We start from the raw sequence: 288,358 nt of genomic DNA, 5'->3' as shown, positions 1-288,358 counted from the left end.
TTTTTTTATAAAATTAAACAAATGAAAAGAAAGAAAACGCGTGTAATATTATTTAAATATTACATATAGAAATACACATTTAGAAGTGTATGAATTCTTTAAATCATTTTATATTCGATAGTCAAAATGTTTGTCATCCGTTTTTGGTATTTTTTTTTATTTAAAGCAGTAAGGACAGTGAAAATTAAATTTGATTTTTAAATTTGCTAAGTGGGAACTTACACAACCTTAAATAATTTCTGAGACCACAGTGGCTAATCATGATAAAACAAAAATTCGCGAAGAAAGGAAGAAAACGAGGACAATTAACAGCCAGTGAAAAAATTGAAAAATTATGCAAATATTTCGGTCAAGACCTCCGCTTGACCGTCCTCAGTGCAGAATAAAACTGATAAAAATACAAAAATCAAACCCTAAATTAAAATACCAAACTAAAATTGGACGACCCTTTCCTAGTAACGGTGAAAGGGTAACCCTTTCACCGTTACTAGGAAAGGGTCGTCTAATTTTAGTTTGGTGTTTTTATTTTAAGGTTTGGTTTTCATATATTTTTATCAGTTTTATTCTGCACTGAGGACGGTCAAGCGGAGGTCTTGACCGAAATATTTGCATAATTTTTCAATTTTTTCAAGGCTGTTAATTGTCCTCGTTTTCTTCCTTTCTTCGCGATTTTTTGTTTTATACACAACCTTATATATCCTAAAAAATGGGAATTCAATTTTTATATTCAGAAAGATCTCTATATAGTTGTACAGTTCTTGGTAGTAGTATAAAAAAAGAAACATGGGTGAAATGTCAGCAAATCCCATCTAAAAACGAGACCAAACCGCTCAAGTAGGTTTAGCTTTCCATTGAAGGTGTAGTTTTCTTTGTAAATCAACAGATTTTAATTTTTGAATTTTTGTGGACGAAAGTGTTGTCAAAATTAACTGATTGGTTTTGCTTATTCATTTTCACGGTTCAAAGTTGCAACACTGACGAAAATGTGGTGCTGACCTAAAAACTTCTTAATTTATAATCAACCCCAAAAAATTCTTACAAAATTGCGGTTACATCACATAAGGCAGGTCCACGGGGGGGGGGCGAATTTTTATTTTGAAGTCCTAGGTACTTTTTGGAACCTACAAATCCTAACAGGCTCATTTCTCCTGATATGTGGCAACATAATTTGCAGCTAAATGCAATGAAACTTTCAAGCATATGAATTAGATTAAACTGTGAATTCAAATGAGATATAATAAGAACATTTATCCTTGCCAAAGAGTAACACTGACAAATGTCTGCAGATTGTCGTCCAATAATAATAGATTGCCCAAAAGAATGGAAAAGACAGCTTAAAATGTCACCAAAAGCCTTGCTGTTTAACTGCTTTTTTCAAGGACTTAGATAAGAATCAGTTGTCCAGGCGGGTCATCACAATAGCTGCCAGGTAAGATATATTTGGGTATCTATTTTTGCCATGAGCCAAATGTATTGACGAAGTTCTCAAAAATGGACCTTCTGACATTCCCACTAATTGAGCCAAAGATAATTAACAATTTTAAGCTATTTTTCTCATTAAAAAAGGACTTCCTCAGGCTTTGAGTAAAAATCAGTTACCAAATTTATGCATAAGTTTTCTTCAAATTATCCGGTCAGACAAATAATAAGACACGAAACTTGACCAAGCTCTATCCCAACAATGGCAATTGCCATCTGGTGTATCATAGGCAGCACGCTAGCGCTGCCTAAGTAAAGAACGATGTGGCCACAATGTGTGTTTTTTTTTGTTTTTGTTTTTTCTCCATACCCGGGCACTTCGTATCGAAGGAGTCTTATAAACTTCAAAAAGGGCTCATTCGATTAGAAATTGGAGTGGCTAGTGCCCTTTTTAATAGTTGAAAGTAATTGGAGGGCAACTAGCCCCCCCCCCAAACCCCCATCATTCCCCCAAACATATCCAATCAAAATTTTGAGATAGCCATTTTGTTCTATGAACAAAATTTGCACTCTACTGAAAAAATACAAACGAATGTGCATTGTCAGTTTAATATACATATAGCCTACTGATATTTAGTAATCAAAATGTTTATATTATTAGATTTATTAAAGTTATAAAAGTAAAAACATTTATATTTTTTCAGTAAATTGCAAATTTTGTTCTGGCCTTGGGAAGGCATAGAGGTTTTGCGCCCTACTTATGTTAATTTCTGCTCGTTTTGAGTTTGACTCGGTTGATTATTGTAATTTCTGTTCGTTTTGGGTTTCATTTATTTATCGATGCTGATTTGTGGTAGTTTCACGTTTGGTAGATTATTTCATTTTATTTTTGCTAATTTGTTGTTTAATGGAGTTCTTTACTTTTCTTTGAAAAAATTATTTTGTGGAAAACGTTTTTTAAATTAATCGTAAAATAATCAAAGTGGTAATGCTAGTCTGTAGCCTGACGCCCAAGCGAAACTACAGCCACACTTTCGGATAAAAAATCGTGTACGATCACAGTTCCAGCAATGTATTATGGGTGTAACTTGGAGAATTGAGCTATGTTCAACTTTCAAGCGTAACTTTCATGATTGACAAATGGAAGTCGAGATTTAAATCATAATTTTAATTTGGAAAAGTTTGATATCTAATTTGTAAATCTATCCTTAAGATGAATCTCGAAAACGCACAAAAAAATAGTGTCAATACACAATACTTGGGAAAAAATTACTTGCCATTTTCGTTGACCTCCTCTGCAGTACAAGGGGTGTTGAAATCAAGGAAAAATAAATTTCGTTATAAATCTTGTCTTTTGTTTTTCAGAAATTGTGACTTAAGTATAGCCAGAGCAAAAGCTGGTACAGAGAGAGATTATAATATGAGATTATAATGTTACGTTGGTACAGTGTAACAGCTGTTCTTAGCACTTATAATATTCAGAATATAGCTGATGGCTTTTTTTTGTATACATTTATACTAACCTCACTAGTGCCAAGAAACGCTTAGGTACCTATTTTCATTTAGTATTGTGACAGAGGCAGTGCTATATTTACGACGATGCCATTATGTCAGGATGCCAAAATTTAGGGCACTATATGAACGATTTGTTTCGGTATTTGCTTTTTTAGTAACCGTTCATAATTACAATTCAGAATGATATGCACTTTCCAGGTTTGAAGTTTTTTTTTTTTTTTTTTTGCGTCTATTCAAGCATATTTAATGCCATGTTAGGTTGATTAACGCGAGGAAATTTTTTCTGAATCGCTTCGAAATATTTTCAAATGTAATAAGATTACTGACACCCCAGCATTAAGAATGGCAATAACGATAATTTAAAATTTACGTGGATCTGCAATGTTAATTACCTTGTGGTAATTAACACAAAAGCAATCAATCGACTTTTCAAACATTGGGATATTTCGACTAAGCTTTAGATATTTAATTATTGCCCAAAGAAATTATTAAATAGTTAAAATAATGGAGCTCCTGGTAATAGGATTTCCATCCTCCCCCCAACTCTGAATGTGCCCAGCAAGCAGGTAGAATTCTAGCATAGATTGAACTCCCTACAGAGCAGTTGCGGTTCTGGCCTGTCTTGCGCCCTATTGGCAAAATCTTGATTAGCGCCTTCAGCCCCTTTCTTCCTCAAAATTTCCAGACCAAATTTTAATAAAATTTTTATAATAATAGTGGATTGATGCTCTGCTTGACAATACGGGACCCGGGATTTGAATTCAGTAGGCGCAAGGTTGGGTGACAGACTTGCTACTTGTCCCTGTAAAAAACGCCCAGCAGTTGGATAAACGAGCGCCGAAAACGTTTAGATATCCCGGATTATTATTAAAAATGAGTTGAGAACTAATTAGTTTTTATAATATTGTAGTCATAATTTCTATTCAAACAAACAACTTTCACTAATTTTAACAGAGTTCGTGCTTTCCACTAAATTCACTTATCTGATTCTTTTAATAATATTACTAGTTTTTTTTTTCTTTCCGATATTTTAATGCTTTCCACATCTGCTTCTTCTTATAACATTACTAGTTTCTTTTCTCTCCAAAAGTTTAATGCGAACGAAATCAGAGGGGAAAATTATATTTGTAAATCCAATCTACTGTAAGTCTGCATTAAACTAACTAAAATATTTTTTGGCCTGTTTGAAAGCCTAGATTTCTTTGGTATTTGATACTCTATCAATGCAATGAATAACACTTTTTTAAGGACAGCTCGAAATAAATTTACCAAACTGCACTTCAAACTCATTTAAAAACTTCCTTTAAGCGAAAATTTTGACAAGTATATGCATAAAAATTTGAGTATCAGATACATTTTTTGAATCAGTTTGATGTCAACTATGGTTTAAATTATTCATCAACATTAAGGGGGAAAAATAGAAAGTAGGGGGTGCCAAAAAAGTATTGGCTAAAAGTCTAGACAAAGAGCATTTGAAGTGTATCTAGTTTAGCGCCATCTATTATTTAATTATTCAGATGGCAATTATTCCCTCTGCAAATATTCACTAACACTTGTGCGATCGAAAATCCCTTATCCGCTATGCTCTAAATTCCCCGCATGTAACCTATAAAAGCCACTGCCACCAATTCCGGGAAATTCTGGGGAGGGGGGGGGGGATGGTCAAAATATATTTATCAAAATCTAGGGAGGGTGGTAGTAATTTTTTTTTTCGGTTTGTTCAATGAAAATACAATATAAGGACATTTTTCACTGAGAATACCAAAAAAGATGTTTTATGAAAAATTGGGGGGGGGGGTAATGCCTCTCCTGCTCCTTCCCTTAATTGGCACAACTGGCAAAAAATAAGAACATATACTTGTCCGGCAGCTTATTAACTGAAAGGCTATGGAATGGACAGCTAAGTGAATAGCAAAATTAATCACGTGTGCTCGACTGTACACATAGTTTGTTTAAAATCCAGGATGTGTGCCACATCTCACAATTATTTTCTCTTTTGTTCTCTGCAAATGGTTTCATGTTCTCCAAAATGAAGTCACTTACCCTCGTTTTTCCTGCATTTTCCGGATAAGTCGGATAAGTAACCTTGATATGCTCAAATACACTTTTGGGTTATATCCTATTTGTTTTTTTTTTCCTTAAATCGCACTTGCAAGGGAATAAATCTTCATGGTTAAAGCTTTCTTTTTTGCTAAGATCTGTTTTGGTCGAATACTGAGTCTTAAATTAAAGTTATATCATGACAATTATAGAAATAATTATAATTTTTAGAGTGTTTTTTCCCCCTTGTTCCAATACTAAAACATACAATCTTTTGTCAAACTTATATGATTGCTCAAAATGATAAGAAAAATGGGGAAAAATAGGCTGGTTATTTTGACTCCCAATAAGGTTAATTTTCGGCTATTGAAATACGAAAGCCGTCATGTGACATATCAGTCAAATATAGGTTATAGGTTATATTCTACTAAAATCAGGCACGGTCGATCGATTGGTTTAATTAGAAGACACTTATGCCCTTTCCTTCTTGAAACATTCTCAATTTTATGATCCACACAAAACACGTTATAACCAAATTTCGACCAGTTTTGGAGAACGAGAAGTGTTAAATGCGCGACTCTTCCACAGCCACGGAGATTGTCACATAATGTCCGCCATGAGATGGCTTGAAAGGAACAATTAGAGATATATGGGCCTCTATAGAGAGATATGGAGGCATATTTTCCAAAACAGTTATTATTACTTCTCCTGAACATTTTACAAAATGTCACTTGACATCTTTCGTGTTTCCATAGGTGTTTTATAAGTTTTCAGGAATGTTAAGGCGATTTGATAACTTAAAATAATTGTGTAATTTTCAGCATCAATTGACCGTCTCAAAGACAAAGGGCCCATTAACGTATTTCCCAGCACTATGGGTAACTCCCAAGGTAACTTTGGGAAAAACAGATATGTAACATCTTACAAATTGTTGAGCAAAGTGCAGTCTATTCAATGTACATACATAATAAATAATATGTATCCTGGGTCGGCGAGGTTTTCAATCAAGGCGGATAGCACAACAAAGAACCCTTAAAGCTGAGCTTATTTGAGCTTATTTTTAATGGTTTCCAAGCAGATATTTAAGAATATTTTTAGGGACTGTCCTTTCCTGAACTTTCAAAAGGAAAATTTCGCTACGTTCAACCGAAAAAGACAATTAATATTTTCTAATGATGTAACTGTCATTAAAATTCAATATCTCTATCTCCCGCACAAAGCAGGATAAATTAGTTGGTTTTCCCAAGATTTCTGGAAAAGTTCCTGTTGGATTTTAGCTTTCTGCTCTGGATCTCTTATCTAAGCTCTAGAAGTTATGGCAAGATCGACCAGTAAATTCTAAATAATTTGGCCTCACAAACTAAAAAAGATGATAATGAACGATATGGGACGATCCTTTAAGGTATCAAATCCCCTTAAAGAGACAAAAGAAGTAAATAGATGTATGATCGTTTCATGCCATCCCGTAATAAATACTGGGGGGGGGGGGGCGGACGTATCGCAGTGTTTCTGACTATTGCCAGAGTTTCTTGCAAGCTGGTGTCCACATCTGAAAATGACAGCTTGGTGTTGGTAATGTGGTGAATTTGAACGAATTTTTGATTTTAGAGGAATGTTTTTATTTTGTATCTCAAGCATAATTTGAAACGAACCAGCAGCCTAAAAATTATGTTTTTTTCTGTTTTTGCAGTGAATTTTTGGGATGTATTCAAAGTGTTTGAATAATGCTACAACTATATGTATGTTATAGACCAGTTGAGTAGCCTGTTTGTGAATAATAATAGCATCTACTACTGTTACAAACAACTCCCTGCAGCACCAACCTGGGTACGCTTCACCTCCATTCCAGTTAATTCAAAGCTTCACTCTCTATACCCTCTTGGGAGCGGCCTGTTTTTCGTCTGGTACTAGATGGATGGCCAGAAAGCACGATCTTTGCAATCAAAGACTACCTGATCATTAATAAGTGAGACAGGGGCGGATTCAGGACCTTTTTTAGGGGAAGGGGGGCGCAAAAGAGGTTGATCCGATAAACTTGCGTTAGAAGCAAGTTTAATTACCACAAACTTGCGTTCATTAAGTAAATTACACTTCCTTAGACTACGTTAGGGTGTGTGCGAGCCCCCCTCGCTCCCCTTGATCCGCCACTGAAGTGAGAATGTTCAATTCTTAATATTCTTATTAAGTTCAGGTCGATTTGGTCATGGTTAAACGCCCAATTGACTAAGAAGATTTTGCGTACTTGTCATGTATAACAATGTTGGTTATCTTGTGAAAAAAGTTGATGACTTTTCAGAAATAATAGCAAATTTGAACTCATGGAAGGGATTATCAGTTTTAAAAAGTAAAAAATAACAAATATTACCGGAAGACCAATAGATAAAGGACCAAAAGTTGTCAATTACAATTGCGGATCGTCTTAATCTGTTCAATTTTACAATGCAATAAAAAAAAAATATGCATTTACAATTTGATACTCACATAGGGATAAAGGGCCTTTTGAATCTTGCCCATAATTGTTAACCCACATAATCATTATGGGGATTATTATGTTGCAGTATATTATCCTTTTGGACAAAGAAAATAGAAGTGTTAGGGCTGCGTTGGATGTTTCTGAGCCAAGTCCGACTTGCATATTGGTAATATTTATTGTACGTGACGCTTCGCTTTTGGCTTGGTTTTTGGTTAATAATGAGCTGTTTCGTCAGTAGAAGAGGCATATCAAAATATTGTTTATCGAGTATTTTCATTGAAAAATGCCTTTTTTGGTATCTTTATTTAATAAATAGAAAAAAACGACAAATTTGCCCCTGTCCTTGGATCCCCCAGATTAAAAAAAAATGTATAATTTATAATAGACCTAGCTATTATCATACTATGTACAGTAGTAAAGAATTTTATTGCGTTGCAGCTGGATTTCTATTAATCTGGACCGTCCATCTTGGCTTGGTTCCCAATTTAAAAATAAGGATTTGCTTTTGCTGACTGAATGATTCTCAATTCCTAAGTAGGCGGCTACACATGGAAATTTGAAAAAAATTATAACTTTTGTGATGTCACCATCAAAATAAAACCTTATTTGTTTTTATTTGCTCTGTTGTGGGCTTCAGAATATAACATTTTTCTAATTTATATAATTGAAACATTTTCAACGCTAACTATTCACTATGTAGGTAAGATCGTTTTGACAATCTAGTAATTTGGTTTTTCTTCAATAACGACTTACTCTCCAAAATATTCAGTAAAGGAAGCAAAGTCGATAACAAAATTATTTATTGAGTTTTCTCTTTTTTATAATCCTTTCTTTGTGTATATTTTTTGGAATTTGTTTGAAAAAAAAAATTAATTATTTCAATTAATAAACACTTTCTTTTTTATTTCCTTGCATTATGCTCATTCATTGTGCACTTTCATGAAGTTCTTTCATTGTGCTTCCAATATATCGATCCTTTTCGTTTCAAATTCTGCAAATATTACAATTACAATTTTCTATTAATTATGCTGCTGTTACAATTTATTGTGCTTGGAGAAAAATAGTAGCCAAAATTCAATTTTATTCCACAAATATTTATTTCAGCCGTCGCTCTTTTTTGCAAAGAAGGTGAAGATAGAACGGAAAATTAAGCATGCCAGTGGAAACTTAGCAACACCAGGTGGGACCCTTTCTCCATTGATAATTCTCGTTGTTGTAATTTTGTAAAACATAAATTTTTTCCTTAGTAAAACTTTCCATCTTTTTAAATTGAATCTTGTATGAATTCCAAAATAGTCTACTTGTGAAAATCACAGTCAATCATAATCGAACCATGGTTGCCACTCAGATGCAATCTAGTAAAGAACGAATTCTAGTTTGCAATAACCGAATATGTAAAAACCCATCTTGAAAAAAAAAACATTCAAGTGAAGAAAAGAACCGTAATTTTTAGTTGATTCAAGAATGGTAACTACTATTTCAATTAATCTTAATGGTAAAAGTTCATTACTAAATAAATTATGGGAATTTCGATAAATAGCCTGAAACCTGGGGGTAAATGGTGCTTGATGGAAATTGATTTTTGACTGTTCTCTATAATGATGTATATTCGCTTGCACGGGCCATATATACTAGGAGGGGTTGGGCTCCGAAATTCTAAATTTTCTCGAGTTGACTCAACAAGCTGACTGTTCGAAAAGTCCCTAGAGAAACCGATATCCGTTATATAGTGTGTCATGTGATTGTTATAAGATTAGGGGTCGGTTGGGTGTTGCCAGCTATATAAAGTATAATATATTAACCAGTTTCCTTCTTTCAGGGTGAATTTGCTGAATACCATCGAGTCTCAAAGCATTCCGAATCAAAGCATTGCGAGGAAGAATCGTATCTACCGACAAATCGTTCAAGTGTGATGCAACACGTGTGAATGTTTAATGCACAGATCGTATATATATCCAATATTTTTACTAACGTCATTTGTTTTTTTAGTTTTTGAACTAAGTTTATTAAAAGTTTTATTGAGTTTAAAAATACTATTTAATTAAGAATATTCTAACATCGTCTAATGTTGTTTCTTGAAATGCAAATAATCATTCTGTCCGAAGTTTGAGAAGGATCAAATTGCTTTTGCAAGGCGTTTGGTGTGACGAATTATCCTAACACTTCAGACGAAGAAAAGTACAAATAATGTTTATATAAGATAAAAGTTTTAATGGGAGAGTCTTTGCATCATTTTTCCAAGAATGTTAACTATGGTCCCTAGAATGTGTGCTAGAATTTAGGTCACACAAAAAAGAAGGGAAAAAATAAAATAAAAATTTCTAAGAAGTGTCCAAGATCTCAAGAATTTTGCTCCTTTTACCGATTTCGTATAATGAGTGCGTGCTAAGACATAAATATTCAAGTTAACCAAAAATTGTTTGTGACGAAATTGACCAATATACAAATCCCAGATTGACTAGCAAGCGGAGACAACCAAGGGTTTTCGTTTCATGTCTAAATTTATGTTTGATGACGGATACAGTATTGCTTTCTAAACACTATTACTAACAACTTACTGCAACACCAAGCCACCTGAGGCCAACACAGCTACGCATGCTTCTCCTCCCTCCCAATAATTTCAAAGCCTCCCTTTTTACACCCTCCGAGGAAGTACCCATTTCCCTTAAACATTTCCTTACAATATCCCCATTCAGGGACGACCTATGTTTCATTTGACCTAGACGGTTGGCCGACAAGGACAATCTTTGACAACCTGTCATCCTTCATCCGCAGAGCGTGTCCTAGCCATTTCAATCCTTCTCTCATTATAGGCCTAGAAAGTGGGATTGAGCCACACTTTTTTTTACAGCTTACTATTTGAGATACGGTCAGTCAGTCGGATACCCAAAACAATCCATAGGCAGTTTCTTTGGAAAACATCTAGCAAATCCTCCTCCGTAAGGGAATTATCTTCTAAGATAATTTTGTTTTCATTGTTTGTCCAATAATTTCAGATTGGTTGCCTAACAATATCAGTATATCTGACAAGTGTAAAATATGTCAATATATACGTATAATGACAATATATGTATAATTGACAAGTGTAAATGACGTAAAAAAAGTGGAAAACAGCACAAGTCCGCTTTAATCGTTTGTTTCAAAATTAAAATTGAAAAAAGTCATACCATAGCATACGCTAAGCCATCCTCTATATTTTCAAGGGACTATATTCCTAGAAATACAATTAAAGGTGCGGTCATCAAGATCTCCCGTATTTGAAGATATGCTGGGAGAGCCTTAGAAAAGAAAATTTTCCAGAAAAGGCTAGTACTTTCACTCCAAAGACCGCGCCTTGGCTCTTCAGGTATTTCCTTAAAGTCCAATGCGCGTAGAGGTCAATGTCTAGGTGTCATGATTATCTACCAATCGTAATTTTCTTTCTCTTTTACAAGCAGCCTAAACTGGTCTGAATCCAAACTTGCTGGAAAATCATATCTAGCTAAGCACATGTGTCAAGGCAAACACAGGCACGCACGCTTCTCCTTTATTCCAATCTACTCAAAGGCTAAGTCTTATTGCCTTCCCGAAAGTTCCAATTATCATTCAATCCTTCCTTGTGACCTTCTCCAATTACATTCGGAGACGACCTGCTTTCGATGGCCATTGATGGTTGGCTTAAAAGGACGATCTTTGGCAATCTTTCTCTCATTATAGCTCTAGGAAGCGGGGTATAGCTTTTGTTTGTAGAAGCTTGCAACCTCTACATTAGGGTTCTCTGATATGCTGAATCTGATGGTGTTTTTTTTTATTAGGATCACTTGGTGTTTTGCTGTGTTTCCTCCCTTTTAGGCTTGTAACTTCTGATGGGTAACATTAAACTTTATGAATTTTATACATTTTGAATAAGTATCAAAATTCGGTTCTTTTGATGCATCTATTGTTATCAAGACTCCGTTTCTTATAGTTTCAGTTACTACTGAACCGCATCGCTCTTTACTTACAGTTCGTTACCACGAACTTTTTTTGTGGAAACATATTTCTGGGAATTTTAAAAAGGATCTGGAGTCTCCCTTTTTCTGTTTCATTTATCCGGTACTAATAGGGCACTTGAATATCCAGCTAATATAGTATTAGTAGCTAGTTTGTTTAAGGTCAGTTGAAAGCTAACATTCATATTTACGCGTTTTTTCATAATTTTATCATGACAACACTATCATAAAATGCCTTATGGCACCAAAATCCAATCTTAGTGTCATTACTGGAGTGTAAAGGCTTGAAATCATAAAAGGTCCACCACTGAAATCTCGATTATCAAAATCTCTTAAGCTCGTGTTTAAAATCTCTCTCTTGAATACTCCTTTTCCTAGACACCTGAACAAGCGAAAAAAAAAGTTTTGAGAAAACTACCGAGTAAAAAAAGATAATTTAAATGCAAGGCTAATTCGTCAATGATAGAGGCTTTTTATTTCAACTTTGACACTACAAAAATCATTGCTTCGCAATGTTGCAACTAGTTTCACAAAACCAGCTAAAATAAGCTCATTCATGACATTTCCCTATATTGGTGAATTCTAGGTAATTTCAAAGACCACACAGCCTTTCCATGACGATAAACAAAAATTCGAATATATATAAATCCTTTTATTAGACAGTGATAATAACATTCCCAAAATATCCTGGATATTTCGATCATATGTAGGCCTACACTGATGATGGTCACTGCTGTTAACGGTCACTGTACATGCGATTGATATATCCAGTATATTTTGGATAAGTCTTTTAATTAAGTTTAAAATACTGACGATGGTCACTGCTGATGGCGGTCACTGTACGTATGATTGATATGTGATCCTGTATAATTTGTGAACGTTATTATCACTGTCTAATAAAAGGATTTATCCCTATTAGAAATTTTATTTATCATTTGTGAATTCTGAAAAAATAGCTCTTTATATGAAGAATGGCCTAGCTTGAGTTTTTTTTAGAGAATGTAAATTGTATGGTAAAAGTTAAAAGCCTTATAGCTGGGGAAAGACTATAAATCAACTTGTAAATTAATGTTTTATTTTGTGGAGGCTAGTTAAAGACTTTCTTGCTTCCGAGAGCAACATCCTGTTTCTTTAGTTACGCTTTGTTTTTTCAATAAAGCGCTAGTTTTTCAGTATTCTACAAATATGAGGGAACATCATGGGTTAAAACACAAGCTACAATCTTCTATTATACGATCTTCTTTTATATGTTCTATCTTATTGTGATTGTTGGTTTGTTAAAGTCGAAGCTCTGTTTCGTTCTCACAAAAAAAGAAAATCGGACCTCACAAACCATTAAAGCCAGATTTATTTGTTGAACGAAGGTTCAGTTAAATAGAGTTTAGTTGCACATGGCCCAAGTTGCATGGGTACCCATTTACACGGGGTATCAGTTGCGCGAGGGTTCAGTCAAATGGGGATGAGTCGCACGTGGGTTGAGGTCCGTGTAGGTTCAGTTAAACGGGGGTTCAGTTGGACAAGGGTTAGATGTACGAGGGTCTAGTTGCAATGGAACCGAGATGAAGGTAAATCCTACACAGAAATTTAACCCAGGGAAGGATTGGGAGAGTAAGCTTGTCAAAACCTCCTAATAACTGGTGGGTTATGCAAAAACAGTAAGAAAATATTATGAACATTGTAATAATTGGTTTTTTTTAAAGACGGGCCCAAATGTCCCCTCCCTTTTCAAACATGTCTGGCTGTAGGATTCATGCTGGATTTGTTATTCGTACCACAGTTAAGCTTAGAGTAAAAACATAACAGCAATTTGATTCACCAACTTTTATTTAAATTAAACAATCATTAAATATAAAGAACACATGTAGGTATCTCTCGACTTTATTAAACTCTAATAATTTTTTATTTTCAACAAAATGTCACTATTGCATTCCCTCATCAAAATACATGAAATGCTTTACACAACTGCCGTGTTTCAAAATATAGCATGATTTGTTAAAAATGATGCAACTAAAGATTAAGAGAATTTGATACCTTAAACATCCGTTTTGGAACCTCACCATCGGCTGACTGTCTCAAAGGCAAAGGGTCCAAAAGTGAATCCTCCCAGGGGTCTACTTATCATTGAATCCTATTGAAAATTTGTGATTTGATTATCAAATTTGATTGAAAAGACAATTGAATTCTGTCGGCAAAGTTTTCAATCAAAGCGGGTTGTACCACAGAAAATTCGAAGAGCTGTCAAATTGATCAAATGACATTTCTTTTGAGGTGATTTTTGGCATTTTCCTAGCAGGTATACTAGAACCGTTTTAGGGACAACCATTACCTGAATCTAAAAAAGAAAATTCTGCTGTGTTTGATTGAAAAACAAAACTTACCCTTCCTAATAATATAGGTTTCTCTAAAACTAAATATATCTATCTCTGACACAAAACAAGAGAAGTTTCAAGGTTTTTCTAAGATTTCAGGGAAAGTAGATGTCGGCTTTTAGTTTTCTGCCTTTTCTTTCGGATCGCTTATCTTAGTTCTACAAAATTATGGCAAGATTGCCCAATCAACTGTATAAAGTTTGGCCACACAAACTAAAAAAGCTTATAATGGACGAGATAGGTTAGTGCTTTATGGTACCGAATCCCCTTAAGCTGTTTTACCTTCGTATGATGCTATGAAAAGCTTTCGCCATGACATCATTTCCGTAAGATACTACAAAAATCAATATTTTGTACTGTAAGGAGCGACTCGGCTCAATAAAAACGGAACATTATATCAATAGATTTACCAAAATAACTGGCTTATTATGCTCATTCCAAATATATAAGATTCACTAGGTTTAGATTCACTAGATTCACTAGAATTTTTTCAACCGGTTATTTTTTTCGTTAGTTTCTTTCACCTTATCAAACAGTTCTTGGTAACGAACTGTAAGTTAGGAGCGACCCGGCTCAAGAGTAACCCAACTCTAAAAAGCGGAATTTTGATACCAGTAGATACATCAAAAGAATAAGATTTTCATGCTGATTTCAAATATTTAAGTTACCCATCTTACCCATCCAAACCTACGAGCTTGAAAAAATTCGCCTGATTTTTGAAAAAGGTGGGAACACCCTGCAAAAGTTAAGGAATCTAAATAGAAATCAAGCCATCAGATTCAGCATATCTGAGAATCGTATTGTAGAAGTTTCAAGCTCCCATATACAAAAATGTGGAATTTTGTATTTTTTTCCAGAAGAAAGTTCATGGATACGTATTTATTTCATTTTATCCAGGGTAAGAGCATTGAACCAAATGCCCTAAAATATTGAAAAAGGGCTCATTCGAACGAAAATTAAAAGCTCTAGTGCCCTTTTTAATCAACCAAAAATATTCGAGGGCAACTAGCTCTCTCCCATCCTCCTTTCCCTCTAAGTCGTCCGATCAAAATTTTGATATATTAAATTTGCATAGTCATTTTGTTCAGCATAGTTGAAAAGTCCAATAACTATTACTTTGGAGATAGTGTGCCCCCCCCCCCACAGACCTGGGGAAACGCCTGTAAGTTATTAAATTTTCCCATTGTCTACGTACAGTATACGTATATTGTTTTTCTTCTTGGGTGGGGGGGGGGGGGGGGTTAATTTTCTAATGGGTGATTTTCTACAGGGATAATTTTCCATGGGGGGGGGGGTCTGAGGGGTGATCTTTCAAGGGGAAATTTTACAATGGGGGAATTTGCCAGAATTTCTATACAACGTTCTTTTTACTTGTCTTACTTTCTCTTTACCGACTCAATTTTACATGTGAAAATGTTAAGGAGAATTGTCCAGAGGGGGGCATTTTAACCTGGTTGGAATTGCCTAGAGTATCTTTGCAAAGGGGGGATTTTCCACGGGAGAAATTCTCCATTGGGGAGTTTTCCTCATGATAAATTCCCCAGAGGGAATTTTCTACGCGAGCAACTTTCTACTAAGGGGTGGGGGGGGGCTTCCAGGAAAAAAATCAATGGAGGAGGGGATTTCCTGCAATATTTAAAAAACAAATTGAAATTAAAGTCTTTTTCAAATGAAAATGCGCTAAGAAAAATTTTTTCCCCAAAAATTTTCCTCGGTGAATTTTCAACAACAATGGAATTGCCTAGAGGGAATTTTCCTGCCCGAGGGGGGTATTTTACGTGGGAATACCTCTCTAGGAGGTGATTTTCCGTGGAGGGAAGAAATTTTCCATGGAAGGGGAGCCAAATTTCTAAAAAAGATATTTAAAACGATTAGAAATTTAATGAAAAAACAAGTTTTTTCAACTGAAAGTAAGGAGCAATATCAAAAATGAAAACTAACAGAAATTATTACGTATATGAGGGGGGTTGCCCTCTTCTCATTACCTCGCTCTTTACTCTAAAGTTGGACTTTTTGACCCATTTCTTTAAGAACGACTCCTGAAACACAGGGACCGTTTAATTAGAATAATATGCCTTTTTAAAAGTACAAAGAAACTTTAGTGTAGAGAGCGAGGTATTGAGGAGGCGACAACCTCTTATGTACGTAATAATTTCTGTTCATTTTTAAGTTTTATGTTTTTTTACGTTTAAGTTTTTATGCTGCTCCTTACTTTCAGTTGAAAAACTTGTTTTTTTTATTTGATCTTCCGTTAAAAACTTCGAAAAGATCTCAAAGAGTAAGGCTTAATCTGTATATTTCCAACTGTGAATTGACTTATACAATTAATAAACGAGTACAATAAAAAGGTCTGATATTACTTCACAGTAATTGATAGTACTTGCCCATTGAGCATACTCTGTTATTACATGTGATCTCAGAGTGCTAAACGAACTTCATTCACCCAGGGGCGTCACACATGGACGGATGATGCACCACCCTCCCCCTCCCCCTATTTTTCAGCCAGTCGGTGTAAACATCCCCCCCAGTTTAATGAAATTTCACCAAGGGTTAATAGATTAGCAGAGGTAGATTCAGGGGGGGGGGGATGGACAGATCTTCCCTAACCCAAAGATTTTTCTGGCGTCCTCATTCTTTTTTATGTTTTTAACTCCTTTTTTAAACAAACTTTTCAATTTGGTTAGTCATTCGCGGCTTTGTCACATCTTGGAATTTATTTTGAATTTACAAAACATGGACACTCAAACCAAAATTTATTAGACCAAGCTGAATCATTAAAATTGTGGCGTGAAACACCGCTATTTTACTTGCTCATTTTTTCATTTAAATGATAGGTGTGTGATTTTCTATGGGGTAGTATCGGCAACTGTCCCCTCCACATCTTAGTTTTATCCTCTCCCCTGGTTTAATATTTGCCCCTCCCCCCGCTGAAATTTAGCATCTTCGAAACTCTCATCAAAACTAAGATAGGCCAACATTATTCAAGCATCCGCAGAAACAGATCCGTTTCTTCAGTATATCTTTGTCTTTATAATACGATTGGAACAGGGAAACCTCGAAACTTTGATAGCGATATTCGTGCGCTTTGCAAATTTGAATACGTTTACACATTCGTTTTAGTCTGCATCGACGAGACGCAAAAATGTCGGGGACATCGATTTTCTGAGCCAGAACGAAAGCAAGGAGTAGCTAGGGTGTGAAAAGCGCTTATACGATATACTTATACGTTAAAATAATGGAGACTACCTCTTGGTGTTGCATCAATTCAAAGGAAGACCAGCAAAAAAATATTGCATTTTTTAAGTGGAGTAACAAACTAGCAAAAGGTTAACGAGCGAGGAAGACGGTGCTTGTTCAGAGATGAATAAATACAAATGTTCTGATTGATAAACCCTTGTTTTGACTACTGTAAAACGGCACCTTCTGTACCGATTAAGTAAAAGAAAAACTAAGTTTTTCCGTGGGAAGTAAAGAGCGAAGTTGAAGCTTAAAAGGAACAAAAATTAGTACTTCACAGCCTATCTAACACATGTCAATAAAACTAGTGCAAATAAATCAATTGGTGATATTTCCCTATGTTTTAAGATTACAAAAAACTAGCACTTTACTGAAAAGACAAAAGCCAAGTATAAAAAACAAGAAAAACAAGTCAAAAGTAAATACGTAGCCTCACAACAACAAAATAATCTATAAAGCTTTTCATAGTCCTACAGGAGCTGTGATATCAGTAACTTTCAGTATGCAATTAAAATTATCTTAAAAACTTAGGCACAAAAATAATAAACAGTCATTAAACAGCATAGAAATAATGGACTGATTTATCGGATAACATCTTGGACTCACCTAGTATTACTCGAAATGATATCAACCATAATATGGACTCTGGAGATCCAGTTATTTCTCTCTATAAAACGGAGAATTTCAAATTATTATACAAATTTTAAAGCGAATCTATAGTCTTAATACTAACAAGATTCCTTTACTTCGAACTTGTCGACAAAATAATCATGAAATGTCTTTTCAGGTCGAAAATGGCAGTCAATCATTGAACTGAGCTCATTGTGCAGAAGTGATGCCAAATTAAACGAAAAAATAAATAAATAAAATAACAATCTAAAAATGCTTTACATTTATATTGTTAAAAGTGCCCTTAAATGTTTGTTTTTACCGTACCAAAACTCTTATCTTGTTTTGTGTTTTCAGTAAAGCGCTAGTTTTCTGTAATCCCACAAATATAAGGAAATATCACCAGTGGATATATTTGCACTAGTTTTATTGATATATGTTAAATAGGCTGTGAAGTTGTATTTTTGTTAGTTTTAAGTTTCAACTTCGCTCTTTACTTCCCTCGGAAAAACTTTGTTTTTTGAAATTAATCTCTGCTCGTTTTTGATTAGAATTTTGTTTAGAAACAACACTGCCATGATCTTTTCTGTTGTACGGAATAACTTCTGTTCGTTTTAGGTTTTAATGTTGCTCCTTAGTTTCAGTTCAAAACCTTTTTTTTTTTTTTTTTTTTTTATAGTTTCTAATCAAGTCGAATTTTGTGAAAAATAGTATCGTTTCTTTTTGTTTTTTTTAAAGAATAAATAGACCTTTAGTTCTTTGTTTAAAAAATTAGATTTAGTAGCACTTAAGAAAGTATCTCCAAGTGAGTAGCTTTGGAACAAAAGTTTAACTAAGCGGACATGTTAACATATCGGCATGCTCGTGGTAAATTTTGCTAGCTCTGCAGAAATGTGACTTTATGCCTAGGGACTTATTTGACCAGCCCTAAATAGAAAAGCCACTCATTACTTACAAATGAATCAAAATTTAAAAAAAGATCATTTCTTGTGTAGGTACGATAAATGGTAGTTTAAACTAAGTTTGTTTTCATTTCAAAAATTTTGGGACGAATTACCTGAATTTTCCTATAGAACTGTTTTCATTTCTTTTTCTTCCTCTTTGGATTCAGAATCTGGGCAACTGCCTCTTCTAAACTACAGTTTTCCCCCCAGACCCCAGTATTCCCCCCAGGAGAAATTTAATTTCTCCAAAAATGTTGTCAAAACTAAGATAAGCCTGCATAATTCAAGTATCCGCTGAAACAGGTTAGCTTTCTTTAGTACATCTTTACCTTTTTTATTGCTATATGGCCCGTTTTTAAGTTTTCTCTGTCATTTTCACTTGATTTGGGAAAAGTGGCTCCAGGTTCCCCCTCCCCACACAGGATTTTGACAAAATTACGCCATATGTTGGGGTATGGATCTAGTGATCTACTAAGAATGTCGTTGCAAACCATAGACTAGGTGATCTCTATTCCCTTCTGAATCAAAATGCTTGACAAAATACCTTTACGGGACATGCTTTAAAAAATGAGTGCATCACATTTATAAGAACAGTAAAATTATCTGAGAATGATCTTATAGAATTGGGAAAAACCTTGATTGAAAAAAAACAATATGAATCGAACCCAAAAAACTTTAATTTGAAGTCCACCGCTGTACTAACAGAACTACGCCTCTAATAATCTGATTTGATATATTGGTTTTTGTACCTTAATTGCGTACCTTATTAAGGGGGCTTGGAGGATGAACATACGGGAGGGGTTCTTGCAAACCTCAAGTTAAGGGTTTTGGACCATAATTATTACAATGATGATGTCGTTTTATACTTCCAAGCTTTTCAAACACTTCGTGGTAACGAACTGTAAGTACGAGGCGACTTGGCTCTAACCGAAACTCTAAGAAATGGAATCTTGATATCAATAGATGCACCAAAAGAATCGGATTTTTATGCTGATTTTACATATAGAAGTTTCATCAAGTTTAGTCTTACCATCAAAAGTTACGAGCCTTAGAAAATTTGCCTTATTTTCGAAAAAAGGGCAAAACACTCCCTAAAAGTCATAGAATCTTAATAGTCACACCATTGGATTCAGTGTATCAACGAACCTTACTGTAGAGGTTTCAAGCTCCTATCTGCAAAAATGTGGTATTTTGTAAGAAGAAAGAAAGAAAGAAGAAAGATCACAAATGCGTGTTTATTTGTTTTTTTTTCTTTTTCCCAGGGGTGATCATATCGACCCAGTGGTCCTAGAATGTCACGAGAGGGCTCATTCGAACGAAAATTTAAAGTTTGAGTGCCCTTTTTAAGTGAACAAAAAAATTGGAGGGACACTAGTATCACTTTTTACAAAACAACTGCGTTTTAATATACAATCTATGCTCACCATTCTACCATCAGAGACTCTTGACCATTCCACAGTAGCCACAGTAAAAAGCTCAACTTCCTTTTTTGAGGGTGTACCGAATAATGAACAAGTACCACTTCATTATTATATTTTGGTTTTCCTTTTTCCGCAGCTATTTTAAGTAAAGAACGAATAGTAAAGCTTATAATAACTGAATATTACTAGGAGACTAAAAGAGTGTAATAAAACCTTACTTTCCTAGAAACCAGCATCATTTATTTATAAAAAAGTGGCTCTACTGACTGAGCCATCATCGCTTGTATATTATGAAAGAATATACAGTTTGAGACAACATAGAAAACAAGCTGCATCGAGGACTAACACAGCTCATTATAAGTTGTGCCTATGCTGTTTTCATTGGATACAACTGAACACTGAGTAAAGAGCGAAACACGGCACATTGTAACCGAAATTTAAGATAATTACACAAAAGACCGATGTAAAATCATTTTACTGAATTCGTTTGTAGATTTTATTTATATGTTTGCAATATTTGCATTATCTACTTAAGAAGTAACACCAAAAGTGTTGTATTTTGTCAGGGCGTAATTTGTTTGCCCTCTTCTGAACCCCAGTTTGCCCCCCCCCCTCCCCAGCTGAAATTTAGTTTCTTCAAAAATCTTGTCAAAACTAAGCCTGCATAATTCAGAGAAACGGGCCGGTTTTTTTTAGTAATTCTTTGCATTTATGGTGCTATAAGGCTTATTTTTTATTTCTCACTGACATTTTCACTTGGTCTGGGAAAGTTTGGTCCACCTTTGCCCCCTCCCAGGGTTTTGACGAAATTACGCCCCTGTTTTTAGTGCTATATCACACTTACGGATGGAGAATTGATGAAAATCACGTAGATATGAGCAATAGATTTCAAATAAGCCATTAAAGGTCACTCTAAAACGTTTTTTAGTGTCATTTAAAACTTGCTGATGGTGGAATTTATAGGAAGGAATGCCGTATATATGAGCAATATCTTTTATATGAGCTACTGAAAATTTTTCTAAGATACAGGCGATACCAAAACGCCCAATAACAATACACCCATATCGATAAGCGTGATATCGATACACCAGATACCAATATAGCGTACAGCCCTTTCCCCAGTGACTATGGAGGGTCATATCGTCACTAAAATCATAGATATTGGACCTTTGAACTACGTATGATGAACAAAATGGCTATCTCAAAATTTTGATTCGATGACTTTGGGGGAGGGGGCCTGTAGGGAGGGGCGGGGGGGGGGCTAGTTGCCCTCCAATCTTTTTGGTCACTTATAAAGGGCACTTAAAATTTAATTTCCTTTCGAATGAGCTATTACACATCTCTCTATGATGCTCTGGCCACCCCCTAGCCCTGCTAGAAAAAAAAGAAAAAAAAACGGGAGACAGATCAGTGCTACCGATGCAAAAAAGTGATTTTCATTGTTGTTCAAATAGGGGGACTGTAATTTCTCTGTGTAAGGTTTTCGCCCATGCTGATTCAAATTATGTACTTTTCCTTTTGATCTGACGGAATTTTTGAGGGGTTTCAGGCTTTTTTTCGAAATCAATATAAATTTCTTTTCGCAATAAACTTTTACTTTTAAGACGAACTGAAACAATTGTCGCCATTCCTGGATCAGTGTCAGATGTCAATTTTTTTCAACAAGGAGCTTTTTTCTAAACGCGGTTATTAACTTTGGTTGCTATGGGCTGTTGTTCGCTCTTTACTATGTTGCAGCTACCGCTGCAACCATAAATTTATTGTTTCTTTATGGACTACATTTAAACGAACGATTCTTTTCGTGTATGAAGCGTGTAAAAACGTATCTTTGCACATCTATGTCAGACAACCTCCTAACTAGCCTATTGGTATCCAGCCCGAAAAAAATAAAAATCTTGATGCCAATCATCCAATGGACGTTATTATGAATTCGAAGAAGCATCGTTTCGCTGTGGTCGATTAGTACGAAATCTCTTTTTTTTCTTTGTTTTTGTTACGTTTTCTTCTTGACATAAAACTACTCAATTTCAATTGACTGGGAAAATCGGTTCTAGCTTCCCCTCCCTTTACCCATGGACTTTGAAAAAACAGTGTGCAGTCCCGATATTTAAATAGCATACCTCCTCTACTATAAATTGCTATTCCATATTACTTATTATCCACTAAACTATCCCGTAACTATCCTTTGTGTTTAAAATTGTGGTTTGTATTAAAAATTATAGGTGGTCTTAGCTATTTCTAGCAGGGGAGGGGGGAGGGGTTGCATCGCTGAAAATTCTTCTGAAAGAGGTAGAGGAGTCCCTTTCCCCTAACAGACATGCATGTAACATTTTACGCAACTATAGACCCTACAAATTTACAGAACAAATTAGAGAATTTAAAATATACGCACTTAGTTAGCGTGTATTCTGGAAATTCTACAATTTTCCAGCGGGATTTTCCATAGAAACAAAACACTGTTATAGCTTAAAAAAAACGAGTCTTGGTTACGACTGAAAGCGCATATATAGCTCCTGTATCTGCTCAGTGGGAAGGAAGTTTAATTTGAGTTTTGTAAAAGGAAAGATATGAAGCTTAAACTTTTAACAGTGTTGCTGTTGTTAAATTTACAAACTGTGCTTTCAGATATAGGTGAGATTTTTTTAAATAGCCAGGAATATAAATAAAACTATAGGAGGTTGTGGAAATAAAACAACTCGTGGGATATAGACGTGGACGTGAATGTTTATGGAACCAATCCACAATGTATATATATATATATATATATATATATATATATATATATATATATATATATATATATATATATATATATATATATATATATATATATATATATATATATATATGTATTGGGTTTTTTGGTTTTGTATCTATCTATATTGGGGTTTTCGATTGTTAGTTATGAAATTGTTTGCACAAGGTTTTATTAGCTAGTTCAAGATAAAACAAACAAAATGATGTTTAACTTGAAAAAAACAAGTATTGGTTAAGATCAAATACCCATATATAGCTTATGGGTCCGCTCAATACAAAGGAAGTACAATTTGAGTTTTACGAAAGTGAAGATATGAAGCAAAAATTTTTTGTGGTTTTTCTGTTTTTATATTCACAAACTGTAAATTCAGATTCAGGTAGGATTATTGAAATTCAGGGAGAGCTATGTAAAACGATAGGATACTTTGAAAAAAAAAACTCATTATAAGACTTTTTATTTAAGATTAAACATTTTATTTTAAGATTAATTACTAGGTATCTAGTATTTTATGCCTAAAAATAAAAATAAAATTAAAAAAGGCTTATAGAACTAACATTGAAAATGTGGTGAGGTGTATTTATTGGTATTTCGGTGGTGTAGTCGTAGATGCCGTCATTCTCCCTTTATAGGGGAGATAAACTCTGTCCCTAAGGTAATTAAAATTTGGTAGCGTGCCTTAGGCTATGATCGGACTAATGAGGCGTACCGACTGGGTATGTTCGAGGGGCTAAAGGTATATCGTAGAGAGATTGGCTATAATGCAATACTTTTATCCAATTAACATATAAAAATACTAGATAAATATTTTCATTGAGCCAGACTATCCCAAGCAGACTACAAGTCTCAGAAAGCTATATTAGTATACAATAGGATTCTTTGGGACCTATAGCAATCCGACGAGATTTCAACATATTTCTATAAGCAATGGACAAGAAGTCAGTCCGGCATAAAGTTAGTATCAGTCTAAATCTGCCCCTTCCCATAAAATGTATCTTTTATACATTATTATCAACCACACCTTACTTTAACCCACCGGCGCAATACCTAAGAAATGGCATATTTCTCCATTTCCCGTTAAGCAGAAACTTGGCAGGATATATTCCTTATCTTAATAAAAAGTGGTATTTCTAAACTTTGTATTTGCGTCTTAATATATTTTTACTAAATTCATAATTAACTAAATTAGAAGCTTTACCACAAAAATAAACAGAGTCTATTCATTTTGAGACTCAAATGAGAAATAGCGTATTAACGCACAGAGTAGACCTATCGACCAATCGTATTTTGGTATTGGGGTGTGTTAGAATCTTGACGAAATTTTTTTTTGTCAAAAAATACCATATTATAGTTTTGACTAAAAACCAACTATTTATTGACTTACTTTTGTTATACTGGATAAAAATAAATTCCGACGTCAGTATTTGAAATCCTTTACTTTAGTTCTTAGATAACACAAGAAGGCTCATTAAAGTTGCACAAAACGCCAAAATTATTCCTAAAATATAACCAGATATAGGCCTATAGCAAAATAATACCAGTAATAATAAAAAAATAAAAAAATATTCATTTAGAAATAATTTTTGAGTAGCCTACCAAGGACAGTGAAAGTGTAATCCGGCCGTTTGAATTGTTAAATGAACTTACACAGCTACATATATTTTAAAAATTAAGGAAGATAAGGGGGTTTTGTTTCAATGAGGAGGACCTCGATATGCAGTTAGGCAATTTGCGGTAGTATGCAGGCGAAATATTAAAAAAAAACAGCAAACAACAAGCTAAAAGTATACGAAACCAAACAGCCTAAAAAGGTGAGTAGAGAGGCCTTATTGACTCCGGTACGAACACCAAATATGGGCATAGAATACGGTACGAACACCAAATATGGGCATGGAGTCATTAGGGAGAACACGTGGTTAATGGGATCAATGACCTCTTTTTCCAAGGTCGATTTATTTGATGTTTCTATGTGTAATAACTCCGGAACGAAGGTTGCATATGCGCATTGAATTCTAACAGGAACAATATTATTGATCTAGGACTCGAAGGGGAAGTGAATTTCCGAGAACTTGATTGCGTAATCGAAGAGGAAATGGATTTCCGAGAACTTGATTGCGTAATCGATCGCGAATGTCATGGTGTCCAGAAATAGTATTTGTTGTTATTGTAAGTGCATGCTCGAGGCGAATGTCATGGTGTCCAGAAATAGTATTTGTTGTTGTTTTGGTCATGTACATGCTCGAGGCGAATGTCATCGAAGGGGAAGTGAATTTCCGAGAACTTGATTGCGTAATCAAAGTGTGTCAACAACAACAACAACGACCTTGACATTCGCTGAGAGCGTGCACTTACAACAACAGAAACCCGGAATTTGGAACACCTGTACTGTCGACCTCAATTCACCTATCGTGAATCAATAATTCCCCTTAGAAACAACAAATTAATTTCCCTTTCTTGACAGATCAATCAATCAATGACATCATCTGTCAGACTTTAAAAATTTTCGCCTAGAAACATTTCTCCAGGAATAGATCCAAGTCATTAATGTCTTCGCCTCGGGAACAGTTCTACTGGTCGAACTCCAAAGGATATTAATAACCAAAGGCCACGGAAACAATTAGGCAAGAAACATCTTAGCGATGAATTGTTTTAGCGCGCGAGAAGGTTTCCTATTAATTTGAAATGCGTTAGCACAGAGATGCCAATAACAAAGGAACACGCTGAATTTACGTTTAGTGATTATTTGGGCGAAACCGTTTTAGACAGGCTATGGAACTATTTCGGCGAAACAGATAGAGACATTTTAAAAGAAGATTTTTGAAGAGATTTTAGAAGAGAATTTGAGTGTGGTCGTTATAATACACAAGCTTCATTTGAACAGTGTTGTGAGGTCCTCTAACCCAACCCCAAAGGGTTCCGATCCTCCTACCCCAACCCCGAAGGAAGCCCCCGGTCCTCCAAGCCCCCCCAAGCTCCCAAAGGGCCACCGGTGCCCCCAAAGGCCCACCCAGACTCCCAAAGGCCATCCCCAGGCCCCAAATGCCCCCCAGACCCCCAACTGTCCCCCCGGACCCCCAAAGGCCCTCCCTGTGCCCCAAAGGTCCTCCTCCAGTCCCCAAAGGCCCATCGAGCTCCCAAAGGACCAACGGGGTCCCAAATGCCCTCCACCGGTCCCCAAATGTCCCCCCGGCATCCAAAGGCCCTCCCTGTGCCCCAAGGGCCCTCCCTGTGCCCCAAAGGCCCTCCACTGGTCCTCAAAGCCCCCCAAGCTCCCCAAAGGGCCACCGGCGCCCCCAAAGGCCCACCCAGACCCCCAAAGGCCATCCCCAGGCCCAAAATGTCCCCCAGGCCCCCAACTGTCCCCCCGGCCCCCAAAAGGCCCTCCCTGTGCCCCAAAGGCCTTCCCCCGGCCCCCAAAGGTCCCCCGGGCTCCCAAAGGACCAACGGGGTCCCAAAGGCCCTCCACCGGTCCCCAAATGTCCCCAGGCACCCAAAGGCCCTCCATGTGCCCCAAAGGCCCTCCCTGTGCCCCAAAGGTCCTCCACCGGTCCCCAAATGTCCCCCAGGCACCCAAAGGCCCTCCCTGTGCCCCAAAGGTCCTCCTCCGATCCCCAAAGGCCCATCGAGCTCCCAAAGGACCAACGGGGTCCCAAAGGCCCTCCTCCGGTCCCCAAAGAACCATCGAGCTCCCAAAGGACCAACGGGGTCCCAACGTCCCTCCACCGGTCCCCAAATGTCCCCCAGGCACCCAAAGGCCCTACACCGGCCCCCAACTGCCCCCCAAGCTCCCAAAGGATCACCGGCACCCCTAAAGGCCCACCCAGACCCCCAAAGGCCATCCCCGGGCCCCACAAAGGAATTATTTACTGACCTTCAGTTTTTATGATTTTAAAAGTTCTGCTTTTGTTTTCTAAAATCATCGGCTAAAATTCCTCAAACTGTTTCACCCAAAGAGACACATACACAGAGACACACACACAGAGACACAAACAGAGACAAACACACAGAGACACACACACAGAGACACACACACAGAGACACACGCACAGAGACACACACACAGAGACACACGCACAGAGACACACACACAGAGACACACGCACAGAGACACACACAGGTTGTGGTTTACCTTGTCACAGTTACATTTTCATGATTTTTTCAATGTTCATTTTGAATTTCTTTCATTGAAATGCAAGAGTTGGAATATTTCACAAGTGTTTGGTTGTGGTTTACCTTGTCACAGTTACATTTTCTTGATTTTTCAAAGTTCATTTTGAATTTCTTTCGTTGAAATGCAAGAGTTGAACTATTTCAGTAGTGTTTGGTTGTGGTTTACCTTGTCACAGTTACATTTTCTTGATTTTTCAAAGTTCATTTTGAATTTCTTTTGTTGAAATGCAAGAGTTGGAATATTTCAGTAGAGTTCGGTTGTGGTTTAAATTGTCACAGTTACATTTTCTTGATTTTTCAAAGTTCATTTTGAATTTCTTTTGTTGAAATGTAAGAGTTGGAATATTTCAGTTGTGTTTGGTTGTGGTTTACCTTGTCAAAGTTACATTTTCTTGATTTTTCAAAGTTCATTTTGAATTTCTTTCGTTGAAAAGCAAGAGTTGGACTATTTCAGTAGTGTTTGGCTATGGTTTAGCTTGTCACAGTTACATTTTCTTGATTTTTCAAAGTTCATTTGAATTTCTTTCATTGAAATGCAAGAGTTGGAATATTTCAGAAGTGTTTGGTTGTGGTTTACCTTGTCACAGTTAAATTTTCTTGATTTTTCAAAGTTCATTTTAATTTCTTTAGTTTAAATTCAATAGTTGGAATATTTCAGTAGTGTTTGGTGGTGGTTTACCTTGTCACAGTTACATTTTCTTGATTTTTCAAAGTCCATTTTGAATTTCTTTCGTTGAAATGCAAGAGTTGGACTATTTCAGTGGTGTTTGTTTATGGTTTACCTTGTCACAGTTACATTTTCTTGATTTTTCAAAGTTCATTTTGAATTTCTTTAGTTGAAGTGCAAGAGTTGGAATATTTCAGTAGTGTATGGTTATGGTTTACCATGTCACAGTTACTTTTTCTTGATTTTTCAAAGTTCATTTTGAATTTCTTTCGTTGAAATGCAAGAGTTGGAATATTTCAGTAGTGTTCGGTTGTGGTTTACCTTGTCACAGTTACATTTTCTTGATTTTTCAAAGTTCATTTCGAATTTCTTTCTTTGAAATGAAAGAGTTGGAATATTTAATTTGTGTTTGGTTATGGTTTAACTTGTCACAGTTACATTTTCATTATTTTTCAAAGTTCATTTTGAATTTCATTCGTTGAAGTGCAAGAGTTGGAATATTTCAGTAGTGTTTGGTTGTGGTTTACCTTGCCACAGTTACATTTTCTTGATTTTTCAAAGTTCATTTTGAATTGCTTTCGTTGAAATTCAAGATTTGGAATATTTCAGTAGTGTTTGCTTGTGGTTTACCTTGTCACAGTTACATTTTATTGATTTTTCAAAGTTCATTTTGAATTTCTTTGATTGAAATGCAAGAGTTGGAATATTTCAGTAGTGTTTGGTTGTGGATTACCTTGTCACAGTTACATTTTCTTGATTATTCAAAGTTCATTTTTAATTTCATTCTTTGAAATGCAAGAGTTGGAATATTTCAGTAGTGTTCGGTTGTGGTTTAACTTGTCAGTGTTACATTTTCTTGATTTTTCAAAGTTCATTTTGAATTTCTACCGTTGAAATGCAAGAGTTGGAATATTTCAGTAGTGTTTGGTTGTGGTTTACCTTGTCACAGTTACATTTTCTTGATTTTTCAAAGTTCATTTTGAATTTCTTTCGTTGAAATGCAAGAGATGGAATATTTCAGTAGTGTTTGGTCGTGGTTTACCTTGTCACAGTTACATTTTCTTGATTTTTCAAAGTTCATTTTGAATTTGTTTGGTTGAAATGCATGAGTTGGAATATTTCAGTAGCGTTGGGTTGTGGTTTAACTTGTCACAGTTACATTTTCATGATTTTTCAAAGCTCATTTTGAATTTCTTTCGTTGAAAAGCAAGAGTTGGACTATTTCAGTAGTGTTTGGTAGTGGTTTACCTTGTCACAGTTACATTTTCTTGATTATTCAAAGTTCAATTTGAATTTCTTTCTTTGAAAAGCAAGAGTTGGAATATTTCAGTAGTGTTTGGATGTGGATTACCTTGTCACAGTTACATTTTCTTGATTTTTCAAAGTTCATTTGAATTTCTTTCATTGAAATGCAAGAGTTGGAATATTTCAGTAGTGTTTGGTTGTGGTTTACCTTGTCACAGTTACATTTTCTTGATTTTTCAAAGTTCATTTTGAATTTCTTTCTTTGAAATGCAATAGTTGGAATATTTCAGTAGTGTTTGGTTATGGTTTAACTTGTTACAGTTACATTTTCTTGATTTTTCAAAGTTCATTTTGAATTTCTCTCGTTGAAATGCAAGAGATGGACTATTTCGGTAGTGTTTGGTTGTGGTTTACCTTGTCACAGTTACATTGTCATGATTTTTCAAAGCTCAGTTTGAATGTCTTTCGTTGAAAAGCAAGAGTTGGAATATTTCAGTAGTGTTTGCTTATGGTTTACCTTGTCACAGTTACATTTTCATGATTTTTCAAAGCTCATTTTGAATTTATTTCGTTGAAAAGCAAGAGTTGGAATATTTCAGTAGTGTATGGTTTTGGTTTACCTTGTCAGAGTTACATTCTCTTGATTTTTCAAAGTTCATTTTGAATTTCTTTCGTTGAAATGCAAGAGTTGGAATATTTCAGTTGCGTTTGGTTATCGTTTACCTTGTCACAGTTACATTTTCCTGATTTTTCAAAGTTCATTTTGAATTTCTTTCGTTGAAGTGCAAGAGTTGGACTATTTCAGTAGTGTATGGTTGTGGTTTACCTTGTCACAGTTACATTTTCTTGATTTTTCAAAGTCAATTTGGAATTTCTTTCATTGAAATGCAAGAGTTGGAATATTTAAGTAGTGTTTGGTTGTGGTTTACAATGACACAGTTACATTTTCTTGATTTTTCAAAGTTCATTTTGAATTTCTTTCTTTGAAATGCAAGAGTTGGAATTTTTAAGTAGTGTTTTGTTATGGTTTACCTTGTCACAGTTACATTTTCTTGATTTTTCAAAGTTAATTTCGAATTTCTTTCGTTGAAATGCAAGAGATGGAATATTTCAGTAGTGTATGGTCGTGGTTTACCTTGTCATAGTTACATTTTCTTTATCTTTCAATGTTCATTTTGAATTTCTTTAATTGAAATGCAAGAGTTGGAATATTTAAGTAGTGTTTGGTTTTGGTTTAACTTGTCAAAGTTACATTTTATTTATTTTTCAAAGTTCATTTTTAATTTATTTCGTTGAAATGCAAGAGTTGGAATATTTCAGTAGTGTTTGGTTGTGGTTTACCTTGTCAAAGTTACATTTTCTTGATTTTTCAAAGTTCATTTTGAATTTCTTTCGTTGAAATGCAAGAGTTGGAATATTTCACTATTGTTTGGTTGTGGTTTACCTTGTAACAATTACATTTTCTTGATTTTTCAATGTTAATTTTTGAATTTATTTCGTTGAAAAGCAAGAGTTGGAATATTTCAGTAGTGTTTGCTTGTGGTTTACCTTGTCACAGTTACATTTATTGATTTTTAAAAGTTAATTTGAATTTCTGTAGTTGAAATGAAAGAGTTGGAATATTTCAGAAGTGTTTGGTTGTTGTTTAACTTGTAACAGTTACATTTTCTTGATTTTTAAAAGTTCATTTTGAATTTCTTTCGTTGAAATGCAAGAGTTGGAATATTTCAGTAGTGTTTGGTTGTGGTTTACCTTGTCACAGTTACATTTTCTTGATTTTTCAAAGTTCATTTTGAATTTCTTTAGTAGAAATTCAAGAGTTGGAATATTTCAGTAGCGTTCGGTTGTGGTTTAACTTGTCACAGTTACATTTTCTTGATTTTTCAAATTTCATTTTGAATTTCTTTCGTTGAAATGCAAGAGTTGGAATATTTCAGTAGTGTTTGGTTGTGGTTTACCTTGTCAAAGTTACATTTTCTTGATTTTTCAAAGTTCATTTTTGAATTTCTTTAGTTGAAAAGCAAGAGTTGGAATATTTCAGTATTGTTTGCTTTTGGTTTACCTTGTCACAGTTACATTTTCTTGATTTTTCAAATTTAATTTGAATTTCTTTCATATTAAATGCAAGAGTTGTAATATTTCAGAAGTGTTTGGCTGTTGTTTACCATGTCACAGCTAAATTTTCTTGAGTTTTCAAAGTTTATTTTGAATTTCTTTCGTTGAAATGTACTAGTTGTACTATTTCAATAGTGTTTGATCGTGGTTTACATTGTCAAATTTACATGTTCTTGTTTTTTAAAATTTCATTTTGAATTACTTTAATTTAAATGATAGTGTTTGACTCTTTCAGAAGTGTTTTCGTGTGGTTTAACTTGTCACAGTTACATTTTCATGATTATTCAAAGTTCATTTTGAATTTCTTTCGTTGAAATGCAAGAGTTGGAATATTTCAGTAGTGTTTGCTTATGGTTTACCTTGTCATAATTACATTTTCTTGATTTTTCAAAGTTAATTTTGAATTGATTTAGTTTAAATTCAAGAGTTGGAATATTTAAGTAGTGTTTGCTTATGGTTTACATTGTCACAGTTACATTTTCTTGATTTTTCAAATTTAATTTCGAATTTCTTTCGTTGAAATGCAAGAGTTTGACTATTTCAGTGGTGTGTGGTTATGGTTTACCTCATCAAAGTTACATTTTCTTGATTTTCCAAAGCTCATTTTTAATTTCATTCGTTGAAAATCACGAGTTGCAATATTTCAGTAGTGTTTGCTTATGGTTTAAATTCTCACGGTTGCATTTTCTTGATTTTTCAAAGTTCATTTGAATTTCTTTAGTTGTAATGCAAGAGTTGGAATATTTCAGTAGTGTTTGGTTATGGTTTACCTTGTCACAGTTACATTTTCTTGATTTTTCAAATTTCATTTAGAATTTCTTTCGTTGAAATGCAAGAGTTGGAATATTTCAGTGGTGTTTGGTTATGTTTTACATTATCACAGTTACATTTTCTTTATTTTCAAATTCATTTTGAATTTATTTCGTTGAAATGCAAGAGTTGGAATATTTCACTAGTGTTTGGTTATGGTTTAGCTTGCCACATTTACACACATGTATACACATGTGTACACACACACACACACATACCCGCAAACACATACAAACACCCACATACACACACACACACACACACATATACACACATACATACACACACACATACACACACACACACACATACACATACATAAACACACCTATACACACACACACACATACACACACACACGTTAGGCTAAGTTAGGTTAGGTTAGCCACTGTACGCTTCACTTAGGTTAGCTTAGGTTAGGTGAGAGACAGGCAAAAAGTTAGGCGTTTGATTAGGTTAGGTTAGGTTAGATTAAGTTAGGTTAGGTTAAGTTAGGTTAGGCTAGGTTAGCCTACGTACGCGCGAAGATAGGTTAGGTTAGGTTGGATTAAGTTAGGTTAGGTTAAGTTAGGTTAGGTTAGATTAAGTTAGGTTAGGTTAAGTTAGGATAGGTTAGATTAAGTTAGGTTAGGCTAAGTTATGTTAGGCTAGGGTAGCCTACGTACCCGCGCGTCCGTAGGCTAACATAGCCTAACCTAACTTAGCCTAACCTAACTTAATCTAACCTATCCTAACTTAAACTAACCTAACTTAATATAACCTAACTTAACCTAACCTAACTTAATCCAACCTAACCTAACCTATATGAGCGCGTACGTAGGCTAACCTAGCCTAACCTAACTAACCTAACCTAACTTAATCTAACCTAACCTAACCTAATCATACACCTAACTTTTTGCCTGTCTCTCACCTAACATAAGCTAACCTAAGTGAAGCGTACATGGGCTAACCTAACCTAACTTAACCTAACGTGTGTGTGTGTATGTGTGTGTATGTGTGTGTGTATGTGTGTGTGTATGTGTGTGTGTGTGTGTTTGTGTGTGTGTATGTATGTGTGTATTTGTGCGTGTGTGTGTGTGTGTGTGTGTATGTGGGTGTTTGTATGTGTATGCGGGTATGTGTGTGTGTGTGTACATATGTTTATACATGTGTGTAAATGTGGCAAGGTAAACCAGAACCAAACACTAGTGAAATATTACAACTCTTGCATTTCAACAAAAGAAATTCAAAATTAATTTGAAAATCAAGAAAATGTCACTGTGATAAGGTAAAACATAACCAAACACCACTGAAATATTCCAACTCTAGCATTTCAACGAAAGAAATTGGAACTGACCTTTGAAAAATCAAGAAAATGTAACTGTGACAAGGTAAACCATAACCAAACACTCCTGAAATATTCCAACTATTGCATTTCAACGAAAGAAATTCAAATGAACTTTGAAAAATCAAGAAAATGCAACTGTGACAAGGTAAACCATAAGCAAACACTACTCAAATATTTCAACTCTTGCTTTTCAACGAAAGAAATTCAAAATGAGCATTGAAAAATCAAGAAAATGTAACTGTGATAAGGTAAACCATAACCAAACACAACTGAAATAGTCCAACTCTTGCATTTCAACGAAAGAAATTCTAAATTAACTTTGGAAAATCAAGAAAATGTAACTGTTACAATGTAAACCAAAACCAAACACTACTGAAATATTCCAACTCTTGCATTTCAACGAAAGCAATTCAAAATTAACTTTGAAAAATCAAGAAAATTTAATTTTGACAAGGTAAACCAAAAGCAAACACTACTGAAATATTCCAACTCTTGCATTTCAAAGAAATAAATTCAAAATGTGCTTTGAAAAATCAAGAAAATGTAACTGTGACAAGGTAAACCACAACCAAACACTACTTAAAGAGTCCAACACGATAATTTCAAATAAAGAACTTCCAAATGATCATTGAAAAATAAAGAAAATGTAACTGTGACAAGTTAAACCACCACCAAACACTACTGAAATATTCCAACTCTTGCATTTCAACGAAAGAAATTCAAAATGAACTTTGAAAAATCAAGAAAATTTAACTGTGACAAGGTAAACCACAACCAAACACTACTGAAATATTCAAACTCTTGCATTTCAAATAAAATAAATTCAAATGAACTTTGAAAAATCAAGAAAATTTAACTGTGACAAGGTAAACCACAAGCAAACACTACTGAAATATTCCAACTCTTGCTTTTCAACGAAAGAAATTCAAAAGGAACTTTGAAAAATCAAGAAAATGTAACTTTGACAAGGTAAACCACGACCAAACACTACTGAAATATTCCAACTCTTGCATTTCAACAAAAGAAATTCAAAATGAACTTTGAAAAATCAAGAAAATGTAACTGTGACAAGGTAAACCACAACCAAACACTGCTGAAATATTCCAACTCTTGCATTTCAACGAAATAAATTCAAAATGAACTTTGAAAAATCAATAAAATGTAACTGTGACAAGGTAAACCACAACCAAACACTTCTGAAATATTCCAACTATTTAATTTCAAATAAAGAAATTCAAATTAAAATTTAAAAAACAATAAATGTAACTGTGACAAGGTAAACCACAAGCAAACACTATTGAAATATTCCAACTCTCGCTTTTAAACGACAGAGATTCAAAACTGAACTTTGAAAAATCAAGAGAATGTAATTGTGACAAGGTAAACCACAACCAAACACTAGTGAAATATTCCAACTCTTGCATTTCAACGAAAGAAATTCAAAATGAAGATTGAAAAATCTAGAAAATGTAACTTTGACAAGGTAAACCACGACCATACACTACTGAAATATTCCAGCTCTTGCATTTCAACGAAAGAAACTCAAATTGAACATTTAAAAATCATTAAAATTTAAATTTTAAATTTGAATAAAAGTCAGTTCACTAATTAAATAGTAAAGCACTTTAATGACATATAAAAAAATTCAAAAGGAGCATTTAAAAATCATTAAAATGTAACTGTGACGATCTAAACCACGACCAAACACTACTGAAATACTCAAGCTCATGTATTTCAATGAAAGAAATACAAAATGAACATTGAAAAATCAAGAAAATGTAACTGTGACAATTTAAAAAATAACAAAACAAAACTGAAATATTACAACTCTTGCATTTCATAGAAAGAAATCCAAAATGAACTTTGAAAAATCAAGAAAATGTAATTGTGTCATGGTAAACCACAACCAAACACTACTGAAATATTCCAACTCTTGAATTTCAATGAAAGAAATTCAAAATGAACTTTGAAAAATCAATAAAATGTAACTTTGACAAGGTAAACCATAAGCAAACACTACTGAAATAGTCCAACTCTTGCACTTAAACGAAAGAAATTCAAAATGAACTTTGAAAAATCAGGAAAATGTAACTGTGACAATCTAAACCACAACCAAACGCTTCTGAAATATTCCAACTCTTGCATTTCAATGATAGAAATTCAAAATTAACTTTTAAAAATCATTAAAATTTAACTCTGTCAAGGTATACCACGACCTAACACTACTGAAATATTCCAACTCTTTCTTTTCAACGTAATAAATTCAAAATGAGCTTTGAAAAATCATGAAAATGTAACTGTGACAAGGTAAACCATAACCGAACGCTACTGAAATATTCCAACTCTTGCTTTTCAATGAAATAAATTCAAAATGATCTTTGAAAAATCATGAAAATGTAACTGTGACAAGGTAAACCACAACCAAACACTACCGAAATATTCCAACTCTTTCATTTCAACGAAAGAAATTAAAAATGAACTTTGAAAAATCAAGAATGTAACTGTGACAAGGTAAACCATAACCAAACACTACTGAAATATTCCAACTATTGCATTTCAAAGAAAGAAATTCAAATGATCTTTTGAAAATCAAGAAAATGTAACTGTGACAAGGTAAACCACAACCAAACACTACTGAAATATTCCAACTCTTGCATTTCAATGAAAGAAATTCAAATTAACTTTGAAAAATAAAGACAATGTAATTGTGACAATGTAATCCACATCCAAACACTACTGAAATATTCCAACTCTTGCTTTTCTACGAAAGAAATTCAAATTGAACTTTGAAAAATCAAGAAAATGTAACTGTGACAAGGTAAACCACAACCAAACACTTCTGAAATAGTCCAACTCTTGCTTTTCAACGAAAGAAATTCAAAATGAGCTTTGAAAAATCATGAAAATGTAACTGTGACAAGGTAAACCACAACCGAACGCTACTGAAATATTCCAACTCATGCATTTCAACAAAGGTAATTCAAAATGAAATTTGAAAAATCAATAAAATGTATCTTTTACAATTTAAAACACTTCAAAACTATACTGAAATATTCCATCTCTTGCATTTCAACTAAATAAATTCAAAATGAACTTTGAAAAATTTATAAAATGGAACTGTGACAAGGTAAACCACAACAAAACACTACTGAAATATTCCAACTCTTGCATTTCAACTGTAGAAATTCAAAATGAACTTTTAAAAATCAAGAAAATTTAACTCTGACAAGTTAAACCACAACCGAGCACTACTGAAATATTCCAACTCATGCATTTCAACGAATGAAATTCAAAATGAACTTTGAATAATCAAGAAAATGTAACTGTGACAAGGTAATCCAAAACCAAACACTACTGAAATATTCCAACTCTTGCAATTCAACCAAAGAAATTCAAAATGAACTTTGAAAAATCAAGAAAATGTAACTGTGACAAGGTAAACCACAACCAAACACTACTGAAATATTCCAACTCTTGCATTTCAACGAAAGAAATTCAAAATGAACTTTGAAAAATCAAGAAAATGTAACTGTGACAAGGTAAACCACAACCAAACACTACTGAAATATTCCAACTCTTGCACCTCAACGAATGAAATTCAAAATGAACTTTGAAAAATCAGGAAAATGTAACTGTGACAAGGTAAACCATAACCAAACACCAATGAAATATTCCAACTCTTGCATTTCAACGAAAGAAATTCTAAATGAACTTTGAAAAATAAAGAAAATGTAACTGTGACAAGTTAAACCACAACCAAACACCACTGAAATAGTCAAACTATTGTATTTCAACGAAAGAAATTCAAAATGAACTTTGAAAAATAAAGAAATAGTAACTGTGACATTGTAAACCACAACCAAACACTAATAAAATATTCCAACTCTTGCAATTCAACGAAATAAATTCAAAATGAACTTTGACAAATCATAAAAATGAAACTGTGACAATGTAAACCATAACCAAACACCAATGAAATATTCCAACTATTGCATTTCAACTAAAGAAATTCAAATTGAAATTTGAAAAATCAAGAAAATGTAACTGTGACAAGGTAAACCACTACCAAACACTACTGAAATATTCCAACTATTGCATTACAACGTAAGAAATTCAAATGAACTTTGAAAAATCAAGAAAATTTAACTGTGACAAGGTAAACCACAACCAAACACTTCTGAAATATTCCAACTCTTGCATTTCAATTAAAGAAATTAAAATGAACTTTGAAAAATCAATAAAATGTAACTGTGACAAGGTAAACCATAGCCAAACACTACTGAAATAGTCCAACTCTTGCTTTTCAACGAAAGAAATTCAAAATGAACTTTGAAAAATCAAGAAAATGTAACTTTGACAAGGTAAACCACAACCAAACACTACTGAAATATTCCAACTCTTACATTTCGACGAAAGAAATTCAAAATGAACTTTGAAAAATCAAGAAAATTTAACTGTGACATGGTAAACCACACCCAAACCCTACTGAAATATTCCAACTCTTGCTTTTCAACGAAAGAAATTCAAAATGAACTTTGAAAAATCAAGAAAATGTAACTGTGACAAGGTAAACCACAACCAAACACTACTGAAATATTCCAACTCTTTCATTTCAACGAAAGAAATTCAAAATGAACTTTGAAAAATCAAGAAAATGTAACTGTGACAAGGTAAACCACAACCAAACACTGCTGAAATATTCCAACTCTTGCATTTCAATGAAAGAAATTCAAAATGAACATTGAAAAAATCATGAAAATGTAACTTTGACAAGGTAAACCACAACCTGTGTGTGTCTCTGTGCGTGTGTCTATGTGTGTGTATCTCTGTGCGTGTGTCTCTGTGTGTGTGTCACTGTGCGTGTGTCTCTGTGTGTGTGTCTCTGTGTGTGTGTCTCTGTGTGTGTGTCTATGTTTGTGTCTCTGTGTGTGTGTCTCTGTGTATGTGTCTCTTTGGTTGAAACAGTTTGAGGAATTTTAGGCGATTATTTTAGAAAACAAAAGCAGAACTTTTAAAATCACAACAACTGAAGGTCAGTAAATAATTCCTTTGTGGGGCCCGGGGAGGGCCTTTGGGAGTCTGGGTGGGCCGTTGGGGGCGCCGGTGATCCTTTGGGAGCTTGGGGGGCCGTTGGGGGCCGGTGGAGGGCCGTTGGGTGCCGGGGGGACAGTTGGGGCCCGGGGGAGGGCCTAGGTGACACCGTAGGTCATTTGGGAGCTCCCTGGTCCTTTGGGGACCGGAGGAGGACCTTTGGGACCCCGTTGGTCCTTTGGGAGCTCGCTGGGCCTTTGGGGTTCGGTGGAGGACCTTTGGGGCACAGGGAGGGCCTTTGGGTGCCTGGGGGACATTTGGGGACCGGTGGAGGACCTTTGGGGCACAGGGAGGGCCTTTGGGGCACATGGAGGGCCTTTGGGTGCCTGGGGACATTTGGGGACCGGTGGAGGGTCTTTGGGACCCCGTTGGTCCTTTGGGAGCCCGGGGGACCTTTGGGGGCCGGGGGAAGGCCTTTGGGGCACAGGGAGGGTCTTTGGGGGTCCGGGGGGACAGTTGGGGGCCTGGGGGACATTTTGGGCCGTGGGATGGCATTTGGGGGTCTGGGTGGGCCTTTGGGGGCGCCGTTGGCCCTTTGGGGAGCTTGGGGGGCTTTGAGGACCAGTGGAGGGCCTTTGAGGCACAGGAAGGGCCTTTGGGGCACAGGGAGGGCCTTTGGATGCCTGGGGGACATTTGGGGACCGGTGGAGGGCCTTTGGGACCCCATTGGTCCTTTGGGAGCTCGATGGGCCTTTGGGGACCGGAGGAGGACCTTTGGGGCACAGGGAGGGCCTTTGGGGGTCCGGGGGACAGTTGGGGGTCTGGGGGGCATTTGGGGCCTGGGGATGGCCTTTGGGGGTCTGGGTGGGCTTTGGGGGGCGCGGGGGGCCCGGGGGGCGCTTGGGGGGGCTTTGAGGACCGGGGGCTTCCTTCGGGGTTGGGGTAGGAGGATCGGAACCCTTTGGGGTTGGGGTAGAGGACCTCACAACACTGTTCAAATGAAGCTTGTGTATTATAACGACCACACTCAAATTCTCTTCTAAAATCTCTTCAAAAATCTTCTTTTAAAATGTCTCTATCTGTTTCGCCGAAATAGTTCCATAACCTGTCTAAAACGGTTTCGCCCAAATAATCCCTAAACGTAAATTCAGCGTGTTCCTTTGTTATTGGCATCTCTGTGCTAACGCATTTCAAATTAATAGGAAACCTTCTCGCGCGCTAAAACAATTCATCGCTAAAATCTTTCTTGCCTAATTGTTTCCGCGGCCTTTGGTTATTAATATCCTTTGGAGTTCGACCAGTAGAACTGTTCCCAAGGCGAAGACATTAATGACTCGGATCTATTCCTGGAGAAATGTTTCTAGGCGAAAATTTTTAAAGTCTGACAGATGATGTCATTGATTGATTGATCTGTCAAGAAAGGGAAATTAATTTGTTGTTTCTAAGGGGAATTATTGATTCACGATAGGTGAATTGAGGTCGACAGTACAGGTGTTCCAAATTCCGGGTTTCTGTTGTTGTAAGTGCACGCTCACAGCGAATGTCAAGGTCGTTGTTGTTGTTGTTGACACACTTTGATTACGCAATCAAGTTCTCGGAAATTCACTTCCCCTTCGATGACATTCGCCTCGAGCATGTACATGACCAAAACAACAACAAATACTATTTCTGGACACCATGACATTCGCCTCGAGCATGCACTTACAACAACAACAAATACTATTTCTGGACACCATGACATTCACGATCGATTACGCAATCAAGTTCTCGGAAATTCACTTCCCCTTCGATTACGCAATCAAGTTCTCGGAAATTCACTTCCCCCTCGAGTCCTAGATCAATAACATTGTTCCCGTTAGAATTCAATGCGCATTTGCAACCTTCGTCCCGGAGTTATTACACATAGAAACATCAAATAAATCGACCTTGGAAAAAGAGGTCATTGACCCCATTAACCACGTGTTCTCCCTAATGACTCCATGCCCATATTTGGTGTTCGTACCGTATTCTATGCCCATATTTGGTGTTCGTACTGGAGTCAATAAGGCCTCTCTACTAAGGTGTACCTTTCCTTTGAAGGTTTTGATGTCTTGGGAATCAACAGAGTCTTAACGGTTGAATTTTATGCACAAAAAGCGTTGTTAAATTTGAAAAAATTAATCTTGCTTATTTGTTTTCATAGTTCAATATGACAACACAGACGAAACTGTGGTACTGCCCTGAAAACTTCATAATTTGCAAAAACAAAAACCAAAATCTTAGACAATCGTTGTTTTCAGGTGTGTGCAGACCTAATATGGATCAAGGAGGAGAGGGGGGGGGGGTAAATTTTCTCTATTTTGATGTCGGTATTTAAAAATAATGCGTTCATTTTTTATTTTTTATTTATTCATTAAAATTTCAATTAATAAAATTAAAAATATAAGTTTTTTTCTGGCTCATACAATTATCAAAATTCATTCAGGCAGAATGAGCCCAACCCTGGTTGTTTCCGACGAAATTATAGTCGATGCATTAGGCTTTTCCGTTACGCCTATCTGATCAAGGAAGTAGCAAACGTTTACCTCATTTTAAACGATCCACATTCCTTTTTTTTGTAAATTACAAAATATACCTGAGTTGTTAAACTGTATTTCAATAAAAAAGGGTTAACCTGAGAAGAATAGGTTGACAACCTTCTAAATTTGATTATATCAGACATGCTAACGAAATATCAGTTATATATATATATATATATATATATATATATATATATATATATATATATATATATATATATATATTACCATCTCTAGTAGATTAAAGACATATTTGATTTTGGAAATCATGCATGAAGATTCCTACCGTGGAAAAAATATTATAACAACATAACACCAGTTTTTTTCGAAATTCAGGTAAGATATGGCCTAAAATATGGCCATATCTGGCCATAACGCCAGATATGGCCTAATAATATAATTATCCGCTACTTTTCATTGCTGATACAAATACCGCGTCTCTGGACATTTTTTCATTACCCCCTTTATACCATCACGGCATTGCGAAAAATAAATAATTTTTGGATAAATATACTATTTAAAGGCAATAGAAGAACGTGGATTAAAGTTGAAGAAATCTTAAATTTGATTAATAAAAATTTTCCGCGTATAATAAAGTATAATGTTAATGTTAACATGCTTTTTTAGAAGTTTTGTAGAAAGCCCAGGACTAGATCTAGCCCCATTAGGAAGGAGGGGGGAGGGGTCAGATGATACTATGCTTTTGATAAAATGGTGAGTCTTTTTTTAAGGAAATCTTCATGCATGATTACCTTCAATCTATTCCTGTCATGGTTACAACAGTAGTTGTGATCAAGTGAAAATCTATATTGTATAGTTTTTAAAACTAGCGCTTTGCTGAAAACTGCGGTTTCTTGAGTATTTTAGAGAATGATAATTAAACACTAAAAGATATCGATATTATGGCCTGCGGAAGACTATTGAGAGCCTCATAAATTATCTTTCCTTTTTTGCAGGTGTCTTATGGAATTTTCTTCTCCTAAGAAAACCTCCTGTTTTTTTTTTGGGGGGGGAGGGGGGTCAGTTTAGTGTTTTCATTATGAAGCTAGTTTTTAGAATTCTACAAATATTGGTAATATAACAAGAGGTATATTTGAGCCAATTGTATGGATATATATTGCGTATTCTGCAAAGCAATAATTTTTGTTCGTTTTAAGTTTCCATTTCACTGTTTAATTTTATAAGGAAAAATATTTTTCTCATATGAATCAAAATCTTATTACAAATCAGTTGTACAGGTTACATATTTATTAATTATTTTGTATATAAGAATAAAGATGTATATGGTTTCTTCTTTAAATAAAATACAACAGAAACCAAGGACATTGCAATTTTTATCAAAGGGTGTGTTGGGACAAGCCTGCCTTTTCTTCTGAGGGAGCGGAAAAGATTTTAAGAAAACAATTATTTGCCAGAAACTGTTGGCTTTTTCGAAAATATTAGGAGATTTTGTAATTGTCCTTAATTGTTGGTCTTTAATGGGGGGGGGGGGGCAAATGTTGAATCTGACCTCATCTGATAGTCAATGTAAATATAGCCTACATTAAGATTAGTAAAGCTTAAACTATTTCCATTATGTTTTATGTCTCTATACATTTCATCCACAATTTTTCTACTTTTATCCGTTTTTAGTGTATTTGTAATATCCGTTTATAATAGATAAATTGTAGGTAGCGCAATGGTGAGTTTAGGAAGAAAATGTAACACCTCGCGTCAAGGTGTCCTTGGAAACTGGGGTTTGTTCTTAAGGCTTCGTGATGCTTTCAATTTCAACAGATAAAAAAAAAAAAAAAAAAAAAAAAAAAAAAAATTAGCATGCTGACTAAAGGTCTGCGTTGCACAGGTACCGATCTCCTGATTCAATGCCTTCGGCCGGGAGCATTTGCTCCCGGGGATGATTTGCTCCCCGGCAATGTGCGGTTGGGAGTAAATCATCCGACGCTTCCCGTGTTTCAAGAAACGATTTTTCAAGAAACGATGGGAATTATTATAAGAAGCTGTTTGATTTTTCCTGTAAAATAATTAGTATCTTGATATTTTTGTTTTACAAAAAAATGACTTCCTCGAAAGGGACTATACCCTCAAACCTTCTAAACACTAGAGTGTAATATGCATTTTATTGAAATTTCAGGACATTGCTCCAAAAATACCATTTCATGCTTGAATTTTTATTTAAGTATTAATTTTCTATACTTTTGAGTGACCTTAAATCAAAAGGAAAACTACTAAAAAAAACTATTCTTTTGAAATAGCAAAACTAAATTAGAGGTTACTAATGTATTTATTTTAAGAAATTACTTATTTTTTCCTTAAGAGCTTATAGTTTTTTGATCTGCTTTGTAAAAAAAGGAAAATTTTCCCTTTTAACGAACTTCATTACATTCAAACCTTCTAAAGGCTAGAGTTTGCTGAAACTTCAGGATATTAGTCCAAAAATACCATTTTATGTTTAAACTTTCGTTTAAACCAGAATTTTCAATACTTTTCAATGAGGTGGAACTAAAAGAAAAAAAAAACTACAAAAATATCCTTTTAAAATAGTGATACTAAATAAGGAGTTAAAAATGTATGTATATTAAGAAATTGCTCGTTTTTTCCTCAAAACTTGGTAGTTTTGATCTTATCTTTGGCTTTCTGAGGTAAAAACAAACTGCTCTGCTCAAAGCCTCTCGTTTTCAGTGATGACACTCGAGCCAAAAGTGACGCTTTACGGGTCATTACCACACTTATTTGTGTGAATTTCTACTCGTTTTTGGTTTCATCTATTCGGTCAAAGTAATTTCTGTTTGTTTGAAGTTTGACTTGGTTATTTATTTTGTATTCTGTTGTGTTAAGGTGGCATTTATCTGTCTATTTCATAGCAACTCCTACCTATTTAAATTTTAACTTCTCATATGACTTGGCTTTTGCGTTTTGGTGTTGCTCTTTACCTTTGTTTAATTTCTTGGAAACCTTCGGATGTACGAACTTCTGTTTTTTTTTGGCACTCTCATTTTGTATTAATTACCGGAAGACTATGTTTTGGTAATTACTTTTTACTAGAGAGCCAAAATATAGGTTTACATTTTAAAATTTTGACAAACTCAGCCATAATTTTTTCCAATGTTTTTTAATAGTCTTTATACTAAGAAATCGGGAATTGGAACTTCAATCTTACGGGTGGAAAGCCTTTGCCTACACTATTTCTGTATTTTGAATAGGAAAAATGGGGGGGGGGGGTGGAGCCAAGGTCTCATTTTACCCCTCCAAAAATACAGATTAAAAATATTTATTCGATTCTGGTTTAAACCAGATGTAACTCTCCAACAGTGGAACAATGGAAAGGGAGAGGAAAGGGAGGTGTCAAGGGCCTAGTTTCTCCCCTTCAATCAAATAGATTTAAAATATTTGCATGCCTTCAATTAAGACATAACGTACAATAATTACTTATAGACTCAATCTTAATTATTATCAAACAGTTCATGGTGACGAACCGTAAGTAAGGAGCAATACGGCTCAATAGTAACCGAAATTCTAAGAAACAGAGTCTTGAGGACAATAGATGCATCAAAAGAATCAAATTTTAATGCTCATTCAAAATATACAAAATATGTCAAGTTTAATGCTAACCATCAAAAGTTACGAGCCTGAGAAAATTTGACAAATTTTCCAAAAAGGGGGAAAACACCCCTAAAATATCAAGTGATTTTAATGAGAATCAGATTTAGCATTTCATAGAACCTTACTGTACAGGTTTCACGCTCCTATATAAAAAAAAGTTAAATTTTGCTTTTTTTACCAAAAGAATGATCACGGATGCGAATTTGTTTGTTTTTCCCAGGAGTGATCGCATCCAACCAATGACCCTAGAGGGTTGGGAAAGGGCTCACTTGATCGGAAATAAAAAGTTCCGCTGCCCTTTTTAAGTAAACAGATATATTGGATGGCACCTAGCCCCCTCCCATGCCCCTTTGTTCCCCAAAGTCACCTGGCAAAACAAACAAACTTAGAAACAATAGGGAAAATTTTTCTCAAGACAGTGGAATTCAATTCAGTGGATATTTCCACCCTATGTCCAAGGGCCGTCTTCAGCACGACACCAACAAATATATATATATATATATATATATATATATATATATATATATATATATATATATATATATATATATATATATATATATATATATATATATATATATATATATATATATATATATATGTATATATATATATGTATATATAGTATATAGTATATATATATATATATATATATATATATATATATATATATATATATATATATATATATATATATATATATATATATATATATATATATATATATATATATATATATATATATATATATATATATATATATATATATATATATATATATGTATATATATATATGTATATATATATATATATATATATATATATATATATATGTGTATGTATATATATATATATATATATATATATATATATATATATATATATATATATATATGTATATAACTTGCATTAAAATGCGAACTTTAAAACTGAAAATATTTTTAAAAACCTTTTACAACAGCCCTAGCATCATTACTTCAATGAAGTTCAACCAGGACTGATAAATAAAGTGATGTGAGACAATAGAATTCTTCCAAACGAAATAAAATAATTAAATACAAGTTTTCAAAGCTAATCTTGTTTTTTTTTGGCAGCAAGCTGTAAAGGTCTTTTTGTAACAGGTTCAGTGCTATTATCTATTGGCTTAGTAAAATATTTAGCTAGATTATTTTTAATTAAATTTTTGTATAAAGAATTTAATGAATATTCTCCTAAGTTCCTATTTAAAGAAATACTATGGTTTAATTTGAGTCTAATTTCGATTTACACCTGAGCTACATGTTTGATGCCCAAATCTTTACTAATGAGAGAAGATTTTTCAAAAAGTATTGTGTGGTTATCAAAGCTATGGCTACCTAAAGCAGAATCAAAAGAATTATTAGAACTATTAGAAATTAATGCTTTGTCTATGTCTCCTTTATGCTGGTGTATGCGTTTTTTTAGATTTTGATTAGTTCTCCCAACATAGTAATTGTCACAGACACATGGTATTTGATAAACCCCTCTATGGAGAGTAACAGCGGATTGTTTTTTACCAGAGTTTATTAAATTTGTGAAGGAAAAACGCATACACCAGCAGAGAAAAGACATAGACAAAGCATTAATTTCTAATAGTTCTAATAATTCTTTTGATTCTGCCTTAGGTAGCCAATATCTTTGATAACCCCAGCCACACAATAGTTTTTGAAAAATCTTTTCTCATTAGTAATGATTTGGGCATCAAACAGGTAGTTCGGGTATCAATTGAAATTAGACTCAAAATAAATAATAATTTGTCGCTATTTAAAGTGGTCCTTGTCGCTATCTAGAGTCACCTGATTAGATTTTTAAGATAGATATTTTGTTCAGCATAGTTGACAGATCTTGCAACTATGTCTTTGAGGATGACTTGACTCCCCTCAGTCCCCGAGGAAGGGCTGCAAGCTATAAACTTTGCCCATTATTTACATGTGGTAATGGTTACTTAGAAGTATACAGATATTTTATTTGAGGGGGGATTTTCCTAGTGGGGGGGGGAATTACGTGGGAAAATCCTTTCATTGAGAAATTTTCTTGGGGAAGGGAGTTTTCCATCGAGGGAGAGCAGGATTTCCCGGCATTATTTAAAAAAAGATCAGAAATTAAACAAAAAACAAGTGCTTTCTACTAAACGTACGGACCAACATTAAAGATTAAAACGAACAGAAATTATTACGGGTTTGAGGCGGCTGCCCGCTCCTCAACGCCTCGCTCTTTACGCAAAAGCTATTTTAGAACTTTTAAAAAAGCTTATATTTTTAATAGTTAATCTTAAATAATTGGATCAACAAGTCAAACTTTAGCGTAAAGAGCGAGGTATTGAGGAGGGAAACCCCCTCATATACGCAGCAATTTCTGTTCGATTTAAGTTTAATTTTGCTCCTCACTTTCAGTTAAAAAACTTGTTTTTTTAGTTAATCGATTATAGAGCCACATATTTACTAGAAAATCCTAAACTGCAAAATATGCATTGCAAAATAATATTTTATGTAGAAAAAAGCGAAAATATATGCCAATCTATGCCTTAGAAGATCATGTTTCGTAGTTTTAAGTCTTCTGCTACCAACAACTAGTCACAGCTCAAAGATGCCTATGTTCAGCGCAACTACACATTCCCCCCCCCAAATTTCCTTCAGTTCCTTGCGGTTTTTTCCTTAGCATAGAGTTCTCACTTCTTTTTAATCGTTTCTTATATAATCTTCCCACCCTAATTCGAGACGTCCTTCTTTTTCGATTCGCCTTAGATAGATTACTAAACAGTATAGTTATTGTAGCTCATTATTTCACCCAGAAAACACGTTCCAATAATTTAATCTTTCTTAATACCTAGAATGTTCGATTAAACCTCATCTTTCAAAAAGCTTCTTGTGCGATCTACTTACTTACTTACTTGTACTTGCAGCAGAAACAGGCGTTCTTCTGCCTCACCTGGCATATGCAATTCAGATGTTTCGTGGGAATTCGTTTTACCTTAAGCTCCCCTGACTCACGTGATCTACGTGTGACCGTCATGATCTTCGTCACCCCGGGATTATGTGGCCTTAATTTGTCATCTACAATCTTTTTAACGAGTAACTATGACTATAGGCAACTAAGACTAACCTTTAACAATTCCTCTTGAAATGCCCATGTATTCTCAATCATTTGGAGGCGTCCTCTCCCTTTTGGAAAACCCCGTCACTTGCCCCCTCCCAAGTTCTAATAAAAATTTATTTTAGTCTCTTTTACACAATAATTACTAAGCTTAACTAGACTTTTCATTTTTAGAAAAAAATACGGAACGCTCAAATGAAGAAGCTAGAGAAACTACAGAGCATTCAAACGAAGAAGTTGCCATCAAAGAAGAAGAAGAAATCTGTTTTCTGCCTAAAGACATTGGACCATGCCGAATGCACGACAAGAGATTCTATTTTAATTCAAGAACCAAAACCTGCACGCAATTTGGGTATGGTGGCTGTTGGGGAAACAGAAATAACTTTGAAAATTTAGAAAGTTGCGTTCACGGATGCAGAAAATTCATGAACGAAGCACCAAAAGAACGTCAACTACCGGAAATCTGTAAACAAATTCCAGAATTAGGGAGTAGGAGGTGCAAGGCATCCTTTGCTCGCTGGACTTACGACCCAGAAAATGAGAAATGTAAGCCTTACATATATGGAGGTTGCGGGGGGACAGAAAACCTTTTTAAATCAAAGAAGCAATGCATGAAAACGTGCGGTTTGTATAGCAAGCTTCGGGGCGCTCAATCAGGGTCAAATTTCTGTGATGACCCTATTGTAGAGGGTCCCTGCTTTGGAACTTATACTAGGTATGGATTTAATAAAACGACAAATGCTTGTCAAGAATTTACTTACGGCGGTTGTGAAGGAAATGAAAATAATTTTCCGGACATACATGAATGTGAAAGAACGTGCAAAATTAAAGTAAATACTCGACGTATGCAATCCACAGAGGTGGATATGTGTGATTCTGTGAAATGCAATTGGAGACTTTACCAGCATTATGCACAAAAAGGATGTCAACCAGTGTACTTGAAGAAAGAATGCTGTCCCAGTTATTACAAATGTCCAGATTCATCGGTCTTTCAGAACAAATGCTACTATAATGGGAATTTATACGAAATAGGAGAACAAATTCCAGAAAAATCAGAAGATTATCCTTGTCAGCAAGGATGTTTCTGCCAGGATGATTCTCAGTCACCAAATAATGCAACAATTATATGCGCAAGCGTTGAATGCCCAGAGCAATTAGGGTGGCTTGAGCCAGGAAAAGAATCTTGCAAGAGAATTTATAAGCCGAATGACTGTTGCGCCACAGATTTTGTCAGCTGCAAAAACGAAGAAGCTGATGATGAAACAAATGAAAGCACAGATAACACTGTTGGAGCACCAATTTGTAATTACAATAACAAGTCATATATTGAAGGTGAAAGGTTTTACCCGAGAGAGCCTGATGCGCCATGTCAAATGTGCACATGTACACCAGAATTTAAGGGGATTTTCGGAGCCGGTTGTCGCACCATTTTGTGCAACATAAAACTACCAAGCCCAGGATGCGTTCCTATTTATGATGAAAAAGTGTGCTGCCCTTATAAGTACAAATGTCCTTCAGAATATGCTTTAGATGGTATTAAAAAGCTAGAAGGATTTACTGAAACTGAGCCAGCTGAAGATACTAAAGAAAACCCCAGTGACACTGCCAATGCACTTTCTGGGGAAGAAGGCAAACAGATTCCAAATGAAAGCGAAACGGGCAGTCAAGCAACGTACAAAAGAAATGGACCATTTATACAGGTTGGGGTGCCAGGAAAAATGCCTGTAATGACTCTTCCTTTAGCTATCGACAAGAACTTAGAGAGTAAGACAGACTATTCAGCAACTTATAATCGCACTGGACCTTTTATAGAAATTGGAGTCCCAGGAAAAATGCCTGTGAGGACTCTTCCTATAGCTATTGACAAAGTCTTTGAAAGTAGAGCAAACTATTCAGCAACTTACAATCGTAGCGGTCCTTTTATACAGGTTGCAATTCCAGGAAAGATTCCAGTAACAACTTTGCCTATAGCTGTATCACCTTTCTGCATGTTTGGCGATGTTAAGTTTGAGTTAGGGGAACAACTTTTAACCAATGAGGAGTGTCTTAAATGCACTTGTGCTACACCACCTGAGTTGACCTGTGTGAATATGAGGTATAACTGTCCACCACCTCCTGAACAATCGGTGGAAAATTGATTTTGTTTTATATCAGCTTTGTGTCTTAAATTTAAGCTTTCAATATCTTAATACGATTAAATTTGATTGAGGTGAATAATCATTTTCAAAGTAAACCAAACGCTTTATCTTAAATCGTATTAACTAAAAGAAAAAAATAGCTTAAAAAGTGATTATAGAAGTACAGATATGAGGGAATCAGCATTAGAATGGTTCTCTTCCTTCTTTACATTTTCAATCTTCCAACATGGACTAAACTCAACATTTTTCAGTGTGCGAAATAACCCGACATTGCTATATTTAATATTATATTAATCGTTATATTAAATTCATTATATAAGATACACCGTTATAATGTTGATCAACTAAGTTCTAACTCATGAGCTGGCCAATCCACTTTCAGATAAAGATTGGGTTAAATCTTCCCTGTTCATTTAAAATCCTATCCGCAAGATAGGGTTCCGTATATTCGTTTTGTTCTCAGCTGTCACCATAAAGCATTGTATATAAATTATAGATAATAATATATAAATATATAAATTATATTATCTATGCACAGTGCTGTAAAGCTATCATACTTATAATTGCACAATGACGCAGGGCTGATCCAGGTTTTCGGAGAAAGGGGAATAGGACTAAAACTGTTATGATCTTTTTTTGGTTGAGCCATTCGTAGCCAGGGATATAATCTATAATTATAATTTTGCTACTTTAAAATGTGTAATTTTTGTGGCTTTCATGCCTTATTTTTTCCGCAGGAAGTGACCCCCTTCAACCAAAAAATACTTATCTTGTTTCAGTAATTTCACTGAATTTTACTTTCACTGGATATTATATAAATTTTGCTAAAGACCAAAACAGTTAGAGATTTTTCACCACCCATCTTGAAAAACATTTCCAGAAAGAAAAAGCTGAATAGAAGTATAATTTTGTTTTGCATCTATCGTTGCCAAAAAAATGTCTTCTGTTGAAGGGGATTGGAGCTGATTATGTAAAATCTAACCCCATTCTATGATAGGGGTGCTAAACAATTTTTTTTACGGATCTTGTAGAGCCTTTTTATGTGGGGGATCAACTTTTTAATACTCTTTGCAGGGAGGTTCTCTATTCCCCAAGATCCCTCGAGGATTACACCTGTTATTGAGATATACTCCTGAGAAATCAAAACAAACGAAATTGTCCAAGACAATACCATATTCATATTTCTTTTAACGACCTTACCTTAAATGCATAATTTAAGATAAATGAAGTTGAAGACACGAACTTCATAACACAGCTTCAGACTTTGATCCCGATAAAAAAAGAAGAAGAGGAACAAACAAAAATATCAAGATTAAATTAGTTGGCGTTAAAAACATGAAACATCTGTCTCCTGTGTTTTGTCTCTCAAAAAGGCTCGCTAGAGGGGGCGCCCCCTTGCCCCCCTCTGGATTTGCCACTGCCTCCCCCTACCAAAAAGCAGTTTCGTAATCTCAGTAAAATCCTTGGGGGGGGGGCAATTTTTTCAATTCAAGTGAAAATGACAGTGAAAAATGAGCCATATGGGACCATAAAGGCAGAGACATACTAAAGAAAACTGATCTGTTTCTATGGATACTTGAATTATGTAGGCTTAGCTTCTATAATATTTTTGAAGACAATAAATTTCAGCTTGGAGGGGGTAAATATGGGGTCGGCGAAGGTGATTACTCCTCTGCTCTGTAGCAAATTACGTCCCGGGCAAAAAGTAAAGTTGGTAACACTATTAAAAATATTTGTATTTACTAGCACTGCTACTCTGATCCCGACACAGCATTAAAGGATCTGAACTTGAACTTCTGGTGAACTCTCTTATCCAGACTACCCCCCTTTCTTTCTCTGAAGTAACAGCAAAATCTTATTTAAGCTGGTAAACACGCAGTAGCCGACCAAAGACCTTTCAATCAAACATTTAGTGGTAATAAACTGTAAGTAAGGAGCGACTCGGCTCAATAGTAACCAAAACTCTAAAAAAAAGAATTTAAAATCAATTGATGCATCAAAAAAATAAATTTATTATGCTGATTCCAAATATTTAAGATTCTTCAAGTTTAGTTTTAACCATTAAATCTACAAGCCTGAGAAAATTTGCCCGATTCTCGAAAAAGGGGGGAAACACCCTCAAAATGTCAAGGAATCTTAAAAGAAAGATCACGGATGCGTGTTTATTTGTTTTTTTTTTGTTAGTTCGTTTTTTTTTCTCTCAGGGATGATTGTATCAAAATAATAGTCCTAGAAGAACGAGAGAGGGTGCATTCGAACGGAAATTAAAAGTTCTAGTGCCTTTTTAAAGTGACCAAAACTAGCCACCCTCCTACCCACTGTTTTCCCCAAATTTGTCTGATCAGAATTTTGATATATTCATTTTGTTCAGAATATTTGAAAAATCCAATAAATGTGTCTTTAGGGGTAACATGAACCCCCACAGTCCGTGAGGAGAGGCCTGCAAGTTATGAAATTTGCCCATTGTTTCCGTATAGTATTTTTTATTGGGAAGTATACAGATATATATTTTTTTTGGGGGGGGGGGATTTGTGCTTGTGGTGGGTTTATATAGGGAGAATTTTCCGTGGGGAGTTAAAAACTGGGAGGTGAACTTTCCGGGGTAAATTTTACACTAGAGGTATTTAATAGGATTTTTATACGAAATTCTCTTTATTTGTCTTACTTTCTCTTTGCCAACTCAATTTTGCATGTGGAGATGTTCTAGGGGAATTTTCCGGGAGCCTTTTTTCAGTGGTTGGATTTCCAGGAAAAAAATTCCACGGAAGGGGGGATTTCCAGAGTAATCATGAAAACGATTAGAAATGAAAGTCTTTTTCAAATGAAAGCATGCGGAGGAAAATTTTTCTGATTGAATCGTCCGCAAGATATTTACGGGGGGGGGGGGGGTGTATCTTAAGTGGGAGGAAATTTTCACAGACGAGTTTCCCATGATTAGGGGGAATTTTTCACGGAAGGTGAGCCAGATTTACCGGCATTATTTGAAAAACGATCAGAAATTCTTTAACTGAAAGTAAGGAGCAACATTGAAACTCAAAACGAAGAAAAACTATTCCGTATATGAAGGGGTTTTCCCCCCTCGATACCTTACTGATCTTTTCGTCTGGTGGAGAAGGGGTGGGATTCCAAAAGGCCCTTGTAGATGTGTAATGAGCAATTTAATTGTATGCCTTATCTTCCCTTCATCTGGAATGGACTGGAAGTTTAATTTTGCCAGGAATTGGCACAGGAAACGAGCTGGACACAGCGCAATTCTGCGCTAGAATCCACTTCAGCTCAGTTTTCTTTTGATGAAAAGTGGTATTGTGCCTTTAATTGTGGGATAATCATTATTGAAAACTATCGAACATACTAATCAATTAATTTGGGCTTAATTGGTTCGTAAACTTACCATATTTGCTTTGTTGATTTTTTACTTGGGTGGTGATACAAACAACCAAATTCATTCGTGAGTTGAGATAATCAAACTTGAGGTAATTGCACTAATTGGTGTTATATTAAGGAATGTATGCTCACGCCATGACTTTACTTCACGGTAAGTTTTTACCGAGTAATCAGATATACTGTGGCTCCCTTCGCTTCCTGTCCGAAGCACATCTAGTCACCTCTGCATAAAATATTTAATTAAACCTATAGAATTTATCAAATATCCAAAAATAGACGGGGATGATTATTTGACAGCAGCAATTATTTTTATATTAGACATCCGCTCAATAAATGAATTGTTTTCTTGTCATCAGTATTGCTGAATATTTGGGACAACCACCAGCAACCAAGATTGGTAAATACAGATATCACACTTCAGTATATACTAAAAACTCACCTAAAACTCCTTTCCGACATCTAAAAGTGGTTAAGGGATAACCAATGGAGCAGGATAAGAAAAACAACTCAGTTCTATCTACCAGATTGTCACAAAGACTGCAACTTAAAATTTCATTAGAAGCGTTTATGAAGTCGTTATTAATGTCGTTAACTCGTTATTAACATTATGAACTCGTTATTCTCAGAGAAACGCAGTCACTCTGGAAGACAGCATAAATAACGACCAGTAAAGAAAACTGTTATCTTCTCCATTAAGGATTTTGGGACACATCAACCTCACATATTGTTATATAATATTGCGCGCTGAGATCCAAAGGACCCCAACTGCCATAACCCTAAAGAGATAACCCTTTGCGCGCTGTGAGGTGTCCCATTTCTGGAACAATTTTTCCTTACTGTATGATATTTATGGTGTGCTCTAAAAAAGCTTTCATGACTAACCTTTATTTTTCTCAATATGTTTTAGTATGCTAACTTAAGACAACATGGTTGCTACGGACCCCATGTTTCAGCCCATTCGGTGCTATAATTATGAAAACACTGCAGGGTTCTTTAACGCCGATCAATTGCCAGTCATTTAATGATTCAGAATACTGAGGGGTCTTTGAAAATGCCCTGTTAATTGTCCTTGGTTCTCAGCCAATCGACTTATCGTCTTATTCTAGTGACATACGTTAAGTTAACTCACGCGTCTTTGGCTAGTACGTGTTGTGTTCATATTAGTTATAAAAGGTAAGAACAGATACGGTCAAAAAACAAAGGCAATTTATTAACAACTATCAGCATACATTGCTGATGTTTTTAAAACTACATGATAGTTTTAAAATATTAAGCTGGTGGTTTTAAAATACTGTTGACACCAAATAACGCTATTCTAAGCATTGTTAGGACATCTTCCTTCAATTATATTATGAAAGGAGACAGCAATAATTCTTGTCATTTACTTCTTTTCCCTGAATCTTACAATTCAAACGACTCCATGTCAATAATACTGCTGAACATAAAATTGTGTGAAAAGACTCGATATCCACGTTTTATACACAAGATACATTATAATCCCCTCGATACTCTAACGTTATCTTACTAGCATTATGGAGTCAGTATCATTGACTCCATGTCAATAATTCTGTTGAGCATAAAATTGTGTGAAAAGGCTCGATATCTACGTTTTATACACAAGATACATTATAATCCTCTCGATACTCTAACGTTATCTTACTAGCATTATGGAGTCAGTATTATTGACTCCATGTCAATAATTCTGTTGAGCATAAAATTGTGCGAACAGACTCGATATCTACGTTTTATACACAAGATACATTATCTTACTAGCATTATGGAGTCAGCATTATTGACTCCATGTCAATAATACTGCTGAACATAAAATAATAGGCAGCGCAATAGCGCTGCCTAAGTGAAGAGTGATGTTGGCACAATGTATTATTTATTTTTTCATTTTTTTTTTCATACCCGTGCACTTCGTATCGAAGGAGTTGCCTTACAAACTTCGAAAAGGGATCATTCGATTGGAAATTGGTATGGCTAGAGCCCTTTTTAATAGTGGAAAGTGATTGGAGGGCAACTAGCCCCTCCCCTCACGCCCATCATTCCCCCAAAAACATCCAATAAAATTTTTGAGATAACCATTGTGTTCAGCGTAGTTGATTTCCAGATAGAAAAAAATATTTTTTAGGAGGACACTCCCCACAACCCTCAGGGCAAGGGTTTTAAGTTGTACCCTGGGGGTATATAAGAACGATGTTGGCACAATGTATTATTTTTTTTCCTTTAGAGCAGGGCACTTCTTATACAAGAAGTAGTGGTAGAAACTTCGAGAAGGGCCCATTAAACTGCAATTTGGAATGGCTTTTGCCCTTTTTAATAGCCAAAAATTATTAAAAGGCGACTAAAAACCCTTGCACGCCCACCATTTCCCGAAACACATCCAATCAAAATTTTTAGATAGCCATTTTGTTCAGCGTGGTTGATTTCCAGATAGAAATTATGTTTTTGAGGAGGACACTCCCCAACAGCCTTCAGGGCAAGGGTTGTGAGTTATGCACTGGGGGCATATAAGGTTTTTTTTTATAGAAGGTGTTGTCGTAGAAACCTCAAAAAAGGCTCATTCGAGTGGAAATTCAAAAGGGCAAGTGCCCTTTTTTATAGTCGAAAGTGATTGGAGGGCAACTAACACCCCTCTCACGTCCACCTTTTCCCCAAACACATTCAATAAAAATTTTTAGATAGCCATTTTATTCAAAGTTCTGGAAATTAGGTCTTTGAGGTTGACAACCCCCCCCCACAGCCCTTATGGTAAGGGCTGTAAGTTGTGCCCAGGGGGGAAGGTTTAACCCCAATTCTATAAGGTTTTTATAGAACGTGTTGTCGTAGAAACTTCAAATAGGGCTCATTCGATTGGAACTTGAAATGGCTAGTGCCCTTTTTGATTGTCGAAAGTGATTGGAAGGCAACTAACACCCCTTCCACGCCCACCATTTCCCCAAACACACAGACATAGCCATTTTGTTCCAAGCAGTTTAAAGTTAAGGATATTATACCTTTGAGCAGGACTCTCCCCCACGGTCTTCAGGGCAAGGGTTATAAGTTATGCCCTGGGGGCATATAAGTCTTTATTGAAATCTTTGTCGTAGAAACTTGAAAAAGGGCTCATTCGATTGGAAATTCAAAGGTCTAGAGCAGTTTTCAATAGTCGAAAGTGATTTGAGGGTAACTAACCCCTCTCTCACGCCCACCTTTTCCCCAAACACATACAATCAAAATTTTGAGATAGCCATTTTGTTCAGCGTAGTTTATTTCCAGATAGAAATTATGTTTTTGAGGAGGACACTCCCCCACAGCCATCAGGGCAAGGGTTGTAAGTTATTCTCGGGGGGCGTATAAGATTTTTATCGAACGCGTTATCGTAAAAAATTCAAATATGGCTCATTTCCTTGGAAATTGAGATGCCTAGTGTACTTTTTAATAGTCAACAGTAATTGGAAGACAGTTAATATCGTTGCCAAGCCAAACATTTCCTCAAAAACATCCAATAGAAAATTTTAGATAGCCATTTTGTTCCACGAAGTTTAAAGTTCAGGAAAATAGGTCTTTGAGGATGACAACCCCCCCCGCCCTCAGGGCAAGGGTTGTAAGTTATGGCCCTGGGGGCATATAAGTATTTATTAAAAGCGTTGTCGTAGAAACTTCAAAAGGGCTCATTTGATTGGAAATTGAAAGGGATAGTGCCTTTTTAATAGTTGAAAGTGATGGGAGAGTGACTAACGCCCCTCTCACGACCTCCATTTTCCCAAACACATCCGATCAAAATTTTGAGATAGCCATTTTGTTTAATGTAGTTGAAAGTTCTGAAAATGATGTCTTAGAGGATGAAAACCACCTTCACAGCCCTTAGGGTAAGGGTTTTAATTTATACCCGTGGGGCATATAAGGTGTTTATAGAAAGCGTTGTCGTAGAAACTCAAAAAGGGCCCATTCGATTAGAAATTGAAAGGGCTAGTGCCCTTTTTAATAATCGAAAGGGAATGGAAGGCTTGAAATTTTTATAGTAAAGATCGATGTGGGTATAATGCATGATTTTTTGTTGTTGTTTAGACGAGGGCACCTCGTATCTAAAGAGTTGTCGTAGGAACTTCGAAAAGGAACCCTTTTTAAAAGTCGAAAGTGATTGGAGCGCAACTAGTCCCCCTCCCACACCCACCCTTCCATTTGCCTTTATGTTTAAAAACTAAATGTTGCCTTAAGATTAAATCAAAATGTACTGTGTTAAAGCTAATTCCCAATAAGGCATCTCAACAGTATCCCAAGAACGACTGAGGGTATTATGTTCAAACTTTCGGGGCTCTTTCTGCTCTTGAAATTTAACCAAATCAAAATAGCGTAAGCGTATCCAAGCTATCAAAGAAAGTAAGCAGATTTTTTGACGAATGGTATCAAGTTTTCCATTTCAGGTCAACTAGAGGAGGTATGAAACTAAATTATACACCACTATTTGCATCCAGATTTTTAAAAGGGTGTATGTTGTTAAAAATTGCTGAAAAGTTTTCTCCTTCACACAAATAGCAGGCCAAACTATAAATTCTTAGAAAAAGAAAAGATTTAAAGTATTATTTTCTTTTTCCCTGAAAAGACTATGTCAATATAAAACTAACACAAATTAATTAAAAAAACCTTTTCCACAAAATAAGTTTTTCAAAGAAAAGTAAAGAACTCCATTAAACAAAAAATGAGCAAAAATAAAACCAAAACGAACAGAAATTACAATAAAATAACCGACTCAAGCTCAAAACGAGCAGAAATTAACATAAGTTGGGCTTAAAACCCCTATGCCTTCCCAAGGCCAGAAGATAACTTGCCCTTCACTGAAAAAAATACAAATGAATGTGCATTTTCATTTTAATATACATATACTGATATTTAGTAATCAAAATGCTAATACTATTTGATTTATTAAAGTTATAAAAGTAAGAACATTTATATTTTTTTCAGTAAAGTGCAAATTATGTTCTGGCCTTGGGAAGGCATAGGGGTTTTGAGCCCAACTTATGTTAAATTCTGCCCGTTTTGAGTTTGAGTCGGTTATTTATTGTAATTTCTGTTCATTTTGGGTTTCATTTATTTATCGATGCTGATTTGCGGTAGTTTTACGCTTGGGAGATTATTTGATTTTATTTTTGCTCATTTCTTGTTTAATGGAGTTCTTTACTTTTCTTTGAAAAACTTATTTTGTGGAAAAAGTTTTTTAGTAAATTGTGTGAAAAGACTCGATATTCTAACGTAATCTTACTAGCATTATGGAGTCAGTATTATTGATTCCATGTCAATAATACTGCTGAACATTAAATTGTGTGAAAAGACTCGATATCCACGTTTTATACACAAGATACAATATAATCCTCGCGATACTCTAACGCTGTTTTACTAGCATTTAGGGTCTATTAACATAAGGTATTTGGTTAACACCAAATTTGGTGTTAACCAAAAACCTTGAAAATTTCTTCTCCTGGATGATAATCTCAGGCAATTAAATTGTGTTTTAATTGTCTATATTATAAATATCAAATTCATCGTCCTCAAATTTCTTTTTCCTCAAAAACGGCTTAGTAACTTTTACGAAAATTGGAAAAAAACAACAAAACAATCTAGATAAGTCACGATTTTGAGATTATTCATTTTAAAGCCTAAATTTTGGAAAGAAAAATTTTTCTTTAAAGTATTTTGTATTAGAGAGGAATTTAAAGTAATTTTGTATTTAAAGAGGAATACATCATTTCTCAGACTATACCGATTTTTTTGGCATCTACGACATCGTGCAAATTTTTAAAAAGACGACGAATAAAACAGAACAGCTAAAGCAACAGACATAGATAGCGCTTGAGGTGATGATGAACACAAATGGAGCACAACGAAATCTGCGGCTAGAAGATATGCAAAAATGAGCATCACAACAAACCACAAATAAAATCGTAGCTGAAAAAGAAACAAAACGAAATCTACGGTCAGAAGACGAGCAACAGCGAGAATTACAACGAATTGATGGCGAAAATGATGCATGAGAACTGCATTTAGAAGGCATGCGACAATGAGAATCTTCAATTGATCAAAAAGCATTCGCAAAGCAATCAAAATTACAATGGGTTCAAGGAATGCCTTATTTTAGCGCTCCTCTGAAAGGAAGTACGTCAAATTAATTCGACGACTGTCGATCCACACCCACAAAATTCTATTACTGAATATTAATAATACTTATCATTATATATATATGACTCCAAACTCTGTAAAGAGTGTGACTCCAAAACTCTGTAAAGAATGAACCACTAAACCTCTATTTTTAATTGGAATTTAGGAAATTTTGCGACCGTTACTACTTGCAACTATGACTACTTGCGACAGCAACTACTTAAGACTGCGACTTCTTGAAACTTCGACAGCGTATAACTGCAACCGCAACTACTTGCAACTGCAGATATGAATGCAACTTAATTGCTACTGCGGCTACTTGCGAATGGGACTACTTGGAACAGTGAATGCGACTCATTGTGACCACGAGTGCGAAAACTTTCGACTGCAACAGCAACTGCTCGCGACAGCAACTGCTACTACTTACGACTGTGACTACTACTATTAGCACCGCTGCTACTTCAGTGCTTCTACTATTATAACTAGAATTATTAACTTAGATGTATCAGCGACCGCAGTCAAAGCCAAAAGACTTTAATTTTCTGTCAAGTATGTCTGATAAGCTTGATCTCTGTCCTTTTCAAGGATTGATAACGCTAGAGCAAAACTAGGATGACAATTTGCGCATTCTTCTAGCCCTTGCCACCCCCTCCTCACACTAAAGGATTGTCCCGGTGTTGCTTACGATGCCTCCTCCACTTCTCCACCTTTGTGCCGATAGGAACCTAAAAGTAGGTTTTCATCTTCCAATGTAATCCCCCTCCCCAAATCTACTACAGAATAGAAGTACACTCCCTCGCCAACACAAAAATTGAACGACCCTCCTCCATAATGGTTAATGCAACATTATGCACCATTGTGTTAAATTTTATCAAGCCTCCAATGAAGAAACCTGGTTAAATGAAGCGTATAATAAATATTTATTTTAACCGTTTATTTTGCATGGACTACGTGCATCTTTAGGATCGAGCGCTCCACCGCAACTGTGACTCTCTCTCAAGCTGCAAAGTTCAACGGATAATTTTTTTTATAATTTTAGGTCAACTACTTATCTCAGAATTTTCCCTCGGCGGCTTTATAGCACCCTTTGGGCCAAAATTGGCGTATTACACCATAAAATGCCACTCAACTATGGCACAATCTTTTGTAGTTACATAAATAGGTGAGTTTAAATTTACTTTCTAACGAACATCCGAATTTATCCGGGAGGGATTTTCTCCAAGGGGAAATTTTTGACGTGGAGGATTCCCTCCATTGAAAGCCCGAACAACTATGCGTCTAGGGGTGACATGATCTCCCACAGCTACCGGGGAAAGGGCTGTAAGTTATAAAATTTTGCCATTATTTACATATAGTATTTGTTATGGGAGAATCTCCAGCAGAGAAAGCTTTCCATTACACAGGACCATAAACTATTTTCCAAGGAGGGGGGTTTCCGGCATGATTTAAAAATTGATAAGAAATTAAAAAAAAAAATCTTTTTTAACATGAAAGTTTAAAATGAAAAGGCAAACCAATTCATTTGGAAATTGTGGAGGCGGTAATGCAATTCAACCATCTCTATTGCAGCAATCTTTAAATGAATCACCTTTGTTCGCTGATCTTTCCTCGGGAAAATGGAGGGCTTCACAGTGAATACAAACAACATTGAAGGGCCCCAATGAGTTGTATTTAACACTTGCGTAATTTAAGGCATCTTTGTAGGTTTGTACTAGCTTTTGTGCCACAGATTGTTGGCGTCGAAGATTACAACAGCCTTGTTCTTCTAACCTAATATTTCCTTGTTCTTCACTTTCATTTTTTGACTTGTTCTGATTCTTGCTGTCTGATTCTAAAAAAGGTGATTTATCTGGAGATTACTGATTGCATGGCCGAACTGCATTGCCATCTCCACGATTTATAATGAGTTGGTTTGCCTTTTTTAGGACGACACTTGCTCTCTAAAGAGTTCCACAAACGAATCCGAGATCTAAACTCACGTTTTTTTTTAGCTTCATTCAGCGTAAGCAACGATGGAAGCGTCAATAGCCGTAATATTTTTAGCTTCAAAGTAGCTGGACATATTATCAAACAATCAATTTAGCGGCACATCTGTCATTAACCAATGAAGGTGATTTTGAACCACCTTCGTATGGCCAAATATGCTTTTTAGACCCCAATGAGCTGTTAAAGAATGCTCTGCATATTCTTCAAATTATGGGATCTCTTGTAACCTAATGGGCATATAAATAATGCAAGAAGTTATATAAATATGCAAGAATTGGAGGATGATGTAAATAATGAATTCCTTTAATTGAATTTTGATTGGAATTTATATAAAAAAAAGGATCATCGTTGTTGTTCTTCACCTTTCTGCTTACGTAAATAATCGATGAAATAGAATTGCTGTCCACTTTGGCTTTTTGTAAAGACCTTCCCTTCATCTTCCTGAAAATAATAAAATAATTCACTTAAATGTAAGGTCTTTGACCAAACAGTCGTCCACTTCCAAAGAAAGATACCTCTGTAAAGTACAAACATGTTTTTCATTTATTCAAAATAAAAACGATCCGGAAAATAGGACATTCTGATAATTTCTGAATGATCACCTAAGACTGTTCTCTGATAGCTTACATAAAAATAAAAAAATTTAAGCACAGATCTGACAACAGTTCTCTCATCGAGAGAAAATAGATTAATTTCACAGAGAAAATTCAAATTTATAGGGAATGTAATAAATATCACAAATTTAATCGAGGGAGGAGGGTGTAAGGACCCAAAGCCTCCTCCCAATGTTCGGGTATAAATTTTAATATTTACTGTTAAAGCCGTTGTTATCCAATAATATTTGAGACCATTCTGCCTTTTGATGTAAAAACGGACAAAAGTGACAAAACCGCTAAATAACTTTCGCAAGACCTATTTCTGTCTTTTTATATTTGTTTTTATTATTCATTTATTTGGTAAATCAACTGTAAACGATACCAAATGAAATAGAAGCTGAAAAAATCATAATATTTGATACTTTGGTATGGATTTTCTAAAGTTTTCATCGGAACATGTTTTGGTGTTTATTTACTTGGGTCGTTCTTTAAAGCTAGTGTAGTTGCAGCAAAGAGCAGCTAGTACTAGAACTAACAGTAAAAGCTCATTATAACTGCTAGTAGCAGAGACAGCAGAGCCTTAATCTGTTAAACTAAAAAGCAGGGCAATATAATTTTGCCCCTCCTCCCCCATTGTCATGAATTGACGCCACTTTAAAATTTTTTCCTTTTACTTTTGAATTTTAAAAAACACAATTTTCACAATTTAAAATTACACGTTATGGTGACTTTCTGAAGACTTTGCTGAAGAGCCCTGTACTGTCAGCATGATTAGTAACTTTTAATTTCAATTATCGAGGAAACCACACCTTCTTTCCTTTCCAGTAAATACAAAAACAAGAAGTTTAGTGGAATGACAACTTTTTGCAAATGCAGCGACTAATAAAAAACCTTGAGTCTTAGCCTGAACGTTCAAGAAGGGATGAAACTAAGGCCCTTTTAATTTTGCTTTTTTTCTTGGTCTTTGATTTTGCAAGGAAAAATATGACAATAGCCTAGAATTTGGGCTACTGAGAAGGAAACATGCTAAGACAATAATTCTTTCTTCATAATATGTAGTAAAATAGTAGTTATCAAATTTTTAATACGGTTCAACTATACCTTACCCCCAACCCTTCCCAATGTGAAAATTTAGCCCAAACTGTATACTTCCATGTGTTTTCCGTTTCTTGATTTCGTCAGTGTTTATTCAGTTTACGGGTACACGGGTTTAAACAATAGCATGGCAAATGAATTAAAATCAAGTATTTTGCAGGCATCAAGACATGGCTAATTGTAGAAAAAGCCAAGACAGATAGTCCGAGTGATTGAGAGGCAAATCTGGGATAAGTCATTTTTAGGATTGTGCACATGAAATATATAATTTGGGCTATATGTTTGCACAATAGAGGAAGGGGGGAGGAGGGCATAATAAGAATTGTTTTCTTAACATGTTCCCATCTCAATAGCTCCAAATCTAGGCTTATACGAAGAATATTGTTAACCATCAGTTAGATTTTTTTTCGTTCTTTTTTTTCATATTTTCTTATACTTCTTGTAAATTAAGTTAAGAGCTTTTACATTTTGAACACTATGTATTTTGTAGGTTTGTTTTCTTAATTAGTTCCTATAAGCATTGTCTTTTTAGTCTTCTGGGAACAACGTTGGCGCGTCAACAGGGTCGCCAATTTACAAAAATTAAGGGTGCAGGGATTTTCTCGACATTTTTTATTTTATGAAAATATAGAAAGACAGTTTTGAAAATATAAGGTGGACATCTTTGTCTTTTTAATGAAAATACCAAAAAAGGTACTCTTAGAAATTTATGAGGGGCCCGTACAAGAAGTGTATGGGTGATAGGTCATGTGAAAAAAAGAGGGATGTAAAAAAAGTGGCAAAAGACCGCCAAAAAAGAATTCTTAGCCAAAAACAGTTATTGGTCACGTTGTAAATCTCCTGGTGCCGCTGGTTATTTTGGTTTGGAACAGGAGTAAATGGTGTGACTCTGTAAACTCAGCCAGGGTTGACATAACTCTAAATGAGTACCTGGAGAAATTTGAGGGAAAACACGGGAAGTTTTAGATGATTTGCCCCTAACCAAGCATCACACTCCCGGCCGAAAGGATTGAATTAGGAGATTGGTATCTGCGCATCGCAGATCTTTGAGAATTTTTATTTATTTGTTTAATTTTTGATCGTTTTTCAAATAAAATCCACCCTCTATGTAAAATCCCCCCACGAAATATTCCTCCTATGTGAAATTTGTCCGCCTTGGATATACCCCCGGACAATTCCATCCTCACTGCAAATTCCCCCAGAAAATGTTTTGCTTACAATTCCGCCTAAACAAAAATACTCCTTTCAGTTGAAGAAAGACTTGTTTTTATTAATTTTTGACCCTTTTTAAGGTGATAGGGGAATCTCATTGTGTTGAAAATGTTTCCCGGAAATCCCTACCCCCAATAGAAAGTTCTTCCCGCAGAAAATTTTTCCATAAAGATTTTCTTCTGGTTTTAATTCCCGCCTGGAGATTTTCTCTTATGGAAAATACCCCCCCCCCCCCGCTTCGTAAAAATCCCAGAGAGAATTCCAACTCTGCCAGAAGTTTACCCTTGACAACTCCCCCAAAGCATCTTCACATGTAAAACGGGGTAGCCAACGAAAAGATGAGACAAATAAAACAGATTTCGTACACGGTTTCTGGCAAATTATCTCCATGTAAAATTTCTCCTGGAAAGTTCACCCCCGGAAACGCCCATCTCTTTCTACTCTTATTAATTTCTGTAAAGGGGGCAAAAAGAATGATATTTTATCAAGGTCGTAAAAAACTACGGACAATTCAAACATAGATTGAACACGTTACGAAAACATTAACGTTGCAAAAAATTTTAAAGTTGAATTAAAAAACCAGAAAAAATGAAACTCCCACCGAAAGAATGAGATACTTGTATCAACAAATTCATCAGTTTTCAGGTCTATCGGTTTCAGATCTTTTCACTGAGCCAAAATTATTACTTTGAATTTTTTTTTCTTTGAGAATGATCTAAAATTGCTGAAAAATTGTCCTTCTCTCGGCGATTTCAATCAATTTCCAATCAACATCGATGCATCAAGCCAGTATTGATGTTTCTTACCAAAATTAGTAGCAGATTATGCAACTTTGGTAATCAAAACCTGGCGCTGCAATTTTTGGTATATTGATACCCTGGCAGTTTTAATACAGTACCAATTTTTGTTTTAACTTGGATATTTACAGGGATACGGGACTGGAGCAAAACAGAAATCATGCTATTTCCCAACCACTAATTCAAAGTCGAACTGTAGATGGTTTTCTGTACCTTATTGAAAGAGAAAGAAGTGGAGATCAAGTGGATATGTCACTACTTAAGTCCCTCTTACGAATCCTTGTAAACCTTAAGATCTACTCAACTGTGCTTGAACCCAAGCAGGCTATCGTTTATGCATTTTCTGCATTTTATTTGTCTAAGGATTCAATTTTGATGGTTGAACCTTAGTCTGAGCTATCAAATGATAGCAAAATCTGACGTTGAAAAAAAACATTGAAAAACGTTTAAGTTAAAAAATTTTCGCTTTCAATGAAAATCTTTCTGTGCCTTGAAACGCAAATAATAAGCAGTGACAAAAAGTTATCCTCCGCTTATAACAAAAACGTCTGCGCTGCCTTTCCATTATACAAACAATAAAAATTATAATTCAATGAGGTATTTTAAAGACAGTGAAATGTTGAAAACTTAATCGAATATTTCGGCTTTATATCTAGAATCTGTCTTCTGTAACATAAATGAGTAAAATAAATGAAAAAGTTAAATAAATGTAAAAACGTAATAGTTAGGATAAAACTCCCAACCACTAGTGCTAAAAACAACTCATTGCAGCCCCAATCTGCCAGATGCTAACATAGCTATGCACGCTTCTCTTCCATCCCAATTATTTCAAAGCCTCCCTCTTTACAACCTCCCAGGAAATTCCAATTCTCCTTAAATTTTTCCTTAGGACATCCTCCAAACCCATTTGGGGACGACTTGCTTTTCGTTTGGCCCTAGATGATTGTCTGACAAGAGAAATTTTTGACGATCTGCCATCCTTCATCCGCAGAGCATGTCTGAGCCATCTCAGCCTTTCTCTCACTATATCCCTAGAAAGAGGGATAGAACCAAGTTTTTCAAACAGCTTACTTTTTGAACTACGGTCAGTCAGACGGATACCCAAAACAATCTGCAGATAATTCCTCTGGAAAACATCTAATAAATCCTCCTCCGTCTTTCAGAGTGTTTACGCTCCAGAACCATACCTGAGCACTACCATAACTATAACAACGGTCAAACACCATGACTTAAACAAAAAGACCTACCATGACTTAAACATCATGACTTAAACAAAACGACTTACCATGACTTAAACACCATGGCTTAAACAAAACGACTTACCATGACTCAAACACCATGACTTAAACAAACATGACTTACCAACACAAAACGGTCAAACACCATGACTTAAAAAAAACGACTTACCATGACTTAAACACCATGACGTAAACATCATGACTTAAACAAACATGACTACATTTTCTACATTTCACCGTCTAAAATTGATCAAATAATTAGACTCTTTATTCTTTTTCCTATCGTCAGCCTACAGCCTAAAAATCCAATCTAGGATTACTCACAAAGTATGCTTCTTCATGTTCAACTTCATCAACAACTCTACAGGATTCTTCAATCATCTGCAAGGTGTCTTTTCTTCCTTCTGCCTTTAGAAATTGAACAACAGCCTCAATGCACCAATGAGGATTGATCGTTGTAACGCTATCAGCACAGATACGCAGACAATCTCCTCTTCTGTCATTTTTGAGGGTAAGAGAACCCATGTTTTTCAAAAAAGGTGTTACTAATCGGGCCGCAGTCAAAGCGATAACTTCTTCATCATCTTCGAGGCCGTGCATTAATATAAGCCAAAGCCTTTTATATATATCTAAAATAAAAAGAGTTCATGCATGGAACAAATAAAGTTGGAAGATATAAAATAATAGCGGTCAATTTAAAACAAGTTTTAGTTTCTTTAAAATAATGATAGCCTACCTCATCATCAAAATTCGAAATAGGGTAGTAAGATGTTTTTATAAGGTGGTGAGGATTTTTAGTGGTTAGTAGGATGTTTTTAGAGGGTACTAGGATGTTTTTAGATGGTAGTAAAACATCCTACTAGCCTTTAAAATCATCCAACTACCCTCCAAAACATCCTAATACCCTCAAAGAATAGGACAGTAAGATTCTTTTAGAGTGTATTACGATGTTTCCATAGGAAAGTAGGATGTCTTTGGAGGATAGTGGGATGTTTTAAGAGGGCAGTACGGTGTTTTTACAGGGTAGTAAAACACTTTACTATCCTCTAAAAGAGGTTAATGGGATATTTTTATGGGAGAGAAGGACGTCTTTAGTGGGGTGTAGGATATTTTTAGGGGAGAGAAGGACGTCTTTAGTGGGGCGAAGGATATTTTTAGGGGAGAGAAGGACGTCTTTAGTGGGGTGTAGGACATTTTTAGGGGAGAGAAGGACGTCTTTAGTGGGGTGTAGGATATTTTTAGGGGAGAGAAGAACGTCTTTAATGGGGTGTAGGATATGTTTAGGGGAGAAAAGGATGTCTTTAGTGGGATGTAGGATATTTTTAGAGGACTGTAAGATGTTTTTAGCGGTAGTAGGATGTCTTTAGAGTGAAGTAGGATGTTTTTAAGGGTAGTATGATGTTTTTAGATGTAGTAGGTGTTTTTAAAGCATCTTACTACCTTTGTTTGACAAAAACCGAAAAATAAAAAAAAATAAATGAAAAAAATTAAGAAAATGAGGGCGATTTTCCGCCAGTTGGAAAAAGAAACGAAAAGACAAAAAGGGACATTGTGGCCCAGACTTCTGCCGAGTCGTCCGTAGTGCTCAAAATTGAAGAAAAAGAGAAAAAACACAAAAAACTGAACTTTTGAAGTAAAAATTAACAAAGCAGAAGAAAAGCCCTTTCTTCTATGTCCATAAACTACATCTTACAACGTATTTTCCGGCTCCACTCTAAAAATATTATACTACCCCGTAAAAACAGGTTAGTTGGATGCATCCAGAGGAGAGAAGGATGTCCATAGGGGGTAGAAGGGTGTTTTTAGTGAGTATTAATACAAACTCAAAGCTAATTAGGTGGCACAATTGGAGAGTACAAAACAAATAGTGAAGTACAATGAAACATAATGTGTTTTAATCCGTAAAATTAATTAGCTAGCTTCAGCCTAAAAATTAATAGGAATGGATGATACAGAATTTCCTTTAATGGTTTAGTATTCGTTTAGCACATCAAAACATGTTCTTACTTCATATTCTTTTTTTCCATATTCCATCTGCTAATTTAATGATTGAACTAATTTTTCTATTTAATAATGATACTATTTAACCGTAATTCGACAATAAGCAAAAACATAAATTCTACAAACGAGGGGTTGAAGGGTATGGAACCATTCAGCTAAAAAAGCGAGATTTTTGTACTGGATGAGCTCCAAAATTGGATAAATTATACTGATAAAATAAATCGACTAATCAAAGTATTTGCCCTTTTTTCAACTACAAGCGAAGTATGACGTTATACAAGTCTCATTCAAAAGCAGCTACTAAAACTGTTAGTCAGTCCCTAAAAATCCGTTTATTTACTCCTCACCATACGCCAAAACTACGAGCAGCTTGGGAACCAGAGCCACCCCCAAAGAACTTAAAAAGAGGACCCCCTCCCCGTTAACACACAGAAAAAGCTCAAAATAGTACAAGAATAACAAGATAGGGTAAATATACTCCAGAAACATTAATGGTGCATAGGGCATCGAATCGATGTTTCAGGTTCTTTTTCTTTATTTAAAAGAAAAAGAAGGAAACCTACCACCCAGCTGGGATTAACCCCGGGTAGCGTTTTGTCATGCAAAGCATAAATCAACTGGGCTGAAACCGAGTTAAATATAGTACAAAGGATAACAAATATTCCTTATGCGCAGCATCTTTCCTGGCTTGGTTTCCGTTGGTTTTGAATGGTGGGCGACATCTTTTCGTTTGAGTGTTTTAATTAATTTTTTTATGTGTTGATTTAGTTGTGCTGTTGTTCACACTTCGTGTACAGGCCATACAGCCTTTTGTTGGGCCAGAAGTATGAACTGTTTTTTTGTTTTATTTTGATAATAGTTTGATTGATTGATTGAAAAAAAGATAGATTCATTTTTAAATATGCTAATTGATTAAAACCGATATGAGCCCCAGAACGCTTCGAAGAAACGAAAACTTTGAACCCATGCTCTTTACATGTCTTTCTTTAAAGTATCGGCTAGTATACCTCTGAATATAAAGTCTCTCTTTTCTTTTTATTAGTTATATTCTATCTTTGGCACCAAATTGAAATTATAAAAGCCAAAATAAACAATTCCCCGAATGCATTTATGACAAAATGATGTTACAGATTCTTTTTTTTTACTCATTGTGATTTTAGAAGAGTAATTCCTACCGTAAGGCACTAGCAGCAGTCAGCGGTTTTCGATCATTCACCTTATAGAGTAGTTTGTATTCGCTTGTATGTTTACCCACACTCGACTATCACGACTGTAAATAATATCGACTGTAAATACGACTGTAAATAATAATGCAATACTATTAATAATTACACTTAGATTAATTATTAAGAAGTATCTGAATTTTCATATCCCTTTCACTTTCAGTCTTACAAATTTTGCACCGGTGTTTGATAAAGCTAATTGAAAAGTTGAAGTGTCTGTGCTCAATCGGATCTCTGTGAAGGAATCTAGGAGGGAAGACAAAGAAAAATCTAGGGCTTTATGAAACTAGCTTTTTCGTTGAGCTAGCAGAAGGGGCGTAGCTCCAGCATTTTATTGGGGAGCAAAGGGGGTCCATATCCGAATATACAAGAGACATGGGCTATATCACAATAAACAATGCTAGCAGAAGAAATTAATGAGCTGGAAAGTTTCCGTTCCCAGAAATTTACTACTTCAACTAACAACTCCCTGCAGCATCAAACCGCCTGAGACCAATATAGTAGCGCACCCTCATTTTCCATCTCAATCTATTGAAAGCCTTCCTCTTTACACTCTCTCAGGAATTACCCATTTCTTTAATATTTTGATCGCCCCATTCGGGGGCGACCTGCTTTTCTTTTGGTCCTAGACGGTTGGGTCCAATAAAATTTGCACACAGAAAAATCGATATGAATGGAAAATATAAATAGATAATATAATAATATAAATATATATAAACATATTGAAAATATAAAATGATAGGTACTTGTCAATTAGCTGGAACCCACGCAAGAAGTCAAGTTTGGTTGATGCCAAAGAAATAAAACAAAATTTGATGAAAATATAATAGCTTAGAAATAAATTTGGGCTATATAATTGCACATTAGCGGGGTGGGGGTTAAAACATAGCATATATCAAATACGGTAACCTAGATAAGAAAAAGGTAGCCTAGGTACCTTCCCCCCTAAAACCACAAAACTTTTTAAATAAAAGTTTAAATATTGTAAACGCAATGACAAACCACGCTTTGCAATCCTATTCGCTTTTGAAAAAACCCGTTTGACTAGTTTCTCAAGCATCTTCCGTATACATTATATCGCGTGGGTGCCAGCTAATTTACAAGTACCAAATTATATTTTTATAAAATATAAAAATATAAATATATAATATAAATAGAAAATTTGATAACTCTATCCCTAGTCCAATGTTGAAAGATTTTAAAAAGCCAACTAAGATGTAGAAAAAATATAGCCAAGTGAAGTTTCTGTAGTGTTACCAGGGGGTCACTAATATACACAATGGCTCCGAACACTCGGCCCTATGTGCAACTGCACTGACACTATTGTAGTGAATTATTGGGGAGTAAAAGCGTTCAAAAATTTAAAATAATAATTTAAGCCCCTGTATAATTTATATCTGTATGATATTCTATCCCCTGAAACTTTTTTTTAGTTTGGAATCGTGTGTATTTTGCTTCATGATATTACCATATTGCATAGGTGAATGAGGTCACTTTTAAATTAACTCTACCCATGGAGAGAATGTTTTCGGCTGAAAGCTGAATAGCTTAGTTATTTTAAAGAGGTCAAAAGTCTAAGAGATTTGTACATAGATGCAGCATCAAGTTATATCTTACTGTAACAGCACCCTAAATGCCTTTACCACGCCTTCAAGAAAGAAACAGATAGGTATTCCCTTTAAGAGCATAGGATTACGGTAGGAACTTATTTTGCATTAACTTTCTGACCTAGAAACATTATTTTCCTTACCTAGAAATAGGCTCGAAGGCCTCCACCTTGCATTTCTGCCTGGATTCCCTGTTAATTTTTTTTTATAATTTTGAATTCAAAGGTAAATGATTAACTTGTTAATTTGGTAGACAATTTAGAAATTTTCCATGTAATTTATTATGTTTCCTATTTAATTCGAAAAACATTCTTTTTTTTCTCAAGTTTGATTGAGGTTAACATTTTTTTTTTCAAGTACTGCCAAACATCAACTTTTTATTTTCAGTCCATGGATATCGCCAAATTATGAATTTTTTTTACAACTTTCCCTTTAATATCTTATTTTTCTGTATAATTCCAATATATTTTTTCAATCTTGATTGACAGGCTTATAGGTTACCATAAAATGATAAAATTTTTTTAGAGCTTACTGATAAATTTTCGACAACCCTCTTTAGAACAGTATCCATCCACATTTTTTCCATTTGTTGGATCTTCATGCCAAGGATTTTCTTCTACATGCATTTAAAATTTTTATCTGCTAATAATTTTGTGATAGGTCGCAAATATAAACTTTAGATTTTGTTTTCTGTCATTTCAAATTCATTTTTCCGACCGGCAGTATTCTGCTTCGAATAAATAAAAGATGCCTCCTTATCCATCGATAGGCAGAAAGGCATTCAATGCAGTCATTTTTCAAAAAAAAAATAAAAAAGTTATAGAATACCCGAAAGTTTCACTTTCAATCAGAAATACCAACCCAACACTTGGTCACAACGTCAGTTGGTCATGTTCCAAAAAAGGTTTATCGTATTCCGTCAAAATTAGTGTAAAGACACGAAGGAAGATATTTGGTGTAGGTTTAAGTTGCGCAAAATTGGTAGCAATTAAGTTTAAATTTAATAAACATATTTTGGCTTGCTTATTCTCAGCTGTTGCACTCCCGAGTATCTACTGCAATTCCCCAGTATGGCATTGGCTTACAAATCCAGATAAAATCCGTATTCGTCCATACCTGTGTAAATACCTGTAGTTTGTTTTGGGTAAAACCAGGGTTGCCAGACCTAGTGATGTTTTATATTGCCTAAACAAAAAAATCACTAATCAGCACATAAATCACTAGATTATTCAAGAAAATCACTAAATCATCCAAAAAATCACTAAAATCTAGGATTTTTTTCTACCTGGGTGGCAACCCTGGATAAAACCATGCCGATGAACCTGTTTTTATCTCTGAATTAGAAAAACAATCGATAGAAAAGCAGCGTAAAGTGTCCTTGCTGTTGACATTCCTCCTTGGGGTTGGAATTATATTAACGGTGTCTCTGTGTAATATATCTCAGTGTAATTTTGTGTTAATTTTTTTTTCAGTGCTCCAGTTTTATTTTCGTGTTGTTGAAAGCGGGTTCGTAATAAATCATTATTATTTCTAATAATGATAGAGACAAGGAAGCTTTGGACACTCTATCTCAAATAAGTGAATTGGGATGTTGAATGCTATTGTTATTTCTTAAAACTACCTTTTTTTAGAGATTATATTAAAGTTTTAGAGAGATCATTCGAATGAAATTATTTATATGAGAATAAATATAAATAGAGATGAAGAAGAATTCAAATAAAGTCCTATTTACAGTAGTGTAGTTTAAAAATAAGCCTCATATATATTTCAGGTTATTTTGTATTTAATTTTTCTTTCTGTGCTCCGGTTTTCTTTTTCGTGTTGTTGTAAGCGAGTTTCTAATAAATTAATATTATTATTATATTACTTAAGCGCGATAAAAATAATTCATTCCCGGTGGAATTAAAAGAAACCCGAATCAAAAAATTTAACAGGGATATTAGTGTTACTTTTTATTACCAAGAAAAGTTTGCCAGATATTTTCGGCAAACTTTTCCAAATATTTGGAGACATCTACCTATCGTTTTTTTTTAAATAAAATCAGAGAGGGGAAAGGATCTTTTTGTTTTGGTAAAGACACAGTCTTAATAAATTTTGGCTTTCGAATTTTTTAAAAGCGCCTAAGAAATAAAGTATCTGTCAACATCTTCGGGTAGATCAAACCACAAATATTCTACCAGCTGACATCTCTGATACAACTCATGTTCCATAATTATATAAAACAGTAACTTTCAAACTGATGTGTTTATTTTTTACATCTGAATATGATCAGATATCTATTTTTCGGCAATACACCTTACCAGAACCATTTCTAGTCTATTCAATTTGTAGGCTATTATTTATTAAGTCATATTACTGTAAGCATAGATTTTCTTTATAAAGGTAAACTCCGCAATGACTTGTTCTTTTGCTACACTTTAATCATTATATATATATATATATATATATATATATATATATATATATATATATATATATATATATATATATATATATATATATATATATATATATATATATATATATATATATATATATATATATATATATATATATATATATATATATATATATATATAAACTTTAAGTTATACATTTTCCATTTCACCATTAAATATTACTGAAACAAAAATCTCTATTTTCTCTCTTGAAAAATTAATCTTAATATCCATTTGAATTCTAATATGGGTTAAATTCTGATCGAAATTAACTCAGAAATAGCTAATTTTGCATTAGTTAATTATGTCTAAAACTTTCATCACAAAATATTACAAAAGGTAAAAATGAAAAACGGTCTTTCACTTACCTTTAGCAAAAAATACCAATGAAAATCCCTATTTTTCCTCCTCAAAAATCCCTTCTAACACACATGATAATTTTGGTTAGTTTGAATTCTTATGGGTTAATTTCCACTCAATATTAATTCAAAATTAGCTGCTTTAATATAAGTTCTAACCTTTCACCAAAATGTTACAAATATAAAAAGGAAAAAAAAAACAACAAAAAACACTGACCGTTAGTAAATAACTCTTCTAGGATTGTTTTGTGACTTCCCAATTTTTTCATTGCAGCTTTCTTCAGAAGCAGCGAATTTCCAAATTTTATTCCTTCAAATACAAGGTCAATATTTGCGCAGAACAGTTCTAACGTTACTCCAAAAATATTGATAATACACGCTTTCAGTTCTTCATTGATACTGCAACTATAAATCCGTCGCAAATTTTCGAATTCTTTGTCTTCGGGTATATACCCACTAAGAGACAAAGCCTCAATCCCTTTAGCAAGCACTATTTCATCATCTTCCATAAGCAGTTTTGAAGATAAACGCCTGATAAGCTCAAGACCACTAGATGGGATTAGCTCCTTTTTAAGGTGACATACTAAATTATCAAGAAATGATCTACGGACTTCATATGTACTGTCAAAATGAATTCTAAAAAGGGCTTCCAAGTCAAAAATTGCCGCCATTTTTTCTAAGATGACAGTCTGTTGAAGAACAATTTGAAAGAAGAGGCAAATGCATTGTGACTGCAAGACTTGTAAAGAAGGACGACTGTTTTTATCTTGTACCAAAGCGAGTGTTCTTGAAAGTATAATATTTCTATAATTAGGAAGAAGATGGGTATGTTCTTTAAGGATTTTCAATGCTATTAAAGACACATCTGCTGGTACTTCTGGATTCAAAAGGCACAGGCACTTGGAAAGCCAGTGGCTGAAAAATTGATATTTCTCGACAACTTCATCCTCACTAAGAGAAACCAAACTGAGAACGGAGTGAATCTAAAAAAAGGAAACACAATTTCAAGAACGTGTTTTGACAAAATACTTTCAATATTTAAATGAAAATCAACTGCTACTATTATACTACTAAAAGCTGGAGCACCAGGCCGCTTCCGGTCAACATTGCTGTGCGCGCTCCTCTTTCATCCCAATCTAATCAAAGCTTCACTCTTTACCCCTCCCATAACGTTTAAATTTTCTTTAAGTCTTTTCTTATGATCTCTTCTACTAAATTCAAGGATGACTCGCCTTAAATTTTACCCCAGCTGGATGACCAAAACGCACGTTATTTGGAAATCCGTCATCTTTCATCCGTAAAACATCGCCTAGCCATCTTAACCTTTCTTTTGTTATAGCCCTAAGCTGGATGACCAGCATGCACGTTCTTTGACAGTCCGTCATCCTTCATCCGTAAAACATTGCCTAGCCCTCTTAACCTTTCTGTCGTTATAGCCCTAAGCTGGATGACCAACACACACGTTCTTTGACAATCCGTCATCCTTCGTCCGTAAAACATCGCCTGGCCATCTTAACCTTTCATTCGTTATAGCCCTAAGCTGGATGACCAACCCGCACGTTCTTTGACAGTCCGTCATCCTTCATCCGTAAAACATTGCCTAGCCCGCTTAACCTTTCTGTCTTTATAGCCCTAACCTGCATGACCAACACGCACGTTCCTTGACAATCCGTCATCCTTCGTCCGTAAAACATCGCCTACCCATCTTAGCCTTTCTTTTGTTATAGCCCTAAGCTGGATGACCAACACGCAAGTTCTTTGACAGTCCGTCATCCTTCATCCTTAAAACATTGCCTAGCCCTCTTAACCTTTCTGTCGTTATAGCCCTAAGCTGGATGACCAACACGCACGTTCTTTGACAGTCCGTCATCCTTCGTCCGTAAGACATCGCCTAGCCATCTTAACCTTTCTTTCGTTATAGCCCTAAGCTGGATGACCAACATGCACGTTTTTTGACAGTCCGCCATCAAAATCGTCATCGACACCCGTCAAAATCGGGTGAAAGGAGAAACTTGGAAAAGGAGTGCCTGATCCCTGATCCACGCGTAATTTTTAAGAAGTAAATCTACTCTTTGTTATCTTTGAATGGCCATTCCCTGCTAGCGCGTTCCGCGTACATCCCTGTGGCGTGTAGCCGTGTGTATATGGCTATTATTACACTGCTGTCATAGAAAGAAAGGAGTTTCGCAGAAAAGCTGTGTTTCGGCTCCAAGAAATGGTCCGCCATCCTTCATCCGTAAAACATTGCCTAGCCCTCTTAACCTTTCTTTCGTCATAGCCCCGAAAGGGATAAGATCTTAAAAACAAATCAGACCTGAATCTAAATCTAGAGAATCAGACCTGAATCTAAATCTAGCGATTAAATCATATGTTTTCTCACAATTTAAAAAAAAATCTTAATAAAATAGTCCGACAAGGTGCTAAGGTATTCGCCAAATGTTAAATGTCAGTTCCTTTCTTATGACCTCTTCCCACCATACTCAGGGACGTCCCAAATTTCGTTCTGCTCCAAACTGCTAAAACGTACTATTTTGTTTGCACTGTAAACAGCCGAAGCAATAGCTTATATACAGGTCAACAATTAACTTTACGGAAATCTGGACTTTTAGTTTTTTAGTTTCATAGAATACATATCTTATGTGATAAGAAAAAAACAGATATGAAAAATACGAAGAGGCAAAGTCATACCCAGGATTTTTTTCGGAGGGGGTTTTACTCAAAAAAAATTTCGGGGGGGGGGCATTTACACAAAAAAAACTAAAAAAACACATACAGTATTTCTTTATGTGCATTTTGGTTACGTTTTCACGAATCAGACAAAAATTTTGGGGAGGGGGGATTCAACCCCCCCCCCCCTAACCCCCCCTCTGGGTACAGCCTTGCGAGGAGGTACTATTATCGTTCAGCTATATAGCGAAGCGAAGTACACAACTTAAGCATAATGCTCTCTGCGAAATAAAGTATTTTGCGACAAGCCTACAGATGTAACTTGCAACGAAAGGACAAGATACATATATAAATGGATTTATTGGTTTCAAATCTATACATTCATCAATCCAGAATTATGATACAACTTAGACTGTTCCTTAGATAACAATCTAAAGTCGTGTAAAAATTAAGCAAATTTCCTATTTTGACCTCTCTGAAAAAGCTTTTCAACGTATTTTCAAATCTAAAAAATACGAAGCAATTTCCAAAAATATTATTCGATGGATGGTAAATCTGAATCCCAGCTATCAAATGGTAGTAAAATTGACGTTTTACGTCGGAACATTAAAACCGTGGATCCGTAGAAAAACAACATACGAAAGCAATGTACAGGAAAAATAAATCTTTATTATTATTTTTTTTTTATTGTTTTTCAATTATCTATATGACTATGAGTGGACTGAACAAACTGAGTTGAGTCTCAAGCCACAAATCCCATTGCCCCAAAAAGTGATTTTTAATTATAAAAATTAATTAATCTAGAAAAATAAAATACCAAAACATTGTAGCCTTCAAGGAGCATAAACCTTTATTTTTTTCTATATTTATTTTTTTATATTTTTATTACTATTTGTTTTTTTTTTTATTATTCTTTTAGTTATCCATATCACTATGAGCAGACTCAACAAACTGAGTTAAGGTTCAAGCCACAAAGGCCCTTTACCTAAAAAATTAATTATCAACATTATTTAATTATTATTATTATTAATACTTATTTTTTTAACTCTTCATAAAAAATAATCATACTTTCAACGCCCTCTTCTAGAATTTATTAGTCTAATTAACAATTAGTGCCCAAGTCGATGAGGTTTATTTTAATGTTAAAAAAGGAAGTTTCCAATCTTCTTTATCTTTTTAACTTTATCTACCCTAACTTATTACTTGCCAATTATTTATTTTTATTAAAACAAATTAGGGCTAAAAGTGGATACCTGTAGAAGAATTCCATGAAGTCGATTCATTCCTTTATGTTCTAAAGACCTAATACAAAGTGTTTTCAGAGTTTCATCCAGGTTTCGTATGTCCACAATACCCGGCAGAACCCTAGCAGCTAGACTTCGAACTTTCATGACTGGAGATGAGGCACAATCCATGACATAAGGAACAAAAGCAGACTCCTAAAAAAAGAAAATACATTAATGCTATACAAGAGCACATCCAGGTTTTTTCGAGGGAGGGGGGGGGGGTACAATTTTTTTTAAGAACGGATCAAAATTTGTTTTACACATTTAAGTTTTTAACTAGTCAGGCGAAAATGTCGGGGAAGGGAGGGGGATTCAAACTCTGTATCCTCCCCCTCCCCTGAGGATACGTCCTTGATGCCATAACATGTTTTCTAAATAATGATGATTATGAAATCATATATTCTAAAAAAATTTGATCTGTAAATCCGATTTAATTAAACTGTTATCTGTGGCTCGACGCAGCAGCGTTCGGTAAATTTCTGTGGCACAATCTCTTTTGTTACTTAAAAATAGCACTAGAACTTTTAACTTACGTTGGATTGAGCCTTCTAACGATATCCTACTACCGCTACTGCAATATAATCATCCCTGAGAAAAAAGGAACAAGCAAATAAACATTTATTATATAACTAAATATAGGGAGACGCCTAGGTTTACTTCGAAGATTTCACAATTTGTTCCGGGTGTCTGTATTAAGAATATTTACAGTATGATTATTCAACCTTACATTGAAACGGATGCGCCTTTTGACCAAGTAGCTGTTATTCTAATTACAAAAGAATTCAGATAATTCAGAATAAAGCGATTCATATCTTACGGTAACGCACTAATTTTTGTGATTTACTTACTTCTTATAGCTATTTCGGCGTTCAAAATGTGTGTCACTAACATGATCACCAGTTGGTAACGCTGGTGTAACAATATTTGAATAATTTTGCACCATTTTGTTTCGGTGATATATCTTTTTACTAATTCTAATTATCATCCGTATTACACTAGGAATGCATATAAGCTTTAGTGTGAAAAAAGGAATAAAATTAGGTATGGCCATAGTTCTCGCCATGTGTGTGTAACCCTCTTGAATAGCCTTCCAGATAACAGTGGGGTTCTGGGATGCATTCCTCATTTAAATCAGATATAAAATTACTTCTTAGTCGTGACGCAGGATGAGAGCAGATGGCTGGTGAAAATTACAATCCGATTTTTCTTTCTTTTTTTTCTGGTTCGAACAAATAAAGGTTCAAATGGGGATAAGTCCATTAATTAGACAGTGAAAACACTGTCTCACTGAGTAATAAATAGACTTATCCCCATTTGAACGTTTATTTGTTCGTCATAGAAAGGCAGTGTGGTCTTGGAAAAAAAAATACATAAGTTAAAGTATTACGTCGAAAATACTTTTTCTGGTTCATCTGACTTTGCCCTTTCTTCTGTTTCTAATTTTAAGTTCATATTACTAATTTAACTAGTTGAGCCACTGCACACAATTCAGTTGATTTTTTAGTAATGAGGTTTCTTCAAGATATTTGTTTTTTGAACTGAATGAAAATAAATAACGTGTCAATTGATGAAAACAAAGGCGCTATATCGTGGCTGCAACGGTAGCTGCAACCTAGTAAGAAACGAACACGTCCCATAGCAACAAAAAAAGCCCAAAACTCCAAAAAATGGTATCAGATCAAATTACAAAGTATACCATTAGAAAGGCCTTGTCTGAAAACCCTATAGAGGAAGAAACTTGCAGTCCCTTGACTTGAACAACAAGGAAAATCCATCAGCTTGAAAAACAAGGAAAGTGGCAGAAAGCACAATATTCTGAATCGAAAGCATCTTTTTGATTTTTCTTTCCATTTTTCTCCAGTGTTTGTGGGGTACAGGAGCATCATAGAGAGATGTTTAATGGATCATTTTAAAATAATTTGCTAGATCAAAGTATTTTTTTAATTAAAAAAATATTATAAGAGACGATATAAATATTATTAGGGAGTTGTTGATGCGAGAAACAGTTGCATATGAAATTGAAACGCTTAGAATTTGAAAATGTAGAAAGTGGATGCAAGAATTTTAGAAAAATAACTGAGGAAGCATCAGAAGATGTCTTAGGGAAGAAAGTTGAAAAAGCAACTATAGTAAAGAAATTATCGGAAAGTAAAAAAAAAATTATTTTTAGTTGCCTAATATCGGAAAGCACTCCTCGAAATTTAATTTGCTGAATATTCCCCAACCCTCTGTATCCCCAAAATTTTCGTCTGATTCGTAAAAAAGCAACAAAAATGTATATATATACACATTTGTCATCATTTTGAAGTTATTTACCCCCCCCCCCCCACGCAAGAAAATACGCCCTCTCCCCATTTCGAGCAAAAACCCTGGATAAAACTGTGTTCAAAGCGATTCAGCATTTATGATTTTCAAAAATTAGAAAAAAGACCATTTTTCTAAATTGATTCTCTAACTTTACTCTACATTTTTTTTCCAAGTCAATTACCATTGAAACATGTTATCAAGACAACACCATCCCTATTTTCATTTGTATTGGACGGTAGAAGTTGTTGTTCATATTTGAAGGTAGATCCTTTCTTTAAGTCTTTAAAATCTATACATTAATAACAATAAGTTAAAGAAAAGTCTAACAAGGCAGCTATTTTTTTCTAATTTGGAAAAATACCAACAAATCACATAAAAATAATAATAATAAAAAATGTTAAAACGTACTTTGAGCACAGAACTTTCAAAAATTGCTACTGAAGGTTGAAATCGACTCAGCAGAAGAAGGATTGGGAACAAGCTCGGATGCAAGTTCTGGTTCACGTCCTTCACTATGGTCTGAAAGACATGAATTACATTGAATATCAATAGGATAATGTACCTTTTATTGACCAGCTTTACGGAGCGTAATTTGCTATGGAGCAGGGGGTAACTGCCCCTTCCAGACCTTAGTTTGCCCCCCCCCCGATCCTAGTCCCCCCAGCTGAAATTTAGTTTCTTCCAGAATCTTGTCAAAGCTAAGATAAACCTGCATAATTCAAGCATCAACAGAAACAGATCAGTATTTTTTAGTACATATTTACCTTCATAATACTTTTATAGTACTAAAAAGTACCTTTATGGTACCAAATGACTTATTTTTAAGTTTTTACTGTTATTTTCACTTGATTTGGAAAAATTGTCTCCACCTTTGCCCCCCTCCAGGATTTTGACGAAATTGCGCCACTGCCAGCTTTGACAATGGATGAATATAATTTCTTTAGATGGCAAAGGCATCTGTGTCTACTATTCGCACCCCCCTTAAATATATCTTTACCAAAAAGACAGTTTTTTAATTCTTTCTGCACAAAGAATGGTTAGGGAGCTACTTAAATACGTTTTGAGGGAGTAGAGACACTGAATATTTTATACAGCAACGAAGCGCTTAGTTCAGTGACAAATCTTTGATTTTGGGATTAAACAGGAGGGGGAGGGCTTTGTTGCTCGACAGGTTGGTAAGCTACATTATAACTTTGGTTACATTATAACATTATAACCTCGAAAGGGGCTACATTATAACTTTGACTACCATTTTGTTTTCCGGTTTTTGCCTAAATATCCGTAAAAATGCAAGAAAAACCTAAAAAAAAAACCTACACACAAGTAACTTGGAGGGGAGGGGGGTGTACACCGTTGGATGTCAACAGAATAATATAAATACAAAATAAAACTATACAAAATTAAACTACACCCATGCCCAGGAGAGTCAGACTCCTTCCCGTTTTTCGTCTACCATATCTACCGTAGCTACCAAAGCTGGTTTAACAGGATAGCTGAAAGATACAAGCACCAACAGTAGATACTTTTTACAAACACTTTTTACATTGAGAGAAATACATAGTGAAAAAAGGAACCAAAAATTACTAGTTCAAAAAGCCATATTACACCATTATTTTCCTATTTTTAAATAATTCATATAATAATAATATAAGAAAAAACTAGTAGAACTTGGGGTATAGCTTAAATTTAGCGGATTATTATTGCACGAATTAGACAAACACACGCCATAGGAGTAGTCTTAGACCAGTGCGATGGGGGATTCATTCGTTCCTTCTTTTTTACTAGTGTGATAAATCCAATATCATAATTTAAGATAACACCAAAACTACAGTAAAGATCAGAAAATACAACTAAGATAATCCCGTCAAATACAGAACGCACATAAAATAAAATTCAATTTCCCAAACAAGTGTATTTTTATCTCAAATTATGAATGGTAATTTGGTTTTAAAAATACCTTACAAATACAGTGATTTTCCTTTTTTTTTCATTCATTTGTTCCTTCTTTTTTACTAGTGTGATAAATCCAATATTACAAATTTAAAATAACACGAAAACTAAAGTAAAGATCAGAAAATACAACTGAGTTAATCCCGTCAAATCCAGAACGCACATAAAATAAAATTCAATTTCCCAAAGAAGCGTGTTTTATCTCAAATTATGAATGGTAATTTAGTTTTAAAAATACCCTCCAAATATAGACAGAAAAAGTTTAAAAGAAAGTCACCTTAGCAACTTTCAAGATCAATTTTTCTGGAGTGATCTAAATACCCTCTAAATTTATGGTAATGGTAATTTAATGTAATTATAATGGTAGTTTAATTTAAAAAATACTCTCCAAATATTAAAAAAAAAGAAAATTACCGACAATTCCGAAAGTAGAAACGAGTAAAGGGCAGGATATTTTTGAAAAAATATTTTCCATGTAATTCCTGCACTACGATTCGCTGGATCTGCAGGGCGATTCACTCCAAACACCCTTGTCATAAGAGCACTGAACATGAGCGTACTTGCATTCCTTTCCTACAAAAACAAGCATATATAAAATCAAAGAAACGCTAAATTTGGTAAAATAGTAGTTAATGGTTCAGAACAGTTCAGGAGCCAAATTTATTTAATAAACAAAAGAAACAGCCAAGAAGATTCAAATAGAAGAAACAATGCTGATTTTCATATTAAAGTGCCAATCATCTGGTAAAAAAAAATTCCAGTATTTTTGTGCCTTCTTATGACTGAAGAAGTAGTAGTCTTCTCATGACTTATGTCTTATAACTTAGTCTTATGACTGATGAACTGTAAGCTCAGCCAGAGTCGACCCAGCTTTAAATGGGTACCTGGAGAAATCTGGGGAAGGTAAACAGGAAGGGTGTGCGAAAGCACAGGATGGTTGGCCCCTAACACCCCAGTGCACTTCCTGGCTGAAGGGCCAAGAAACGGAGATCAGCACCGCCGGTAGGGACTGTAATGCTCAATGCCATATTCTTTACCTTTCTTTACCTTATGACTGAATATGAAGGGAGCGCTTAAGCACACTCTAATATGACCTTAGTCGAACTGTGAGCTGAGAGCTGCAGCTGAGAGTCGCCGTGAAATATTGTTTGAAAGGCTATATCAGCCTCGTATATTTTCCAGGCAATGATTATTAGTTTATCTTTTATTTGTTTTCTTGTACGAATGTTTTATTTTCTATTAACTCCATTATAACACATTCATGTGTTTTTATGGGCAATAAGACTTTCCATTCATTCAGATGTCTAGACCCAACTTTGATGTCCTGAAAAGTCTTAACCATACTCAAATAATGTAAGCTCAGGACGGCACGAAGCAAAACCGAGAAGGTCATATTTTGTCCTGGGTTGAACATCAAGACGAGAAAGAAGCATTCATTGGTTATAAGAGCATTCACATAAGAGCATTCACATAAGAGCATTCATTCATTTTTTATATCAATCCATACTTCCTAAGAACATTTTACGAGCGTAAAAAGCGTAAAGTTGATCAAATGCATTAATGCTGAAATAAGGTACAAATATATTAAAAAGTGAATTTTATGGGTTTCACATCTGATCAACTCAGTTACTTGCATTCAATTAATTTATATTTATTTACTATTATGTTTATTACATTAATTTATTTTTTATCAAACTTATAAAATTCATTTTGTTTAATTTGATTAAAGTCATTAAAACTGATTTAAAATAATTATGATTCTACAATACAAAATAAAATAAAAAAATTACAAAATCATATTATTTCAATCAAATCATATTATTAATTGATGAAATGTACTCAGTTGATAAGCTTGCTTCGAGAAATGTTTTTATGCTTAGAGACTTTAACTGCAATTTATTGAAAATTGGGTGTGACAATGAGTCTGACCGTTTTTTTGAATCTACTTCTTCCTCTGGCCTTGTTCCTTGCATTTTCTTTCCTACTCGTGTTGATCCAGTCAGATCTTCTGCAACTACGATTGAAAACTTTTTTCTGTCTTCTAAAAATGATACTAAATTTTCCTCTGGTATTAATTTTTCTGATTTCTTTGGCCATTTTTTAACTTCCTTTGCTGTTCTCAGAATTAATATTTTGAGCCAAAAGGATACCAGAGGTGAGTCTTATTCAAGAATTTATAGTCAGAGCAATGTTCATAACCTTATGTCTGATCTTAGTGCTAGTGATTGGTGTTCAGTAATGAATTCTGAAGATGTTAATAGGGCTTCAGCCTCATTAATGAGTCGGCTACAAACACTAATTGAAAAAAATTTTCCACTAGTGAAGTCTTCTAGTAAATATAAACCCAAAATGCCTTGGATGTCTCCTAGTCTTGTGAGATCAACAATGCAGAAGTCAGAACTTTTTAAACTGGCTTGAAAAAGCCTTGATCCTGATGATTTATCAAAGCATAAACATTATAAGAATGTATTAACATCAACAATTAGACTAGCTAAGAAGAATTATTTTTTTTTGAAAATTCAGGAATGCAAAGGTAATTTACAGAAAGTTTGGAGTGTAGTTAATGAAGCTTTATCTCGTAGGAAACAATCAAAGAAACAACATACTGCCTTCAAGAATGCAGATAGTTCAACTATTGAAAAAGCAGCTGTACCTAGTGCCTTCAACTCTTACTTTACCACCCTACCAACTGTTAAGACCCCCTCCTTTCCTAAACTAGGTAAACCTTCACCAGCTGAGAGAAGTATTTTTCTAACTCATTGTTCAAGCATAGAGATCTGTGATTTCATTTCCTCTTTAAGTAGCAGTAATACAGCTGATGCGCTTGGACTAACAAACCATGTGCTCAAGTCTGTTTCTTCTTTTGTTGTTGAACATCTTACCCATATTTTTAATCTATCTATTTCAAAAGGTGTATACCCTGATTCGTTTAAAATTGTAAAAGTACTCCCTCTTTTTGAGAAGGGTAACCCCAGCTTAGTGTCAAATTATAGACCTATATCACTTCTCCCAATTTTATCTAAATTGCTTCAAAAGGTTTTGCATAAGAGGTTTTTTTCGTTCCTGTCTACTGGTGCTTGAACTGGAAGTGGTTCTATTCTGCCTGATCACCAGTATGGCTTCTGGCCTAAACTCTCTATTGCATGTGCTCTAGTTGACGCTACAGAATTCGTGTGTGTTAACATAGACAAGGGTCGCTGTGTTCTAAGACTGTTTCTTGATTTTTATAAAGATTTCGACATGGTAGATCATTTTGTCTTACTGGAAAACTGTCTCTACTTGGAGTTCGGGGAATTGCCTTTGAATGGTTTAAATCTTACCTGTCTAATAGATCTCAGTTTGTGTGTTACGATGGGAAATATTCTGATCTAGCTTCGGTTTCCAAAGGGGTACCTCAAGGCTCAGTTTTGGGACCACTCCTCTTTCTTACTTATATTAATGACCTTCCTCCATTTCCCAACCTTGATACCCACACTGTTTTGTTTGCAGACGATAGTAATTTTTTCGTGGTTTCTAATGATCTGCCCTCTGCTGTTGCTAAGGCTCAGTTCCTGCTCAACCATGTGCGTGATTGGTGTGAGCAGAACGGGATGCTGTTGAATACCTCTAAGAGTAGAACTATTTATCTTTAAATCCCCTAACATATATTTGAACACTCCCAAGAAACCTTTGCTTTCTTATGGTACTGATATAATTCTCTAATGCTCTTGTGTTAGACATGCTGGTGTGCACATTGATTTTTTTCTGTCTGTCAAAACTCATATTTGTTACACACATTCTATAATTTCTCGTCAAGTGTCTATGCTTCATCGTGCCCATCAAACTCTTCCTCCCAATGTAATACTTTCTCTTTACTATGCATTTGTCCTTCCTTATCTTTCTTATTGCTGCACTGTATGGGGCAATACTAACTATCCTTCCCTTCGGGAACTCCGAACAGCACAGAATAGAGCGGTGAAGGCAACTTTTCGCCTTCCCCGACTCTATCCTACAGCTGATCTTTACAGTGATACAGGTCTAGATGCCTTAGATATGGTTATCAAGAAGCAGAACCTAAAACTAGCTCATCGAGCCTTCAATTTCTCGCTTCCTCCAAACATCTTATCCTACTTTGATCTAGCATCAACACGTAAGTGCCAGACTTTGCTTCGTAGCTCTGTTCACCAATTTCGGCTGCCTAAAAGGGTATCCTCAGCAGCTCAGAGGTCACCAATTTATAGAGCAATTGCTCTTTGGAACTCTATTCCCAGTGAACTTTCTCTTATCAAAAACTCCTCTTCTCTTTGCAGAAAAATATTCTCCAAGGCTTGATGTAATTTCATTTTTTTTCTTTATTTGTTTATTCATTTTGCTTTATCTATTTTTTCCGATTTACTTTATACAGTTTTTTTTTATTTTCTCTTCTCTTATTATGTTGAATCAGATTCGAACCCCGTTGTTTAATATTATTATTAATAGTTTGGACTTTTAATAAATTACAGGACATTTCCAGTTTGGATAAAATTAAGTCAAAGGTTATTGTGTAGCAGTTTTTTTATTTTTGGGGGGGGGGGTTGATTTTTTTCGCATTGTGTTTATATTTTTTAGATATTGTTGTATTTTTTCCTTCCCTGATTTGTTTTGTGTGGATTTTGTGATTGATACGAGGTCCTCTACAAGCTATGCTTCTTGGGACCTCTAGCGCTTAAGTGTATTTATGTATTTATAGTAGTAATTACTAAATTGAAATAAATTGAAAATTGAATTGCCGTAGGGACAGACTTACAAACTCCTTCATGTCCTATGCTTTTAGAGGATTTAATAGGCTACCTTTTTTCATTTTCTTTGTGATTGTAAAATTAGCATAACAAAGCATTCCTTTTTACTGTCGCGATAGCTAATTAAGTAAACGAATACGAAAAAAAACAACAAAAAACAAATGTACCGCCATATTCTTCATCAATACATATAGATGTCATGCTGATATGCAGGTATATACTAATAAGTATACAGATATATAGCATATAGTCTATACAGTATATAAAGTAGTAAGTTAAAGATCTCATACCTTCCTTCTTCATAATTTGGCCTGTTTCAAAATTAATTCTTGGTTCCCCATTGCGGAATGTAAGAAATTAAATCCTCCCATTTTAATGTAAAAAAAGTTTTTATATATTGTTTGCACTTACGAGGCTTTTGTAGACCTGACAAGCTGACTCACTCCAGAATTTTGTTGTTCAATGCTACATATATAAGTTTCAAGACATTCATGCGAAACCTGCAACTACAGAATTTGAGGAGAAAATGCATTTTTTTTTTTTTTTTTTTTTTTTTTACTATTATTATTGGTGTAAGCTGACACTGCAATTTACAGTGTTAACATAGAGATTGGACAATAGAAGCTTTCCAACATGTGCTTTAATTCCGAATTTCTAAATTTTTGCTTGTTTGTATGAACAGCAATAATAAATATTTAGCGACACAACTCACCACTCGAAAACACTAGCATTCAATTTTATTCGCTAATGCTGTGGATAATTCTTATCAGCTACATAAGGTTAGGTATCCTGACTTCTGAGCTTGAGCACGATATACGACCAAAAGAATTAGCCTTGCACTGTTTTGAGGGTAACCAACACCTTTGCTTAGAGCAAGTGCAAGGTAATTCGTTATTCCCCATCTTATCAAGCAATAATATCCAAGAAAAATTTTGTTCCGCTCTACTGCCTATATACAGAAATGTGTAATTAGCAATTGTGGGCAGCCACCAAACTTACTTAAAGTATTTATTTTCTTCCTTTATTTTCAATAGAGGGAAATCAACTCAGGAGGATCAAAATATTCTATTGAATTTCCTAGCAAAGATAACTTTAGGTTAGCTAAACTAAACCATAGCAAAGAAAAACTATCAAAAGCAAGAGGGATTGAAGGTTCCCTGCCCTTGGTGCTACTCAAGATAAGAACCTAGTAGTTCTTACAGTTATATTAAGGCTTTTAGTCTGGGGCTAGTTATCCGGGGCTTTCGTACACCCTTCCTGTTCACCATCGCCATATTTTTCAGAGGTACAATTTAGAGCTGGGTCGACTTACAGAGCTTACAGATTAACGCCACTGACAACCGTCCCAAACCAAATAACCAGCTACCTAGATTTCTCCACGTAAACATTGAGAGCTGGGTCGACTCTGTCTGAGCTTAGAGATTCATGCCACAGGCCCCCATCCCAAACGACATAACCAGCGACCTAGATTTCTCCACGTAAACATTGAGAGCTGGGTCGACTCTCTCTGAGCTTAAAGATTCATGCCACAGGCCCCCATCCCAAACCACATAACCAGCGACCTAGATTTCTCCACGTAAACATTGAGAGCTGGGTCGACTCTATCTGAGCTTAGAGATTCATGCCACAGGCCCCCATCCCAAACGACATAACCAGCGACCCAGATTTCTCCACGTAAACATTGAGAGCTGGGTCGACTCTCTCTGAGCTTAGAGATTCATGCCACAGGCCCCCATCCCAAACCACATAACCAACGACCCAGATTTCTCCACGTAAACATTGAGAGCTGGGTCGACTCTGGCTGAGCTTAGAGATTCATGCCACAGGCCACCATCCTAAACCACATAACTAGCGACACCAGGGCTTGAACCCCTGCCCTAACGGGTATAGGATTTCAAGTCTAGCGTGCTAACCAGTCGGCTGGGGCGACTCAAGTTTTATATAAGAGCCTGATATCTTTAAAAAGTATGTGAATCATAACTTACAATCCATAGAGGACTCCTCGTGCCAATAATTGCCAATCTTAGGCCATCAGCAATAAACGGGTGAACAACCTCTGCCAATTTTGTATCTCGATACAATGCTCGCAAGATGTTGTAGGCGTGAATTTTTGAGTTTAAGCTCGTCTTGCTTTCAATTACATGAAGAAGTTTAGTCATTGCATGTGTGAACAAAATTGATGACGAAACACTAAGCTCACCATGTAATATTCCCTGAAACAAAAATTAATATAATTACAATGAAAAATAAATTCAAACTAATTCGACCAAACGATGACTTCAACAATAAGGGTTCGATTACAAGCCACGGAAAATTAGTTTTCTGGAACAGCTTATGAAATGGAAGAATGGAATAATTTATTATTGCAGGAGACCAAGTACTAATAACTAGGAAGATTCACTTATATAAGGAATTTTAAATTTATTACTAGATTAAATAATTCTTTATGTTTTTCCTACTTGATCACTCTCTATACTTTATTCTTCTCATCAACTTGCCTCTCTCTCTCTCTACCAGGGTCTTCAAAGATTTTCGTAAAGCATTTATTTGCTACGACAACGTTCTCCACGGGTGCGCACAACAAATTCCAAGGGGAAGAGGAACTTATTTTTCCAGCGTCTCTTGAAGCACCACAAATGTTGTTATAGAAGTATTTTTCGAAAGTTAGCTCCTTTAAATAATATTAGGCAAATATTTCTATAGTTACGCTGTATTTCCACCATTTAAACTAGCTTTTTTTTACTAGTACTCACCAGGACCATGTATGGTAAGCCAGCACTCCTTCTTGTAGCACAATATTGTGAAACATCAGTGCCACTTTGTAACTCATGTAGCATATTTTCTAGCCAAAAACTTGGTCTTTCGCACAATTTGGGTTGATTTGACCTAAAAGGGAGCACAAATACAAAAATTAGAATAGCAAACATAACAAGGAAAAGTTAGCACAACTTATAAATTGAAAACTAACAGTAAGATACCACTAATTTGCGAAAGGAAATTGTTAGGGCCGATTTGGAAAACCCGTAGAAACAGAGGGCAGACTCGTAGAACCCGTGGCACCACCACGGCCGCGATACAATACCCTAGTACCATCAGTAGTGGCACTGGTGGCGCTGTGGCACGTACACTTGAGGCACTAGGAAACCAAATAGAAATCCTTCTAAAAGTATAACTGGGAATTAAAAATCCAATGAGATTGGAAAAATGCCAAATTTTACTTATTGTGAAAAATGCATGCATCATTGACTCATATAGAAGAAGAAATACAAACCGAAAGAGAAAATTCAAAAGCTGCAGTCCTTGTATTTTTCTTAGTCTTTCCATGAAAAGTAAAAGGCGGTGTTTAGGTTAGCTATCACATCAAACATTTTGTGAGGAAGCAAGGAAAAAATTTGTGTAAGGAAGGAAGGAAAATACGCAGGAAAAAACGTTTAAACTATGAAGGACATCAAAATGAAAAACATTTTTTGGCTCCATCTCCATCTTTTGTCTATTCAAACCTGAAAACCGGGATTTCGTCGATTTTTCTTTTAGTTGCTGTACACCTATATTTTTTTAAGTGGGTAAATTCTCTCCATTACTGCTAAAAATGGATCGCGAAAAAGGAACGCGGAAACTTTTCCTGTTTAAAAACAAGTTCAACAAACGTTTGTAAAACCTAATTTATCTGCAGCTGAGCGTCGAGTAAACAATAATCAACAGGATGACATGCTTATTATGTTTTCGGGCTATTGAACATATATAGACTAGTGGGAATATGTAAAAATTAAGAAATAAAAGGGACATTTTTAAAAAAGGAGAAAAAATCAAGTGGTATTATAACAGGAAAAAAGGAACGCGGAAACTTTTCCTGTTTAAAAACAAGTTCAACAAACGTTTGTAAAACCTAATTTATCTGCAGCTGAGCGTCGAGTAAACAATAATCAACAGGATGACATGCTTATTATGTTTTCGGGCTATTGAACATATATAGACTAGTGGGAATATGTAAAAATTTAGCAATAAAAGGGACATTTTTAAAAAAGGAGAAAAAATCAAGTGGGATTAGAACAGGAAAAAAGGAACGCGGAAACTTTTCCTGTTTAAAAACAAGTTCAACAAACGTTTGTAAAACCTAATTTATCTGCAGCTGAGCGTCGAGTAAACAATAATCAACAGGATGACATGCTTATTATGTTTTCTGGCTATTGAACATATATAGACTAGTGGGAATATGTAAAAATTAAGCAATAAAAGGGACATTTTTAAAAAAGGAGAAAAAATCAAGTGGGATTAGAACAGGAAAAAAGGAACGCGGAAACTTTTCCTGTTTAAAAACAAGTTCAACAAACGTTTGTAAAACCTAATTTATCTGCAGCTGAGCGTCGAGTAAACAATAATCAACAGGATGGCATGCTTATTATGTTTTCGGGCTATTGAACATATATAGACTAGTGGGAATATGTAAAAATTTAGCAATAAAAGGGACATTTTTAAAAAAGGAGAAAAATCAAGTGGGATTAGAACAGGAAAAAAGGAACGCGGAAACTTTTCCTGTTTAAAAACAAGTTCAACAAACGTTTGTAAAACCTAATTTATCTGCAGCTGAGCGTCGAGTAAACAATAATCAACAGGATGCCATGCTTATTATGTTTTCGGGCTATTGAACATATATAGACTAGTGGGAATATGTAAAAATTTAGCAATAAAAGGGACATTTTTAAAAAAGGAGAAAAAATCAAGTGGGATTAGAACAGGAAAAAAGGAACGCGGAAACTTTTCCTGTTAAAAAACAAGTTCAACAAACGTTTGTAAAACCTAATTTATCTGCAGCTGAGCGTCGAGTAAACAATAATCAACAGGATGACATGCTTATTATGTTTTCGGGCTATTGAACATATATAGACTAGTGGGAATATGTAAAAATTTAGCAATAAAAGGGACATTTTTAAAAAAGGAGAAAAAATCAAGTGGGATTAGAACAGGAAAAATCCAAATCCGACGTCTTAGTAGACGTGGTAGTACAGTTGTTTGATATAAATCAAAGAAAAAAACTCATCAGCAGCACACCAAAAGCTAAAACTACAAACTTGTGCTGCTGAACAATGACTACCAAAAGTAGAATAAAAATAAATAGAAATGAAATGAATAAAACGTGTGCTATAAATAGAAATGAAATGAATAAAGCGTGTGCTATAAATAGAAATAAGATGAATAAAAAGTGTGCTGCTGAACAATGACTACCACAAATAGAATGAAAATAAATAGAAGTGAAATGAATAAAACGTGTGCTGTTGAACAATGACTACCAAAAATAGAATAATATAAATAGAAATGAAATGAATAAAACGTGTGCGGCTGAGCAATGACTACCAAAAATAGAATAATAACAAATAGAAATGAAATGAGTAAAACGTGTGCTATAAATAGAAATGAAATGAATAAAACTTGTGCTGCTGAACAATGATTACCACAAATAGAATGAAAATAAATAGAAATGAAATGAATAAAACGTGTGCTGTTGAACAATGACTACCAAAAATAGAATAATAATAAACAGAAATGAAATGAATACAACGTGTACTATAAATAGAAATGAAATGAATAAAACGTGTGCTGCTGAACAATGACTACCAAAAATAGAATAATAATAAATAGATGAGATGAAATGAAAACGTACCGAAGACGTAAAAAAAAACATTTTTTTTGCCCCTGACTCAATATTCGGTCTATTCATATTCGAAACCCGGGATTTTCAACGATTTTTCTTTTGCTTGTTATACAACTATTCAGAGCTTTTTGTAGCGTAAATGCTCCCCTCTGTTGCCAAACTGAATCGCGAAAAGGAACAAACTTTTCTTGTTTACAAACAAACCCAACCAAACAATGTAATACCCAATTTATCAATATCGGATCGTCGACCTTTACAACAATAAAAAAAAGGTGGTAAAACTGTTATGTAAAGCAGGCTAGTGGGAATGTGTAAAAATTAAGTAGCAAAAGTTACATTTTTGAACACAGAAGAAAATCATGATTTTATTTATATGTCAATAGTCAACCAAAGGGATAAATATAATAGAATAGCCTAAGTAGCCTTGCTAAAAAGATGTTTGTCTGGGTAAGTCAATGTACTAATAACATTTGTAAGTTTTTAATCCTAATTAACGTTATTAATATCTGTATTACTGCATAGCTTTGATTTATGGCAGTGTTTGTATTTTACTAAAGCCATCAGTAAAGTTAAACATTTAGAGCTCCATGATAATATATTCTTTTCGCTCATTTTTAGCTGATTTTTCACACACGTTCATTATTTTCAAACTTGGCGCACGCAAAGCCTAAAACTACCTAATTGCATGGGAAGGTCTTTTGCATTAAAAACTGAATTCCCAGGTTCTTCTTATTTTTTTGAAGGTCTTTTGCATTAAAAATTTAATTCCCGGGTTCTCCTAATTTTTTTTTAACAACGTATATGGTTATGTAAGTTTCAACTTAACCAGCTTAAAAAATCAGATTTCATTTTTAGTGGCCCTGATACTTTAAGAGAACGACTTTAGCCGTTCTGTGTATACCGACAGACATCGACCGATTTATGAACTTTATAAAGGATAATCATAAATTTTTCGAAATTCCCCCCGACGACCCAACAAGCAGAAGAGTTGCAGTGTTTTGCAATATTCGACCTAAAGAGACACTTTCCAGACGATTGAATTTCCCCCCCCCCCCCCTGAATTTAAGAAGTCGAGGAGCTAAGAAAACCCGTCAGTACTATAATTCTATAAAATAGAAATAGGGCCATTGAAGATCGTATAGTACAGTCAATATTTATACACTAAATGAAAATCCGAGCCTTTGTCAAATATTTAATCTGTAATATATGATATTGAGTAGCGCGTCATCAAAATATTATATCATTGTGGAATAAAAAAAAAACAAATATTTTAGAATATTTCCGGAAATGGGTCATAAGTCGGAGACATTTCCTAAGCGGATCTTCAGCCGCATTCGCAGACGGACATTTACTTCACATGAGGTAGGCGAGCCATCACTCACTCAAATAGTGCCAAACACAATTTTATGTCGGGCATAATGGATGTCCTGTAATGGGTACCAGGGTAAAAACTACGAAATACTGCACATGTCAAGAAACTGTTAATACTCAGATGACTACAAATACAAGCATAGTTTTAAACACTTTAGCAAGTTTATATGTCCGATAAAAAAAAAACTTAAACTGCCTTTGATGTGGAGATTTTAACTTATTAAAAGCTACCTATTTGAACTCATCCTATAAAGCAGATTTTTTCAAGACGCTCTACTATCAAAATTCTTTTTTTAGAGCTTCAGTTATTATTAGCATTGGTAGCTCTTTACTTATTAAAAGTTACCTATTTGAACTGAACCCGAAAAGCAGATTTTTTCAAGACGCTCTGTTATCAAATTCCTTTTTTTTTAGAACTTCAGTTATTTTTAGCGTGGGTCACTCTTTACTTAATTGTACCGGACGCAACTGTACTTGGCCCAACAATTGTCATCATACGCAACTAAGACTTCTTTTGGCCTATTTCAAGCACCGTATTTAGACGTTTTACGCAAATGGCGCATTACCAAAGATTTTTGACCCCATCACCTCCGCAAATATTTCAGTACGTCTAGCTAAAAGACAGCCTCACAAAATTTTGCACTATATATAAAAATGAATCCACAATATTCGGTTAAACGATCTAATTATAACGGTGTTTTCTTATATAAATTCCTGACCAGAAACTGTTGCCCTGAAAAATTCACTTTCGTTCTATCTCAAAATTTTGCTTCTTTAAAATCGTTCCTCACTGTCGTGACTCCATGGGAAAGCATTTTCTAGTCCCCCCCTCGTACTCGGGTAAAATATATTCAGTTCAGCAAAAAATCATCTTCTTTTGTAAGATAAAAATAATAATAAAAGCAGATGGCGACAATTGCTAAAGAATTAAGATAAAGGAACGACTGCAAGTAAGTAATACCTTCACGTGAAGGCAACGTTTTAGGCACGTTGCACGTTGCACGTAGCATGAAGAGCCTAAAAGTTATCAAATATATAACTCTAAAAACCTTTGCCATGTAGTTCCCATTAAAAATTGTAGAATAAAATATTACCTTTTGGTATTATAAAACCTGATTTTAACTTTCCAGACTAATTTTACCACAGAATGGTATTCTGTCGTGTAAATTTCTTTCACTGGTGTTGCTATTGAACATAGGTTTTAACTGCTATCTATTGCTGGTAAAAACGCAAAACATTATACAATTATATCGAATTCTATTACAACATATGGTAAAACTTACAAACAATATATGAAAAACAGAGGAAATCTTCTAAAAAATATTTTTTTACCACCTAGTAAGACCTTTTTAAAATTCTTTTTCTTGATTGCAACAGCTACCACTACCATCCTATGAATGCTAAGCCATTTGAAGCAGACATGTGAGTGATGAATACTCCAGCCCCATCCCACACTTTTCAAAGCTTCTGCTCTAACCCGAACCCTCTTGACGTGTTTTGATAACTTTGCCCCGGTCTAAAACCAGGGCTTTTTTTGTGCTATTTTCTCAGCCCAAACATTCCTTTTTGGCAATAACAGTAATTTTTTAGAACTTGTACTAAATTTTGACGTTCGAAGATAAAGAAAAAAAAATACCAATAGAAATCTAAGGACACAATATAATTCTTTTTCCGTCAACCTATCTCATCATAAAATCAGTTTGAAGTTTTGACGTAAACACCAACACAGAAATTGACTTGTAAGTGCAAAACACACAAACACACACAAAAAAGGTTTTTAGGAGATTTCTAAAAACACAAACACACTAAGGAAGAATTTTTTGTACGGCTTGCACAGTGATATTTATCTTTTGATCAGTGATAACCCTGATATCAAACAGTTCATGGTAACGGACTATAAGTAAAGAGTGACTTGGCCCAATAGTAACCAAAACTCCAAAACAGAATTTTGATAACGGTAGATACATTAAAAGAATTGGCCTTTTAAGCTGATTCCAAATATATAAGATTCATTAAGTTTCATGTTACCCATCAGAAGCTAAGAGCCTGAGAAAATTCCCTTGATTTTCGAAAAAGAGAGGAAACATCCCCCAAAAGCCAAGGAGTTCTATTGAAAATTGCACCATAAAATTCAGCGTACCAGATAACACTAATGCAGAGTTTTCGAGCTCCCATTTAAAAAAAAAAAATGGAATTTCTCGTTTTTTGCCCGGAAAAAGATCACTGATGTGTGTTTATTCCATCTTTTTTGTTCTTCCCAGAGTGACCACATCGAACCAATTGTCCTACAATATTGAGAGAGGACTCGTTTGAATGGAAATTAGAAGTCCGAGTCCCCTTTTTGAGTGACCCAAAAAATCGAGGGCAGCTAGCCCCCCTCCCGTGCCCTTTTTTCCCAAAAACCGTCCGATCAAAATCTTGAGATACCCATTTTGTTCAGTATACTTGAAATGTCCAATTACTATGTCTTTGGGTATGATGACATGAACCCCCACAGCCCCCAGAGGAAGAGCCAAAAGTTATAAAATTGGCCATTGTTTACATATAGCATTTGTTATTGGAAAGTATACAGACGTTTTTCTGGAGGGGGATTTTCTGGGGGGTTTTTTTCTAGCGGTGGATTTTCTAGGGGTAAATTTCTAGGGGGAGAGTTTCTGAGGTGAACCTTCTGGGGAAATCTCCAAATGGGGGAATTTGCCACAATTTATATACGAAATTCGTCTTATATGTCTTACTTTCTAGTTGGCGACCCCATTTTATATGTGGAAACGCTCTGGGATATTGTCCGGGGGAAATTTTCAGCAGTTTTGGAATTCTATAGGGGATTGTTACGTGGGGGGATTTCCCACTGGAGAATTTCCCCATGGAGAAATTATCACCAGGAGAATTTCTATGTGGGGATATTTTTCGCAGGAAAAAAATCATTTGGGGGTATTTCCGAGAAAAATTTTCCTCGTGTGGGGAATTTGGCCATGAGATGAAAAACTGTCAGAAGTTGAATAAAAAAAAAGTCTTTTTTTTTTAGAAAAATTATGCTAAGGGATATTTTTCAGGCGAAATCGTCCGCAAGAAATTTGTTAGTTGGAATTCGCAGCGAGGATGGAATTATCATGTGGTAATTTCCCGGGGGGGGGGGAGGATTTTGCGCGGGAGGAAAGTTCTATGGAGGAATTTTTTGCGGAGGGGGAGGTGGATTGCCTGGGATTATTTGGGAAACGATCAGAAATTAAATAAAAAAGCAAGTTTTTTCTACTGAAAGTAAGGAGCAACATTAAAATTTGAAACTAACAAAAACTATCCGTATATGAGGGGGCTGCCCCCTCCTCTATACCCCACAATTTACGCTAAAGTTCGATCTTTTTTCCCGATTCCTGAAACACAAGGGCCGTTGAATTAGAATCAGAACCTTTTTTTAAAGCACTAAAAACGTTAGCGTGAAGAGAGGGGAATAGAGGAGGGGGCAGCCCCCCCTCATATACGGAGTAATTTTTGTTTGTTTTAAGTTTTAATGTTGCTCCTTACATTCAGTAGAAAAAACTTGTTTTTTATTTTGTCGTGTAAGAATCAAACAGCCTGTTTTTAACAGTTGACAAATTGTTTTTGCACAGTTTTGATTTAAGATTAGCCGGTTAATCTTACTTGAAGAAAGCAGCGCAGACCATTGTAAACCCCACACCAGCTTGTTCAAATGCACCACGATGTTTTGAATCTAACAGAGTGTCCAAAAGAAGTTGACCATAGTGTAAACACATATCATCCGACAGCAGATCTGTTCCAGCATTCCCAAGCGGTAGATTGGATGTGAGATGACCGATAAGCAAACTCACCTAAAAACACCGTTGGTTTCATTAATAATTAGGTGGAAAGAATGTGATTGATTTCTGGGCTTACTTACGCACTCAGGGTTTATGAAAACTGTGCGGGAACATTCTTTTCTTTTGATTATATTCTTAAATAATAATTATACCTAAGACTTTTGATTTTCAGAATTTCGGACCTATAAGAATTCCCCTTTTTTCGTCTGACACTATTCCAAAAAAAAGTATAATAAAATTTACCAGAATATTAAGTTTTAGGCATGTTATTTTTCTGTAGCCCTACGATCTCACTATTTCTATTTAATCGATAATTTTGCCATCATTCGATAGCAGGAATTAGGTCTAATCCATCTACCGAATTCAATTTTTAAATTTTCTTTGTAGTTATCTTCAAATTGAAAATAGATTGACAATTGTTGAAGGAAGGAATTTTTTTTTCTTTTTTAGTTAGTTCAGTTCATCTCTCAAGTAAAAGTTTAAATGTTTCACAATTCTGGCCTGAGAATGATATAAGCCTGAGAATGATATAAGCATCTAGTCCTTTCTGCATATGCCACAGCTGTAGGCTTGTCTCAGAATCAAATGTTTCAGCGAAGAAATAAACTTTAAGTACTGACAATCTTTTTTGCCTTTAGAATGGACTTAGTCAAACTAGCGTCTAAAAGAATTATTGATGTTTATCGGGAAAAAGATATGAGTCAAATTTGCTGTCACTCCTTATTTTTGAAGAACATTTTTACAAATGTACAAAGCAAAACCCAAAGTGCTTGAAAATTGTTAAAGACATTTTTCTCTTTTTAAACACGTTTAGATCATCCTTTAAGAAAAAGTTTACTTATTTCATAATTCTAGCTCCTTTAATTGATAGATATGTGAATAACGAATCCAACGATATAAATATATCAGAGCCGTCCTATCCAAGAGGTTAGCGGTACAGACCTGAAATCTTGAGGTAAGGGGTCCGAGTCCCAGTGTCGCTGGCTGCTTGGTTTGGATTGGAGGTCAATGGCGTGACTCTGTAAGCTCAGCCAGAGTCGATCCAGCTTTAAATAGGTACCTGGAGACATCTGGGGGGAAAACACGAGAGGCGTCGGATGATGTGCCCCCAACCCCGCATTACACTCCCGGCCGAAGGCATTGAATCAGGATATCGGTATCTGCGCAACGTAGACCATGGTCAGCATGTGAAAATAGAAGAAGAAGAAGAAAAGCCAATTATATGTTTTGATACTGATTGAATCAGGATATCGGTATCAACGTAGACCATGGTCAGCATGTGAAAATAGAAGAAGAAAAAAAGCCAATTATATGTTTTGATACTGATTGAATCAGGATATCGGTATCAACGTAGACCATGGTCAGCATGTGAAAATAGAAGAAGAAGAAAAGCCAATTATATGTTTTGATACTAGAAACCTCATTCAGGAAACTAATCGTTCATTAGTTATCCCATTACTTGATCTTGAGTCACTGTACATTCTTTCATGTGCATGTTTTACTTTTTCTTAGCTTTGTGGTGTCCTCCCCCGACCCCTAAGTGTTCCGCTATCTTTAACCTCTGATCAAAATAATTATAATCTTCGCAATAAGAAAAATCATGTTCAAGTTCCATTTACTCCTTTTATAAGGTCAGATTTTAATCCTCTAATGCCGAGTCATATTGTTTTGAATACGTTGCCTGAATCAGCTCAAGGGTGCCACTCATTCGGTTTGTTTAAAAGAAAATGTAAAAAATTCTTTGGCTTCTTAGAAGTTATTTTTACCTATGTATTTATTTTTTATTTTTTTTATTGTTTTTTTTGGAGTCTATTTAATCTACTTAATTAATTTAGTCTATTTATTCTATTTAGTTTTGTTTTCTATAGTTTTATTATATTTATATTTTCTTTTCTTCTCCTTTTTGCTGTTCTCTCTGTGAGTAAGTGATCATTTTAAATTTCGTTTTGTTTTTCTTCTCTGAGTAAGTAAATCATTTGTCTTCTCCCTTCTATACAGGCCAATAATCCTTTGGGGGAATAGTAACACGTCATATGTGTATTTAATGTATGTGTATTTAATGAAGAATAAATCTTATCTTATCTATCTTATCTTGACACTAAACATAAACAAAAATAAAAAGTTGAAATTTCATATTTAAAGTAAGCAAATTAGCGAAGGAAGTGTTCCCTTTGCTGTCTTTTCCAAGCCACCACAATAAGTATAAAAGACATATTGTGAAACTAATTCTTGTCAATAAGCATTTTATTAAAATCATTCACCAAACAGATTAAGGATATGTCCAATATTTTTTTTGTGGCCATTTTTCCCCGGTTTAAAGATATACTACTACTACTGATACTACTGACAACTCACTGCAGCATCAAGTTGCCTATGACCAATACAGCTGCACAGGTACCTCTACCGACCTAACCCATTCAAAGCTTCACTCTTTATCCCCTCCCATACAGTCCCAAATTTCTATCATCTCCTCCCATACCATTCAGAGACGACCAGTTTTTTATTTGGCTCAAGATGAGTGGCCAGAAAGCACAATCTTGGACAATCTGTCATACTCCATCCGTAAGCCATGGCCTAGGAATCTTAATCTTTCCTTAGTTATAGCCCTAAGAAGTAGGATCGAACCACTTTATTCGTAGAGCTTACTATTTGATATACTACAAGTCAAAAGAGTACCAAAAACTATCCTTAGACAAATTTTTTGGAAATAATTTAGCAAATCTTCCCTAGGCTTCCAAAGCGTCAACGTTTCATAGCCATACTTGACAGCTATCATGACCGTCGCTTCCAATATTCTAATCTTGGTTTGTAGACTTACGTTCCCAATCGTATGTAATTTTTTTCACTGCGATTAATCACCCTTCATCTTGGCTATTCTACCTTTCATCTTCTCTGCACCTACCGTCTTTACTATTGCTGCTACTTAGGTAAATGAAGCTATAAATAAAACGACATGAAATATTGAGAAACGTGTACAATATTTTGAATAAAACAGTAGACGATAACAAAAAAAAACTTCTTTTTTTTACTATTAATAAAAGCCGAAGTATTTCGGCTTCCCGTCCGGAAGCTTTCATCAACGGGGAAAAAAGTGACAAAAAAGAAAACAACGAAACTAAACAAAAATATAAAGAAAAGGAAAAAATTAAACAAAACAAAAAAGATAAAAAATCACATCGCAATAATGTTTTTTATCATTTGTCATTTTGTTATTTCCTTTTCTTTATATATTTTGTTTAATTTAGTTTAGCTTTTTCCCCGTTGATAAGGACTTCCGGACGTGAAGCCGAATCATCCAGATTCAGGCTTTTGTTATTATTAATAAAAAGTGACATTTTCTTTTGTTTACTGCCTTATTTTAAATATCATACGCAGTTTTCTATATTCTCATTTTGTATTATTTGTAAATGGAAAGGCAGAGTGGTGTAAGAAATCATTTAAGTGAAGCTATCCACTTGCCACTTCCCAACTCTCTGCCTGGAGCAGTCACTTCTCAACGCTTCTGAATGCCGAGGCAGTTGCTCATCCCGACCCTGATCTGATTCAAGCAGCCATGACCACATCCGAGGCAACTTCCGACCTCGTATCGCAACCGTTTACCACCTCTGAGATCCAAAATGCTGTAAAACAGTTAAATGATAATCGAGCCCCCGGCGCCTGTGGTATTTCTGCAGAACTCCTCAAGTGCGGGGGTGCAGCGATGATTCTGTGGCTCCAGCTAATCTTCTCAGCTTTATGGACGACGGAAAGCATACCGAATGACTGGCGTGCTGGCATCACATTGTCGCTCTGGAAACGTAAGGGCAGCCGTCAAATCTGCTCCAACTATCGTGGGATCACGCTTCTCTCCGTTCCTGGTAAACTCTTCGCCATGTCACTCCTGGACAGGTGTTCCACCTTTTTGCGTAGAAAGAGAAGAGTCCAGCAAGCCGGATTCCTGCCCGGCAGGTCGACGACGGAGCAAATGTTTACTATGCGCTTCAGTGCGGAGACCAGTTACTCTCTGATGCTGACTTCGCTGACGACATAGCGCTAGTTGCGAGCACCGTCGAAAAGGTCACCTAAGCTCTCCAGGTGCTCTCAGAAGAAGCCTTGGAAGTTAGACTGAAGATAAACTGGCAGAAAACCAAAGTTATGCTCCTTGAGCCTCCCACGTCCCGTTCTACTGTAAAGGAAGTCAACATCGGGAACAACCGAGTAGATGTGGTTGAAGACTTCACTTACCTGGGATCTATTCTGTCGAAGGATGGCTTGATCACAAAAGAGCTTACATCTCGAATTACCAAAGCTTCAGCACTTGTTGGGAGGCTTAGCAGCATCTGGCGAAAGCCAAACATAAGCCGCTTTACCAAAATGCGCATTTACAATGCGTCAGTCAGCACCGTCCTGCTGTATGGAGCGGAGACGTGGCCAGCTGCAAAATCTATCCTCAGCGCCGTCGATGTCACACAGATGAAATATCTCCGAAGAATCGAAAGACTTCAATGGACTGACTTCGTTAGCAACCAGACTCTCCTGTCACGTACCGCTCAAACTCATTGCTCGACGCAGCTCGCCCAGCGCACTGTTCGGTGGTACGGCCACCTCCTTCGCATGCCACGCAACGCCCAAGCACGGGTCGCATTCGACTTCGACCCCAACCTACACGGATGGAAGCGACCTAGAGGAAGCCCACCCACTAGGGGGAAACACAAAGCCGATGAATTCCTCACCCAAGCCCACATCCCGGTGGAAGACGCTGCGAGCCTGGCAAGTGATAGGTCAACCTGGAGGCACCTAGTCTCATCGTTCTCTACGCCGAACCATCGGCAGGAGTCTTAGTCTTAAGTCAAGTAAGTAAGTCAAGTATCCACTTGACCGATATTCTCGTTACCTAATATCACCCTCCATCCTTATTTATTCCTAGTTTATGCAATTTAGTCTTCTTAACATCAAAAAGAAATTATTTCATGTTTACTGCAAACAAAGATTCCAGTCGTTATTGTTGTTATTCGTTATTTTTAGGATATATTTTTGTGAATGTACGAAGCACGCGCGAAGAGCAAGGTATTGAGGTGAGGGACACTTCTTCATATACTGAATGATTTCTGTTGATTTTGAGTTTTAATGCTGCTCCTTACTTTCAGTTAAAAGAAACTTGTTTTTTCTCTCTTATAAAGGTTAGCCCAAATAAGCCTGAAGGGTTAAGATACCAGTATCGTTTTTACTTTTACTATTATTATTTTAATATTTAATTCATGTAAATATTACTACTAAGCATAAAAGATGAAATCTTAAGACACCAGGGGACCGAGGAAGAGAAAGACAGCGTCTTTTCAATCTCTTTCGCAAAACAACTTTGACTCCATTTCATTCTCTGTAGAATGTAAAAACGTCAATGCAGTGCAGCAGCTTCGCCAAGAGGGAGAGCTTTCCATGGTGCCTCATTTGTAACCAGTCAAAAGAGTATATATATCTATGGAGGCTTAGCTGGATCGGATTATTTAGGTGACTTTTGGAGGTTTGAAGTAATGTCAAGGAAGTGGATTAATATAACAGTACGTATTGATTCTGCTTATTACTTATATACTGTGGTGCTCAAGTTGATATTGTATTTCCTTTTCTGAAATTCAGTTATTGTGTTCCTTTGTCTTTGGATGCGCACTTCATAAAACGGCTATGCAAAAATGACAAAGCTAAGGGATCTTCATTACAGAAAGATAAATATCCAAACCATATCAGCCGAATGAAAAGTTTACGATTAAATTATATGTTAATTTATCCATAGTCTCTCAATCAGTATGGCTCCCTAAAAACAATGTGATTGACCTTGACAACTGCAAGTTGGCTCGCCTTTTTTTCTGTTTCTAAAAGACTCATTAAAAACATTCAGCAACCGTGAAAAAGTCAATCAAGCTTTTTGATACAAAATCCTAAGCAAAAATAAAAAGTGAACACTTTATATTTTAGGTAAATAAGTAAGCAAAGAAAGCGCTCGGATCTGCTTTCTCTGATATACTACCGCACTAATCATAAAACACATACCGCGTTTTTTTTTTTTATAATAATAAGGGGGTTTTATTTACATTAAACAAATGAATACATCAACTGCCAGAAGCAAACTTTTTTAGGCTATACACCCTTCAAAAAAACCCTGATAAAATAATTGTATACCATTAATCGTATTTTCATTACAACATTAACAACGTTTCAACGTTTTCATTACAACATTACAATCGTATACCATTAAAATGTTAATCGACGTTAATTGTATACCACCGCACTATTCAAAGATGCACTAGTCACCGCACTAAAGACACACCGTAAAACTAATTTTTGGCAATGAGCATTTTACTCAAAGCAAAGATCAAGAATGTATCCTCAAATATTTTCTTTGTGTCAGCTTTTTTCTAATTTAAATTGTATGGCTAACAATAAAACGCATTAAAATGAACAATACGAGATAGAAATAATATACCTATTACCGCAAATAACGACTTATGACCGTGATTAAATACATATTTTGGGGTTGATAATACAATTTTAGTTTATAATTACACCCAAAAAAAAAAAAAAAAAAAAAAAAAGGCCAGAAGCCCTCGAATAATAATGCTTACAAATCAATGGGCTAAATCGTTCCAGCTCAAATAAGGTTCGATAATATAATGTTAAAGGAAGCACTCTCGCCCGAGGCATGACTGGTACGTTTTGGGTTCATATATTTTCAAAGGCGTTTTTTTGTTAGCAATTCTTGATCTTAAGTGATATTTTGCTTTTCTAATTTGGACCTAAGTTCGACTTGTTCCGCAATATAACCTATGTAAGAAAAAAAAATAAAGCTTGCATGTTTAGAAGGGAAATTATATTTTCCAGTTATTTTATGAAACATGGTAGCACCTAACATGATGAGGGATAGACCAAAAGTTTGCCCCCCCCTCTTTTCCTTGGAAAAATAAAATGTAAAAGAAACTGTACTATTTCGCGATATTAAAAAAATATATATAACATTTTTTTCTACCAAACCCTTTCCATCAAGGTCCCTCCCCCCCCCCCGCTCGTGTAAATTCAGGTAACCTTGATAAAAGTAGAAGCTATACCAAGCAACTTTAAGTTTAGAACACCTGTGAATTTTCTTCAGCTAGTCTGCATATTCGATGCCAGAGCCAACAAGCTAAAATTTTTACAAGTTGCCAACTTAGCAATTTAGAATAAAGCCAGTGTTGAAGGATTAATTTTATTTTGAAAATAAAACATTTTAAAAAATAAGAATACAAAAATACAAAACAAAAATTTCAGATACAAATACGTGTACTAACGTTAAAATGAGATCCAAAATTGAAGAAAATTAGAAGTTTTCTTTTTTATTGCTTGTTGCTTTGAACCTTAACATTTTTTGCGTGAAAACTGTAATTCCAGAAAAATAAACCCAGGCCACAGACCACCTCTGAATGTTCTTGATCCGTTTGCGGTCTACGAACCGTATCTTTAACTTCTTTGACTTATAATATTCGCCCGGCGTACCCAAGCCACTTGTTTGACTGAGCACCATATTGTTACGAAAAAGTTTATTCAATAAAGGACAGATACTCAATTCTTAGACAAGTAAAAATATTTCCGAAACGTGCGTGAGAACTTGTATACACAACAGGGTTTCAGGATCTCATGTAAAAAAAAAACACATACACGTATCTTGACAGTAGCAGTTTTATACCTCATAATCTGGGGGGGGGGGGTAAGGTATACAACAGGGGCGTAAAAACATAAAATAAGTAGAATTTAATATCAGATGTAAAAAAAAAACTGGAGGACAGCTGCCCCCCCCCCTACTGAAGCCTAGAACCGCGACTGCATCTTAACGTTTAATCTTTATTAACGATTAACGTCACATAAAATCTTAATTGACGTCTTTTAATCACTGTCTAATCTCATTAGCAACGTTCGCAAAAAAAGAAAATACGTATTACCTCCTCTAAAAGTTCATCTATTTTAAAGTATTAATTCTATACAAATTATTTTCTTTCCACAATATTACAACTGAGTGATTTATCTCGATTTATAAGAACTTCATTAAAATTTTCTTTTGGATGGTGATGGGGGGAGGGGACAAGACATAAGCCCCGGAAAAAAGTTGTTTGACCAGCACCCCTTTTCACTAGAATTTTCTCTTTATGCGCATGTTTTATGAATGTTGGACCTTAGCAATAATCTTGTTACCCTTTCTAAAATGACAACCCTGCTCATTTTGGAAGGTTTCTACGGGGGCGACTGTGGAAAAAATCTTTAAATAGCCATCTTCTGCTCAAAATGTGCATATTTTAAATAGCTTCCCGGCAGGGACGTACGCCGGGGGGGCCTCCGGTTCCGCCCCCCCCCCCGAAATCTCCCGATTTTTTTCATTTTCCCATAATTTTCTGATTTTTCTCACAGAATAATGGGTTTGAAGGATTTGACCCCCCCCCCCGAAACAAATTGGCCCCCCCGAAACAAATTCCTGCGTACGTGCCTGCTTCCCGGGTTTTGGAGTACACTTGGAACCTCAGACTTTTCTTCTCGTTTTTTCGGTCAGCAAAGCTTTACTCTATCAACAAGTTTTTTTTAGCTTAGTAATTCTTTTCAGTGCTCTCCATTTGCAATGACAAGTACAAAAATATTTTAACTTTATTTCACAGGCAGTTTTAGAGCAGGGACAGAGGGGGCACTTGCCCTGCGCGCAGAAATTTTAGGGGCGCAAAATTTCAAATCACTAATCTAACGGTTATAATCATTTTTTAATTTTTTTATTCTAATTTTTATTAAAATACAGCATTGGGCGGCGTTAATAATTAAAAATAGTTGTTATATCATTAATTAATTGATAAAATAAAAATTAAATAAAAATAGTTAAATAGTAATAAATAAAACACTTAAATCCAAACAACTAAAAATAAACAACAACTAAATTAAACAATAATTAAAAATAAATTATTAATTAATTAATAAATTGAAATGATTTTTGCTAACAAATGGAAATTTTGTTAGAATTCGGCCTGAAAATTTTGTGTGAGACAGGGGGGGGGGGCGCTAATCAATATTTTGCCCCAGGCACAAGAGAGGCCACAACTGCCGTTACTTTATGTCCCAGTTCGTACATCCTTTGATGTTTTTTGCCGTGAATGACCAAGGAAAGTCAGGATAAACACCTATCAACATTCTAGAACTACGAAAATGCCTTAAAATAAAATATGTGCTTTGATGTGCAAGAATTGTGCTAGTTTCATTACCATGCTCTAAACAGTGGCCTTAGTTGGGTTTTTTTTCCTCGAGATTCTTCTGCCATCCTCCCTTCCCTGGATTTTGAAAAATACATTACTTTTGCTATTTTTAAAAACGACATTTTTTTTGGATTTTCAAGAAGAATTTAAAAAACTACAAAATTATCCACTTTCTAAATTTTTAAAATAAATTTTTGCCCGCCCCTTGTATTTCCGTGAATTGACGCCACTGGCTCTAAGTAGTAATTTCAACTGAAAACTGAAGTTTCCAACTATCAAAAGGGACAAATATTCTACTTGGCGTTCGAGAGGTAAGCACCCAAGTCTCCACCTACCTCAAACGTTGATTGGTAGTTATTTTTATACCATTTTACTCTCCTTTAAGTCACCTCAAGGGTCATTATTAGACTAAGTTTAGCAACAGGAAACAAAATTCTTTCTAGGCGATAAGAAGGTTAAATTTAGAACACTAACCATTAAAAAAGCGCGACAGATTAAAAAACAGTCGCACTCACTTCGGGTTCATATCTGTTATTTTACGGAAGTAGATATATGCTGTCCATACACCATGTCTGTCGACAAACAAACCAGTCTTTTAAATTATGCGCAAAAGAAAAGAAACTTAAGTCACATATTAAAAAAATTGGTTAAGAGACTTTCAGAAAAAGATCACACATTTAAAGGCAAATTTCACTTTAGAAAAATATTTGGGGAGTGTATTTACGGCAGGGAGCTAATAAGACTTAAGTTATTTCCCCCCGGAAGACTCAATCACTAAATGGAATGAAACATTAGAAATGGGTAAAACTTCCCTTACGATAATGTCGTAAATGTTAAAAGAAATAATAATACACATGTCTTTATACAAGTAGTAATAGAAACCCAAATATTTAGACTTCACGCCTGAAAGCCTTTTCTGACGAGGGAGGGGGGGGGACCAATATGAGAAAAAAATAAGTAGCTTAATCAGGATTACATCCATAAAAGGATGAGAAAGAAACAAAAGGCTAAACCAAAGAATGAAAGTGAAAGAAACGAAACTGATAAACCAAAGGCGTCAATTCATAAAATGTAGGGTGCAGGGAGCTATGTAGGGATTATTTCCATTTTTAGTTTCGTTGTTTTTTGAATTTTCTTCATTGAAAATACAAAAAAGTTAAATTTTCAAGACCTATTGGGGGCCTCACCCTCCTCTTTCCTCCATCGGCACCTTAATAAACGCAAGGCACGGTGACTGCCACAGACCATTCAGTATGTGTAAATTTTCTTCTGATACGAGATTATCAGAGGCAAGGCTATAGCGTTGCCTATAGTAAAGGTCATACGGCTCCAATGTTTTATTATTTATTTATTATTATTTATTTTCCAGAGGTACCAGAGTAGGTTTTAGACTTTTACAGTGAGAGAAGGAGGCAATACCCACACTCTTGTTTGTAGTGATTTTGTTCATTTCAAGCTTGATTTGCATATTCAGTTGAAGTTTCACTCGTTTTAAGATTTGTTTATTCATTTACATTAATATTTACTGTATGTTTGTTTGCATTGATTGTTTATTTAATTTCTTTTCATTTTAAGTTTCATTTATACTTCAAAAGCAAAATTTTTTTTTTCGTTTTAAGCTTGATTTTCATATTCAATCTAAGCATTACTCGCTTTAAGATCTAGTTATTCATTTATATTATTACTTGTTGCATGTTTTTTTTTCTATGATTGTATATTTAATTTCTGTTCGTTTTCGGTTTCATTTATTCTTTAATAGTAATTTCTGGTCGTTTTGATTTTGAATTTTAAAAGGTATTTGTATCTGCTGAGCTTAAGTTTAAAATGGCCTTTACTTTTCTTTGAAAAACTTATTTTTCGGAAAGTGTTTTTTAATTAATAACAAAACAAAACGATCTTCCTATGCAAAAATCTTGAGCAATACCGAAGTCGAGTTAATTGAATATTCTCAAAAGTTATTTAGTACCCTTGTGTTTGAGAAATCGAATGGATTTTTTCATTTTGCTGATCTAGCCGAAGTGAGTTTATTTGTTCGAAAGTTTGTTTCATTTTGACATTTATTTATCAACTTCAAGTTTGTTTGGGGTTAAGCGTCCGAAATTTCCTTATCTTCTTTATTTTTAAAAGCATACAGGGTTCTAGTCTGTTTGCGAATTAAACTATTATGAATTAGATTTAATCCGTATTCCTCCTCATCTCTATTTACATCAATCCCCTTAGAGATATTCTTTTCTTTTCTATGGTCTCTAAAACTTTGCAACCGTCCACTGCAATTATTAATTACTTTGAAATGACAAAAAAATTATATTTAGCATAAATGATCAAATAAACATCCCAAAACTGCTGATTTGAAAGCTTCTGGTATTTTATGAAACTTTAGAAAGGAATCCATAGCTGTTTTGTGCTGTTAGAATTTATTTTCTAAATTTTGTTGGGCTTTGGAAACATAAAATTTTCCAAAAGAACTAGGTATTTTATCCAACCACTTTGTATGTTTTTGATATTACATCCTTTCCAGCATTTAGTACAGATCACATGGTTAGTCGGAATTTAAAAGTAGTTTTATTTTGAAATTGTTTCTTTAATTTTTTCAATAGACAAGGGAAGAACGTATCTAGGATCTCTTCCAGGGGGGGGGGGGGCTACAAAAAAACTTTAAAAAACGCAGCAAAATTTGGTCATATTTATTTTTGTTACGTTTTTGCAAGTCGGACAAACATTCCGGGGGGAGGGGTCAAATACCCCTCCCCCTTCCTTGGATACAGCCTAGAGACAAGGACCAAATGATAAAGATGTATAATCGGGTTTAGGGTCTGTTTCGTCTTCCTCTATAATTCTGGGCTTTCTTCTAAAGCTTGGGAAATCATCATTTCACATACTCTACCATTTTCCCTTTTCTGTTTTTCTTTTTCCCATTTTTCTCTTCCATTTCCTTTTCTATTTCAAAAGTTTTGTAAAAGCTCCCCTAATTGGCAAATTTCTGAATTGATGAAAAGCTATTTCGAAACTGGAATTTTTCTTAGTGTAGTTATTGGCCATTTTAAATAAATTCCATTCGGTTTCTATATCTATTCCTGCAACCTATTTTTCTATTATACTTTTGATATCTCAAGTTTTAAGCTAAAATCTAAAAATATGTTAAATGAAACATTTGTGGGCATGGACTGTATATCAAAACCGAATAACCTTGATTCTCTGGATATTTCTAAAATTTCAACTGACACTTCAAAGATTCAGAATTTTAAATTTAAATTTTTGTAAAAGTGGTAGTGTATAAAGGGACCTTGCCAAACCCTTTCCAATCTTTCATATGATGATTTAGCTGAAATGTAATAGGTCTCAAAGGTCCTACGGAAGTCCTTCTAAATTAGGAAGACTTACTTTGTGTACTTCTGGTAAACCGTATATTCTTGGGCAAGCCGACCCATTCGGAAACAGCCTGTAGTTATAACCTGTAATCCGAAAGGGTTGGCTTGCACAAGCCAGAAAAAATAAAATAGGTATTCCTCCGAGGAGAGATACCTATTGTATCTAGCATGAAATGACCAAATATAAATTATTGTACCCGACATGTTTAAAAGTAACAACTATAGATTACCAGATGTGATTTTCTTTCGCTTTTAGTCTTTTTTCTATAGAATTTGTTCTTTTTTTTGTCACCTCGGCTCTTTTAGACTCCATATTGTCGTTTAGCAGCGCAAAAAACGAAGAAATGGCACACCCCCGTTGCATGAGCTTTTTTTGCTCAGAAACGGAGCTAAATTAAAAACGTACGTTTGAATGTTCTCATCCTCGGCTTTCTAAAATCATAATTTAGAAACCGTCACCCCAGGAGTAAAAGGGGATAAAAACAAGCTAGAGTAATCACATAGCATGAAAAATACGAAGCTATCAATTTTCTGAATTTCCTTGCCATAGAACGTGGGTCAGTATTTACGAGGTGTCCACCAGCGCGTAAATCATGGTGCAATGTCACTGCCTACCAATTGCAAGTCAATTGTATTCAATGCCTTGTTCAGAGATAGCTGGTTAATTTTATGAAAGATATAAATAGCAATTCCAAGAAATTATATCAATCGTATAGGCCGTTGACCCTGATACAGGAAATCAAACTCTATTCTAATCTTTTCTAGCGTAAGCTGCAACACTGGCAAGACATGAATAAATTGCGACTTAATATTTACCAACGGTTTTATAACAGCTTTCTTTCTTCAGCGACTTTTTAAGATCCTACTCCTCGAACATAAAGACTTCACTGTTTCAATAGTTTTTAACTGTGCTATGAAACATCGAAGAGGTTTAAGTTCTGAAAATATTAACAAACGAAAGAAAATAGGAGATTAAACAGAATTGGATGCTGTTACAAAAATCAAGATATTCTCCCATTAATTTTATTCCACATTTTTTGGTACTGTTATAAAAAATATCAAAAATATGCCTCTATTCAATTTATTAAAAAGGTTTTGGTGCTGCTATAGCACCACATTGGTGCTGTTGTAAAAAAAAATCAGAAAAATTTCTCCATTTATTTTGTTCCACATTTTTTCGCGTAGCACCACATGTACCGTTACAAAAAAAATCCCTCCATTCATTTTATTCCACATTTTTTGGCGTAGCACCATATTAGTACCGTTACAAAAAAAAAAGAAAATCAAGAGAAATCCCTCCATTCATTTTATTCCACATTTTTTGGTGCTGTTATGGCATCACATTGGTGCTATTATAAAAAATAAAATTTCAAAATATTCTTCCATTCATATTATTCCTTATTTTTTGGTGCTGTTATTGCACCACATTGGTGCTACCATAAAAAAATTCCAAAATATTCTTCCATTAATTTCTACATTTCACACATTTACCACATTCCAGATTTATAATGACATCCTTCATGGCACCAATCACCCAAAAACTTATAGCCTGAAAGAAATTCCACCTATAGCCACTAGTATTTTTTTTTTTCAAGTGGTGATTATTTTCTAGATCTTTACGTTTTTTTTTAAAGAATTCAACGATTCCCTTAGGAGACTATCCCATGTGGAAATGCAGTATCTGACAAAGCTTTTCTTCAAGTACCTATTGCAGGTTGTCAGCAATGACATGTGAAGGATAAACATTGTTTAAATTATACCCAAATAGAATACTCCTAGAACAACCCTTCAGAAAATTATTGGATTACCTCTCGGACTGATCTCCAGCAACAGACAAGGAGAAGCTGAGATGAAACTGGAAAAGGTTCAAGGCCATGTGTTTCTATGCTAACGCCTTCTTGAGATAGGTTATCAATCATTTTCGAGTCACAAACTGAAATATGGTTAAAATTAGTGAAAGAAAAACAACGAAGAAACTACAAGGTAAAAGTAAAACAATTATATAGGAAACTGCGGATACATTTTGTCAGCGTTGGATTAAAGCAGAACAAATGGAGTACTGGAAAATAAATTATGGATAACATCTTGCAAAGCTTAATGCTTCGTGAATTTTGCGGAATTTCACTTTAAGACAGCTTTCACTTTAAAGACTAGCTAAACTTATTTACATGTTCCGTTTAAATGTTTCGAATGTTCTGTCCCCCCTCAATTAAATTATGAATAAAATCACTAATGAGGTGTTTCAATCAAGAAGCTATGGTTGTCAGCTACACTTCGATCATGGGGATAAAGCGAAGGATAAAGGGTCATCGACAAGGGGCATGCATTAGAAAGAAAAAAAAACTAGAATTCAATTGAGGGACTAAGCAGATGATATAAGGAGGGTCAAGTCAAAAATCATCTACGTTTGAAATAAGGGACTAGAGCAGAGGATTTCGAACAGCGGGCATATCAAAAACGAATCAGCAAAATAAATATCTAAGTCAAACCTAAAAGTCTATCAATGCTTGACGAAAAATGTCAGGTTTGTTTGATGAGAAGAAGAAAAACTTATATCATCCATTCAACTAATGGTTCCTGCACTAAAATTACCGAGGTGTTACTATGGCAGCTGAATGCTCAGTAAATTATATCAAATAAAGCCAGACTACAACTTACGAGTAAAACAAAGAAACTCCTGCTTAACGATCAATACAAGTGGCTACAATAGTAGGTCAGTAAAGAAAAGTTCACAGTGTTTTAAAGCCGTAGTCATTCCTGGAACTTAATCAAAACATTTTCTTTTCCTATATATGTATATTAATCCTACCAGCCAAAAGAGGAGCTCAAATCAGCATTTTCAGAATGATTCTTCATTTGGAGGGCTACAACTAGTTAAAAAGTTACTTGCTTCATTCTGGATGTTTTGCAAAAGTAGAATTTTGTAATATTTTCTAGTGACATAACTGTGGTAACTCGAATGAAAAGGTAAGACAATTAAAAATTTTATTTGAAAATGCAGTCTAGGGAAAATAGACCAGCAAACCCTCACCCTTATTTCAACCAGATGTGAGACAGGGACTTGCTCCAAAGTCGAGATTGCTTTTCTGCGTTTTGGAATAGTCATTTCGAAGAGGTAGATCTGCCAATAAAAGCTCTTAGTTTGGAACTAAAATTGAAAACAGAATATGACAATTAAATAAGACGAAGTAGCAAGGTACATTCACCTCAGACACAGCTTGCGAGATTTGTACATGGAAAAAATCCATGATAAAGACACGCTACACTAGGCTATCAGCTGGAACAGGTCTAGTCCAAGCAAAATATCTTAGGCCAAACGATTACAAAAAAGGAACCAAGGACTAAGCATTTTAATCTTTTATTGCCCTCGCCCAAATTTGGCAACAGTTTTCTTTAAAGAACTCTGATAAAGCATAGCCATTGCAATGATAGAAAAAGAGATTTATATGAAGAATAAAAAAGAAATGAGTCAAACCTTGTTCAAGATCCATGGGAAGATGCCCTTCAGGCGATGAGCTAGATATTACCTTCATAGCCAATTTGCATACATCTTTGGATAACTCCAAGGCACTGATGACCAGACTTTTCAGACCAGACAATGTACTCAAGTCCCTAGGAAATATATTACATAGATACAAGTATTTCTATATAAAACATCAGCTGCAGGGTTGCCACTGAGAAATTAACTATACCCCTAGATATTAAATATCAACAATACATATACTTAATATTCTTTTTGAGGGTAATGTCCTTTTTGAGGGTATATATATATATATATATATATATATATATATATATATATATATATATATATATATATATATAGCATTATTATATATATATATATATACATATTTATATATATATATACATTTCACAGCATTATCTTGATTTTAGACAAAATAATACATCTATGTTAAGCAAGTGCGAACCGCAGTGTTTCCACTTTGTATTTTGAAATCCCGAAAAGGCTGGTGAAAAATCCCTAGAAATCCCCTATTTTCAATATCGAAATCCATACAGATTGTTCCATTTTCTGACATCTTTCCAAATCATTAGTAGAGCCTCGTTAAAATGGAAAAATCTGTATGGATTTCGATATTGAAAATAGGGGATTTCTATGGATTTTTCACCAGCCTTTTCGGGATTTCAAAATACAAAGTGGAAACACTGCGGTTCGCAGTTGCTTAACATAGATGTATTATTTTTATCTAAAATCAACATAATGCTGTGAAAGAAAATATGTAACTCTAGGGCCCGTGACTTACACACAAAAGCCGAGAATTGCATCACCTTTTTTACGGATTTTATTTTATAGAATTAATGTGACACTAAAAATAAAATATGACTGGATCTCGGGCTCACTACCTAAGGTTTCCTATGATTATTGAACTTGGATAAATCATATCTTTTTGAAATCAGGATAATATCTGTGTTGAAAATCAGCTGGTCCTAGAAGTATGTGGTTTCCCCCAACAACCCCCCCCCCCCACCCTGAAGTACGCTACTCTGAGGGCCTTATTCTTGCATTCTGTATGTGCATTGTTCTTTTTTGGGAGCTGACTGATCTGGGATAAGGGGTGAAAAATTATATATATAATTTATTATAATTACGATTTATATAGCATTTTATATAATTTTATATAAAATTATATCAAAGTAATTTTATCCGAATCACTAACAAAGTTTATGGCAAAGGTGTAGAAAAGAGCAGGAGAAGAAATACCTGATAAAAAACGTCTTATTTCTTACTATATATTATTCAGTCTATTGAGCTTTAAAGGTGCAGAGGGCTGTCCAGTACAAGCAGGATATAAACAACAAATTTGTTACTGGAAGTCCTGTTTGAATTGAGCAGTAGCTCTGCACGTCTTCTAGAAGGTTTATCCAGCATAGGCAAGCATTCAAACATAACAAAGATGCTTCAGAATCGATTCTGCAAAAGATCCTTAACTCCCTGTATAGCGCATCTAGACTATCAGCTTTCTAGGACAATCCGGTGGAAAACTACATTTGTCCCATGATCCCCAAATTTGTCCCCAAAATGTCCCAAATTTGTTACTGGAAGTCCTGTTTGAATTGAGCAGTAGCTCTGCACGTCTTCTAGAAGGTTTATCCAGCATAGGCAAGCATTCAAACATAACAAAGATGCTTCAGAATCGATTCTGCAAAAGATCCTTAACTCCCTGTATAGCGCATCTAGACTATCAGCTTTCTAGGGCAATCCGGTGGAAAACTACATTTGTCCCATTTTTCCTTTTTGGGTTGGAAGAGAATTTTCAATGGCCGAAACCCAAGAAATTCCTTAGAAAATCCAAACTTGCCCAAATCCTAAAAATTCCCAAATCTCTAAATGGAAAAGTTCGCCCCTAAGAGACCTCAAAAATCTCCTTTTAAGGGGGGAGGGATTCCCTAGAATGGAAACAATGGTGGACCGAGTCCGAGAATTTTCAAAACATGTACATAGATTGACAGAATTTGCGATTTATTTACATACCGGAGCCGGTCTCTCAAGATTTAAAACAAATACAGGTCGTCGTGTCGTTTAACACCCGTTCAACATAACTTCTTTTGCGCAAGACATATTCCAAGAAACTTTCTATTTATATCCATAAAAAGATAATCCATAGCCATGAAAAAACAGAAGTAGAAAATTACATGAATTGTTCATACACACATCACGTGGCGCACGTACCATAATGAATAATATCTAAAAATAAGTGCTTCAACCTAAATAGTCTATATAAAACATTCCAGATGATCAATACGAAAAACATTCCAGATGATCAATGCGAAAAACATTCAGAAATCTTACTACTTACTACCCCAAATCATCCTGATTTTGGGACATCCTGATAATTGACTACGATGATTAAATAAAGAAAAAAGATTAGAATATGTCAAACAGTAATGCCGGACTATAGTTTTGGTTTTGCAGTTATTTTTTGTCTTTTGCAATATTTACCGGCCTATAGGGTGTATTGTTTTCCGACAGTCTAAAAACCATCACAGGCCAGCAGTAAAAAAAAAAGTAAGTAAAAAAAAGAAAGATGTGCACAACCAACATTTATACGGGGGGGGGGGTACAGCATAGGATATGTTCATGAGGGGAGAGAGGCGGTTATTTGGACCGATTATGGAGCACACGTTTTTTTTTTCTAACAACATTTAGAAGACGTCACCTCAGTTATCACAGGCGATGATCATCAATCCTATGACCACAGTAATATATACTGGAAGAAATTCTTGATAATTCATAACAGTGAAACATAGCTAATGGATAATTCGCAAGTACAATAAATGTGAGAAGCTAACATGTATCAAAAAGACTTCGTTCAGAACTAAATCATAACACTAAAGTTGATGCATAATTAAAATAAATGGAAATGCATAATGGTAGTTAATAAGGATTATTAAATAATAAAATTCAGTAACGCTCCAATTTTTGAAACACAAACAGTTATTTTTGGGTCCCAACTTCTCGATCATTCGCAAAAACAAAAGAAAAGTGCATGATATGACCAAATTTTCTTTTGAAGTAGGAACTAGCATCATTATGCTCGGCTGATAGGGATCAAACATCCAGGTCAAGGCTCTGACAAAAGAAGTGTTGATATCTGGGGAAATTTGAAGGAGCATAATGAAATATTGGGGTTAAGTGACTGTTATGAAACAAGAGCGGCTTCCGTATGTTGTTTCGTTTTCCTAGGCTTTGGAAGAATAGTAGGCAATGGACTATCCTTGGTTGAAAGCAGACCCAGAAGATTGCAATCGTTTCTTAGTAAATAGTAAGCTTTTACCCAAGATCAATCGACGTGGACAACAACTTTTGGAGCCTTATACGCCTCGAGACGTGGGAAGGCTAAGTCCAAATAAAACAAGATTTACATCTAGCTCAATCTAAATTTAGCGGTGACTCACTTGTTGAATGTCGAGTGGAAAGCTTTTTTGTCTGTATCGAAACGATATTTGTAGTGGTCAATTGTTGTTCGGACTTCGAGAGTTTCATAAGAATTTCAATAGAAAAGTTAGGGAAAATACCAAAGCATAATATCTTTGAAACACACAGAATCTAAAATCCTAGATTGAAAACTCTAAGAAGAGCATACATGGTTTTACAAGCTTATACTGCGAAGGAAGAAAAAGTTATAACTGCAGTTTTTCGGATTTTTCTTTTCAGAGACAACAACAAATTGTAAATATAGCCCCAGAATATTGTAGATTCCTCTGGAACTAGTATCTGAAATAATATAGATAACGAAAACCGATAATGTACAGAAGAATTTTTCAACTACCGTCGGGACTGAAAGCAACAGATCGAGTAGAAAACCGTTGAAGAGGCAAAGCTATAACAATTTCATTAAGGCCAGCCTAAACGGTAGCCTTATAAGAAAAAAGTGGAATAAGAATAATTCTTCAAGTTACATTAACTCTACTCTGTAAGAAAACTTTTATGCTTACCTTAGCAATGGATCTAAAAGCACCGAACGAATGGCGTATATTGTTCCATAAAAGGGCTTAGTTGCGGCTGCTTCCAACAAACTTTGCTTGCCAGTGATAACTTGGTCTTCAAGCATGCTTATAAGCTTTTGGAGGACTATGTAAATTGGACTTTCTGACCTTTTCGCGTCACTACTAAAAATAAAAGAAAAAATGCATAATCTTTATTCCTCTGTAAAACCATCCCATCAATCAAAGCTTGACATTACAAAATAATCTTATAAAAAGAATGGGCAAAAAAGGAAGCAAAAACAAGAAAAAAATAGAAAAAAACCTTTGGACACCGATACAAATACAGCAGAAACACCCAACAAACCCAAAATATCAATTTCACATGATTTATTAAAGTCAAAACAAACAATGTGTCTTAATTTTTATTTTTTCATTAATTTTTTTTTTACGGACTTCAGCTACAGGGAAACAGAGAATTTATTTGTAAAAAGTGTTGTGATTAAAAAACGAATCGCTCTTCTCACAGGCCTAAAATGTCACACAAAAAGAACAATCAAGTCGTTGTTTTTGACAACTAAAAAATTGATATGGCGGCAACGAGTAAATACAAAAAAGGGTGAAATAAGAAGGATATTTAATTCCCTTTCTGGCATAGGCTTAAGCAATGATGTGACTAGATTGTGAAAACTTATCACAAAAAGGAATTCAAGCACACTTTTTAACAGTAATGTTAAAAAGTGTAAACAAGTAAAAATACTTGGTAGACAACAGAAATGAGCGAGACAGGTAATTCAGTACTCCCATCATGTCAACAGCTGAAATTCTACAGGATAATTTTCCTTTTTCTTAAATAATAAAATATTGAAAATAAAAATACAGATTCGAATCCAAAATTTAAAACGAATTAAAAATTTTAATATGTATTGTAAAATCCTCCAAGCATTTCAAATAATTCGTCCTTTTTTACAAACGGCTAACTTAAATTTATCATTATAGTAAATATTTGGACGTGGTAAATCTCGCTCTTCAATTTCGTCATTTAAAACTCCGTTTTAATTTAGTCCCATGAAAAGCTGTAATTTTGAAAGACTTGTCGATGTTTTCAAAAATCAGATGTTTCACCAATAACAAAATGTATACTTTTATCATTATAAAAAGCCAGAGCCCAAAGGAAACTACCCAGCAATCTTACAAAAAATTGATGGTTGGTAACTAAGATACTAATGAATATTCAAATCTAATTTAAAACTGCATACATAGGGAAGGAATAATTAATACGTCATTACAGTTGTACCTGGAGGGGGGGGGGTTAAGGTAAAAAATATAGATTAACAGTACCAGACATCCAGTCTTAAATACCAAGCTTGATTGCTTTTTTTGGAAAACCAAAACCACCAAAATTTAGCAAAAACAATAAAAACTAATCTGAAATAATTTTTAGAAGATAGAAATGAAATAGTATGAGTAAAAATTGGTAATTTTATTTCACCAAAAACACTATTAACCAGAGAAATCTTAGGCACTTGATTGTCATACGAGACTAGACAAGCAATAAACCGTTTAAGCAGCAAAACAAACTTTGACAAATCAGTGTATTAGTGACATGATTTCTGAATTTTTAATCCGCTTCTATCCAAAATTGAGATTCTTAAGAATTTTAATAAAAACCCCTTGCTGCCATACAGAATAAAAAATTCGGTGACTCAAACTGGCATAGCAAAGTATCGTTCGACCAATGGTGGTTCTGGCCTCTCTTGATAGCACCCCCGCCCCTTGTCTCTCAAAAATTTCCATGCCAGATTTTAACAAAATTGTCAATTATTAACAAGTTTTATCAACTGCACACTCTACTTTATTTTAATAAAAATAAATTATAAGATGATTATAACCGTTAAATCATATATTTGAAATTCGGCGCCCCTTGAATTTCTGTGTCCAGGGCAAGTGCCACCTCTGTCTCCTCCTAAGACACCTCTTGTTCAAACCTAGATGAAACAATTTATTAGGGATGTGGTCTGCAAGACATTGTATAATGCCAACAATTACACTTCAGAAAAAAAGCTTTTTTTTGAAAATAAACATCTATTTTTTTAATAGTACTTAAAATTAATCAATTGATAATTCCAAGTAAAACTGTGTCAAATTCTATTGAAACAGAATTGAAACTTAAATTACAGGCATTCCATGAATGAAAACTAAACTATTCTTGAAATTACATTTTAAACGGTGACCAATCAAATCTCATTTAAAAAGGCCCGCCTCTTTAACGTGATCTGCTCGTATAAAACTTGGAAAACATTCATGTTCCACCAGTTTGAATTTGAGATTTACAATGTCAAATAATATGTTTCCATTACAAGTTATAATCAAAGTTGTTCTTGCAGTTACGGCTGCAGCAACCCCTCAATATTCTGGATTAAACAGAGGCCAACTGAGTATATTGCGCAATAATCCCAACATTTATTTACAACTACCAATTGAAAGCGGATACTACAGTCATGGTATAATCCCTGGTAACAGGATATTGCGACAGAAAGGGAGAATAGCGAGGAGTACACCTCACCAACATGAGTGCGCAAACAAATATTATCATCCAAGAAGTCTTATCGGTGACCTGGCATCATGCCCATTTTCATTTGTTGTTAATGAAGACCCAGACCGAGTACCAAGGAAGCTAGTTGAGATGGTGTGCAAGAAAACTTGCAACTCATGTGGTCACGGCAGACATTGCACGCAGTTAAAAATGAAAGCAGAGACATATTATCCAAGTACTGGTGAAGTTGTACCGACTGAAGTTTCAATCGGTTGTGTTTGTTTGCCCATTGAGCTGGGAAGGAGAGCTCACATCCTTGACCTTAATGACGCGATAATCCATTAACAGACGATGGAGCAACACCAGTGAATTCGATTCGAATGCTTAAAGTGAAAATCAGCTAAGCTCTGCTCTATAAATAAGGTGCTTAAACGTTTATAAAGTAAATCAAAGTGAATTTAGGATGAAGTTAGGATCCTTGGAAAAAATCCTTAGAGACACAAGTCCATTGCCGATGTATTTAAAACAAGTGATATTCTAGTCAGTTGGGGAAACGAGTTGTGTGAACCTTCATTGGACAGTATTCTAATGTGTCACTGCCACGTGTGCTATTAAGAAGCGGTAATAAGTTCCTATACTATATTTAGCACCTTTTTGAATAAATTATATTGTATTTTAATTTTTCTTGTCCATTTTAAAATTCAAAATAAGGAAGAGGTTTTTGGAGTTTGAGCACTAAATCTGATTCTAGAACTACAAATCTGGGTTGCTAACCAAGAGTAATCAAGCTATTCCGTTTTCCGAAGGTGACATACAAATGCAGAATCGATCATGTTTCAACAAAAATGTTAGCCTAAACGAAGCTACTAAAAATATTAAAAGTAAAACTCGTCTAATTCTTAGGCCTATTGATGTTAAAACATAAGCAAACCCAAATCTATTTTACCCCGTTTTAACTTCTGTTTTATTAGCCTCCCAAGAAACCCTCAAATATTTTAAGTATCCTTTTGTAGCCTCCCAAGAAACCCTCAAATATTTTAAGTATCCTTTTGTAGTCTCCCAAGAAATCCTCAAATATTTTAAGTATCCTTTTATAGCCTCCCAAAATATCCTCAAATATTTTAAGTATCCTTTTGTAGCCTCCCAAGAAACCCTCAAATATTTAAAGTATCCTTTATTAGCTTTCCAAGAAACCCTCATATATTTTAAGTATCTTTTTGTAGCCTCAAGTGTAACCGATCTTAGTTTTCAATATCTCCCCTTCTAGCTTGGTATTTAGTAAAACTATTCTTGAACAACGGCTATAAATCATTCTTAGCATATATTCAAAAGTGTGCGCGTGAGAGGGGGAGTCTGGTACATGCTCCGAGGAAATCTAAAGATCTTAAAAGTTTCCCCGGCAATTTCTCATATTTCCGAGTAATTAACCTTTCTTTGCATTTTTGTTTATAAGTTGGCTTCCCCTAAAACAAAATACTTTAGAAATCATGTGCCTGAGTCATTTAGTAGAATCGAAAAGCTTTTTCAAAGTTATATGGACCGGAACTAGAGAAGGGATATTATGCCACAGAAATTGGAATCCCTGCTGAGAGAGCCATATCGCAGCTTTACACGCTCTATATTATGGACGAAAAATGTTACCATCCTTGGAGTCTAAATACTGAGAGTGATCAAGAACAATAAGTCAATTTAAACTGGGAATCTACAATACGTTAATTTTTTACGCGTACATATACTATTCAAAAAACACTACAAATTATTTGTGGGTCAAAGTATTTATTTTTGCGTCGTTTACAGGTCCCGTTCTTCGTTAACCTTTAGACTAGTCAGACTCGACTTAAAGGTCTCATCCGTCTTCGAAGGCTGTTTTTGGAGCCTTCATTTAAAATGTTATTGATGTTGCTTCTGTATGAGCATCCATCTTTAGCCACGCGGAGAAGTTACTTATTCATTTTTTTACAAATATTATAAGCTTTCTTGTTCTAAATAGTATTTAATGAGAAAGAAACAATATTCGACAACTTTAGAAATTCCATAGTATACTTATGAACGACAATTTCACCATGAAGTTTTCAGGGAACATAACCCACAATAAACAAAGCAAAACACAATTGGGCATTTCTTCTTTTTTGGCTATTTTATTAGTATAACAATCTCCTTCGTATTCTGAAAAATGTGATTTTAATAAAGCAGGCACGCACACAGCAGGAAGGGAAAACACAGACCCATTGTCCATCCCCACACCAATAAATTCTTATTTTTGAGCCCACATACGGTAACCGAAACTCTAAAACACGGAATTTTGATACCAATAGATACATCAAAAGAATTAGATTTTAATGCTGATTTCAAATATATGAGTTTCATCAATTTAAGTTTCACCCATCAAAAGTTACGCACCTGAGAAAATTTGGCTGATTTTAGAAAAAAGGGGGAAAGACCCCCTAAAAATTATATAATCTCAACGAAAATCACACCATCAGATTTAGCATATCAGAGAACCTTTCTGTAGAGGTCTCAAGCACCTATATACAAAAATGTAGGATTTTGCATTTTTTGCCAGAAGAAAGATCACGGATGCGTGTTTATTTATTTGTTTTTTGTTGGTTTTTTTTTCCAGGGGTGATCCCATCGACCCAGTGATCCTAAAATATCGTGGGATGGCTCATTGGAACGGAAATTAAAAGTTCTAGTGCCCTTTTTAAGTGACCAACAAAAATGGAGGGCAACTAGGCCCCCTCCCACGCACATTTTTTCACAAGTCACCCGATCAAAATTTTGAGATAGCCATTTAGCTCAGCATCGTCGAAAATATGACAACTATGTCTTTTAGGATAACTTAATCACCCAAAGTCCCCGGGGGATGTGGGAGAATCTTTCCATGAAGGAAATTTTCATGGGGGAAGGGACATTGTTATGAAGGGGACGCCGGATTTCCCAGTGTTATTTAAAAAAAGATCAGAAATTAAATAAGTAAAAACAAGTTTTTCAACTGAAAGTAAGGAGCAACATCAAAACTTAAAACGAACAGAAAATATTACGTATATGATTGGGTTCACCCGCTAGTCAATACCTCGCTCTTAAAGCCAATTTTTTTTTAGTACTTTCATAAGAGCTATTTATTCTAATTAACGGCTTTTGTGATTATGGAGTCATTTTAAAAAAATTGGAACAAAATTGGATCTTTAGCTTAAAGAGCAAGGTATTGACTAGGGGGCGAACCCCTAATATACGTATAAAAATATATGAATATAGAAGTTCGTTACGTAAGTTAATTCGTAATTTACGTATATTTATTAATAATAAAAACGTTCGTAAATAAAATTAAATACTTTCGAGAAAGCCATTTAACCAAATAAAAGTAAAATTAATATGAAAATTTTGTTGTAATTATTCATGTACGGTGAGCCAAAATCAAAACCTGCATTAATTCAAAAACGTTCATAAATTAAATAAAAAAAACAAGTTTTTTTTTTAACTGAAAGTAAGGACAGACATTAAAAATTAAAGCGAGCAGAAATTATTCCGTATATGAAAGGGGCTGTCCCCTTCGCGCCCGCGTGCGCGTTAAGTTAAATTTTGTCTTTCTCAAAACAATATTTTTTTTTTAAACAATAAAAAACTTTAGCGTAGAGAGCGGGGCATTGAGGAGGGGACAGCCCCTTTCATATACGGAATAATTTCTGTTCGTTTTAAGTTTTAACGTCATTCCTTACTTTCAGTTAAAAAAAAAGAAGTTTTTTTTTATTTAATTCTACAATCAAGCTGGCACGCTTACAAAAGCATGGGTGGGAGGGGGGATACGAAAAAAGCATAAACAGGCGGGTCATATAAAAAATGTAATAAATCATGGAGAGACCAGTCAGCTTGTGGAAATGTTTAGAGGAATAGTGATGAGCCCCTCCCCCACCCTCCCGCACGTTTTAGCAAGCCAGAGAATCTAACTGTGTTTTAGAATACGGACATTGAAATAGTTTAATTAAATAAACATTGTATCGAAAGCAATATTACCTGGATGCTATTTTATCTCTTTGGTCTAAAATGAAAATATAAAATATTTGATTGCCCAAAATTTTAGGAGAAGAGAAAAGTTATCGATAGGGGGCTTCAACTTTCAAAGAGTGACAGAATAGATGGGAAATATATAATTTGGGTTATATCAGGAGGGGGTGGGGGTAAAGTATTTGGACAGTATGAAGTTATAGAACAATTCTTACTTCATAATATGCAGAATAACTGTACCTACCACATTTATCTCGTTCTCATCAGATCAGATCAGATCGAGAAGAGATCAGATCAGATCGGAAACAGATCAGATCAGACCAATAACAGATCAGATGAGACCGAGAACGATAGCATGTCCTTGTTTTTTTCAAGCCAATGGATTTTCCTTGTTGTTCTAGCCAAGGAATTGTAAGTTTCCTGTATAGCAGGGGTTCCCAACCTTTTTTTACTCTAAAGCACATTCTAAAATATCGGTAGGGTGGCGGGCATCACTTATTTCAAATAGACAAACTCCTTCAATAACTTGTCATTTTCGCATAATTTATTTTCTTATAGTCGTAATGTATTAATAAATAATAAATAAAAATGTTTCAAAAATAATAAACTTATTTGGCATTTTTTTCAAATTGCATACACACAGAGAAATGTATTTACAAAACGTAAAGAAAGTAAACAAAACACACAAATACAAAGAAAACATTTAATTAAAAATATAATAAAGTCAATGTGATCTTTGGCATTGCATTTCATTGGCCAGAGCTTCATAGTTAGGAGAGTATGACGATAATCCTCTTAGCAGACAATCATAAAGATGCTCATTGGCGAGTCGAGATCAATATCTTGATTTTATTAAGTTCATGTTTGAAAACAATGATTCGCATAAATATGTCGAACCGAAAAATGATTCAATTTTATATGCTGCTTTTTTCAAAAATGGGAACTTTTCTCTATCCATTATATTCCAAAAGTCCTTTTGGCAAGTAAAAAGATTGATACAGAAGGAAACTGTTGGCTCAATATGTTTAAACAGCAAAAATCTCTCTTCAAACTGTTTTTTTTTTTACTCTTGAAGATACTTAATAAATAATGTCCCATTTAATTTATTGTCACCTAGCATTTTCTTCATATGTAGGAAATGCACCGGAGAATTGATCTGCCAATGTGATATCAACAAATCCCATTTAGCTTTATATGACTTTACAGAGGTTATCATTTCAGCTATGCTTTTGTCTTTACCCTGCAACTCCAAATTTAAAGAATTCAATTTTTCCATGATGTCTGTGAGAAATCCCAAATCAATCAGCCAGCCAGAGTCAGCTAGTTCATCATAATTTTCCTTTCTATCATGTATAAATGTTTTTATTTCTTCAATTAAACTCACAAATATTGTAAGAACCTTTCCTTTACTGAGCCAATGTACTTCAGTATGCAATATGAGATCATGTCCTTTATCTTCAGTATCTTCTAACAGGGCCTTGAAAAGTCGGTGTTGCAAACGAGCTGCTCGCATAAAATTTATTATTTTTGTAACTATTGTCATGACGTGTTCAAATGGCAAAATTCTACAGCAGAGAGCTTCCTGATGGATAATACAATGGTAGGACATGAAGTTTGAAAATGAATCATCCTTCATGTAGAGGGCAAGGAATCCTTTATTTTTACCCATCATTGCTGGCGCCCCATCAGTGATTATTGCAGACAGCCTGTGCAAAGGGATATTTATTGACTTGGCGTATGTTTTGAATGTATTATAAACATCATCACCCCTTATCTGTCCTTTCATAGGTAATATTTGTAGCATATCCTCTTTTACTGTGAAGTTACAAAACACCATTCTCACCATTACTGCTAACTGTGCGGTGTCTGATATATCTGTTGACTCGTCAAATTGTAGCGAGAACCAGTCACATATTTCCAAGTCAGTTTTTAACTGAGTTTGTGTGTCTGTTGAAATTGCATGTATTCTTCTTGTGACTGTGTCATTTGACAACTGTAAGTCTTGTATTACTGATACAATCTCACGTTTGTTAGAAAATCCATCAAACAAACAATCGCCACCAGTGGAAAATAGTTCCTTAAACAACTCAACATCAATAAAAGGTTTTTTCTTTTTTGCCAGCATGTGAGATATTTTGAAAGAAGCGATAGTGGCCTTTTTGGAATTTTCCACATGTCTAGTAAAAACAGTATGTTGTGCTGTTAGACTTGATTTTAGATTAATTTTTTTATTTCTTTCTTACTTCAGATTTAAGAGGATAATTCACATTAAAAGTGCCTTGATTTGTCTGAAAGTGTCGTTCAACGTTATGTTTTTTCGGCACTGCATTGCTACTTCCACACAACAAACAAACGCATTTATTTTTCAAATTTACGAAACAATATGATTCCTCCCAGTCAGTGCTAAAATTATGGGTTCGTTGTCTTCTACTTGGTCCACTCATTTTAGGGCTAAAATAAATAATAAAAAAAATTATAATTTGAACTACTATATAATATCAATGTTATAGCACAAGTCTGTTCTGCATTATATGCATAATTATATTATAAAAAGAAATGTAACTATCTCCTCAACAAAATAGTTTATTCAAGATCATTGCTTATGAATACAATAAATAACGCACCTCGCTTTTAGACTGTTAATTTTTTTTTATAGAAAACTCCTAATTTGTGTTTTATCTGACGAACATGTCTCTTATCTAACTGTCGCGATCCGAAAAGGACAGGGCAGCAATCTCAATGACAACAACGCAGTTCCAGGCGGGGAAGGCATTTTGCGCATCACTCCATGTACACGCGGAAAACCCAAAGTGAGCCGATGATCGCCGAAGCAATCAAAGTTATGTGCCTTGTGATTTGGCGCCTTCGGCGTTTATCGGATCAGTTCGTGGCGTTCATGGAGGGTTAGGGAGTCAGCTACCATAAGTTTGGAATAAAATATGCTAATGGTTTTTTGGGGGGAAGGGGGGTCAGGTCATGGAGCAGCCGCGTTTCAGATCCGCGTTTCAGAAGCAATCAGAGTTATGTGCCTTGTAATTTGGCGCCTTCGGCGTTTATTGGATCAGTTCGTGGCGTTCGTTCCATTCGTTCACTTCGGGTTTTCTATGTGTACAAGGTGTGATGTGCAAATGGCACTAGCCGTTCCAGGCTAGCGTAAATAGTGAAGTCTGGCTTGCCGCTAGACAAGTTGGGACAAGTATCGAACATATTTAATAAGCCTAGGCAGTCCAAAAAAAATATATAAATTAAAATTCTAACAAATGAATAAAAATAAATCATATTTTAAAATAATGTTTATGAAAAAAATTCTGTCTCTGTCGAATAGTGAGAAACGGACACATACGAATCGTTCCGCGGGTGCCATGGTACCCGCGGGCCCAGGGCTGGGAACCTCTGCTGTGTAGGGTTTTCGGCCAAGAAAATTCTAAAGGTGTACTAGGACTTCTTTTTTCCGGTGAGTTCTACAGCACAAAACTTCAAAAAACGCATAAAAAATTTGTTTATATTCATTTTTGTAACGTCTTTGGGAGTCAGACAAACATTTCGGGGAGGGGGGGGGGGTTCAAACCCCCTAACACCCTGGAAACAAAACAAAAATTGTCAAAATTGGTGTATTGGTGAAGTAGAAACTAAATAACATATATCTTCAAAATTAGAAAAATCGCGAATACAATTCTAAATAGAAAAAAAAAACTCCATACGGAGTTAAGCAGTTATTGGTCGCAACGGTTGTCAAATTAAAAAAAATAAACATGGGTGAAAAATCAGCAAAAAATGAGGTAAAAACGTATGGCACCGAATACCTTAATAAGGTATAGCTTTCCTTTTTGAGTGTGTAGTTGTCTTCGAGAGTGAACACAGTTTTAACGTTTGTAATTTTACAGACCAAAAAAGGTTGTCAAATTTAGCTAATTTAGCAAATATAGCTTAAGGATTTTCTTAAGCTTAATTTCAGCAGAATTTTTGCTTAAGTATTTTCATGGTTTACCGCAGCATCACCGACATATATGTGATAGAAACTTTATAATTTTTAACAGCCAAAAGAAAAAATCTCACAGAATCATGGTTTTCAGGTATGAAAAAAACCAAAATGGGGGCAAAAAATGTTTTATTTTAATGTTCTTGGTACTTCAAGGACTTAAAAGTTGTTTAACAAACTAATCATATGTAGGACAATAGCGCTGCCTAAATAAAGAGCAAAGTCGGCTCTATCTATTTTTTTTTTTTAACCAAAGCACTTTTTATAGAAGGACTAGCCATAGAAATTTCGGAGGAGGCTCATTCAAAGTGACGCTAAAGGTTATAGTGCCCTTTTTAAAAGTCGAAAATGATTGGAGGGCAAGCACAACGGCCCTTTGTTGCCCGAAGACATCCGTTAAAAACTTTAAGATGTTCATTTTGTTCTGCATAGTTGAAAGGTCCAAGAACTATTCCTATGAGTATGGCAAGACCCCCCCACCCAAATCCCTTGGGGCAAAGATTGTACGTTTTGCAATTCGCCCGTTGTTTACATATAGTATTTGTTATTAGGAACAGGGGGAATGTTTGATCCTTGCAATCCAAAAACACGAAGGGTATTAAGGTGAAGTTTTCAGGGAATGTTGAGGCAGTGTTGAACTAAATCAAAACAATCAATATGCATGCAACATGTCAAAAGGGTGAATATCAGAAACCGCTTCCAGGCAAACAGTTGGAACTTTTAGAGATTGACGAGGGTAATGAATAGATGATAAATAGGTTGATGATAAATCAACAAAAAGGCAAAATGTTCACTATGCTACGACTACTACTAAGGCTACTGGTATTAAGGGGAAAATTTCAGGGAATGTTTAGAGGGAAGCTGAATTAAATCTAAACACACTCAGTGTATGCAGGTTTCAAAAGGGTATATCAGCAATCATCATCAATCATTCAATCAATTTATTTATAACCCATCACATAAAATCTGGACAGAGCCCAGAAAAAGACAGAGTAAAAATAAAGAAAAACAAAAAAGAAACAACAGAAATAAAAACAGGAACGGATAATAGCATTAAGTTGAAACTTAGAGGGGATGTAAAGGGGAATATTGAGATAACCAAAAGCACTTTATGCATACTAATACTACTACTACTTCTACTGCTATACTTACTACTATTGCTAATACTAGTGCTACTAATACCATTACTACTAGGGCTAAAGGTAAGATGGAAAGTGCACGGAATCTTGAGGGGATTTCGAACTAAATTAAAACTTACTACGTGCATACAAGTTCTCAACAGGACGTGATAGGGCAAAGGAAATATGAGGGGGATGTTTACCAGACCAAAAGACAATATGTGCGTAGTACCATTGCTGCTACTACTGCTACTAATACAACAACAACTACTACTACTATTACAACTACTAAGGCTAAGGGTATTAAGGTGAAAATATCGGGGAATATTGAGGGAAGTTGAACTAAATCAAAGCACATTAGGTGCATGCAGGTTGTCAAAAAGGCGCATCAGCAATATCTTATGAACGGTTTCTACCGGCAGTACTACTACTAGTACTACCTAGTATTAGCAGTACTAGAACTACTAATACTACTATTACTACTCTTATAGAGCTAAGTCAAAAGAGTTTCAGTACATCCAGGTCGTCAAAATGGCGCATATGCAATATCTAAGGAATAGAATAGGGTATCAAATAACTGTTCAATAGGGACAAATCCTTTTATTAGCCAGTGACAGCAATAGCAAAATCTCTGGATATTTCGGTCACAAACACAGTGGCCGTCTTCAGGAGACAAATATTTGTCTGCTGAGGACAGCCGCTGTGTATGTGACTGAAATATCTATTTGCATCTAAATTTGTCCAAAAGGCATATCCGTGATAGTTGAGGAACTGCAAAGGGCATTAAACTAAAACCGTCAAGGTATGTAGAGTGGGAAATTGAACTAAATCAAAAATATACTATGTGCATCCAAGGTTGTCAAAATGGTGTGCTTGCAATATCTTAAGAAAGGTTGAGGCAATTAAGTTGAAACTTTCACGGCATGTTGAGTAAGATAGTTGATTAAAATTTGGCAATACTCAATGTTGTAACATAATGGGGTTACAATTCCGTCAGCCCTATAGAAGCCCAAGGACCATACGATTTTCTACCCAAATTTTTGAATATTTTTCTCGGTATCCGTCCATCGAAAGCATTATAGCTGAACTATTATCAAAAATACTTGCAAAATTTTGTCATGCATATAAATAGTAAGCCAAATTCTGGATTCTTACTGAGAAAAACCGAAAATACTAAAAAAATTCTTTTCTTGACCAATAAAAAAGACTATCTCAATCAAAAACTAACAGAAATTAACTTTAAAAAAAACTTTTCCACAAAAGGAGTCTTCAAAGAAATGTAAGGGAACGTTTAGGAGGTTAATTAAACGAAAATACCCTATGCATGCAGGTTTTCAAAAGGGCATATAAATTTCAATTCGCATAGCATAGATTTCAATTTCTGTGGCATAATATCCTTTCTTTAGGGCCAGTTCATATAGCTTTGAAAAAAAACTTTTCAATTCTACTAAATGTCTCAGGCACCTGACTTCTAAAGTATTGTGTTTTAGGGGGAGACAAAAACAAAAAAGAATAGTAGTTAAAAACCACCTGACAACACTGCACTAAACCAAAGATGAGCAGAGATAAAGTCAAATAATTTTTTAAACATATAAAATAAATCACAATCAATGAATAAATGAAAACTAAAACGTACGGAAATTAAAATAAATACCCAAGTTTTGTATTTTCGGGCTTATTAGCTAATAAGGCTCTTAGTTTGAAAGTACTGGGTCTTCATAAATTAATGGTAACGTAAATAATCTCCAAAAAGTCAATGGTTCTACAAATCATCGTAATTTCTTCTTTTAGCAGATTAAATTGTTTCACAGATTCCCTAGACTCCAATTGTAAGAATTCAAAAATTATTTTTTCCCGCAAAACAAAATCAGGATTGAATTATAGTGACGCATGTTTATTCAGGCATAATTTTGGTCTTTTGTGTCAAAAAGACACATTTTTGGTCTTTTTTTTTACGTATCCCCCAAATTCTCGTTTAACATTCCCCCGATTCTTAACCCTCTAATAAATGACCGTGGATTGTCAGTTTCATTGACATATACTGATATTTATTCTTAAAATTTTAATTGTTTTTTAGTTATGAAAGTAAAAAAGGTGAAAAAAATTAAAACATACTCTTTTTCAGTAAAGCGCAAATTATTTTCTGGTGAGATGGCACGGGGGTTATACCCCTACTCATGTCAATTTTGTCTCGTTCTGAGTTTGACTCAACTATTTATTGTAATTTCTGTTCGTTTTGAGTTTTATTTATTTATTGATAGTGGTATGTGGTATTTTTACGCTTGGAAGATTATTTGGTACTTGTGTATTATACGCCACTCACTCAAGTTTACGCTGTCTAAAACTCGAGAACAAACCGGTTTCTTCGTTAGTTTCTATCAGCTTAGCAAGAGACAAGATAGAGGAAAGGGGCAGAATAGATGAGAAATATATAATTTGGGCTATATATTTGCATATTAGGGGAGTGGGGTAAAGCATTTGGAAAGTTTGAAGTTAGAAAATAATTCTTACTTCATAATATGCAAAATAATTGTTCCTAACATATTTTGCATACAGACCCGCTATACTGCCCCCCCCCCCCTAATGGCAATTATAAAGCCCAAATTGTTTTTTAAAGTATTATATCTTCATCATATTTTGTGATTTCATTAGGATTGAGAGTCAAAGAAACAGGTTCTAATTGAATGGGGCACTTGAGTGAGTGGCATATAATACACAAGTACCAATTATTTGACTTTATTTCTGCTCATTTTTGGCTTAATGGAGGTCTTTACTTTTCTTTGAAAATCTTATTTTATAGAAGTTTTTTAAATTAATATCTGTTCGATTTTTATTGACATAGTCTTTTTCATGGGAAAAAAATATTTTATATCTTTTTAATTTTATTCAATAAGAGTCCATAGTTTGGGTTGCTATTTGTGCGTTGGAGAAACTTTTTCCACAATTTTTAATCCTGACACAAACAGTATGTTTTAATTTGATTCTACAACTCCTGAAGTTGACCTCAAAATAAAACTGAATATTTTCCCAAAGATTCTATATATGCTCTTTGACAACCTAGATACACTTACACTCTTTTCATTTATTTAACATTGTAAGAGCAGAAGTAGCAAAAGTAGTAGCCCCAAAAGTTTCCATTTAATACCTGCAGTCATTCTCGATATATTGCTGAAGTGTCTTATTGGCAACCATAGACACATTGCCTTTTGATTCAGTTTAAAACAAAAGTTAGTTTTAAAGGATAATGGTCCAGTTGCATAATTGTAGGGGGTTGACATACCAAACATCCCTAAAAACATAGTTGCTGGACCGTTCTACTATGTTGAACAAAATGGCTGTCTCAAAATTTTGACTGGACATGTTTGGAAAATGAATGGACTTGAGAGAACGGCTGCTCACCCTCCAATCTCTTTTTACTCTTAAAAGGCACCAGAACATTTAATTTTGAATCGAATTAACTCCTTTAAAAATTTCGATGATATTTCTAGCTATTAAAGAGTGATAATGCCTATGACATGGCTTATATGCCCTTTTGAGAATCTGCATGCATACAGTTTTTTTGTTTTAATTAAAACAACTCCTACCGTTGCGTAAAAGTTTCACCTTAATGCCCTTAGCATCATTAGTTACAGTAACTGTAGTGATAGTATTAAAAGTATACAAACAGTGCCACCCGGCTAATTAAAAATCCCTTCCCCCCCCCCGCCCCCAACTTACCCTTAAAGATCTAACTTAATAGTACAAGTTTTTCTTTAGATATTACTTTGTCACCTTTTTGAAAGTCCAGATACTCCTAGTTTTTTTTTTTTTTTTTTTTTTTTATTTAGTTCAACATCCGCCTAAATATTCCTTAAAAGCTTCACCCTAATGCACTTAGCTTGCAGAGTAGCAATAGATGTAGCAGTATTAGTAGCAGTATGCGCATAGCACCTTTGGTTTCTTCAACATCACCTTCAACACACGCTGAAAGTTTCAGCTTAATACCATCAATCTTTTCTGAAGCATCTCTGATGCATCCGCTTGACAACCTGTGTGGGTATAGTGTGTTTCGAATTAGTTCCATACGGTTTTTATATATCCCAAGTTTTTCGCCTTAATATCCTTCATTTTAATAGCAGTAGTCATATTAGTAGCAGTACAGTTAATTGTAATAACCTAAGCTTTAGTGGCAGTAGTAGTAATAGAAGAATTGAAAATAGTTACAGTACTAGTAGTATGAGTAGAAGCAGCAGCATTAGCTAAAGTTAACACGACCACCCCTTCTATGAAAACATCATATGCCCCTGGGGCATGACTTACAACCCTTAATCCAGAATCTGGGATATTCTGTCAACCCCAAAGACCTAATTATATAATCTTTGGAGTATTTTTGAACAAATGGCAATCTCATAATTTCTATCGGATGCATTTGGGGAAAATACACGGGGGAGGGGTTGACTGCCCCCGATCACTTTGAATCTTAAAAAGGGCACTAGAACATCTGATTTCCAATTCAATGAGCCCCCTTCAGAGTTTACACGACCACCCTTTCCATAAGAACTTTATATACCCTCGGGACACAACTTACAACCCTTGCGCTGAGGGCTATGGGGGGCTGTCATCTTCAAAGACATAATTTCCAAACCTTTTAACTACGCTGAACAAAATGGATACCTCAAAATTTTGATTAGATATATTTTGGGAATTGATCGGCGTGAGTAGGGGGGGGGGGTCTTGTTGCCATCCAATCATTTTTGACTAATAAAAAGGGCACTAGTTCTTTCAATTTCAAATCGAATGAGCCTTTAGCAAAAATTCTACGACAACAATTGGTCATCTCAAAATTTCGATCAGATGCATTTCGGGAAAATTCGAGGTGTGGGGAGGGATATCCACCCTCCAAGGACTTCAAATCTTAAAAAGGGCAATAGAACTCCTGATTACCAATCCAATGAGCCCCCTCCGTAGTTTATACAACCGCCATCTCTAAAAAAAAACCTTATATGCCCCCAGGGCATAACATACAACCCTTGTTCTGAGGACTGTGGGGGGGGGGTTGTCATCCTTAGGCATAATTGTCAGGCCTTTTAACTACGCTGAATAAAATGGCTATCTCAAAATTTTTATTGGATGTGTTTGGGGAAATGGTTGGCGTGGGAGGGGTTAGATGCCCTCCAATCACTTTCGACTCTTTAAAGGGCAATAGCCCCTTTAATTTCCATTCAAATGAGCCCTTTCCGAAGTTTCTATGACAATTCCTTTGATAAGACGTGCCCCGGTCTAAAAAAAAAAAAAAAAAAAAAAAAAAAAAAAAAAAAAAAAAAAAAAAAAAAAAATTACATAGGTATACAGAAAAAAATAAATATAATACAGGAATACACGGGCGGGTGGACACGAACTTTATATTCGAGTTTATAGGGGAATGGGGATTAGAAAGCTTTGAAACATGCGAAAAACATATTAATTACAAACAAAATACATGAGTTTAAAAAAAATTATAGAGTCCTATGTATCTGGAGGGCTGATGTAGGGGCCAAGAGTACCTTCAGGCGCAGGTCTCTGGGCAAAACATAATTAAGAGGAAATGATACATGGGCGAGACACCTCTATAAGAATCTAGCCCCTTACAAAATGGAAAGGCCAATTGCATTACTTACATTTCATACATATCAATCAATTAAATTATTTATTACCGAAATAAAAAAACCGACAAGCGTTTAAAATAAATCACATAAGAGGCAACGCTATAACGTTGCCTATAGCAAAGCCCATACGGATCCTATGTTTTATTATTTATTATTATTATTTTTCCAAGAGGCTTTTCGTATGGCACTTCAAACTTGAGAGCTAAGAGTTAACATTCATCGAATTATGGAAATGAAGCTTTGCCTTATAGCGTTGTATGGAAATATAGCGTTGCCTTTACTATAGGCAACGCTACAGCGCTGCCTATAGTAGAGGCCATGCGGGTCCAATGTTTTATTATTTGTTATTATTATTATTTTTTTTTCCCAGAGACACTTCATATGGAAGAGGTCGTCTTGTAAACTTCAATGGGGGCTCATTCGATTGAAAATCGAAAGTTCTAGTGCCTTTTTTAAGGGCCAGTAGTGATTAGAAGACAACTAACACCCCTTCCACGCTCACCATTTCCCACAACGCATCCAATCAAAACTTCGAGATAGCCATTTTGTTCTATGTAGTTGATTTCCAGATAGAAATTATGTTTTTGAGGAGGACACTCCCCTTACGGCCCTAAGGGCACGGGTTGCAAGTTGTGCCCTGGGGGCATATAAGGTTTTTATAGAATGCTTTGTCGTAGAAACTTCAAAAAGGACTCATTCGATTGGAAATTCAAAGGGCTAGTGCCTTTTGTAATAGTCAAAAGTGATTGGAGGACCACTAACCCCCCTCTCACGCCCAACCTTTTCCCGAAACATATCCAATCAAAATTTTGAGATAGCCATTTTGTTCGATGTAGTTGAAAATATGGAAATTAGGTCTTTGAGGATGACACTTTCCCAACAGCCCTCAGGGCAAGGGTTGTAAGTTATGCCCTAGGGGCATATAAGGTTTTTAGAGAAAGTATTGTCGTTGAAACTTTAAAAAGACCTCTTTCGATTGGAAATTTAAATGGCTAGTGCCCTTTTTAATAGTCGAAAGTGATTGGAAGCAAACTAACACCCCTTCCACGCTCATCATTTCCCCAAACACATCCAATTAAAATTTTGAGATAGCCATTTTGTTCAACGTAGTTGAAAGTTCTGGAAATTATATCTTTGAGCAGGACAATCCGACCACAGTATTCAGGTCAAGGGTTATAAGTTATGTCCTGGGGGCATATATGGTTCTTATGGAAGGAATGCTCCATAAATTTCAGAGAGGGCTCATTTGATTGGAAATTGAAAGTTCTAGTTGACTGTTTAAGCGTCAAAAGATATTGGAGGGTAACCAACCCCGCCCCCCAAATCCTTTTTTTGCAAAAGCCGATAAAAATTTTGAGATAAGCTACTTTGTTTAAAATAGTTCAAAGATCATATAAAAAACTTCCGGTGTCGACACAACCCCCCAGGGTCCGGGGGCAGGCGTTATAAGTTATGCCCTGGGGGCATATTTGATTTTTACGGAAGGAATACTCGTGTAAACTTCAGAGCGCGCTTAGTTCAAAAGAAATTGAAAGTTCTAGCTTACGTTCCAAGAGTCAAAAGAGATTGAAGGGCACCTAGCCCTTTTTTTCTCAAACCCATCTAATAAGAAATTTGAGATGGCCATTTTTTTAAAAAATAGTTCTAAGACCATATAAAGAAAACTCCAAGGTCGACACAGCCTCCCAGGGCCCGACGGCAGGCGTTGTAAGTTATGCCCTTGGGGAATATATGGTTCTTATTGAAGGGATGCTCGTAAAAAAATTCAGAGATGGCTCATTTGATTGGAAATTTTTTTCAATATGGTTCGAAGATCATAAAACGAAAACTCCTGGGTCGACACAATCCTTTGGGGCCCGGGGTAGGCGTTGTAAGTTATGCCTGGGGGGCTTATAAAGCTGTTGTGGAAGGGATGCTCGTGTAAACTTCAGAGAGGGCTCATTTGTTTGGAAATTGAAATTTCTAGTTTAGTTTTTAAGAGTCAAAAGAGATCAGAGGGCAACTATCCCCCTATGCCCCTTTTCCCCCAAATGCATCCAATAAAATTTTTTAGATAGCTGTTTTGTTAAAAACAGTTAAAAGGTCAGATAAAAAAAACTCCAGTGTCGACACAACCCCCATGGGTTCGGGGGCAGGTGTTGCACGTTATGCCTCGGGGGTATATATGGTTCTTATGAAAGGGATGCTCGTAGAAACTTCAGAGAGGGCTGATTTGAATTAAAACTGAAAGTTTTAGTTCAATTTTTAAGAGTCAAAAGAGATTGGAGGGTCCCTAGCCCCCCATGCCCCTTTTCCCCCAAACCCATACGCTAAAATTTTGAGATAGCCATTTTTTTTAAAATAGTCCAAAGGTCAGACAACAAAAACTCCGGTGTCGACACAACCACCCAGGACGTGGGGGGCAGGCATTGTAAGCTATGTCCTGGGGCCGTATATGGTTCTTTTGAAAGGGATGCTTGTATAAACTTAAGAGAGGGCTCATTTGAAAAGGAAATTAAAGGCTCTAGTTCATTTTTCTCAGACTAAAAAAAAGACCGGAGGGCAACTAGCCCCTGCCGCCCTCCACGCCTTTGGGTTTATCATATGGATAAACCCATCCGATAAACATTTGAGGTGACCATTTTCTTAAAAATAGTTCAACAATCAGAAATTAAAACTCCGGGGTCGACACAACGCCCCAGGGCCCAGGGACAGACGTTGTAAGTTATACTCTGGGGATATTTGTGGTTCTTAAAGAAGGGGTGCTCGTATAAACTTCAGAGAGGGATCATTTGATTGAAAATAGAAAGTTCTAGTTCACTTTAAAAGAGTAAAAAGAGACCGAAGGGTAACTAGCCCCCCCCACGCCTTTTTTCCACAAGCCCATCCGATACAATTTTTGAGATAGCCATTATGTTAAAAATAGTTCAAACATCAGATAATAAAAACTCCTCGGTTGACACAAACCCATTTTTTCCCTTTGATTTTGCCACTTTGATACCAGTTTTAACACTTTGATGAACGTTTGACCTTTTTTTTTAAGTTTGATTTTAAAATAAAATTTTAAAAAAACTTGAAACTTTTTGCAATCAAAAACGAACAAAAATTAATTGAAAAAACTTTCCGAAAAATAAGTTTTTCAAAGAAAAGAAAAGGCCATTTTAAATTTAAGCTCAGCAGATACAAAAACCTTTAAAATTAAAACTCACAACGACCAGAAATTACTATTAAAGAATAAATGAAACCCCAAAAGAACAGAGTTTTTTTTTTTTATTATGACCTTTGAACACTTCTGACGAAATGGTTATCTCAAATTTTTTTTCCAATACATTTGGAGGAAAAGGGGCGAGGGAGGATAGTTGCCCACTGATCTCTTTTTACTCTTAAAAACTGAACTAGAATTTTCAGTTTCCAATCAAATGAGCAGTCTCTGAATTTCATACGGGCATCCCTTCCATATCAACTATATATGCCCCCCAGGCATAACTTACAACGCTTAGCCCGTGCCCTGAAGGATTTTGTCAAACCCGGAGTTTTCTTGATATGATCTTTGAACCATTTTGAAAAATAAGGCTCTCTTAAAGTTCTTATCGGATGGGTTTGAGGATAATAGGACGTGGAGAGGGGGGGGGTGCTATTTGCCCTCCGATCTATTTTTACTCTTAGAAAGTGAACGAGAACTTTGTATTTCCAATCATATGAGCCCTCTCCGAAGTTTATACGAGAATCCCTTCCATAAGAACTATATATGCCCACAGAGCATTACTTACATCGCCTACCTCCGGGCCCTGGGGCGTGTGTCGATCCCGGAGTTTTCATTATATCATCTTTCAACTATTTTAAAAAATGGCTATCTCAAAGTTCTTATCAGATGGGTTTAAAAAAAAGGGCATGGAGGGGGGGGGGCTAGTTTCCCTCAGATATCTTTTGACTCTTTAAAAGTGAACTAAAACTTTCAATTTCTAATAAAATGAGCCCTCCGAAGTTTATACGAGCATACCTTCCATAAGAACCATATATGCCCCAGAGCAATACTTACATCGCCTGCCCCGGGCCCTGGGGAGCTGCGTCGACACAGGGGTTTTTGTTATATGATCTTTGAACTATTTTTAACAAAATGGCTACCTAAAATTTTTTATCGGATTAATTTGGAGAAAAAAGGCGTGGGGGAGGGCTACTTGTCCTCCGATCACTTTTGACTCTTAAAAAGGGCACTAGAACTCTCAATTTCCAATCGAATGATTCCCCCTTGAAGTTTATATGACGACCCCTTCCATATGAAGTGCCTCTGGGAAAAAATAAATGGAGTGTGGGGGGAGGCTAGCTGCCCACTGATCACTTTTGACTCTTAAAAAGTGAATTACAATCAAATGAGCCCTCTATGAAGCTTATACGAGTATCCCTTCCATAACAACAATATGTGCCCCCAGGGCCTAACTTACAACGCCTTCCCCCGGGCCCTTGGGGGTTATATTGACACCGGAGTTCTTTTTATCCGACCTTTCAACTATTTTTAACAAAATGTCTATCTCAGGATTTTAATCAGATGGGCTTGGAAAAGAAGGCGTGGGGAGGGGGGGGGGCCAGTTGCCCTCGGATCTCTTTTGACTATTAAAAAGTGAGCTTAAACTTTCATTTTCCAATCAAATGAGCCCTCCCTGAATTTCATACGAGCATGCCTTTCATAAGAGCCATATATGCCCCAGGGCATAACTTAAAACGCCTGCCCCCGGGCCCTAGGAATAGTGTCGACACCTGAGTCTTTGTTATCTGACTTTTGAACAATTTTTAACTTAATGGCTATCTCTAAATTTTTATCGGATGCATTTGGGGAAAAGGGGCGTAGGGAGAGGGGCTAGATGCCCTCCAATCTCTTTCGGCTCTCAAAAACTGAACTAGAACTTTCAATTTCCAATCAGATGAGCCATCTCTGAAGTTTTTACGAGCATCCCTTCCATAAAAACCATATATTCCCCCAGGGCATAACTTACAACGCCTGAACTCGGTCCCTAGGGACTGTGTCGACCCCGGAGTTTTCGTTATATTTTCTTTGAACTGTTTTTAAAAAATGGCTATCTCAAAATTCTTATTGGATGGGTTTGAGGAAAAAAGGACGTGGAGGGGGGGGGGCACTAGGTGCCCTCCAATCTCTTTTGACTCTTGAAAAGTGTACTAGTACTTTCAATTTCCAATCAAATGAGCTCTCTTTGAAGCTTATACGAGCATCCCTTCCATAAGAACCATTTATACTCCATGGGCATAACTTACAACGCCTGCCCCCGGGCCCTGGAGGGCTTTGTCGACACCGGATCTTTTGTTATATTATATTAGAACTATTTTTAAAAAAATAGCTATCTCAAAATTTTTGTTCGATGTATTTGGGAAAAAAGGGCGTGGAAAGGGGGGGGGGGCTGTTTACCCTCCGATTTCTTTTGACGCTTAAAAAGTGAAATAGAAATTTCAATTTCCAATCAAATGAGCCCTCTCTGAAGTTTATACTAGCAGTCCTTCAATAAGAACCATATATGCCCCCAGGGCATAACTGATAACCTTTGCCCTGAAGACTTCGGGGGGAGTTTCCTGCTCAAAGATATAATTTCCAGAACTTTCAACTACGTTGAACAAAATGGCTATCTGAAAATTTTGATTGGATATGTTTGGGGAAATGGTGGACATGGAAGGGGTGTTAGTTACCTTCCAATCACTTTTGACTATTAAAAAGGGCGCTAGCCATTTAAATTTGTAATCGAATGGGCCCTTTTTGAAGTTTCTACGACAACACTTTCTATAAGAACCTTATATGCCCCCAGGGCGTAATTTACACACCTTGCCCTGAGGGCTGTGGGGGGGGGGGGTTGTTGTTGTTGTCATCCTCAAAGACCTAATTTCCTGCATTTTCGACTACGTTGAACAAAGTGGATATCTCAAAATTTTGACTGGATGGTGCTTGGGGAAAAGGTGGGCGTGAGAGGGAGGTTAGTTGCCCCTCAATCACTTTCGACTATTAAAAAGGGCACTATCCCTTTGAATTTCCAATCGAATGACTCCTTTTTGAAGTTTCTACGACAAAGCATTCTATAAAAACCTTATATGCCCCCAGGGCACAACTTACAACCCGTGCCCTGAGGGCTGTAAGGGGAGTATCCTCCTCAAAAACATAATTTCTATCTGGAAATCAACTACCTAGAACAAAATGGCTATCTCAAAATTTTGATTGGATGTGTTTGGGGAAATTGTGGGCGTGGATAGGGTGTTAGTTACCTTCCAATCACTTTTGAACCTTAAAAAGGGCACTAGAACTCTCGATTTCTAATCAAATACGCCCCCTTTAAAGTTTATACGACGACCACTTCCATATGAAGTGCCTCTGGGAAAAAAATAATAGTATTGAAACATTGGAGCCGTATGGCCTTTATTATATGCAACGCTATAGCGTTGCCTCTGAAAAGAAAACACCATAAAGAGTTCATTGCAATGCCCAAGTTGTCAAACTCTCGATGAAACTTCAGATAACTATAGAGAGGGGGAGGAGTAAACATTTATCTCTCATCTCCCTTTATTTAGACTAAGTCTGAGTAAGGGTGTTGTGGGGCGATAGCTCCCTTCTTATTGTAGTACATTTATTTTAAATAAATAAATAAACTGCAATAATAAATGGCAGCACTGCAAACTCTTTGTAGTGTTGCCGACTTCAAACTGATGCATTGATCAATACTTCACTTCTATATAATCATATTTAGAGTTTCTTTTTTGACTTCCTTCCAAGGTATCCTCAAAGATTTTTATTATTTCTTATACCCCACCCTAATTTCGAGCATCCAGTCTTTCTTCTGCCATCTTTGCTATTAAAACTTCTGAAAGAATTGGCCATTGCTCATCTGGAAAGCCTCTTTTTTTTATTATATTCGTTTAAAACGAGCCATTTAATTTCCAACAACTACAGGCCGTGGTTCTCTCTTTTCTAAATTGCATCCATCAGCGGAACAGTGAAACGCTCAGCATAAAGCAGAAAAGACGAAAAACTTACGGATAGTATCCTTTCCGAACGAGCAACCGCAGGAGAATTGCCCCCGCAAGCGTTGTAGGTGGCCGAATGCTCACAATATCGCCAAAGGCTTTTTGATAGAGGCCACTGGAGTCATTCTAGAAAATAGGGAGCCGTGGTTGGTTAAAATGACGTTAGTTTTTCTTCTTTAAGTTAACGCGCTACTCAATTACAAAGATTTTGCGCCCTTTTATTCCCTGTTCTGAGCAATACTTTAAAATAACAAATTCTTAATTTATTAAATAAATAAATTTTCTATTTATTGAACTTTCAGAGTCACTTCCAGTTCAGCTGCATCCTAGTCCCCCTCAATCCCTCTCCCTATTCCCTAGATACAGCCCAAGGCCATATAAAAAAGTTTGCTGATTTTGTTGAATTGCTGAATTATTTCTCACCAGCAATCGGTTCAAAATGGCAAATAATGTGTAATGCCTATAATCTATATACGTTTGGCAAATATTTGGTTTAACCGTACAGAAACAAATAAATAGCAAACACTATTTCAGTAAAATAAATACCAAAACTATTTTTGACAAGGTTAAAAGCAAGCATAATGAATATTTGTCATTTCTTGGAATAATAAAACAGCCTCCTTAATATACCTTAAATTAATAATTAATATACTTAATTTGTTTTCTCCTAACACCAATTGTTTATATATTCATTACGCCAATACTGTGAGTGGTAAGAAAAACCTTCTTTATTTAGCTTATTCGTTATTTATTCTTCTGTTTTATATATTTCATTTTCGCTTGTGTTTACTTATTTTATTTTTTTTATTTAAGTTTTTCATTTAAGACATAAAACTTCACTTAGGAAATTTTTATACAATTAAAACAAAAAACAAATATAAATCAACTTTTACAAACTAAACAAATAAAAAGATCATAAAGTAAAATTATACGGGATGAAAAGCCAGGATGCAGATTTGAATTTCAAATAGAAAGCTTCACTAATAAGCAAGGCCGTACCCAGGATTTTTTTGGGAGGGGGTTTTACTCAAAGATTTTCTTTTTCAGGGGGGGGGGGGGTTACACAAAAAAAATCAAAAAACGCACACAAAATTTGTTTTTATCCATTTTTATTACGTTTTTAAGAGTAAAAAAAACATTTCGGGAAGGGATCAAACCTCCCTAACCGCTCACGGCCTTGCTAATAAGAAACCAAAAGTATTCGATTTATAATAAAAAGAGTGTTTTAACAAGCACTTCTATCATTACCCACCTTCACCTCTGTAGCCAATCTTTTTGATAACTCGAACAAGCACAATTTAAACAAGGTCACAAAAACATCATAGAGTTTTAAACGAATAAAAGCTAAATTAAGATAAGAATAAAAGTCTCAAGAAGAAAAAGAAAACAACAGGTCTACGGCCAGTAGAAGGAAGGGAAAAGACAAACTGAAGGACAGATATTTCGTCTGTATAAAACTAGGCTTCTTCAGCTTTAAATATAGAAGAAAGTAATTAAAAGAGTAAAGATAAAATCCAAAATAATCTATAGAGTGTAAAATTAAACAAAAAAAAATCTAAAACTAAAAACATTACAAAATAAGAATTGTTTTTTGTCAATTCTTAACAATATCTGTATATGCAAATTTATTAATTGTATATAAAAATATTGGTTCGTTTCTTATTTTTCGTTGTTTTTAGATTATATTTTATGTATTTTAGTTTTAGCTTTTATAGATCCTTCAAGATTTTATCTTTCCTTTTTTATTAGTTTCTTCTATATTTAACGCTGAAGACGCATAGTTTTATACAGAGGGAATATCCGTCCTTCAGTTCGCCTTTTCGTTTCTTTCTACTGCCGTAAGCTTGTTTTGTTCTTCATTTAAAGATTGTTCTCTCTTTGGTTTGTCATGGCTGGCCAGTTCGGTTTTATATCTTTTTAGACAGCTCCAAAAACTAAAAAACGTTAGACTTTTTTTTCCTTTATATTTTTATGTAAAATTGCGCATTGACTTTTAAAATCTCACGAATCGGATAACCTCATGGTCTTTCTGAACATTAATTAACAAAAAACTTTTTTCAACAAAATAAGTTTCTTAAAAAAGTAAAGAGCTCCATTAAACCAAAATGAAAAAAAATAGAATCAAATAATCCACCAAGAATACAACTACCACAAATCAGTATAAATAAATAGATGAAACCGAAAACAAACAGAAAATAAAATAAATAAGAGTCAAACTCAAAACGAGCAGAAATGAATATGAGTAGGATTCTAAACCCCAAGCTTTCTGAAGCCAGAATATAATTTGTACTTTACTGAAAAAAAATTCTTTTAAATGTTTTCACTTTTCTAAGTATAAGAAATCAAAAATCAATTAAGATTTTAAGGAATATATTAAACTGACAATGCAGATTTTATTCAGTAAATTCATTTGAATTTTTTTAATGGGGGGGGCGGCTAATTAATCTTCGGTCTCTTTTGACTCTTTAAAAGTGAAGTAGAACTTTCTATTTTCAATCAAACGAGCCCTCTCTGAAGTTTATACGAGCATCCTTTCTATGAGAGCCATATATATCCCCAGAGTAGAACTTACAACGCCTGTCCCTGGTCCTAGGGGGTTGTGTCGACCCCAGAGTTTTAATATCTGATGGTTGAACTAGAACTATTTTTTAAGAAAATGATCACCTCAAATTTTTATCAGATGGGTTTATCCATCCGACAAACCAAAAGGCGGGGAGGGCGGGAGGGGCTAGTTACCCTCCGATCTTTTTTCACTCTGAGAAAATGAACTACAAATTTTAATTTCCATCCAAATGAACCCTCTTTGAAGTTTATATAAAGCATTCAAATCAAAAGGACCACATACGGCCCCACGACATTGCTTACAATGCCTTCCCCCGGGCCCTGGGGGGTTGTGTCGACACCGGAGCTTTTTTTTATCTGACCTTTGAAGTATTTTGAAAAAATGGCTCTCTCCAAGTTCTTATCAGATGGGTTTGAGGAAAATAGGGACTGGGGAGGGGGGCTAGTTGCCCTCCGATCTCTTTTGAGTCTTAAAAAGTGAACGAGAACTTTCAATTTCCAATCAAATGAGCCCTCACCAAAGTTTCTACGAGCATACCTTCCATAAGAATCATATATTGCCCCACAGCAATACTTTCAACGCCTGCCCCGGGCCCACCGGAGGTTGTGTCGACACAGGAGTTTGTCTTATCTGACCTTTGAACATATTCTTAACGAAATGGCCAACCGTAAAGGAGCTTTTGTTATATGATCTTTGAACTATTTTTAATAAAATAGCTACCTCAAATTTTTATCAGATGTCTTTGGGGAAAAATGGCTTGGGGGAGGGGGGCTAGTTATCCTCCTATCACTTTTGAATCTTAAAAAGGGCACTAGAACTCTCGATTTCCAATCGAATGAGTCCCCTTTGAAGTTTATACGACGACCCCTTCTATATGAAGTGCCTCTGGGAAAAAATAAATGGAGTGTGGGGGGAGGCTAGCTGCCCTCCAGTCACTTTTGACTCTTAAAAAGTGAATTACAACTTTTAATTTCCAATCAAATGAGCCCTCTATGAAGTTTATACGAGCATCCCTTCCATAGCAACCATATATGCCCCAAGGGCATAACTTACAACGCCTGTCCCTGGACCCTGGGAGGGGGGCGTGTCGACACCGGAGTTTGTTGTTATCTGAACATTGAACTATTTTGAACAGAATGTCTATCTCAAAATTTTTATCTGATGCACTTAAGGCGTGAAGGGGGGAGGGGCTAGTTGCCCTTCGATCTCTTTTGACTCTTGAAAAGTGAACATGAACTTTCAATTTCCAATCAAATGAGCCCTCTCCGAAGATATACGAGCCTCCCTTCCATAAGAACTATATATACCCCTAGAGCATTATTCATAACGCCTACCTCCGGGCCCTGGGGGGTTGCGTCGACACAGGAATTTTTCTTATCTGATCTTTGAACTATTTTTAATGAAATGGCTATTATAAAAATGTTATCGGATGAGCATGGGGAAAAAGGGTGTGGGGAGGGGGGGAGGGCTAGTTACCCTCATATATCTTTTGACTCTTAAAAATTGAACTAGAAATTTCAATTTCCAATCCAATGAGCCCTCTCTGAAGTTTATACGAGCATCCCTTTTATAAGAACCATATACGCCCCCAGGACAACACTTACAATGCCTATCCCCCGAGCCCTGGGGGGAGTTTTTGTTATCTAATTTTTAAACTACTTCCAAAAAACTTGCTATCTAAAAATTTGTAGCGGATGGGCTCGGGGAAAAAGGACGTGGGGGGGGGCTAGTTGCCCTTAACTCTCTTGACTCTTAATAAGTAAACTAGAACTTTCAATTTCCAATCAAATGAGCCCTCTATGAAGTTTATACGAGTACCCCTTTCATAAGAACTATAGATGGCATAACTTGGAACATCTTCCCCTGGGCCCTGGAGGGTTGTATTGACACCAGAGTTTTTCTTATCCGACCTTTGAACTATTTTTAACAGAATGTCTATCTCAAAATTTTCATCAGATGGGTTTGAAAAAAGAAGGCGTGAGGGGGGGGGGAGGGGCTAGCTTCCCTCGGATCTCTTTTTGACTATTAAAAAGTGAGCTCGAACTTTCAATTTTCCAATCAAATGAGCCCTCTCTGAAGTTTATACGAGCCCATACAAGTTTAATAAACTTCGGGTTTTGTTGTTAATGTGTTTTATTTTATTTTTTAAAATAAAACTCTTTTTTCTCTCTCTCTCATCCCTTTCATAAGAACCATATATGCCCCAGGGCATAATTTACCACTCCTGCCCCCGGGCCCTGGGGGGTTTTGATGACACCTGAGTTTTTATTATCTGATTTTGAACATTTTGTAACTTAATGGCTATCTCAAAATTTTTATTGGATGCATTTGGGGAAAAAGGGGCTTGGGAGGAGGGCTAGTTGCCCTCCAATTTCTTTTGACACTAAAAAAACTGAACTAGAACTTTCATTTTCCAATCAAATGAGCCCTCTCTGAAGTTTTTACGAGCACCCCTTCCATAAGAACCATATCTTCCCCCAGGGCATAACTTACAACTCCTGCCCTCGGGCCCTGGGGGGCTGTGTTGACCCCAGAGTTTCCATTATATGGTCTTTGAACTATTTAAAAAAAAAGGCTATCTCGAAGTTCTTATCGGATGGGTTTGAGGAAAAAGGGCGTAGAGTGGGGGGAAGGGAGGCTAGGTGCCCTCCAATCTCTTTTGACTCTTAAAAAGTGAACTAGAGCTTTCAATTTCCAATCAAATGAGCCCTCTTTGAAGTTTATACAAGCATCCCTTCTGTATGAAACATATATGCACATAGAGCATAACTTACAACGCCTGCCCCTGTGGCCTGGGGGGTTGTGTCGACACCGGACTTTTGTTATATGATCTTAGAACTATTTTTAACGAAATAGCTATCTCAAAATTTTAATCGGATGCATTTGGAAAAGTTTTTTTTTTTTTGGGGGGGGGGGTAGCTGGTTACCCCCCGAAATATTTTGACGTTTAAAAAGTAAACTAGAACTTTCAATTTCCAATCAAAAGAGCCCTCTATGAAGTTTATACGAGTGTTCCTTCATAAGATCCATTTATGACCCCAGGGCATAACTTATCACCCTTGCCCTGAAGACTATAACATATAATTTACAGACCTTTCAAAAACGTGGAAAAGAGCGGCTATATCAAATGTTTGATTTGATGTATTTGGAGAAATGATTGGCATGTAAGGGGTGTTAAATGTTAGTTAATCCATTTCCAGGGTGCACAAGGCCAGTCACCCATTCATCTCTACTTTAATTATGCACGTTTTGAATTTTCGATTATAACGTTTTTAGTAAAAGCCTTATATACCCTCAGGGCATAACCTACAACCCTTGCCCTAAGGGCTGTGGGAGGGGGGGGGGGTTGTTATCCTCAAAGACCTAATTTCCTGAATTTTCAACCACGTTGAATGAAATGGCCATCTCAAAATTTTGATTGGATGTGTTTGGGGAAATGGTGGGCGTGAGAGGGGCGTTAGTTGCCCACAAACCACTTTTGACTAGTAAAAGGGCACTAGCCCTTTGAATTTTCAATCAAAGGAGCCCTTTTTGAAGTTTCTAAGACAATGTTTTCTATAAAAAAAATTATATTCCCCCAGGGCATAACTTACAACTCTTGCCCTGAGGGCTGTGGGGGATTGTCCTCCTCAAAAACATAATTTCTATGTAGAAATCAATAATGCTGAACAAAATGGCTATCTCAAAATTTTGATTGAATGTATTTGAGGAACTCATGGGCGTGGAAGGGGTGTTAGATGCCTTCCAATCACCTTTGACTCTCAAAAAGGACACTAGAACCCTCGATTTTTAATCGACTGAACTTCCTTTGAAGCTTCTACGACGACCCCTTCCATATGAAGTGCCTCTGGGGAGAAACAAATAATAAGACATTGGAGCCGTATGGCCTTTACTATAGGCAATGCTATAGCGTTGTCTCTGATAAAGAACTAGAAGCAAGGGAAGAGCTGGAAGTCTTTTTGGCTTATATTTTACCTTAGAATCCCTTAGAGGAGTGGTTGTTAACCTATTCCAAGGCGTGCTCCTTCCCCTCTGCAGATAGACTGCATTATTTTTAAAAATACTGCCTTGCTTACCAATAAAGTTTTTGATAGACTACTAAGCAGATTGGATGAAGTGGGTCTGGGAGATTTAGCTTTTTACAAAATTAAATATTCAAACAAATGTGCTCCCTCTCTCCAAAAACACAGTATTTTTCTCCCAAAATTATTTTCTTGCAAATTTATGAGATACGTTTATAACTAATCATAGTTTCATTTGAGCAAATTTCTTTATTGTGTTACATAAAGTTTGCTCGTTATTGCCTTCATTGTGAGTTATTAATTAGTTGATATCATAGATTCGGCCCATATATAGCCCTATGTTGAAAATAAGGTAACTTTTTCAGGCTCTGTGAAAAGAAGGCATGGGGTGGGGGCGGGGGGGCTAGCTGCCCTTGGATCTCTTTTTGACTATTAAAAAGTGAGCTCGAACTTTAAGGTAACTTTATATCTGTGAAAATATCGATTCTATCTCGACAACTGTTGTCATTTTTTTTGCGATTTCATCTATAATTCGACCTAGACCCATATCAACGTCAACCCTCGGTTTTTTGACGGACTTCTTTGCATCTTCAGTAGCTTTCCTCTTCATAGGCGCTTCATTTTTGTCTTTAGTCGATTTCTGCTTCTGTGATCCTTTATCACCCTTCTTGGATTCATCCTAGACTTCTTGTCTTTTTGTCTTGTTTTCTTTGGACTCGTCGTCATCCTCATCTTCTCCTTCAGAGTTCTCAAGAAATTGGCTATAAACTTCTTTATCAAATCTAACCTTCTTAAGTAGATTTGTGATTCATTCTGGATTTTTCTTATCCTCGACTTTGAATTTGTACTTCAGCTGGTTTAGGGTATAATGTGGAAAACATTGAGTCATCTTGTCGAAGTTGGTTCCAATTAAAGCCAATGCGGTGTAAAATTTTTCAGTTTCTTTTTGGAGAAGAGTGTGCGATGCTTCTTGGGGTTTGGCTTTCCAAATCGACTGAAACTGCTACTTCTTGAATCCACAGCTGTTTGTGACTCCAAAGCCCGTATTTCTGCAGCAGCTTCTTCAGTTTCTATTTCCAAACTTTGCATATCAATTCGAAAGTTCCCTTCTTCATCAAAAGTAATATATGGACCTTTTTCTACTGGAAGTGATGACTCAGAACTGACATCATTTTGGCATTCAAGTGTTACAGTTTCCGTGGGTTCTTCTTGTACTTGATTCGTTTCTAGTTCTCTTTCTTTTATCTCCTCGTATCTTTTATTAGTCTTTGATTTTAATTTGCTAAATACGATACGATACGAATTTATTGTGTCAAATAACAAGAATTAAATGAGACACAATATAATTTAAATAATCACTCTTCCTTGTAACTTACTTTTTAAAATGAGACACAAACTTCCTCTTCACACTAGCACTTTTTTGAGGAATATCACTAATAGGCCTAGTAAAGGAATACGTAGTGTTAATTTCAATTTGCTGCCACTTTGCCTTTAGCAAATCCGCTTTGTATAAATCTCTTTCTAGTTGATGGCCTCGTGCACTGTTGAACGCTTCCAGTGCATCGCCGGGATTGTACCCACGTCTTTCAATCATGTATCTGCATATAAGGTAGCCTGTACGATTCACTCCGTGGGTACAATGAACCCCAATCACGTTTTCATCGTTGCTATGCAGGAAACTGTCCACAATCTGAAAAAATCTTCTAACCACATGATCTTGTGGAATAACATGACCCTCGCACATTATTTTCTCGTGAAAAATCCCATTTCTTGCGAAGTCCATAGGATTGTAATAACGGTGCGTATTTGTCAAGTCTATGATGAGCCCTAAATTCTGTATGTTTTGGATTGCGTGGCCAGGAGTGAAGACTTCGTCTCCTTTTAAAAACTGACACTTTGCATTTTTCAAAGGTACTTTCAGCGCGACAAGACGCGTGTCATGTATTGTTATCCCATAGGAAGAATAGTCCAACCATCTATTAGGTATTCCCATCTTGACTTGGCTAAAAAGAGTAGTACTTAATGTGAAAGGATGCACAAAACAGTCTTCTCTAAGTAATTCTTCTGAGTAGAAACAAAGCTCAGAATTGCTCAGCTCAGATGAATCAATTTGTTCCTTCTTTGCCAATTTTTCTACAAGTGAGTCTCTGACGTTGTAGAAATTCTGGTAATCGGCAATCTTACTTCTTTTTAACTTTGGCATCTTTTTTCGAGCTGGCTTATCGATCTTAGTGATACTGCCAGCATCTATGTTGGATCCATGTGTTGATTCAGAACATATTAAGTGAGACTCTATTAAGTCTCCTACTGGCATAGCCTCATCATTGATTTGGTTTGCTTTGCTTAGTATGTTTGTAGTATCAGTTTTATTGATATCTATTGCTGGTACATTAGCCAGCTCATCTGTACTACCCCTTTCCGAGTACTCAAGGCGTCCTTCTCTCACTTTTGTGTTCACACTGACATCTATATTACCCCTTTGTGGTTTGGGTTGTCCATTACCAGCTACATTTTTCGAAGTAGTTGGACATGTAATAACTGTGGATGTAATTTCAGTAGGTAGGGCACCATCACTATGTTCTAATACTTTCCTCTCATTATCTTTTGAAATGTTTTCTTTTTCAATTGTAACTGTAGCAGTCTTCCCTGATACTCCTTTGCCTGGAATAGATTCTGCCTTTTTAACTGAAGGTCTAAGTTTTGGCTTTATATTCAATCTTTTAAGCATTTTGCTTGCAATAATTAACACCTTAAACAAATAATAGCTTATCTTCTAAGTGTTATTCACTAACTATCGTATCTCAGGATGCAACGTCTGTTATGTAGCATCGATGACGTCATTTCCAATTTATAGTATTCTATTTATTGCCTAAGATGACATCATTCATATTAAGGTCAGTTTTGAATTTTGTGTCACATGTAGGATAAGCATCGGTATGACGTAGCAAAGGTATGACGTCATAGAAATTTCGAGCCAACAATAGTATTGAAATGGAAAAATGCTTCCATATATATGAATTCAGTAAACTTATTGCTTATTCAATCCATTAGCGACATTAAATGTTCTGAGGCCACTAGCCCTTATTTTGAACCAGGTCTGATTTTTACCCGAGATTCCTATAACTCATAGTTCAGTGGTAGAGCATTCGACTACAGATTGAAGAGTCAGCGGTTGAAACCTATTTGTCCCCTATTTTGTTTTAAATCCCAGATGGTTTAGTGGTTACGATTCCCATATTGTCTTTCATACTCACAGCGCTTGATCTGAATTTTGTCCCAATAATAAATGAGTCATAGTTTTCTCAGGAACAGATAGATATGTATAATCATTTTTGAACAGACGAGGGCTAGTTAAACTTGAAACGATAAAAACATTTGGCAAACATTTTTACATATCTTTCCGTTACCTGACTTTATTTTTGCAAATAAACTGTCAAATCATAAGAGCACTTTAGAGAAATAAGAAACCACCATAATAAAAAAATTAGGGGGGAGGAGCTTTCCTTGGTATGGCTGCCTACCAAAATATCGGGCTTGTGCCTTCACAGTTTCAGAATGTCGAAAACTTAGGAGGAAATATGGAAGACCTTTTCAAGGAAAATCTAATCCGTCAAAAATGGAATGCAAGTCCTTCCTTATCACCTCTTCTCACCCCACTCGGGGCGATCTACTTTTCGTTTGGCCTCAGATGAATTGCTGAAAAAGAGAAATCTTTGGCAATCCGTTATCCTTCATCCACAAAACTTGCCTAACTGTGGCGAACTATTGCCTAAGAGTAGGATTGAATCACATTTTTCGAGTAGTTTATTGTTTGATATACGGTCATTCAAATAGGTACCCAAAGGTATCTGTAGACAATTCCTTTGAACAACGTCTCAAAAATCCTCCTCTGTCTTCCAAAGCACCCTCGTTTGAGAACCAAACTTGACCGCTATCATTACCTTCCAATATTCTAGTCTTGGGTTGTACATTTACCTTCATATTCTTCCAAAATTTTCAACCATAAAAAAATATCCATCTTTTCTAGTAATACTGCCTTAGTAAGTAAAGATATCCGCTTGATATATTTTCTCAATGCCTAAAATCACCTCTTCACCTTCATTAATTCCTATTCTAAGGGGTTTAGTTTTCTTAACATGAATTTTGAAGCCTATGTTTTGCACTCAGAACCCTCACAAACTCCAAAAATTCATTAATTTTGCTAACATTTTTATCTAGGGCACTCTAATTATCTGCATAACCTACGTCTTGCAGAGTTTTATCTTTCGTATGATTCCATGTATATCTATAACGTTTACCGTGTTCCTTAGGACAAAATCCATCAGATTGGTCCATACTAATGGGGATAGAATACAACATTGTTTGAAATTCCAGATTCTCGTATATAGCATTAATTCTACTTCCTTTATCCCTCCTTATCTTGAATATACTTGTCCTATTTGGCAACCTGACCACTCCCGGGATGAATCAGATAAAATATAATCCATACAAAAAAGAGTCCTGCGAATAATCTTCAAAGAAGGTAATGTTCCATACTCTCTACTAAATAAAGCTAGGTTTGCAACGCTTGATCGCAGGAAAGTTGCGTTGTGTCTCTGTTTTCGAAAAATGCATAACAAACCCTTGCACGAAAAAAAAAATCCCAAGAGAGACTAAGGTCTACTGCTCAGTAGTGGCTCCCCCAGGGCCACTCAGCGCTTCCCCCGGTGGCTGATACGGGAGCGTCCTACAGATATGTAGGGTACCTCTATGGGAGGCGCGGACCAAGGAGGACCTGTCCCTGGGGGTCCATAATAGAAACTGGGGAATCCTCACCCGGGGGTCGTAAATACAGACAGAGGAGAAAAGGCCGCCTGGAATATACACTCAGCAGGGTCCACCAGTGTATGGACAGGTCCCGTGAGTAACATACCTTCTACCAGCATTGAGTTAAGTTGCATGGTGACTCAAAACACCATCGTGGAGAATCCTCAATAGAAGGACAAGCGTGTCAGGGCGTAAGATCCATATTTATGGACAGCGGCCTCTACAAAGGCCTGCTTCGGTCCTGCTGGGGCACCCGCAAGACTGGGGATCTTTTGGTCAACTCTATTCGCACTTAAGGATTGGCACCCCTCGAGGAAATTGTAGCCTAGTAAACGACACAGGACTCGCACGGGATTTTGATTAATAGATAATAAATGGAAGATAGATGGAATAAATGGTAGGTAGGAAATGAGGTTAGCAGCTGGTTTCGTTTTTAAATCAGGAGTTAAGCAGGGTTGTGTTCTATCCTCCTTTATATGGATTATCTCGATGGACTTTGTCTTAAGCGGCACAGGAAAGACACTGGGAGAACACAGAATCAAATGGGGAGGAAAAACTTTCCTGGACTTAGATTATGCTGATAATCTATGCATCCTAGATGAAAGTGTTAGCAAAATGAATGAACTTTTAGAGATTTTTCGAGTTCAGGGTGCTAGAATAGGTTTGAGAACTAATAATAAGAAGACTAATTCGCTTTTTCTATAAATTAATTTAAAAAAAACTTTTCAACAAAATAAGTCTTTTAAAAAAAGTAAAGAACTCCATTAAACAAAAATGAACAAAAATAGAATCAAATAAACTACCAAGAATACAACTAACACAAATCCATATCAATAAATAAATAAAACCCAAAACAAACAGAAATTAAAATAAATAAGAGTCAAACTCAAAACGAGCAGAAATTATTATGAGTAGGGTTCTAAAGATTTCTAAAAGCCAGAATGTAATTTGTACTTTACTGGGCAAAATTCAAATGAATTTACTGAAAAAATCTGCATTGTCAGTTTAATATGTATATGCTGATACTTATTCATTATAATCTTAATTGATATTTGAGTTCTTAAAGTTAAAAAAGTGAAAACATTGCAAAGAATTATTTTCAGTAAAGTACATATTATATTCTGGCTTTTAGAAAGCTTGGGATTTAGAACCCTTCTCATATTAATTTCTGCTCATTTTGAGTCTGACTCTTATTTATTTTAATTTCTGTTTGTTTTGGGTTTCATTTATTTATTGATACTGATTTGTGGTAGTTGTATTCCTGGTAGATTATTTGAATCTATTTTTGTTCATTTTGGTATAATGGAGTTCTTTGCTTTAAAAAAAAAAACTTATTTTGTAAAAAAAGTTTTTTTTAAATTAATTTATGTTCGTTTTATATTGACATAGTATTTTTAAGAGAGAAATGCTGAGCCTTTTCTAAAGTTAAACAACCATTCCTTCCATAAAAACCTTAAATGCCTCCTGGGCATAGCTTAAAACTCTTGCCCCTAATCTCTGGGGATTTTTTCAACCCCACAGGCCTTGTTATATGATATTTAGACCATTTAAATAGAATAGCTATCGCAAAATTTCTATTAGAGGTATTTCGGGACAATACAACGTGTGTGTATGTGTGGGGGGGGGGGTAGATGCCTTCCGATCACTTTGACTCTTAAAAATAAATTTTGACTCTTCATCCAATGAGTCCCCTCCGAAGTTTTTATTACCATTCTATCAGTGAATACCTTATATGTCCCAAGGGCATAATTTGAAACTCGAAGTTTGAAGACTGAGGATTTTGTTATCCTCAAATATAAAATTCCTAGGCCGTTTTCATACGCTGAACAATACAGCAGTCTCAAAATTTTGATTGTAAATATTGGGGGAAATGATGGGCGTGGGGGGCACTAGCCTTTTGATTACTTTTTACTAATAAAAAAGGCACTAGTCTGCTCAATTTTCGATCAAATGAATCCTATTTGAAGCTTCTACGACAAAACTTTCTATAAAAACCTTATATTCCCCAAGGGCATAACTTACGACCCTTGTCCTGAGGGCTATGGGGGGAGTAGTGTCAACCTCAGACATAATTTCCAGACCTTTCAACTACGTTGAACAAAGTGGCCATATCACAATTTTGATCGGAAATGTTTGGGGAAATGATGGGCGTGGGAGGGGGGATTCTCCCTCCGAATACTTTCGAATATTAAAACGGCAATAGCCCTTTCAATTTTCAGTCGATTGAGCACTTTTTGAAATATTTACGACAACGCTTTCTATAAAACATTATGTGCCCCCAGGGCATAACTTACAACCTGTGGGGAGAAGTCGTCTTCCTCAAAGACCTAATTTCCAGAACTTTCAACAAAATGGCTGTCTCAAAATTTTTATTGGATGTGTTTTGAGATAATGGTGGGCGTGAGAGGGGGGATAGTTGACCTCAAATTCATGGCACTAGCCATGAATGAGCCCTTTTTGAAGTTTCTACGACAACGCTTTCTATGAAAACCTTATATGCCCCTAGGGCATAACCTACAACCCTTGCCCTGAGGGCTGTACGGGGGTTGTCATCCTCAAAGACCTAATTTCCAGAACTTTCAACTACGTTGAACAAAATGGCTATCTCAAAATTTTATTGCATACGTTTGGGGATGTGGGCGTGAGAGGGGGGTTATATGCCCTCCAATCATTTTCGACAATGAAAAAGGGCACTAGCCCTTGGAATCTTCAATCGAATTAGCCCTTTTTCAAGTTTCTACGACAAAGATTTCAATAAAAACCTTATATGCCCCCAAGGCATCAACTAAAACCTTAGCCCTGAGGGCTCTGGGAGGAGTGACATCCTCAAAGACCTAACAACCAGAACTCCTAACTACGTTGAACAAAATGGTTGTTCCATTTTGTTTGGAACAACTGAATATTTTGAATGGATGTGTTTGGGGAAAAGGTGTGCGTGAAAGGGGGGTTAGTTACCCTCCAATCCCTTTCGACTATTAAAAAGGGCACTAGCCCTCTCAATTTCCAATGGAATGAGCCCCTTTTGAAGATTTTACGACAACGCTATCGATAAAAACCTTATATACCCCCAGGGCATAACTTGCAACCTTTGCCCTGAAGCTCTGGGGGGTTTGTCATCCTCGAATACATAATTTCCAGAACCTTCAACTAGGTTGAACAAAATGGCTATCTCTAAACTTTGATCGAATGTGTTTGGGGAAACAGTGGGCGTGAGAGGGGGATTAGTTTCTCTCCAGTCACTTTCGACTCTTAAAAAAGGCACTAGCCCTTTCAATTTTCAATCAAATGAGCCCTTTTTGAAGTTTCTACGACAAAACTTTCTACAAAAACCTTAACTTACAACCCTTGCCCTGAGGACTCTGACGGGGTTATCATCCTCAAAGACCTAATTTCCAGAGCTTTCAACTACGTTGAAGAAAAAGGCTATCTCAAAATTTTGATTGTATATGTTTGGGGTAATGGTGGGCGTGAGAGGGGTTAGTTGCCCTCCAAACATTTTCAACTATCAAAAAGGTCACTAGCCATTTCAATTTCCAATGGAATGAGCCCTTTTTGAAGTTTCTATGACAACGCTTTCTATAAGACTCTTATATGACTCCGGGGCATAACTTAAAACCCTTGCCCTGGGGGCTTTTTTTTTGGGGGGGGGGATTGTCATCCTTAAAGACCTAATTACCAAAACTTTCAACTACGTTGAACAAAATGGCTTGCTAAAAATTCTGATTGGATGTGTTAGGGGAAAAGGTGGGCGTGAGAGGGGGGTTAGTTGCCCTCCGTTTACTTTCTACTATTAAAAAGGGCATTAGCCCTTTGAATTTCCAATCGAATGAGCCCTTTTTTAAGTTTCTACGACAAAGCTGTCTCTAAAAACCTTATATGCCCCCAGGGCATAACTTAAAACCCATACCCTGAAGACTGTGGTGGGAGACCCATGACCTCAAAGACCTAATTTCCAGAATTTTCAACTACATTGAATAAAATGACTATCTCAAAATTTTGATTGGTTGTGTTTTGGGAAAAGATGGGCGTAAGAGGGGGGTTAGTTTCCCTCCAATCACTTCCGACTATTAAAAAAGACACTAGCTCTTTAAATTTCTAATCGAATGAGCCCTTTTTGAAGTTTCAACGACAAAGCTTTCCATGAAAACCTTATATGCCCCCAGGGCATAACTTACATCCCTTGCCCTGAAGGCTGTGGGGGGAGTGTCCTCCTCAAAAACCTAATTTCTATCTGGAATTCAACTACGTCGAACAAAATGGCTATCTCAAAATTTGGATTGGTTGTGTTTTAGGAAAATGGTGTGCGTGGCAGTGGTGTTAGTTGCCTTCCAATCACTTTTCACTATTAAAAAGGGCACTAGCCATTCCAATCGAATGAGCCCTTTTCGAAGCTTCTTCGACAACTCCTTCGATACGAAGTGCCTAGGTCTAAAGGGGGAAAAATTTCCCCTTTTTCCCAATTCCCAATCAAATGAGCTCTTGTCGAAGTTTCTACGACACTCCTTCGATATGAAGTTCCCTGGGTATGGAAACCAAAAAAATAAATAATACATTGTGCCAACATCGTTCTTTACTTAGGCAGCGCTAATGCGCTGCCTATGATTATTTTTAGAGTTGGTCAAGTTTTTTTGTTAAAATCAAAACAATTCTCAAAATTCAAAATGGCCTAAATTCTCTGAAATCCAAATTAAAGTTCTCAGAGCCATTCAGGTCGTATCAGCACTTCCAGAAACAGAGCATATTAATAATAACTGATTATTTCTAAGAATAGAAATCTATGCCAAATTAAGCACTTTTATAGCATTCAAAGAATGTCTTTTCCAAAAACACACACTAGAATTCAAAGCAAACTTTATTTAATTTTACTCGTAAAAACGTGGGATCACTGCCAAACATTAATTCCTTTTATGCAAAGATAGACGAATTTTCAAGAAACATTGACCAAGGGCACTATAACTTTAAAAAAAGGATAACAACGAAACAATTACTAATTTAAAACTAAATAAAATTAATACAAATAATTTTTTCTAACGTTATGTTCTTGAGCTCATTTTTTGGGAGGGGGGGGGGGGTAAAGTGCTTGTATCCTCACATAAAAGTGTAATTTGTCCAACCTCCATATTAATTTATTGCTTAAACATTATATTAGGCGTAAAATACCCGACACTGGAAGTTTCTTCCTGAAATATTTCTACCTCTAATTCTCAGAAAAATGTAGTCCCTGAATGATCCTAATTCAAAGGAAGTCAGACATGTCTGTATTGATGATGTTAGGAAAAACGAAGGGGGCTCCCGCCCTTGGGCCACAAGCAATACATTATCAACCCTGGCATTATTTCAAATTCAACAGGCTGCAACGCACAGATGAAAAGTGAGTGTAAGGGTTCAAGGATCGCCTCAGAATTACCAAAATTCGAAAGAGGGATGGGGTGTCTATATAAAGGAAGTTGACCGTTGGCAGGTACTTGGCCCTTAATGCAACAATCAAACCTAAATGCTTATGCAGCAGGCCCTCTTTTTTCTACTAAATGTACATATGAAACATAAGTTTTAAAACTGGCTGGTCATGTAATTTTTTATCCTTGGCTCAACGGTAGCGCGTCAGCAAAAACATATAGTGGGGCTTTTCGATTATATCGATTTAAATGGATACCTTGGAACTTTGATTTGATGCCATGAAGGGTCCTGCTACTACAAAATGAACTTAAATGATAATTGGGCGACATCTAATCTATTTAACCATTGAGAAAGCAAAACTAGGGGAAAAATGTGTAAACAAAACATGGGTGACATGTTTCTTTTTACTAAGTTTAAGCTATTAGATAGACAATCGTTTTCAATATTCCAAGGAATAGTTTGAATATATCTGCCTAATACCCAGAATTCTATAAGTCTCGGTATCTTTTCGAACTGTCATCTAAAAATTTTAATCAGCATGACTAAGTCCTCCCATAGCACAACTAAAAATTGAGCAAACAAAAATTCACTTATACAAGAAGAATTTGCAATAGCACAAATTTTCTGTCATATTGAACAATGAACAACTTCCATAACGAGTATAAAACAAAATAAAAACAAATAAAAAAACTATTAAAAATAAAAACTAATAATAATAAAAACTAATAAAAAAGATACTACTTATACATAAAAAAAAGTCGTAAAAAAATTTAATTCTTAGTCCTTTTTCCTAGTTCGTAATGATAATCTACTCTATATTAACCCTTGGTTCCCAGTCAAAAGGTTTGACACGCTTTTCTCATCTAGTCTTAGTTTTAAGGTTTTTCAATGGAAACTCCTGGATCAACCTCCTTGAAAAATTTTACCAGCGATTGAAGCACAGTATAATCCAAATTAATCTCATCACAGGAAGGAGTCACTCTCATTCCCTGGCAGCTCAGAATTTTACAAAATTTACCATATTGTCCAATAGCTTTCATAATAATTCGACTGTTTTTTTCTTGGCGTTTTACCCAGGTTGGCCCCGAAGCGAATTCATACACACATCCATGGCTATTCCTCACCTAGAGATCGTTAATGAGTGGCAGGGTAACATGAGGAATCAATTAGTTAAGCTAAGGCATTATCAAAGCTAAGGTATCAACTAGTTCCAAAGATTTGGATATTTTTCCGAATTAAGAATTGCTAGAATCTATTTCCAGTAGTCAACGCAACAAAGTCAACGCAACAGTCAGAATTAACCGTGTCAAAAGCCTTTTAAATTGGGGAAAAATTATTAACGGAATCTTTACACCTTCAAATCAGGAGCGTAATTTACTATGGGGCAGGGTGCAACTGCCCCCTTCAGACCCAAGTTTGCCCCCCAGACCTCAGTTTTGGGTAATTCATACACACATCCATGGATATTCGTCACCTGGTGATCGTTAATGAGTGGCAGGGTAACATGAGGAATTCAGAATTAATTTATACTCATCATGAGTTCTCTGAGCCAAATGTATTAGCTGCAATGACTTGCCACCAAAATAAAATCTAGCTAAGGCATCAATTAGTTCCAAAGATTTTGATATTCTTCCGAATTAGGAATTGCTAGAATCTATTTCCAATAGTATAATTTTGACAAAATAGCTAACACTTATAACCCTAAAATATGCGCGACATAATATCCCATAGTACCCATATTCATGCCATTCCATAAAATGTAATATGCAATGAATAACAATAGTCCATAGCAAAACCGAAAAACAAAACACTTAGACAGTCATATTGAGCACAAGGATCTTCAGTATTTCAAGATATAAAAATTCAGTGTTACTTAATGCAGATAAACTTTATTATGCCAAATTTTGGTTCAAAAAATGCACTGAGCAATAATTTACAACATCCACAACATTGAACGCTAATAAAAACTAGGTAGGATGATTTTCATAATTCTGTGTTACTTTTTATATTTTACCTTTTAATCGTGGCTCTTTTTATGTATGATTAATTATTTGGTCTTAATTTTTTTTTACAATTTATCTGAAAACTCTTACTCTTATTATATTTTATTCTTATTATTTTGTAAGGGGGAACATAATTTATTCTATCCTTTTAATTATCACCGACGGAAAATATTTACTGCCTATGTTTTGAATAATCATGACATATACTTCAAATGCTCCATATATTGCTTACCAAGAAAACCCAGGCGTAGATACATGGCATTTCAAAATATAGTCTGAGTTTCTGAAACACACAATTCCATCTATAATTGTCTGAGGTTAGTCCGAAAGAAAATCGGGAACTCCGAAATATTTAACTCCAAAAATTATTGATTTACATTTCATCTTAACGTTCGTACATTTACGAGCGTTAATTTTGGTGAGACTTCAGAGAACCCAATTATCCTTAGGAGAAAACACAGAAACTTCAGTGATAGTGAAAGCACCGGAAACAACTCACACATCTATAATTACCCATGCCCTGGACAACTAACCTTAATTATATCCACAGGATTAGTACCATCTTCGTCCATTATGCAAGTACTAAGAATGTTAAGCGTGATTATTTGATTTTCTTCATAGCTATCATTTATGCCCTCCATAAGTAGGTGAATGTCGCCAGGTAATAGACGTATCACGGCATCTGATCCTTAAAAAAGAAAAGAAAAAGGATTTAATAACCAAGTTTACAACCTTGGGTGTTAAGTCAAAGAGCTTTACACAGATAGGGTGTAATCCGAAAAGCGTTCGGTTAAACTTTCCGCAACTCAAAATTATAACCTATCCTATCAAACGAAATACTTAGCTGCCTGAACTTGTAACCTGCCTGCAATTTACTGTGCCTCAGTAGCTAGCGTTAGGCTATACTCGTCAGACGTAAATGATGAAGGTAGATGCTGTCCAGGCGAAACACCTCTGCAAATCCAACACGTTAGATGGTTTAACAGGGTACATAACTTGGAGATCCTCCGGTCTTTCAAATTGCCAACCCTGTGAGTGGTTCTCAAGTCTCACCTGCTGCGCTTGTCCAGTCATCTACTTCACCTGTCCACTCAAACACTTGCCAGACTCGTCTTCGACTTTGATTCAGCTAAAGACGCCCGTATAAACTCCAAAGAGGTAGACCACGCACAAGACGAGCTAACGCCATCCACGGTTGACTGGCTCACAGGAACACCAACCCAATGAAGCTCCAGCCTCGTCCAGGAATGAACATTTTGGGGACAACTAACAGTGGCGACATCTGTCTCCCTCTACGCTGGTGACGTAGCCGAGCAAGAGCTTTAAGACAACTAAGTAAGCCAAGAATTGCAGCAGGACCAGGCGTTTACTGTCTCACCTGGCATCTAAAATTCAGATGTTACGTGGGAATTTTTAGCCGTAAGCTTCCTAGATTCACGGGGTAGGCCTGAGCATAAAACGAAATAGGCGGAATAAACCTACGTTTTTAGGCATCTTATTTTCTCGAGATAATTAAAAACTTCGTTTCTTTCAAAATTCCGTTATATCTTATTTTCTCTAATGGACAAATAATTAAACGTTGGAGCTCTTTATATTAAAGAGGTTTTATTTCCTCTTGAAGTGAACGAAAATCTTCTATTTAAAAACAAACTGTTTCGTTAATTATAATCGGCAAATACAAAACGTCTTCTTCATTTTAGGCAAAATGTCGTTTGTGGAAATACCGCAAGTGGTCAAACGAGCATTATGTAATAATGCTCTAAAAATAATAATAATGCTTTAAAAAATACGTCTAATAATTATGGAATATAATTTTCTGTAATCTATGTAATTATTAATTCGAAAAAAAGCTAAAGAAAAACGAGTAGATTAAAAGACAGATGTAAGAAAATCAAGCTCGTGAAAATCTCGAAAAACTTTGAAGAGAGACCGTGAGGCCCCCTGTGGTATAATTTATTGGCTGTACTGCTTCTTCTTGTAGAAATTGGTAAACATCTTCAATTTTAGTCCCCATAAAAACTTGAAATATACTTTCAATTATTTGAAGGGAAAAGTGGTTTTGAAGTTTTTTCAATTTATTCAATAAAAATAGAAAAAAAAGTTTTCTTTTAATTTCTCTAACCCGTATCGGGCTTACTTCGGGCTTACTCCATGAGTCAATTAAAATGACAAATCTCGGTGCTCAAGCTTAATACAAAGCTTTGTTTCTGAACAGTCTTGGCTATTACGTTTCATAAATATTCTTCTGGACTTAATGCATCTTAGTGCATCTTATGCATCGTTCAATGTATCTTAGCCGCCCTTAAAATTTCCAATGGGCTCTATTCCAGGTTACATAAAAATCAGAACACTGAATTTAATTCATGCAATTTCAGCGGTCAATGGTTATATTTTCAAGGTCTATGTTCCGTAAAAGATATTTTATTCACCCTAAAACCCCCTTCATCTGGAAAAATATTTTGGACTAAACATAAAATATAGGAGAACCCCCCTTCATTTGGAGGAATATATTTGGGACTAAATATACAATATAGGAGAACCCCCCTTCATTTGGAGGAATATATTTGGGACTAAATATACTATATAGGAGGACCTCCCTTCATTTGGAGGAATATATTCGGACTAAACATACAATGTAGGAGGATCTTCCTATATTTGGAGGAATATATTGGGACTAAACATACAATATAGGAGAACCCCCCTTCATTTGGAGGAATATATTTGGGACTAAATATACTATATAGGAGGACCTCCCTTCATTTGGAGGAATATATTCGGACTAAACATACAATGTAGGAGGATCTTCCTATATTTGGAGGAATATATTTGGACTAAACATACAATATAGGAGGACCTACCTTCAATTGGAGGAATATATTAGGACTAAACTTACAATATAGGTGTTGAAATGGTGACAGAATTGCGGAAACAATTATTTTGACCGGAATTTTTATGGGGAATATTAGCTTTTAAATATTGAATCATTGTGGTAAAAAGTTGAATTTACATCTAAAGAGTAAGGGTTTGGTGGGGACAAGAGCCTACCTCCTTTTAAGAACACTTGATTTTTTTCTTTAAAAGCAAACTAAGCCTAAATCAACCATTTCCCTCGAAGTATCGCACCATAAAAGTTCAACTTGAGTGTAAAGAGCGGGGGGGGGGAGGATTGGGATTGAGGGGGTCGGTCACCCTCCTCATATTTAGATGACCCTGAATATCAAATTAAAAACGAGCGTTAATTAAATAAATAAAAAATCAAACATAAGTAAAGAAGGACACTAAAACTTGAACGAATGGAAGTTATCCTGAATATGAGGGGACTGACACCCTCTCTAACTCTCCTTAAACTAAGTTCGACTTTCTTTTAACTAATATTTCAAAGACGAATGCTCGAACACAACATCGATATGACAATCATTTTTTCAAAAGGCCTTGAGAATGGAAGGACTGTTTTTTTTTTTACATTTTCTTTACACGATAAAGTTTCAGCTTAAATGTTTGAAAGATAATTGGTAAATAAAATACTTGTAGTTGCCAACTAGCAACTGTTGGCAACTGTTACATTCTAAAATTGTTTTAGAGAAGCATTATGTAAACTTCAGCATAAAAATAAAGGGGAGAGAGTGGTAGTAGCCCCCGTTCTCGTCAAAAATACCTTCTGTTCGTTTTTTTTTCTTCATATCATCCTTCAGTTTCATGTGAAAAAAAATTGTATTTTAATTAAATCGCACATATATTCATATGCGCTTGCCCTCTTTGCCAAGAAGAGGAGGAGAATTTGGAGCATTGTCTGAGTCGTTGTCGAGGTCTTTTGGGGGTAGGGGAAAATTTATTTGGGAATGATGGAGTGCTGCTTCCTGATGCCTTGAAAAGTACGTCGTCACACTTTATTTGTCTAGTGGGAAGATATCTTGATGAGTTTTTTACAAAAAGAAGAGAGTAGTTTTTATTTTATTTTTTTATTATTATTGTGTCGAGTGCTGTAATTTGTTAATCTTGTATGTTATTTGTATACATGGTCACATTTTGGCTTCAAATACACGTTATCTTATCTTATCTATTCAAGTATTCCTCTCAAGCCATCGATAACAAAGTATGTTATTTCTTTTCGTAGGACTACTCTATTTACAGAAGTTTCGATAGCTACAAATATTGTCTTTGGCATCATCATCTTTTTTCCATTAAATTTAAGATAACATATTATTTTTTGCTTCTTCAAAGAGAGTCACCGTCACTTTCACTTGTCACCGTCACTTGTAATTTTGAAATGATTTATTAGCATTGAGTTGTGCCTCAGAGTTTCCTTTTAAATTTGTGTAACGCTATTTTTAACAAGAAGAAACATAAAAGCAGGAAACGCTTAGAATAAGACTTTTTTTCTTATAAGGTTTTGATGAAATCTCTTATAAAGATTTTTGAAATATAAGATAAAAAAAATAAGACTTGATATCAAGGCAGATAAGTTGTCATAAAGATATGAAGCTAAAAACGAAAAATTGATAGAAAGATTTGGAGGAATTTGACAGGAATTCAACTTGGGAGACTTTGATACGTCGCTTTTAAATTTGTTCGTTTGTAAGCGTAGGCAGTATATAAACGTTAATAATTTTAGAAATATACTAAATTAGAAGCACTAAGATGAGAGGAGGAGGGATTTAAAAAAAAAAAAAAACAGATCTCAAAACACCAGCACTCTTTTGAGTATAGTGGCAGCTTTTTCTTCTTGGTTTTCTATATTTTTCCAAAATTCCAAAAATTCCAAAATCCTGTTTTTCGAAATTCCAAATTTGCACAACGCGCTATGATCAAAACTTAAAAAAAACTGTTCCAATCCGAAATTTGATAATTTCTAATTAAAAATCACCTCATAATCAAACATAATTAGATAATTAAATTTCTACCAATAATATCCGCTAAACAAGTTTTTGTTTCTTTTTACAGATACAGTCAGTGACCATCGGGTGGAAAAACAAGAAAAAGATAGAAATACATGAAATATAGTAGAATATAGAATAGAAACATATATCATAGAGAAAGTATAAAAATATAGAATACATAGAATAAAATATTTTAACAAAATATAGAGCAAGACCAAAATAAACCATGCCCATCGTTGCAGGACAAAAAGTCAAATCCGTCCTTCTCAATTACTTGCTTACCATTGGACCTTGAAAACTGTTCCTGCAGAAGCTTCAGAATTTGGAATACGGTACATCTCGTAGAAGACTGAGAAGACACAGTAAACTTGATGCATACGTCCCACAGCCACCTTATAAAGAATAAATTGTCTGGTCCAACTGCAAGTCGTCCTATCAGCTAAAATTACGGGATAAAACTTTTAACCAGAAATAAAGACTTTACTTAGGGTTAAAGAAAGAAAAGGCTTTTTTTCGGTTGCAAAATAATATTTGAATTAAAATCAACTTGGTGGAAGTAATGAAACATTTGAGAGCCATGGCTAATTGGAATAAAGCCAAGACAGATAGACAAATAGCAATGAATCCTGGTGTCGCTGGTTGTTTATTTGGAATGGAGGTCATTGACCTGAGTATGGGTCTCCAATTAGCCATGGCTAATTGGAGTAAATCCAAGACAGATAGACAAATAGCAATGAATCCTGGTGTCGCTGGTTGTTTATTTGGAATGGAGGTCATTGACCTGAGTCTGGGTCTCCAATTAGCCATGGCTAATTGGAGTAAAGCCAAGACAGATAGACAAATAGCAATGAATCCTGGTGTCGCTGGTTGTTTATTTGGAATGGAGGTCATTGACCTGAGTCTGGGTCTCCAATTCGCCATGGCTAATTGGAGTAAAGCCAAGACAGATAGACAAATAGCAATGAATCCTGGTGTCGCGGGTTGTTTATTTGGAATGGAGGTCATTGACCTGAGTCTGGGTCTTCAATTAGCCATGGCTAATTGGAGTAAAGCCAAGACAGATAGACAAATAGCAATGAATCCTGGTGTCGCTGGTTGTTTATTTGGAATGGAGGTCATTGACCTGAGTCTGGGTCTCCAATTAGCCATGGCTAATTGGAGTAAAGCCAAGACAGATAGACAAATAGCAATGAATCCTGGTGTCGCGGGGTGTTTATTTGGAATGGAGGTCATTGACCTGAGTCTGGGTCTCCAATTAGCCATGGCTAATTGGAGTAAAGCCAAGACAGATAGACAAATAGCAATGAATCCTGGTGTCACTGGTTGTTTATTTGGAATGGAGGTCATTGACCTGAGTCTGGGTCTCCAATTAGCCATGGCTAATTGGAGTAAAGCCAAGACAGATAGACAAATAGCAATGAATCCTGGTGTCGCTGGTTGTTTATTTGGAATGGAGGTCATTGACCTGAGTCTGGGTTTCCAATTAGCCATGGCTAATTGGAGTAAAGCCAAGACAGAGAGACAAATAGCAATGAATCCTGGTGTCACTGGTTGTTTATTTGGAATGGAGGTCATTGACCTGTGTCTGGGTCTCCAATTAGCCATGGCTAATTGGAGTAAAGCCAAGACAGATAGACAAATAGCAATGAATCCTGGTGTCGCTGGTAGTTTATTTGGAATGGAGGTCATTGACCTGAGTCTGGGTATCCAATTAGCCATGGCTAATTGGAGTAAAGCCAAGACAGATAGACAAATAGCACTGAATCCTGGTGTCGCTGGTTGTTTATTTGGAATGGAGGTCAATGACCTGAGTCTGGGTCTCCAATTAGCCATGGCTAATTGGAGTAAAGCCAAGACAGATAGACAAATAGCAATGAATCCTGGTGTCGCTGGTTGTTTATTTGGAATGGAGGTCATTGACCTGAGTCTGGGTCTCCAATTAGCCATGGCTAATTGGAGTAAATCCAAGACAGATAGACAAATAGCAATGAATCCTGGTGTCGCTGGTTGTTTATTTGGAATGGAGGTCATTGACCTGAGTCTGGGTTTCCAATTAGCCATGGCTAATTGGAGTAAAGCCAAGACAGATAGAGAAATAGCAATGAATCCTGGTGTCGCTGGTTGTTTATTTGGAATGGAGGTCATTGACCTGAGTCTGGGTCTCCAATTAGCCATGGCTAATTGGAGTAAAGCCAAGACAGATAGACAAATAGCAAAGAATCCTGGTGTCGCTGGTTGTTTATTTGGAATGGAGGTCATTGACCTGAGTCTGGGTTTCCAATTAGCCATGGCTAATTGGAGTAAAGCCAAGACAGATAGACAAATAGCAATGAATCCTGGTGTCGCGGGTTGTTTATTTGGAATGGAGGTCATTGACCTGAGTCTGGGTCTCCAATTAGCCATGGCTAATTGGAGTAAAGCCAAGACAGATAGACAAATAGCAATGAATCCTGGTGTCGCTGGTTGTTTATTTGGAATGGAGGTCATTGACCTGAGTCTGGGTCTCCAATTAGCCATGGCTAATTGGAGTAAAGCCAAGACAGATAGACAAATAGCAATGGATCCTGGTGTCGCTGGTTGTTTATTTGGAATGGAGGTCAGTGACCTGAGTCTGGGTCTCCAATTAGCCATGGCTAATTGGAGTAAAGCCAAGACAGATAGACAAAGAGCAATGCATCCTGGTGTCGCTGGGTGTTGATTTGGAATGGCGGTCATTGTCCTGAGTCTGGGTCTCCCATTAGCCATGGCTCATTGGAGTAAAGCCAAGAAAGATAGACAAAAAGCAATGAATCCTGGTGTCGCTGGTTGTTTATTTGGAATGGAGGTCATTGACCTGAGTCTGGGTATCCAATTAGCCATGGCTAATTGGAGTAAAGCCAAGACAGATAGACAAATAGCAATGAATCCTGGTGTCGCTGGGTGTTTATTTGGAATGGAGGTCATTTACCTGAGTCTGGGTCTCCAATTAGCCATGGGTAATTGGAGTAAAGCCAAGACAGATAGACAAATAGCAATGAATCCTGGTGTCTCTGGTTGTTTTTTTGGAATGGAGGTCATTGACCTGAGTCTGGGTCTCCAATTAGCCATGGCTAATTGGAGTAAAGCCAAGACAGATAGACAAATAGCAATGAATCCTGGTGTCGCTGGGAGGTTATTTGGAAGGGAGGTCCTTGACCTGAGTCTGGGTCTACACTTAGCCATGGCTAATTGGAGTAAAGCCAAGACAGATAGACAAATAGCAATGAATCCTGGTGTCGCTGGTTGTTTATTTGGAATGGAGGTCATTGACCTGAGTCTGGGTGTCCAATTAGCCAAGGCGTATTGGCGTAAAGCCAAGACAGATAGACAAATAGCAATGAATCCTGGTGTCGCTGGTTGTTTATTTGGAATGGAGGTCATTGACCTGAGTCTGGGTTTCCAATTAGCCATGGCTAATTGGAGTAAAGCCAAGACAGATAGATAAATAGCAATGAATCCTGGTGTCGCTGGTTGTTTATTTGGAATGGAGGTCATTGACCTGAGTCGGGGTCTCCAATTAGCCATGGCTAATTGGAGTAAAGCCAAGACAGATAGACAAATAGCAATGAATCCTGGTGTCGCTGGTTGTTTATTTGGAATGGAGGTCATTGACCTGAGTCTGGGTTTCCAATTAGACATGGCTAATTGGAGTAAAGCCAAGACAGATAGACAAATAGCAATGAATCCTGGTGTCGCTGGTTGTTTATTTGGAATGGAGGTCATTGACCTGAGTCTGGGTCTCCAATTAGCCATGGCTAATTGGAGTAAAGCCAAGACAGATAGACAAATAGCAATGAATCCTGGTGTCACTGGTTGTTTATTTGGAATGGAGGTCATTGACCTGAGTCTGGGTATCCAATTAGCCATGGCTAATTGGAGTAAAGCCAAGACAGATAGAAAAATAGCAATGAATCCTGGTTTCGCGGGTTGTTTATTTGGAATGGAGGTCATTGACCTGAGTCTGGGTCTCCAATTAGCCATGGCTAATTGGAGTAAAGCCAAGACAGATAGACAAATAGCAATGAATCCTGGGGTCGCTGGTTGTTTATTTGGAATGGAGGTCATTGACCTGAGTCTGGGTCTCCAATTAGCCATGGCTAATTGGAGTAAAGCCAAGACAGATAGACAAATAGCAATGAATCCTGGTGTCGCTGGTTGTTTATGTGGAATGGAGGTCATTGACCTGAGTCTGGGTTTCCAATTAGCCATGGCTAATTGGAGTAAAGCCAAGACAGATAGACAAATAGCAATGAATCCTGGTGTCGCTGGTTGTTTATTTGGAATGGAGGTCATTTACCTGAGTCTGGGTCTCCAATTAGCCATGGCTAATTGGAGTAAAGCCAAGACAGATAGACAAATATCAATGAATCCTGGTGTCGCTGGTTGTTTATTTGGAATGGAGGTCATTGACCTGAGTCTGGGTCTCCAATTAGCCATGGCTAATTGGAGTAAAGCCAAGACAAATAGCAATGAATCCTGGTGTCGCTGGTTGTTTATTTGGAATGGAGGTCATTGACGTGAGTCTCTAAGCTCAGCCAGAGTTAACCCAGCTCTAAATGGATCCCTGGAGAAATCTGGGGAAGGTGGACAGGAAGGGTATGTGAAAGCACAGGATAATAGGCCCCCAACCCTCCTCTGTGCTTCCTGTGCTTCCAACCCTCCTTTCTGTTTTATGGCCCTGACGGGCCATAAAACAGAAATCAGCGCCACTGGTAGAGACTTCAAAGTTCAGTGCCGTATTCTATTTTTTCGATTTACCTTAAAAATGTTTCCCTAGCATTCTTTCTTACACATGACTTTTTTATTTTCTTTTTTCCAATTTCTTTTTTCCAAAAATCAGAATTTCATGATCCGTCTATCACACCTCTTTATTAATCCATTCACTTTTTTTCATCAACCATTTGGGATTCTTTTCATTCACCATAGAGTTAGAAGTACTTTCACCATTCATCATAGAATTCACCATAGAAGTACTGTTCCCCACAAATTAGCACCGCCGAAAAATAATACCTAATTCCTCAAAATACAGCACACATTCCCAGTTCGATTGAGGTCAAAACCTTTCATATTTCAACTAGTATCACTAATAAAAATTGTACATATTTAGAATCGAAATCGAAAAAAGTGAGTTTTAGCCTAAAATTTTGTTTATAGAATATTCCGAACACATTTATGACTGCTAAATTTTAAAAATAAATAAATTCAGCGTTAGGGGGGAAAATCTACTTTTTTTCAAGTATTTAAAATTCAGTAAGTAACGCCATTTGGAATCTTGAAGTTGTTCCCAATACCTTCCAAAGCTAGAATGTGCACCCCCTGACTTTTGAAGGAGCAGGCATAATGACCACGACAACTTTTAATTTCGTTAAAAAAACTCAAGGTTCCTGATTTTATTTTAACTGATTTTTACTTCACATTTTTTTCAAGATTCCAGTTTATTACCATTTTTCAGGCATTCATGCAATGTTTCTCAATATCATTCATCTTTTTTTATCCAGTCGAATGAGAGAATGGAGCAAAATTGCAAAATATTAATAAAATGTTAAAATTATTAATAAAATTAATAAAATATTTTCGACATAATACCTTAAATTAGGTATTTTTTCCAAGACTACACTGCCTTTCTATGACGAAAAAATAAACGTTCAAATGGGGATAAGTCCCTTTATTATGCCCCCCCCCACGCCTTTTTCCCAGAATGCATCATATAAAAATTTTGAGATAGACATTTTGTTAAAAATAGTTCAGTCAGACAACAAAAACTCCGGTGTCGACAGAGCCCCAAGGGCCCAAGGACAGGCGTTGTAAGTTATGACTTGGGGTTATATAGGGTTCTTAGGGAAGGGATGCTTGTATAAACTTCAGGGAGGGCTCATTTGATTGGAAATTGTAAGTTGTAGTTTACTTTTTAAGAGTCAAAAGTGATAGGAGGGCAGCTAGCCTTCCCCCATGCCCTTTTCCTCCAAATGCATCAGACAAAAATTTTGAGACAGCCATTTTGTTAAAAATAGTTCAAGGGTTAGATAACAAAATTTCCCGTGTCGACAAAACCTTCCAGGGCCCGAGGGCAGGCGTTGTATGTTATGCCCTGGGGGTATATATGGTTCTTATGGAAGGGATGCTCGTATGAAAATCAGAAAGGGCTCATTTGTTTGGAAAGTGAAAGTTCTAGTATACTTTTTAAGAGTCAAAGGAGATCGGAGGGCAATTACCCCCCCCCCGTCCTTATTTCCTCAAATGCATGGAATAAAAATTTTGAGTTAGCAATTTGTTAAAAATAGTTAAAAGGTTAAATAACAAAAACTGGTGACGCCACAACCCCCCAGGGCCCGGGGGCAGGCGTTGCAAGTTATGACATGGGGGCATATATGGTTCTTGCACACATTTGTTTGGAAAGCGAAAGTTCTTGTCCACTTTTTAAGAGTCAAAAGAGATCGAAGGGCAACTAGCCCCCCCCCACACCCATTTCCCAGAATGCATCAGATAAAAATTTTGAGATAGTTAGTTTGTCAAAAATAGTTAAAAGGTTAGATAACAAAAACTCTGGTCTCGATAAAACCCCCCAGGGCCCGGGGGAAATCGTCATAAGTTATGCCCTGGGGGCACATATGGCTCTTATGGAGGGGATGCTCGTATAAACTTCAAAGACGGCTCATTTGATTGGAAATTGAAAGTTCTAGTTCACTTTTTAAGAATAAAAAGTACTCAGAGGGCAGCTAGTCCACCCCCTCCCACTTTTCCCCCGAATGCATCAGATAAAAATTTTGAGATAGACATATTGTTAAAAATAGTTCAAGTCAGACAACAAAAACTCCGGTGTCGACACAGCCCCCAGGGCCCAAGAAAAGGCGTTATAACAAAATAATCGGAGGAAATCGATAATCCTTCCTCGATTAAAATAATCCGATCTTGGGCCCCCAGGGCCCAAGATCGGAGGGCAATTAACCTCCCCCCCCCCCTTCCACGCCCTTTTTCCGTAAATACATCAGATGAAAATTTTGAAACGGCCATTTTGTTAAAAATAGTTAAAAGGTCAGATAACAAAAACCGTGGTGTTGGAGAGGCGAGGCGAGGAGAGGAGAGGCGTTGTAGTTATGCCCTGATGGCATATATGGTTCTTATGGAAGAGATGCACGTATATACTTCAGAGAGGGCTAATTTGTTTGGAAAGTGAAAGATTCTTGTTCACTTTTTAAGAGTCAAAAGAGATCGGAGGGCAACTAGCCCCCCCCCCCATCCCACACCCTTTTCCCCAAATACATAAGACAAAAATTTTGAGATAGCCATTTTTTAAAAAATAGCTAAAAGGTTAGATAACAAAAACCCTGGTATCGACACAGCCCCCCAGGGCCCGGGGCCGGTGTTGTAAGTTACGCCCTGGGGCATATATGGTTCTTATGGAAGGGATGCTCGTATATACGTCAGAGACGGTTAATTTGTTTAGAAAGTGAAAGTTTTTGTTCACTTTTTAAGAGTAAAAAGAGATCGGGGGGTAAATAGCCCCCCCCCCTCCCCTCACTCTTTTTTCCCAAATGCATCAGATAAAAAATTTGAGATAGTTATTTTGTTAAAAATAGTTAAAAGGTCAGATAACAAAAACTCTGGTGTCGACACAACCCCCAGGGCCCAGGGGCAGTCGTTATAAGTTAAACCCTGGGGACATATATGGTTCTTATTGAAGGAATACTCGTACAAACTTCAGAAAAGGCTCGCTTGATTGGAAATTGAAAGCTCTAGTTCACTTTTTAAGAGTCAAAAGAGATCTAAGGGCAATTAGCCCCCCACACTCTTTTTAAGCTAGCTATTCAAAATTTGAGTTAGCTATTTTGTTCAAAATCGTCCGAATGTCAAACAGCTAGGGCTCCAGGATTGAATCCCCCCAGCCTTGGGGAAAAGGGCTATAAGTTACACTAGCAGCCCATCATTAATATATAAAGCTTCTATGGAAAGCGGGGTCCTATAAACTGTGGAGGAAGTTCATTCGACCGGAAACCGAAATTTATTATACTCCTTTGAAGAACCGAAAGTGATCAAAAAGTAACAAGCCCTCCCCCCCCCCTTGTGCCTTTTTCCCCCAAATGCATCGTATCAAAATTTTGAAATAGCCATTTTGTTCAAAATAGTCCAAAATTCAAATTACTATAACTAAGGGGTTGAGAAATCCTCCGTAGCCCCTTGGTCATGGATTGTAACTTATGAAAGTTGCCTATTATTAGAATATAAGGTGTTTATGGAAGGGGTGGTCGTATTAACTTTGGAGGGGATTCATTCGATTGAAAAATGAAACATTTAGTTCATTTTTAAGAGTCAAAATTGATCAGTAGGCAACTAGCCCACACCCCACTTTTTCAAAGGGCATCGGGTCAAAATTTTGAGATCGCCATTTTGTACAAAAAAGCTCAAATACCAAATAACTATGCTTCTGGAGTTCAGCCCCTCCTCTACACTTAGCCCAGGGGAAATTACTCTGAGTTGCGGAACTTGCTTATTGTTACTTTGACACTTTGTTTACTTCAATACTTGGATTTATTGATTTACGTGGCAACTCTGATTTACGGTGCAAGGGCTGTTAGTTATTCAAGTTGCATATTGTTACTTTGATGCTTTTTTAAGGCTACTTTGTTAATTTTTTACTTTGATATTGCTACTTTGATACTAGTTTTGATACTCTGATGCACAATTGATGTTGGAAAAAAAAGTTTGATTTTGAAATAGGAATTTTTAAAAACTTGAAACTTTTTGCAATCAAAAACGAACAAAAATTAACTAAAAAAAAATTTCCAAAAAGGAAGTTTTTCAAAGAAAAGTAAAAGCGATTTTAAACTCAGCATCAGCAGATACAAATACCTATTCAAATTCAAACTCAAAACGACCAGAAATTACTAAGCGAGCAATGCTTAAATTGAATATGCAAATCAAGCTTAACACGAACAAAAATATTTTGCTTTGAAGTATAAATGAAACCCAAAACGAACAGAAATTAAATAAACAATCTATGCAAACATATATACAATAGATACTAATATAAATGAATGAATAAATCTTAAAACGGGTGAGACATAAATTGAATATGCAAATCAAGTTTGAAACGAACAAAAATCACTACAAACAAGAGTTTGGGTATCGCCTCCTTCTCACACTGTAACAGTCTAAAACCTACTGCGTCATTGGCGCTTTAATGAAAACGACTTATATTACAAATATTTTCCTTTGTACTTAATATTGAAAATAAAAATTTAATTACAGTAAAATTTGAACTGACGAGCTTTCAGCAATTAATATCATTATACATTACATATTCAGGTTAATTTATTAGTTCTTTCTAAAATTGTTCAAGACGAATATAGTCTCACTACAAACAAGAGTTTAGACCCTGCCCCCTTCCTTAACTGTAAAAACCTAAAGCCTACTGCGTCATTGGCACTTAGCTGAAAACAAATTATATTACAAATATTTTCTTTTCTAGTTCTTACAGTATTGAAAATGAGAACAAAATTACAGTGAAATAAAATCTTGAACTGATGGATCTTTCAACACATAATATCATTATATAACAAATTTTCAATTTGATTTTGTTCATACTTTCCAAGACTGTCCAAGACACATATAGTTTTCAGTAAAGCGCCAATGACGCAGTAGGTTTTAGACTTTTACAGTGAGAGAAGGAGACGATACCCAAACTCTTGTTTGTCTAATCCAAAGAAAGATTTCAATAGGCTACAGCTATGTACCGTAGTACCACAGCAACAGCCATAAAGATTCATAAAGCCATAGAGCACCATTACTTACCTTTTTGGGTAATACCAAAGCTTAACAAGCATAAAATACAAGAGCTTACCTTTTTCATAATTCCAATAAATTGATGACGAAAGTCACTACTTTGGCAGAAGAAGTTCAGATGAAGAGCTTGTTGGATAAGCTCCAAGTAGCTTCTATCAATATGTTCTGACGTCTTTGGACTTGCAGTAATCAAACGAAAGCAGTTCAATCGAACCTGTCAAAAATTGGTTTTTGAATAGTTCTTTTGTTCTAACGTTTTTCAAGTGAAAACATTAACAAAACTTAATGTTAATATTAACAATCCCAGCCACCTCCCTTCCTCATGTGCCCTATTTTTAAAAAGTTTCCATACTTTCACATGATTCTTTACAGGGACGGATCCAGGATTTTTTTAGGGGGCGGGGGCGCAAAATAGGTTGATCCAATAAACTTACGTTAGGAGCAAGTTTAATTAACGCAAACTTGCGTTAATTAAGTAAATTACACTACTTTAGACTACGTTAGGGGGGGGAGCGCGCCCCCTCGCCCTTCCCCCTGTATCCGCCACTGATTCTTAAAAATTCATCCGATTTCACTGCTTTGATGAATTTTGTTTGCCTACCCTACAGCTGAAATAAATTCCTGCGTACACAAATTGTTTGTGTCTTTTTTTTATTTAATTTTAATGTATCAATTTTAAATGTATCAAAAATAATGTGAATTTGTTTTTTAAGATCGAATAGAATATTTACTTCCTTTCAAATTTATTTCGAGAAATGGTGTTTCGGAAAATAGGACAGTTCTACATAAGCGAAAATAGAAATAACAAATATAAATAAAGAAGAATTTAATATTAATTAAATCTATTTATCTTCAACTAATGATGTTAAATACGTAAAAATGCAATATACAATATATTCAATTACAATGAATTATTAGTTGATATAATTAAATAAAAGTATAACTTCAACGGTGAACGACACTTATGTACAATAGCTGAAGGTGTGTATAGCTGATGATTATTGAGTTGTACCCAAACTGAAGTCAATGCTAAATTCTATACCACAAAACTATAAACACAATTTAGTATATTAAATAATATAGTAAAATTAACTAATAATATTAATTAATTAAGTACTAATTGTTATAACTTAAAAGGAAATTATAGCTCAGCTTTAAAAGACACTAATCAAGAACACCGGAAAACCGTTCATCAATACAAACCTTGTTGTTGCTAAAAAATATACTGAATGTCAATAATTACGAGGTTTCAATAAGTTGGACATGTATTTTGTAATGACAGGTATTTAACAGACAAAAAAGCAGAGATCAGCATTTACATATGATGTTTTTTTTTTTAAGTTCTTTTATTTCCGCACAATATTGGAATGTTTATGGTGTCCAACGGTATTTTGGGACATTTAGGACATTAATCGACCAGAGCCTAAAGGCGAGAGGAACCTGGTCGTCCGTTTCATGAAGAAATTTTCATTTATTCATTTTATGAAATTATCAGTAGATTTCGGCTTATTATATTTTTACTTTAAGAAAAAAATCTGTAATTTTGAAAGGAAGTATTTCTATTGTGTCGCAAGAGCAATACTTTGGTTTTGACCAAATATTCATTTGTATTTAATAACTTTATTTAATATTTTATTTGACTAATTGTTTTTAATTTGTTACTTAATTATTATTTCAATTTATTTATATGTATTTTTATCTAATTTAATTAATTATTTTTCTAATCCGCCGAAATCTTAAAGTAAAACTATTCGTAAAAGTTTTCTTGTGTGTAGCCATCTTTTAAAAATGGGACAGAACCCCATTTCTCGCACAGTTTTTAGTTTAAATACGGTCAGTCGAACGAATGACTAAGACTATCTTAGACAGTTACTCTGAAAACATTTAACAAATATTCTTCATCCTTTCAATGCACCCACGTTTCAGAAGCATACTTGACCCCTGTCATTACCGAGGCTTCCAATATTCTAATCTTGATTTGCAGACTTATCTTCCAATTCTTCCAAACTTTTTCCAACTGTGAAAAAACACTCTCCTCTTGGCTATTCTACTGCATCCACCGTCGTGGCTAATAATACTACCGAGGTGAGTAAGGCTATCCGCATGATTAATTTTCTTGTAACCTAATTTTACCTCTTCCCCGTTATTGATTCCTAGACTAAGCGAGTTGGTCTTTTTAACATTTATCAAACATATTCTTGCATCCTGAACTCTCAAAACCTCCAAAAATCATTCATTTTGCTAAAATTTTGATCTAGATAACTCAATTCATCTGCAGAATCTAAGACAAACTATTTTAAGAGTATTTTCTAAGACTGACTGTTTTACCTAAAACTTTTCAGACCTGACTATTTTTGCTAAAATTTTGATCTAGGTTATTCAAATCATCTGCAGAATCTAAGAAAGACTATTTTAAGATTATTATCTAAGACTAACTATTATCCAAGACGGAACAGACACAACCCTCAGCCGCAACCCTCAAGGCAATTGATGTCTTTCAGTCGAAGAGCCTGAGGAGGATCGAAGGTCTACGATGGCTCGACTTCGTCAGCAATGAGAAGCTGCTGCAGCTCATCAAGCAGTCTCGGTTGTGGACCCGAGCAGTTGAGCGATCACTACAATGGTTCGGACACCTACTTCGAATGCCCCCAAACATACCTTCGAAAACGATCCATGACTTCGACCCTGTTAAAGCCGGTTGGAAGCGACCTCGCGGCCGACCGAAAAAACGATGGTCTGACAGCCTGTCCAAGTTCCTGACGATGACAAATATCAGGTTGAGCGATGTGCAAACGCTTAGACATAAGTCAAGTCAAGTCATGAACAGACAGACGATTTTACAAACCAGAAAATGATGAATATGGAAACAGTCTGTTTATCATTGCCCACCAAAAAAAAAAAAACAACAAACAAACAAACAATGGCTAAAAATACCAATTTTGTATAACCAGTTAATAAAGATATTACCATAAGAGGCCTCACCTTGTGGTCAGCAGAAATAAGAAGGTTTCGAAGGACACAAATCTCATCCTCTTTAGATGCCTTAATTCCATTTCTTTTGCAAACAAGAAGAAATACTAATGCCACTTCTAGTTTGTCCGTTTCAATATCTTCAAAGCCAACATTCGAATCTATATTTATATAATTATATAATTTAGATTTACATATATAATTATTTGTATTAGTTGAACAATAAATATTATTATTTTTGCAACTGATATCATATTACCTATATAAGTATTTATTCAATTACAAAAAAGCAAAAAAGAATGTTAACAACTTGATAGCTCAATGATTTCTAACCCGACTCTTGTAGTAATATAAAAAAAAAAAAAAAAAAAAAAAAACTCTGCAGAACACAAGAAAAGTACCCTTAAAATATCATGTACAAATAATGTGAAAGAAATACTGTTTTATTAATCTTATATAATTTCACGTTCTTGCGACTAATGGTTCGAGCCAGATTGTTGCCAGCGCATGTAGCTTAACAGCTCTGCTCCTCTGAATAAAATAATTTATTTCAAAGCAGTGGCAGATCCAGGGGGCGCAGGCCCCCAAACGTACTCCAAAGTAGTGTAATTTACATAATTAACGCAAAATTGCGTTAATTAAACTTGCTCCTAACGCAAGTTTATCGGATCAACCTATTTTGCCCCCCCCCTAAAAAAATCCTGGATCCGCCCCTCTTTCAAAGGGAGAAGAAGGGGCAAGGGGGCTTTATCAAGTGCGATGTCAACTAATGTTAGAAACAAGTTCAGTCTATCCGTCAACATGCCAGCAGGGTTAGTGGGGCAAAAAGAGCAGTAAAACATTCGGATTCATGTCTTGGTGGCACCAAAGAACATGTCAAAACAAATAATTTTTTTATGATTATAGATTCTACCTAATCAAGTCGTTTTTAGCGTAATTCTTTTTCTATATATTTAAGTACATGTTAATAAACTTTCAAATGGGGATAAATCCATTTATTTAGACAGTGAAAAAAGAGGTACAAAAATCCAGATATTTCGGTCACATGTACAGCGACCGTCTTCAGTAGATGTATTTCTACTGAAGACGGTCGCTGTATATGTGACCGAAATATCTGGACTTTTGTACCTGTTTTTTCACTGACTAAATAAATGGATTTATCCGCATTTGAAAGTTTATTTGTTCGTCTTAGAACGGCAGTGTGGTCTAAGAAAACAACACCTAATTTAAAGGTGTTATGTCGAAAATAGTACATATTAACTTTAGAAATTAACTCAAAATTTAGTTAATAAAAGGTTATTTCATTTAATCGATTAAATTAATTAATTAAGTAATATCTCAGAAACATCTAAGGCTTCAATATACTCAAATTACGCTTTAATTCCACCTTGAACAATAGTACATTAGAGGGGGGATTCGGCTTATAGCTTCTCTCTTACTTCCAGTAAACATATAATAAATAAAATGTTATTAGTACAGAGTAGCTTATTAGTGTTTCTAATTGAAAGAGAACACATCCCTCTAATAAGTTTTAGTTATATTATATATATGCAAACCGAAAAGAACGTCCTACTGGAATTCTATTCCAAATTCCATAGGTCTATATTTTCAAAAAAGGTTCTTTTAGGAAACTTTTAAAGTTTATAAAATTTACTTTACAGAACTTTTCTTTGATTGATTAACACATCAATCAGAACACGAACAAGTAAAATTCCAAATGAGGATAGATCCATTTATTTAGACAGTAAAAAAAATAGCTGCAAAAGTTCCGATATTTCGATCACATATACAGTGACCGTCTTCAGTAGAAATACAAAATAATAAAATTGAAACTAGCTTATTTATACACAGCAAAATAAATAACTTATCGGGTCATTCACAAAATAATGAACTTCCGGATTATTCACTAGATCATTTTCAGAGAGAGTTCAATGATAAAGTTCATTCAAAGTCTTGATGCAAATTTCCTTCTTTAATCTTGTCCAAATATAAAACAAATTTCTATTGAAGGTAACAAAGCCTTCCATGTCTTCTAATTGCAAACCAAATGTTGAGTTTATAGTTGTTTACTGGGTTGGTCTCATTTCCCCATCTATACGATGTATTTTCGCAACGCTAGATGTTACATCGAAGATGTTACGTCATATAATTATTTTTATTCATTTACCTTTTGATTATCTGGCACTATTTAGCCCGTTTCAATACGCCTAAATCACCCATTAAATTGACCTTGAATAAGAGTCCATTAGTGGGTGAGATTTAACCCACCAATGGGTTAAATTGCTGGTGTTGCAGGACACCAAAAGGGTGCACTATCGGTAATAGATACAGTCGGCCCCAGCTAGGGACAGAGAGGAGTGGCTTACCGCTGTCCCGAAGCCAGCCAAGAAACCCCTTCTTTAACTTTAATGATGAATATGAATAAGAGATCAAATATGAGAACCAGTGCTACCGCGTCCGGGGTAACCGACGATAATGCGTTAAGAGCTACCGCGTCCGGGGCAGCCGACGACTCGACAACCGTGAATCGCACGAATATATCTACGTTGAAAACTCCAACCCTGGAGGCTATTGTTTCTCTAAAAATAACTAAGTCAATAGGTACCCTCAACACTAGAACCCTCGCTAAACAAGGAAAAATAGACCTACTCCTAAGAGAGATAAAACGGTACAGCTGGGACTTTATCGGTATCGCCGAAACCCATTTTCCAGTCACTGGTGAAGAGAAACATGGAGATGTTACCCTTCTACTTTCGGGACGTAATGATGGGAAACATCGACAAGGTGTAGGTTTCCTACTATCTAATAGAGCTAGAAAATCCTTTATCTCCGTAGCCCCCCCTCACGGAACGGATAATCATCATCCGCCTGAAAGGTTCGCCCACCAACCTCACAATTATCCAAGTATACGCTCCGGATTCCAGCAGAGACGACGAAGAGTCTGAAAACTTCTATCTCCAGCTTCAAAGTCTAGATGATTCTGTCCCTAAAAAGGACATAATCTTTATCATTGGTGATTTCAACGCCATCGTTGGAAACAACCACACAGGACACAAAGATGTAATGGGCAAATTTGGACATGGAAAAATGAACAGAAGAGGAGAACACCTTATCGAATTCTGCAGAGACAGCGATTTAGTCATTACAAACACACTGTTCAACCACAGACCTCGCCGTACGACATCCTGGACCTCACCGGATGGAAAAGCTAAAAACTTAATAGACTACATCCTCGTGTCTAGACGCTGGAAAACGTCTGTCCTAAACACAGTCACGCTACCTGGTGGCGACCTTGACAGCGACCACTCGCTTGTCATGTCTAGGTTCAAAACAAGACTTAAAACAGCATCAAAGTTGTGTAAGGAAACCCCCAAATTTCGAGTAGATCTACTGAAAGACGAGAACACATGTATGACCTATATCACCATTCTATCAAAAAAAATTTCGGAGCTCACGTCGAGCTCTCCACCTATCCTGTCTAAGGAAGATATTGACAACCTGGTGACTAGCAGCACAAATATCATTTGGATGTCGCTCATTCCACACTGGGTACCCAAAAGCACATTCAGAAACCTTGGATAACAGACGAGATCATCTCCCTCTAAGACGAAAAGCGCCAACTCACGAACAAGCAAGATAAAGAAAGTAGGGACCGATACAAGCAACCCAAACGAGCTGTTGAGAAAACCATCAGACTTGCTCATCGTGCTTTTATTAAAGAAACGTGTGATCAATGTGAATCGGCCTTCAAGAAAGGAGACCCCCACTACATGTATAGAAGAGTGGGGGAATTGGCCAAAAAGAAAGACATTAAAGCGTGTTCCCTTCTCGACGAACATGGAAACCAAATACAATCCACAGACGGAATATGCTCTCGATGGAAAAACCATTTTAAAAATAAACTGAATCTGGACATCCACCCAGATCCAACAATTCTCGACACTTTCCCTATAACCTCTGCAGGTTCAAGTCGTCCCCATCTTCATTTTGAAATAGAAACAGCTATTAGATACTTGAGGACAAACAAAGCTGTCGGCCCCAATGGAATGAAGCCTAAACTGCTGAAAGTAAACTGCAAACCCCTCCTTGACCTTTACCACAAAATTGCCATAGCTGCTTGGGAAAAATGTCACTTCCCCTCACCCTGGTACGAAGCCACGATAATTCCCCTGCATAAGAAAGGCTCTAAAGCTGTCTGCGACAACTACCACCCAATAAGTCTTACCAGCCACGCAGCAAAAATCCTCACCAGAGTCATGCTCGGGCGTATACGAGTCATTTCCTCAATGGTCATTCTGGAGTACCAAGCCGGCTTCCAACCAAATAGATTAACAATTGATCAGATATTAACTGTTAAGCAGATCATGGAAAAGTACAGCGAACATGGCCGCAGCATCTATCACCTTTTCATAAACTTTAAACAAGCTTTCGATCGGATATGGAGAGAAGGTCTATGGCACATCCTTCTTCACTTTGGCATCCCATCCAACCTGATCTCGCTGATCAAAGACACGTATAAGAAGTTCAGAAGCCGCGTCATGACTGGGGAAGGACTTACCGAGAGCTTCGAAACCTAAGCGGAGTACTTCAAGGTTGCCTAATATCACCGGAGCTGATCAGTGCCCTCATAACTGTAACCCTTTCATTCACAGACAATTCACCTGGTGTCCTTGTTGAATGTATGATGATAGAAAAACTAGCGTATACCTATGACACAGACCTTAGAGCCAGGTCCCATCAAGATCTATACTCTCAGTCTAACACCGTTCATTCGTCCACCAACCTCTTTGGGATGGCCATGAACACCTCAAAAACGAAAGCCATGCGCTGCTCACGCAAGTTCGATTCACAGGTAAATCTCAGTCTTCAGCTTCGTGGAGATACCGTTGAGTGGGTGGAAGGCTTCATTTACCTTGAGAGCTTAATTACTTCTGATAATAACCGGCTCAAAGACATCAAGAGACGCCTGACACTTGTAAACTCCAGTTTTAAAGCTCTGATGCCCATCAGGAGGAATAAGAACTTAACAACAACTGTCAAAACGAGACTTTTCTGCTCCCTCATGAGTCCGATCGCCATCTATACCTGTGAATCCTGTACGCTTAAAACATATGTTCAATGCTGCCTAGCTGCCTTTGAAACCAAATCCCTACGACGCATTGCTGGTATCACCTACTACGACAGAATCTCCAACTCCAAGCTTCTCCATAATCTGAAAGTCAAATTTACAATACTGGACAAAATAAAACTACAAAAACTCAAATGGCTTGGACATACCCAACGCATGGCTAGCACTCATCTCCCGAAGAGAACCTTCGCTGGACGAGTACATGGTTCTCGCCCCAGAGGTCGCCCTCCGAAGAGATGGAAAGGGAACTTCTCACCCTACAACCTGCCACAACTCTGCCGCCTGGCCGACAACAGAAGCACCTACAGGAGGCATGTCAATGAACTGGTTAAAGAAGAGGCCCCAAAACGACCTTCAAGGACGGATGGGACATAAGTCAAGTCAAGTAAGTCAATTAGTACAGAGGAGCTGCACTAATAATGTTTTTAATTTTGTTTTTTTCTAAGAGGAGCTGTACTATCGGTGGTTTTTAATTGAAAGCCAACTCACTAACAGGCTTTTGTTATACTACTTAAAAATCGCGCTCTAAAAATGATACAAATATGTCAGCAATTAGAAAATGTTTTTATCCTATTATTAGCAGTCATATAATTAATAGAGGCACTAGGAAATGAATTACTACCTTTAACAGCCTGCTCCACAAGGGAATATAGCGCATGTGATTGTAACATTTCGTATTCTGTGATTAAGGGACGAAGCCATCGCCTGGCAAAGGTTCGCTTGTCCAAATTTTTGGCACTCCATTTGAGACTTGTACTGAGACATTCTTTGACCTAAAAGAAAGGACTTGTGAGTACTGATCTGTTCACAACAATTTATACTAACGAATTTACAAGAGTAATTAGTACCAATGAAGTAGATATTCACATGCTAAGAATCAAGGGATCTATCTGACATTTTAACAATTTTACAAGGTCCCCAAAACAAACTGTACATAATTTTGTCTCTAGTCTGTGTCTTTACAATTATAATCTCTAATAGCTCGCTGAGTACTTGACTCTATAATCTAGAATCGACGTATGAAAACAAGAGAGGAAAGGAAATAATAAATGAATTCTTGGTCAACCTGCCTGAGACTCTAGGCAGGTTGGTGTGCCTTTCCAAAAACTAACAACACAAGTATTTGTCCAATAAGAGAGTCATACTTACTCCCGCCATTTACCCGTGCCATTTAAACATTTTTACCTCTCAATTACTCGAACTATCTCTCCTGGCTTTTTTCTATAATTAGTCATGTCTTGAAGCCAATTGTAAAATACTTGATTTTCAATTCAAAATTATTGACTGACACACTTTTATATAATTTCTGTTTACATATTTCTGATCTCATTTACCTCTTTAAAAGAGGTAATTGAGATCAAAAAATATATAAACAGAAATTTGGCTATGAAAAGAGACACCGGAGATATTTCTTTAAGCCCAATTTATAAGAACTTAATTTCAAAAGACTCTATCAATATTTTTGCCTAGTCTAATTCAAGACAACCTGTCCGCATACCTAATGAACATCGAAATTGCAGAATGGCCAGACAACGGATACTTATTCAATCCAATTGGTGATTGTTTCTTTCATTAATTTCAGGCTGGGTTTTCTGATTCAGTGTCTCTTCTGCTCTCGTTATATTCACTTCGGAAGATTTTTTTTTTTTTTTTTTTTTTTTTTTTTTTTTTTTTAGAACTAAAGACGACTTAGCATTTGCTTGTCCTTTGTCTTAATAGTTTCCCGCTGGCTGACAAAACCCTCGTTTTCTAACCTATTTGATTTTATTTTTCATTTATTATTTCCTCTCCTCTCTTGGTTTAATGCGTCATGCATAGCCAGTGTGGCCTTAGAATGTATCTAGAGTTTTGACAACAAAAATCTTTAAATATTAATCGTGCAACAGAATAATGTGGCTGGATTTTTATGTGCAATATCCCACGTGAAATTTCACCAAGTTGTCTTTAATCTAAAAGTATTGAAAACGAAATTTTACAAAAGTTATAAACGATTTCGCAAGTGCATGCAGCGGATCAAGAGCTCCTAAAACAACTTCTAATACTGCTATTACTGACAAATCACCACAGCACCAAGCCGCCTAAGGCCAACACAGCTACACACGATCTTCTTATATCCTAATCGATTCAAAGCCTCCCTCTTTACAGCCACCCAGGAAGTTCCTATTCTTTACAACATCCTTCCACCCCAACCACTGACGACCTATTTTCCGTTTAGCCCTAGACGGTTGGCCAAAAAGTACAAAATCAGAAAAAATAAAGGCTGAGGTGGCTAGGGCACGTTGTGCAGATGAAGGGTGACAGATTGCAGAAGATTGTTCATTTCGGCTAACCGTCTAGGGCTAAACGGAAAGCAGATCGTCCTCGTCTGAGGTGGGAGGACGTCATAAAAAAAGATTTAAAGGAAATGGGAACTTCGTGGGAGGGTGTAAAATGGGAGGCTTTGAACAGATTGGGATGGAGGAGGAGCGTACGTAGCTGTGTTGGCCTCAGGCGACTTGGTGCTGCGCTGAGTTGTTAGTAGTAGTAGTAATGTATAAGATAAACGCTTATCACTCTTGAGAATTATAAAATGTTTGCAGGTACGGTAGATAAAAGTTCTCAAGGTATGGTCTGGGAAACATATGTGACCCATCAAGATGGAATAACTGATCTACAAAAAGAGGGACTGGGACTGGAGTGGAGGAGCAAAACGTATTTCTCAAAACCTAGAGGGGGAGAGGCAAATTTCTTTGACAATTTTTTTAATTAAAATGTCGAAAAAGGTATTTTAAATTCAGGGAGAGGGACAAAAATATCTAGGAGAAGAGGAACTCCTCTGAACTGGTGCCACTGACCGGGAATGCCAAGTTGAACATATTTTGAACTTAATCAACATCCCTAGCTCTGGATGAGGTGTGCACTCTCTATGGAAAACTAGCTTCGGTACTAAGTCACCGTGAAAAGCTACAGCAACTCTGACCGAGAGATTAGTTGTGGAGCATTACTTGCGACTATTTCTTATGCTTATCGTTTGCCAAGGAATCAAGCAACTCCAGAAACAATTATTATTGGGTGTACAAAGCAATAGTAGAATGGATAGACTAAAGACCTAAACATTAGCATCATCAAAATAACGTGAACTACAAAGCTTATACCTTCATCTTATCATATCTACTATATCCTTATACTGACCGTAAATATCTCTTTGGTTTCTTATGCCGACGGACCTGAACGTTTTCATAAAATTACGGAACGTCCGTAAAGCGATCTGTTTATAGACGTGAACACATAACCAACAAATGAGTCCTGATTCTAGAGTCAAATACTCAGCGAACTATTAGATCATAATTGTAAAGACACAGACTAGAGACAAAATTATATATAACTAAAAAATCAGCTGCTGAACAGTTTTCATCAATTTGAGCTAGCTAAATATATTCCTCCTCTAGCTAATGCAACAGGGCCAGTCCAAGCCATCTTGAATGTTTTCCATATTTAAATACATTTCAATTAAACTGTACATTCCAATAAAGCCTACGAGTTGCAATTGTCTTTATTCTTTCCAACGTTTTTAACCATACTGACATTTTTACCTTTTTTTCTGGTATTTATTGACCCTGAAGTACGAAATAGGCTTGTGATAGTCATTTTTCGAAAATACATTTTATATTACTATCTCTGATTTCCTACTAACGAGAAAGCATATTTAAGTTTTTTTTGCAATGAGTCAAATTTACTAATTACTGTGTTGCGACAAAATTAACCAAAAACTTAAGAAGAAAAATATGAAATTTTAGTTCTTACACTGGTTTTATTTCTACCATACTGCAAATGTAATCTTTTATGTTACACTAACGAAGATTGTCTGCAATAAGATAGGCACTATCATTTTCCAGAACCAGTAGTACAGGCACAGCATAAAAATGTTCCCAGGTACTTAGAGTAATTTTCCTTCCCCTTTAAACCCCTTCTACATTTACCTATGTAAAAACGGGAAATTAAGAAATTTGGGCACAAAATTGCACTCTCGTGGCTCAAGCATGCTTCCCCCATCAACGCAAATATAAACCAGCCTTCCTCTGTGTATATCTGATACACAGATACACATGTAAATACATTTAGGAATATATATGAATATGCCTGACTCCAGCGTCCTCATTATTATTCCCCCCCCCCTCTCCAGCGATCTATATTTATCTACTCTTGCGACCTAGACAGAAGCCTACCAGTCCTCCTCCATAGTAGCTGATGTAAAGTTATAAATGTAAATAAATTCAGGAAAACATGTTAAAATATCTGTCTTCCCGTTTTGTAAAACAAAGCTTTTGTGCCTTTTTGATAAAGTTAAGTGTTACATCTTTGACTAAATCAAAGTGTAACAAAGTGTTACATCTTTGAGAGCAATCCTCCTCCTTAAAAACCCTCCTTCTATATTTATCTATTTCAAAATGAAGAGTATAAAAATTTGGACACAAAATTACACTTTCTGAGATTATAGAAGTTTTTGGAGGGAGGTTGAAAACGAAATAAAATTTGAAAACGTTTAGTGATTTAAAGGCGTGTGAAGGTGGCAAGCTCTTACCCCTTGCCCAGTAGAACTTTCTATTAGATTATCAAATGCCTTTGAAATTTAGGCTAGCCCAAGGAGTATGGGTATATAACACCTGAACTATGAAACGTGATAAGATGTGAAATTTAACAACCTGGACCATCAATTGCGACAACACCAATACGGACAGCTAAAGCAAAGGCCTATGCTAAATTATCAGAAGTAATCAAAATTCAAAAACGTATCAAAAATGAAAACGAAGAGCAAAGACACGGTAGGATAAAAAAAAGACAAGTTTTATCTGGCTTTATATGATAAGTTTACATTAGCATGGTTTTATTTTTAGATTTTGGGGTGGTGGACATAATTTTCTACCCATGAATACTGTAAAACTTTGAGATTGCTATGTATAGATTGCCGAGACTAGTTTCTATATTGATGTAAAACTTGCACTTTCTGAGATTCAAACATACTCCCCTCCTTTCAGATTAAAGTGAACATTAACTTGTGATTATCGAGAATACATTTTGAGAATGTCTAAAGAAGAGCCTAAAATCCATAGAAATGCCGTCAAATTGACATATAAAAGTATGCCATTTAAATTTTAAATTCAGTTTAATTTAACTTGAAATTTAAATTTATCGGAAATCCTGAACAAAAGGTTTACATTCCCCTATCTTGAACGAAAAGGACAATCAATGAATATCACTGAGGTGTCTCCTTCTTTTTTTACTTAATTGGTTTAGAATAGAACCTTCATTAAAGTGTTTCTATCAGCATCATCAACTGTCTTTTCTTAATCTATAAAACTGAGGTTTGATGGGGTCTGAGGATTCAGACACTTCCCAATTAATATCTAAGAGTGACAGTTTGGTGCTGAAACCATCCGTCATCCCTGTACAGAGGTAGGGGACGGGTATAATGGTGAAATTTGCTTGAGACTGGTCAAAACCCCCTCAAAATTTCAAATGGTGGCCCAAAAATAGAATTTTCGCAGGTTTTCAAAGGATCTTCTCCTAAAACGTCCTCGAAGGATCTTCTAATAGTTTAAGATGTACCTCATAATGATATCGAAATAACAAGAAGATAGACTTCCTCCCTACAAAGAGGCTATATTCAAATTTCTTCTTCTCAGCGTAGGTTATAACTTTATGTCATGGAATTCCTTACCTGATCTTCAATGTGAGATGAAATCCTACAGCTTCTTGTCGTTACCATATATATCAGCCAAAAGAGGCTAAGGATCTTAATCAGATATTTTTTCAGTGCATTCGCTCCTACCTCTGTTGAGAATAGACATTTACCTTATTCTCTGGTAATGTCCTTATGGTACAAATTTTGAGCCTTGGCCCCTCATAGAGGATGATTGCGTCTGGACCCCAAATAACTAAATTGGATATTTACCCATACTTCGCACTGATTTTAAGTGAGATCAGACAATCTGTTGTTTCAGATGTCGAGATGACAAAATTTAGAGACACAGGTTCAGTTTTATCCTGATACCATAAAGTGAAAATAGGGCTGCTAGTTATTACTTCCTCTCAAGTGTGGCTGATATCCAACAACCCATTCAAGTATGTGTATTGATGAGAATGTTCTGGAACCAAAGCCCTCAAGAACAACTAAATTTTAATGTAAACGATCCTCCAAAGACCACAGCTAATGACCTCAATAAGTTTTTGGCTTCTATTGTCCAGAGTCTCCCACCACTATCTTACAAATTTCCAGATATTCCTGTTCCTTTTTCACTCCCACATATTTCTCCACTTGATGTTGTAAAAAAAATTGAAAAACTAAAACGATCAAGCATTTGCCCTTTAGATATTCCTGTTCCTCTGATTAAAGCTTTCAGTGATTACCTCTCAAAACCCCTATCCACTCTGTTCAATGAAATTACCGAATCTGGACAGTTCCCTCAATATTGGAAACAAGGCTTTATTACCCCAATCAAAAAGAAAAATGGGAAGCCTGGTTTTGATGGCATTCGTCCTATTACCCTCACCTCGATTTTTCAAAATTGTATGAAAGTTTTCTCGCAGACTGGCTTAAGATGAAAGTCCTCCCCCTCATTTATCTTAGACAGATTGGTAATTTCAAATCCACGTCAACCTCTCATTACCTGATCTATCATGTTGATACCATGGGTAAATTACTTGAAAAACCTAACACTTGGCTTAATCTAATTTCTATTGATCTTCAAAAAGCTTTTGATTTGATTAACCACAATTTACTCATAGATAAACTTATAAAGGAATTCCACATAGAAACTGTCCTTGTTAAGCTCGTTGCCTCTTTTCTCTCTAATAGATCTCAAGCAGTTAAATATCTAAATTGTTTCTCAGATCATCTCCCCATATTTAATGACATTCCTCAGGGGACTATTCTAGGCCCTCTCCTTTTTTCTCTTATGATTAATAACCTTTCAACCCTTTACGACAATAGATGGAAATTTGTCGATGACTTGACAGTTTTAGAGATATGTCATAAAAACATTTTTAGCAACCTCAGTCTCTTAAATCCCCTCCCCTTTTTCTTGCTCCTATACCTCCTGAAACCTCTGTCACATCTCTTAAACTCCTTGGTGTTACAATTTCTTCCAATTTGAAATGGGATGCCCATATAAATAATATCCTACGACAAGCAAACTTCTCGCTTTCCCTCCTTAAACTTTTAAATAAATTCAGTTGCCCCGAATCACATTTACTACAAGTATACATTTCTTTTGTGCGTCCCATATTAGAGTACGCTTGTCCTGTGTGGCACCCTGGCCTCTCTAATGAAGCAACACAAAAAATTGAAAATGTCCAAAAGAGAGCTCTAAGAATTATCTTTAAAGAGGGCAAGATACTGTATTTGTATTTGTTAAATATTTCAAAGCTAGAGACCCTCGAGAGACGAAGAAATAATTTGTGCCTCCGTTTTGCAAAAAATGCCATAACAAACCCTCGGACGGCAAGTATTTTCCCCAAACGTCACTCCCCATCCATATTACGGCCGCCTCGAGCTGTTTCTGATCCCCTCCATGTTTTGGCACCCAGACACGGTTGTAATTCGAGATTTTAAATAACTTTGGGCCACTTTTTGCAATTAAAATTTAAAAAAATTGACAAAGAGTTTCTTTTTTTTTCTTTTTTTTTGTCTCCCCCCCCCCGTCTTAGCAAGTTTTTATTTTTCAACTTTTTTATTAATTTGTTGTAGTTGGATTATTGACACTTTCTTAGTGTCTATTTTAATGCATATGTATTTGTGTCTCGCTCTTTTTTTTCTGTGTATATGCGTTTATTCCCCCACCTCCCTTTTTTTTTATGTCCGTTATAATTCTTTTTCCGATTCGTATTTGTGTAAGTTTAGTTTGATCAGTTTTAATCTTTTTAACTTTTTAATTGACTTTTTACAGTTTTAATTATTGACTGTTAAATGATTGTTCATTATGATTTTTCTATTTCGTTGTTGTTGTTTCATTTTTGCCAGTTTTAGTGCAATCATTTATATTGTCGACTCCGAAGTCCGAATTCGGCCCTTTGTGGGCTTGTGATAGTGATCTTTTTGAAATAAATATCTTATCTTATCTTATCTATCCCTCCGCCTATGAGTCTGATCAGAGATGTACTTTTAATTCTAAATCTGGGCTCAAGCCTTATTTGTACATAAAATTTTAGGAAACTCCACCAAAATCAAAATTTCCCTAAAACAGAATTAGGGATCTCGAAATCTACTTTTCTAGAATTAGTTCTTCGGAATCTAGAAGCGATAAAGAATATTGATCCTAGCATTTCATATAGATAGTTAAATACTCCACACAATTCTAAAATTAAAAAATCCCTAAAAAGTTTACCTCTTGACCTAGGACATTTCGTGTTTTTGTACTGTAGGCAAAAGGGTAGAAAAAATATCCTTGAAAATTTTTCGAACACGAGTTAGAAACTTAGAAAAAAGTTAGAAACATCAAAATTCACCTTTGGATACACGATCCTATAGGTCGCACTCTCGTGGGTATAAATTATTTAATAGGATATGGGGGATATTGCTTATGGATTGGGCAAAGGCTTTTTTTCAAAACCCCGAACTCAAAGACTACTTCGTATTGAAGTTTTTGCACTGTATGTTAAAACAAAGTCGCATTATCAAGCTAAACTTTAATCTGTAACGATGTTTATATCATTATATTATTCAAATAGACTACTGTTTCCACAAAAACCTTAAATCCCTTATTTTCTCTCTCCTGCAAAATTACGAAAATGCTAAACACCCATTTGTTTTGGAGATGGCGCTATGTACCTACAATTTTCTTTTTATCTTTTTATGGTCAATATTTCACCGAAAAGTATCAGCAAAAAAATGATGAAAAAGCGTTAATTATTTCTATCTGGATGATTAAACTTGCATTAGCTTAAAGATCTTAAAACTATTTATATTTATTAGTCTTACCGCTGGTCCATGGATAGGATTTTGGCTCTGTTTGATTAGCTGATCCGCATTTGTTTGAATCCAATTCCAAGCAGGTTCTGCTTCAAGTAAAACTGCATACATGAGAGATATATATCTTCTCCGACTAGAGTGTGGCGATTGTTGACTCAAAGGAATCAGTAAACCTGATGTAGCTTCTTTCCCTAAGCGAAAAATTCAAAATTGGTGGAAATGAAAATCAGTTAATATCACAGAGTAAATAAATAGGTCCATGCGGGAATGGACTTGTTGGACTTGATTTAATCCTTTCATCACAGCAACAGTCTTCGAACTAATATTAAAATGTTGTAAGCCACGGTAATGACAATGGTGAATTATGGTTGTTAAGCGTGGGCGTTTCAAAAGCTTGAAGAATATCTGTTAAACATTTTCCAGAGGAATTGCACAGTGATAGTTTGAGTATTCATTTGGCCTATCATATGTGAAACAGTAAGCTGTACTAGAAATATGGTTCAGTCCCGCCTTCAAGGGCTGTAATGAAAGAAATGTTAAGCTGGCTAGGTCACGTCTTACAGATGAAGGATGAAAGATTGTGGTTTTCGGCCATCCGTCTGGTGCAAAACAAAAAGTAGATCGTCCCCGAATGGAGCGGGAAGAGGTCATAAGAAAGGACTTAAGGGAAACTATAACTTAATAAAATGGATAAAGAATGTATCTTTAAATTGATTGGGGGGGGGGAGGAGGAGCTTTAGCAGATGTGTTCTGCCTCAGGCATAATGATAGTGCAGTACCTATGGTAGTACATGTGCAGTAGTAGTACCTAAATGGTATGTATCTAGTGCAGTAGTAATACCTAAATTTAATACTACTTTAGTATACCGTTGGCATGTCGTAGTATATTATTGGCCTTGCTACCAGTAATTCTCTAATTAAAGATGACCGATACCTTTGAATCAGACTACATTTCGTAAAAATTACAGCGTGAACTATGGTCCGTACGATCCGTATGGTCCGTAATCTTTGTCATGTGTTAATCCTACCGAATTAAAGAAAGAAGCCCGTTGAAGCATACCTATTTTCCAAATCCAACTAATCAGAAATAGCAAACACTAGATGTCTATACATTTTACTATATATATTGTTCTTCTCAACAAACATGGCATAGCAGGACAATTTGGCATCCTCAAAGATTGTCAGGACGTCCACCCGGTCAGTGTTTTAATTGTCAAAATTCCTGATATTCATTCACACTGGTGATGAATTTACATTGACTTACTAGCGACAAGTATTCATACACAAAAATACAAAAAAATGATAATGAACTCCAGCATTATCTAGTCAAAACTAATAATATAGCTTGAATACTGGTATATTTAGATTCCACTCAAGTTAGCCCACAAAAAAACAAAGTAGCACGTAAGATACGTAAAATAGGAGATAGAGTTCAAAATCAATTCGTATAAAAATTCCAAACCGAGTCCTAGATCTCGGCAAAGTAAAAAATACATACATAAAGACCTCGTTTTATACACAACAAACTGTAAGTAAGGAGGGACCCGGCTCAATAGTAACCGAAACTCTGAAAAACGGAATTCTGATACCAAGAGATACAACAAAAGAATTGGATTTTTATGCTGATTTTAAATATATAAGTTTCACCAAGTTTAGTCTTACCCATCAAAAGTTACGAGCCTGAGAAAATTTGTAGTATTTTCCAAAAAAAGGGAGAATACCCCCTAAAATCTATAGAATCCTAATAAAAATCACACCATCAGATTCAGCGTATCATAGAATCCTACTGTAGAGATTTCAAGCTCCTATCTGCAAAAATGTTGAATTTTGTATTTTTTTTTTTCCCAGAAGAAAGATCACGGATGCGTGCTTACTCCTCGCCCCTTTTTCCTCAAAATCGCCCAATCAAAATTTTGAGACAGCCATTTAGTAAAAAAAAAAAAATTAACATGCAAATTGTTTTAATTATTCATGTACGGTGAGCCAAATTCAAAATCTGCATTAATTCAAAAACGTTCAGAAATTAAATTTTTAAAAAAACAAGTTTTTTAAATGAAAGTAAGGAGCAACATTAAAACTTAAAACGAACAGAAATTATTCCGTATATGAAAGAGGCTGTCCGCTCATCAGCGCCTCGCTCTTTACGATAAAGTTTGACTCTTTTACAACTCTACTTTTTAAAACAATAAGAAACTTTAGCGTAAAGAGCGAGGCGTTGAGGAAAGGACAGCCTCTTTCATATACGGAATAATTTTGATAAGGCCATTTAGCCAAAAAAGATAAAATTACTATGCACATTTCGTTTTAAATATTTATACACGGTGAGCCAAATTCAAAACCTACATTAATTCAAAAACGTTCAGAGATTAAATTAAAAAAAAACAAGTTTTTTTAACTGAAAGTAAGAAGTGACATTAAAACTTAAAACGAGCAAAAAATATTTCGTACATGAAAGGGGCTATCTCCTCCTCAACGCCTCACTCTTTACGCTAAAGTTTGACTCTTTATGATAACTGTACTTTTTAAAACAAAAAAACTTTAGCGTAAAGAGCGAGGAGTTGAGGAGGGGGCAGCCCTTTTCATATATGGGATAATTTCTGTTCTTTTTAAGTTTTAATGTCGCTCCTAACTTTCAGTTAAAAAAAATTTTTTTTTTGGTTTATTTAATTACTTCAAAAAGTCAGCTTTTTCTGTTACACATTTTCCTTGTTTTTTTTTTGTTTTTTTTTTTCTTTTTTTTTTACTGGTTGAAAATCACCCACATTTTCATTTTGTTTTTTTTTGTTTTTATTGTTTTCTTTAATTTCTTCTTTAATTTAACTCCTATTATTCCTCGTTTCTCTTTTTTTTTTTTTTTTTTTTTTTTGTACGCTGCAAATGTGAAGATTAGTGATCAGGCTATAATCATAGGCAGCGCAATCGCGCTGCCTAAGTAAAGAACGATGCTGGCACAATGTATTATTTTTTTCCATAGAAGGGAACTACGCATCGAAGGAGTTGTCGTAGAAACTTCAAAAAGGGCTCATTCGATTGAAAATTGGAGTGGCTAGTGCCCTTTTTAATAATTGACAATGATTGAAGGGCAACTAGCCCCCCCCCCATGCCCATCAGTCCCCCAAACACATCCAATCAAAATTTTGAGATAGCCATTTTGTTCAGCGCAGTTGATTTCCAGACAGAAAATATATTTTTGAGGAGGACACTCCCCAGGCAAGGGTTTTAGGTTATGCCCCGGGGGCATATAAAAACCATGTCGGCACAATGTGTTATTTTTTTTTCTTTAGAGCAGGGCACTTCGTATCGAAGAAGTTGTCGTAGAAACTTCGAAAAGGGATCATTCAATCGGAAATTGGTGTGGCTTGTGCCCTTTTTAATAGTCGAAAGTGATTGTAGGGCAGCTAAAACCTCTTCCACACCCACCATTTCCTGAAGCATATCCAATCAAAATTTTGATATAGCCATTTTATTCAGCGTAGTTGATTTCCAGATAGAAATTATGTTTTTGAGGAGGACACTCCCCCACAGCCCTCAGGGAGAAGGGTAGTAAGTTATGCCCTGGGGCCATATAAGGTTTTTATAAAAGGCGTTGCCGTAGAAACTTCAAAAAAGGTTCATTTGATTGGAAATTCAAAGGGCTAATGCCATTTTTAATAGTCAAAGTGATTGGAGGGCAACTAACCCCCCTCTCGCGACTACCTTTTCCCCAAACACATCCAATCAAAATTTGGAGATAGCAATTTTATTAAACGTAGTTTTATGTTCTGGAAACTAGGTCTTGAGGATGACAGCCCCCCCCCACAGTCCTCAGGACAAGGGTTGTATGTTATACCCTGGGGGCAAATAAGGTTTTTATTGAAATCTTTGTCGTAGAAACTTCAAAAAGGGCTCACTCGATTGGAAATTCAAAGGGCTAGTGCCTTTTTAATAGTCGAAAGTGATTTGAGGGCAACTAACCCCCCCCCCTCAAGCCCACCTTTTCCCCAAACACATCCAATCAAAATTTTTAGATAGCCATTTTATTAAACGTAGTTGAAAGTTTTGGAAATTAGGTCTTTAAGGATGACAACGCCCCCCCCCCTCCAGCCCTCAGGCCAAGGGTTGTAAGTTATACCCTGGGGGCAAATAATGTTTTTATTGAAAGCGTTGTCGTAGAAACTTCAAAAAGGCCCATTCAATTAGAAACTGAAAGGGGTAGTGCCTTTTTTAATAGTTGAAAGTGATTGGGGAGCGACTAACGCTTCTCTCACGCCCACCATTTTCCCAAACACATCCAATCAAAATTTTGAGATATCCATTTTTTTCAAAGTAGGTGAAAATTCTGGAAATTAGGTCTTTTAGGATGATAACCCCATCAGAGCCCTCAGTGCAAGGGTTGTAAGCTATGCCTTGGGGGCATATAAGGTTTATATAGAAAGTTGTTGTAGAAATTTAGAAAAGGGCTCATTTGATTGGAAATTGAAATTGCCCTTTTTAATAGTCGAAAGTAAGTGGAGAGTAATTAACCCCCCTCTCACGCCCACCATTTCCCCAAAAACATTCAATCAAAGTTTAGAGATAGCCATTTTATTCAACGTAGTTGAAAGTTTTGGAAATCATGTATTTCGGGATGACAAACCCCCCAGAGTCCCCAGGGCAAAGGTTGTAAGTTATGCCCTGGGGACATATAAGTTTGTTATAGATAGAGTTGTCGTAAAAACTTCAAAAGCGGCTCATTCAATTGGAAATTGAGAGGGTTAGTGCCCTTTTTCATAATCGAAAGTGATTTGAGGGTAACTAACCCCCCTCTCACGCCCACCATTCCTCCAAACACATCCAATCAAAATTTTCAGATAGCTATTTTGTTCATCATTGTAGAAAGTTCTGGAAATTAGGTCTTTGAAGATGACACCCCCCCCCAGCCCTCAGGGCAAGAGTTGTAAGTTATACCCTGGGGGCATATAAGGTTTTTATTGAAAGTGTTGTCGTAGAAACTTCAAAAGCGCTCATTTGATTGGAAATTGAAAGGGCTAGTGCCATTTTTAATAGTTGAAAGTGATTGGAGAGCGACTAACGCCCCTCTCGCGCCCACTATTTTCCTAGACACATCCAATCAATAGCCATTTTGTTTAACGCAGTTGAAAGTTCTGGAAATTAGGTCTTAGAGGATGACAACCACCCTAACAGCCCTTAGGGTAAGGGCTGTAATTTAAGGTGTTTATAGAAAGCGTTGTCGTTTCAAAAAGGGCTCATTCGATTGGAAATCGAAATGCCTAATGCCCTTTTTAATAGTCCAAAGTGATTGGAAGGCTTGACATTTTTATAGTAAAGATCGATGTGGGTATAATGTATTATTTTTGTTGTTGTTATTGTTTAGATTAGGGTACATCGAAGGAGTTGTCGTGGTAACTTCGAAAAGGGCTCATTCAATTGAAAATAGAAAGGGCTGATACCCTTTTTAAGTCAAAAGTGATTGGAGGGTAATTAATCCCCCTACTAAACCCACCCACCCATTCGCCCATTGTGTTTAAGATCCAAATATTGCCTTGAGATTAAACGAAAATGCACTATGATGATGATAATTTCCAATAAAGCATCTCAACAGTATCCTGAGAACAACTGAGGGTATTGTGTTCGAACTGTTGGGGCTACTTCTCCTCTTAAAATTTAACCATATCAAAATAGCGCAAGTGTATCCAAGCTATCAAAGAAAGTAAAAAGATTTTTCTTACGAATGGTATCAAGTTTTCCATTTCAGGCCAACTAGAGGAGGTATGAAACTAAATTAAACGCTACTATTTGTGTCCAGATTTTTAAAAGGGTGCATGTTGTTAAAAATTGCTGAAAATTTTTCTCCAGCATACAAATAGCAGGGCTAAACTGTCAATTCTTAAAAAACGAAAAGATTTAAAGTATTATTTTCTTTTTCACTGAAAAGTACTATGTCAATATAAAACGAACAGAAATTAATTAAAAAAACTTTTTTCACAAAACAAGTTTTTCAAAGAAAAGTAAAGTACTCCATGAAACAAAAAATGAGCAAAAATAAAATCAAATAATCTACCAAGCGTGAAATTACCACAAATCAGCATCAATAAATAAATGAAACCCAAAACAAACAGAAATTATAATAAATAACCGTGTCAAACTCAAAACGAGCAGAAATCAAAATAAGTGGGGCTCAAAACCCCACTTATTGTGTAACCCCACATTAGGTAACCCTACCTATGCCTTCCCAAGGCCAGAACAAAATTTGTACTTTACTGAAAAAAATACAAATGAATGTGAATTGTCAGTTTAATATACATATACTGATATTTAGTAATCAAAGTGTTAATATTATTTGATTTATTAAAGTTATAAATGTAAAAACATTTATATTTTTTTCAGTAAAGTGCAAATTATAATCCGTCGTCGGGAGGCATAAGAGTTTTGCTTGCTTAACATATTAATTTATGCTCGTTTTGAGTTTGACTCGATTAATTGTTGTTCATTCTTCTAGTTTTGAGGTTCATTTGTTTATTGAAGATATCTAGTGGCAGTTTAATCGTTGATAGATTGTTTGATTTTATTTTTGCTCATTTTTTGCTTAATGGAGTTCTTTACTTTTCTTTGAAAAACATATTTTGTGGAAAAAGTTTTTTTTAATTAATATCAATAAAACAATATAATAACTTACCAAAAAGTTTCGAGTAGACAGCAACACCACTTTCTAAGCTTCTCTTTGACGAATAGCGGACAGCATCAATAGAGTGGTCAGTATTTAAGAGAACTTCCATCAAAATACGATCCAGGAGCTACAAAATGTAATATAATGTAACCAAAATAATATATGAACATATATGTAAAACTAAACAGGTATGGAATTCGATAAGATCTTCAAGTTAAAAAATATTTTAGATTAGTTTTAGATTTTGGTTCGAAGTTTGCAAATGAACTTCATAGAAACTTTGTTCATAGGGATGTGTTTTCTCAATACAAAAAAAAACTATTTAATTCTGATTACGGGACTTGCTATCTAATTTTGAAAAAAAAAACTTCAAAAAATATTCTTTTCCAATAAATTAACAGTGGGCAAGAGTATTCTTCCAACAAACCCAAAAGTGGGGCATACAGAAAAAAAAATTGGGAACTTATGTATTATAGCGGCAACACTCAAGGAGTGAAGTTAAGTGAATCCTAATGAAAATACCAAAACATGATGAAAATATTAGAAACATACTTGGGCTATATATTTGCACATTCGGGGGGGTGGGGGAGGTATAGCGGGTCTGCATGCAGAATGTGTTAGCTAAAATTATTCTGCATATTATGAAGTAAGAATTGTTTTCTATCTTCACGCTGCCAAAATACATTATCCCCACCCCACCCCCTAATGTGCGAATATACAGCCCAAATTATTTAATTCCAATGTATCATGTCAATGTATCAATGTATCATACAGACAGATAAAACCGGTTTGTTCTCGAGTTTTGCAAAGCATAAACTTGAGTGCTGCCGCAATAGTACATGCCGCGCCATGTTTGCAACACATACCAGGGGTTCTATTCGGGACTTTATAAACATGATGATTTGAAAAAGACTGTCGTAAAATCAGACTTCTGATTTCGCTCTACCTAAAAAAAAAACTAAAATTTGGATTTCAGCAGTTCCTGAGACAAGAAGCCAAAAACTGTAATTTGGTTTTAACTTTTAGTATAATCTCTAAGATCTGCCTACAAGTTTTATTTCATGATTATTGTTAATACCGACATAGGTTCACAAGCGTTCAGTGTATGGCGGAGCAGAAACGTATCATAAGCCGTGTCTAGGATTTGCAGGAAATAGATGGCAGTACTTACTTCCAGTCTCTATGCTAATCAGCAGGATGGTTACCCTTTTTATTTGCAAATGACTATGCATGCAAAAAACAAATTAGTTATTTTGAGCAAAACAGCACTTCCAATACACCTTTAAAAACCCATCAAAGGAATTTCACGTGTTGCGACCTCGTCTCAAAATTAGTTTCAAATTTAACTAGTGTGGAATACCTGGGCCAGTTTCGAAGCAATATTTAACAATTTACCATTTCCTAGATGACTCTAAAACAAATCAAAGAAATTTAAATTTTCCCAGCCCCGTATCAAAAGAAATTTCAATTTTAGGTCTTAATTATTCCAAGCAACAAAGACGTAAATCAGAAAAAGAGAACAAAGTGCAGGCAGTTCACAGGAAAATCCTGAGATACATATATTTTATGCCGTGATACAAGGTCGTACCCAGGATTTTTTTTTCGGAGGAGGTTTTAATCAAAGATTTTTTTTCTTGGGGGGGGGGGGGTTACACAAAAAACCCTCAAAAAATGCATACAAAATTTGTTTATATCCATTTTTGTTACGTTTTTACGAGTCAAACAAACATTTTGCGGGGGAGGGGGGCTTAAACCCCCCCCCCCTAAATCCCCCTCTGGGTATGGCCTTGCCGTGATAGATCATCTTCATACTTGACTTAAAGCTCTTGCTCAGCAAGGTCGGCAGCGTAGAGGGAATAAATGGTCAGTCCCATCAGTCGTCTCCATAGTCTTCTGTCCTATGCCGGGGCTGGAGCTTCATTACGATCAATGTTCCTGGTAGTGAGTCGACCGCGGATGCCTTTTGCCCATCTTGTGTGTGGTCTACCTCTGGGGCGTTTCTATTCGTTTGCAGATATATCGAAGTCGGGCGGGAGGGGTTGTTGAGTGGGCAAGCAAAGTAGATGACCGTAACAGTACGAGAGCGAGACTCAAGCTGCTCAGACAGAGTGGCAATTTAAGAAACAGGAGGATCTCCAAGTTCTGTACCCTGTTGAAACATCTAATACGTTCGATTTTACGGAAGCTTTTCGTCTGGACAGCATCTACCTTCATCATTTTCGTCTGACTCAAGGACCAAGTCTCTGACAAGTACAGCATAAAGCTAGCTACCGTGGCAGAGTAAATTCTTAGTTTCGTTAGGCGACTAATCTTGGGTTTTTGAAATAGAAATCTTCATAGCCTTACTCGAATAAAATATAATGAGCATCAAATCCGAGAACTCAAAACAAAAATAAAAAATTGGAAACAATGCTTCAAACCATCAATTTCTAGCCTTACTTCCCAAAGACTTAATAAAGATTTATGAAGCTGCTCATTTGTCTGCTTACTGTGGATAAAACACTAAATCATATAAATATTTGACGCTATTGTGGTGGGCTACATATTTTATTGGTGTTGCTTAATGTTTAAAAATTTTACCAATATAGCTAGGGTGCTGTAATTTCTCAAAATATAGCAAATTCACTAAATCAAGATTTCAAGAAAGCCATTGAAGATATTTTATTTTGTAAAACTGCTTTATACTCCAATTTTAGCTAATCAAGAACCGTCTATGTGAGCTGAAAAAACAAAATTCTTGAAATTTATCGTCTAGAAAAAGAGTCACTTCAGGATATCCAGACACATCACTCCAGTAGGATTTGTTTGATGTTTTCCAGAGAAATTGGCTACGAATTGTTTTGAGTACTCATCTGAATGACCGTATTTCAAATAGCTAAGACCCAGAGACTTTTTTTCATGATTGAAAAAAGGTTGGGAAAATAGGAAAATAAGTCTGCGAATCAAGATCAGAATATTGGAAGCTATATTGATAACAGTGGTCAAATATGACTCTGAAGCATGGGCGCTCCGAAAAGCGGATGAAGATTTACTAGATGTTTTCCAGAGAAATTGCCTACGGATTGTTCTGGGTACCCGTCTGACTGACCGTATTTATTGTAAGCTGTAAGAAAATGTGGCTCAATCCCACTTTCTAGGCTACAATGAAAGAAAGGTTGAGATGACTAGGGCACGTTCTTCGGATGACAGATTGAAAAACGTGGGCGCTCTGAAAAACGGAAGAGGAGTTGCTAGATGTTTGAAATTGCCCACGGATTTTTCTAGGTATCCGACTGAACGACAGTACCGTACAAAAAATGTGATTCAATACCGCTTTCTATGGCTATAATGATAGAAAGGCTGAGATGGCTACGACACGTACTGCTGACGAAGGATGGCAGATTGCCAAAGATCGTCCTTGTCAGCCAACCATCTAGGGTCAAACGAAAAGCATGTCGTTCCCGAATTGGGTGGGAGGAGTTCGCAAGGAAAGATTTAAGAGGAACTGGAACTTCCTGTGAGGGTGTAAGGAGGGGGGCTTTGAATGGATTGGGATGGAGGAGGAGCATGTGTAGCGGTCTTGGCCTCAGGCGGCGTGGTACTGCAGTGAGTTGTTAGAGTTGTAGAAACATCAATGCGTGACGAAAGGTTTAGACATTTTTTTCTCCGTATATGTTTCATTTTTGCATGTAAAAGAACTCTTGCCTTCTCACTCGATTTCATACTCGATTAGTCAATTAAAATATGTTATAAATATGTTATTATTATATGTTATTGTTATATGTTATTATATGTTATTATATGTATATGTTATTATATTATTATTAAATATGTTTATTATTAAAATAAAATATTAATAAATTAAATATTAATAATGGGAATCTTTCCAAAAAGAACCCGATATCGAAATTGAATAAAAGCTACGGAATTTTTGATTCGGTTGTCAAAAAAATAATATAAATTTCTTAAATATTCGAAGTTACTTGATTTTGAAAAAGTGTATCTATAAAACCAAAAGTTTCGAAAAACTTAAGACAAAAATTTGCACATTCGCAAAATAAAGATTAAAAATGAATACCTGCTTCACTTTTTAGATCATTAAGGCTTGTCTGTCTTTCTTTGGATTTTCTTTGCTTTTTTACCTTGTCCATAAAAAAGACTATCTCTAGCCTTTTTTAAGCATTCTTTTTAAGCAGTTGCCCTGTAAAATTTTTAGCCAGTGAAACGAAAAAACAAACTGAAAGGCTCTTTTGCATGAAGCTTTATGCAAGCAAAAATAACGAAATTTTGAGTCACAATACTTTTTACAGTTAAACTCTCTATGAATCGACGCTATTTGGTTCCTAAAAAGTTAATAAGAGACTTATGGTGATTACGGTTTATGGTTTTTTATGGTGCGTATGATACTCTCTGACTCTGTTGATACTCTATGTCTCTATGTGAATCGACGCTATTACGTTTCAACGAAGTTAATATCGTGCTTATGGTTAAAATGGTGCATATGGCACGTATGGTGTTTTTAATTCTGCTTCGGAAACACCAAATAAGCTATAGTTCTTACAAGATAAACAGTTGCCTCAGTTTGAGTTAAATGAAAACCCTATAAGCTACCTCTCTGATGCAAAAGAAAAATAATATAAAAGCGAAAGCTTTAGAACTTACTTCTAACTCTCACGAGCTACAAGATATGCAGGAAATTTTAATTTTTCTTACTAATTCTTATCAAATAAATTGATAAAAATATATGAGGCAACAAAATCGGGAAAAAAGATCCTATAATGCCTGGAAATTTGGAAGATGCAAAATTTCAACTTGAATAGATAATTTAATATTTTCAACTGATTCGGCATTTTATGATTCCTAGAGGATTACTTTCACAGCTAGGACAGCTTTGTTTCGTTTTATCTTGATACTATTTGATAGGTTTCATCTTGATACTATTTGATAGGTTTCATCTTGATACTATTTGATAGGTTTCATCTTGATACTATTTGATAGGTTTCATCTTGATACTATTTGATAGGTTTCATCTTGATACTATTTGATAGGTTTCATCTTGATACTATTTGAAAGGCAAAAAAACATTTTCTTGAGAACTATCTCGAGTCAGGCAGTTTTAAAACTTCAAAGGACGTTTTTATTACGTAGCCTCTAATTTTTTTTTTTTTTTCCCTTATATTTCTAACATTTGTTCTAATGTTCAAGCTACATAGTAGAGATCACAAAAAAAGAAACAAAATTGAAAAAACATAATAGAATTAAAAAAAAATAATTTAAAAAAATTGAAAATAATAAATAAAATTGAAAAAGAAAAACTAAAGTAGTGCTGCTCCACAGAAAAATTAGCCAGCAACTTAATTCGGTAGAATTGCATGGCATTGTGCCTTTTTTTTTTTATCGCTATTGAATTTTAATTTTAGTTCTTGATCGTTTAATTAATAATTTTATTTAACTTTCAATTATTGTTTTTAATTTTCCTTCTTAACCATTGAATGAAGTTTGATTTCGCCACTGAATTGAGTTATAAAATTTAAAATTTGCCTACAGGTTTCCGAAGAAAATTTTCATTTCCCTGACAGCTTTTCGCCTGTTCAGAACTGGTATGTGGAGCTTGACAATTTTTGAGAAAGACACTGAACCATGATTCAACTGTCCTTGCAGCCATCAAAGCGAGAGTGTTTCTCGTTGATCTGAAAATAAAAAAGATCTTTATGATAATTGTTAAAATGAATGATATAGGTTTAAATTTGATCTTTGAATTATATCCAACATTTCGTCGTAACGAACTAAGTAAGGAGCGACTCGGCTCAAAAGTCACCAAAACTTAAAAAAACGGAATTTCGATATCAATACATACATAAAAAAAAATGGCTTATTATGCTGATTCCAAATATATAAAATTCATCAAGTTTAGTGTTACCCATCAAAAGTTACAAGCCTAAAAAAATTTGTCTGATTTTTGAAAAAGGAAGAACATCCCTTAAAAGTCAAGGAATCTAAATGAAAATCACACCATCAGATTTACCGCATCATAGAACCCAACTGTAGAAGTTTCAAGCTTCTTTACACAAAAATGTGGAACTTTGCATTTTTTGCCAGAAAAAAGACCACGGATGCGTGTTTGTTTGCTTCATTTTTTTTTCGGGGTGATCGTATCGAACTATTGGTCCTCGAAGATCGGGAAAGGGTGCATTCGAACGGAAATTAAAATCTATAGAACTCTTTCTAAGTGACCAAAATGACTGGAGGACAACTAGCCCCCCTCCCATGCCCCTGTTTTACCAATGTTGTATGATCAAAATTTTGAGATAGCCATATTGTTCAGCAAAGTGTAAGGACCCAATAACTATGATCTTAGGGGTAACATGACCCCCAGGGCCTATTAGGAAAGGGCGTTAAGTTATTAAATTTGCCCATTGCTTGCGTATATTGTATGTTATTGGGAAGTATACTGACGTATTTCGGGGGGGGGGGTTGTTGGGTTGGGTTTCCATGTGGAGAATTTTCCATGGGGAGGGAAATTTCTGGAGGGAAATTTCCAGGGAAATTTTACGCTGGGGGGATTTGACGGAATTCCTATAGAAAATTTCTTTTATTTGTTTTACTTTTCTTTGCCAACTCAATTTTGCAAGTGGAGATGTTCAGAGGAAATTGTCTGAAAGAAATTTTCAGCGGGTTTGGACTTCCGGGGAAAATTTCCATGGAAGGGGGGATTTCTGGAGTGATCGGGATATATACCTTTCGACCTTTCGACCAATGAATTATTCCTATATAAACGTTCAATTTCACTCTTCCTTAAATGCTAAATAAAGAGAGCAATATTTAAAAACCAGAAGGAATATCTCCTAGCTTATCCCATTTCCTCCTGTAAATTCGCAAAGTTTGGAACAGAGTAGAAACCCTACCAAGGCAAATATTCAGATTTCCTCGAAATATTTTGGAGAAAAAGGCCCTCACCCTACCATACATGGTTATATTGATTTGAGCATATTATTGTTTTACTTCGTTCAGTCGTTTTTCAGAACAAAATAGAAATCTCCTTTGTGCGACTTTTTCCCGAGAATTCCCGCCCCCTTCCTCCGTGGGAAGTTGATCCTGTAACAGTGCATGTTTTGTGAACATGTGGAGGTTCCTCCACGTCGTTTCTGAAACATGTGCAAAAAATGAAGAAATAGCAAAAAGTGAAGAGGATGATAACATAAATTATATTGAAAAGATATTTCTCTAAAGAGAAATAGCTGGCTTCTTTAACCTCCAAATCCCCCTACTCCCCAGGCTACGCATACGACGGGATTAAAAAGTACCATAATGTCTAAATAAGCAATAAAACAAAGAATTTTTTTTAGTCAGATAGGAAATGGGATCGTATATATGTTTGTGTGACTCGTAAAAACGTAACAAAAATGGCTATAAACAAATTATGCGTTTTTACAAATTATGCATATTTATGCGTTTTTTTGTGTACCCCCCCCCCCTCCCCGGAAAAAATTCACGTGTAAATATGATTCTACCCCGTTTGCTAGAGCTATAATGAAAGAAAAGTATTGAGGAGGGGGCAACCCCTTCATATACGGAAAAATTTCTGTTCGTTTTGAGGTTTAATGTTGCTCCTTACTTTCAGTTGAAAAAACTTTTCTTTGTGGGGGGGGGGAAATTGCCCCCCCCCCAATAATTCGGAAAAAAAATATTATAAAGCCCACGCCCCTTGACTATCCGGATATAAGCCCTTCTTGACTTGACTCTGGATATTTTAGCACTTTTAAAAAAGCTTCCTATTCTAATTAAACGGTCCTTGAGTCTCAGGAGTCGTCCTTAAAAATTGGAGCAAACAGTCAAACTTTGGCTTAAAGAGCAAGGTATTGGGGAGGGATGGGGGGGGGTTAAGCCTCTTTATATACGGATAAATATATTTTCATTTTGAGTTTTAACAACTCAAACATTTCCATGAAAATAATTTATAAGAGGAAAAACAATTTCCTCTTAACAACTTAGTCTTATTAAAATTAATTTTCAAACCTATTCTTCCATCCTGTGGTCGTAAAACCTCTAAGAAGTCAACCATTTTTCTAACATTTTCATCTAGGATGCTTAAGTCATCAGCATAATCTAAGTCTAGGAGAGTTTTCAATTCCCCAATCGAGTCCGTTTTCTACCACTACATATCCTGTGCTCTTTAGGACAAAGTCCGTCAAAATGATTCATGTAAATGGGGATGTGAAGCAACCTTACTTAACTCCTGATTTAATAGGAAACCAGCTACTAACCTCATTTCCTACCTAAATTACCAAGGATGGTGAAATTGGAATCTGATCGTTTGACTCTGTAAAGCAAAAGATAACACATTAACAGTGGCGGAGGGATGGGGGGAAGAAGAACGTATGCCCCCCCCCACACACACCTTCTAAAAACAACCATATAATTTGCACTTTAATGGAAACAAAACAGGCTACATTTCAAATGTTTTCTCTTTTTTAAGTTTAATAAATCCAAAATTATTAACACTTTCTTGAATGAATGTCAGTAGGCCTATTATACATTTTAAATTGTCAATCCACATTCATTTGCTTTTTTCAGTAATTTTGGTTATAATGGTATTTTTTTGATATTATCAGACATAGAAACATTCAGCTTGAAATAAGGATTGTTTTTAGTAAAGTGCAAATTATGCGCTGGTCTTTAAATGGCATGGGAGGGGGGACATCATTCCTACATACATCTTTGTTTCTGCGTGTTTTGAATTTGAATCGGCTATTTATTACAATTTCTATTCGTTTTGGGTTTCATTTATTTATTGATGGTGATTTGTAGTAGTCTTACGCTTGGAAAAATTTTTGAAATAAGAGAATTTTATTAATATTTATTTTATCTTAAATTATAATGTTTGTTACATTTTAATATTTATTATCTATTTTCGGTTTATTTTATAGTAAAAAAAGTTTAGTTCTGTCTATCACCAAGTGACGACCACACAAATACTTCGCTGATAATTACGAAGTTACAAAATTTCCTAACATAAAATGATGCGAAAATGAATATATAGTACGAACGATTTTAGAAAAAAAAACAAACAGATACACAGTTTCTACTGTCATTTGACAATGGTTGTTCACAGATGAACAAAACAATGTTCTATCCTCTCTGACATGAATGATTTTTGGAGCTGCCTCTAACAGCCATTTGGTCTGACATCTGGAACTTTACTGAAGATCCTCTACTACTAATACTACTGATACCTCACTGCAGCACCAAGCCACCTTATGCCAACACAGCTACGCACACACCATCTCCATCTCAATATATTCAAAGAATCCGTCCTTACGCCCTCCTAAGAAGTTCCTTTTTCCCCTTAAATCTTTCCTTAGGACCTCCTCAATCCTATTCGGAGACAACCTGCTCTTCGTCTGGTCCTAGATTGTTGGACAAAAAGGACGATCTTTGGAAATCTGTACTATAATATCTACAGAACGTGTCCTAGCCGTTTCAACATTTGTCTCCTTATAGCCCTAGAAAGCCAAATTTTGCGTACAACTTACTGTTTGAAAAACGGCCAAGGAAGACGGGTACCCAAAGGAATCCGTTTAAAGTGTGGCCAAGCAGTTTCAGACAGTCTCTTTCAACAAGGGTTCATTTAATTATTTTTAAACATAGTACCTACGTATTTCAGCCAAACAGGATTTTTTTTCCTTTCCTCACTCAGGATACTTCAGCCTGTAGAAGCCCTCCTCCCCACCCATTATTTTACATTTCATCATTATTTACGCACATTCCCCTCCTTGTGGAAAAGAACTTTTAAATACGTGCATTTGGATGATCTTTGGCAATAACTTTCGTTGCTTAACAAACTATTTATCAAAATAAATATTTTTTTAAAAGGGGTAATAAATACTACAAGCGAGGCCTGAGCATGACCCTGGGTGTGTCCGTGGATACTCAAACCCGTTTACCTCGTTCATTTAGAAGTCAAACATAAAATATGACTGCATTCGCAATGATGAAATCTCAATAATTTGATTTCTGTTATTAAACTAGTTCAGGTTCTAACATTATATACCCGTAATTTGTAAGAAAAGCCACGGTGGAAGGAACGATGATTATATGTAGGTATTAAATGTAGATGAAATTATATATGTAGAATAAGGCCACCTTGGTGGCCATATTTATATACGCAGAATAAATTAAATGTAGAATAAACAATAATTAAAGACAACACTACCTTTCCATGACGATAAATAACGATTCGAATAGAGACAAACTTTTTTACTGGACAGTGAATAAAACAATCAAAATATTCAGTATATTTTTGATTGTTTCATTCACTGTCTGCAGTAGTCAAGAAAATGTAAAAGTACCTAAATAATACGTATCGTCACAATAGAAAAAAAAGCAGCAATGTTTATCTTTAAGCCAATGTGGGCTTCTTTCCACTCCTTGGTTAAATATGGTTAGATAAACAGACAACTCTCGACACACACAAAACTACTTTTTTAGCCATCAATTAAACAACGCAACATACGAGGAGTTATCTTTACATTTATCAACTAAACTAACTCACCCAGAAGAAATGTCCAGAGTGACTTCAATGAGACTTAAGAAGCCATGCGGTTTAATTAAAGTTGAAATGTATTTAGGGCTGCACGATGACAATAAACCATTGATAAGAGCAATTTTCTCAAGATCCTGAAATAAAATTTGTTAGCATGGTATTGGAAAATTTTTCGACATGGGAATTGAAAAAAAAAAATAGTTGTCATTACACTACTTCAAGACCGTCAATGTTGTGTAATACTTTAAAGCCGTATCTAAAGGAACCTGGACTCAGGATAATAACGCCATAGATCATTCCTGGATGTGTTTTGACTTTAGTAGTTTTAAGTCATTCCCAACTGAATTTGGGCTCTCCTGTTAATTAGTAAAGTCTATTTATTCCTTTTTTTACCATGTTTCATGTTTTGTATTTTAATTTTATATTCATTTATTTCACCATCATTTCGGCTGTTCCTTTAACCCTTACCTTGTCAGTTTACTAGGCTATTCTTTTTCAAACAGTTCGTGGTAACGAACTGTAAGTAAGAAGCGACCCGGCTCTAAAACCTAAACTCTAAAAAATGGAATTTTAACACCATTAGATACATCAAAAGAATCAGATTTTTATGCTCATTTCAAATATATAAGTTTCATTAAGTTTAGTTTTGTCCATCAACAGTTACGGGCCTGAAAAAAATTTGCATGATTCACGAAAAAAGGGGGAAATACCCCCTAAAAGTCATAGAACCTTAATGAAAATCACATCATCAGATTTAGCGTATCAGAGAACCCTACCGTATAGGTTTCAAGCTCCTATCTGCAAAAATGTGGAATTTTGTATTTTTTGACAGAAGAAACATAATGGATGCGTGTTTATTTGTTTGTTTGTTTTTTCCCCAGGGGTGATCGTATCGACCCAGTGGTACTAGAATATCGCGGGAGGGCTCACTCGAATGGAAATTAAAAGTTCTAGTGCCCTTTTCAAGAGAAAAAAATTGGAGGGCAACTAGACCCCTCCCATGCTCATTTTTCCCCAAAGTCACCCGATCAAAATTTTGAGATAATCATTTTGTTCAGCATGGTCGAAAGATATAATAACTATGTCTTTGAGGATGATTAATCCCCCAAAGTCCCCGGGAGAAGGGCTGCAAGTTATTAATTTTGCCCAATGTTTAAATATAGTATTGGTTATTGGGAAGTATACAGACGTTTTCACTGGGGATTTTTTCTGGTAGTGGGGGGGGGGGGGGCGGTGAGGGGGGGGGGATCGGGGGTTGCGCGGGAGGATCTTTACATGGAGTAAGTTTTCATATGGTAAGGGACTTTACTGAAGGGGAAACCGGATTTCCCAGCATTATTTAAAAGAACGACCAGAAATTAAATATTAAAAAAAAACAATTTTTTCAACTGAAAGTAAGGAGCAACATCAAAACTTAAAACAAACAGAAATTATTACGTATATGATTCGGTTCGCCCCCTAGTCAATACCTCACTCTTCATGCTAAAGAATTTTTTATTACTTTCAGCAAGGTTTTGACTAGGGGGGACATGACTGAGGAGTTTTGCCTGAGGAGAGGACAGCCCTTTCATATACGGAACAATTTCCGTTCGTTTTAAGTTTTAATGTCGCTCTTTACTTTCAGTAAAAAAAAACTTGTTTCTTTTATCTAATCAGCACAAAACATCAGTTTTAGAACCGTAAAATAGTTTTTAGTGGTTAAAATGTCCATTCCTTAACTGAAACTCAAGTGCTATAAAAGTATTAACGTTTATTTTTACTAAATTGAATCAAAATAAAAACTCTCAAAAATTGGAAAGAAAAAAAGCGACAACAGTCTTATAGAAGAAAGGTACAAGGGCATACCAAGTATTAATCAATAACTAAATAATTTAAGGATAATTTTCAAATATTTTAATCAACTAATTTAATTATCTACTCTACTTTGATCCCGAAATTTAAACAGACTTGTTAGATTGCTCTTGTCGTAAAAAAGGGCTCCGAATGAACAATTATTACAAACAAAGGAGCTTATACTATTAGACCCAAATATATATATATATATATATATATATATATATATATATATATATATATATATATATATATATATATATATATATATATATATATATATATATATATATATATATATATATATATATATATATATATATATATATATATATATATATATATATATATATATATATATATATATATATATATAAAACCAGTGGCGTCAATTCACAACAATTTAATGGGTGGGGTGGGGGTGGGACATTTCTCAAAATCTAGGGAATGGGTAAATTGATCGGTTTCTTGCAATTTGTCCAACAAAATACAAAAAAGGTATTTTCAGTAAAAAATACCCCCAAAAGATATTTTCAAAACATATGGGGTGTGATGGGGAGAGGGGGTTGTAAAAGTATGAAAAGGGGGTCATTTATGTCTCTCTTCCTGTCAATTCACGCTACAGTGTAAAACTAAATTGAGAAACCAAACTTTATACAAATTTCCCATGAACCGAATATACATGATTGGCTACAAATATGTTGCACATACTCCCTCTTTGAGTTTGTAATGTCAACAGGCAAATGTTATGAATGATAGTGATGGAAACATAAAAGGGGCCCTCGAGGCCCGGTTTCAGACGTCCCAAATTTTCTTGAAATTTTTGGATACTTCTTATTTAAATCATCAAATACAATTATTTTTGTACCATTGTCCCTCCCCCCCTGTAAACAGCTTCCGTGTGTGATTGTTAAGGTAACGATAAAAGATAAAGCACATGGCGAGCAAACAGTTAAAGAGTTTACATTCACTAAAGAAATAATAAGAATTGCATTCCACAAAAATTTCATATTGAAAAAAAAACTACTCACAATGTACGAGAGAATGTTATTGTACCGTATCTATTATAACAACTGTTGCTCGTATTTGTACTCAAAAGAATGTTCGCTTTAAAGTTCATTCTTTCTTTCTTTCTTCATTTCTTTCTTTCTCATGCTTTCTTACTGAACTTTTTTTTTAATTTTCCGCATTCTGGATTCCTCATTTAATCATTATCCTTTTAGCAATATTGTCAGTTGAAAAACACGGATTTCGAGCAATTTAAAAAGTGGAAATACAAATAAGATTCTCAAGACCAGAGCGTCAATGAAAAACGTAATATGATCTCAAGTCTTAAGGTCCAGCCGTCAATAGAAAGGTGGCTAAAATTGCCAATGCTTTAAGTAAAAGTTATTAAAGTAATTTTAAGATAGCATGTCAAAGAGAAATTTCTATAACTGTTGAATGCACAACTGTCTTTTGGTATTGAATGGATATTGAAAAAGTAAAATATAGTAGAAAATGCTTTCTTTAAACAAAAGAAGTTGGACCCCAAATATTAAAAAAAAAATGTTTTCCCTTTATCACTTTTTCTTTCAAGTTTTTCAATTAAGTAATCCCTCTAAATATTTGTTTATCCATGGATGCTACTGCCGTAAAGAAATAATTACAAAAATTTGCCCGATGTAATTTATTTATTTTTTGCTTCGAGTGTGGGTAGTTAGTTGACAAAGCAACTAAAATCGCATACGATGGGAAGTAAATTTAAGCGACGGGCAAATTTTATTCGTATACGGACATATAGGTGAACCTACTCCAGAAAGGTCAAATAAAAGATTCCATTTCCATATTTCTTCCTTGAAGTTCCAAATTTGAACTGAAACAATAGCTGCAATACTAGTCACGTCAATGGGCGCATGCTTCACCACCAGGAAGTATTTCACATTTTCTTCCAATTCCGTCACGTTTTCTGCCCTGGTCATAAGTGTGATCAAATGATGGGAGAGAAAATTAAGAACTTTTTGGACTAACTTGAAGCATTTCTGGACGATTAGCTGCATAGAACAGTCACTAGAAAAAAACGACATATAAAGTAAACAATAAAAAAACAACAGACATAAAAACAACATATAAAAACATATAGTCACTAGAAAAAAAAATATTATACGTACTTGAACAGCTGACGCACATAGGTAGAAGAAATAACTATTCTTCTCAAGTAGATAAGATCAAACAGAACGTGGTAACGAACTGTAAGGAGCGACCCGGCTCAATAGTAACCGAAACTCTAAAAACCAGAATTTTGATACCAATAGATACGTGAAATGTATCAGATTTTTATGCTGATTTCAAATATATAAGTTTGATCAAGTTTAATCCTACCCGTCAAAAGTTACGCACCTGAGAAAATTTGCCTGATTTTCGAAAAAGGGGAAACACCCCCTAAAATTCATAGAACCTTAATTAAAATCACACCATCAGATTCAGCGTATCAGAGAATCCTACTGTAGAAGTTTCAAGCTCCGACTTGCATTTTGTATTTTTGCAATAAGAAAGATCACGGATGCGTGTTTATTCGTTTTTTATTTTTTTTTTTTTTTTTTCAGGGGTGATTACATCGACCCAGTGGCCCTAGGATATCACAGGAGGGCTCATTTGAACGGAAATTAAAAGTTCTAGTGGCCTTTTTACGTGACCCAAAAAATGGCACCCTCCCATGCTCATTTTTTTTCAAAGTCACCCGATAAAAATTTTGAGATAGCCATTTTGTTAAGTGTGGTCGAAAAATATAATAACTATATCTTTGAGGATGACTGAATTCCCCCCAGTCCCCGGGGGAAGGGCTGCAAGATATGAACTATGCCCAGTGTTTACATATAGTATTGGTTATTGGGTTATTGGGAAGTATACAGACGGTTTCAGGGAAGATTTTTCTGGTAGTGGGAGGGGGTCAGGGGTTAAGTGGGAGGATGTTTCCATGGAGGAAGTTTTCATGGGGGAAAGGAAACTGCTATGAAGAAAATGAGCATGGGAGGGGGCCAGACTTCCCAGTATTATTTTAAAAAAAACCGATCACAAATCAAATAAAAAAAACAAGTTTTTCAACTGAAAGTAAGGAGCAACATCAAAAATTAAAACGAACAGAAATTATTACGTATATGATTGGATTCACCCCCTAATCAATACCTCGCTCTTTACGCTAAAGTTTTTTTTTAATACTTTCAAACAGATATTTATTATAATTGAAGGTCTTTTTGATGAAGGGTTAATTTTTAAGGAACGCTAACAAAATTCTAACTTTAGCTTAAAGCGCGTAGTATTGACCATGGGGCAAACCCCCTAATATACGTATTAACAACTCTATTTTTTAAAACAATAAAAAAAAAAACTTTCAACTGTTCACAGTCAGCTGTCATGCTTAAGGCCTTATCACAGTAAAATCGGGCGAAAAATAAAAATTCTTTTCAGTAAAGTGCAAATTGAGATCTGGGATTAAGAAGTTATGGGAGACATTAGCCCTACTCTTCATTGAGGCAGTTTTTGTTACTTTTAGGTTTGACTAGGTTATTTATTGAAATTTCTGTTTATTTTCGGTTTCATTTATTTATTGATAGTAATTTATGGGCGTTTGGAACTATTGAATACACGAATTATTTTTAAAGTACACACTAGAAATATTATTTGACTTTATTTCTGTTCGGCTTTGGTTTATAGTAGCTCTTTACTTTTCTTTGAAAAACTTATTTTACGGGAAAAGTTTTTTAGAAGTAATATCATACACCAAGCTGTACAAAAGTTGTTTCTCTCCCACTTTCTAGGGCTTTACTGAAAGAAAAGCTGGGATGGATAGGACCCGTTTAAAGCAGTTCGTGGCAATGAACTTAAAGTAAGGAGCAACTTGGCTCAATAGTAACCGAAAATCTAAAAAACGGAATTTTAATATCAGTAGAAACATCAAAAGAATCAATTTGTTACGTAAACATCCCATAAAAAGTCAAGGAATCTTAATGAAAATCACACCATCAGATTCAGCGCATCAGAGAACTCTACTGCGCTTTAGGAGCTTCAAGTTCCTATTTAGAAAAATGTAGAATTTCGCATTTACTTTTTTGCCAGAAGAAAGATCGCCGATGCATGTTAATTTTTCTTTTCCCAGGGGTGATTGTATCGAAATAGTAGCCCTAGAAGATCAAGAGGTGTATTCGAACGAAAATTAAAAGTTATAGTGCCTTTTTTAAGTGACCAAAAAAGATTAGAGGGCAAGTAGCCCCCCTCCCACGCCCCTTTTTCCCCAAAGTTGCCCGGGAAAAATTTCGAGATAAGTTATTTTGTTCAGCATAGCTGAAACATCCAATAAACAAGTCTTTAGGGGCGAAATGACCCCCAAAAGCCCTTGGGGAGAGGCATGTAAGTTATAAAATTTGCCCATTGTTTACCGATATTATTCGTAATTGGAAATTATATAAATATTTTAGGGGGGGGGGGTATCGTGCTTGGAATGAGTTTCCATAGGGAAAATTTTCCGTAGGGAGGTAGAATTTTCCAGAGGTGAACTTTCTAGGGGAAATTCACACTGGGGGGATTTGATAGAACTCTAGAAAGGAATTCTTTTTATTTGTCTTACTTTCTGCTTGAGAACTCAATTTTGCATGTGGAGATGTTCCAGAGGAATTATCTGGAGGCTATTTTCAGCACTTCTGGATTTCTGGGGGAAAATTTCCATGGAAAGGGGGATTTCCAGAGTGATTGGGAAAACGATTACAAATTAAAATCCTTTTAAATGGAAGCCCGCCAATGAGAATTCTTCAGAGAGAATCGTCCTTAAGAAATTTTATGGCGAGGAGGAGGATTTTTAGCAAGGAGGGAATTGCCCGGAGGTATTTTTACGCGGGTTGTATTTTACGTGCTTGGTTGCTAGCTACCGCTGCAACCCGGGTAATTTCCTTTAAAATGAGCCATTGAACAACTCTCTACGATGTTCCAGTGCCAAGCTATCAGTGGAAAAGAAAAAGAAAGAAAAAAAAAATATCGCGTTTAGGCAGAATGTTGTAGTAGCTGCCACTTTTCCTGATTTTCAAGCCAATATATTTCCCTTGCTGTTCAAGCCAAGGTACAGAAAGTTTCCTATACAGGGGTTTATGACAAGGCAGAAATTTTCTATTTTTCTCAATCTTTTTCTTTAAAATTTCCAATTTTATTACCAATATAAGTAATACAAAATAATAATCAGTTTTTATTTTTGGAGCTGATCTGAGAGAAGTTAATTAGTTCTATATTGACACGTGATTTAGTAGATATATGGTTTTCTATTGTAAGAAAACCATATATTAAATATGGTTTTGGGCATAAATATTAAATGCTGCGTCTGATTTTTTTTTTGTTGGTTTTGTTGTGATTATTCGGGCATTATAAAGATTGTGTGAGACTAGCCTAGGTCGTTATCAAATGAAAATTCAAGTATATTTAGCTCTGTATCTTAGCTCAGGCAATTTCACTTGTCTACGATATCTTCAAATGGAAAGTTGCCGGAGATCCAGTGCTAAAGGTACACTCTTGTCTCTTAAACAATATTATGGGCATATAATGTAGAACTGATTAATCCCTTTTCACTGTAATTGGAAGAAAATTTACGAAAAATATAGGATCTGTTAAAAAAAGAAGATATCTACTTTGATTTAATACCAAAATTAAACCTGATATAGTTAGCGACAGTAATCAATCAAATGACAAGTTCTACAGCTGTAAAGAAACCACGAGAAATGCATCCAAATAATTAGAAAACATCTGCAATCATAGACACACACACACATGGAACCACACATTATTGGTTAGTATATTAGTTTCTTCGCATCAAATCACTAAAGTAATTTATATGTTAAAATCATGCGTGCATATAGTACGGGTGTGGGGAGGGGGCCTGGGCGAGCCCCTTTCAAGGCCATGTGATTAAGAAAAAAATTTGATTAAACAATTCACTTATTTTTTCACTTTTTACAAATTTAATCCTCCCCTCCCTTCTGGGCATGGCCCCTGAAGTCTCAATTTTAAAAAGATATGTTACTTATGAAGTTTGCCGTTTTGACGAATCCCCCCCCACCCGAGCATTAAATTCCGATATACGTGACGGGTTCAATCTTTTGTTTTCTTTTTTTAACAGATCCTATATTTTTCGTAAATTTTCTTCCAATTACAGTGAAAAGGGATTAATCAGTTCTACATTATACGCCCATAATATTGTTTAAGAGACAAGAGTGTACCTTTAGCACTGGATCTCCGGCAACTTTCCATTTGAAGATATCGTAGACAAGTGAAATTGCCTGAGCTAAGATACAGAGCTAAATATACTTGAATTTTCATTTGATAACGAACTAGGCTAGTCTCACACAATCTTTATAATGCCCGAATAATCACAACAAAACCAACAACAAAAAATCAGACGCAGCATTTAATATTATGCCCAAAACCATATTTAATATATGGCTTTCTTACAATAGAAAACCATATATCTACTAAATCACGTGTCAATATAGAACTAATTAACTACTCTCAGATCAGCTCCGGAAATAAAACTGATTATTATTTTGTATTACTTATATTGCTAATAAAACTGGAAATTTTCAAGAAATAGATTGAGAAAAATAGAAAATTTCTGAAGCAAGATTGGACCGTGTAATTTATATGAAACAAAAATGATTTTCTTTGTTGTTAGCTAGGAGGGAAACTGGCAATCAAAGAGGTGGGGGGGGGGGCAGTTTAATTGTCATATGTCATTAGCTTTACCCTCGCAATTGACGATTCTCTCAAGGGTGGGGAAGGTGTTTATGAGTTATCTGACTTGTACGACATTTCTAGTCACCTGAATCGGTCTCTAGATCTCTTTTCACCTTGCCAAACAATAATTCGAATCACATCTGCTCTAAACTAGTTCACATCTGCTCTAAACTAGTTCACATCTGCTCTAAACTAGTTCACATCTGCTCTAAACTAGTTCACATCTGCTCTAAACTAGTTCACATCTGCTCTAAACTAGTTCACATCTGCTCTAAAATAGGGAATTAATTTAAAAAACAAAGCTTTTTCGAGGGAAGTAAAGAGTGAAGTTGAAACTTAAAACGGACAAAAATTATTAGTTCACAGCCTATCCGGGTTGCAGCGGTAGCTAGCAACCTAGCAAGAGACGATCACGTCCAATGTTAAGAAATATAAAAACCCATAACTCCTAAAAAGAGAGGCAAATCAAAACAAAAAGTACACCATTAGAACCGCCTTGTCATAAACCCCTGTATAGGAAACTTTCTGTACCTTGGCTTGAACAGCAAGGAAAATATATTGGCTGCTACTACAACAGTGGCAGCTAAGCCAAGTGGCAGCTACTACAACATTCTGCCTAAACGGGATATTTTTTTTCTTTCTTTTTCTTTTCCACAGATAGCTTGGCACTGGATCATCGTAGAGAGTTGTTTAATGGCTCATTTTAAAGGAAATTACCCGGGTTGCAGCGGTAGCTAGCAACCAAGTAAGAGACGATCACGTCCAATGTTAAGAAACATAAAAACCCTTAACTCCTAAAAAAAAGAGTCAGATCAAAACAAAAAGTACACCATTAGAACCGCCTTGTCCAGAAACCCTGTGTAGGAAACTTTCTGTCCCTTGGCTTGAACAGCGAGGGAAATATATTGGCTTGAAAATCAAGAAAAGTGGCAGCTACTACAATATTCTGCCTAAACGAGATATTTTTTTTTCTTTCTTTTCTTTTCCACAGATAGCTTGGCACTGGAACATCTTAGAGAGTTGTTAAATGGCTCATTTTAAAGAAAATTAATTGGGTTAAAAATCTTTTGTAACTAAAATAAATTACTTCTAAAAGAGAATAAATTTTTCCACTAAAAATGCATTTTTGGTGTCTTTTCATACTGCAGTCTTTTCAAAGATATTTGATTTTTGTACATAAATCATAATCGTATACCAGCGGTAAGATTTGAACCCACGCCTCCAAAAAGATTGGTGGCTAACACCAGCGCCTTGGACCACTCGGCCACGCTACCTCTCATAACTATATATGTGAATCCGGGTTGCAGCAGTAGGTAGCAACCTAGTAAGAGACGATCAGTCCAATGCTAAGAAATATAAAAAAAATAGAGTCAGATCAAAACAAAAGCACATAATTAGAACCACCTTGTGTGAAATCCTACTAGATAAATAATGAATGTCGTCATAGTTTTATTAGAGCTATGACGTGAATAGTAAAACACGACATTATGTTGTTTACAGTAAGGACCGAAGTCAATCTCATAGTAACTGATGCAACAGGGAAAAGAAAAAAGAGGTCTGTGGTATATATGACGTCATACGAGGTTAAATTTGATTTTAAATAAATTATATTAAAAGACGATCATTGGAATGTTTGAGGTTAGATAAAAGACGATCATCCAGGTTGCAGCGGTAGCCATCAACCTAGTAAGAGACAATCACGCCCGAACTTACCGTCCCTTGGCTTGAATAACAAGGAAAACATATTGGCTTCAAAATCAAGAAAATTGACTTTAACCACGATATTCTCCACATACGGCAACTTTTTTTTCTTTCCGTTTGATTCTTATCTTCAGCTAGTCTAATATATATCAATAAAACTAGTACAAACAAACCAACTAATTATGTTTCCCTATGCTTTAAGGATTATAAGAAACTAGCCCTTTACTTAAAACACCAAAGTCAAGTATAAAAAAACAGTAATATTGATTTGGGAGTCAAAAGGGAGTATGAAACCTGACAACAAAAAACGAATCTATAATGGTTTTCATAGTCTTACACCAGTTGCGACATCAGTAACTTTCAGTATACAATTAAAATTATCTTAAAAACATACGTCTAAAATTAAATATTTTTTAATAACCACAAAGTCATTTATCCGCCTTCAGAAATATTCGATTGATCTATCAAGTAGCATTTTGGTCTCGCCAGTAGTAATATCAATAGCGAGTAGTATACAGTCCTAAATTGTAAGAAATATGCTTTAGTGTTACTTGAAATGAAGGTCAAATAAGACATTATATGAACTCTGGAAATCTGATTATTTCTCTCTATACAAGAGTGAATTTCAAGCTATGACACAAATTCTAAAGCTAGTCTATAGTCCTAACACAATCAAGATGGCCTTATTTCGAAATTGCGTACAAACTAATCATGACATGTCCTTTTAAGAACCAAAACGAGAGTCAGTCATTGAACTGAGTCCTTGTGACGAAGTAATACCATATTAAACGTAAAAAAAAAGGAACAATCCTAAATTGGATTGTTACTTTATCTTAAAAGGGATTGATCCTAAAAGGGATTGATAACATTGTTATTATGTAAAAAAATACCCTTAATTGGTTTGCTTTTACTGTACCGAAATTCCTATATTATTTTGTGTTTTCAGTAAAGCGCTAGTTTTTATAATCCTAAAAGCATAGGGAAACATAATTAGTTGGTTTATTTTTACTAGTTTTATTGATATATATTAGACAGGCTGTGAAGTAATAATTTTTGTCCCTTTCAAGTTTCAACTCCGCTCTTTACTTCCCTCAGAAAAACTTTGTTTTTTTTTAATTTATCTTTGTTCGCTTTTAGTTAAAATTTAACGTAGAAACAACGCTGCCATGATCTTTTTTATTTATACGGAATAATGTATGTTAGTTTTAAGTTTTATTGCCACTCCTTAGTTTCAGTTGAAAACTTATTTTTAATATAATTTCTTATTATAACCGATCTAGGAGAGATAAGACACCTCTAGAAAATACTGCAGACAACCTTGACAGCTACGAAAAACTTTCAGTCTATAACATAAAGTTCATTATCCATACTTCACAAAACAATACATGTTTTTCAGGAACGTTTGTTTTTTGATGAGCAAAAACTGTTTTACTCGGCCGACTTCCCCTGAAAAAGCCATAATGAAGATAGGGCTCTATATATCTCCTACTGACTAGCAGAAACTAGAAGACTAATGTAAAAAAAGAGAGCTGTTTAAGGGTTCATTTAAAAGCTTATATTTATACCTAATCGCTTTTTAAAAATTTGACTTAATAGCACATTCCCACAAAGGGCACTTTTGGCTGTCCCCCCCCCCCCTTTTTTTTTAAAAAAGTGCCTTTTCCAATGAAATGACCAAAAAAGGTGTTTTTCAAAACCTAGGCAGGAGCAAAAAACTAAGGGGGCACGGACGTCCCTTCCCCTGAAATACCGCCGTTAGAAATAGCACACAGGCTTCATCTCAGAGTGAAGTTTGAAGGTTCAATTCAAAACTGCTTAATTTTTGGTAGATTTTCAGTTGAAAAGTTTTAATTTTGATTAATTTTTTTGCAATAATCTTTTACTTTTAAGATGAGTAGGTGATTTATGAAACTTACTAAGAGGGTTTGGAGGGGGAGTATATATGAGGGGTTTTATAAACCTCCAGTTAAGGGCTTTGGACCATAATTATTGCAATGGTACCGTTTTATGCTTCCAAACTCTTCCACTTAAGAAGTGATACCAAAAGTGCCGTTTTTAGTGCTATGGCACTTTTGAATGGTAATATTGATAAAAAGCGCGTAGATATGAGTAATAGGTTTAAAATGAGCCTTCCTGGGATATACTTTAAAAAATGAGTGCATCACATTTGCAAAAATTACCTGAACAGTAATCATAAGAAGGGACAAACCACGATTAACAAAAAAAAATCCAAGCTGGAATCGAACGCATGATGATCTAATTTGGAGTCCAGCACTGTACCAACAGAACCACGCCTCTAATAATGTGTTTTAATACATTGGTGTTTGTAGGACTTTAATTACGGAACTTAATAAGGGGGCCTGGAGGAGGGATTTGTGGTAGGTCTTCTTGCAAACCTCCAGTTAAGGGTTTGGACCATAATTATTACAATGATACCGTTTTATTCTTTCAAGATTTTCCACTTAAGAAGTGGCATTGGAAGTGTTGTTTTCAGTGCTATATCTCACTTACGAATGGTAGAATTGAAGAAAAGCACGTAGATATGAGAGGAAATTTTCAACTGAGCCATCAAACGTCACTCTAAAAAGTTCTGGTGGCCCACTAGCCCCAGCTTTTTCACTTGAGACATGGCACCAAAAGCGCCGTTTTAAGTCCCATTTGAAATTTACGAATGGTGGAATTTATAGGAAGAACGTAGATATGAGCAATATTTTTTTATGAGCTGTCAAAAATCTATCTAAGATATTCTGGTATCCCGCTAGCCCCACCCCTCGAGAAACAGCATAAAAATGCCTTATTTCGTGCCATATGGCACTTGCAGAGGGCGTAATTTATATAAACCACGTACATACGAGAAATAGTTTTTGAAAGAGCTCTTAAGCATCTCTCTCTGATGTTCTAGTAACCTGCTAGGCCTGGAAGAAAGAAGAAAATAAAGTTTTAACATTTTTTAACTTTTAGTTACTATGGGCTGTGGTTTGCTATTTACTAGGTTGCAGCTAATGCTCCAACCATGACAAAGAGTCCATTGAAAATTATCCCCAGAAACTAGTTAACATTGAAATATGTGAGATCTAATAGATGGTAGAAGATGGTAGATGGTAGAATTTTTAAAAACCTAGTAAATAAAAGCAACGGCTTTTAATTGAACCATTAAACATCTATCTACGATGGTGTTGCAGCCTGCTAATGTTTCAGTAGCTTACTGATGAGTAGACGATTTATGAAACTTACTAAGGGAGCTGGGAGAGGGAGTGTATGGGATGGGTTCTTATAAACCTCCAGTTAAGGGTTCTGGAACGTAACTATTACAACAGTACCTGTTTTGTACTTCAGAGCTTTTCCACTTAAGAAGTGGCACCAAAAGTGTTGTTTTCAGTGCTATATCGCCCTTACGAATGGTAAAATTGAAAAAAAAACATGTATATATGAGCAATAGCTTTCAAATGAGCCATTAAACATCACTCTTATAAGTTCTGCTAGCCCAATAGCCCCAGCTTTTCCACTCGAGACACGGCACCAAAAGTGCCGTTTTTATTGCCATTTAGAAATTACTGATGGTGGACTTATATGAAGGACGTAGGTATAACCAATATTTTTTATATGAGCTATAAAAGATCTGTCTATGATATTCTGGTAGCCTGCTAGTGCCACCCCTTGAGAAATGGCACAAAAAGTGCTATTTTAGTGTCATATGGTACTTGCAGATGGCATAATTTATAAAAAGGACGTATATATGAAAAATAGCTTTTGAATGAGTCATTAAGCATCTCTGTATGATGTTCTGATAGCCCGCTAGGCCTGTTGAAAAAAAACAATGGGAGACAGATCAGTGCTACCGATGCAAAAGTGATTTTCCTTGTTGTTCAAGGAGGGGGACTGTAATTTTCCTGTGTGAGGTTTTCGACCTTACTGATTCCAATGGTATATTTTTCATTCTGATATGACACCCTTTTCGAGGAGGTTGAGGCTTTTTTTCGAAATTACCATAAATTTCTTTTCGCAATAAACTTTTACTATTAAGACGAATCGAAATAATAATTACCATTCCTGTGTCAGATGGCAATCTTTTTCCACTAGGTAGTTTTTTTTTTCAAAACGTGTTTTTCAACTTTTGTTTAATATGGGCTGCGGTTCGCTCTTTACTAGGTTGCAGGTACCGCGAAAACCATGATATGTCTGGATTTAGGATGGTGAAATATAAGGATCAATTTAGATAATTTTTATCGGAGGGGGGGGGGCGGGGTAAAAAAAAGAGAGTTGCAAAACTATTAAAAGGTGAATATATGTAAATGAATAAATAGTAATATAATACATGAATAGTAATAATAAAATATTAATATATTTTATTATAATGAAATATTACATTAAAATATTAATAATAAAGCACTATAATAAAATTTAATTATTATATATTTTATAATAATTTTTAAAATAATAAAATATTAATAAAAAAATAATACATGAAAAATAATACATGAATAAAACTTTAAGGGAATGGATCTGCAGCCCCTATATAGGTTTGGAAAGTGTTGAACGTCACACCGCCACTCCTTCCCTATTATAAGGCTTTAAAGATTTTATGGAAACGGGTTCTAACTTAGAAAAAAAATCCAAGTTTGGCTTAGAATCCAGCTAAAATCCTCGGTATTGGGTAACCAAGACTTTCTTTCCGAGGAAGCAGATTCTAAACCAAATTTGGAATTATAGTTGTTTTCCAAGGTTCAGACAGGCATTCACAGAATTCAACAATAGTTTCAGGCTTAAAAATTTAAGCATGTCTTTTTATCCGCAATGTGGGACTGACAGAAAGCTTAAGAAACTTTCGAATTTACAACAATTTTATTTTTCACAATCCAGTAAGTACTTAATCAATCTTATACACAAATGTGCCCTTACACACAAGAACATTAATAGTTGGGGTGAGCCAATGGAAAAATGAACCTTTCCCTTCCCGCCAAAGGCTGCAAACCTAGAAGAAATTCTGACGATCTTTAATTCCAAAAATACTAATTTGTCACATAAATTTTTTCTGTCGGTAATTTTATGTTTGCCAGATAAACAAAAAAAAATTTATAAAAATGTATTTGGCCACCGAAAATTTTTAACTTGAAGGCTTTAGTTATATTAATATCTTTGAAAGTGACATTGCCTAGGTCATAAGTGCCTCCAGAGAGTAGATATCCGGAGTAGGCATTCTCTCCCCCCCCCTCAACACCTCTAAAAGACAACAGAACAAGTAAATAGGCAAATGAAGCAGAATTCCTAAAGAAAATTTACACTTCTCTGACAGAAAAAAAATCTTTTTCTGCCGTTTTAATCGAGTGTTTAATCAGGGCGCATAAGCAATGTTTTCGGCTTTTAAGTAGGAGAAGATCCTAGGCATCAATATTAAACGGATAAATTCATAAAATGTAATATGTTTTAAAACATGGAACCATAACATAAGGAACAAATGGTGCATTCCAATAGCGCTGACTTAGTAAAGAGCAACATCTCTCCCAGGGTTTTTTTTTCTTGCGCCATCACGCATAAAAGATGGTTAACCCCTCCTTCCTGATAGTCCTATATATAGCCCAAGGAATACATAAAAACTAAAAGAAACACTAAAACAAAGAAATTCCGACTTCATTGAATGCAGGACGTTTTTATTAATCAGATTATAATGTTTTCTTCCATTAATACAAACTTTTAAAAATCATTTCAAATATCTTGGTAAATTACGTACTCAATAACACATGAAGATAGATTCCAGACAAAGAAAATATCTGGTTTAATATACAAGCTATAATATATGAGGAAAATACATTATTATGGCTATATATGGGACAATCAGGTGGAGGGGGCATTTGAGTGAATTGATTAGTATATTTGGAAAGAGTATAAAAAAAGAATAAATTAGTGGGCTGCGAGGGTTAAGCGAAGTTGTGAAAGATGACAGTAAAACTGCCCCCTTCTTCCTGGTTTGACAGTTGCCCCCAAGGAAAAAAAGAGCCATATTTGGTGCATCTGAATTACGCAGTCTAATTAAGCTCAAGACACTTTCTTTTTTTTCCTCTCTCATGGTGGCAGTTCTGACCGTTCTTGTGCCCGGGCCAAAACCGTGATTAGCACCCCCCTACCTCCCAAAAATTTTCAGTCCAAATTCTAACAAAATTTCTATTTATTAACCAAATTTTCATTTATTAACACAATTTGAAAGCAAAATATGAAAATAAAAACATCAGAATTAATTAAAGTCGGTCTGCTTAGTTTTACTTTCAAGGAAGAGTGACGAAGAAATTGAAAAATGAAAGGTACTTGTCTGTTAAACGAAACACTCAAGAATTACGCTGTGTAAGATCTGACAGAAACTGGTTTCCTAGCTGGGATCGGTTATGATTTGCTTATTTTGAGTGAGAAAAACTACAATGTATGTATAATTCAATTAAATATTTAATAGATAGAGGTGGTTAGGGGTTAGGTTATGTTAAATTAGGTTAGCTGTTAAATATAAGGCGTTTTGCGCGGCCTGCTTTCCATAATTTGTTGTCGTAGTTTCCATAATTTTGTTTCTACAGCATTAGGTGCTTGTCTAGAATCCGGTAAGCACGCGAGAAGTCAAGTTTCGTTAATTCTAATCAAATAAAACAAAATTCTTTTCGGCCAACCGTCTAGGGCTAAACGGAAAGCAGGTCGTCCTCGTCTGGGGTGGGAGGACGTCATAAAGAAAGATTTAAAGGAAATGGGAACTTTGTGGGCGGGTGTAAAAAGGGAGGCTTTGAATAGATTGGGGCGGAAGAGGAGCGTGCGTAGCTGTTGGCCTCAGGCGGCTTGGTGCTGTGGTGAGTTATTAGTAGTAGTAGCAGTATAATAATATATGAACAAATTTGGGCTATATATTTGCACATTAGGGGGGGGGTGGAGCATAGCATATATTAAATACGCAACCTAACCTAACCCAACCTAGGTACCTTTTAGTCCCCCCTAAACCCCAAAAAATTAAAGATTAAACCGTTGTCACGGAGTAAGCAACACCTCACAAGGCATAGAAAACCTGTTTTTCATGTAGCACCTCGGTCTTTCTGATTGCGGTCTTTATCGCGTGTGTACCGTATTCTAGACAAGTACCCAGTATCATATTATCATCATGTTTGGTATATTTCAATAGATTAACCTAACTTCACTTCTTAAGTGTGTTTCGTTTAACAGACAAGTACCAAATGAAAATTTCGGATTCAATTTGCTTATACACACTGCCAACCTCTAGTTTATTTAACAAAAAAAAAACATTTCAAAATTATAAAATGATTATAACCGTTAGATTATTTCTTTTTAATTTTGCGCCCTAAAATTTCTGCGCCAGGGGCAAGTGTCCCCTCCCTAAAACTGCCTGGTCTCTCAATCTATTTTGGGAAGTTGCAATTTTATTGCCAACATAAATAATATTTATTTCCCAATTCAAGTTTTATTGACTACGTTCACTCAACAAACTTTGCACAAAACAGAAATCCAAGACTAGTACATACGCACAAGATGAGTCACACAAATGGAGTGGATCTCGCGAAAAAAGTCAGCTTTTAGATTTACTTCAGTTCAGTGGTTGATTGATCTGACTATCTGAGAGATATTGACACGTGATTTAATAGAAATATGGTTTTATCCTTGAAGGAATATGAATTAGCTAATAGAACGGATAATGTGAAAATTCGACAATTATTTCAGGCTAGAAATACAAGCAGTTCTTTTTATCAGCAATGTGGTACTGACAGAGAAGTTCAAAAACTTTTGAATTCGCCATTTTCAAGGGAATATAAATACAACAATTTTATTATTCACAATCCAGTAAGTACTTAATCCATTTTATGTAGATGTACACCTAGAAAATTAATACTTGGGGTGAGACGCTAGAAAATTAATACTTGGGGTGAGAGAGTAGACAAATGAACCTTTCCCTTCTCCCCCAAGGCTGCAAATTTAGAAGAAATTCGGACGACTTTTAATTCTAGAAATACGAATTTGGTCCATAAAAGGTTTTTTTTCTGTCGGTAGATCTATGTTTGTCAAACAAACGAAAAAAAAAGGTTTAAAAATGTATTTAGCCGCAGAAACAATTTTAATGTTAAGGCATTAGTTTTGATAACTTTGAAAGTGACTTAGTCTATGTCATAAGTGCTGCAAGATTTTTTTATTCTTTGTTAAGTATATGTTCGCCAGACACACAAAACAAACATACCACAATTTATAAAAATTTATTTAGCTACCAAAACAATGTTAATATCAAGGCTTAAGGTCTATTGACGGCTTTGAAAGTGATTTAGCCTTGGTAATAAGTGCCTTCAGAGAGCCGAGAGGCAATATATCCCCTACCACCCCACCCCCCAGCACACACAAACACCTTTATAGGACAAAAGAATAAACAAGTGGCCAAATTAAGCAGTATTTCGAAAGAAAATTGATACTTCTCTGACCCCAAAAATTTTGTTTACCAGTTTAATCAGGATGGACAAGCAAGATTTTTGGCTATTTTTTTAGGAGGAGGAGGTCCTTAGGATCAAAATTAAAGAAATAAATGGTACTTGGGCACTATATGGGTTTTACAAGGAAACCAGTCACGAAAAACCCGTTTTTGACGGGTTAATTCAAGAGACCACTATAGAGTAATGCAATGCATGGCGTGGCTTTCATGGCGTTACGATGTTTAAACTGTTGTTTTTGGGAGTTTAGGGGGGGGGGGGAAGGTACCTAGGTTAGGTTAGTTTACGTATTTAATATATGCTATGCTCTACCCCCTCCCCCAATGTGCAAATATATAGTCCAATTTTCTTTATAAACTATTATATATTCATCCTATTTTATTTTATTTCATTAGCATTAACCAAACGACTTTTTAGAAAGGCCCATATAATGCACAAGTACCGAGTAAATTCATAAAGTGTAATGCTGGTAAAACAATGAGCCATGCCGTCAAGAACAGATGTTTCAATTAAATAGCGTTGACTTAGTAAAGAGCAATATGTCTGCCATTTTTTCAAGTTTATTTTTTCTTGAGCCAGCATACATAACAGATTAAGAGTTCTAGTGTCGTCTTAGAGCCAATGATGATAAAAGGGGTAACCATTCCGTGCTCTCGGACACCCTCAAAGCTCAACATATCACCAGATCAAAATTGTAAGATGCTATATTAATATTAATAGAACAATATAAATATCCGTAGAATATACATCCAGAGGGTACATACCCTTTTCATCCCACGGCCAGGGGTCCTGAGTATTGCATAAGGCCCATTAAAAAGAAAATCCCCGTTGCTCCATAAACAATGCTCCACCTCCCCCAAGTTATCATGAAGTTATCTAAAATTATTAAGACATGCTCCCCTCCACCCATTGCTCCACCTCCCCCAAGTTATCAGAATTAATCTGGCTAATTACTTCTCAAATTAAATCAAATAATGTTTTTGTAAATCACGCACTCAATCACATATGAAGATAAATTCCAATCTAAGAAGAGAACTGGTTTAATATGGGAGCTAAAATATAGAACTTGATTGATCTAATTGAGAAATATATTATATGGGGCCACCATCAGAGGGGAAGTGTGAGTGAATTGATCAGTCTATTTGACAAGAGTATAAAAAGACGAATCGAATAGTTTTTTCACCTTGTCCCTGTGTCAGTTATGGAATGTCGTAAACGTTTATCGAAGGTCCGAACATATTGACATCGATCAACTGAGAAGGAAAAACAACAATAACTGCCCTGGAATAATGTTTCCCACTCAGCCGAAGCTAACTGTCTGTTTACAGACAGCAATAAACCGGTTTATTGTCAGATCTTTGAGATTCAAATTCTTGGTGTGATCTGAATAATGGACAAGTACTCCCTTTTTTGTTATCCGACACCCCCCCCCCCACGCAATCCCAAGACATCTGCTCAAAACTATGAGGAAGCCATTTTTTCTCAGAATATCCGAAAAGTCCTATAAATATACTTTCGGGTATGAGATGACCCCTACAGCCTTGGAGCAAGGGTCGTAAATTATGCAACTTGTTTGAAGCTAGGTTTTATAGAGGAAACAGAGAGGGAGCATGGTTGACCTTGGGTCTCCAACTGCCACAAAACTATCTAGATTATCGTCTGAGCAAAAAGATCACACATTTTTTAAGGAAGGGGGTTTAAGGGGCCTAAACATATTTACGTTGAACAGTATGAAATTTATATTATTAACCGCTCCGACTAAAATAATCACAATGCAGAAGAGGGAAAAAACGGGTTCTTCCAAAACGAAGACTCGACAAAAGACCAAAAACTTTTTTTTCAAAACGACTTGAAATTCAACCACAAGCAAGGGGCTAATAAGTGACCGTCGCAGGTGTCCCTTCCTTCGTGCCTCCGGCTGTGCCTCCGTGCCTCCAGCATGCCTCCGAGACACCCGGCCTCGTTGCTTGTTCAAAAATTAGGGATTTTTGTTTAGACTTAACAGGGAATTCGCACCAGAAGCTGGCAACACTGATTCTCGCCGTTGTTTGAAATTATTCTGATGTAATTTTGCTGATATGGAGGGCCCAGAACAAGAGTAACCAAATTTTAGGTAAGCCAAGCAGAGGTAGTGAGTTCGGGCAAGTGATAGTTGTTTTTGGGGGGGGGGTGGGGGGTCCAGCCTGCTTAAATAATAGGCGAGACCATGCTGTGTAAATATAGGTTAGGCCTAGAGGAAGGGTATCTAAATACAGGGTGATTCTGGTGCTCCAGCTTTTTGTTATTACCAAATAACACTTTCTTTAAAAAAAAAAAAAAATGAGCATAGTCTAGCGATATATCTTGGAATTAGGAGAGGGAGTTATACTGAATGAACTCCCATTAGGTAGAAACTTTTTGAGCGTAATGAATTAAGATATTTTTTTATTATAATGTTCAGTTCGGATAAGAAATCTTTCAACAAATTGCCGAAATTACCGATGCCAACCACTGGCGAAAATAGAAGATGAAAATCATCACAATAAACCTGAAAAATCGAAATTTGTCTCAACTTTATACGAGAAACTTAATGTTGTAGCCTACGTCATGGATGCCGGCAAGGAAGGGCAGGGGGGCATTCCCCCCCTATAAATTTGGGACTATAAAGTAATTATAAGGAAAGCAAAGGAAAAGCAGAATAGGTAAAAACCATGGAAAAAATGTTTGTTTCCCCATTGTTGGATGCCTGCCAGTGGATTCTGACCCACAATAAGGAAAATGTAAGTTATAATTTGTGACTGATTAACTCCTTACCAGTTTTCCACAAATTTTTTTTATGTATGATTTGGTTGGAACAAAAAAAAAACATTCTCCATGGGAATGAATAGTCAGTAAATAACGATCCTTGTCAATAACGAAAGTATAAGAGCCTAACTATTGATAACATTCAGTCTAAGAATCAGCTTTTTATGAAGATCTTAAATACGTTTTTGTTTATTAGCAATTAGTACAATTGTTAGAACACAAGGAAGTTTGTATAATTATAGAAAACACAAGGAAAATAACTTAATAAGGGGTAATTTTGGCAAGAATATGCCGTCAACATTTGCTTGCATTTGAAGATTTGCCAGTGATTGCTCACTGTGTGAAACACCAAGTTGAGAAAAATTGGGTTAGTGAGCCTGTGACGAACATAAAGAATTCTAGGTTTTGTCTTGTCTAGACTTCTGACGGCTCCATAACACTAATAAAAAAAATCCACACTGTTGTGGCTTCTGAGGGAAAGCTCTGAGAAGCTGAGTAGTGACCGATTAAAACAGGTGATGGTCCAGGGCCGACAAGTAGGACTACGTGAGTCACCACAAACCAATGCAGAGGTCGGTATAAAATCGGACTTGCGTAGCGGTGAATGGTGCGTTTACAGACCGGTTGGCAGGGGAAAGAGAGTAATAGTTGGGCGGGTCAAAGAGTTTGGCTACTTATCTGGGCGAAGATGCCACTCTGTTGACACACAGAATATGGCGATGCCGTTCCCTGACGACACAGGAATTCTGTGCCAGGAGTTCCGGCTGAATGCTGATCTCACATTAACTGCCGCATTTGTAGACCAGGGTTGCTGTGACTCCAGCCTGTATATCATGTAATCATCAGAACCTGTTTGTAACGAAATCGGCATCAACGTTATCTTTTGCTTTGATTCAGACGTCTTCACAAAGCTGAATTCATTTATCCAGAAGGAAGGGTTCCACTTTTTTGATGTCTCGTCAGTATCGCAACCATCATGTTCAAAATGGCACCTAAACCCAAAACTGACCTCAAGACCATAACCACCACCATCACCATGTTCAGTCAACAGAAGAAATTTTGATTATAATTTATCAAAGGTAGTTGTTATTTTTTTTCTTCCCATCCTCCTCTCCACTTGGTGATATTTTAATACAAAATATATACGAGTAAATCTTACAACTTTATGCATTTTACTATCACATTAAATTAAAAAAAAATAAATTATTATATACCAGTCAATGCATTAGTGGACATGAAGGCCAGCTACCATTTAACTTTTTTCTTGCCAAATATCTATCACTCCCCCCGTTCCGGGGTGTCCTTCCCCCTATCGGAGGCGCTTTTCTGGTGGAATGTATTCTTCAAGTTCATCAAATTCAAATCCTTAAATTTTAACTAATACGAATTCAAATTTTAAAGGTGGTCTTCCAAAAGGCTTACTCTTACAACTTTAAAATTTTTTAACAAAAAAAAAAAACTATTTGCTCTCCCGTAGACTCGGCGTCCTCCGTCCACAAAAAAAACATTCTTGCGGTGGCACTTTTTTCCTTCTTTGTTTTCTTTTTTTTCAGCCCTTTTTACGACCAACCTTAATCAACAAAAAACCAAAATACAATCAACCCATCAACAAAAACCAAAAATAACCGACGTGCATGAGGGTACAGAACTGAACAGAATCTTGAACCATGTCTCCTACAGACGAGGAGGACACCCACGGCTGGGTTGGTCCTTGCAGCTCAAGTGCGTGGGCCCCCTGTCCCCCAGTTGCTTAAGTTCTTGATATAATTTAATAAGTCTCAAATGCATTCCAAAATATAGGGAAGCGGAAGCAATAAATATGACTGAATAACTTGTTATGCTCAATAGAAGACTTAATAGTAGACTTAATGTTTATACTTGTGCTAACCGAGCTTAGTTTCATTTACTGAAGCTTATTTGTCCAGTTCCATAGGGTTTTCATTTGAGCTGGGATTATCGAAATGGTTACTGATATGTACTAACAAATATCTGAGAAACTAGTTATTTTTTTTTATTTGTTTGCTTTACTTAGTACTTTTTACTAATAATTCGGCAACAACGGTTTTTCTGACTTTTCCTTTACAGTTTTCTCTCCAAATAGCCAAAGGCCTATGTTTAATACCAAGAAAGTTGGATTCTAAGTACATTCGGGAAAAAGGGATCTATGTGTCTTCCAGATTCTTTCGTGTCAAAGCAGCAGATTCCTTTTTTTTAGTACAATTAAGAATCCGAGATCCAAGTAGCGACGAAGACCACACTGCCTTTCTATCATAAACAAATAAGTAGAACAACAGGGAAATTTTTATACAAGACAGTGGAACGCAACTTTAAATGAATATTTCAACACTATATCCAAGGGACTTCCTCAGCAAAACAAACGAAGAGAATAAAAACACTATAAAAGAAACTTATATTAAAATTCAATCATTAAAACTGTTTAAAAAATTTCAAAACAGCCCTAATATCATTACTTCAAGGAAGTTCAACCAGGACTGGTACTCCAAACGAAATGGACAGAGAACAATTCATTCAGATGGAATTAAAATATTTACAGACAAGCTTTTAAAGCTAGTCTCGCCTTCTTGGCAGCCAGCCTAGAAGGTCTATTCCATAATAGGTTGAGTGGAGTTATTTACTGTTTTTTTAATATAATTAGTCAAATCATTTTTAATTAAATTCGTGTATAGGGCATTAAGCGAATATTCCCCCAAATCTCTATTTAAAGAAATATTACTATTTATTTTGATTTTAGTTTCAATTGCCTCTCGAACAACCTGTTTTATACCTAAATCATTGCTAATAAGGCAAGTTTCTTCAAAAAGCATTTTATTACTAGGGTTATCATATATGTGGCTGTTAAAAGCAGAAACGAAGCAAATGTTATTACTATTAGAATTAAAAACTTCAGTTATGACATCTTTGTGGTGTTACATGCGTTTTTCTAAATTTCTTTTGGTCATAACCAAATAAAATGGTCAAAGCAACAATGAATTTGATAAAACCCACTTTGGCGAGTAACTGGGGTTATATCTTTACCAGAATTTAAGAAATTAATGATTTTTAAATTATTTGTAAATAAGACATAAAAATTATTTTGTGTGCAAACTTTTTTTAAACTTGTAGTGACTTTTGGAACATATGGAAGGTAAATTATTTGAGGGCTTGACGGGAACTTCACATTGCAAAAGACCCTTAATTTTACGGGAGTGTCTTGCCAATCTTCGGCTAATTGTATTGTTAATAAAGACAATAGGATAACCATTTCCAAAAAGTATGTCTCTAATAAAAGTTAGTTCATCTGTGATGTGAGATTTGGAGCGAAAATGTGTAGGGCCCGGTCCACAAGAAAGGTGACAATAGCTCTTTTGACTTGTGGGGCGTGATTGGATTTAAACTGCAGATATCTGTTATTTTGTGTGGGTTTTCTGTAAATTTTAAAATCCAGTTTATCAATGTCACGAATAATTAAAATATCCAGAAACGATAATTTATTTGCATTTTCAATTTCTAAGGTAAATTGTAAATTTCGGTCATATATATTAAGGTGATCTAGCAAGACCCTAAATTCATTTTCCCCATAATTCCAGAGCGATGTTACATCATCCATATAACGCCCCCAATATACATGTTTTAAAAAATATGAATTTAAGGCCCAATTTTCAAGGTGTTCTACATAAATGTTCGCTAATAACCCGGGTACCCATAGGGAGACCATTTTTTTGTTGATAAAAAGAATTACGGAACTGAAAATACATTGAATACTTATTACAAATTTTGACTAGGGACATTAAAACCTCACAATCTATTCCTGTTGTTGAATCTTCAATTAAATGATAGTTTTCTTCTATTTTATTTTTTAGTAACTGCTCAGATATTGCTACATCAATATTTGTGTACATAGAAACTCTGTCGAAACTACTTACTATTGTATTTTCTGAAATGCCCGCACTTTTAAGTTTTTCTACTAAATCTACCGAATTACATATGTACGATTTTTGGGAATAAAGTAACGGTTTGAAGGCTGTACATAACCACTTTCCAATATTGGAAGCAGGGGCTTTCGTATATGCAACAGTTAGCCTTAAGGAAATACCTTGCTTATGCAATTACGGTAAACCGTAAAACTTTGGGCAAAAGCTACCTCGGGGGAGAAATTTATTATAAAATTGTGGGGTGATTTTGCCATTTTGTTTTAGATTCTTTAATTCGGTTATAATTTTATTCGCAAACTTATCAGCAACATGTATAAAACATGTATATTGGGGGCGTTATATGGATGATGTAATATCGCTCTGGAATTATGGGGAAAATGAATTTAGGGGCTTTCTAGATCACCTTAATATATATGACCGAAATTTACAATTTACCTTAGACATTGAAAATGCAAATAAATTACCGTTTCTGGATGTTTTAATTATTCGTGACATTGATAAACTGGATTTTACAATTTACAGAAAACCCACACAAAATAAATGTTTTTTGAAGAAACTTGCCTTATTAGCAATGATTTAGGCATAAAACAGGTTGTTCGAGAGGCAATTGAAATTAAAATCAAATTAAATAGTAATATTTCTTTAGATAGATATTTGGGGGAATATTCGCTTAATGCCCTATACACAAATTTAATTAAAAATGATTTGACTAATTATATTAAAAAAACAGTAAATAACTCCACTCAACCTATTATGGAATAGACCTTCTAGGCTGGCTGCCAAGAAGGCGAGACTAGCTTTAAAAGCTTGTCTGTAAATATTTTAATTCCATCTGAATGAATTGTTCTCTGTCCATTTCGTTTGGAGTACCAGTCCTGGTTGAACTTCCTTGAAGTAATGACATTAGGGCTGTTTTAAATTTTTTTTTTAAACAGTTTTAATGATTGAATTTTAATGTAAGTTTCTTTTACATTGTTTTTATTCTCTTCGTCTATTTTGCTGAGGACGGCCCTTGGATATAGGGTCGAAATATTCATTTAAAGTTGCGTTCCACTGTCTTGTATAAAAATTTCCCTGTTGTTCTACTTATTTGTTTAATCCGAGATCCAAGGGTACGTTTTGGCACAGCCACTAAACAGAAAAACAGGTATGATAAAAGAGAGAGGGATATTTGAAAACGTGATGAAAGGCAGCATTTATGGCTTGCAAAGTCATATTGGAGTGGGCGGCGAAGTATAGCGTCAAGTCATGGGAGTGAAATTCAAATAAAAATGAAATGGAGATGCGTAGGCGTGTTTTTTCGTAACTTTGCCGAATTCTTCTGTCGTAAAATATTTGACGTAGATCCTACTAATCCACCAGAACGTTTTCACGTCGAAATAATACTAGTAATATTGACAATCAGTTGTCAGTTACAATTAAAAACCACTTTTCACGGTACTTTGAATTTCGCACCTTGCTTTTTACGTCATCACCGCGCAGCCGTATGTTGTATAACCTAAAAACCGTGTTCCAGGATTTTTTTTTGAAATTTCGGGATTTTTTCTGAAGAAAAATCGGAATTTTATTTTTGAGCCGGTGGCAACGCTGCATGTCTAATAGGAAAAAGTGACACCATCAGTGCCATCGTAGGGTTACCTAGTTTTTGCATGAATATCAACAACTTGCAGTCCTCCGTTCTTCTTCTTTGGGTACATATCAGTTGTTTTCAGTCTTGGGGGTTCTTTTCCTTGCCAAATAAACCCGTAAATGATTTTTTCCAAGTTTTAAAAGATCGCTTTTGACGGTGCTGAAATATTCGACAGATACCGAATAACAGGCAAGCTGTATATATTTACATGTTGCGCCCTTTGGAATATGCCTCCGGCGTGTCTCCGGAGGCATGCCTCCGTGCCTCATGCCTCCAGGTGTCCCTCAAAATGCCCAGTTGTTACCCCTCGACCACAAGTCCCACGACCAAGGGGTTTCTTGTTTAAAAAAAAAAAAAAAAAAAAATTGGTTTGCGAGCATGAGGCTTTAATGGCTTGAAAATTAAACCCGTAATTTCCTTGGCCAATTGGAACTCATGTACGCTAAAAAAAAATCTTTCGTCCTATTAAAGATATTTCTTTGAAATGTACAGCAGAATCAAATTTTAAATCGTTTTATTTGTCAATTCCAAATATTGCTTCAACCAACTTGACTGGTTTCTTCAAGAATTGCCAGTCTTCATTTTAAAAGTTTTGTTTAGGCATCCATTTTTCATATGTTTGAATAAGTCAAAAGGAAAAGTTTTGACGTCTTTTTATAAAAAAAACGTCTTTTTATAATAGTAAATTAAACTGAAAGTCAGAAAGTATTTTTATTTCTTTTCTTTTCTATTATCTTGATTTTTACCATGAAATTTTGTTGTTCCTGTTAAAGTTTTGACCACACTGTTCAAAATACATATCGTTTGTAGCAAAGTGCAAATGCAAACTCAAGCCTTATAGATGTTTTCAGAAGAAGGGGTAGGGAAGGGTAGTCCTGCTCTTTTTTAAGATATCTCTTGTATGTAAACTTGGTTAGTATTGCCCTTGAATCCCTAGTGAATGTCCTAACCTTTGTGAATATTTCTTATTCATAAGGGGTAAACAAACCTAATTCCCGACAATTCGAGGACTTACCAGTAGACCAAATTTCATTAAAAATTAAAGAAAGAAATTTGAACTATTTTGTTCTATTGAAATTTCTAGTGAGCGAATGCTGCACTTTTTTACGCTCTAAGTTTAAGGGCGAAATAACGAAAAAATACCAAGTGTCTAAACAGAGGGAGGAGGCTCTGCATTACAGAGAAGAATTTTTTTCAGATTAATGTAAAAATCTTTTCCCACAAAACAAGTTTTTCAAAGAAAAGTGAAGAGCCTCACTAAGTCAAAAATGAGTAGAAATAAAGTCAACTAACCTTCTAAGCTTAAAACTACCACAAATCACCATCAATAAATAAATGAAATTCAAAACAAACAAAATTACAATAAATAACCGAGTCGAACTCAAAACGAGCAAAAATCAACATGAGTAGGGCTGCAAACCCCCATGCTTCTCAAGACAGAACTTAATTTGCTTTATCGCTCTTTACGCTAAAGTTTGACTTTCTCACAGCTCTTTTTTTAAACAATAAAAACTTTAGCGTAAAGAGCGAGGCGTTGAGGAGGGCACAGCCTCTTTCATATACGGAATAATTTCTGTTCGTTCTAAGATTTAATGTCGCTCCTTACTTTCAGTTAAAAAATTTTTTTTTTATTTAAAGGCTGCGAAAGCGGGGGTTTGGGGGGCGGCAGCCCCTCAACTGTGCCTCCTAATCCCTGTACGTTTTAAGGTTCGACCTTGTAACTCAGCCTCTTTAACTCTTTAGAAAACGTAGTTTTTTTCAAATAATTTCTGCACGTTTTTGTACAGTTTATTACTTACTATTGCTTGACTAACTGTTAGCTGATCGTGTCAGGAATTAAAGTTGGGGGGCTGCCGTCCCCCAAGCCCCCCGCTTTTGAAGATTCTTCTGTTAAGGCTTTTAATTCCTGAATAGCCTACTCAAATCACGTCGTACAGGGTGCCTCCTAATCCCTGTACGTTGTAAGGTTCGAACTTGTGACTCAGCCTCTTTAACAGCCCCCCAACTGTGCCTCCTAATCCCTGTACGTTTTAAGGGTTGACCTTGTAACTCAGCCTCTTTAACTCTTTAGAAAACGTAATTTTTTTCCAATAATTTAAAAAAGAAACTGAGTTTCTTTTTTAAAGTTTAAATTCAGTATATAAAAAATTTACTCTGATGGTGAATCGAACCCAGGTTTTCCGCCTGACAGTCTGGAGTATCAACCGCTGGACTAAACAGACACAATTATAATTGTTTTTTAGTAAATGGAAGCTATTTTCGACGCAAGCAAATTCCCACGAAACTTGATATTTGGTTTTTGGAAAACAAGGAAGGAGTGATCGGATTGAGCTGAAATTTCGAGGATAAGCTCCCAGGCCCCAGGAAAAATTATGCTCTAAATTTCAGCCCGATCAGACAACGTAAAAGGGGGTGTGTGGTGGGAAAATTAACATGGGCTATTATTTGAAAACGAGGTTTTTCGTAAATGTAAATTCGGGGGATACTTTTTTCGGTCTGAAAATATCAAAAGGCTCTAACAGGTCAAATTTTCCTTCAAATGAGTCCTCATTCACCCGGATCCGGGGCCAACTGTGGCCTCTAGACGTGGCTAAGAAAAAAAAGAAATGAATTTTAAGTGGCTATATTTGGTTTTTTGAAAACAGGGAAGAAGTGATCGGATTGAAATGAAATTTCGAGGATACGCTCCCGGGCCCTAGGAAAGCTTAATCTCTAAATTTAAGCCAAATCGGACAACGTTAAAGGGGGGCTGTGGTGGGAGGGTCGAAACTTCCGGCCCAGTTTACCCCATGAAGATAAAGTCGGAGGAGGATGAAATTTTGCAAGTTTCTTAGTTTGAGCTTGGGCTACAAAATGCGATTATAGCCGTCTCTCTGCGACCTCTAGGACCTGAAATCGCTTAACATTGTGGTGGGTCGCCTCTTTATAGAGGCACAAGTGTGCCTCCTTGATATACTGATATTCATTCCTTAAAGTTTTAATTATTTTTTATTTTTGAAAATAAAAAAAGCGAAAATATTTTAAACGTATTTTGTTTCAATAAAGTTCATATTGGCCAAGGGACTTATAGTTGTAAGTTCCAATCGGTTTAGAAAAGGAAGTTTTTTGGGTCCCTTTTCAGGCAAACCAATATTTTTTTTTTCTATTTTTCGTTAAATTTGAGTTCAAAGGATTTACAGATACAAGTTACAAGCCTATAACAAAAATTTTGCCTGGGGAGTTTCTAACCCCGACTTAATTTTATTTGGGGATTAAGATTCTTGGCCCCAAAACTTACGGATGAAGGTTTCGAGCCGTTTAGGAAATACACGTTTTTAACCCTTTTTCGGGCCCCATTTTTGGAGGAAGTAATTTTTCATTTTTTATTGTGCGTTTGGGCCCCCTATGCCCAAGCACTTAGGGATGTAAGTTTCAAAACATCAGGAAAAATCTTTCTGTCCCCTCTCGAGCCGTATTTTTGTAAGGCCCTTGCCCCAAATTAAAACTGATCGTACATTAGGGGACTTGGGTCCTTCAGGATCCATTTAGTATATGTTATCCCCCCCTTTGCCGTAGGAGCCATAGTTCTAGGTTTCAAGGTGTTCAGTAAAAAGGCTTGTTAGTTTTTTGAATTTTTTTTTTTTTTTTATTTTTTTTTTTTTTTGTGATTCGGGGTTCCTCTGCCTCAGAGCTTTCAGATATAATTTTCAAGCCAATCCAAAACAAATGTTTCTATCTGTTTTTAGGGGGCATTTGCCTTCAGGTTCAAGTGAATTTTCAAGTACTACATTAAGTTCCTCTTGGCCAAGGGACTGAAGTATGTAAGTTTCAAACCGATCAGGAATACAAACATTTTCGCCCCCCCCCCCCTAAGATCCTTTGAAAAAAAAACTGAGTGGTGCTCCTCTTCCAGGGAATGATCTCTGGAAGTTTTAAGCCAAATGGACAGCCAGGATCAAATATGTGCACTTTTTTCCATTGTAAAACCTATAAGTAAACAGTGGGTAGTTTGAATAATCAAGGGCCCCTGAACAAGAAAGTGCGTGGGTCATTTCGAAACCGAAGGCATACTAAGCTGACCTTTTAACTATTTTGAACAAAATGGCTACGTCAAAATTTTGGCCTGACACCAAGGGACACTGGGATCACCCAGGGACAAAAAAGGACGGGAGGGGGCTGATTTCCCTCCAATTACTTCCGAACCTTGAAAAGAGCGCCCAAACATTCGAGCACCAATAGAATGAAACCTTTACTAGAATTTGACGACCACCCCTTCCATACGAAATGGAAAAAAAATAAATAAAAATAAGACCATAAATGGACTTCGCATTTTATTCAGAAACTCTAGTGTTGACTCTGGAAATAAAACCGTCCCAACGGTCCAATACGGTCCCATACTCCCATCTGACATCGACTCAACCAGAGTTAGTCTTACTTTTATTGATGGAAATTCCACGTTAGTTTTCGTTCACAAATACTTTCGAAATCTGATTCGTAGGAGTTTGATAAGGTAGGCGTTCTCGCCCCAGAGGTCGGCCCCCTAAGAGATGGAAAGACAACTTACCACAACTTCTCTACACTCAACCTACCACAACTTCTACGCCTGTCTGAAGATAGATGCCCATACAGACGCCACATCAATAACATAGTGAATGAAGAGGCCCCAAAACAGCCTTCGAGGATGGATGGGACTAGAGTCTTAAGTCAGGTCTATATCTTAAGGGCGGCTCTTTCCGACTCAAACAGATACAAAAAATATTTTACGCAATCCCTAAATTCTTCATTCATTTATCAATCAAATCAAGCATTTTCTTTTCATTAATAATAATTTTTTTCTAATTATGTTATTCGCTTTTCACATTTGTCTTTTTTTGTAGAATGGACGGGTGGTGAAAATTGGCTAAATTAGTGCACTCCTTTATCTTTCGTATATTCGAAAGGCTCAATAGTAAGGAGCGACCCGGCTCAATAGTAATCAAAACTCGAAAAAACGGAATTTTGATAGCAGCAGATACATCAAAGAACCGGATTTTTATGCTGATTTCAAATATTTAATCAAGTTTAGTCTTGCCCATCAAAAGTTGCGAGCCTGAAAAAATTTGTCTTATTTTCGAAAAAAGAGGGAACATCCCCTAAAAGTGACAGAATTTTAATGAAAATCAAACCATCATATTCAGCTTATCAGAAAACCCTATTGTAGATGTTTCAAGCTCCTATCTGCAAAAATGTGGAATTTTGTATTTTTTTTGCCAGAAGAAAGATCACGGATGCGTGTTTGTTTGTTTTTTGTTTTGTTTATCCCAGGGGTGATCGTATTGATCCGGTGGTCCTAGAATTTCGCGAGAGGGCTCATTCGAACGGAAATTAAAAGTTCTAGTGCCCTTTTTGATTAGTATTGTATTTTTGATTAGTACTTTACTTTACTAGGCTGCGGCTACTGCTGCAAACATGATTATGCTTCAGTTCCAGACTTTTAGCACATTATCGTGTCATCAGAGCATCCTTTTTGATTAGTATTGAAAATGCTTGATTTGATTGATAAATGAATGAAGAATTTAGGGATTGCGTAAAATATTAGCGCAAATTAGTTTTGATTAGTATAAAAAAATAAAAACGCACTAAAAAAATCATATGCATTTTGTTACGTTTTTACGAAACACAAAAGTATTTCAGGGGTGAGGGGGGGGGGGGGGTAGTTCGGAACCCTAGCCCTCCTGGATGCAACATTGGATGTTAACATGTTCATGCTATATTTAGTTTAGCATACTTAAAGGAAATGAGCTCGAAGTATCCGAATTTTCAGGGGTTTGATTTTTCAAAGTACACTGATAAAATTTTCCTTTACGATAAACTACGATACTCTGATGACACGATAATGTGCTAAAAGTCTGGAACTGAAGCATAATCATGTTTGCAGCAGTAGCCGCAGCCTAGTAAAGTAGCCGCAGCCTAGTAGTGCCCTTTTTTAGAGTGACCAAAAAGATTGGAAGGCAGCTAGGCCCCCTCCCCCGCTAATTTTTTCCCAAAGTCACCCGATAAAAATTTGAGGTAAGCATTTTGTTCAGAATAGTCGAAAATCTAATAAATGTGTCTTCTGAGGATGACGTAATCCCCCACAGTCCCCAGGGGAAGCGCTGCAAGTTATGAACTATGCACATTGTTTATATATAGTATTGGTTATTGGGAAGTATAGATACATTTTCAGGAGGGTTTTTTTTCTGGTGGGGGGAGGGTCGGAGGAGGGAGCTACGTGGGAGTATCTTTCCATGGAGGATGTTTTCATAGAGGAAGGGACATTTCTATGAGGGGGTGCCGGATTTCCCAGCATTATTAAAAAACGAGCAGAAATTAAACAAAAAAAAACAGTTTTTTCAATAGAATGTAAGGAGCAACATCAAAACCTAAAACAAACAGAAATTAGTATGAGGGGGTTCGCTCCCTAGTCAATACCTCACTCTTTACGCTAAAGTTTTCTTTAGTACTTTCAAAAAAGCTATCTATCATAGGCAGCGCAATAGCGCTGCCAAAGTAAAGAACGATGTTGGCGCAATGTATTATTATTTTTTGATTTCTTGGTCTTAGACCAGGGCACTTCGAACCGAAAAAGTTGTCGTAGAAACTTCGAGAAGGGCTCATTCGATTAGAAATTGGAGTGGCTCGTGCCCTTTTTAATAGTCGAAAGAGATTGAACGGCAACTAACACCCCTTCTACGCCCACCATTTCCCAAACACATTCAACCAAATTTTGATATAGCCGTTTTTTTCTGTGTATTTGATTTCCAGATAGAAATTATGTCTTTGAAAAGGAAACAACCATCAGGGTAAGGGTCGTAAGTTATGCCCTGGGGGCATATAAGGTTTTTATAGAAAGTGTTATCGTAGATACTTCAAAAAGGGCTAGTTCGATTGGAAATTGAAAGGGCTAGTGCCCTTTTTAATAGTCAAAAGTGATTAGAGGACAACTAACCCCCCTCTCACGCCCACCTTTTCCCCAAACACATCCAATCAAAATTTTGAGATAGCCATTTTGTACAACGTAGTTGAAAGTTCTGGAAATTATGTCTTTGAGGAGGACAACCCCCAGAGCCGTCAGGGCAAGGGTTGTAAGTTATGCCCTGGGGGCATATAAGGTTTTTTATAGACAGCGTTGCTGCATTTGATTGGAAATTGAAATAGCTAGTGCCCTTATTAATAGTCGAAAGTGATTGGAAGGCAACTAACACCCCTTCAACGCCCACCATTTATCCAAACACATCCAATCAAAATTTTGAGATAGCCATTTTGTTCAAAGTAGTTGAAAGGTCCGGAAAATGTATCTAAGAGGATGACACTCTCCACACACCCCTCAGGGTAAGGGTTGTAAGTTATGCCCTGGGGGCATATAAGGTTTTTATTGAAAACTTTGTCGTCAAAACTTGAAAAGGGGCTCAATCGATTGGAAATTCAAAGGGCTAGTGCCCTATTTAATAGTCGAAAGTAATTAGAGGGCAATAAACCCCCCTCTTACGCAAACCTTTTCTCCAAACACATCCAATCCAAATGTTTAGATAGCCATTTTGCTCAAAGTAGTTAAAAGTTTTAGAAATTAGGTCTTTGAGGATGATAACCCCCTCAAAGCCCTCGGGGTACGGGTTGTAAGTTATACCCTGGGGGCATATAAGGTTTTTATAGATAGTGATGTTGTAGAAACTCCAAAAAGGGCTCATGCGACTGAAACTTAGGAGGGTTTGCGCACTTTTTAATAGTCAAAAGTGATTGGAGGATAACTAACACCCCTCTCACACCCACCATTCCCCCAAAGACATCCAATCAAAATTTTGACATTTTGTTCGACGCAGTTAAAAAGTCTGGAAATTATGTTTTTGAGGATTAAACTCCTCCCATAGCCCTCTGGACAAGGGTTATAATTTGTACCCTGGGGGCATATAAGTTTTTTTTTTTATAGAATGTGTTGTCGTAGAAACTTCAAAAAGGAATCATTCGATTGGAAATCGAAACGGATAGTGCCCTTTTTAATAGTCGAAAGTGATTGGATGGTAAGTAAACCCTCTCTCACACCCACCATATCCCCAAACACATCCAATGAAAATTTTGAGATAGCCATTTTGTTCAAATTATTTGAAAGGTCCTGAAATTATGTCTTTGAGTATGATAACCCCCTTCCCACAGCCCTCAGGTCAAGGGTTGTAAGTTATACCCTGGGGCATATAAGGTTTTTATAGAAAGTTTTGTCGTAAAAGTTCAAAAAGGGCTCATTCGATTGGAAATTGAAAGGGTTAGTGCCTTTTTTAATAGTTGAAAGTTCTTGGGGAGCAACTAACGCCCCTCTCCCGCCCACCATTTCCCCAAGCACATCCAATCAAAATTTTGAGATAGCCATGTTGTTTTGGGGAAGGCATAGGGGTTTTGAGCCCTACTCATGTTAATTTCTGATCGTTTTGAGTTTGATTCAGTTATTTATTGTAATTCCTGTTCGTTCTGAGTTTCATTTATTTTTCGATCCTGATTTGTTTTATTTTCACGCTTGGTAGTTTATTTGATTTGATTTTTGCTCATTTTCGGTTTAATGGAGTTCTTTACTTTTATTTGAAAAACTTATTTTGTGGAAAAAGATTTTTTTAATTAATTCAATTAAATGGCCTTTGTGATTAAGGGGTCATTCTTAAAGAATTGAAAAAATTCGAACTTTAGTGTAAAGAGCGAGGTATTGGCTAGGGGGCGGACCCCCTCATATACGCAGTAATTTCTGATCGTTTTATGTTTTAATGTTGCTCCGTACTTTCAGTTGAAAAAACTTGTTTTTTTTATGTAATTTCTTTACAGGCCAGATTACATTTATTTTTCATAATAGAACTGAATCTTAAAATTTCGTTAAACCCAGGGGGATATCTCCAAATAGGAGAAGGAAAAAAGGGTGTGCATCCCCCTTCAGGAGTACCAGAGGACAACCCAAATTTCAAATGACAAAACCTCTCCTAAAAATATTACGCAGTTGGAGCATGTAAGAAAAACAATTTGTTCTTGTAAAAAAAGAAGAAATTTTGGAATTTTGTCAGATTAGAAGTTACACTGGAATTCAACCAAGGCAAACTCTAAAAGCCGAGAATTGAATAAAAAGGAATTGAACAAAAAAATCGAAGGCGAGGTTTTACACAACTTTCAGATGAGCACATCCTCTCTAAGGATGCAACTTAAAACTTTGAATTATGTCCCCCTATAAACGATTGACATTTCACGCCTACAAGAAAAAAAGAGTAAAATTTGTCTCAAAAAGGTTATCAGGAAGAAAGTTGACTTTTGTCATGACGCATAAATGCTTTGTGTCCCTTAAGCGTTTATAATTTTTTGGAGGGAGCGTTTTTTCTCAAAATTATGTTTAAAACCAAAGCTACTTCTTTCTAATTGTAGGAACTTTTAAAAGGGAGTGTAATTTGATATTTCAAAGCTATCTTTCGATAGAATTTTTATTTTTGTTGTGTTGTTGTTGCTTTTATGGCAAGTAAAAACACACTGCTCAAATACGAACCGTTTTCAGTAAAGCGTGGACCACACTTTAACCTTTAGAAGGTTTAGGGAGCGGTAACTTTGATGTTGTTTGTCTAAAGTTCGATTTGATTACTGATTTTAGTTTTTGATCTTTATAGGTTTCATCTATTAGCTGCATCTCTTATCTGCATGTTTGATGTGATTATTCATTTTAATTCCAGTTCGTTTTGGGTTTTACTTATTTATTTATAGTCGTTGTTTTTTATTTTAATTTATAATTATTACATGAACCAACTTCTGCTCGTTTTATTTTTTAATTTATCTTTTTAATTCTCTTAGAAAAAACATTTTTTGGGAAAAGTTTTTTACATTCATCTCGAAGAACGTCCTTTCCTCGTAGAGAAGCTATAGAACTTGTTTGAATCAGGAAAGAAGTACAATTCGCTCAGAAGTAATGAAACACAATGATCTTGGTTCATTTTCAGGAGAAAGAGAGAGACCACCAAATAAAAAATTAAATGGAATTTCACTAATCTGCATTGCTGCGAATATTTTTCACTAATCTGCATCACGTCAAATTTTTTTACAATAATCCTTCTATGCCAGTTTAGCCCTCACCGTAATAAAATAACCAGGCCAAACCAAGCTGGTTTCTGGCCTGGAATGATATGCGTTGACCAGTTATTTACGCTTAGGGAAATTTTATTCCATCGAGCAAAACATCAGCAGCTCATAATTCGCGTGATTATAGACTTCGTAATGGCATTTGACTCAGTCCTAAAGTACGGCGAATGGTTCGTTTCGACTGAAGATAATGTTCGTAATAATGTTTCAAGCTAATAAGACTGAAAGCATATTTTCTTTCCACACCCACCATTTCACCACAGTCTTTAGGGCAAGGATTATAAGTTATGCTTTAGGGGTAGGCTATACAAGTTCCACCTATATGACTATGAGTCTTGGATATCAGAAGCGCCTGAAATAAATGATCTAAAAGTATTCAACCCCTTTTCGTCCGAAGAATCATCAACGTCAGACTAACTGAAATAGTTGCTACTGCAGATCTTCTTCAATCATTCTTGCAACCCTATTGGACCTGCACGATAAAAAAAAAACAACTACGCAAGTATGAGCACATTCAACGCCAATCCCCATGAGATTCTGATAAATAAGACCTCATTGTCAACCTTTCCTCAGATGGAAAAACTGAGCGACAACGCAATACTTAATCCTCTAGCGCCAAAGCTGGCCCTCAACCGAAAAGAGGAATCTATCACTGGTTGATGGAATAAAACCTGACTTGAAATCACAATGCTTTAAACCCAAGACTGCCAAATCTGAACTCAGTAACGTAACAATTATTGAGTCCAGGGACGGATCAATGACGCTTTTCTGAATCAAGTACAAGTAAGTAAGCTATATTAGTTAATTAAAACGTTCCTGCCAGGCGCAGCAAAACAAATGTGTATAAAGCAGCTGTTGGATCTGTTCTCTTCTATGCAGTCGGGACCCGGCAATTGAAGGCGCTTCATCTTCAGGATATGTAGGTCTGTGACCATCGCTGTCTACTTAAAAGTCAGAGGATTCGAGATTCAGGTAGAATCTCAAATATTGATGTACACAACCGTTGCAGTAACATTGAGCCCACCACCATGATGATCAAACCAAGAAAACTGCGCTGGCTCGGCCGTGTCATGAGAAGATCAGATGACCGCATCATCTAGCAAGTGCTTCTAGCTGCTCTTTTGCCAGATCGAAGAATTGGTGGACAACTGTTAAAAATGACCTTGACCCCGTTGGCAGATTTCGAAATTTTGGCGGAAAGTGGCAGAGCTGCTGGCTCAGGTTTGCTGAAAAGCTGGCACAAGATTGCGGCAAATGGGAGTCAACTATAGCCTACAGAGTCTTCTAGATACCGGGTGAGGCATCCGCATCTGGTCTCGCAGCAAGTACAATTAAGTACAGTAAAACATATGGAATCAAACTTTTACGGGTGATTCCAGCTGTTTAACTTCGGCTCGTTTTCTTTATTATCAGGAATTAGTATATAATTCTATAGACGTTTTTAGAGTCTTATCGCGCCAGTAAAACTTGTTCCCACTGTTAGCTTAGCCTTTAGAGGTCAGCTTAACAGTCACTTTAATCTCTAAAAAAAAAAAATTATAATGATATCCTTTTAGATCGTTTTAATCCTCTATGGATTAAATGATAATCATCTTCATTCTCCCAATAAAGAGCATACAATAGGAAAAGAAAATATCTATTAGGTTGGCAAAATAGGATTTTAGCATCGCTAGCAAGTGTTGAAAATGTATCTAGTATTACGGAGGAAATTGTGGTTTCCCACCAGACAATATTCACACCCAAAAACTTTTCAAATCTTGCATTAGACACGACGAATGAATCACTAAAGCTAATGATAAGCTGTTAGGGGAAGCAACCCCTTTACATTACTGGTCAGATAGGTAGGGGCATCCCGTTTCTTTTTATTCTTAGTGACATTTTATTTCTCAATTTGCATGGCCAGCTACTTTTATCAAATCATTTATCTTTAGGTAAAGTGTGGAAAGCAAGGTCCTGTCACAGGACCAGGAAGAAGCATTATACCACCAAATTTTGGAACCAAAATCGACATTAGACTTCAAAAGGTAAGTTTAGTTTTCCATAGAGGCATAACTAAGAGATGAGGCTGGGTGTCAACTAGCGGTGGGACGATGGTACTATTTTTCTGGGTGCTGTTCTATTAGCTGTAGAACACGCGAGAAGTGCATTTTGGTTGATTCTAATGAAATAAAACAAAATAGGATACAAATATAACAATTTAGAAACAAATTTCGGCTATATATTTGCACATTAGGAGGTGGGGTAAAGCGTAGCATATATTAAATACGTAACCTAACCTAGGTACCTTTTTTTCCCTATACCCCAAAAAACTAAAGTTTAAATATGATTCCCGGAGTGAGAAACCCCTTGTCTATACAGCGTCAGATAGGAAGATACCGGATAATAGGCATTTGGTCTTTGCTTTTCTCAAGTGTCTATCTCGCGTGTTTTACAGCTAATAGAAGGGTACCTTTTCTGATTCCAATTCTAACCCAGAATTTATTTCGGAAGTATTGATTCCGATAAGATTCCAAGGAGACTTTTTTTTCTTTACTTTTTTACTGTATTAATACAATACTTTCGGAAGTCACGCTACCTAGTCAAGTTTGTCATTAAACATATTTATGATGCAACAGTTGGCTATTAATCATTTGCTGCTACTGAATGTCAGGCTTAAAAACTGATATTGAATAAAAAATTGGAAATTTAATAGTTTTAAAGGAAGTTAAAGTTCGTTCTCATTGGCGCTGAAAAAAAAAAAAAAAAAAAAAACACCATAAGAAAGGTCCGCAACCCCTTCTTGACGGCTGTATTCTTGGAATTCATTTTTTTTTACCAAGCACAAAAGAAACATTTCTGCACTCCAGAAATAAAAAAAGGAAAGGAGAGATTCCACCACAGTAGGATTTTTTTTAAACATAGAAACGTTGAGTTTTGTAACAATTTCTTACTCTCTTCTACAGTTGGTTTATACGAATTCGTCAATACTCAATACAACATTCCTTGGCCCCCAGATATCGAATTTTCTGCCATTTTTACTACAATATCTTAAAATTCCCGTATAATTCACCTACGCCGTATAATAAAGATACATCACCATCATACATTATTTCTTCATCCGAGATAAAACTCTGCTTACCTAACTATGAAATTTTTTGAATTTTTCAACAATACTTCAAACAATCAGATTTCATGTTCGATGTCCTTGTTACTCTACAATACGCTGAACACTTAATGTCAAATTTGCAACTGAACTTTCTTTATTAATGCTAAAATTAAAAAAAAGGACAAAATACTAGTCTGACAACAAACGAACAACACCTACGAAAACTTGAATTACAGAGTGGAATGGTTCCGAGAACCGAAAAAATTTACTAGATTCCAATTCATAGTCTCTTCTAAGTCTGAAGTTTCTTCTTGGAGATAGAAATCAAACTGTTTTGTATTTTCCCACAAGTTTATTTTATTTTATTATGCCATTATTTTTGGTTAGTAGAAAACAAATCCTTGACCTTGTAGTCGAAAGACGACGTAGCAGGTTTATGCATTTCTTTTTTATACGTTTACGCAGCGAGTTAGCTTCGGTCGTTTTACCTTGCTTAAGTAACTTTAATTTTAGAACTAAAGTCACTTAACTTAACTAAAGTTAACTTAAGTTAATTTTAGATCTATTTTAGAACGCATGTGTTACTTTCCTATTTTATTCATCGCTAGGTAACTTAGTCTTGAAAAAGCCAATTGTATATTATAAATCATGTTAAAAAATTTAAACACGTAAATTGTAAACAAGAATGCGATGAGAATCTGGTAGAAAGAAAAATTAAAATCTAGTACGACGGAAATATAGTAAATAAAAGGAACACAAATCTGAATTTTTAACTTAAGAATTACTGATTCCAAATCCACACCAACTGGTTTCCAAAAATCGGCTTGGTAAACCATAGATACTGTAAATAAATATATAGAACTAAATGGGCGACGATTCATCGGATCCGCCTCCGTCTTTTCTGATACCGACAGATATTGAAGATCGATATTAGTCACAATTTTACTATCATTATTGGGTCAATTCGTTAATATTAGCCTGGTCACTAACTTTCAATCGTTTCTTTAATCCGTTTTAGTCGAAGTTCCTTTAATCAATGGGCAAATTTTTGAAAATGTACTTCTTCTCCCCCCCCCCCGCTCTCACCAAAAGCTGTTAATTGGAAATAAAGATGTTAATCTTTAATCTCCTTAGATAACTTTCTTCTAAAAGCCCAGGATTTTATTTGATATCTTAGGCGTGTTCCCACCCTCCCATTGTAACTGAAGCCCTTTTTTTTCATATTCATGGAAATATAAATGTTGACCCGTAAGAATTTATCACCATTATTGTCAGAAATATATAATATGGCAGAAAAATTTGAAATACTACTACTATTAGCAGTTTATCGCAGCTCAAAGTCGCCTGAACTCCACATAGCGTAAAGTAACAGCAGTACAATTCACGAAAATGTGTAGGAGGAAGGGACAAGTATTTTTTCGTTTTTAAATTGACGATGAGGCGGGTTGTTTTTGCCGATGTTTAAAAGAAAATATCAAAAGAAAGGCATTTCCAAAATCTAGGGGAAGGCTAATTGCTCCTCTCCCCAATTTTCGCCCTCTGAAAGATCGTGTCAATTTATTTGCTAAATTTACCTCAAAAAGGATCGCTCACCTCGTCAGAGAAGCCTTTGCGACGGGGAGGTTTGAACCGCTGTAACCCTAGTTTATTTAAAGTTTAAAAATGGAACTCAAAAATTTCAGAAAGCAGCCTTTAAAAATCTACACAAGTGTATAAAGGTAATATAAAACTGTAGAACACATAAAGGCCTTCCTTTATTTATTAACCCCTTAAGGTGCAAGTCCGAGCCCCTCTCGGGCACCAAAAACCGATGACTCTGTGCAAGCCCGAGTCTGACTCGGGCTTGTTCAAAAAATGATGTTATGAAATTATAGGTGACCGTGTATGACTCGGAATATTGTCGTAAGCACAAAACTAACTTGTGGTGACATTGCAACGAATATGCCCAACTTCCTGACATATGCCCATTTTGACAAGTTGTCGCTTTCAAACTACCATTTTGAATGGTGGTTCGTAATTACTTTTTATGAATAGTTGTAAAGCAGAATTCCTTCCTTTTTGTGTTCGTATTATGAACATTTGTGTTGTACAGTTTGCTGTCCAAAGAGGAATGGCAGGGGGAAATGAATTCGAAAACAGACACGTTTCTTTTGTTCAAAATGCAGCGTTGGGCTGTGTACAGTTCCTTGCTTCATGGCATTTCATACAAAAAATGATTTTTGAACCAAGGTTACACTAAATGCCAACCAATACAAGCTAAACCTTGCTATATTATTTTTCTTTATTACTGAAATGATTATAATAAATGTGAAAATCTATTTCAAGTTTTGTCTTCAGTTTTGAACCGTTGTACTTACAAAAGATGGAAAAACTGTATGGATAGCCTGAGACACTGTGCGACAACTGGCGAGGAATCAGTTTACTCTCTATTCCGGGAAAGCTTCTTACTCTCATAATTCTGCACCATATCCAGCCAATGATCGACAAGCATTTAAGGGACGAAGAACACGGTTTCTGCCCAAACTGCTACTGTGCAGATCTCATTTTTGCCTTACGAATGATGTTAGAAGAGACAAAAAAGTGGAGACAGAAGCTATATCTAGTTTTCATATACTTCGAGAAAGCATTTGATTCTGTTCATCGAGATGCACTCTGGAAAATACTCAAGTACTACGGTGTTCCTGACGAACTCGTAAGGCTAATTATGGCCCTATGCCAGAGCACGGAATGTTACATACAGATGAGTGAAGGCCAAACAAGAGAATATCAAGACCGTCTCTGGAGTAAACCAAGGATGTGTCCTAACCCCTTTTCTCTTCATACTGGTGATAGATTTCATTCTCCGTGGGTGCAAAAATTAAGGGATCCTAATCAGAAACGGAAAGAGGCCTTCAGATATAGACTTCGCAAATGACATCAGTCTTCTCGAATCAGACTAGCAGAACCTCCAAAAGTTCTTGGATGTTGAGAGAAAATGCATTACGGTTTGGCTTCAAGATAAATACATCAAAAACTAAAAGTATGGCTATCACGCGACCCCCTCAACATAAAGTGCGACAACAGGATGTAGAACGAGTTGTTCAGTTTAAATATCTGGGAAGCACAGTAGAGAATACAGGGGCAATAGACAAAGAGATCCATAATCGTATCTGATAGGCTTGTGGTTCGTTTACCAGGCTTAAACAGATTTGGTGCTCACAGAAGTTCTCAAACCGGCTAAAACTTTGAGTCATCAACAGTAATGTCCATTCAGTTATGCTGTATGGAAGCGAATGCTGGAAGTTAAATCAGCAGCAAGAGAAGAGACTCCAAGCCTTTGAGAGAAATTGTCTGTGAAGAATCTTCAAAATAAACTGGACACAACACGTCTCGAACCAGACAATACGCCAAATTACTGGGTAACCTCTAGTCATTGATATGATCAGGACCCGAAGATGGAAATACTTCGGACATGTCATACGAATAAACGAAGACTGAACCCCAAAGTCTATCCTCCAGTGGCAACCAACGGGAACGCGGCGAAGGGGGAAACCAAAGAACACACTACGCCGAACATACCAAGAGAGACCTTCTCAACGTAAATAGATGTTATGGCAGCAGCCCATTTGAGAGTCGACTAGCGTCTCTTCTTCAATGCCCTGAGGGCCTCTGGAGCCACAGGAGGATGCAAGGTCTAAGGTAAGGTAGGTTTGAGACGTTGCCAACTCAGAATTCATGTACACCAGGCAGCTTGTGTCAAGTGTGGTGAAACTGTTCCGAGCGCTTTGTGGGGTATGCCAAGCATTTGAGGACTGTGCTAAATGAGGTGGAACTGTGCAGCATACGTGGAGTTCTGATATGTACACCGTGTGGTGGGAAGTGGGCAACCCCTGGGGCAGTTAACACGTACTTTAAGTAATTATATGGTAAAATATCGAAACTAATCGCTTGCCAAACAACCTAGATATTGACTATCTTAAATAAAAAAATGATTACTTGGGATTATGAAAAAAGATTTAATGCTCGTTAAGGGGTTAAACGAAGATATTGACAAGTTTTGTCTCCGTAATTCATTTTTTTTAAGCTTGTGCTAAAAAGACACCGGCTTTTGTTGGCGAAATTTACGAGGTTTTGAGAAAACTCGCTGGTTCTTAAAAATTGATGGCTATATTTTTTTTTCTAGGACTGCGGAAACACGCTTTTTGCAACCAAGTTACGGGACATTTATTACTGATTTATACTTACCTAAGAACTTACGGATTTTAGTACATAATCTGGTTTACGACTGATCAACAATTCTTGGATGATTGATCGTTATTCGTAATAAAAATATACCGCTGTGCATTAAAAAAAGACAAATGATTTTTTTCTTTGATTTTTTCTTATAGATAGCATCACCAGGCATAAAACCGCCAGTATTGCCAGATAATCGAACGATTAGAAATGAGAGTAAAAACTTCAAACCGATTGATATTCAGCCATTTTCCATGATGCAACGATGTAAAAGCACTGGAGGTCAGCTAACTATTTTTTTTCTTTTTTAATTTTAGATTTACAGGGTTATGTGAAGGTGGCAATAATATTTTTATTCCTTTTCAGGAAAAAGAAGGAAATTCAAAAAGGATTTTCAGGGGACGTGGGAAAAGTGGGGAAAATGAAGTTCTCTGGAAAATCCATTTTATCTTTTCTTGTTCCATATTCAATGAAAAATAAATATTACATCTAAAATGTCACAATAACTAAGGCTGGGTGGGGGTTTTGGAGATCGCGACCCCCCAAGTCTCTCTCTCTCTACATAAGTACAGACATTTTGCACCCCTTTTGACCCGTGATAGTTCAGGGGTCGTTTTGGGAACAGCTTTAAATGATCAAATGACTGTCATAAATTAAAATACGGCAAAATAAACTGTTCTCACATGATGTTTAATCATGCGTCTGATCGAAACGCTGAAGTATTTTCTGGTCTGTATATTTTTGGTATGTATAACTAAAGTGTCTAAAGCAGGGCCCAAGCTTCTTCACCCCCCAACCTTGTCAGCATAGAAATTTTTCACCTCTTTGGCTCGAGCTCATGGATCGTTTGGTGAGTGTAATTGGAGGCCCAAAGCGGAGTCCTTGAGTCCAAGCACCCTAGCTCCTCCCTCTAACTTCGTAAATATAGTTATGCTGCATCTATTTCCACTAGTGCTTGTCCAGCGACCATGAAGGGAATAGTTTCAAGTGGTAAAACACGCGTCATAAATCAAAAGGCAATTAGTATGGATCTTCAAATATAGGAGCGAAATTGCAATGTCACACAAAACACACTTAATAGCCCATATTTTCTACATCGGATTTCGTTTTGTAAAATAATTAGTGTCGAGGGATTTCTGAGCCTCTTCATTATAACTAACGCGAGTATTGAAATATTACTATTAAACAAAACACTGTCAGCACATATATCCTAAACCAGGTTTGATTTTAGCCAAAGCTAGCATTTAAGACCTATTAAAGCCACATAACATATACAAAGCAGTATGCCTGCATCTAATTTAGTATAAAGCCTAAAACATCTCCCAACTACCATTTGTTTCTCGTTTTCTCTGACTTCATCATTTAAAAGATGCGACATAGGGAATAGGTCATTCGATTGGAGCAAGCCAAAGAAAATCTAAACGAAACACCAGAAACTTTGAAACACCAGAGACACCTCACTTTTGGGAATAATGTAAATAACCTTTTTTTGTACGACAGATTTGTAAAAATGTAAGTTGATACCGCACGAAATTAATTAAACTATCCCCTATACACAATCCAAATCCTTAGCCTTGAATATGAGATGCGATGAGATGACTTTTATTTTCAACTAATAATTACATCATACTTAACTGGCACTTACATTTTTTTTTAATAACATTATCAACAAACGTAGAAATGGTAAGAACGTATGGGGTTCTATTAAGCCCCTATTGTTGCTTTAGCAGTGTCACACAATCTTTCATCATAAACCAAACTCATTCACTCTTCCTACTCTTTTCATACTATTCAATACAATTTAACTCTCCCGAATAATAATAAAAAAAAAAAATATTTAATTCCCACCCAACAAAAACTTTTTCGATCTAATTTTAAACTGAAACTGGTTTTCTGACTCCCTAATGCTCTCCGGGAAACCATTCCACAAATTAACTGCATAATTTCTAGTTGCATAACTAGGTCGACTCGTACTCCTTACTTCTGAGACTAAGCTTCCACGACCTCTAGTCCTATGATGATGATAATCAGAATTAAACTTAAAAAAATCTCTAAAATATTCTGGAGATTATGCACTTGGTAAGTAAACACTCCCGCCTGATGGTCCCTGATCTGATGAACATTTAAAATTCTAAAACTGATAAAACATTCACGCTTATGCTCATACTGAACAAACTCACCCAGTACTCGAAGTACCTTATTCTGAAGAATCTGCAGTCTTTAAATATTTGAAGAAAAATTAGATGCATAAATACAGCAACCATAAACAATAAAAGGATGAAAAACAGTATGATATATATTTCTTAAAACAGTTTAAGGTAACACGTGTTTCAACTCAAATTATTATCAACAAAAACCCCAAATATTTATTTAAAAAAACCTGTGAAAGCGACAAATTTTCAAATAATATAGAAGCACTATTTACAATTTTTCCTACCCCACTAAAAATCATATAATTTGTCTTAGAAGTATTAACAGCAAGGTAACTCAAGGAGGTAAACACCAAAAGGTTTTCCAGCGTTCGGTTTGCTTTATCCACTAGTTCTTCCAGTGACCGTGCAGTTCTTCCAATAAATTCACATATGTCAACATACATCGGGTGATGATACATCGTGAAAGATGTATCTCTTTATAAATATTTTCGTGAAGATTCATATAAAAGTACGTTTTTTCTTTTTAATTTATTTGTGTTTTTTGTTGGTTTTGTTATGTTTATGTTCGTTTGTTTTTCCTACGGCCCGATGGCTTTTTTGGAAATACATACATACATTATCCAGGCCCGCTTAGATCTTAAATTAAATAGGACGTGGTTGACCATGTGTCTTGTTAGTTTATACTGTTATTGCTCTAAGTGCCAAAGTGCTGCTATTGCTGTTATAATTTTTTTATTTTTGGTCTAAATATCTGAGTATAGTTTTTGGTCTGTACAGGTTGAGCGCCTAAAGCAGGTTTCTACCACCGCAGCTCCCTCTCCCTCCACTAAGTTTCCTAAATTAAGCCATGCTCACCTCTTTCGACTCTTAACAGTTCAGGGATCGCTCATAGAATTGTCTTTAGTAATTAAACAAGTGTCATAAAGCAAATATGACAAGTACAGATTTCTCACTTTACGTTTGACTTCCTCTAACTTCGGAGTTTCAAAGTTTCTTAAATCACTAATTAAAAATATAGAACTCCAATTGGAAAAGGAGAGTTCTAAAACAAAATACAGTGCGTAACTTACAATTTCCACAATGACTTCCAACGGAATTTTTTCTTTTAATCCATGAATTTAGACACAACAAAACGCCATATACCAATTAAAAAAAGGAAAAGTAAAACATAATTTTTACATGAAAATTTTACCAGTTATGCCAATTACCCATTTAACTTAAAATGAACATAAATTGGCTTATATAATACATCAAACTTAAAACGAACCGAGATTACTGTGAAAGAAGAAATGAAATTTCGAAAGAGCAGAAATGACAATGAACATTGAACTCTAACCTAAAAAGAGCAGGAACTACGATAAATAGGGGGTAGATCCCCATCTCTCTCAGAAATCTAAAAAGGCTAGGATGCCATTAGGACTTAAAGAAAACGAAAAAAGTAAGAAATCTAGATACTAACCTTATCAAGTTTCCATGAAAAAAAATCATCTATACAGACACAAGTGTGACAATTAATTATGTGCGATACTTTTTTTTTCAAAACATACCCTTTATTTATTTCTATGTTCTCTCCTTCTCAATCCGCTCCTTGGAAATGTATAGCGTAATCAATCGGTTAAACAGAATTTCCAATTTAAACAATCTCTTTAATTTTTAGTACAACATAAACAACATTCCAGCCTTTTGGGGGATTCACATAGAAGAGATATACAAATGTATCAAACAATATCTTAACTGCTAAGTTAAGAAAGTTATATTAACTTAGCAAATCTTATTGTGTATATAATGTAGGTATACTACATTTTGGAAAGCTGCGGAGAATTATTTCTTGGACCGGAAAGGAACGATTTTTGATTGTCCATGAGCTAAACAGCCTACAATGCCCGATCTTATATTTTACAATCTATATTTGAGGCTGTTCCACCAAACTTTTGTTTCTTCAAGTTATATTTTGGCTTTAAAGTGGAAAGGTTCATTGTAGCTGTAGTAGTTAGCTTACTGCTGAAACGAAATTGGAGCTGACCTTTCGCTCCTTTCTTAGCAGTAGTATTAGAAAGTTAACTCATGGCAAGAAATTAAAATAGTTTTTTATAACGCTGATCAATAATCTTAGAAGATCTGACCGGAGTTTTTGACATCTACTTTTTCTACAAAGTGCATGAGATGAATCAGTTTTTTTTTTTTAAAGTCAGATAATGACTGCAAAAACCAGCTCTTGCATGAGTTTCTAATTCGGTAAAAAAAATGAGGTAAGTTTTGATTCGGTGCAAAAACAACCTAAGTCTTCATTTTTCAAAACGAGTTCAAGCTACAGGTAGTGCTCTACAGATGACAAACTCTTATGCAAAAAGGTAGGCAGGTAGCATCTTGTTTAATTGGAAACGCTTAATCATTTTCTATCTCTATAATTTGAGAAACAAAGTGGCCCGTGGTCACCTCCAACAAACCCCCCAAGTTTTAAGAAGAAATATAGAAAAGATGCACCTCGTTCAAATAAAACATAAAGCTATTATTATCCATTTTTATTAATTGGAGGTATAAAGTGGGTCTATGACTCCTCCGGTCCTTCTCGCCCCCTCCCACCGCCAACTTTTTAACAGAAACAGGCATTTTTAACCTTTTTTTTAGGCAGAATCATGGTAGGTTTTGAATTTTATGATTGTAGACCCACAAAAGTGGGTCAGTAGCCTTTTGCACCAACCCCCTGGGTCTCCCACTTGCAAATTTTGGAGAGGTCGATAAGTGATATCTCGTTTAAACGGAATAATGCAAGAATTTTCAATCTGTATGATAGCAGGACCAAAGCGAGCCCTTTGCTCCTTAAATACAAAATGCAGCCAAATAAATGTTCTTACATCCTTAAAAATGGATAGATCTGTTCTGATCGTAAAGTTGCAAGCATTAATTATTATCTTTAAAACGCTTACTAAATGTTTTTTTTTTTTGCATTGCTCAAAGCAGCTATTTTGGCTTAGTTACTACGGCTATTAAATTAACTAAGCTTTACAAAACCTGTAAAGCAAGCTTATATTTACTGCCTCTTAGTGGCACCTGGCTAATCTAAATAGTTTTCTGTAAGACCATGCATTATTTTTGTAAAAAGAGGGACATGTTTTGCAAAAAGAATCTACGGTCATAGAGAATGGACAGATTGAAAGACATGCCCAGTCAGGCCCAAAACTTTCATAAAGTGAAGTAAGCCATGGAGTGAAGTAAGCATAAGTCTCATATAGATTACCTTACGCTCCAATATCAGCGGACTCCACCGATTATTTTTTAGACAAAATCAATATAAAACCTACTCCTCCATGCGCACTTTGGCCATATCGTAAAGAGTGAATGACATTTCCACACACAATATAGACACGTCAAAAGCTTAGTGACACTCAGCGCATGACTCTCATGGCGCTAGTAGCTGTCAGTTTTTAAATAAGCCCACAATACCGTAAAGATAGTTATACTGTGAGATAGGCAATAAACCAAAGTGTATTTAAATTAGTTGACAAAGAAGTAGATGAAGAAAAAACAATCTCCTTGGAAGGGATCCAATGGTCTAAAGTCCGCTTCTTTTTAAGACATTCACCAATTCTATTCTTGTGCAAGCTTTTTAGCAAAAGCTGAATTGTGTATTAGGTATTCCAGTTTTTCTTGCAGATTTGACAGAAGCTAGTGGAGTCAAAACAAGAGCTTCCAGCGAGGAGCTTCCCGTGTACTTGAGGATAAGGATCCGTGTGCTCGAGCAACAAATTCTCAAATCCAATCGTTGGAAGTGGAAAAGGTATTTATATTGTTTATCGGTTTTTGAAGCATTTCGCATTCAACAAGCTGTTATACCAAGGTGTACACATGGGTTGGTAAAGAACACATTCTTTGCTTACACTAACTTTAAATAAATGATTTTCCTCCTTTTTGACTGCATAAGGACTCACACAGGTAAGAAGAGCCTCTCAACTGATGTATGGAACCTTCAGGTTTTCTAACGGTTTGGCCTATAATGGTCTCTAAGGCAAACAGATTTCTACTGTCTACTCTACTGTCTTCGTCTACTCTACTGTCTACTGTCTACTCTACTGTCTTAGTTCTACTGTCTTCGTCGGCGAGACCTTAACAGAGCGTCCCAGATTTGAGTGAACATTGACCGTCATCGTCAATGGAGTACTTGTTGGCTTTTTGGACGCCTTGTGGGGGGTTAACAAGGAGAAGAGAGCGGGAACGAGAGTTATGTTTCCGTAAGAGAGATCGGATGGATACATTTATAACAAGACAATTAAGCAGAGAAAGGATAATACCCCCCCCCTGTATTTTCTATTTCTGACAAATGACTTTAAATTTCGTACTAAAATTAACAGAACTATGTTATTTGCAGCTGACATTGTAGTTTTCTTGAGATTATTGCAATGTACTGTGCAACAATTTGAAAGAAAAAATTAATCAGTATTTGAAACAAAAGGCTTTGAATATGTGGTTGCAATCAAAGTATTCTATTGCAATGAAAATTACATAAATTACTTACGAAAATTCATCAAAAAGCGAACAAAGGTTTAATAGAAATTACTAGAAATATCTAGTATTAACACTAGAATTAACAAATGAAAAAAAATTCAGATTTTCAAATTCTATATTGCAATTGTGGATTCTCATTTGAATAGATATTCGCAGCTTTTTTTTTAAATTTTAGTTTTTCTTAGAGTACTTGTATGATATACCCTCTATCTAATATTCTTCATCCAATTAGAACCTTGGATTTTCCATAATTTTGGGAATTCCCATAATTTTGTTAATAAAGTATTTTATATTCATTACTTTATGGTCCCAAAATTATGGAAAATCCAAGGATCTAAACAGATGAAGAATATTTGGTAGGGGGTATATCATACAAGTACCTTTCTTAGCTATATTGCAGTAAAAGAAAATACAGTTCAATATGTATGTTGCTTTCTGTAAAGGATCAAATGGAGCTCAACTTAAAGTGTGGCTTGAGAGGGTGGACATGCCTACCCTTATTTGTGGTGATTTTGTTCCTTATGAGGTTGAATTAATTATTCATTATAACTTCCGTTCGTTTTATGCTTGCTTTCTTCTTTCACAAATATTTCTGTTCATGTTAAGTTTGGGTTTTTAAATGAGTTAATTTTTCCTCGTCTTAAATTTTATCGCCACCGTATTCTTCTTTGAAATAAAAACTTGATATTCTAATTTAATTCATTAAAAAACTTCCTAATTCTCACTAGAATTAGCATACATGAAAAAAACCATAGCTGACAATAGTTAAACCTGATGTAGCTGAGTACATCTTTTATAAAGTGGCAACGCTGACCCTTTTGCATGACAAGAAAAATTCGAAACAACTAACAATTTGAAACAGAAAATAAATTACTCTTGATACCATGATACCAAATCAACTTTAATTGAGTATCTTTCAGGCAAGTTATAGGCATTTAGCCTTAACAAAACTGATTTAAATTTAGACGTAAAGTCTTTCTCCAAGATGACAGGAGATATATATTATAATGAATAGACAAAGAATACAGTGAAAAGTATAACACTATACGAAAACAGTCGGTCAGTTTTACCATTTTACTATTACTTTGTCATGTTACCATGTAACATGAAAACATGTTGCTATATTGCTATATTTACCAAATATGAAATGTTACTAAATTATTATATTTTTATTGAAACTTATGAACACAACGATAACGAAAAAAAAAATATGAAACTAAAGTTTAAAAGTTATAGCTATATACGTTTTAATTAACAGTTATAAAGCTATAAGTTTACTTAAAAAATAATGCTTTTAAGAAAATTCTTAGCAAGCATAGAGGCATAGCAATAAAAAAGCAAACAGATAAAAAAGAAAGCAACAGAAAACAACTTATTATTATATGGACGAGTCTTTCACTTCTGAACATAAAATCAAGAAGAACAGACGAATAAAAAACAATGGAAATAAATAAATTGTTTTTCTTATTTGTTTGATTTCTCTTTTTGTTCTCTTCTTTTTACGCTAGAGGAAGATTATCAAAGGTAGTGCAATAAAAATCTATAAAAGACTATCAAAGAGGAATCAAGAAGACTATCAAAGAAGAATAGAAGGATAAAAATCAATAAAGAAACTCTTTTTTCTTTAGAGGATCAAAGGTAGTGCAATAAGAATCTATCAAAGATTATCAAAAAGGAATCAAGAAGACAATCAAAGAAGAATAAAAAGCAATAAAAACTCTCTTGTTTCATTGTGCTTGTTTAATTTTACCTTTTTGTTCTCTTTTTTTTACTGTAGAGGAATACTATCAAAGGCAGTTGTTCTTCCAAATGTCTGATCGTTGACTGTTTTCAACTTTTTTTTTCGTTCATAATTTCCAACTATCCCTACTCACCAGGATTAAGGAAAAATCTAAAGAAAATATTTAATTTTTCCAGGAGAATTGTTGCTGCAGCTTTTTATATCATGTTTTCTGCTGCTGTCTTTGTGTCTAGACATAATTTTGGCCAATTCAACTGACCAGTTCAAACATTTCTGCTGCCAAGTCTTAGTTCAGATCGAGTGAAAATATAATTGTACAGTGTTAAGTGATTAAAAGTAAATAGTTTTATTGCTCAATGGATAAACCCAAGATATAATTTTGTATCACACAGTGAATATTATATTGTACAAATTTTGAAAATCAAATTAGTTACTTTTAATTTTTTAGTTAGTTAATATAATTTTGTATCACACAGTGAAGATTATATTGTACAAATTTTGAAAATCAAATAAAAAATTAGTTTCGACGCTTTATACATAATGGTGACTTACTTCAGGGTTTTTATTACGAATCTTAGAACATTATTGATCCCCAAGATAGCTTCTTCAGATGATAGTACAACTTCTCTACCAAACCTAAAGTCATCAAGGAAAATTCGAATGACATCAAAATATAAGATACAATCTTCTATAGATGAGTCTGTGGTCAACTTAGCTCTTCTTGTCACTAAAACAGACGCCATTGCCTTCTTAACATATTCTGCTGCTTTCGTTTCTTCTTCTTTCAGCTTCCTAAAAAAAAGAAAAAAAAACAAGTTACAAAGAATAATCTAGAACTCTAGATATTTCACCAAAATGGGAATCATCAGACATTTTCTCCTAAATTTTCAGTTTTTAATGCAAACATGCACGAAACTATTTTCTTGATCATTGATCATTGATCACTTGATCAAAGTCCTTTCAAACATAGATGTAGAAAATTTCGGAGACCACACTGCCTTTCCATGACGAAAAGTTCAAATAGGGATAAAATCCTTTTAATAGACAGTGTTTCACAAGCAGTTTATAAAAAAAAATTTTGAGTTTACTACTGATGACAGTCACTGCATATGTGACCGAAATATTTAGTCATTTTTGTGAAATTTTATCACTGATTGTGAAACAATGTCCATTAAAAGGATTTGTCCCTATTTGATTTTTTATTGATAAACATAGATGTAGTTGAGGTTTCGGGAACAGGAAAGATAAAGTTAAGGAAAGGAAAAATGTATTCTAATTATGAAATTTAAGTTATTATTTGTTATTTTTATTTTATTTATAAATTTATGGATTAGTAATAATATGATAATTAATTATATAAAAAGCTTTGAAAAAATTTAGAAATAAAGTTAAGGAAATTTTCTTCTTCTTCTTCTTTTGTTGTTTGAGGTGTGTGAAGGAGTATAGTGGATTATTTGGATAGTTTTTTTCTTTTTTTGGTCATTACGGTGACTCCAGTAGCAACTCAGCAAGGAATTATGTATTTTTATTTATAAACATATACATATATTGTTTTTTGTATTATCAGGATGTGCAATTAACTAGAACTAAAATTGCCTCTTTTTTTTCTTCTATTCCTGGCACACCCCTAGGACAATCTGCCTTTGCAAGTTCATGGGCAGGCTAGAAGATTTAGTTGAATGACTTTGTTTTTTCATGTATTATACATATATGTATGCATTTTGTTTACTAAAACTAAACTCAGTCTAAAAAGTAGTATATTACTAAGTAGTTTTCACCTACAGAGACCAGGCTAATGTCTTTATAATTACCACACTCACTCTTATCACCTTTCTTATACAGTGGTTCAATTAGGGTTTTCCTAAAATCGCTAGGTACTTCCCCTGTTTCAAAAATCACATTCATAATTTCAGTAGCTTATAGAATAGCGGATAAGTCAGTTAAAGTTATCAGTGATGTGTATAACTATGATATTGCGGCGGTCGTTTCATTTTTTGTGGTGAGAATTGAGAGATTATCTTTAATTGTGATTGGTATATGCCCTATTCATCACCACAGGCCATTTGTATATAGTGGTTAGAGATCTTGTTCTACCCCTGGGGGCTCGTAGTATAATTGATTAGACTATAGATAGACTATTTAAGTCCCAAGCTTTAAAACCTACGGATGAGAATAAAGAGCGATACCGTGCTTTTCGTAATGGTTTGAACAATCTCCTCCGTGAGGCTAAAAAAAAATATTTTTAGTATAAAATCTAAGGATGTAGAAGTTAACCCGTTGAAAACTTGGCAAATAATCCATAATATTACAGATCAGCGGTCTAATATTTTACAAACTGAACTAATTGTTAGTGAGGTTATAATTACAGATGGTACTGGGATATGTAATGAGTTTCTAAATAATTTTTCTTCAATAGGCCTACAAATAGCTGAGATGATTTCCTCATCTCCAGAAGACCCACCCTTTGGATCTACTCTACCATCTCCTGCAAATGTATAATTACATCTAAAGATAATTACATTAGATGAGTTAAGGGATATTATCTATAGTATGAAAAATAGTTCCTCCGGTAGTTACCTGGTAAGCCTAAAAATTCTGGAATGCATTTTCCCTTGTATATCTGGTGTTTTGACATAACAGATTAATGATTGCTTCCGTCAAGGAAGGTTTCCAGATTGTTTAAAAAAGCAAGAGCGACACCGGTTTAAAAAGGTGGTGATAGAAATGATTTGGGTAATTATCGCCCAATATTAGTCTTGCCAGTTATTTCTTGTCTTATTGTAAAATGTTTTAGTAATCGGTTGACCCATTTTTTTGAGAAGTTTAATTTGTTGAATAATAATCAGTTTGGTTTCAGAAAATATAGGAATACAGAGAATGCTTTGATATTTTTGACTAGCATAATTAACATAGCTTTAGATGGAGGATTTAAGGTTGGTGCAGTGTTTCTAGACCTACAGAAGGCTTTTGATACAGTTGACCATGGCCTACTCCTGGAAAAATGCGAGGTCTATGGGATCCGAGGTAAAGCTCTCGATCTTATACAGAGTTTCCATAGTAACCGGTACCAGTTTGTAGAGATGACTTGTATACAATCAGGACCCCGCCCAGTGGCTAGTGGTGTCCCGCAGGGGTCAGTTCTTGGTCTGATTATTTTTTTATTGTATATTAATGATATGCCTAATTGTATCCCAAGTTGTTGTTTCAATGTTTGTTATATGGCTAAAAATCCCTGGAATGAGACGGTATCATTATTTGCTGATGACACAGTTGCTGTTAGTACCGCGAAGACGGAAGAATTACTTCAGACATCGATGAAAGATACTATTGAAAGGTTATATTCCTGTTTGAGGGTAAATAGGTTAAAGATTAATCTTGATAAGACTAATTTTGTTATTTTTTCCCGTTCACCAGATTTTTATCATGGATTCAGGATATTGTAACATAGTATGGAGCTTTAAAGAGGGTGTGTTCTTATAAGTACCTGGGGGTTTATATTGATGACGTTTTATCATTCAAGCGCCATGTACATTATGTTTGTAAAACTGTGTCTCGTAACCTGGGTATAATGAGAAAACTTAAGCATTTTTTTCCTCCTTTTGTTATGCGCCTTCTTTATTATTCCCTTATCCATCCATATATATTGTATTGTAGTAGCTTTTGGCTTGGAACATTTCCTTCTATTGTTCGGCTGTTAGATGGCCTACAACCCCGGGATTCGGTACGAAACGCGTATGAGCGTGTAAAGATACTGCCAGCTTCCGGATTATGGGGGTTGTATACACTTCTATTCATTTTTAGGATTCAGAAGGGTATAAACCTCCCGTGTTTTGATAGCTTGGCAAATCTGAGACCTTCCGTCCATGATTAAAATACTAGGTCATCTGTAGAGATTAATATTCCGCTGGTTGTTTCGGCCCGATCGATGTTTTCTTTGCTTCACAGGGGGATCAGAAGTTGGAACCATCTTGATCAAAATATGAAAAATATAGGTGATATTCTTCGTTTAAGATAGTAATTAAAGGGATGCTTTTTAGTAAGTATGAATTTTATTTATTAATTTTTTAATAATGATATTGGTAAATATTTATGGCTCCTGGGGGTGATGAGTATGAATATGATAGTAAATTTAATGAAAATGTTAAGGTGTAAGGTTTGCGGTGCTGTTTGGGGACTGTGATAAAGATTGTTTATTTTTTTCGTTTTTTTATTGTTTTTGTATGTGAGTGTATTTTTGCCACCACCGTGGAGAAGTTTACTTCTTGTGGTGGCCGTTAAACTTAATTTAAATTTGTTTAGTTCTTCTAATAAATCTATCTCTCTCTCAGGTTGAAAGCGAGGTTATTGTCCGTATGGTGTGGAATCAGGAGTTCTGGAATTAGTTCCCGAAAATTTATGAGAGATGCGTAAATTTTGCTTCAGTGATCGAAGATATAATTGGTTTCTAAAACATTAAGCTTCAAAGCTAGGGCATTTTAATTAGACAAAAGTGTAGGGAATTCGCAAAATAAAAGCTCCGAAATAGAAAAGTCACAAAAAAAACATTAAGGAAGGAAATCGATTCGCAGTGACAACTTTAGAAATGATTTCTTAGCATACAGTTCGTTTTCGGATTTAGAAGCGTATATTTCTTCTTGTTTATTTTCCATAGCAGTAAACGTCAAAAATATGATAAAAATCAATGTCGAAAATTCAAGAAAAAAAATTGAAGCTGCTGTCTTTCAAAATGAAGATTTACGGAGGTATTTTTCAAAAACTAATGAGAGATACGGAAATTTGCTTCGGTTTTTTAAGAAAAAATACGAAGTTCTGTTCAAAGTTATTTGATTTCTAAAAAAATTGCTTCAAAGCTAGGACATTTCACTTAGACAAATATTGGGATTTCGCTAAATTAAAACTTCAAAATAGAAAAAGTCATAGAACGAATTTTATTTTTGGAAAACCAATGTCAGTTCCAGCTTTTAGAAGATCAATACCTTTATATGCGTGATGGAAAAAATTCTACTTTGTCTAAAACAAAAAAACTACCTGCAGGATATCCAAACAGAATATGCGTCACAATAGCTTTGAGAATTATATACTTCTCATAGTATCACTCGATTGAAATAACGGTGTTAAAATTGTATTAAATGTATTTTTAATCGACTTATGTCAGATATTTGAGGCTAATGGTATGGCTAGTATTATAAAATCTCTAAATAAGTTATCAAGGAATAACTTAATAAAATTATTTTGGATTGCAAAAAATAATACAACGTATAATTTTAAAACTAAATTAATTTACGATGCAATTTGCATTTTAGATACAACAAAATTTATTTCAAATTATAATAAATCTGATAAGAGTGTTAATAAAGATAAGAGACTATATTTATCTGTAAATTTTAGTAGTAAACAAATAGAAGATATTAATTTACCTGGAATCTTAAACCAGCAGAGAGTGAAAAATACCTTTCCAAGTAATTCGACGTATAACGATAGTCCGATTTTAACGTATAAATTCTCAAAAACGATAAGGCAAATGATTTTTAACTATAATTTAATGCTTAGAAAACTTGAAAAAATGAGTGATTGGAAACCAGTTTGTAATTGAGAGCAATATTTACCATATGTAAATCAAACTTAAGAGCATGTTGTAACAGGGGATTTGTCCAATATAAAGCAACTTGATCTTCAAAATATAATGAAAAGGGGGTCTAAATTCCGTCTTTCCTGCCACATAAAGCCAGCAAGTACTCTTAGTGGGTTAAATAACGATTTAAATTTATTTATTGATAAATAGTGCAAGAAGGAGAAAATTATTTTAGAAAGTTTTCAAAATTGGATGAAATTGATTTTAACTACTGCACGAAATATTATATATAAAATTAATTAAAATAAATCTACGAAAAATTCAATATTTTATATTGCTAATATGAAACAAGCAATAGCTAATATACAGAATGAATTTGTAATTGTACAAATTGATAAAGCTAGTAATCATTTTGCCGTAATTTTGTCAGAAACTCTATTGTGATATTTTATCAAAAGACTCATCTTTTTTTTGTAAAAGCTCATCATTTTGTTGTATCAAGAGTACAACAAAAAATACGAAAAGGCTCATCTAGAGGATAGTAGTTTAATTGAAAATATACAAGAAATAGTTTTGAAAAAATTCAACATTCAAATTAATGATAACGATAAAAAGTTTCCTTTCTTATATTTGACGGCAAAACTTCATGAGAATCCACCCAAACCACATTTTATTGCAGGCGCAGCAAGGTGTCCAACAAGCATTGCGGCCACTGGACTATCTTTAATTTTAAGGGAAATTAGAAATAAACTTAAAGCATATTGCTCTGGAATTAAAAAGTTTTCTAACTTTAATCCATATTGGAGTGTTAGTAATTCATTGCAAGTGATCGACTCTTTGGCTATGGTTTCAGCTAAGAGAGTAGATTCGTTTGATTTTACTACACGGTATAAAAATCTGTCACTTAATTTAGTATTCGAAAAATTGAAAATGATCAATAAGAAATCTTTTCTTTTGTCTAATATGGGATTTTTGAAAATTTATACTTTTAATAAAAAAAAGCCCGATGGACTAAATAGTACTATTAGTTCAAGATGTTATAGCCTGGACATGATATATGGTTTACTAGAATTTATTTTGTTCAATACTTTTATAAGTTTTAATGGTAATTTATATAAACAAATTGTATTAATCCCAATGGGCGGTAATTCCAGTCTGTTTATAGCTGACCTGTTTTTAAGTCAACTTGAATATGAATATATGATAAATAAAAATAGCCCAAGTAATATAAAATATTCTCTTTCAAATAGTAAAAGATATCTGGATGACCTTTAACTATTAATATTACTAAAAATAATAAATTAGTTTTTAAAATTAACAATAAAACTGATGATTTTAATTTTGAAGTGATTAATTTCCCATTCCTCAAAAGTAATATACATTCAAATATCCTTTTATTGCCAACTATTTTGGTATGCAAGAATTTGCAGTAACTACACAGATTTTAAAAATAGATGCCAAATGTTTAGCTAAAAATTAATTTTAAGGTTTTTTTTTGCCACTAAAATTAGTTGGCAATTTAAAAAATTTAGTTTTCTGTGTAACAAACTTTTAGGTAAATATACAAATAATTATCAAGAAATATTTAAGGATATTTTAATGTAATTGCTCTTTCATTGTTCTTTTGAAGTTTTTGCATATATACAGAATTACGGACTAACTAGAAGGGCTTTAAATTTATAATTGGTTCCAGGAGCCAATAAAGCACTTTGTTTTATAACCCAGCTCAGGCCTATAAGGTCTGTCTTTGTTCCAGTTTTGTATTTAGGTTTCATTGACTTATGGGATGCTAAGATGGATAATGCTAATCTCATTTTGTAGGCATATATTTTTTGAATAATTTTACAAATAGGCATGTATTTCACAAGTTTTACCTAACATAGGGATACCATAAAAGAGCTTTATGGTAGACGCTCCACCTCGCCGGGTAAGTAATTTTAAAGCACCACAACCAATTAAGGCAGGTCGTATTCCTCTGAGGATCCCTAAAGGAAGGTAATCGCTTGGAAATATTTAGCTATATCTAAGGTGCTTTTGCTTGTAAATTTACAACAGCTTACATTTATTAATGGCAACTTTGCATGGATTTAGACATTTTAATTTGATTAACAATTCGGTTATACTGTTTTGTCCTAGGTAATTGGATAGATAATTAAGGTCAAGACCTTGTTCCAAGTGCTCATTTACCTCAATTGCTGGATTAGGAACACAGTTTTTTTTTGTTTTTTTGTTTTTTTGAACCAAGTAATTACCACTATTACATAATAGAAACTACAAGGGACTTAGTAAAGGGAAAAGGCTCTGAATAAGGTGGAAGAAGAAGGTTAACGGATCTGATGGCTTGGAGTTGTGATGGGTTGTTAGTATGGAACAATATTATAATTATTTGTTATTTTTACCTCATAATGTCCTTCCTTTTAGGATCCTTCTTGCTGAGATCCATCACCATTTGCACAATAGTTTGAATATCCATATATGTGATGACAAGCCTGTAATTTAAGATAGGAAAATTAATGGTTTTCCTCTATTTTGTTCCTACTGCTGTCTATGTTTTGAACACAAAACTTAGCCTCGACTTTCACAAAAAAATTCCTGAATTAATCTTACAAGTTTTGTCTGAATTTGAAGTTTCAATTAAAAACAACAACATGTTTACAATTATAATATGGAAGGAAAACAACCCTTTTACAGAGTGAGTGAGAGAAAGAGAGAGGGAGAGAGAGAGAGAGAGAGAGAGAGAGAGAGAGAGAGAGAGAGAGAGAGAGAGAGAGAGAGAGAGACAGAGAGACACACACACAGACACACAGACACACACAGAGAGAGAGAGACCACATTGATTAAGACACCTTCCCCTACTTAAGATGCATCCGCCTTTGTCTATTATAGCATTTATATAATATTCCTTGTTCAAAACATGGAATTGAATATAATCTTTAGGACTTTTAATGTATTTGGTTGCTCTTTTCAAATTGGCCTTAAGAGCCATCAGTTGACATGGGACAGAGAAGGGGCCTGCTTCCTTCAGACCTCATTTTCTCTGCTTAAGACCATAATGTAACACTTTGGATTACAAATCTGAAAGTTAAGAATACAACTAAACTAAAAAGCTATAATATCTGTTGCCATCATGGGGAAAACATTCAGAAAAAAAATTTCGATTTTGTAGATGGTTGTCATCTGGTATATAGTAGAACAGGAAAAAATAGGACACACTGAGACATGTCCCAGTATGTACTAGATGACACCAATCACCAAATTGAGGGCAAGTTTTTTTCTTCTATAGATAATTTTCTTCAAGAGGTTTGAACATATCCAGGTTGTCAAAACAACAAAGATACATTGTCTTAGAAACAGAATAGGGTATTAAGTTTTAACTTTCAGGGAAACTTCAGAGGGGAATGAAACTAAATCAAAAGGTGCTGTGCATATCCAGATTGTCAAAAGGGTGTATGAGCAATATCCCAGGAAAAAAGGGAAGTACGTTGGAACTTTTAGAGCATGTTATTGGGAATGTTGATCTAAATCAAAAGATGCTATGTCCATACAAGTTAGTCATATGGGCGTATTTACAACATCTTAGGAACATATAAATGTACTAAATTGAAACATTCAGCACATATTGAGGGGGATTTCTAACTAAATATGGATGTTCAAAACGCCTATCTGGAACATATATGGGATGGCTAAGGGCATTAAGGAGAAACTATTAGGGAATATTGTATTGTATATTGAACAAAATCAAAACACACTCTATGCATGCAAGTTTTCAAAACATTATTTAAAGAACAGCTGAGAGCATTAAATTTAATCTTTCAGGTCTACAAAACTACAACTTATACAATTAGTACTACTGCTATTGTGACAATTCCAAACTGTGACTGCTTTTCACTGTTTGCATTTGTGACTACTTATAATTGCAAATACTTGTGACTATGACTGATTACAACTCCAACAACTTTGCAACTGCAGCCTTTCAGAGAGTAAACACTAACAGTGAAGCACTGAAGAGTCTGAGAGGGACTAAAAGCAGGCGCAACTTAGGATGTTTGAGACCCCATTTAGGACCGAAATACATAGGATCAGGTGAAACTTGAACTCTATTTTTTTTTTATACATGTAACTGCAATTAACAGTAAACACAACTTTGACTGCATCAACTACCTGTGTCTAAAGCTACTAACACTTGCAAATATGACTGCCACCACAACTACTTGGAACTGTGACTATGGTTACATGCAACTGTGTCTTGTGCAACTGCAACTGTGACTACTATTGGTAATACTACTACTGCTACTACTGGAACAAGTTATTTTATTATTTTGACTACATATTTGAGATTTCATTTATTTCTTCTTTAAATAAAGTACCAAAAAGAAGATCAAAAGTCAGAGGCTTCTTCAGAGAGATGTGTCCTTGTGACCATGGTCAGGACTGTTTCTCCAAGTGGTTAGTATTTACCACCCTTCTTTATATTTCCAAGGAAAATTTTTCAGCCTTACGTGCTTACTGGCACTCCAGTCAACTCAGCTGGCAAAGCCCTCCATCAGGTTAAACCAACCATGACCTATTTTTTAATTATGTTCATCACTCCAAGGTATATTCACAAGCATTTCAGGAGAGCCCCAAGCTACTGATCTTATATAATCACAAGGCTTGTATCTCCTTGAAAATTATACAGTTTGCAAAAGATTCAGGTATCATGCTACTTAAAATTCCCCCTTACTATAGACACAAGCTCCAGCTGTTAGATATTAGTGCATACCTCCCCTTCAAGCACAAATATAAAAAAGCTGCCACTAACTGGTTGTTGTCTAATCCCAGGAAGACCTTGACAATATATGACACTTCTTTGTCTATAAGACAAAGCCTTCTTCTGTTCTTCACCCAAAATAACATCATGAGAGGCTTTGGGAAAACTTAAATATGGGCCTACAATCCTGAAGTCTTCACAGAAGAAGATTTTCTTATTTTCATTGTCACTGACCAGCCTTCTACCCCTAATCTTGGTGGATCTGCCCTTTTTAGTCCTATCAACAATGTCCTGCATTAGCCTAAAGAACCTGTGGCTGAGGTGAACAATGAAGAAGCTCAGAGCTCATCTATTGCTGTTTCAAATCAAAACCAGCTACACCTAAACATTTAAAATCATTCCCAGAAGCCATGCATTACTCCAATACAGTAAAGAATATCAGAAGGGAACTTTAAAAGTTCTGACTGATATGCCTGTTAAAGCTTAAAAAAGAAGACAAGGAAAGCAAAGTGAAAATCAGCAAAGTAGTTGACAAGATAGTTGTTGAAGGGAAAAAGACCTACACAAAGAGGAAACTATTCATTGAGCCAGATAGTGAACATAATACAGTCCTGGACAACAAAGTGATTATTGTTTGAAGGCTGGTTCTTCTGATGAGGAGGATGTGAATGAAGAAGTCTTTAGCTACATCAATGTTTGTGACTTGGTAAAGGTAGTATATGAGGGAGGATTTTGCCCTGGCTGCATTGTGGGAAAAAAAAAAACAAAGAACAGTGCCAAGTAAATGTCATGTGTCTGACCAGATTTCAAAATGGCAGTGTCAAGCTATTTGAAGTTAATTCTTTGATCATACAAGTTATTTTTGTCCTTTTTTTGCTAATGAATAATCGATTTGTATCATAACCACCTAAGTACCATCCCTTGTCCTTGTATGTGTCAACCCCTGGTACTTTGTGAGGCAGCTGGTACATGCAGGGACTCTCCCCTTTTTTTCAGTTGAAAAAAAATCGTGAAATAATCACATTCTATTTGCCTGATAATGGGCTTTCAGTTGGTCTATAAAACAGTTTAACCAGTCAACCAATCAATATGATTTTTCTATACTTCAAAAGAACTGTCATGGCATATACCAGTCTCCCCTAAGTATCTGCCAAGTTTTGTGGAGGTAAGCAAATTAGCAGGTCAAAGCAAAGGTACTACTACTACTACTACTAATAACTCACCTCAGCACCAAGCCTCCTGAGGCCAACACAGCTACGCACGCTCCTCCTCCATCCCTATCTATTCAAAGCCTCCCTTTTTAAACCCTCCCAGGAAGTTCCCATTTCCTTTAAATCTTTCTTTATGACGTCCTCCGAGCCCCAGACGGGGGCGACCTGCTTTGCGTTTAGCCATAGATGGTTGGCTGAAAAGAACAATCTTCAGCAATCTGTCATCCTTCATCCACACAACATGCCCTAACCACCTCAACCTTTCTTTCATTATAGACCTAGAGAGCGGTATTGAACCATATTTTTCATATAGCCTATTGTTTGAAATACAGTCAGTCAGCCGGATACCCAGAACAATCCTTAAGCAATTTCTCTGGAAAACATCTAGCAAATCTTCATCCGCTTTTCGGAAAGTCCATGCTTCAGAGCTTTATTTGACCACTGCCATCACTGTAGCTTCTAATATTCTAATCTTGGTTTGCAGACTTATCTTCCTATTCTTCCAGACTTTTTTTAAATCTTTTTTAGAGGACAAATTATGTCATGGGTAGATATTTTTGAAATCCCCTTTTCCCCAAACTCAAAAATTTCTAAAATTGTATGTTAAATACTTTTTACCATGGTTGCAGCAGTTACTACAACCTAGAAGATATTTTTGAGGACTTTAGTGGACAAATTATGTCATGGGACAATGTTTTTTAAATTCCCCTTCACCCCACACTCAAAATTTTCTAAAATTCTGCTTTAGAAGCTTTTTAAATATTTCTAAAGCACTAATAGATAGAGCGCTAAAAACATCAGAATCGACTTTAGAGGACAAATTATGTTGCGGGAAGATGTTTTTGAAATCCCCCTTCACCTCAAACTCAACATTTTCTAAAATTCTACTTTAGAAGCTTTTTAAATATTTCTAAAGCACTAATTGACAGAGCACTACAAACATCAGAATCAACTTTAGAGGACAAATTATGTTATGGGAAGATGTTTTGAAATCCTCCTTACCCCCAAACTCAAAATTTTCTAAAATTCTACTTTAGAAGCTTTTTAAATATTTCTAAAGCAATAATAGATAGAGTGCTACAAGCATCAGAATCGACTTTAGAGGACAAGTTATTTAATGGGAAGATGTTTTTGAAATCCCCCTTCACTTCAAACTCAAAATCTTCTAAAATTCTACATTAGAAGCTGTTTTAAATATTCCTAAAGTGCTAAGACATAGAGCATTACAAACATCAGAATCGACAGTAGAGGACGTTATGTAATGGGAAGATATTTTTGAAATCCCCCTTCACCCCAAACTTAAAATTTTCCAAAATTATACTTTAGAAGCTTTTTTTTAAATATTTCTAATGCGCTATGAAATGGAGCGCTAAAATCATCAGAATTGACTTTAGAGGACAATTTATGTCATGGGAAGATGTTTTGAAATCCCCCTTCACCCCAAACTCAAAATTTCCCAAAATTCTACTTTAGAAGCTTTTTAAATATTTCTAAGGCACTTATTGATAGAGTGCTACAAGCATCAGAATCGCCTTTAGAGGACGTTATTTAATGGGAAGATGTTTTTGAAATCCCTCTTCACTTCAAACTCAAAATTTTCTAAAATTCTACTTTAGAAGTTTTTTGAAATATTTCTAAAGCGATAAATAATAGGGCACTACAAACATCAGAATTGACTTTAGAGGACAAGTTATGTCATGGGAAGTTATTTTTGAAATCCCCCTTCACCCCAAACTCAAAATTTTCCAAAATTCTACTTAAGAAGCTTTTTTAAATATCTCTAAGGTGCTAAGACATATTTAATTCTACATAAAATTCTACTTTAGAAGCTTTTTAAAATTTTCTAAAGCACTAATAGATAGAGCGCTACAAACATCAGAATCAACTTTAAAGGACATATTATGTTATGGGAAGATGTTTTTGAAATCCCCCTTCACCCCAAACTCAAAATTTTCCAAAATTCTACTTTAGAAGTTTTTTTTAAATATTTCTAAAGCGCTAAGACATAGAGCAGTACAAAAATCAGAATCAACTTTAGAGGACAAGTTATGTCATGGGAAGATGTTTTTGAAATCCCCCTTCCCCCCAAACTCAAAATTTTCTAAAATTCTACTTTAGAAGCTTTTTAAATATTTCTAAAGCACTAATAGATAGAGTGCTACAAACATCAGAATCAACTTTAGAGGACAAGCTATGTAATGGGAAGATGTTTTTGAAATCCCCCCTCACCCCAAACTGAAAATTTTCTAAAATTCTACTTTAGAACCTTTTTAAATATTTCTAAAGCACCAACAGATAGAGCGCTACAAATATCAGAATCGACTGTAGAGGACAAGTTATGTCATAGGAAGATGTTTCTTTTTTTTACTGGGTTATTTCTTCTTATTCTTTTTTACCAGGGAAACGGGTTACCAGAGTATCATTAGGAGATGTTTAATGGGCATCGAAATGCTTCTTTAAGAAGCTACACTTCATATGACAAATAATAGCATCGAAGCTTTGAAGAAGCATAATCAGAAAATGGATGAGTAGGTTTCATTCCTACATCAAAAGGAAAACAATATAGACATTATTGATCCCGACAGAAGACAAAAGAAAGTCTTTCAAAAAAAGAAGAAGAAAAAAAACAACTGAGAAATCATATTCCAGTATGAGATTGATTAGTAGCTATAGCTGCGAGAAAAGAAAGTTAATTAGAAATCTATGGCGATTCATTCGCCATAGATTTAAAGATTTATAGATTTATAGATTTAAAGGGGGATTTAACAGTTTCTTGACATGTGCAGTATTTCGTAGTTTTGTCCAAATACTGTACCCCCCCCTCCCCATGGAAAAGAAGGCTTTCCAAATTTGAGCTTTTTTTAATTTCTGTAGGGGGAAGGAGTTTTATTACTTGTGCATTATGGGTTCAAATATTATGCTAAAATTCAAATTTTAAAAAGCTTCTAAAGTAGAATTTTAGAAAATTTTGAGTTTGGGGTGAAGGGGGATTTCAAAAACATCTTCCCATTGCATAACTTGTCCTATAAAGTTAATTCTGATGTTTGTAGCACTCTATCTATTGGTGCTTTAGAAAATTTTAAAAAGCTTCTAAAGTAGAATTTTAGAAAATTTTGAGTTTGGGGGGAATGGGGATTTCAAAAACATCTCCCCATGACATAACTTGTACTTTAAAGTCAATTCTGATGTTTGTAGCGCTCTATCTGTCCTCTAAAGTCAATTCTGATGTTTGTAGCGCTCCATGTCTTAGCACTTTAGAAATATTTAAAAAAGCTTCTAAAGTAGAATTTTGGAAAATTTTAAGTTTGGGGTGAAGGGGGATTTCAAAACATCTTCCCATGACATAACTTGTCCTCTACAGTCGATTCTGATGATTTTAGCACTCTATTTATTAGTGCATTATAAATATTTAAAAAGTTTTAAAGTAGAATTTTAGAAAATTTTGAGTTTGGGGTGAAGGGGGATTTCAAAAACATCTTCTCATAACATAATTTGTCCACTAAAGTCCTAAAAAATATCTTCTAGGTTGTAGCTACTATGGCAACCATGGTAAAAAGTATTTAACATACAATTTTAGAAATTTTTGAGTTTGGGGACAAGGTGATTTCAAAAACATCTTCCCATGACATAATTTGTCCTCTAAAAACAAGTTGGATCTTTTTACTGGGTCTACCTCTTGTCAAATCTTTTCCCTAATTAAGAGAGTATAAATAGTTTATCAATACTCTTCTCCACCTGCAAGCTACCCTTAAGTGGTTATGATAGGCAAAGACTTGCCACATCACAAACCCAGTCCCATTATACCCTCACCAACGTCAGCATGGGAAGAAAATTAAATGGAAATAGGATTGTGGAATATATTTTCATTAACAAGATTAAAAGCTGAAGTTGTGTAAGGTAAGCAGTGATTTATAATTATGATAGTAATGTAGGATGAAATGTGAGCCAAAATAACTAGTAATGTGCAATAATTTGCATTATATAGAGGGGGAGGAGTGGAAGTAGGTACTTCAAATACTTTCCCAGAACATACCTTAGCCTGTAGACCCATCCCTGAAAGTTTCATTTTCCTAACCTAACCCCTTTCCAATATAGCCAAAAGTAGCTAAAGAAGAATTTTACTGTTTACTTCATTTGGAAGTCAATAATATGAACTGCAAAAAATTTACCAAGCCCCCTCCAAAAAAAACTTGGATACAGCCCTCCTCGGAAGCATAACAAAGGTATCATTATGGTCAAAAACCCCTCCCCAAAGGAGTTTTATAACACAAATATTTTAAAGATCATCAATGGTCAGGGCCCTTCAGAGGGAGAAAGGGTGAGGGTAGTTACTTCAAAATACCTTCCCAGGACATACTTTAGTCTGTGGACCCATCCCTGAAAGTTTCCTTTTCTTAAATTAACCCTTTTCCAAGATAGAAAAAATTAGCCAAACCAGAATTTTACTGGATACTATTAAGGAATTTTCAGGCAATAGAATTCTGGGAACATTTAATTTTTCACCATAAACTATTTGAATCTCTGATCTGAGAGATTTGAGTCTCCTCTTGACAGCAATGTCAGTTGAAACTTCTTTCAATATGACTAATTTTCTTCCTTCTCAGCACAACACCATTAGCTGCAACTACTTTCAAAACAGCAATAATTAATACACCTCAGCTTCAATCTAAAAAAGAACAGACAATCTTCCTTTATAGCAGTTTTTTTTTTTGTTTGCTTTTTTATAACACGGACATATATCATTGCTAAAACCCTCAGTCAAACCTAGTACACACACAAAATCAATCCCTTTTTCAACACTGATAATACAGCAATTACATTACTATCAACATCAGATAAAATCTCTTTCTCTACCACTTTCCAGTATAAACTTAATAAAGAGGTCTGTCATCCTATACTTCAAAAAATCATCATCAATCGAAATTCCTAATGCAAGTGCTACTGAAAATTCTCCTAAATTTTCATCTTTGCACAAATTTATCATTTCTTTTCTCAAATTTTCATATTCCTTACATTCAACAACATAATGGAAAATACTTTCTATCTCACTACACCTATCCCACTGAGAACTATCAGCTTTGCCTATGATAAACAACCTATGCTTAATACCTACATGGGTTGACCAAAAACGGAACATTAAGCAACCATATTTTCTTTTTAATCTACTATAATTTTTCATATCAAAGCCAGGCTTCTTTTTCTGGGTAAGAGCTATATTACTACTATTATCCCTCATTTCCTCAAAATGTTCTTGGTAAATCTTTCTAACCATCTCTGTAATCTGTTTATATGTTTCTGTAGGGGGTGTAAGGGTCATGTTTTGTGCAGTTAGTTTGGCATATTTGTCTGCTTTTTCATTACCCGCCACCCCCACATGGGCTGGACACCACAAAAATTGTATCACTATTCCTTTCTCGACAATCTTCAGAATAGAACTATAACTCTTATGGACCTCATCATTTTGTTTATTTGGATAATTCCTTAGGGAATGGAGGGCAGATTTCGACTCACTACATATGAGGAACTTCTATTAATTTCCATCACTTTCACTAGTTTTTATCAGTAAACTCTCGCGCGGACATTCTAGTACTTCTGTTTCTGCCTCAAACATCGTTGATCACTTACATAATGTCTTTGCAATTATAGCATTTATTCCTGGAACCATTGTTAAAAAACCAATTCCTAAGCCATTTATTTTTGAGTCAAACGCCTTTGTTTCAACGTATTATTGGTACTTGATATTAAAAACTGAAAAGAATTCATATCTCATTATTAGGGGGTTATTTTCCATTTTTTTCCATGTAATCAATCTGACACTCAATCTGAGCCCGATCCCAGGAGGGAATTTTCGGTGGTTTTTCATAACATAGCATTTTGGTAATAGGTACTTCTATACCTTCCTGAGTTAGTAGTTCTTCAAATTTTTCAAAAGGATTCAGACGTTTCCTTTTTCTATGGTGATTTCTAGTGTTGGTCAGACCAGGTTTAATTATCAGTTTCTTAACTGGGTGATTAAAATCTGCTTTCCATGAAGGTTCATGTACACTATAAGCATTTTTTCCCATCTTGTGTTGAGTTTCTCCACTCCAGACTCGCCCAGGAGAAAAGGAATTGGGGTACTCTGGTGAGCTCCAAATGCTAATCTTAGAGCTGTATTCTGTATTGTATCAAGTTTTCTGAGAGTAGATTCTGGGGCAATACTGTATATCAAACTCCCATAATCAATTTTAGGCCTTATGTATTTGATATAAAATTGTCTTGCTGTAACTATGTTGATACCATGCTTCCCAAACAAAAGCATCTTCATCAATTTCAGTTGCTTTGCACAGGATTCTTTTAGATATTTGACATGTTGACAAAATTGAAGTTTATCATCACTGTGTATTCCAAGGACCTTATGAAAATTGGTTACAAGTAGTTCCTCTCCAAACAGAGTAAGTTGGGGAGGTCTAATATTCCTCTTAGATGTGAACAACATAACTTTAGCTTTGGATGGTTCAAAATCCAGATCTATTCCTAGGGACCATAACTCTATTTGGTCTAATGTTTCTTGGACAACTTTTTCTGCTTCTTCCACTGTGCTTTGGATTGTCCAAGTATTATTATCATCTGCAAAGATTCCTCCTTTGCAGTTATTGTCTTCTAGAGGGATATCAAATTCTCCAACATTATAATAGTCTGGTCCAAGAACACTCCCTTGTGGGACACCTCTTTCCACCTCAATTTCCTTTGATCTTCCTTGTCCTACCATCACAGCAACTTTTCTATCTGACAGGTAACTCGGTGTGAATTTCATCAAATTTTCATTAATTTTTGCTTTAGATAAACCCTGTAGTATCTGTCTTTGAACCAAATTATCAAAAGCTCCTTTGACATCCAAGAGCACTGCAATCATTACTTTGCCATTATCAAGTGCATCAATGATGTCCCTCTGCATCCTGATCAGGTTATCTACTGTATTTCTCTATCTGCAAAAACCTATCTGAATATCCTGCAACAGGTTAGTTTCATCTATTGCAAATATCAGGCTTTCCCTTACTAGCCTTTCATATATCTTACCTCCAACTGGGAGCAGAGTTATAAAACAATGATTTTCTACTTTGTATGGTTTATTTGGTTTTGGGATCATGTTAGATGTGCCATTCTTCAAAATTGCAGGAAAACTGCCCTCCTTCCACAATTTGTTGATGAGTTGTAGCAGAGTATCCTTCCATTTATCAGTCAACCTTTTAAAGAAAACAGGGTATATGTTGTCACTGCCAGATGAAGTCTCTGGTAGTGTCTTTAGAACAAGTTCAAATTCTGCTTTTGAGAAGGGTTTGTTCTAACTTAATACTGATTGTTGCATAGAAACTTTTCTTGCTTTAGTGAAAGTTGTTGAATGTGGGCTGGTTCCTTCAAATGGATCTTTCTTACCTATTGTCTGGTGGAGATGACTTGCTCCTGCCTCAGCTTTTGTTTTGTTATCAGCAATCACTTGTCCTTGGTAGGTTGTTGGCCCCTGTGGATGGTGGTGCAATTCTCTCTTATTCATCTTTCTCATGAAGGTATACACTTTTCCAACTGTATCCCTGAAGCTGAGATTTGAAACAAAATGCTTCCAAGATTCTGCTTTAGCTTGATTTTTTGTTTTTCTAAATTCTGCCTGGGCCAATATTTTTTTTTTCTATAATTTTCAATTGTCAGAATCTTGTTGTAATTGTTGAAGCTTGGTTTAGTTTCTTCTTATTTAAGCTACACTGTTTATTCCACCATATTGGTTCATTCCTAGTCATGTTGCCCAATTTCTTGATGGGGATAGTCTTTTTAGCCATTTCCATCAGTAGATCCTGTAATCTTTCAATTTTCTTCTCTGTAATCATAACTGTTTCCAGTTCTTCTTCAAGACTTATCCTTGTAAGTTCCTCCTGGAAGTAATCCCAGTTAACTTTCTTCAATTTAAAGGTAGGGTGTTTTGGTGGGGTTTGACTTCTTAGTGTAGATTCTTTATACTCGATTATCACTGGCTCATGATCACTGGTTAAGGATGGTTCAGGAGTTAAACTTATATTTAGTTGAGTGGTTATTGCTACTGCAGAGAAAGTCAGGCCAATGGTAGAGTATACTCCTGTAATTGGGTTTCTTCTAGTTTGAAGTCCAAGTGGGGTCACTAGGCCAATGTTATCATTCTTATCCAGAGCACTTAGGATACCTATACCACTGTGTTCATGAGATCCACATAAACACCAGGCATCTGAATGGGCATTAGTCACCAGTAATAATAAAAGGCTCTTTGGCTTTAATCACTTTTTTCACCTTATTGAAAATGTCCTCTGTTTGTGGCTCATTTCCATTGGGGATATATATATTAACAATAACTATTGCATCCCTCTTACCCAGGAATACTCAGCAAGCTACCATCTCAATTTTAGAACTTGTGATGTCTTCAATATCTAGTTTTTGAAACATTAATGACTTTTTAATGCAAATTAATATTCCTCCTCTTGACTGTTCTGCTCTATCTTTTCTTATTACTTCATAATTTCTAAGTCTCCATGAATACTGGGGTTGTAGCTATGTTTCTTGAAAGCATCCAACATCAATTTTTTCTTTTTCTAAATAGCGCTCTAATAAAGCCTTTTTGCCTTTCATAATAGATTGGATGTTAAAAGATAGCAACTTCATTCTGGTTTATTTGCTAGATTCCAAACTTCTTCTACATTGATTTCAACTTTGAACAGTGAGTGCATAAGTTGACATAACTTCACTATCCTATCTTTCATTTCTAATTTCTTGATGTCTATCACTTCTGGCACTTTGAATACAAATAACACTAGCTGTTGAAGGGTGTTTTTTGTTTCAAGGGGGGGGTTGCTCTTTCACAGCCTTCTTGTTCAGTGCATCTGCATAACTCTGGTATGCATTCGCTGCTCTTTTTATTGGTATGTTTTGGGCAACTGCAATTTTTATGCTTTAATGGTTTTGTTGGCAGGCTGGGCAGCTACCAGATGTTGTAGAATGGTTTTTTTCCACAGTTGACACAGACATGCTTTTGGTATTTTCCTGACTCTTTGGTTTCTAGTTTTAAGGGACACTCATTATAAGAGTGTTTGTTTGCACATCTCAAGCATACAGCATGGGGGGACCTACACTTCTCTTGAGTGTGGCCATACTTTTGGCATTTAAAGCACTGAATAACTGGTTGGTTGTATCTCTCAATACTTCTTTTTCTTCTATATAGCCAAATAGACTGGGGAAGTTGCTCTCAAATGCAACACAAATACTCAGGCTATCTTCTAATTTTTTTGGTCTCTTGATTGTATCTTTTCAACCTCTTTAATTCCTTAATCTCAATATTAGTTTCTACCCTGAGGTCTGTCAGCAGTTCTTCCTTTGAATAATCTAGTGCTATTTGCTTGATTACACCATTGCTGACCTGTCTTTTCTCTTCAGGTGCTACATCAATAACATCTAGGGTAAAAGACCACTTTTCTTTGGCATTTTGGATAAATAGCAATGGGTTTTTGGACCACCCCTTTTTACTACAACATGAAGCAATGTGAGGGCAGTAACAAGAAACCTGCCTTCTTGGTAAAATTTTCACCAACAATTTTTCAGCATAAATTGAAAATGTGGTCTCTGTTTTGAAAAGCAATTGAAAAGAAAAATTATATTTAAAAATTTGCGATTTATAGAATAAATATCAAGACCCTGAGGTCTGTCAGCAGTTCTCCCTTTGAATAACCTAGTGCTATTTGCTTGATTACACCATAGCTGACCTGTCTTTTCTCTTCAGGTGCTACATCAATAACATCTAGGGTAAAAGACCACTTTTCTTTGGCATTTTGGAAAAATAGCAATGGGTTTTTGGACCACCCCTTTTTACTACAACATGAAGCAATGTGAGGGCAGTAACAAGAAACCTGCCTTCTTGGTCAAATTTTCACCAATGATTTTTCAGCATAAATTGAAAATGTGGTCTCTGTTTTGAAAAGCAATTGAAAAGAAAAATTATATTTAAAAATTTGCAATTTATAGAATAAATATCAAGCAATAAAAGTTACATTTCTTGAATCAGAAGAAAATCAGCTTTCTGTTAATATATGAATAAAAGTGAAACACTAAAAGGATATATACATCAAAATAGGATAATTGGTATTTCCAAAAAGAGGTCCCTGCAGGTAAGTCAATAAACTAAGAATTTCAAGTCTCTGATCTTAAATAATCTGAATAATAACCATATTGATGCATAGCTTAGACTTTTAGCTATTCATTAATATACTCAATCCTTCTCAATTCCTCTTTGGTAACAAGATGTGAGGGTTTTAGTTTTACATAATTTTGATCAATTGGATACTGGTTTTTTACCCTAGCTTCTGAATTTTCATTAAAGTATCCAATGCAGTTTGTGATTGAACATATACTGATAGTCTATTTCTATTGTAGTTTGAGTAAAAGTCAATTTTTTCTGTTTGGAAAATTTTCTTAAGTTCTAGAGTGATTGCTCTGTCTGATGGAAGTTTTACCTGTGAGGTGAAAACCACTATTAGATTAGTCCCTGATTCACTGCTTATAAACTCACTAGCTGTCTTTATTCTGTTATTTATAGCTCTGAATTTCTCTGGAAATCTTTCAACTATAGGAGGTTTTACAGTTTTAGAAGTTTTTTGCTCAAGATGTGAGCCACTTCTCTTACCATTTCTTTTTAGTAAATCACTGATCCCTTCAGCCTCTATAGGATTTACAACATTTGTGATGTCTTCCTCTTCTTCGATGGGGAGGGGAGGATAATCAACTAACAACCCTGAAAATCTAATATGGACGCTTGCTGAGGATACAAATTGTAAATTTTAGTTTTGGGGTACACGGTGAAAATAACCTTGATGAATTGAATATGGCAGAGGTGCATAGGCTAGTAAACTGTAGGGGGTCCTTGAGTATCTTGATATTTTGAGTGAGGAAATTGTATAGGTGTTTGATGGGGCTGTCCAGAGTATACTGGAAATGGCTGGGTGTGAGAAGGTGAGTATGCTATGTGTGGTGGTGAGAATGATGTTTGTGGAGGAGACAGTCCTACTAGTGCTGATCCTGTTTGTGTATGGTTTGCCTGTTGTGGATGGCTAGTTCCCACTGTGACACTTCCCCCAGAAGGAACCCCCATTATAGGGTGGGAATTCATTAATTGATCCTAATCCAAATATTGTAAATGCTCTTACCCAAAATAAAAACTTCAGAATACGAAATAGTCTAGAAAATAAGCCTGGGCAAAATTTTTTAATTTTACCGCGCTGTCCGTTTTCCTCAATCCTTCTACGCTTCAGTATTTTTCATGTGCTAGCCACAATTTCTTTCAGTCATTTGCCCAGCATGGTGCAATAATTTGAAATATTATGCCACTTTATATTCTTATTGCCGATATTTTAAAAATCTCTGCCAAAGTGCCCAGCTCAGACGAATTTGGCCCGGAAGATGAAATCCCAAAATATTAAAATATTTAAAAAAATCACTTAATGAGCCAAACAAATACCAAACTTGTATTTCAACTGATTCTTTCTTAGAAATGATAGAAAAGGTACAGCTCTCAATTGCCTAGAAATTTAAAGAAGCCTAAAGTGATTTTTCATACGAAATAATAGGAAACCAACATGGTAACCGAAAGAGCTAGTGCTTATTGATAATGTTGATGCTGCTATGGCCGAAAAACATTCAATGAGAGTACAAGCAAATAAATGAATGTCATCGACAGCAGTAGGCTCTATACTGGCCAAATACTATTTTTATGTTATGGTATGGGTATTTTATCTACCTGGTAAATGTTTTACTTACTTACCTTAGACCTTGGATCCTCTTGTGCCACCAGAGGCACCCAGGGCATCCACGAAGAGCCGCGAGTCGTTCCACATGTGCGTTTTCACCAAAATATCTTCCCATTGGAGTTGTATCGTCGTGTGAATGTTGGGAAGGTCCTGTCTATATCTGCGACGTACAGTGTTTTTTGGTCGACCTCTCCCGCGGTTTTCCTGAGGTTGCCATTCCAAGATCTGTCTTGGGATCCTATAGTCCTTCATACGGATCACGTGCCCAAGGTATCGTCACCTTCGTTGCCGAATGATATCTGTAACCATGGGCTGGCCTGAGATAGATCGGATTTTCTGGTTTGTGACGTGATCTATCCAGTCGATAATCAGAATCCTCCGAAGGGAAGAATCCGTCTTTCTTGTTGCTGACCTAAATTCCAGCACTCACTGCTGTAAAAGAGTGCAGAAAGGATATTACTATTAAATAGTATCATTTTTAATTTCGTAGAAGACTTTTTCGATCGCCATACTGGTTGTAGTCGGTTAAAAGCTTCGCTGGCTTGCCCTATCCTCAACTGCACTTTCCACTCGCTTGACCTTGAATTTTCCACAGTGTTGCCGAGGTACCTGGACTCCAAGACCTGCTCGACAGTTAAATCTTCACACTTTATGTTCAGGAGGAATTAGTTGTTGTCATGCTCTTTTTCTTCTCTGTGTTGATCTTGAGGCCAAGTCGGCCAACATTTTGACTGATAGTATTGAGGAGATCCTGGAGTTTGGTCTTGTTACTTTCCATCAAGGCAATATCCTCAGCAAAATCTAGATCGGCTAACTGCTTACATTCTCCAATTTGGATGCCGAAGCCTGTGCAATCAATGAGTATATAGTCGACAACGATGACAAAGAGGAAGGGAGAAAGAATATAGCCCTGTTTTACGTCGGACATGATACGAAAATATTTTGTATTTCCTTCTTGGGTCCGAACACAGTATTCCCTGTTTTCATATAATGCTACAGTTATGGCCACTATTTTATCAGGAATTCCAAAGTATCACAGGATTTTTCATTGCGAGTCTCGGTCGATGGAGTCAAAGGCTTTTTTGAAGTCCACGAAAATCAGATACATTTTTCCTCACCGTTCATTACACTCCTCAATCATCATTCGTAATGTTTAGATAAGATCCATGCAACAACGGGATGGCCGGAAACTATGCTGATCGTCCCGTAGGTATTTACCGAGGACTGTCTGGATGCGCTGGAGAATAATTTGTGCAAAGAGTTTACCCGGAATAGATAGGAGACTGATACCCCTCCAGTTGTTACAATTTGTCGCATCTCCGTTTTTGAGAAATTTGATGAGCGTACTTTTTGTTTAATCGTTGGGTACCTTTTCAGACTTCCAGATACTAGAAAAAAGTTTAAGCCACACATTTATACAGGTATTCAGTTATGTTTTTATCGTCTCGGCTGTTATTCTGTCGGTTCCAGCTGCTCTGCCATTCTTAAGCCTGCGGGCTGCCTGTCGAACTTCTACATAACAAGGTTCTTCTGTGTTGATTTGAAGGTTCAAAAAGGGGGTTGTAGGAATATCCGGCGGATCCACTGGGAGGGGTTTGTTCAAAATCTTCTCAAAATGCAAGGCCCATATTACGGGTATTTCTGCTAGGTCTGAGACAATTTTTCCATTTGCATCTTTAACTGGTCCGTTTACGATTCGGCATTCCCCCCATTGGTAATCTTATATACGGCTCTGGAGTCACCACGTTTCGCCACTTCCTCTGTCATGGCAGCTTTTTATCCAAAAGGTTGCGTTTATCTCGCTTTGCAATAATTTTGACTTGTTCATCTAGGCTTTTGTACATTTGGTTTTTCAGAACTGTGTCACTGTTTTTACTACCTTTTAAGAGCTGCAGCTTTAAGTTACGACGCTCACCAATCAGGTTCCAGGTTGTCTCTGATAACCATTGGTCCTTTGGTCTCTTGCTTTTGAGGCTGTTTTGGAGAGCATCATGGTCGTACCCGCTACTTTCTTATTCTCGAGGCCACTGTGCAGGATAGTATACCCCTTATCCTGTTTTTGTTCACCTGCTTCAGTCCAACGGACCTCAGAGAGCGCTAGTACATCCAGGCCATAATTAGGCATTTCTTTCATGACCTGTTCAGTTTTTGATAGTTGGGCCATTGTTCTGACATTCCAAAAACCAAGTTTTATGGGGCAATTTGCTTTCAAAAATCGTTTCCAGGAGCGTTCCAATGTTGTCAACATCGAGTAATCAGAGGATGATCCATGGTCATTATTCAATTGGGCAATCATAACACAAACAAAGAAATTTTGGCTCTCTTTGGATTGTTTCTAGAGCATAATTTTTTCTGAGGGCAGGTTGCAAGACTACCACAAAACCCTCCTATTTTATTCAGGCTTGGGACTGGCTGTAATTACTTACGGATGGAGTTAACACTGCTTTCATTTAACTAAAGAATACCATTATGCACATTACTTTCATACCTTGTTACATGGATAAAAATTTTTACTTGCATTGTTACCGCAAGGAGTATCTGTACTATTAATTAGTCAGCTTACAAGGGTGCTTTGTGTAAACATTTTTTCCCTAAATTTGTAGCACCAGGTATATTTATATATCTGATTTGCCGCTAGTTAGAAACTAGAGAGAAACTCTTAGGGAAAATTTCTCTAGAAGGATCATTCTAGATTGAAGTGCAACGTAGAATGAAGCTGTTCTTCCAATGTTCTGTTCTCGGCGTACGAACCACAAGATTATTGGACCGAGTTGTGTG

The 288,358-nt window shown here is 35.6% G+C and overlaps 5 protein-coding genes and 1 long non-coding RNA gene across 15 annotated transcripts in view; 4 read left to right on the top strand and 2 right to left on the bottom strand.

Annotated features, from left to right (window-relative positions):
• Nucleotides 1-9,492, top strand: part of LOC148950123 (cytochrome c oxidase assembly factor 6 homolog) — a 123,484-nt gene extending 113,992 nt beyond the window's left edge. For 3 of the 7 annotated variants that reach the window (XM_089091455.1, XM_089091456.1, XM_089091457.1), the window contains one exon: nt 9,267-9,491. In XM_089091455.1, the coding sequence (XP_088947581.1) occupies nt 9,267-9,360 (94 nt within the window). In that variant the 3' untranslated portion in view covers nt 9,361-9,491. Of the gene's footprint in view, nt 1-9,266 lie in introns of all 7 variants that reach the window. The other 4 variants (XM_089091458.1, XM_089091459.1, XM_089091453.1 and 1 more) reach the window with 3 other exon arrangements.
• Nucleotides 9,493-22,497: 13,005 nt separating this feature from the next.
• On the top strand, nt 22,498-49,848 carry LOC148950122 (uncharacterized). The gene is made up of 2 exons (XM_089092156.1): nt 22,498-22,629; nt 47,562-49,848. Exons 1-2 carry the CDS (start codon nt 22,566-22,568, stop codon nt 49,523-49,525), a joined length of 2,028 nt encoding a protein of 675 aa, XP_088948282.1. The 5' UTR covers nt 22,498-22,565; the 3' UTR covers nt 49,526-49,848.
• A 2,665-nt stretch (nt 49,849-52,513) lies between these two features.
• On the top strand, nt 52,514-63,803 carry LOC148950121 (uncharacterized). The gene is made up of 3 exons (XR_016141989.1): nt 52,514-53,060; nt 60,087-60,209; nt 62,885-63,803. It is a non-coding gene; the product is annotated as an uncharacterized LOC148950121 (long non-coding RNA).
• On the bottom strand, nt 61,316-285,166 carry THADA (Thyroid adenoma-associated protein homolog). 4 transcript variants are annotated; one of them, XM_089092152.1, is made up of 26 exons: nt 285,049-285,166; nt 270,224-270,313; nt 262,805-263,044; nt 213,010-213,265; nt 209,393-209,517; nt 204,386-204,530; nt 198,871-198,988; nt 192,225-192,406; nt 183,891-184,041; nt 178,153-178,301; nt 175,229-175,384; nt 165,655-165,811; nt 161,029-161,183; nt 141,715-141,830; nt 117,462-117,635; nt 113,476-113,612; nt 111,809-111,933; nt 97,227-97,414; nt 89,320-89,452; nt 88,552-88,779; nt 82,224-82,382; nt 80,268-80,378; nt 77,520-77,705; nt 73,817-74,582; nt 66,296-66,600; nt 61,316-61,474 (listed from the first exon to the last, which is right to left on the bottom strand). In XM_089092152.1, exons 2-26 carry the CDS (start codon nt 270,295-270,297, stop codon nt 61,376-61,378), a joined length of 4,635 nt encoding a protein of 1,544 aa, XP_088948278.1. In that variant the 5' UTR covers nt 270,298-270,313; nt 285,049-285,166; the 3' UTR covers nt 61,316-61,375. The 4 variants fall into 4 exon arrangements, with proteins under 4 accessions (XP_088948278.1, XP_088948281.1, XP_088948279.1 ...); XM_089092155.1 differs by having other exon boundaries at nt 117,462-117,632; XM_089092153.1 differs by having other exon boundaries at nt 284,981-285,139.
• On the bottom strand, nt 149,199-150,282 carry LOC148950120 (RNA/RNP complex-1-interacting phosphatase homolog). Its single transcript, XM_089091314.1, has 2 exons — nt 149,666-150,282; nt 149,199-149,571 (listed from the first exon to the last, which is right to left on the bottom strand). The coding sequence occupies exons 1-2, from the start codon at nt 150,280-150,282 to the stop codon at nt 149,199-149,201; spliced, it is 990 nt and encodes a 329-aa protein (XP_088947440.1).
• LOC148950119 (uncharacterized) lies at nt 227,277-260,265 on the top strand. Its single transcript, XM_089091452.1, has 4 exons — nt 227,277-227,491; nt 248,490-248,582; nt 254,011-254,137; nt 259,663-260,265. The coding sequence occupies exons 1-4, from the start codon at nt 227,300-227,302 to the stop codon at nt 259,899-259,901; spliced, it is 651 nt and encodes a 216-aa protein (XP_088947578.1). The 5' UTR covers nt 227,277-227,299; the 3' UTR covers nt 259,902-260,265.
• Nucleotides 285,167-288,358: the final 3,192 nt, after the last annotated feature.

This window comes from Artemia sp. Qi Xiang Cuo, chromosome 7 (genome assembly GCF_049724085.1).
Source record: "Artemia sp. Qi Xiang Cuo chromosome 7, ASM4972408v1, whole genome shotgun sequence".
NCBI classification, from domain to species: Eukaryota; Metazoa; Arthropoda; class Branchiopoda; order Anostraca; family Artemiidae; genus Artemia; species Artemia sp. Qi Xiang Cuo.
Note: the sequence above shows the minus strand (reverse complement) of the source record. Positions and strands in the feature narration are given on the sequence as shown.

What these genes read in the sequence shown, in the direction of transcription:
- LOC148950119 (XM_089091452.1), top strand. Translation starts at nt 227,300, where the DNA reads ATGGTTTTATCCTTGAAGGAATATGAATTAGCTAATAGAACGGATAAT. An exon ending in ATTTTATTATTCACAATCCA is followed by an intron (nt 227,492 to 248,489) that starts GTAAGTACTTAA and finishes ATTTATCTTTAG; the next exon opens with GTAAAGTGTGGAAAGCAAGG. An exon ending in ACGATGTAAAAGCACTGGAG is followed by an intron (nt 254,138 to 259,662) that starts GTCAGCTAACTA and finishes TTTTTCTTGCAG; the next exon opens with ATTTGACAGAAGCTAGTGGA.
- LOC148950120 (XM_089091314.1), bottom strand. Translation starts at nt 150,282, where the DNA reads ATGGGAATACCTAATAGATGGTTGGACTATTCTTCCTATGGGATAACA. An exon ending in TTTGTGTCTCATTTTAAAAA is followed by an intron (nt 149,572 to 149,665) that starts GTAAGTTACAAG and finishes TATCGTATTTAG; the next exon opens with CAAATTAAAATCAAAGACTA.
- THADA (XM_089092152.1), bottom strand. Translation starts at nt 270,297, where the DNA reads ATGGATATTCAAACTATTGTGCAAATGGTGATGGATCTCAGCAAGAAG. An exon ending in ATCCTGTGGATATAATTAAG is followed by an intron (nt 141,831 to 161,028) that starts GTTAGTTGTCCA and finishes CCTATTTTCTAG; the next exon opens with AATGACTCCAGTGGCCTCTA. An exon ending in TTCATGGAATTCTTCTACAG is followed by an intron (nt 74,583 to 77,519) that starts GTATCCACTTTT and finishes TCCTTTTTTTAG; the next exon opens with ATTCACTCCGTTCTCAGTTT.
- LOC148950122 (XM_089092156.1), top strand. Translation starts at nt 22,566, where the DNA reads ATGAAGCTTAAACTTTTAACAGTGTTGCTGTTGTTAAATTTACAAACT. An exon ending in AACTGTGCTTTCAGATATAG is followed by an intron (nt 22,630 to 47,561) that starts GTGAGATTTTTT and finishes TTTCATTTTTAG; the next exon opens with AAAAAAATACGGAACGCTCA.